Raw genomic sequence first — 288,358 nt, forward strand, 5'->3', positions numbered from 1 at the left:
ATATCAATTTCATAGGCCTCGGATTATCAGTGCTTAGGGATTCTCATCAGTGCTTAGTGCTCAAATTCATGATTTCGTGACGGCCTAAATCTGATTTTATCTTAGGTCAATTTTGTCAAACAAGAGCTAGAAGAAGCAGTTCGATATGCAGAAGTAGTGAAAGATGATGAAGGAGCAGCACCATATTAATAACCTATAGATCCAGCATGGACACAAGAAGCGAAGTAATAAGCTTAAGTAAGTGGCGAAGGCAGCAGTTGATGTGGGTGAAGCTGTAGATTCATAAGATGTTGACTCAGCCGATCCAGCAGAAGCAAAGGCGGGGGTAGCACCATAAGTCGAAGCGAAGGAAGGAGCATCACCAATAGCAAGAAAGAGAAAGAGAAATAGGAGCAGCAGCCGGATCAAGTTGTAGTAGTTGTAATAGTTGATTCAGTCGACTCTGTTAATCCATCGGTTGAACCAGTAGATGAAGGAAAGCTAGCAGGAAAGCCACCAGCGGGGAAGGATAGAGAAAGAAAAGATATTATGGAGTCGAGGTTGCAAGCTCACCCCTGTTGATCCGGGGGAGGGAGAGCCGCATGCGATGGTCATGAATGAAAGCCCTGAGCGAATGAAGAGAGGTAGGGCAGACGATGCACCCATGGAAGGACAGGACGTCCAAAGAAGACAATCGCTATAGAGCTGGGGAGCGATTTCTAGTGATATAGATCGAGTAGTTGGGTAATCGCTAACGTGCCTTCATTCGATTGGGATTACGAAGTGTTTCTCTTTTGAGAATATTGGATTGGTTCGAAAAGAGAGAAAGGACCCGTTCAATCCAGACCCAAGAGAGAGGCCATACCCCTCACGAAACTTACATCTACGAAACACACGTTCCTACCTCGACTGGATGGAAGGAGGAATGAATTACGAAGCTTACATACGTTGATTCATCATTACAACAAGGCCACATACAAGAGAATGCTTACACATGTTGCTAGCGTTAGTTGCCTAGCTTTTGGTCTTGCTAGAGCTAGTCCATTCGAAATGCAATTCCATATTTAGTGGTTGAGTCTTGAACGATTCTTAATATTGGCAGATTCACCAGGCGCGGAAGCAAAGATAGCATCTGAGCCAGGCAGCCTTGAGCAATATAGAAGTTATTAAGGCATCGCTCATTTCGGATCCTCCAGTGCCAGTAGCAGTAGTTCCAGCAGCTACAATAGCAGGAATAAAGACAAAGGCAGATCCAATTGATTCGGGATAAAAATGAACTTTTTCTTTTTGAAGAATGGCAGTTTAACACGTTTACATAGCTAGGGGAATGGACTCGATAGGATTGGATAGTCTTGCTTCTTTAAACCTACGACTTCCCCCTTTTAGGCTTCGCTCAAATAGACCCAACGATCCTGCCTGAGACTTGATACCTTGCCGCCTGCTGATCCCGCCTACTGCTTGACCGCATGCCTTATCGATATTACTGCCCGCCTGATATCGACCTTGCGACCTTCTTACTTTTCAACGGCGAGAAAGCAACGGCAACTTCCATTACTTCAGTTCCTTGGTCCTTTATGAAGTCAGGTTCATTAGCACTTAGTTTTATTGATCGGTACTTTATGGTTGAGGATGACTGGATACATCGTTAAGGTGGTGAAACAGGCGAGACATGGAACGGAAATGCCATTTGAGGAAGGTTTTGCTAGGGATGGAATTCACCTCTGCTGATACTGGTGCAGCGTTGGATGCTTGGGAATACTATGGGGGAACATTTCATAAATAGGCCTACGCATTAAGGGAGCATAGCGGGCAGTTCAAAGAAAGCATAACGGGAAAATAAGACAGAGCGTAGCGGGCAGTAATGAAAAAGCGTAATGGGCAGAGGAGACAGAACATAGCGGGCAGTAATGAAAGAGCATAACGGGCAGAGGATATTTAGCGTAGCGGGCAGTTCAGAGAGAGCGTAACGGGCAGTTCAGATTGATCAGATTGGGCAGAGGAAACAGAGCGTAGTGGGCAGACCAGGCAGAGAACGTAGCGGGCAGTCAAGATTTAGCGTAGCGGGCAGCTTCGTAACGGGCAGCTTAGATACTGGCGGATCAGAGTATGAGGCAGAAGACCCAGGGGGATGCAGAGGACCAGGCGTAGGCTCCAGCATCCGGGTTGGGCAGCAGAGACATCACACGGGGTTCGGATCCAGCATTCGGGGCTAGCGAGCCAGCATACAGGCAACCGATACATCATCCTGGGCGAGGGTTCATCATCCTGCAAATCACCTCCATCTTCTCACCGTTCCAGCAACCTTCAAATACATCATCCTGGGCGAGGCTACGGGAAATGCTTCCTGGGGCTCCATCATCCCCGGATACCGCTCCCTCAGACATGGCGGCAGAATCCTAAACTAAGGCTACGCATCAAGCATCTAGCTCAGACCTAGCCTCCTGATTCTACGACTTTTCCCATTTCCCTTTCTATCCATGTGTGATGAGCCCTGATTCTACTCTCTTTGAGACTTTTCCACCTCTAGCAGAGGAGAGGGAGGTTCGCCCACTCATTTAGGCTGATTTGGGACACACCTTTCCCAGAAACAACGCATCTCCCATTTACAACCTTACCCCACTTGGCTTTCATGAGTGAGCACTGATTCCAAAACTTAAGCATGAAGGAAGTATCGCACACCGCATTTTATTTGGAACACTTTGCCGAAACCTACTACTGCCTCAGCCCTCACTGGGATTGAATGAAACCCCGCATGGGACTCCAGAAAGCCCAGAAACTAGCCGAATTCAACACTCCCGCCAGGGTATTACCCTCGATCCAGCCTACCTGCCTACCCCCAATGAACTGGACCTGGAAACTCCGATTTGAAACAACTTATCACCTAGGCAACTGCGGAACTGCCTTAGCTTACTCCCCTGCTACTTACCCAATGAAGCACCCTCCACACCTCCAAACCGCTAAATCCACAAGCTACACTCCCAATGCTGAGACAACACACATTTCCGCAAGCACACCCAGCATTCTACACTTCCTCCAGATTACACCAAGCATGCTTGATAACATGAATACAAACATGCTTCCAGAACCAAGCATCCTCGAAGTACTTCAAGGTCCAAAAGTGATGTTTGAATGCCTGAAACATGCCCGTATAATTTATTTGTGATAAACTATTCATGGTGGCTTTATTTCTTGCTTGCTAGCTTTGTCTGGCTGGCTGAATGGGCTTTGTCCGGTTGGCGGCTTTATGGCTCCCCAATGAATGAGTAAGTAGCGGCTGACTTTACGTATCCCCAGAAGTAGCTCGCTCATCCACTCACCCAACCTGAAACGGCTACAGCAGTATGGCTTTTCACTCGTCCAGGTAAGTACAGTCTTGCGCTTATCCAAAGAAAGTCTGGTGCTTAAAAGTAAATGTTTAAGCATCAAAGACATCATTCGATGTGTCTCACAAAGACACGAACAAGATGCCTCTTCCAATCCACCATCCAGTAGAAGCGTTAGTAGAGCTGCTGCCTATCCCTTGTTGCCAAACAAACCAACTACTTTACAAGATGCCTTTCGGAAATCCATCAACCAGAAGGGCGTGTCTGACAGACAGAAGTGGTTGTCCTGCATAAGTTTACGTGTAGAGCTGCTTCCTCTTCCCCATTAGGGAGTTACCCATAAGTTAGTAGTTTTTTGCTTTATTACGTATCCCCCAGATATATTTAACCTGATTTACTGACCCAGATGTATGGAGTAGCTTATTTATTTAACCAGAAGTAGTCACCCAGTCCACTTGAGTAGCTGAAGTATGAAACCAGTCCAGTATGAGGGTGCTGCTGCTAGGTGCTACGAAAGAATCCCCTATAATAAGGGAGTATAAAGGTAATCATTCATGGATGGTTTCCTGCATGCTGTTAAGGCAGGTCATTCTGTTTCTTCTCTTTGCCGGGATGCCTTCATTCCCAGGTGTTGGCTGGCAGTGCTGGTTTGACAATAGAGGTATTGAGTAGAGATAGAGAGATCTGGAGAGATATAGATAGATATAGATTGGTATAGAATATCGAGTAGAGATGGAGGGTAGGAATAGAAGGTAAGGCTGAGAGATGAGGATGTAGGTAAGGTAGAGAGTAGAGGAGGTAATTGAATGAGTGGGACTGAAAGCGTACGTGAGTCCAGGCCTCTAGTGAAGGGACTCGGCTTGGTGAGAGTTAATGTATGTCGGTAGATAATTGTTTGGTGAATCAATCTCGTTGCTGGTTTGATGGGAAGGCAGGTGTGGGCAGTGTTGGTTCGGGCAGTGTTGGTTCAACGGGTGAGCTTTGATAGATGGGTGCAAGGGGTAGTAGGATGGGAACTGAATCTCATATGGCTTTGGCTTTATAACTGGAAGGTATGCCGGGAAAGAAGGGAGGGGAAGGAGCCGGAATAGGAAGGGAAGGGATGCCTGGAGCGAGCAAGCTTTCAATTGTAAGGTATGCTAAGTGAAATGGCGGTGAGTAAGCAACTGGAATAGGCTCTATACTGAAAGGCCATTTGCGTGTGTTTTACGGCTACTTGACACGCCCAAGCTGGGGAACCTGCGTAGACCTAAGAAATAGCCTAATTTGGCCATTTGGGGATGCGCAAAATGACATATCTCGAATGACGTAATTACGTATATAATGAATGCCGACCAAGACAATGAGTAAGTGACTGCCCCTCCTAATTGATAGCCCGGTGAAATGGTGGTAGTTAGTTATATATGAGCATGTGGTAGTTTAGGTAAAGACAAACTTCCTTTCTTCCTTACCTATGCATGCATCTGTATCAAGGTGTTTGGCTAACCAAGCTGCCCAGCTAATGCATCCAACCGGGTACCGCTCATATACGGGGTCAAGGGGCTATTGCCCAATAGTCGAACCAGGTACGGGGGACGGGGGTAGGTTTCTTTCTCTTTCAGGCCATATATTGCAGCTAAAAGGCCAGATTCGACATCTTGGCATCTTTACCCAACAAAATAACTGACACCCTTTTAGGAATCCCACCACACACACCTTTCAACTTTCTCCCCATTAGGTGAGAAGTGACAATTTCGGTTGACATTTCAATTTCCAGTTCAATATTATACCAGGACATCCCCTTGGGGTTATCCTCTTTTTATGTTTCATGGGGGTTAGTTCCGCTCTCATTCGGGTACCCTGAGTCAACACTAGAAGAGTGCATCCCTTGAGTTCACCTGTTCAAAGGTGCGAAGCCGCTTGTCCCTCCGGGGGGCAAGGAGTTCCCCGGATTTCTCTCTTCGAACTTGACCCCGATCTCCCTAATGACATTAGTTGGTTTGGGGAGTGGCTCTCATCCCCGGATCTTGCTAGTCGACCAAGCATCTCCCTGATGAAATTAGTTGGTTTGGGGAGCTAGCTATTAGAGCAGAGCTAAGTTCGGGTAGCTATGAGAGCTAATAACGCCAACACCCAACTAGAATACCTGGATCTTTATCCAACACCTTTACCCGGATCTACCCGATCTACCTTATTATATGCTTTATTTCACCTGATGAAATCTTAATCTATTTTCTGGGTGGAGCATCGGAATGGGTGGAGCCAGTTTGTTCTCGAGGCCGAAGGCCAAGTGTGTGCCCCAATCTTTAACCCATTCATTCTCACCCTTCCTCATCTTTCATTCAGGTTTAGGTATAAGTTCGTTGGTGTGCTGCTTATTAATAATGGCTCACGATTTAGTGGGGTTTGGGTTTGGAGAAAGTGACCGGGCCTGATTCTGGGCTCTGGTTCGGGGAGCTATCAGAGCTAAGTTCGGGGAATTCGGTAGCTCTTGAATTAGGTCCCCCATATCTCCATTGGAGTTAGTTAGCTGGTTACCCCTCCTAATCTATATTTAATAAGACTTACCCAGCAGACTTGGAGTTTGACTTATATTTACAAGTGGCATATGCTCAGATAGAATATATTATTGAATCCATTTATCTCGAGATCTATCTCTGTATCTGTGGATCTATCTATATATCGATCTATCCATCTATTTAGCAATCCAACCAATACCCGGCATAGCTATTAATCGACGGGCATAGCTCTTACCAAATTCAGTCAAGTAGACCGGGCATAGCTATTAATGCATGGTTAACAACAAAGAATCTATACTTATTCGGGCAAGAAAGTAGCTACGGAACGATTATATGGTCTATCCTAAGGCCGGTATCCCTAGATAGTTCTAGTTATTGATATAGATAGAATGAACATGCCATCAGTTACTTATTCGGGCTTTCTTATCTTCTCAAGGAAGCCTCCTCATACCCATTCATAGAGTTACCCACTCTAGGCACTCTTCGGGGGGCTCGCTCGTCAAGGAGTATGGGTGGATAAATGCGGATCGCTGCTGGGAGGTCCAACCACCCTAAACTTTTCTCTTCGGCCATTCTCCCGGGTGCAGAGCAGATTTGTGAATTTGTTACGGCAACGTAATATTTGTCTCATCTTTTTTATGGCGAAATTACGTATATAACAACGGAAGTCCTTCCTCCGGTACTAGGTCAACCAAGAGTTCCAGTCCCAATCTTGAATTCAATGGCGAAATTCGTGATTTGATCATATTTCACAGACTATCTCCTTTGGGAGAAATAAGTACATTCGCGTAAATAAGAAGAAAATGATCTAATTCCTCTCCTTATCAGTCGAGCCCCCTGTCGGGTCCTTGCACTCGGAAGCGCAAGACCCTCCGGACCATCACTTTCTTTTCATTTTCATATATGACATCTAGGAAGAATTCGATGTATTTTTTTATGGAGAGGATGCGTAAGCATGGCTCAACCACCGCCCCCCCACCCAATAAGTAAAATGAATTCACCTCTAGGTTAGAATTCTATTCTTTCAATAAGGGTGAATTGGGGTTCGAATCCCCAGGTACCCACCTTTCCGTCTGTTCGTGATGCTGGGTTGCCCAAGCATGAAAGGCAGGCGGTCCTTCGGCCCCGAAAAGCCGGTTTCGGTCTGATTGAGAGCTGTAAAGGTAGTACAGATCTCTCAGTCGAGAGCTGGAAAGGTAGTACATCTCTCTCAGATCTCTGAATCAAAGAATCTCTACTAGGTGCCCCCCAACGCCCACCTAGTGTAGATTCTTTGATTCAGAGATCTGAGAGAGATGTACTACCTTTCCAGCTCTCGACTGAGAGATCTGTACTACCTTTACAGCTCTAGTCTATATCTACTTATGCATGCTTAGATAAGGAATGTAACCCGGATTACCGTTACACAAAAAGACGGTTCACCTCAGCCAAGTATAGGTTACTATACATAAGAGCCCCCTGTACGAGGATAGAGGATAGTAGTTACGCGCTGGTAAATAGTGCCGGAACCCGTACAATAGGTGCCGGCTACATAGCTCCCTGTACCAGTCTTGGTTGCTGGCTTGAAAGTAGCTACGGAACGATTATATGGTCTATCCTAAGGCCGGTATCCCTAGATAGTTCTAGTTATTGATATAGATAGAATGAACATGCCATCAGTTACTTATTCGGGCTTGCTTATCTTCTCAAGGAAGCCTCCTCATACCCATTCGTAGAGTTACCCACTTTAGGCACTCTTCCCATCTAGTTATTTTTAGTCCAAAGCTCTGAACTCTTCCCGGCTCCTTCCTAAACTATGGAAGAGGTATGTGGATGACATCGATGTCATATGGTCTCATGGCCAGGATGAGCTTGATCTCTTCTTTGATCATCTTAACAGGCAGTCCTCAGCCATTAAGTTCACTAAGGAGCAGGAAGTTGAGGGATGCCTTCCTTTCCTTGATATTCTTATTTCTAAGAATGATGATGGTTCCCTCGCCCATCAAGTTTTTCGAAAGAAAACTCATACAGAGCAGTATCTTCATGCCAGTTCCCACCATTTCCCGGCTAAAAAGATGGGTGTTCTTAGTACCCTTGCTACTCGGGCCCTGAGGATCTCGGACAAGAAGAGCTTTGATAAGGAAAAATCCCATCTGCTGGATGTCTTTGTGGAGAATGGTTACAGTAGATACATGGGTCATAGGGCTTTCCTTAAAGCTTCCAAGAATTCTCTGGTGAAAAGAGAACCAAAATATCGTGTTCCTGGTGTCCATCTTCCTTATGTTCAAGGGACCACTGATAGAATTGGTAGGATTCTCAGGAGACATAGTATCCCTGTGTCCTTCAGACCCCTGAACACCATTCGTTCGTCCCTCAGATCGGTGAAGGATCCCATCGACCCTAAAGATATGAAGGGTGTTTATATGATCCCTTGTTCCTGTGGGACCCCCTATATTGGGGAGACTGGTCATTCCATTAATCAGAGGATTAGCGAGCACGTAGCGGATCTGAAGCATAGGAGATCTAAGTCTTCCGCTTTGGCTGAACATGCTGAGAAAACCAATCATCATGTTTGTATTGAAGAATCCAGTGTTATTGCTAAGGTTTCGCATTTCCATCATCGAAAATTCAGGGAAGCGCTTGAGATCGAAAAGAGACCAAGCAATCTCAATAGAGAGGATGGTTGGAAAGTCAGTAGGTGTTGGGTCTCAGCCCTCTCTTCCTAGTCGTTTTTTCATCCTCTTTGGTTTTTGGTGTCTTTTATCTTTATTTTCACTTATTTATTTATTTTATTATTATTATTATTATTTATTGATTTATTTATTTATTTATTTAATTTTATTTAATTTATTTTTTATTTTTATTTTTTTAATCGTGTATATAGCAACCTATTTCTTCTGATGCCTTTTTTTCCATTTTAATTCCTATTATTTTTATTGATTATTTTATTTAAGGGCCTCCGTATAACTAATTTCCTTTCTAATTCTTTACTGCTTATATTTTTAACTAATTTCCGATCTATCATATCATCCTTTGATTTTCTTTATTACCTTTATTATTTAACACACAATTTTTATAATATTTTTAAATAAAATTAATTTATACATTACTCTATACATTTAACTTTTCCTTTATTATTTTTATTTGTATTTATTTATTTATTTATTGTTATTTATTTTATTATTATTTATTTATTTATTATTTTATTTATTTATTTATTTATTATTATTTTTATTTATTTATTTATTTATTTTATTGTTATTTATTTTGTTATTTTATTTATTTATTTATTATTTTATTTATTTATTATTATTTTTATTTTATTTTTATTCATTTAGTTATTTTTATTCACATTTAACTCGTATTCACATTTAATTTATTCATAGAAGCGGTCCTTTGCAACTAATTTCCTTTTAAAAATAATTAACCTATAATTTTTAACTATTTATTAATAAACTATTATCACTAATTTAAATTATTTATTGGTCTCCTATATAACTTATTATTAAAAATGTTTTGATCCCGGTCCATTAGTCAATATTAACGGTTGGTCAAACTAGCCGTTGGAGGCTCTGCTCGGTCTATTTAACATGCTAAGCTGGATCTGTTTCTTCAACTTGTCCTGACGATGAACCACACTGGTTGGTTCGAAACGCGTCGACAAATGAGATTACATGTGATTTTCGCCGAAATCTTTCTCTAACATGGTGTGAAAAAATTAAAGAGTATTTTTTTAAATATATGTGGTATTAAAACTCTTGTGAGAAGTTATTTACCGCACAAAGATGCTCATTTAATACCAAGGATAAAATCACTTTTTGGGTTTCATAGAAATATTATTATTGTAGGTGAAATATCAGAGGAAGTGTAGTCAAATGATGTCGACAAATCTCATATGAGGCTTGTTTCTACAAATGAAGTCTTTCAACTTTCTACGCAATGTGAATTTCATATAAATCCATAGCTCTTTAATTTGACACTGCGAACTTCACAAGAAATTAAATCTCATGTGAAGAAACAATCTCTTCCTAAGGTTCATATATATCTAAAGGATAGGAGTCTTCACCATAAATATGCATGTTATTTTGTACTCACCACAAATCAAGGAACTGAGCATGATATTTTATAGGCCAAAAGTTATTTGCCTGAATTGTTTTGATACATTTCGAGATACCCAGTTAGATTGGTCCGCTTTAAAATTACATTGACGATTCTAGAGCGAAAATCATAATATTATCTGCAACACTATGAACTTCATTCATAACCACTATTAGACCTTGTGTTGTGTCCCCATGTTGTTCTGAAGAATTTTATAACTCCAATTTTTCACCATATTTAGGACCATTCATGTATGGACTCCTATTAAATAAATTTTCAGCGGACCTCCCTTGAGATTGGCATATTCCCTCCCTTTTAAAGTCTTCCAGTACCATCCTAGGAGTTTTTTTTACATTGCTTTACCTTATGTGTTGGCCTAACTTCAAGCAAAGTTGTTTGTGATCAAAGTACCAAAATTGTAGAAGGTATAGAGGGTCTTTCACTTTTCTTTGTTAGCTGCATCTCACAAATTTTTCTTGATAGTCTATAACACTCACACGCTCAAACAAATAGTATCGATTTTATTTTATTTTTTTGGATCATGGGTTTTGGATAGATATTGATTCACTATTATAGAAAGAAAGAAAAAGATTGTAACCACTAACACAATAGATCAAATGCTTTTGTAAATAGTATTTTATAAGAAAAATAGAACTCAAGATGGTGTGCCATGGCACATCTCAAATAGCTAGGAACATATTCTCGAGAACCTCTATGAGATTTACAATCTAATTGCAATGACTACTAATATAACTAGGTATCTCAATGTGTCTCAAGAAAATTGAGCCAAGTAATGGCTAACCTCTAAAATATCCTGCTTAGTTCCTTCAGCTGTATTGAGTATGAAATCACATGGATATTTATCGTGAATATTCCCATCGTTCAGGTATCAATGAAATATTCACATGGATATTTATCGTGAATATTCTTCACCTGAGGGTCAATGTCCTGTGTAGTTTGCAGCACTGTCAAATTAAAAAATTAGGGATTTATATGATAGTTCCATTGCCTAGAAAGCTAGAAAACTATGTTTGTATGAGCAAGCCTCATATGATATTTGTCCACATAACTTGACTGCACTTCCTCTGATATTTTGCTTATAGTAACTTATTTTTAAGAAACTAAAACATAGATTTTAACTTTGGTCTTAAATGATCATCTCTATAGGGTAAATAACTTCTCACGAGAGTTTTAATATCACATATTAAAAAAAAAAATTTACTTCTCTCACGCCATCTCAATTGTAGGCACACAGTACATTTATACCAATCCAGAGTATAACAATCACACCACTACTTTAGAATGTCGACATCATGCCAATTGATTTTGACAAATGCAATAACTACCATCACAATTCATTCTTCATTGCATGTAGATGACCAAATCAAAAAAATAATTTGAGACCAATTCAACTGATTTTTAATGCATTCCACTAGTTAACAATTACATCATCAAAGTGTTCACATTCTTAACACTTTATTAATGAATAATAGCATCGTTTACTTTTTATACTATCGCTCTTTTGTTTTCAAACTTATGCATACAATTGGATTTTCAGCATCCAACACACGATTTTATTTACATAGGTTTAGTGTGTCTCACACCTCAACATTCCATCTTTTATATTCATAACCAACATGGAACAATTAGAGAAATATTTAAGCTCAACGATATAGAAAATCAGTGCTAAAATTTGGAGAATCCACACTAGTTTAAACAAGGAAGCTTGGTGAGATGAATACGTGGAGAAGACAAGATTTGTGCCACTAAAGAATCAACTGAAATATAAATGCATTCACACGTTTGAAGATTCTAATATGTATTAATTGTGACCATATCATGTAATCTATTTGAATCAGCAATACTAGGACCAAATCATGTGATTTTAATGCGCATTACAAGACTTAGAAGATATGCAATTTTCCTTTGCTACAAGTAGATGTGCGCAACTCTAATCCAGAAAATGACAAATAAAGAACATATGTACCTTTTATAACACATTCTATCTGAATAATAATAGATGTAATTGTAGAGAAACTTGAGTCAATTGTTGTTTCTTCACTTTAGTGTGCCCTTTCCCTTCTTTTTCTTTCTTTCCCCCTCTCATTTTTTTAATCTCTTTTTTTATTTTTATATATTCAATAAAAAAATGATATGTTTATTTTCTTTATTTACAAAATTTAAAACGCTAACCTAACTTTCTCCTTGTTGTAGATGCTCAGTTTATCCAAGGACTACCATAGGTCTCTAAGTGCATTGACATTACATATTATTGAGTGCCTTTAGACCATTTATTGAATTAATTTTGAATAAGACCATGCCACTGAAGCTTTAGGCATTAAGCTTAAATATGTTACTAATTGTACCATGCTAGTTTTGAATATAAAAAATGGAACGTTGAGGTGTGAGACACACTAAGCTAGTGTGAATGAAATCATGTGTTGACTTCCCAGAATATAGTGGTGCAAATAAATTTGAAAACAAAAGAGAGATAGTGTAAAATCAGATGGTGCAATTATTCATTAATAAGGTATCGAGTGTGTGAATGCTTTGGTAGTGCAATTGTCAGGTGGTAGAATGCATTGAACATCAATTGATTTTCTCTCAGATTAGTATTTCGGTCTTGTCATCTTTATGGAATGAGGAATGCATTATGTTGGTAGTTAATGCATTGGTCCAAATCAGTTGGTGCGATGGAAACATTTTAAAGTAGTGGTGTGATTGTTAAAATTTGGATGGATCTAAATGTATTGTGTGCATGTAATATAGATGGGGTGACAAAAGTAAAGAGTATTTTTTTAAATATATGTGGTATTAAATCTCTTGTGAGAATTTATTTACCCTACAAAGATTCTCATTTAAGACAAAGGATAAAATTGCTTTTTGGGTTTCATAGAGATATTATTACTGTAGGTGACATATCAAAGGAAGTGTAGTCAAACGATGTCGACAAATCTCATATGAGGCTTGTTTCTACAAATGAAGTTTTTCAACTTTCTACGCAATGGGAATTTCATATAAATCCACAAGTCTTTAATTTGACACTGCGAACTTCACAAGAAATTAAATCTCATGTGAAGAAACAATCTCTTCCTAAGGTTCATATATATCTAAAGGATAGGAATCTTCACCATAAATATGCATGTTATTTTGTACTCACCACAAATCAAGGAACTAAGCATGATATTTTAGAGGCTACAAGTTATTTTCCTGAATTGTTTTGAGACATTTCGAGATACCCAGTTAGATTGGTCCTCTTTAAAATTGCATTGATGATTCTAGAGCGAAAATCATAATATTATCTGCAACACTATGAACTTCATTCATAACCACTATTAGACCTTGTGTTGTGTCCCCATGTTGTTCTGAATAATTTTCTAACTCCAATTTTTCACCATATTTAGGACCATTCATGTATGGACTCCTATTAAATAAATCTTCAGTGGACTTCCCCTGAGATCGGCATATTCTCTCCCTTTTAAAGTCTTCCAGTACCATCCTATGAGTTTTTTTACATTGCTTTAACTTATGTGGTGGTCGAACTTCAAGCAAAGTCGTTTGTGATCAAAGTACCAAAATTGTAGAAAGTATAGAGGGTCTTTGACTTTTCTTTGTTAGCTGCATCTCACAAATTTTTCTTCATAGTCTAAAACACTCGCATGCTCAAGAAAATAGTATAATTTTATTTTATTTTTTTAGATCATGGGTTTTGCATCGATCTTGATTCATTATTATAGAAAGAAAGAAAAAGATTGTAACCACTAATACAATAGATCAAATGCTTTTGTAAATAGTCTTTTATTAGAAAAATAGAACTCAAGATGGTGTGCCATGGCACATCTGAAATAACTAGGAACATATTCTCGAGAACCTCTACGAGATTTGCAATCTAATTACAATGACTACTGATATAACTGGGTATCTCAATGTGTCTCAAGAAAATTGAGCCAGGTAATGGCTAACCTCTAAAATATCCTGCTTAGCTCCTTCAGCTTTGTTGAGTTTAAAATCACATGGATATTTATGGTGAATATTCCCATTGTTCAAGTATCAATGAACCTTAGCAAGAAATTGTATCTTCACTTGAGGGTCAATGTCCTATGTACTTTGCAGTGCCAAATTAAAATTTTATGGACTTATATGACAGTTCCATTGCCTAGAAAGCTGGAAAACTATGTTTGTATGAGCAAGCCCCACATGATATTTGTCCACATAACTTGACTGCACTTCCTCTAATATTTTGCTTATAGTAACTTATTTTTAAGAAACTGAAACATAGATTTTATCTTTGGTCCTAAATGATCATCTCTATAGGGTAAATAACATCTCACAAGAGTTTTAATATCACATATTAAAAAAAAAACTTTACTTCTATCACGCCATCTCAATAGTAGGCACACACTACATTTACACCAATCTAGAGTATAACAATCACACCACTACTTTAGAATGTTGACATCACGCCAATTGATTTTTCCAAATGCATTAACTGCCATCACAATTCATTCTTCATTCCATGTAGATGACCAAATCAAAAAAATAATTTGAGACCAATTCAATTGATTTTTAATGCATTCCACTATTTAACAATTACATAATCAAAGCGTTCACATTCATAACACTTTATTAATGAATAATGGCATCGTTTACTTTTTACACTATCGCCCTTTTGTTTTCAAAGTTATGCATACAATTGGATTTTGGGCATCCATCACATGATTTTATTTACACGGGTTTAGTGTGTCTCACACCTCAAAATTCCATTTTTTATATTCATAACCAACATGGAACAATTAGAGAAATATTTAAGCTCAACGATATAGAAAATCAGTGCTAAAATTTGGAGAATCCACACTAGTTTAAACAAGGAAGCATGGTGAGATGAATACGTGTAGGAGACAAGAGTTGTGCCACTAAATCATCAACTGAAATATAAATGCATTCACATGTCTGAAGATTCTAATATGTATTAATTGTGACCACATCATGTAATCTATTTGAATGAACAATACTAGGACCAAATTATGGAATTTCAATGTGCAAGACTTAGAATATATGCAATTTTCCTTTCCTACAAGTAGACGTGCGCAACTCTAATCGAGAAAACCAATTGTTGTTTCTTCACTTTAGTGTTCCCTTTCCCTTCTTTTTCTTTCTTTCCACCTTTCATTTTTTTGACCACTTTTTTTAGTTTTATAGATTCAATAAAAAAATGATATGTTTATCTTCTTCATTTACAAAATTTAAAACGCTAAGCTAACTTTCTCCTTGTTGTAGATGCTCAATTTATCCAAGCACTACCATAGGTCTCCAGGTGCATTGACATTACATATTATTGACTACCTTTAGACCATTTTAATTCATTGAATCAATTCTTAATAAGGCCATGCCATTGAGGCTTTAGGCATTATGTTAAATATGTTACTAATTGTACCATGTTGGTTTTGAATATAAAAAATTGAACGTTGAGGTCTAAGACACACTAAGTTGGGGTGAATGAAATCATGTTTTGACTTCCCAGAATATAGTTGTGTAAATAAATTTGAAAACAAAAGAGAGATAGTGTAAAATCAGGTGGTGCAATTATTCATTAATAAGGTATTGGGTGTGTGAAAACTTTGGTAGTGCAATTGTCAGCTCGTGGAATGCATTGAACATCAGTTGAATTGGTCTCAGATTAGTATTTTGGTCTAGTCATCACCATCCAATGAGGAATGCATTGTGCTGGTAGTTAATGCATTGGTCCAAATCAATTATTGCGATGGAAACATTTTAAAGTAGTGGCGTGATTGTTAAAATTTTGAGGGATATAAATGTATTGTGTGCATGTAATAGAGATGAGGTGAGAAAAGTAAAGAGTATTTTTTTAAATATATGTGGTATTAAAACTCTTGTGAGAAGTTATTTACCCTACAGAGATGCTCATTTAAGACCAAGGATAAAATCGCTTTTTGGGTTTCATAGAAATATTATTACTGTAGGTGAAATATCAGAGGAAGTTTAGTCAAATGATTTCGACAAATCTCATATGAGGCTTGTTTCTACAAATGAAGTTTTTCAACTTTCTACGCAATGGGACTTTCATATAAATCCATAGGTCTTTAATTTGACACTGCGAACTTCACAAGAGGCCAGAAGTTACTTGCCTGAATTGTTTTGAGACATTTCAAGATACCCAGTTAGATTGGTCCTCTTTAAAATTACATTGATGATTCTAGAGCGAAAATCATAATATTATCCGCAACACTATGAACTTCATTCATAACCACTATTAGACCTTTTGTTGTGTCCCCATGTTGTTCTAAAGAATTTTCTAACTCCAATTTTTCACCATATTTAGGACCATTCATGTATAGACTCCTATTAAATAAATTTTCAGTGGACTTCCTCTGAGATCGACATATTCTCTCCCTTTTAATCCTTCCAGTACCATCCTAGGAATTTTTTTTTACATGGCTTTACCTTATGTGTTGGCCTAAGTTCAACCAAATACGTTTGTGATCAAAGTACCAAAAATGTAGAAGGTATAGAGGGTCTTTGACTTTCTTTGTTAGCTGCATCTCACAAGTTTTTCTTGATAGTCTAAAACACTTGCATGCTCAAAAAAATAGTATCGATTTTTTTTTTTTTTTGGATCATGGGTTTTGCATCAATCTTGATTCACTATTATAGAAAGAAAGAAAATTATTGTAACCACTAATACAATAGATCAAATGCTTTTGTAAATAGTCTTTTATAAGAAAAATAGAACTCAAGATGGTGTGCCATGGCACATCTCAAATAACTAGGGACATATTCTTGAGAACCTCTACAAGATTTGCAATCTAATTGCAATGACTACAGATATAACTAGGTATCTCAATATATCTCAAGAAAATTAAGCCAGGTAATGGCTAACCTATAAAATATCATGCTTAGTTTCTTCAGTTGTGTTGAGTATAAAATCACATGGGTATTTATGGTGAATATTCCCATCCTTCAGGTATCAATGAACCTTAGCAAGAAATTGTATCTTCAATTGAGGGTGAATGTCCTGTGTAGTTTGAAGTGTCAAATTAAATTTTTATGGATTTATATGATAGTTCCATTGCCTAGAAAGCAGGAAAACTATGTTTATATGAGCAAGCCTCATATGATATTTGTCCACATAACTTGACTGCATTTCCTATGATATTTTGCTTATAGTAACTTATTTTTAAGAAACTGGAACATAGATTTTATCTTTGGTCTTAAATGATCATCTCTATAGGGTAAATAACATCTCACAAGAGTTTTAATATCACATATTAAAAAAAAAAACTTTACTTCTATCACGCCATCTCAATTGCAGGCACACAATACATTTAGACCGATCCAGAGTAGAACAATCACACCACTACTTTAGAATGTTGACATCACGCCAATTGATTTCGCCAAATGCATTAACTACCATCACAATTCATTCTTCATTTCATGTAGATGACCAAATCAAAAAAATAATTTGAGGCCAATTCAACTGATTTTTAATGCATTCCACTAGTTAACAATTACATAATCAAAGCGTTCATATTCTTAACACTTTATTAATGAATAATGGCATCGTTTACTTTTTATACCATTGCTCTTTTATTTTCAAACTTATCCATACAATTGGATTTTGGGCATCCAACACACGATTTTATTTATACAGGTTTAGTGTGTCTCACACCTCAACATTCCATTTTTTATATTCATAACCAACATGGAACAATTAGAGAAATATTTAAGCTCAACGATATAGAAAATCAGTGCTAAAATTTGGAGAATCCACACTAGTTTAAACAAGGAAGCTTGGTGAGATTAATACATGGAGAAGACAAGATTTTTGCCACTAAAGCATGAACTGAAATATAAATGCATTCACACGTCTGAAGACTCTAATATGTATTAATTGTGACCACATCATGTAATCTATTTGAATCAGCAATACTAGGACCAAATCACATGATTTTAATGCGCATTATAAGACTTAGAAGATATGCAATTTTCCTTTCCTACAATTAGATGTGTGCAACTCTAATCGAGAAACCCACAAATAAAGAACATATGTACCTTTTATAACACATTCTATCTAAATAATAATAGATGTAACTGTAGAGCACCTTGAGTCAATTGTTGTTTCTTCACTTTAGTGTGCCCTTTCCCTTCTTTTTCTTTCTTTCCCCCTCTCATTTTTATGATCTCTTTTTTTATTTTTATATATTCAATAAAAAAATGATATGTTTATTTTCTTCATTTACAAAATTTAAAACGCTAACCTAACTTTCTCCTTGTTGTAGATGCTCAATTTATCCAAGGACTACCATAGGTCTCCAAGTGCATTGACATTACATATTATTGAGTTCCTTTAGACCATTTTAATTCATTGAATCAATTCTGAATAAGACAATGTCATTAAGGCTTTAGGAATTAAGCTTAAATATGTTACTAATTGCACCACGCTAGTTTTGAATATAAAAAGTGAAACGTTGAGGTGTGAGACACACTAGGCTGGTGCGAATGAAATCATGTGTTGACTTCCCAGAATATAGTTGTGCAAATAAATTTGAAAACAAAAGAGAGAGTGTAAAATCAGATGGTGCAATTATTCATTAATAAGGTATTGGGTGTGTGAACACTTTGGTAGTGAAATTGTCAGCTAGTAGAATGCATTGAACATCAGTTGAATTGTTCTCAGATTAGTATTTTGGACTAGTCATCTCCATGCATTGAGGAATGCATTGTGCTGGTAGTTAATGCATTGGTCCAAATCAGTTGGTGCGATGGAAACATTTTAAGGTAGTGGCATGATTGTTAAAATTTGGATGGATCTAAATGTATTGTGTGCATGTAATAGAGATGGTGTGAAAAAAGTAAAGAGTATTTTTTTAAATATATGTGGTATTAAAACTCTTGTGAGAAGTTATTTACCGCACAAAGATGCTCATTTAATACCAAGGATAAAATCACTTTTTGGGTTTCATAGAAATATTATTATTGTAGGTGAAATATCATACGAAGTGTAGTCAAATGATGTCGAAAAATATCATATGAGGCTTGTTTCTACAAATGAAGTCTTTCAACTTTCTACGCAATGTGAATTTCATATAAATCCACAGCTCTTTAATTTGACACTGCGAACTTCACAAGAAATTAAATCTCATGTGAAGAAACAATCTCTTCCTAAGGTTCGTATACATCTAAAGGATAGGAGTCTTCACCATAAATATGCATGTTGTTTTGTACTCACCAGAAATCAAGGAACTGAGCATGATATTTTATAGCCCAAAATTTATTTGCCTAAATTGTTTTCATACATTTCGAGATACCCAGTTAGAATGGTCCGCTTTAAAATTACATTGACAATTCTAGAGCGAAAAGCATAATATTATCTGCAACACTATGAACTTTATTCATAACCACTATTATACCTTGTGTTGTGTCCCCATGTTGTTTTGCAGAATTTGCTAACTCCAATTTTTCACCATATTTAGGACCATTCATGTATGGACTCCTATTAAACAAATTTTCAGCAGACCTTCCTTGAGATTGGCATATTCCCTCCCTTTTAAAGTCTTCCAGTACCATCCTAGGAGTTTTTTTTACATTGCTTTACCTTATGTGTTGGCCTAACTTCAAGCAAAGTTGTTTCTGAGCAAAGTACCAAAATTGTAGAAGGTATAGAGGGTTTTTCACATTTCTTTGTTAGCTGCATCTCACAAATTTTTCTTGATAGTCTAAAACACTCACACACTCAAACAAATACTATCTATTTTATTTTATTTTTTTGGATCATGGGTTTTGGATCGACATTGATTCACTATTATAGAAAGAAAGAAAAATATTGTAACCACTAACACAAAAGATAAAATGCTTTTGTAAATAGTCTTTTATTAGAAAAATAGAACTCAAGATGGTGTGCCATGGCACATCTCAAATAACTAGGAACATATTCTTGAGAACCTCTATGAGATTTACAATCTAATTGCAATGACTACTAATATAACTGCATATCTCAATGTGTCTCAAGAAAATTGAGCCAAATAATGGCTAACCTCTAAAATATCCTGTTTAGTTCCTTCAGCTGTATTGAGTGTAAAATCACATGGATATTTATGGTGAATATTCCCATCGTTCAGGCATCAATGAACCTTAGCAAGAAATTGTATCTTCACTTGAGGGTCAATGTCTTGTGTAGTTTACAGTGTCAATTTAAAATATTGGGGATTTATATGATAGTTCCATTACCTAGAAAGCTAGAAAACTATGTTTGTATGAGAAAGCCTGATATGATATTTGTCGACATAACTTGACTACACTTCCTCTGATATTTTGCTTATAGTAACTTATTTTTAAGAAACTAAAACATAGATTTTAACTTTGGTCTTAAATGATCATCTCTATAGGGTAAATAACTTCTCACAAGAGTTTTAATATCACATATTAGAAAATAAAAAAATTGCTTCTCTCACGCCATCTCAATTGTAGGCACACAGTACATTTATACCAATCCAGAGTATAACAATCACACCACTACTTTAGAATGTCGACATCATGCCAATTGATTTTGACAAATGCATTAACTACCATCACAATTCATTCTTCATTGCATGTAGATGACCAAATCAAAAAAATAATTTGAGACCAATTCAACTGATTTTTAATGCATTCCACAAGTTAACAATTACATCATCAAATTATTCACATTGTTAACACTTTATTAATGAATAATGACATTGTTTACTTTTTATACTATCGCTCTTTTGTTTTCAAACTTATGCATACAATTGGATTTTCAGCATCGAACACACGATTTTATTTACATAGTTTTAGTGTGTCTCACACCACAACATTTCATCTTTTATATTCATAACCAACATGGAACAATTAGAGAAATATTTAAGCTCAACGATATAGAAAATCAGTGCTAAAATTTGGAGAATCCAGACTAGTTTAAACAAGGAAGCTTGGTGAGATGAATATGTGGAGAAGACAAGATTTGTGCCACTAAAGCATCAACTGAAATATAAATGCATTCACACATCTGAAGATTCTAATATGTGTTAATTGCGACCATATCGTGTAATCTATTTGAATCAGCAATACCAGGACCAAATCATGTGATTTTAATGCGCATTACAAAACTTAGAAGATATGCAATTTTCCTTTGCTACAAGTAGATGTGCGCAACTCTAATCTAGAAAATGACAAATAAAGAACATATGTACCTTTTATAACACATTCTATCTGAATAATAATAGATGTAATTGTAGAGAAACTTGAGTCAATTGTTGTTTCTTCACTTTAGTGTGCCCTTTCCCTTCTTTTTCTTTCTTTCCCCCTCTCATTTTTTTTAATCTCTTTTTTTTATTTTTATATATTCAATAAAAAAATGATATGTTTATTTTCTTTATTTACAAAATTTAAAATGCTAACCTAACTTTCTCCTTGTTGTAGATGCTCAATTTATCCAAGGACTACCATAGGTCTCTAAGTGCATTGACATTACATATTATTGAGTGCCTTTAGACCATTTTAATTCATTGAATCAATTTTGAATAAGACCATGCCATTGAGGCTTTAGGCATTAAGCTTAAATATGTTACTAATTGTACCATGCTGGTTTTGAATATAAAAAATGGAACGTTGAGGTGTGAGACACACTAAGCTAGTGTGAATGAAATCATGTGTTGACTTCCCAGAATATAGTTGTGCAAATAAATTTGAAAACAAAAGAGAGATAGTGTAAAATTAGATGGTGTAATTATTCATTAATAAGGTATCGGGTGTGTGAACGCTTTGGTAGTGCAATTGTCAGCTGGTGGAATGCATTGAACATCAGTTGAATTGCTCTCAGATTAGTATTTTGGTCTAGTCATCTCCATGCAATGAGGAATGCATTATGCTAGTAGTTAATGCATTGGTCCAAATCAGTTGGTGCGATGGAAACATTTTAAAGTAGTGGCGTGATTGTTAAAATTTGGATGTATCTAAATGTACTGTGTGCATGTAATATAGATGGGGTGACAAAAGTAAAGAGTATTTTTTTAAATATATGTGGTATTAAAACTCTTGTGAGAAGTTATTTACCCTACAGAGATTCTCATTTAAGACCAAGGATAACATCGCTTTTTGGGTTTCATAGAGATATTATTATTGTAGGTGAAATATCAGAGGAAGTGTAGTCAAATGATGTAGACAAATCTCATATGAGGCTTGTTTCTACAAATGAAGTTTTTCAACTTTCTACGCAATGGGAATTTCATATAAATCCACAGGTCTTTAATTTGACACTGCGAACTTCACAAGAAATTAAATCTCATGTGAAGAAACAATCTCTTCCTAAGGTTCATATATATCTAAAGGATAGGAATCTTCACCATAAATATGCATGTTATTATGTACTCACCACAAATTGAGGAACTAAGCATGATATTTTAGAGGCTACAAGTTATTTTCCTGAATTGTTTTGAGACATTTCGAGATACCGAGTTAGATTGGTCCTCTTTAAAATTGCATTGATGATTCTAGAGAAGAAATCATAATATTATCTGCAACACTATGAACTTCATTCATAACCACTATTAGACCTTGTGTTGTGTCCCCATGTTGTTCTGAATAATTTTCTACCCCAAATTTTTCACCATATTTAGGACCATTCATGTATGGACTCCTATTAAATAAATCTTCAGTGGACTTCCCCTGAGATCGGCATATTCTCTCCCTTTTAAAGTCTTCCTGTACCATCCTATGAGTTTTTTTTACATTGCTTTAACTTATGTGGTGGCCGAACTTCAAGCAAAGTTGTTTGTGATCAAAGTACCAAAATTGTAGAAAGTATAAAGGGTATTTGAATTTTCTTTGTTAGCTGCATCTCACAAATCTTTCTTGATAGTCTAAAACACTCGCATGCTCAAACAAATAGTATAATTTTATTTTATTTTTTTATATCATGGGTTTTACATCGATCTTGATTCACTATTGTAGAAAGAAAGAAAAAGATTGTAACCACTAATACAATAGATCAAATGCTTTTGTAAATAGTCTTTTATTAGAAAAATAGAACTCAAGATGGTGTGCCAAGGCACATATGAAATAACTAGGAACATATTCTCGAGAACCTCTACGAGATTTGTAATCTAATTGCAATGACTACTGATATAACTGTGTATCTCAATGTGTCTCAAGAAAATTGAGCTAGGTAATGGCTAACCTCTAAAATATCCTGCTTATCTCCTTCAACTTTGTTGAGTTTAAAATCACATGGATATTTATGGTGAATATTCCCATTGTTCAAGCATCAATGAACCTTACCAAGAAATTGTATCTTCACTTGAGGGTCAATGTCTTGTGTACTTTATAGTGCCAAATTAAAATTTTATGCACTTATATGACAGTTCCGTTTCCCAGAAAGCTGGAAAACTATGTAACTTATTTTTAAGAAACTGAAACATAGATTTTATCTTTGGTCCTAAATGATCATCTCTATAGGATAAATAACTTCTCACAAGAGTTTTAATATCACATATTAAAAAAAAAAACTTTACTTCTATCACGCCATCTCAATAGTAGGCACACACTACATTTATACCAATCCAGAGTATAACAATCACACCACTACTTTAGAATGTTGACATCACACCAATTGATTTTTCCAAATGCATTAACTGCCATCACAATTCATTCTTCATTCCATGTAGATGACCAGATCAAAAAGATAATTTGAGACCAATTCAATTGATTTTTAATGCATTCCAATAGTTAACAATTACATAATCAAACCGTTCACATTCATAACACTTTATTAATGAATAATGACATCGTTTACTTTTTACACTTTCGCCCTTTTGTTTTCAAAGTTATGCATACAATTGGATTTTGGGCATCCAACACATGATTTTATTTACACAGGTTTAGTGTGTCTCACACCTCAAAATTCCATTTTTTATATTCATAACAAACATGGAACAATTAGATAAATATTTAAGCTCAACGATATAGAAAATCAATGCTAAAATTTGGAAAATCCACACTAGTTTAAACAAGGAAACATGGTGAGATGAATACATGTAGGAGACAAGAGTTGTGCCACTAAATCATCAACTGAAATATAAATGCATTCACACGTCTGAAGATTCTAATATGTATTAATTGTGACCACATCATGTAATCTATTTGAATCAGCAATACTAGGACCAAATCATGTGATTTTAATGTGCAAGACTTAGAAGATATGCAATTTTCCTTTCCTACAAGTAGACGTGCGCAACTCTAATCGAGAAAACCACAAATAAAGAACATATGTACCTTTTATAACACATTCTATCTTAATAATAATAGATGTAATTGTAGAGCACCTTGAGTCAATTGTTGTTTCTTCACTTTAGTGTGCCCTTTCGCTTCTTTTTCCTTCTTTCTGCCTTTCATTTTTTTGACCTCTTTTTTTAGTTTTATAGATTCAATAAAAAAATGATATGTTTATTTTCTTCATTTACAAAATTTAAAATGCTAAGCTAACTTTCTCCTTGTTGTAGATGCTCAATTTATCCAAGGACTACCATAGGTCTCCAAGTGCATTGACATTACATATTATTGAGTGCCTTTAGACCATTTTAATTCATTGAATCAATTCTGAATAAGGCCATGCCATTGAGGCTTTAGGCATTAAACACATCTTTCATTAAAATTGTAAATTTTTTATTACAAGAACATCACTAATATTGAGCTTTTTGGTTATTTTGAAATTCTAGATCTACTGTTTAATTCCAAATTTAATGAAATATGTGTTATTAGGTTAAATATGTTACTAATTGTACCATGTTGGTTTTGAATATAAAAAATGGAACGTTGAGGTGTGAGACACACTAAGCTGGGGTGAATGAAATCATGTTTTGACTTCCCAAAATATAGTTGTGCAAATAAATTTGAAAACAAAAGAGAGATAGTGTAAAATCAGATGGTGCAATTATTCATTAATAAGGTATTGGGTGTGTGAAAACTTTGGTAGTGCAATTGTCAGCTCATGGAATGCATTGAACATCAATTGAATTGGTCTCAGATTAGTATTTTGGTCTAGTCATCACCATGCAATGAGGAATGCATTGTGCTGGTAGTTAATGCATTGGTCCAAATCATTTAGTGCGATGGAAACATTTTAAAGTAGTGGCGTGATTGTTAAAATTTTGATGGATCTAAATGTAGTGTGCATGTAATAGAGATGGTGAGATAAGAAAAGATTATTTTTTTAAATATATGTGGTATTAAAACTTTTGTGAGAAGTTATTTACCCTACAGAGATTCTCATTTAAGACCAAGGATAAAATCCCTTTGTGGGTTTCATAGAAATATTATTACTGTAGGTGAAATATCAGAGGAAGTTTAATAAAATGATTTTGACAAATCTCATATGAGGCGTGTTTCTACAAATGAAGTTTTTCAACTTTCTATGCAATGGGACTTTCATATAAATCCATAGGTCTTTAATTTGACACTACGAACTTCACAAGAGGCCAAAAGTTACTTGCCTGAATTGTTTTGAGACATTTCGAGATACCTAGTTAGATTGGTCCTCTTTAAAATTACATTGATGATTCTAGAGCAAAAATCATAATATTATCTGCAACACTATGAACTTCATTCATAACCACTATTAGACCTTTTGTTGTGTCCCCATGTTGTTATAAAGAATTTTCTAACTCCATTTTTTCACCATATTTAGGATCATTCATGTATAGACTCCAATTAAATAAATTTTCAGTGGAGTTCCCCCGAGATCGACATATTCTCTCCCTTTTAAAGCCTTACAGTACCATCCTAGGAGTTTTTTTACATTACTTTACCTTATGTGTTGGCCTAACTTCAAGCAAATATGTTTGTGATCAAAGTACCAAAATTGTAGAAGGTATAGAGGGTCTTTGACTTTCTTTGTTAATTGCATCTCACACGTTTTTCTTGATAGTCTAAAACACTCGCAAGCTCAAACAAAAAGTATCGATTTTATTTTATTTTTTGGATCATGGGTTTTGTACCGATCTTGATTCACTATTATAGAAAGAAAGAAAAATATTGTAACCACTAATACAATAGATCAAATGCTTCTATAAATAGTCTTTTATAAGAAAAATAGAACTCAAGATGGTGTGCCATGGAACATCTCAAATAACTAGGGACATATTCTCGAGAACCTCTACAAGATTTGCAATCTAATTGTAATGACTACTGATATAACTGGGTATCTCAATGTGTCTCAAGAAAATTAAGTCACGTAATGGCTAACCTCTAAAATATCATGCTTAGTTCCTTCAACTGTGTTGAGTATAAAATCACATGGACATTTATGGTGAATATTCCCATCCTTCAGGTATCAATTAACTTTAGCGAGAAATTGTATCTTCACTTAAGGGTCAATGTCCTGTGTGGTTTGCAGTGTCAAATTAAAATTTTATGGATTTATATGGCAGTTCCGTTGCCTAGAAAGCTAGAGAACTATGTTAGTATGAGCAAGCCTCATATGATATTTGTCGACATAACTTGACTAGACCTCCTCTGATATTTTGCTTATAGTAACTTATTTTTGAGAAACTAAAACATAGATTTTATCTTTGGTCTTAAATTATCATATCTATAGGGTAAATAACTTCTTACAAGAGTTTTAATATCACATATTAAAAAAAAAAAACTTTACTTCTATCACGCCATCTCAATTGCAGGCACACAATACATTTAGACTGATCTAGAGTATAACAATCACACCACTACTTTAGAATGTTGACATCACGTCAATTGATTTCGCTAAATGCATTAACTACCATCATAATTAATTCTTCATTATGTGTAGATGACCAAATCAAAAAAGTAATTTGAGGCCAATTCAACTAATTTTTAATGCATTCCACTACTTAACGATTACATAATCAAACCACTCACATTCTTAACACTTTATTAATGAATAATGGTATCGTCTACATTTTACACTATCTCTCTTTTGTTTTCAAACTTATGCATACAATTGGATTTTGGGCATCCAAGACATGATTTTATTTACACAGGTTTAGTGTGTCTCACACCTCATCATTCCATTTTTTATATTCATAACCAACTTGGACCAATTAGAGAAATATTTAAGCTCAACGATATAGAAAATCTGTGGTAAAATTTGGAGAATCCACACTAATTTAAACAAGGAATCATGGTGAGATGAATACATGGAGAAGACAAGATTTGTGCCACTAAAGCATCAACTGAAATATAAATGCATTCAAACATATGAAGATTCTAATATGTATTAATGGTGACCACATCATATAATCTATTTGAATAAGCAATACTTGGACCAAATCATGTGATTTTAATGTGCATTACAAGACTTAGAAGATATGCAATTTTCCTTTCCTACAAGTAGACGTGCGCAGCTCTAATCGAGAAAACCACAAATAAAGAAGATATGTACCTTTTATAACACATTCTAATTGAATAATAATAGATTTAATTCTAGAGCACCTTGAGTCAATTGTTGTCTCTTCACTTTAGTGTGCCCTTTCGCTTCTTTTTCTTTCTTTCCACCTCTCATTTTTTTGATCTCTTTTTTTATTTTTATATATTCAATAAAAAAATGATATGTTTATTTTCTTCATTTAAAAAATTTAAAATGCTAAGCTAACTTTCTCCTTGTTGTAGGTGCTCAATTTATCCAAGGACTACCATAGGTCTCGAAGTGCATTGACATTACATATTATTGAGTGCCTTTAGACCATTTTAATTCATTGAATCAATTCTGAATAAGACCATGCCATTGAGGCTTTAGGAATTAAGCTTAAATATGTTATTAATTGTACCATGCTGGTTTTGAATATAAAAAATGGAATGTTGAGGTGTGAGACACACTAAGCTGGTGTGAATGAATCATGTGTTGACTTCCCAGAATATAGTTGTGCATAGAAATTTGAAAACAAAAGAGTGAGTGTAAAATAAGATGGTGCAATTATTCATTAATAATGTATTGGGTGTGTGAACTCATTGTTAGTGCAATTGTGGGCTAGTGGAATGCATTGAACATTAGTTGAATTGGTTTCAAATTAGTATTTTGGTCTAGTCATCTCCATGCAATGAGGAATGCATTTCGTTGGTAGTTAATCCATTGGTCCAAATCGGTTGGTGTGATGGAAACACTTTAAAGTAGTGATGTGATTGTTAAAATTTGGATGGATCTAAATGTATTGTGTGCATGTAATAGAGATGGTGTGACAAAAGTAAAGAGTATTCTTTTAAATATATGTGGTATTAAAACTCTTTTGAGAAGTTATTTACCCTACAGAGATGCTCATTTCAGACCAAGGATAAAATCCCTTTTTGGGTTTCATAGAAATATTATTACTGTACGTGAAATATCAGAGGAAGTGTAGTCAAATGATGTCGAAAAATCTCATATGAGGCTTGTTTCTACAATTGAAGTTTTTCAACTTTCTACGCAATGTGACTTTCATATAAATCCATAGCTATTTAATTTGACACTGCGAACTTCACAAGAAATTAAATCTCATGTGAAGACATGATCTCTTCCTAAGGTTCATATATATCTAAAGGATAGGAATATTCACCATAAATATGCATGTTATTTTGTACTCCCCACAAATCAACGAACTGAGCATGATATTTTAGAGGCTAGAAGTTACTTGCCTGAGTTGTTTTGAGACATTTCGAGATACCCAGTTACATTCATCCTTTTTAAAATTACATTGATGATTCTAGAGCGAAAATCATAATATTATCTACAACACTATGAACTTCATTCATAACCACTATTAGACCGTGTGTTGTGTCCCCATGTTGTTCTGAAGAATTTTATAACTCCAATTTTTCACCATATTTAGGACCATTCATGTATGGACTCCTATTAAATAAATTTTCAGTGGACTTCCCCTGAGCTCGGCATATTCCCTCACTTTTAAATTCTTCCAGTACCATCCTAGGAGTCTTTTTTACATTGCTTTACCTTATGTGTTGGCCTAACTTCAAGCAAAGTCATTTGTGATCAAAGTACCAAAATTGTAGAAGGTATAGACGGTCTTTGACTTCTCTTTGTTAGCTGCATCTCACAAATTTTTCTTGGTAGTCTAAAACACTCGTATGCTCAAACAAATAGTATTGATTTTATTTTATTTTTTTGGATCATGGGTTTTGCATCGATCTTGATTCACTATTATAGAAAGATAGAAAAATATTGTAACCACTAATACAATAGGTCAAATTATTTTGTAAATAGTCTTTTATTAGAAAAATAGAACTCAAGATGGTGTGCCATGGCACATCTCAAATAACTAGGAACATATTCTCAAGAACCTCTATGAGATTTGCAATCTAATTGCAATGACTACTGATATAACTGGGTATCTCAATGTGTCTCAAGAAAATTGAGCCAGGTAATGGCTAACCTCTAAAATATCATGCTTAGTTCCTTCAACTATGTTGAGTATAAAATCACATGTATATCTATGGTGAATATTCCCATCCTTCAAGTATCAATGAACCTTAGCAAGAAATTGTATCTTCACTTGAGGGTCAATGTCCTATGTAGTTTGCAGTGTCAAATTAAATTTTTATGGATTTATATGACAGTTCTATTGCCTAGAAAGCTCGAAAACTATGTTTGTATGAGCAAGCCTGATATGATATTTGTCGACATAACTTGACTACACTTCCTTTGATATTTTCCATATAGTAACATATTTTTAAGAAACTGAAACATAGATTTTATCTTTGGTCTTAAATGATCATCTCTAAAGGGTAAATAGCATGTCACAAGAGTTTTAATATCACATATTAAAAAAAAAAAAATACCTCTATCACGCCATCTCAATTGCAGGCACACAATACATTTAGACCAATCCAGAGTATAACAATCACACCACTACTTTAGAATGTTCACATCATGCCAATTGATTTTGCCAAATGCATTAACTACCATCACAATTCTTTCTTCATTGCATGTAGATGACCAAATCAAAAAAATAATTTGAGGCCAATTCAACTGATTTTTAATGCATTCCACTAGTTAAAAATTAAATCATCAAAGCGTTCACATTCTTAACACTTTATTAATGAATAATGGCATTATTTACTTTTTATACTATCACTCTTTTGTTTTCAAACTTATGCATACAATTGGATTTTGGGCATCCAACACATGGTTTTATTTACACAGGTTTAGTATGTCTCGCACCTCAACATTCCATCTTTTATATTCATAACCAACATGGAACAATTAGAGAAATATTTAAGCTCAACGATATAGAAAATCAGTGCTAAAATTTGGAGAATCCACACTAGTGTAAACAAGGAAGCATTGTGAGATGAATACGTGGAGAAAACAGGATTTGTGCCACTAAAGCATCAACTGAAATATAAATTCATTCACACGTCTAAAGATATAAATATGTATTAATTGTGACCACATCATGTAATCTATTTGAATCAGCAATACGAGGACCAAATCATGTGATTTTAATGTGCATTACAAGACTTAGAAGATATGCAATTTTCCTTTCCTACAAGTAGACGTGCACAACTCTAAACGAGAAAACCACAAATAAAGAACATATGTACCATTTATAATAAATTCTATCTGAATAATAATAGATGTAATTTTAGAGCACCTTGAGCCTATTGTTGTTTCTTCACTTTAGTGTGCCCTTTCCCTTCTTTTTCCTTGTTTCCACCTTTCATTTTCTTGACCTCTTTTTTTAGTTTTATAGATTCAATAAAAAAATGATATGTTTATTTTCTTCATTTACAAAATCTAAAATGCTAAGCTAACTTTCTTCTTGTTGTAGATGCGCAATTTATCCAAGGACTACCATAGGTCTCCAAGTGCATTGACATTACATATTATTGAGTGCCTTTAGACCATTTTAATTCATTGTTTTGAGAATGCAACAAGATGATGGAGCTTAGTGGAAAGGAGTCGCCTTCACTAAGTGGTCCCGCAGGAAAATTATGGCGCAAAGTCTATTTTTGGATCACAGCAGGAGTGATCACAACAAGAGTGATCAGAGTCTATTCTTAGACTGCTAGTGAAAAATAGAAAAGTCTAATATTATTGTCTCATAATAATATTTGGACTATAAACTTTATATTATCCTCTTGGAGCACTTCAGTTTGAGCTATAGATGTGGCACATGCAGCTATCAGAAGGAAACACGCTTTCTTTGTGGGTCAGTTGAGTTGTTGCATGCATGACTTCAGTTAGAACTCAAGCAATTGAGTTTGGTGGAGTTGATTGTGTAGTTGATGGAGTTGTGTTCAGTTTGACTTGGTTAAACTAGTTGTAATTAGTCTAATTGGAAATAGACTAACGATGAGTTGTTAAACTAATTATTAATTCATAAAGCAGCTAAATAATACATCAATTAACTCAGTTTCATGTCAGTGCATGTACAGTTCAAGAGGGACAGGTGTTAGAGGATGAGATTGCTATCGGTTGTGACTATAGTTGTGCATGAGGATTTGCACAAGCAATGTATTGAGTATGCCAATGAGTATTGCGTTGATTTGACCAGTAGAATAGCCTATGCTCCTGTGATTTCCAGTGTCAGTGATTCTCAACAGGTTTATGCAATAGAGGCAGGCAAAGCAGTGGAGAAGATTTGAACCTGTGACTTGTTCAAGTTTGAGCTGGTTTGTGTGTAACAGGTGGAGATAGTGCTGGATACTTGTGAGGAGTATTGACTATGTAATGTTACATGTTCTCAATCATTAATATACAGATAGTGTGGCATTTTCAGCTATAATCTTTCGCCGGGTTACATACTGTGTTATTGTGTGCATGTTATTGATGTTTTATTGCTATTGATGCTGCTAAATTGATGATCAACGTAGAGGAGCTTATGTATTGTGTATGTATTCCACAATAGTACATGATCAAGATAATCTTCGTTGAATATGTGTTTATTATTCAAAATTTCTACATGGTATCGGAGTTGTTGATCATCAGATCTACTATTCAGGAAGTGCTTACATCTTATTTCTTCAGGGAGAGTCTGTAATCGGGCCAGGTAGCCTCTGGATTCATCCTTCCTTTGGAAGGTGAGATATCCGGTGAATGCCCATACAGTTAATCTCTGTACGAGAAATACTTTGTTCTCACGAATCTTAGATCCGAGGCGGTTGAGTTTGGAGCTGGTGGAATTCAAATTTGCAGCAGTGTTTTCTTGATGTCGAAGAAGCAATGTCTTTCAACAGATTGCGATTGGAGTATGCTCTTCAGGGCAAGTCAAACTATATTGCATGGAAGGACAGGCTGGAGGTAGTATTGGATGATAACGGGCTGAAGGAGTTCATAGAGACTGATGTCCCAAAGCCTACTGATGCTACTCAAGCTGATGCTTGGAAAAAGAAGACAGAAAAGTGTCGAAGGATTCTGTTGGAGGGTGTGAAGGATCACATTGTGTCCAGCCTACATGGAAAGACTTCTCCATACTTGATGTGGAAGGCTTTAACAGAACTATTCCAAAGAAAGAGCGATCAGATGAAGCTAGCACTCAAAGATAAACTCAGAAACATCAAATGCGAGAAGGGTGATAGTATGCCCAAGTATCTCACGAAGTTCACTTAGTATCGAGATGAGCTGGGAAGTGTGGGGGTTATTGTCGATGATGAGCACTTGGTGAACTTGGCTCTCCTTGGTCTTCTGAAGATTTGGCATTCCTATCAGGACTCTTTCAATGGTCGGGAGAAATTTTCAGGATGGGAAGGACTATGGTCAGATCTTGTGCAGGAGGAGATCGGGTGGAGTACCAGGGATGAATCTTCATCAAAGGTTGCTGATGAAGAAAATTGCGCTTTGGCTACCAAAGCAAAGAATGGGAAGAGCAAGAAAGCTTCTTAGTCTGGTGCGAAAGGCAAGAAGCAGGACATGTCCAAGGTGAAGTGTTTTCACTGTCACCAGCACAGACACTATGCCACTAACTGTCCGCAGAAGAAGAAGAACAAGCAAGCTACTGGATCTGCAGCAGGAGAGGCTCTAGCCTTGTAGTTTGAGCTTGATTTTTCATTGATCGCATGCTTGGCTTCAAGTGTGATGGGATCGGTGTGGTTCTTAGACAGTGGTGCGTCTTTTCACATGACGGGAGATCAAGATTTGTTTTCTGATCTGGAGGACAAAGATCTTGGAGTGCACATCGAGATGGGCGATGATGGTAGATACAGTGCAACCGGTATCGGTACCATTTCCTTTGAGAGGGAGTCTGGTAAACCCTTCGTATTGAAGGAAGTCATGCATGTTCCAGGATTGAAGAAGAATCTTATCTCTGTGTTGATGTTAGAAGACAAGGGGTATGATGTTGTTTTCAAAGAGGGAAAGGCTTTCCTGCATAGCAAGACAACTGGTGAAACCCGGAAGATAGGGGTTCGAGTGAGGAACCTTTATCAGTTGCATGTAGATGGATGCGCAGCAATGGCATGAAAGGCAGAAGGATTGGTGAGCCGGGATGATGGCGACTTGTGGCACAAGAGATTGGGTCACCTTCACCATGGAGCCTTGAAGATACTGCAGTAGATCACTACAGGGCTTCCTAAAGGCACTCTTGCGCAGTCAGATCGGTGCAAGGGGTGTACTTTGGGGAAGTTTGTGAAAGCCACCTTTCACGAGAAGGATAGTCGCACCATGACGATCCTTGAGAGAATTCAAATAGACATGTGTGGACCTTTCTCAGTTGCTTCGATAGCAAAACACAGGTATTATGTGATTTTTGTTGATGATTTCTCTCGTAAGTGCTGGATATTCTTCATGCAGAAGAAAAGCGAGACATATTCAAAATTCTGTGAATTCAAAGCACTGGTCGAGAAGGAGTCGGGGAAGAATGTGAAGGCTCTTAGGAGCAATAATGGTGGTGAATACATCTCTGACGAGTTCAAGGATTTCTGCAAGGCAGAAGGAATTCGAAGAGAGATCATAGCTCCCCATAACCCACAACAGAACGGGGTTGCTGAGAGGAAGAACAGAACGATCGTGGGTGCTGCAGGGGTGATGTTGCATGATAAGGGCCTACCCCTTCACTTGTGGGCAGAAGCATGCAATACAACATTTTATGTGCAGAACCGTTGTCCTCATAGGATACTTGGCATGAGTACACCCGAGGAGGCTTATTCTGGTAAGCAGCCTGATCTTTCTCATTTGAAGATTTTTGGTGCTAACATTTACATGCATGTGACGAAGGATGCCAGGAAGAAGTTGGAGCTGACCGTAGAGGTTGGGATATTTTTGTGGTACACTGATACGCCCTACAACTATCATGTGTATTTGCCAGACAGTGGTAAAACTGTTGTGCGACGGGATATAAAATTTCAGGAGGAGAAAGCCATGAAGTGTTTGCTTGAGAGGGAGCTACACTGGCATACAGATGAGGAGCTATTAGTTCCTAAGGATGAGCTTCAGGATGTGGATCAGCCACAGGATGAGGTTCATGGAGTGGAAGAGACCACTCATGCAACGCCAACCATCAGAGGGAGAAAGCGCTTGACAAAAGCTGAGCAACTAGCTCAAGATGCAGAGAAAGTTGTAGGACCACCTACAGCCCAACGCAGGTAGAGACAATCATCTGATCGATACACTGGATACATGGCTCTTATGAGCAAGTGTGTTGTGACTGAGCCATCCTCTTTCGAGGAAGCTGTGGAGGATCCTGCACAGGTAGACGCCATGGTGGAAGAGTATGATTCTATTGACAGAAACAATGCATGGGAGATTGTTCCTAGACCGGAAGGGAAATCAGTAGTGGGTTCGAGATGGATCTACAAAGTTAAGCAGGCAGCTGATGAGAGTGTGGAGAAGTACAAGGCAAGATTTGTTGCCCGAGGCTTTTCACAGATAGAGGGGATCGATTGTCAGGAGACCTTTGCACCTGTCGCAAGGTATTCTTCCATATGGACGATTCTTGCTCTCTCAGCGCAGATGGGATGGCACATTCATAATATGGATGTGAAGATTGTGTTCCTCAATAGAGTCATTGAGGAGGAGGTGTACATTGAGCAGCCCGAAGGTTTTGAGATCTTCAACAGCAAGTTGCATGTGTGGAGGCTCAAGAGAGCACTGTATGGGTTTAAACAAGCACCACGTGCTTGGTACACATGGATAGACAACTATCTCACCGGTCTTGGATTCTCCAAGAGCAAGGCGGATCCTAACCTATACTAGATTGTGGTGGAGGGTAATTTGCTTATCATTGTACTATATGTTAAGTTATGGTATGTTCTATGCTTATAACAGTTTACTTCTTTTTCTTATTATATTCCACCAAACAGCAATCACATGTACATAAAGTAAAGTGCAGATAGAACATTAAACGATCGACATAAAACAAGCCAAGACAAGAGACACAAGATGTGGCGGCTAGCCAGGGACAAACCCCACAATGTGTGGGGAAACCCTTTGATCAAATCTTCTTTTATCTTCAATAATTCAGCAGAGAGAAATAATACAATAAATCTGATTCATATCAGCAATAGCAAACCCTAGATCAGTAGCATCAGCATTAGCGGCTCAATTATCAAACTAGGGCAGACCATATCTCACAAACCGACAGTCGGATTGACTTCATTCCACCACCAAAAGTTTCGGCTTCCAGAGGAGGTTCAGATGAACCTACAGCACAGTTCATATGAGGAGATCTTCTAGGCCACGCAAGTCAATCTTTACTTCTGCAGTTGTAGCTTCAATTTCAGCAGTTTCCGGCTTCAAACTAGGGCAGTCGATATCTTGCAAACCGTTCATCGGATTGAATTCATTCCACCACCAAAAGTTGCGGCTTTCAAAGGAGGTTTAGATGAACCTATAACACAGTTCCAAAGAGGAGATCTTCTAGGCCACGCAAGTCAATCTTTACTTCTGCAGTTGCAGCTTCAAATTCAATAGCTTCCGGCTTCACATGTGTGAGAGAGAGAGACCCATTTCAGCGCAGTAGAGAAGAGACTCATATCTGCGCAGTAGAGAGAGAGAGATGTGATGAGATGAGTTAGTCAAAATGAGGAAAAGTCCTCTTATATTTATATACAACGTTGGTGTGTGAATAGATGCGACTGTTGGGCTTCTGAGCCTACATGAGTTGTAGGTCGGCTTGATAATAATTCCATAATCAAAATAAATTCATATCTCCATGAATACTTATTGGAATTGGATGATCTTTATATCAATCCTACACCTCTCGACGAGAGGAATCTAATAAAAATATTATTAGCCATGAATGAGATGACCCACATGAAGTTTTTCCCTGGTTGCCAATTTTAACACTCCCTCTCAACCATGGAGAACTTCATCTGCAATCTGTCTATCGGTCATTACTATTCATCCATCAAATGCACTGCCTTGTACAGCCTGACCCTTGCCCTGCTCTGCTCTATTTTTCCTGTTCTTCTTTGTCTTGTTCTGCCCTGTACTGATCTGTACTGATTTGTTCTGTTCTGCTCTGCTCTTGCATTGTTCTGTTCTACTCTCCTTTTGTCCAAATTATGAAGAAGAAGAAATGATCATGGATGTATCATACTGACTCAAAGTTAGTCTCAGAGTATGTACCACTGGTCCCAAACCAGTCTCAACCAACCCAAAGTCAGCGTCATAGTGAGTACAACTCTAATGGCCCCAGACCAATATCATTCTCCACTGACTCAAAGTCAGTCTCTGAGTATGTACCACTGATCCCAGACCAGTCTCAACCGACCCGAAGTCAGCGTCATAGTATGGAACAACTCCTACCACTGGTCCCAGACCAGTATCATTGATCCCAGATCAATGGAGGTCACCCTAGCATAGGGAGTACGATAGTTACAACGATGCGTCCATCGGTACTACTATGGTCCCTAACTTCATTTCCCTGCTCATTAATCAGATGAGAGGTACTTCCCATGAGTCCCAGACTGCATGGGTAGGATGCCTCGACAGGAGAACTAATCAATCCTATCCTCACAGGAGAACACATCAATCCTGCTACAATTGCCATGGAGAACACATCAATCCAGGCCTCATAGCAGAACACATCAATCCTGCTACAATTGCCATGGAGAACACATCAATCCAGGGCTCACAAGAGAACACATCAATCCTGCTACAATTGACATGGAGAACACATCAATCTAGGTCTCACAGGAGAACACATCAATCCTGCTACAATTGCCATGGAGAACACATCAATCCAGGCTGCCATGGATAACACATCAATCCAGGCCTCACAGGAGAACTAATCATCCTGCTACACAGGAGAGCGAATCATCATGTTCCACAAGAGAGCGAATCATCTTGTCCCACAAGAGAGCGAATCATCTTGTTCCAGTGTGCACCACCAGGGGAGGGTGAGTCACCCTGTGGTCATATGTTGCTCCAGTAGGAACCACAAGCCCTCAAAGCTCCCAGAGCTCAATGTATGCAACATGCAGGACCCTTCTACAAGGGTTTCTTGCCGACTCCAAGTCGTTTGGGAAAATCACAGATTAGATCTTTCCTCAGGGCTTTGACAAGGTGTATCAACCTGTACATCATCTTAATGTGATGGAGCTTCCTTGCTCATCGACTTACCATATCCCAGATGGTGTCTATCTACTGGAGCAATTGACGAATACGGGATTCCTCAATAATCGAATCCCACCTCTGGTTGTTATAGAGAATCACAGTGGCATCCAATGTAAATCCAAACAGCTCACTAAAGAGCTTTCGCAACCAGACTGCCTCACACGAGGTTATGCTAGCAACAATATATCCTGCTTCGGCGGTGCTCAAAGCCATCGACTTCTGCTTCCTGCTCATCCAGGATATCAAAGCAGATCCCAAGGTGAAACAACACTCGGAAGTGCTCTTACGGTCCACCACACTGCCTGCCCAATCAACATCAGTATATCCAAGTAGTCTCACATCTCCGGCAGTGTATCTTAATCCATGAGAGATTGTGTCCTGAAGACATCTCAGAAGATTCCTGGCATCAATCCAGTGAGGCTCAACCAAATATGAGCTCATAATGCTAACTGCAAAACATATGTTCGGATGGAGGTTCACCAAGAACATCAATGCGAATGAGTTTTTTTTTGAAACTCAGAGGCATTTCCCAAGTTTCGTTCGACATCACTACCATTTAACTTCTAAAAGTTAAGATCCTCGAGGTAGTCACAGGCTTTCAGTCCATCATACCGAATCTTTCCAATATATTTACCACATATTTTCCTTGAGATAGGAAAATTTCCCTGGGCTTCTGCCACACTTCAAGTCCTTGGTCCTTCATTTAAATTCAGAAGCCATCTCCCTCTTACATTTGTGAATGAGAGGGTTTGCACCTATTAGAAAGAGGTCATCCACATACAACACCAGTATGAGAGGCTTGTCATCTTCAATCTTAAAGTAAAGATTAGGATTGGCTTCACTCCTAGTGAATCCCAGCTTCATCAAGTAGCTATCGATCCTCTCATACCATGCTTGGGGTGCTCGCTTCAGTCCATAGAGAGCTTTCTTCAACCTACATACATGAGATTTTCGATCATAAATCTCAAATCCTTCAGGTTGCTCCACGTAGACCTCTTCTTTGATCGAGCCATGCAAGAACGCAGTCTTGACATCCATCTAATGTAGGTTCCATCCTTGTGAAGCGGCAAGGGCTATGATCGAGCGGATGGTCATATATCTGGCAACGGGTGCAAATATCTCATCATAGTCTATACCTTCCTTTTGGGAGAAACCTCGAGCAACAAAACAAACCTTATACTTTTCCATACTTCCATTTGCTGCATGATTTATCTTGTAAAGCCATTTTGAAGTAACAATTGTCTTGTCCAGGGTCTGGGAACTACTTCCCAGACATCATTCTCCATAATAGACTCATATTCTATGGTCATAGCATCCTTCCATAGTTAATGCTTGATGCCATCTGAGAATGATGAAGGCTCATTTTGTGTGCTCATGATGGTCAGGTATCCCTGATACCTGTTAAGTTTCTTACTTTGATGGAAGGTTCCTCAGGGTGCAGCATGTCCTTCAGCATCATCAAGTATCCCCCTAAGCCATGAAGGCCTCTTCCTAGAAGAGGAAGGTTCGTGTGAAGGAGCATCAATCAGATCTATGGGTTCTTCTAAATTAGGCATTCATTCATCATCCTTTTCTTTCAGTTCCCTGGTGTCAGCTTCTTGAGAGCTCCTCAAAGTCGAAAGATTGCTCACCTTGCTGAGAGCCATATCTTCGTCAAAGGTGACATCATGACTAATCACGACTTCCCTTTGACCGGCGGTGAACATTTCTTCAGGAGTTTCGGAACCCAATGCTTGATGAGGGCATCGATTTTGTACATATACGACGGTGATTGTAGTTTCAGCCCATAGAAAATTTGGAAGTCTTTGATCATGTAGCATGGCCCGGACAGCTTCCATCATCGTGTGGTTCTTCCTTCCCACCACATTATTCTGCTCAGGAGTATGTGGTGTAGTAGTCTCGCTCTTAATGCCAACCTCAGGTATGCATGAGTAAACCAATTGTAATATATCAGAGGTCTTGCTTTGGCTTGAGGGGAATGGTCCCCTTTTGAGCTTTCCTTTGGTACATACCGGACATACACCTTCTTTCTCTACTTGGAATTCAGGCATCCCTGTTACCATCTGTCTTACATCGGGTAGAGCTTTGTAATGAAGGTGGGCAAACCTCCGATGCCAAAGTTCGGACTAAAGAGTTGTGTCACAAGACATGACACCTAGCGGACTTCCATCGACCTTGTAGCCTCTGTCTTCCTTTGCCGAGATGGAAACTAGGTTCTTTTTGAGGTCAGGTGCATTTAATACATCCTAGAATTTCTAGCCTTCTTGAATGGTTGTCCTCTTCCTTGATTCCCAGCTCTCCTCTTACCTTTGCTGTTGAATTTGTCATTCCTTTGATTGCCATCAGAGGGATTTCGAGTTGCACCACTGCATACTCTACCATGCTTCTCTAATCATGATTATCATCATGCTGCCCATGTCCATGATTTTATCCATCATAATGCTACTCAAACTAGTGTGCATCATCATCATGCTATCCTACATGTCCATGATCTCATGTTTCCCTTTATGTCCATGATCTCATTCATCATGATGCTCATGATCTCATACATAGTGACTTGCTTTATCGCAAATGTAACATCGTCATTTTATTCTAGCCTTAGTTCCAACCTTTCCTTTTGATTTATTCACGGAATTATTTCTTTTCTTTGCATGAGAAGAGAAGGTAGCAGGAGGACCTTTAGGCATGGGCATTTCTTGCACTTCTTCCCTTGTTTCTTCTTGAATGCATCTAGCCATTAATTCCTTGAAACCAGGAATTACATTATAGTTCAAAAGAGTAGTCCTGAACACATACCATTCAAATGGCAATCCTCCAAGAGTTGTGAGTGCCATTTCTCTGTCAGTAATAGTTTCCCCAATAGATAGGAGATCATTCTTGATCTCGGTGATTCTTAAGAAGTATGCTTGCATACTTTCATCTTTACCCTTCTTGATTTCCCTCAGCTTATTTCTAAGAAACAAAAGTTGATTTGCATCATTAACTTTAAATAAACTCACCAGTCAATCGTACATTTCCTTGGAGGTGTCCAGTTGATGTAGGCCACCAAGTGCTTGTCGATAGAGTCACAGATGATCTTCTTTGTTTTGACTTCTCCATTTTTCCATTTGTTCCAGGCAGCAGCAGATGCATTTGATGAAGGCTCAACAATATTGCCTCTTACATGGTCCAGCACTCCTTGATCTTCAAGGGTTAGATCGATAGACATCTTCCATCCGTGATAGTCAGCTTTCTCACGGAGCTTGTCTTCGGCAGGAAAGAGTGTTGAGGACCCCATAGTTCCTTTAGGATAGCCTTGCCAATCTTCTCTTCAACGATTGCTCTTGCTCTTGCTCGGGCTTTGTCTTCACCTCAGCTCTGATACCATGTTAAGTTATGGTATGTTCTATGCTTATAACAGTTTACTTCTTTTTCTTATTATATTCCACCGAATAGAAATCACATGTACGTAAAGTAAAGTGCAGATAGAACATTAAACAATCGACAGAAAACAAGCCAAGACAAGAGACACAAGATGTGGCGGCTAGCCAGGGACAAACCCCACAATGTGTGGGGAAACCCTTTGATCAAATCTTCTTTTATCTTCAATAATTCAGCAGAGAGAAATAGTACAATAAATCTGATTCATATCAGCAGTAGCAAACCCTAGATCAGTAGCATCAGCATTAGCGGCTTCATTATCAAACTAGGGCAGACCATATCTCACAAACCAACAGTCGGATTGACTTCATTCCACCACCAAAAGTTTTGGCTTCCAGAGGAGGTTCAGATGAAGCTACAGCATAGTTCAAATGAGGAGATCTTCTAGGCCACACAACTCAATCTTTACTTCTGTAGTTGTAGCTTCAGTTTCAGCAGTTTTCGGCTTCAAACTAGGGCAGTCGATATGTTGCAAACCGTTCGTCGGATTGACTTCATTCCACCACCAAAAGTTGTGGCTTTCAAAGGAGGTTCAGATGAACCTACAGTGTAGTTCGAAAGGGGAGATATTCTAGGCCACACAAGTCAATCTTTACTTCTGCAGTTGCAGCTTCAAATTCAACAGCTTCCGGTTTCACATGTGTGAGAGAGAGAGACCCATTTCAGCGCAGTAGAGAAGAGACTCTTATCTGCGCAGTAGAGAGAGAGAGAGATGTGATGAGATGAGTGAGTCCAAATGAGGAAAAGTCCTCTTATATTTATACACAACGTTGGTGGGTGAATAGATGCGACTGTTGGGCTTCTGATCCTAAATGAGTTGTAGGTCGGCTTGATAATAATTCCATAATCAAAATAAATTCATATCTCCATGAATACTTATCAGAATTGGATGATCTTTATATCATTCCTACACCTCTCGACGAGAGGAATCTAATAAAAATATTATTAGCCATGAATAAGATGACCCACATGAAGTTTTTCCCTAGTTTCCAATTTTAACAGATCGATTATGAGGAGACCTTTGCACCTGTCGCAAGGTATTCTTCCATACTGACGATTCTTACTCTCTCAGCACAGATGGGATGGCACATTCATAATATGGATGTGAAGATTGCGTTCCTCAATAGAGTCATTGAGGAGGAGGTGTACATTGACCAGCCCGAAGGTTTTGAGATCTTCAGCAGCAAGTCGCATGTGTGCAGGCTCAAGAGAGCACTGTATGGGTTTAAACAAGCACCACGTGCTTGGTACACATGGATAGACAACTATTTCACCAGACTTGGATTCTCCAAGAGCGAGGCGGATCCTAACCTATACTAGATTGTGGTGGAGGGTAATTTGCTTATCATTGTACTATATGTAGATGATTTGATTCTAACGGGTGTTGAGCTACTGATACTTTCATGCAAGGATGATCTTGCTAAGGAGTTTGAGATGAAGGACTTGGGCCTCCTTCATTATTTCGTTGGATTGGAAATTTGGCAGCGCAGTCGTGGACTGTTTGTTTCTCAGGGTAAGTATGCTTGGGAGATACTGGAGAAGTTCAACATGCATGGCTGCAAGCCTGTTGATACTCCTCTTCCTGGAGGTTGGATGAAGGAGGATGTCACTTCGGCAGAAGAAGTGGATGCCACTGTTTATCGACAGTTGGTAGGGTCGCTTATGTGTTTGTTCAATACACAACCCGATATATGCTATGCAGTTAACCAGCTTTCACAAGCTATGGTTAAGCCTACCAAGCTCTTCTGGAAGGCGGGCAAGCATCTATTGCGTTATTTGAGAGGCACATCGGGATATGGATTGTGGTACAGACAGGAGGATGAGGTGAAGCTATGTGGCTTCACGGATGCAGATTGGGTAGGGAGCCCAACGGACAGAAAGAGCACATCAGGATGGGTCTTCAGTATCGGGTCGACAACAATTTCTTGGTACAGCAGGAAGCAGAGATCCATGGCACTCAGTTCAGCAGAGGTCGAGTATATGGCAGCAAGTTTGGTTGCATGTGAGGCTATATGGATGAGGAAGATTCTGGTTGGTTTGTTTGTTTCTCACTTGGATCCTACTGTGATTTACTGTGATAACCAGAGTTGCATTAAACTCTCAGCTAATCCTGTATTTCATGATAGATGTAAGCATATTGACATCAAGTACCATCATATCAGAGATTGTGTGTAGCAGAGAATCATGTTACTTTCATACATTCCAACGAAGGATCAAGAGGCTAATATCTTGACGAAGGTGCTCACCAGGAGCAAATTTGAATACCACTGAGCTAGGATAGGGGTTGCTGATAATCCATATCTTGTTGAGAGGGAGTGTTGAGAATGCAACAAGATGATGGAGCTTAGCGGAAAGGAGTAGTCTTCACTAAGTGGGCCCGCAGGCAAATTATGGTGCAAAGTCTATTTTTGGATCACAACAGGAGTGATTAGAGTCTATTTTTAGACTGCTAGTCAAAAATAGAAAAGTCTAATATTATTGTCTCATAATAATATTTAGACTATAAACTTTATCTTATCCTCTTGGAGCACTTCAGTTTGAGCTACAGATGTGGCACATGCAGCTGTGAGAAGGAAATACGTTTTCTTTATGGGTCAATTGAGTTCTTGCATGCATGATTTCAGTTAGAACTCAAGCAGTTGAGTTTGGTGGAGTTGATTGTGGAGTTGATGAAGTTGTGTTCAGTTTGACTTGGTTAAACTAGTTGTAATTAGTATAACTGCAAATAGACTAATGATGAGTTGTTAAACTAATTATTAACTCATAAAGCAACTAAAGAATACATCGTTTAACTCAGTTGCATGTCAGTGCATGTACAGTTCAACAGGGACAGGTGTTAGAGGATGAGATTGCTATCAGTTGTGACTATAGTTGTGCATGAGGATTTGCACAAGCAATGTATTGAGTATGCCAATGAGTATTGTGTTGATTTTCCCAGTAGAATAGCATGTGCTCACATGATTTCCAGCGTCAGTGATTCTCAGCAGGTTTATGCAATAGAGGCAGGCAAAGCAGTGGAGAAGATTTGAACCTGTGACTTGTTCAGGTCTGAGCTGGTTTGTGTGTAACAGGTGGAGATAGTGTTGGGTACTTGTGAGGAGTATTGACTATGTAATGTTACATGTTATCAATCATTAATATACAGATAGGGTGGGGTTTTCAGTTGTAAGCTTTCCTCGAGTTACATACTGTGTTAATATGTGCATGCTATTGATGTTTTATTATTATTGATGCTGCTAAATTGATGATCAACGTAGAGGAGCTTATGTATTGTGTATGTATTCCGCAATAGTACATGATCAGGATAATCGTCGTTGAATATGTGTTTATTATTCAAAATTTCTACACATTGAATAAATTCTGAATAAGGCCTTGCCATTGAGGCTTTAAGCATTAGGTTAAATATGTTACTAATTATACCATGTTGGTTTTGAATATAAAAAATGGAATGTTGAGGTGTGAGACACACTAAGTTGGGGTGAGTGAAATCATGTTTTAACTTCCCAGAATATAGTTGTGCAAATAAATTTGAAAACAAAAGAGAGATAGTGTAAAATCAGATGGTGCAATTATTCATTAATAAGGTATTGGGTGTGTGAAAACTTTGGTAATGCAATTGTCAGCTCATGGAATGCATTGAACATCAGTTGAATTGGTCTCAGATTAGTATTTTGGTCTAGCCATCACCATGCAATGAGGAATGCATTGTGCTAGTAGTTAATGCATTGGTCCAAATCAATTAGTGTGATGGAAACATTTTAAAGTAGTGGCGTGATTGTTAAAATTTTGATGGATCTAAATGTATTGTGTGCATGTAATAGAGATGAGGTGAGAAAAGTAAAGAGTATTTTTTTAAATATATGTGGCATTAAAACTCTTGTGAGAAGTTATTTGCCTTACAGAGATGCGCATTTAAGAGCAAGGATAAAATCCCTTTTTGGGTTTCATAGAAATATTATTACTGTAGGTGAAATATCAGAGGAAGTTTAGTCAAATGATTTCGACAAATCTCATATGAGGCTTGTTTCTACAAATGAAGTTTTTCAACTTTCTACGCAATGGGACTTTCATATAAATCCATAGGTCTTTAATTTGACACTACGAACTTCACAGGAGGCTAGAAGTTACTTGCCTGAATTGTTTTGAGACATTTTGAGATACCCAGTTAGATTCGTCCTCTTTAAAATTACATTGATGATTCTAGAGCGAAAATCATAATACTATCCACAACACTATGAACTTCATTCATAACCACTATTAGACCTTTTGTTGTGTACCCATGTTGTTCTAAAGAATTTTCTAAGTCCAATTTTTCACCATATTTAGCACCATTCATGTATAGACTCCTATTAAATAAATTTTCAGTGGACTTCCCCTGAGATCGACATATTCTCTCCCTTTTAAAGCCTTCCAGTACCATCCTAGGAGTTTTTTTTACATTGCTTTACCTTATGTGTTGGCCTAACTTCAAGCAAAGACGTTTGTGATCAAAGTACCAAAATTGTAGAAGGTATAGAGGGTCTTTGACTTTCTTTGTTAGCTGCATCTCACAAGTTTTTCTTGATAGTCTAAAACACTCGCATGCTCAAACAAATAGTATCGATTTTATTTTATTTTTTTGGATCATGGGTTTTGCATCGATCTTGATTCACTATTATAGAAAGAAAGAAAAATATTGTAACCAATAATACAATAGATCAAATGCTTTTGTAAATAGTCTTTTATAAGAAAAATAGAACTCAAGATGGTGTGCCATGGCACATCTCAAATAACTAGGGACATATTCTTGAGAACCTCTACAAGATTTGCAATCTAATTACAATGATTACTAATATAACTAGGCATCTCAATGTGTCTCAAGAAAATTAAGCCAGGAATGGCTAACCTCTAAAATATCATGCTTATTTCCTTCAGCTGTGTTGAGTATAAAATCACATGGATATTTATGGTGAATATTCCCATCGTTCAAGTATCAATGAACTTTAGCAAGAAATTGTATCTTCACTTAAGTGTCAATGTCTTGTGTGGTTTTCAGTGTCAAATTAAAATTTTATGGATTTATATGGTAGTTCCATTGCCTAGAAAGCTAGAAAACTATGTTTGTATGAGCAAGCCTCATATGATATTTGTCGACATAACTTGACTAGACTTCCTCTGATATTTTGCTTATAGTAACTTATTTTTAAGAAACTGAAACATAGATTTTATCTTTGGTCTTAAATTAGCATATCTATAGGGTAAATAACTTCTCACAAGAGTTTTAATATCACATATTAAAAAAAAAACTTACTTCTATCACGCCATCTCAATTGCAAGCACACAATACATTTAGACTGATCTAGAGTATAACAATCACACCACTACTTTAGAATGTTGACATCACATCAATTGATTTCGCTAAATGCATTAACTACCATCATAATTAATTCTTCATTGCATGTAGATGACCAAATCAAAAAAATAATCAGGGCCAATTCAACTAATTTTTAATGCATTCCACTGCTTAACGATTACATAATCAAAGCACTCACAATCTTAACACTTTATTAATGAATAATGGTATCGTCTACGTTTTACACTCTCTCTTTTATTTTCAAACTTATGCATACAATTGGATTTTGGGCATCCAAGACATGATTTTATTTACATAGGTTTAGTGTCTCACACCTCATCATTCCATTTTTTATATTCATAACCAACTTGGACCAATTAGATAAATATTTAAGCTCAATGATATAGAAAATCAGTGCTAAAATTTGGAGAATCCACACTAGTTTAAACAAGGAAGCATTGTGAGATGAATATGTGGAGAAGACAAGATTTGTGCCACTAAAGCATCAACTGAAATATAAATGCATTCACACATTTGAAGATTCTAATATGTATTAATTGTGACCACATCATATAATCTATTTGAATAAGCAATACTAGGACCAAATCATGTGATTTTAATGTGCATTACAAGACTTAGAAGATATGCAATTTTCCTTTCCTACAAGTAGATGTGCGCAACTCTAATTGAGAAAACCACAAATAAAGAACATATGTAACTTTTATAACACATTCTAATTGAATAATAATAGATATAATTGTAGAGCACGTTGATTCAATTGTTGCTTCTTCACTTTAGTGTGCCCTTTCCCTTCTTTTGCTTTCTTTCCACCTCTCAATTTTTTGATCTCTTTTTTTGTTTTTATATATTCAATCAAAAAATGATATGTTTATTTTCTTCATTTAAAAAATTTAAAATGCTAAGCTAACTTTCTCCTTGTTGTAGGTGCTCAATTTATCCAAGGACTACTATAGGTCTCCAAGTGCATTGACATTACATATTTTTGAGTGCCTTTAGACCATTTTAATTCATTGAATCAATTCCAAATAAGACCATGCCATTGAGGCTTTAGGAATTAAGCTTAAATATCTTACTAATTGTACCATGCTGGTTTTGAATATAAAAAACAGAATGTTGAGGTGTGAGACACACTAAGTTGGTGTGAATGAAACCATTTGTTGACTTCCTAGAATATAGTTGTGCAAATAAATTTCAAAACAAAAGAGAGATAGTGTAAAATCAGATGGTGCAATTATTCATTGCGTGAACTCATTGTTATTGCAATTGTCAGCTAGTGGAATGCATTGAACATCAGTTGAATTGGTTTCAAATTAGTATTTTGGTCTAGTCATCTCCATGCAATGAGGAATGCATTGTGTTGGTAGTTAATGCATTGGTCCAAATCGGTTGGTGTGATGGAAACATTTTAAAGTAGTGATGTGATTGTTAAAATTTGGATGGATCTAAATGTATTGTGTGCATGTAATAGAGATGGTGTGACAAAAGTAAAGAGTATTCTTTTAAATATATGTGGTATTAAAACTCTTGTGAGAAGTTATTTACCCTACAGAGATGCTCATTTAAGACCAAGGATAAAATCCATTTTTGGGTTTCATAGAAATATTATTACTGTAGGTGAAATATCAGAGGAAGTGTAGTCAAATGATGTTGAAAAATCTCATATGAGGCTTGTTTCTACAAATGAAGTTTTTCAACTTTCTACGCAATGTGACTTTCATATAAATCCACAGCTCTTTAATTTGACGCTGCGAACTTCACAAGAAATTAAATCTCATGTGAAGACATGATCTCTTCCTAAGGTTCATATATATCTAAAGGATAGGAATATTCACCATAAATATGCATGTTATTTTGTACTCCCCACAAATCAACGAACTGAGCATGATATTTTAGAGGCTAGAAGTTACTTGCCTGAGTTGTTTTGAGACATTTCGAGATACCCAGTTACATTCATCCTTTTTAAAATTACATTGATGATTCTAGAGCGAAAATCATAATATTATCTACAACACTATGAACTTCATTCATAACCACTATTAGACCGTGTGTTGTGTCCCCATGTTGTTCTGAAGAATTTTATAACTCCAATTTTTCACCATATTTAGGACCATTCATGTATGGACTCCTATTAAATAATTTTTCAGCGGACTTCCCCTGAGCTCGGCATATTCCCTCACTTTTAAATTCTTCCAGTACCATCCTAGGAATCTTTTTTACATTTCTTTACCTTATGTGTTGGCCTGAATTCAAGCAAAGTCATTTATGATCAAAGTACCAAAATTGTAAAAGGTATAGAGGGTCTTTGACTAGAAGGTATAGAGGGTCTTTGACTTCTCTTTTTTAGCTGCATCTCACAAAGTTTTCTTGATATTCTAAAACACTCGTATGCTCAAACAAATAGTATTGATTTTATTTTATTTTTTTGGATCATGGGTTTTGCATCGATCTTGATTCACTATTATAGAAAGATAGAAAAATATTGTAACCACTAATACAATAGGTCAAATTATTTTGTAAATAGTCTTTTATTAGAAAAATAGAACTCAAGATGGTGTGCCATGGCACATCTCAAATAACTAGGAACATATTCTCAAGAACCTCTATGAGATTTGCAATCTAATTGCAATGACTACTGATATAACTGGGTATCTCAATGTGTCTCAAGAAAATTGAGCCAGGTAATGGCTAACCTCTAAAATATCATGCTTAGTTCCTTCAGCTATGTTGAGTATAAAATCACATGTATATCTATGGTGAATATTCCCATCCTTCAAGTATCAATGAACCTTAGCAAGAAATTGTATCTTCACTTGAGGGTCAATGTCCTGTGTAGTTTGCAGTGTCAAATTAAAATTTTATGGATTTATATGACAGTTCCATTGCCTAGAAAGCTAGAAAACTATGTTTGTATGAGCAAGCCTGATATGATATTTGTCGACATAACTTGACTACACTTCCTTTGATATTTTCCATATAGTAACTTATTTTTAAGAAACTGAAACATATATTTTATCTTTGGTCTTAAATGATCATCTCTAAAGGGTAAATAACATCTCACAAGAGTTTTAATATCACATATTAAAAAAATAAAAATTACTTCTATCACGCCATCTCAATTGCAGGCACACAATACATTTAGATCAATCCAGAGTATAACAATCACACCACCACTTTAGAATGTTGATATCATGCCAATTGATTTCACCAAATGCATTAACTACCATCACAATTCATTCTTCATTGCATGTAGATGACCAAATCAAAAAAATAATTTGAGGCCAATTCAACTGATTTTTAATGCATTCCACTAGTTAACAATTACATCATCAAAGCGTTCACATTCTTAACACTTTATTAATGAATAATTGCATCGTTTACTTTTTATATTATCGCTCTTTTATTTTCAAACTTATGCATACAATTGGATTTTGGGCATCCAACACATGATTTTATTTACACAGGTTTAGTATGTCTCACACCTCAACATTCCATCTTTTATATTCATAACCAACATGGAACAATTAGAGAAATATTTAAGCTCAACGATATAGAAAATCAGTGCTAAAATTTGGAGAATCCACACTAGTGTAAACAAGGAAGCATTGTGAGATGAATACATGGAGAAAACAAGATTTGTGCCACTAAAGCATCAAATGAAATATAAATTCATTCACACGTCTAAAGATTTTAATATGTATTAATTGTGACCACATCATGTAATCTATTTGAATCAGCAATACGAGGACCAAATCATGTGATTTTAATGCACATTACAAGACTTAGAAGATATGCAATTTTCCTTTCCTACAAGTAGACGTGCACAACTCTAAATGAGAAAACCACAAATAAAGAACATATGTACCTTTTATAATAAATTCTATCTGAATAATAATAGATGTAATTGTAGAGCACCTTAAGTCAATTGTTGTTTCTTCACTTTAGTGTGGCCTTTCCCTTCTTTTTCTTTCTTTCCACCTCTCATTTTTTTGATCTCTGTTTTAATTTTTATATATTCAATAAAAAAATGATATGTTTATTTTCTTCATTTACAAAATTAAAATGCTAACCTAACTTTCTCCTTATTGTAGATGCTCAATTTATCCAAGGACTACCATAGGTCTCCAAGTGCAATGACATTACATATTATTGAGTGCCTTTAGACCATTTTAATTCATTAAATCAATTCTGAATAAGACTATGCCATTGAGGCTTTAGGCATTATGTTGAAATATGTTACTAATTGTACCATGCTGGTTTTGAATATAAAAAATGGAACGTTGAGGTGTGAGACACACTAAGCTGGTGTGAATGAAATCATGTGTTGACTTCCCAGAATATGGTTGTGCAAATAAATTTGAAAACAAAAGAGAGATAGTGTAAAATGATATGGTGCAATTATTCATTAATAAGGTATTGGGTGTGTGAACGCTTTGGTAGTGCAATTGTCAGCTAGTGGAATGCATTGAACATTAGTTGAATTGGTCTCAGATTAGTATTTCAGTCTAGTCATCTCCATGCAATGAGGAATGCATTGTGCAGGTAGTTAATGCATTGGTCCAAATCAGTTGGTGCGATGGAGACATTTTAAAGTAGTGGCATGATCATTAAAATTTGGATGGATCTAAATGTATTGTGTGCATGTAATAGAGATGGGGTGACAAAAGTAAAGATTATTTTTTTAAATATATGTGGTATTAAAACTCTCGTGAGAAGTTATTTACCCTACAGAGATGCTCATTTAAGACCAAGGATAAAATCACTTTTTGGGTTTCATAGAAATATTATTACTGTAGGTGAAATATCAGAGAAAGTGTAGTCAAATTATGTTGAAAAATCTCATATGAAGCTTGTTTCTACAAATGAGGTTTTTCAACTTTATATGCAATGGGACTTTCATATAAATCCACAGCTCTTTAATTTGACACTACGAAATTCACAAGAAATTAAATCTCATGTGAAGAAACAATCTCTTCCTAAGGTTCATATATATCTAAAGGATAGGAATCTTCACCATAAATATGCATGTTATTTTGTACTCACCACAAATCAAGGAACTGAGCATGACATTTTAGAGGCCAGAAGTTACTTGCCTGAATTGTTTTGAGACATTTCGAGATACCTAGTTAGATTTGTCCTCTTTAAAATTACATTGCAACTCAAGTAGAGGTTCTCGAGAATGTGTCCTTAGTTATTTGATATGTGCCATGGCACACCATCCTGATTTCTATGTTTCTGATAAAAGTTTATGTGTAGAAGAATTTGATATATCTTATCGACAGTTACATTTTTGTCTCTTAGTATTACTGAATCAAGATCAAGGAAAAACACATGATCCAACAAAAGGGAAGAAGGTGGACACTATTCGTTTGATCATGTTAGTGTTTCAAACTATCAAATAAAATTTGGGACATGTTGCTAGCAAATCAAATTCAAATGCCCTCTATACCTTGTTCGACCTTTATCTTTTGATCACAAAGGGTGTTTCTTGTATTCAAGCCAACATACAAGGTAAAGAAATATCAAAATCACTCCTAGGATGGTACTGCAAGACTTTAGAAGGGACAGAACATACCCATGTCAAGGCAAGTCCAGTAAAAATTTATTTAATAAGAGTCCATACAAGAATGGTCCTAAAGATGGTGAAAATTTGGAGTTAGAGAAGCCTTAAGAGTAGCATGGGGGAAACTCACAAGGTACAATAGTGGTTTTGAATGATGTTCTGAGGCGTGCCTAAAAGAAAACAAGGAAAAAGAAAACGAGGCGTGCCTAATAAGTATTAAGCAGATCTAGCCTCCTAACTCAATAGATAAATCATGAGTGAAGGATGGATGCTCCTTGTTTTATACTCTCGAAATCATGATTATTGTTACACCAAAACCTACAGGTGTTAGTAAATAGATGTATCTCCAGATTTAATGGATCCTTAAAAGGTAGTTAATCACATGTCAAGAAACACACTAGGAGAACTAGATTTTCCAATGCCCAATAATATTTTCCCCAATACAATATGGATGTATTTCAACTCGATACCTTTGGCTTTTATACCACTTGTTGGAATCAAGATTGTCGTTACACCAAAACTTACAGGTGTTAGTAAATGGAAGCAACACCAGAGTTAACAAATCCTTGTCATGAAACACATAGGGAGTGTTGGATTATCTAATTCCCAACGTTTATTCCTTCATCCAAAATCAGGAAAAAAAGGGTAGAGACCCTTTCAATAATAAATTTCAAATATGTTAGCATTTAAATGCATTTTTTAGGAATCGAAGAAGAATGAACTGATTTAGTATATATTTAGTGCTAAAATGCTAACGAATTACAACATAACTCTCTATACAGATTAATTATCATGCGGCCTAACTTGTGAAAATTCTTAAATGGTCATTGTGGTAACCTAAACGAAATATATCAGCACAATTCCAATTGGGGAAGGCCTCTTCACAGGCCAAGGACACCAGAATAATGTCCTTAGAGGACTTGGTCATAGAATTGGGACATGATCCCAAGGATATGAAAGCTGTAGAGAAGCTTATCAAGAAGAAAAACGATGACATAGCTGCACTGAAGAAGCAACTCAAAATTCCCCCTCTACATCATCCTTAGACAGCAGAAGTGTTGGAAACTCAAAAGGAGGGAGATCTTATGGACTTAGTCCTAAAGCTGAATGAACAATTAAAAGAGACAAAGAAAGAACTAGATAACTTGATACAGTCTAAGCAGAGTGAGTTGGCCACCACTCCTCAGATTGTAATTCCTACAGTCTCTACAACAGTACCCTCCACATTGGTTGCTGCCTTAACACCCACACTTCTACTAGCTACAACTTTGCTAGTTACAGGTACATCAGCATGCACAGAGGCATCTACAAGCACAGGTTCTTCCATAGAAAAAACAACTGAATTGGTAAAGGCCATGGAGGAAATGAGCATCCAGGCCACTGAGCTTAAGAAAATTAGAGAAAATGTGTCAAATTTGGAGACTGATTGTAAACTTGCCTAGATACAACATAAGGAAGAAGTTTAGAAAAATCAAAGAATGGGAGAAAGAATAAAAGTCCTTGAGAAGGACTTGACATTGCAAGAGCCAATGGGAGACATGAAAGAAATTCTTTGGGCCAACATCATTGATTCCATCGATGATGTCTGGCCTTCTATTCAAGTTATTTTTGAACAAACTGAACTAGTAAAAGTAGCTGCAGAAGCAGTCCACAAGACAAGAGAAGAATTAGGAGATATGCCTGAAGCAACCAACCTATTGATCACATTTTTGAACAGCAGAAATAGGTACCACCTTGATGAATTAGAAATAGATGATAGAACAGCAACCATCATAGAAATAAAGAAGGTTCTCACCAAAAGGAACCTGATGCTCAATCTGGAGAAAAGGTGTCAAAGCATCCAAGCAGACATTGATAGATTTATGACAAAGTATGGTATCTTAAGAGAAAAAGGACTTCCCAGTCCTATGGTGATAAATGACAAGCTGATGACCCAAGAAGATTATATTGAAACACTAAACAAGCTGGCCAGAAGCCAAGCTAGTACTTTAGGGGTAAAATCTTTTCCCACTGGAAAGGTATTATATGATAGTCTTGAGAATCTATTTTACATAGAGCATGAGGTCAAGCACTTGTTTACCAGCAAGCCAAATTTTTCTAAGTATACAGGAGCTGATGAGATATATAGAAAGATGATAAAGATGAAATTACCTGACAGTAAATGGTGGACAAAACTAACAGATTTACTATAAAGTTACTGCAGTAAATCTACATGGTAAAGCATGGCTGCCAGGTAAAACAAGTAAGACAGAGTCAAAGCAGAACAGGTAAAGAGTATCAGTAGGTAGAAGATAGAAAGTGATTCCAGCACACAACTACAAAGCAACTGAAAGAGCCAAATCCAAATTGCAATATCCCGCATAGTCATAATAAAAGGGACAGCAAGAAAGCAATTCTCCATCTGTCTCTATCTTCATGTTGAAGATATTTTGGTTTCCTAAAATAATCCTCATCTTAAATCCAGAATCCTCATCTTGTTATGAGATATTTTGTAACATATTTTGTATAAATACTTCATTATTTGAAGTAATTAGGGTGGATTAAAATACATTTCTGTAGACATTTTATTTTGAGCCAAGGAGCTATTGTACTCAGGACTAGACTAGTTTTGCTAGATATGAAACAAAGATGAGGACATTTCACTGGATTCTTGTGCACAATTGGAACAAATAAGTATTATCTCTTCATGTTTAAATATTGTTTTCTCTTCATGTTATAACTATTCATATGTGTCTCTTATGAAATCTAAAAGTAAACAAGGAATGATATCATCAGAATTAGCTTAAATGCTCTCTGTTTTAATTGTTTTCTTTCTATATGTTTTCTACTAAACTGTCTTGGTCTGGGAATTCCTAATAGCTCCCTTACTTCCATAGTTTACCCCCTCTTTGGTCCATAGTAAAGGATTCTTCATTGCCCTTTTCTACTAATCATCCTTCCTTTCTTCATCTTAATCCCGGTTAAGGATCCTTCATTGCCCTTTGCCCTGGTTAGGACTATCTTACCCATCTGAACCTGTAGATTTGCTTTTGTTGTGCTAGCCTGCCCTGTGAACTCTTACCTTAGTGATTGATCAGATCTAGTTCAACCACTCTTGATTGAATCCATAGCCCAATGGCCAGAATACTTGCTCTACCCATCTGTTTTCTTAATTCCACCGCCCAATCAAAACAAAACAAACATGAACACTAAGAACTAGCCTAAAATCTTATTCAAAACATAGTTAAATTATAAAGATAGAGCCCTCTCTGGACTTAAGATGGCTAGAACCTGAGTCTAAAAGATTAGGTTTGTGGTTACCTCGGACTATTCCTTCTTTGATAACTTCTAAGGAAAAAATCTGAGTGATAACAGTACACATGAATCCCTTAATCTATAAAGACATAGTGCATGTGTATCATGAATATAAATATTGAATGAAATAATTACAATGTGCGTTAAGGTTACGAGGTTGGTCCATTGAGGATTAAGAACACATCATTATTATGAATGTATGTTTAAACCGTATAATTGACCTAATGAAGTATTTGTGAAGAATTAAGCCTATGAATCCATAAGTACCCTTAGAATAAGTGGTAAATTAGGAAAACAATAGAATACCAATATGAGTATATTTGTCCGATGTATTTCCAATATTTCAAATAATGAATACATTGGTAATAAATGAAATAGGACGAGAACTCCATGTATAACATTTGAGATTAATTTATAATGGTGTTGTAAGACTAGGTGTTATCCCCATTGAAGGAAATAATGAGAGTGATAAAACTGTAGCATAAGTGCAAACAATTATCAAATGAATATTTAAGTTAATTCAAAAAGGAATTAGGGCGTTTAAGGAGGTTAATTACATAGGTTAAGGAATCTACTTGGTACTTTGGCTTCTAAATTTCATCTTTAGAAGGTTGGGGTCACTATAACACGTAATATAATATTGACCATGCATTATATGCAAGTATAGATGAATTTTAGATGAGAAATGCAAACTTCGAGTCCCTAATTTTCTATTAGAAACAATCCAAGGAGCAAGAAAATGTACCAAGCATGTAATTTGAAGGAAAAATGAGCCAAGAGTGGGGGGGAGGGTAGAGGAGGGGCTTAGGGATTATCAAGCATTCATACCCATGCACTTATGCCAATGATAAAAGGGTTTATTCAGCAAATGGGTGACTATAGAGTCTGATGTAGCTCTACAAAACAGGGGATTATATAGTTACAACACAAAAAATAAACAACAATTAAATATCAACAACCAAAGTGAACCTAATGCATGGAAAGAGATGATAATTTAACAAAATAATAATTTCTAAGACTATCATCTAGTGCTAAAAGTACTAAGAAATAAAATACTATAAACAAGCTAACTAATTATCCTTGCATAAAATAATACTTTAAAATGATTTTGCATAAATAAATAAATGAAGAAGCACATAAAATATAACAATACATAAGGGTCTTGAAAACCTGGGGTGGGCCCTAACCTAAGGAGGTTTGGGATCCTGAAGGAACAATAGTCTAAGAGCCAAATATGTCTTTCATTAATCAGAAAAAGAGCTTTTACATGAAAGGTTGCACAAATAAAACTTCTAATTGTTAGGGAAAATACTAAGAGGGAGGGTTGATCGATATTTTTATTTTACTTTATCTTCAACTTCAAATTCAAAATTTTGTACACTAATTTTATTCAAACGAATCACATGTGTGCATGTCTTTAGTCAATTAAATATGTCCAGATTACTTAATTTTCATAACTTCCATAATATGTTTAACTTAATCATTGCATTATTTTTTTGGTATTATTTTGGAACTCCTCTTATGATTTGATATAAAAAAATTATTTGGGTTAGCTATCATCAAAGAAAATGTATTTAAATATTCTCAAGGGAAAATTGAAATATCCTTTCCTAAAGGCAACCTCACAAATGAACCTCATTAGCACCAAAAGGCACCCCATTGATTTGTATAAATAGAAGACCTTGCAACTAATTTGAAACATTCATGTGCAATGCTTCTTTAGAGAAATAACATTTGACGTAGTCGTGGGCTTGAGAGATCTATCTAAAGTGGGGAAGAGATGATTTTCTTTTCTTATTTCTTATATCTATTCATGGACAACTTAATCAGATGGAAGGCAGAGCCTAGAAAAGAAAAAAAAAAAGGGTGCTAGTCTCACGCATCATTCCTCTTGAGATTAGGAAAATATATATTGATTTTATTGCTGGAGGGATGAGCCCTTGAATAACTATATACTAGAGGAAAAATATCCTAGCGAAAAACCTCAAACATTGATTGAGATACGTAATCAAACAGTGCAATAGTTAGTGGGTTTTAAGGTCAGATCCTATGCAAGTTTTAGATGGAAAAGTTTGTGTTTTAACTGCAAGATGAATTTGTAGTACAGTTTGACATAAATCAATTTTTGATGGTCAAGAGGACTATAAAGGAGATGGAACAAGGCCATATTATCCCTCAAATATAGCATTGGATATTAGAAGTTTTGCACAATTTTTTTAGGAAGACTTGAGGCCCAAATCAGGGATAACATAGTAACCGTAATGAACCCTAACAAAGGCAAAAATATCTCATAGATGTGTGCATAAGAGCTTTATATTTAAAGGGAGGAAAAGAGTCTTCTGAATTCAAGGTATGTTGTTTTTATGTGTTTGATTATTTTCAAGATGGATTAGATCACGATCAAATAGATTGTGTGACAGTTTGTATATTATATGGTGGGCTACTAGAAGAGTCCTAATTTTAATCCCTTCTGAAAGCCAATAAAGATAGTTAATGGGTAGAATTATTGTTTGTTTGAGGATGCATAGAAACTGTTATCAATCCCTTGTTCGTATAGTTTCATAAAGTTCATCTTCAGTAATACGTATGCCTTGATGATAATGATGTGTAGAATTTCCATAAATATGACAGTGTTATATGACAATGATATGGTATGGATTCCTGACAGTGATATTGTATCTATGACAATGATGTTTGGGGTAGTGAAACACGTGCTTATAACAATATTGGATGGGAGTGACTCTTTTTATGCATGACAATAATATATAATAGTATTTACTATAGGCATGAAAGTGACATGCGGAAAGGATATCTATGCTTATGTATGATGGTGAGGCCAACTTAACAACTTTTGGAGCCAAAAATTACATCTCAAAAATTCAAATTTTCATCTTTAAAAGGTCACAGCGAGACTTTGACTCAATTTTTTTTTCCCTTTTGACTCTAGTATTTATAAATATGCTTTACAATGATGTATACAAATACATCAAGTGACCCAATATACATTATGAAGACCGGCCATAGTTACAAATTCAACAACTTCTTCCACTCCATCACCTCCTCTCTCTCTCCCTACCTATCACACTTTCACTTTATTTGGAGATCTCCATCCCCCTCCCCATGCTTCTCTCTCCCGATCCCCCTCTTTTTATGTATGAAAATAATATATAATAATATTTACTATAGGCATGAAAGTGACATATGGAAAGGATATCTATGCTTATGTATGATAGTGAGGCCAACTTAACAACTTTTGGAGCCAAAAATTACATCTCAAAAATTCAATTTTTCATCTTTAAATGGTCACATGTGACCCAATATACATTATGAAGACCGGCCATAATTACAAATTCAACAACTTATTCCATGCCATCACCTCCTCTCTCTCTCCCTACCTATCACACTTTTACTTTATTTGGAGATCTCCATCCCTCTCTCTCCGAATCCCCCTCCCCATTGTTTTCTCTCCCCATCCCCCTCTCCTTTCCTCTCCTCCCCACCCTCTCGCTCTCCCCCACTCCCCCTCCCCCTCCTGCGTTGTCATCGTATTTTTCTACCTCCCCACCGTGATCTCCCTCACACACTCTCTCTCCCCCTCACACTATCTCTCTCCCCCCTCACACTCTCCCCCACTCTCTACCTCTCACTCTTTACCTCTCCTTGGAGCTCTCTCCCCCTCTCTCACTCTCGCTTTTCCTCTCACCCCTTTCTTTCTCTCTCCCTCTACCGCTGATCATCCCTCCAATTCTCTCTCCCCTCCCCCTTTCATTTTCTCTCTTCCTTATCCTCTCCCTCTCCCTTTTTCTCTCTCTCCCCCTCCTTCGTCCTCATCGTCTCACTCTCTCCTCCCCCCTCTTTCTCTCTCATACCCTCCTTCACCCTCACCATATCTCTCTCCCACCCTCCTTCCTTCTCTCTCTCCTTTCTCTCCTTCTCATGCTATCTCTTTCTCTGCTTTAGACTCCATCCCTCCCTCTCTCTACCTCTTGCTCTTTTCCTCTCTTTGGAACTCTCTATCCCCTACTCTCACTCACTTCACCTCTCAGCCTTTTCTCCCTTTTCCCTACCACCATGGCCCCATTTCTTTATACCTCATCCCGTCTCCCTCCCCCTTTCTTTCGCTCCCTCTCTCTCCCCCTCACACTCCCTTCCCTCCTCTCTCTCTCTACCTATCACTCTTTGCCTCTCTTTGGATCTCCCTCTACCCCTCTCTCACTTTCGCTTTTCCTTTTCTCTCTCTCCCCCTCTGCACCCCCCCCCCCCACCATACCTCCTTTTCTCTCTCCCCTACCCCTCTCTTGTTCTCTTCTCCTCGCCCTCTCCCTCTCCCTCTCCCCTGCTCTCCCTCTCTTTTCATCCCCCTCTGTTTCCCACACCATCTCTCTCTCCCTCTCCGTTACCCCACCCTTGCCCTCATTCGCCCTCACCATATATGTCTCCCTTTCTCTGTCCCTCTCTCGCTCACCTCCCTTGATCTCCTCCCACCCTCTCTCTCTCTCTACCTCACACTCCCTACCCCCTCTCTACCTCTTCTCTTTGCCTCTCTTTAGAAATATCTCCGCCACTCTCATTGTTGCTTCATGACTCAGTTTTTTCGCTCTCTCTGCCCGTAGGTTCCCTCCCTTTCTCTATCTCTCACCTACCACCCTCTCCCCCCTCTCTCAATATCATGTCATACGATTTGAGTTGATTTTAAGTGGGAGTCAAGAAAAAAAAAAAAAAAAAAAAAAAATCTTTCTTCATGATACAAACCTTTATTAAGGGTATAGTTAAAAAGAGTTCTAACTTAAAAAATGAGTAAATTTGATATAAAAGTTAAAGGAAAAGGCTATATATGTATATAAAAATATGGATTTCTATCTAAATTTAAAAACTATACCACCTCAAATTAAAAAATATAAACACTACAAACATCTATGAGAAATATAAACAAAAATATTTCAGTTTTAATACAAATAATTTGGCACAAAAGTTCAATAGATTATAGATTATAATGAAAGCTAAAAATACCACATCTAGCCACTTTTGACTATAAACAAATATATAAAAAAATGTGTTAAATAAATAGATTAATATTGTTTATTATAGTATAACATAGGTCGTAAGTATAAAATGTACTCCCTATTTTATAATAATAATAATAATATTGAGAAGGCGCAAACGTTATATATATATAGTATGTCTCAGGATGGATATTTCAGATGAGTAATGGGCGTTATATAGACTGACCGATTCGTTCGAAAAGTCAATATTTGTTACGCAGAATGGTGTCAAAATGGTTATGATATATATAAATATGAAATTCGTATTTTATTCCCATAAAAATATCACATTTTTGCCCCCCAAACATTTATTTTGAAGGTCTTATTTGGTGAGGGTGAAGGATCTAACCTTGTGAAACGGAGGGAGAGAGAATTCAAGGTCTCCAAGTGAGGCAGGGAAGCTAATTTCTATTACCTCCAAAGGTATATCGACCTCAAAAGCAGAAAAGGCAGCAAAACATCACATCGAAATGAGAAAGTTGAAATGGAATGCTGACTTTTACACAAGTAAAGTTGATGCCTAGTGTGAGAAGGCGAAGGCAACTTGTCTTGAGGTAGCCTCTCCGAGGAGGACAAGGCAGAACGAACTAGAGAGAGAAAAACGCCAAGGACATGATATATCTAAGGTTTTGGGAAAATTTCTGATATCACGGAGATGATACATTGCTGAAAGTAGAATCAATGGTTTGACTCTAACGGCGCTTATGTGCCAAGGAGTTATTTCGGGAAACGGCAATTATGTGCCACAAAATGTGGAATATATATGCATAGCTGGCCATTCATTCAACTTTAAGATACAAAATAAGAACAGGCAGGTTTCGAAACAAAGTTGAACAACTGTCCAACAAATTCAAAGAAATTGTTTATGAGATTGTGTACTTGTCACTTACTACAGCTGCAAGAAGTTGGAAACACTGAAATCGAAGCACGGTATTGACGGCAGCTGAAAGGTTTGCGAAATACACCCAATGTTACAGAGCTGCAGCGACACAACTCATGCACAAATGAAAATTAGAATCCGACAGAAGGGGAGACCTGTCATTAAATATCCTATTTCCTTTTACCGTTTCGTGGCATTCTCCCATCCATCGATTTGCCATGAGCCCTGATCGCCGTTCGATAGCCGGTGGGCATCGAAAGCCTTTGGGCGCGAAAACAACATTACCCGAGGTGTCAGACCGTAAACACTTGGAGCACCGGGCGCACATGGCCGAATGCCATCGAGCCGATTATCCTCCCAGATGGACGACGCTGGTTTGGACAACTAGTTCCCGATGCCGAGGTCGAACAAGTATAATAAAACTCAGAAACTTCGGGATATGAAATCCGAGTGGTGTAGCTGTTGCCATTAATACGTTATCGCAATCTGTGCAATGAATATGAATCGAAACATACATGGTAGCGGAACCTTTACAATGGTTTATGTAAAATGAACGTGAATATATGGCTTTATAACCTTTATGCAAATGAGAAATATATGTACAGGTTATTATTAAATGCATACGAGTATATGTATATCCACATATGTGTAGAGATTAAACTTTAAATCATGCCGCAGTATTGTATTTACATGAATATTAACGTGGAGAGATTGCATAGTCTTCACAAGGTAATTAATACCGTGAACCATTTAAAAATTTATTTATTTTACTTAGTATGAGAGTGTGACAAATTGGTATCAGAGCCCAGGTTTACAACTCTGTGACCTTTGGGAAAATTTCGAGTTATGCAGCAATATAAATATACAGTGTCATGACAAAAGTTGAGTGTGCTAAAAACAAATTATATCTGTTTAATGAGTTATTCTTAAGCAGGTAGCAGCAGAATGAGGAGAGCAAGTAGCGCTCCCCATGGACATTTGGATCAACCTGATAACATGAGACAACCTCAGGGAAATCCTGAGCTTTGGGTGCAACTGGGAGCAGAAGGCCGCAATGTTGATTCGACATTAATGAGGACAGTTCAGGAACTAAAGGATGAAATGGCCCGGTTGCGTGCAGATAACGCAAGATTAAATGTGGAACAGGAGAGGATTTTGAAAAGTTTATCCGATAAGCAACATCAACAACAGTCACATCTGAGGCCTGAACAGCCACGAATAACAGATGAACACAGCTATCACACTGAACAAGAGGAAGCAGAGGACAGAGCAGAGATGCGAGGAGAGAAGTCTGTCAATGCTTCTGAATATCAGACTCCAAAAAGACCACGGATGGAACTACAAGGGGAGTTTCGGAAGATTAAACCACCTCAATTCGATGGGGAATCAGAAGAAGCTGCAGAGGCGTGGCTAATTAATATGAATAAGTATTTTCAAGTATATGAATATGATCATCATCTTAAAGCAAGATTGGCTATATTCCAGCTGCAGGCCAAAGCCACACTATGGTGGGAGGAGGTCAAGATGGTGTGGGGAGTGAATGAGCAGGATGTGACCTGGGAAATGTTTCAAAGACATTTCAAGGAGAAGTACCTGACAGAACGCTTTTACGATGAAAAAGCGCGAGAATTCCATGATCTGCGGCTTGGACAGCAGACCATTGACGAGTTCGTAACTAAATTCACATCCCTGCTTCGTTACGTGCCATATATTCGTGAGGAGAAGGTTAAGGTACAAAGGTTTGTTAGTAGCCTACCTCTGGCAATGCGAGAAAGAATAGAGTTTGATAATCCGAAGACGATGGATGAAGCCATTCGGAAGGCAAGGCTATGTTATCAGCAAAACAAATCAAAAGGAGAAAATTCTGGGAAGCGTTGGACAGATAAGCGGGGCAGCAGAATGCCTATGGGAAGTAAGGGAGCTCGTAGCAGCTTTCAAAAAGGATTTTCGAAAGGAGCCAATACTAGAAATCCAACCAAAAATCAGAACAGATTCAAGCCTCCTGCAGAATCCAAATATAATGAACAGCAAGTTAGATTGGACAATGAAGGCTCAGCTAGACCACCTGTTCAGTGTTGGGGTTGTGGCGGACCCCATTATATTAAAAATTGCCCTCATCGGAAGGACAGCGATCAGTTGTCCCAGATCTATGAAGCTTCAACAGTAGGAGATGTGGCTCGATCTATGCCCAGAATAAATGCAGCACTGGAGGATCGACAAGCTGATTACCAGCCAACGATGATAGAGTTTGAAGGTAAGATCTTTGATCGAACTGTTTCTATTTTAGTAGATCCAGGAGCTACTTTAAGCTATGTAAGTCCCAAAGTTGTGGAAAGCTTTGGTTTGCAAACCACTAAATTTAAAAGCCCTTGGCTAGTATAGCTGGCCACTGGGGCCAAAAGACGAGTACTAACTAAAGTCAGCAACTGTCCATTAAGGTTAGCTGGCCAAACAATAACAACTGAATTAAACGTACTCCCTCTTGGTTCCTATGATGTGCTAATAGGAATGGATTGGTTGGAACGGCGATGGTCTGTAATTAATTGTAAAACGAAAACAGTCTCTTACTGAGATGAACTGGGTATGGGAAAAGAGATTCAAGGCATCCAGAAACCAGTACAGATCCGGCCGATCACGGCCTCACAGCTGGTTAAATGTATCCGAAAGAAATGCCAGATTTATGCAGTACAAGTGGGGTATGCAGATTCTGTGGATAAGATTGCAACTGTTGAGAATATACCGGTAGTGCAGGATTTTGCAGATGTATTTCCTGAAGAAATTCCAGGGCTGCCGCCCAAAAGGGATTTAGACTTCACCATTGAGCTGATACCCGGAGCAGCCCCAGTGTCCCGGGCACCCTATCGGATGAGTGTGTCGGAGTTAACTAAGTTAAAAATGCAACTGCAAGAGCTGCTGGAAAAGAAGTATATCCGTCCCAGTGTCTCTCCTTGGGGAGCTCCTGTGCTATTTGTGAGGAAAAAAATGGGACTCTGCAGATGTGCATAGACTATAGACAGCTGAACAAACTGACAGTTAAAAACAAATATCCACTACCCCGCATTGATGAGCTATTTGATCAGGTAAAGGGGGCGACAATCTTCTCAAAGATCGATTTAAGATCAGGTTACCATCAAATCCGAATTAAAGATGACGACATAGCCAAGACAGCTTTTCGTACTCGTTATGGACACTACGAGTTTGTGGTACTGCCTTTTGGACTAACTAATGCACCCGTGACATTCATGTGTTTGATGAATAGTGTATTTCATCAATACCTAGATAAATTTGTATTGATCTTCATTGATGACATACTTATATACTCTCGGAATATCAAGGAGCATGAGGAACATCTGAGGATAGTGTTACAAACATTACGGGAGCATCAGTTATATGGTAAATTCAACAAATGTGATTTTTACAAAGAACAGATCCAGTATTTGGGCCACATTATTACGAAGGAGGGTATAGCTGTAGACCCCGAAAAGATCAAAACTATAATGGAATGGCCAACACCCAAAGATGTAGCAGATATTCGATGCTTCATGGGGCTGGCTGGATATTATCGACGGTTTGTAGAAGGTTTTTCCAGAGTTGCCTACCCTATCACCTCCTTGCAAAAGAAGGAAAAAATATTTAAATGGACAGCAGACTGTCAACGGAGTTTTGAACAGCTCAAACATTTACTCACCACTGCACCTGTGTTGTGTGTGGCAGATCCCGAAAAGGAGTATGTAGTCTGCACAGATGCTAGTAAGGAGGGCGTGGGTGGAGTGCTAATGCAGGAAGGTAAAGTAATTGCATATGAATCCAGAAAGTTAAAAGAACATGAGCAGAAATATTCTGCCTATGATCTGGAATTAACCGCGGTAATTCATGCATTAAAGATGTGGCGCCATTATTTAGTGGGGAGAAAATTTTTACTGATGACGGATCACCACAGCTTGACTAGTTACTTTAGTCAACCAACTTTAAATGCAAGACAAGCAAGATGGGTGGACTTTTTGGGAAATTTCGATTTTGAAATTAAACACTTAAAGGGAAAAGAAAACAGAGTAGCGGATGCACTGAGCCGAAAGGTGCACTGCATCTATGAAATTGGTATTAGTCAAGGATGGTCCACCCTTGACAAGGAAATTGACGAGGCTGCTGCACAAGATCAGAATTACTTGCAAAAGAAGCAGTTGGTACAGAATTCAGATACCCGCTTAATTCAACAAGGGTACACCTTGAATGCAGCCGGAATTTTGTGCTATCAGAAGAAGATTTATGTACCCAATCAGAGCGGTATTAAAGAAAAGATTCTGGATGAATATCATAAGAGTCCTTATGCAGGACATCCTGGTTACCAGAAATTAATCACCTCGCTAAGGAAGGAGTACTGCTGGCCAGGCATGAAAAAGGATGTGATAGAATACCTGGCGCGCTGTTTAGAGTGTCAACAGGTGAAGGCTAAACACCAGCACCCTGCAGGATTACTACAGCCATTTCCCATACCAGAATGGAAATGGGAGACCATAACCATGGACTTTATTACCGGGTTGCCGAAATCCAAAAAGAACAATGATTCTATAATGGTGGTAGTGGATAAACTCAGCAAGTCAGCTCACTTCATACCAGTTCAATCCACTTATCGTGCAGCTCAAATCGCAAACATTTTCATGCAGAATATATTTAAACTTCATGGGCTGCTGAAAGTAATAATATCTGACCGTGATGTTAAGTTTACCTCAGTTTTTTGGAGGACCTTATTTGAAGGTCTAGGAACTCAATTGAACTTCAGCACCGCATATCATCCGCAAACTGATGGACAGACTGAGCGGGTGAATCAAGTAGTGGAAGACATGCTGAGGTCTTATGTGATGCAGCAACCTACACGATGGGAGGAGTATTTACACCTAGTGGAATTCGCTTATAACAATGGTTATCATGCATCTTTGAGGATGAGCCCATTCGAAGTGCTTTACGGCCGGAAATGCCGCACACCCTCTAGTTGGGGTGGACCGGAGGACAAATTTTTGCTGGGCCCTGAGATGTTGGAAGAAATGGAAGTCATGGTGAAAAAAGTTCGAGCTAATCTAAAGATGGCTCAGGACAGGCAGAAGAGTTTTGCAGACCGGAAGAGAACATTTAAAGAGTACCAAGTGGGTGAGCATGTGTACATCAGGATACGAGCGAGAAAAAGTACCCTTCAATGGAATTCTTGTGCCAAATTGGCACCGCGTTTTTGTGGACCATTCCAAATTCTGGCACGGGTAGGGCCGGTAGCTTACCAGCTCGCCCTGCCCAGCCATATTCGGGTTCATAATGTCTTCCATGTATCAGTTTTAAAGAGATATGTTTATGACCCTAGGCATATAATAAGTTGGCAGGACATTCAGGTAAGGGAAGACTGTTAATTATGTAAACTGAAATAGAATACTAGTAAGCAGCTAATCTGATTATTATGTGTTTCAGGTGGAACCGGAAGGAGAGTTCCTGGTCGAACCAGTGAACATATTAGATCGGAGAAGAGTCGAGCTGCGGAGAAAGGTCATCAGCCAGGTTAAAGTGCAGTGGAAACACTTCGGGCCTGATGAGGCCACCTGGGAGAATGCACAGGTTATGAGGGATACTTATCCCAGATTGTTTTTGAATGAGCAACAACATCGGGATGATGTAGGCTTTCAGGAGGGGGAGATGTAACATCCCTCGTGAAAAGTTAATGTTGGTAAATAGTAAAAGTAATTTTGAACAAAGACCTTATTTGAAATATATATAACTCTGTTGCTAGTGTTTGATAATTAAAGAATTGTGTTAACATTATTTGATTTGAAATATGATTAATCATGACCAATAACTGTGGAGGCAGTTAAAAATAAAACCCTAACTACCTTCAGGAGGTAGTTGAGTCCCCAGAGGAAAAGGGGAAGGATTTGCTAAGTCTGGTAAGGATCAGATGGCAGGAAGGAGGTTATGCTATGTCTGGTTATGATCAGATGGCATAGGAAAAAGGAAGGATTTTCCTATATGCGCTATGTCTGGTTAGGACCAAATAGCGAGATCTGGTAAAAAAAAAACCAGAGAATCTGCAGCCAAGAGGGCCTGCAAGTGCTTGGGAGTGGAAGATAGTGAAGAGTCTTCCTACGGATGGGTGGATTTACAAGCATCACAAGTAAGTTTGCAAATAAGCAGGTATGGCCTACTATGTATATATTTATTTACTGAGATGTCTCTTGTATTGTCCTGTGCGAAGAAGATATATTGTTCTGTGCTAAGAAGATATATTGTTCTGTGCTAAGAAGATAGCTACAGTGGAAAACATTTGACTGTTATTCTTTAATAGAAAATGAGAAAAGAACATTAGCTGTTGCAGTATAGACAGAGACCGAACACACTTGCATTATGAAGAAACGAACATTAAACCCTTGCATTCCTCATTTGGAAATAACAATAGAAAAACAAAATAATCAGGTCATTGCTACTTCAGCGATAGCAAGAAATACGAACAGAGGTAATCCTGTAAACCCTCTACTTACTGTACATGTCGAAGAAAGGAATTGGAATTCTGTACGAACAGAAAGAATCGAAAAAGAAATGAACAGACATTCTTTGCAGAAAATTGTATTAGGCACCTAAAGGCATAACATATATTCATAAGGTGGGACTGGTATGTTCCGCAAACCAAATGTATATAGATAAACTGTTTCATTATTCGAACAAAGTAAAGAAACATATATATATGTTAAACCCCGGTCAGGAGGACCGTGAGAATCTCAGAGAGTGAGAACAGAACCACACTGTAACATTCGCATGCGCGGATTAAATACACAGATATACGCATTCACGATTAATAACTCAAACAAAAAGTAGGCATGCCGAGGAATGCATGGTAACCGTGGTTACATGCATTCTCAGCCAAGCTTTCTAGTAAACCCTCACACAGAATAAGTTATTCTAGCTGGGCTGAAGCTTGTGCTAGCCAGCAAGGGCGCCATAGTCGAAACATAACAATAAGAATTCATCATTAAACGGAAATACAATAACAAAAAATTTTACTCAGCGGAAAAATAATATTGTAAGACAAACTTGAAACTGTAAATAAAATCCATCTGAGGAGACGGTTAATCAAATAGAAACATTATGAACAAAATCGAACTTACGGGGTTACCCGCATCTTATATATATAATATCTTAACAAGTTTAAGCCAGAATCAAACTATAGTTCAGTCCACGACCACAGTCTGCAAAGAGAATAAGCCTCATGGCTAAAGACTAGATATACATGCTAAATAACTCAAGATTAAATAATCGAAGCTCAGCACGCAGTGCTTCCCGATAGTGGTGTTCTGCCTAAGCAGGGAAAGAAACTTGACTGTTGTCCAGAAAGAGCCCTGGACTTGTGCAGGGACCGAACCTGAATAGATAATGACTGTTATCCCTGCTCAAGGGAGGAAGGGTTCAGTCATTGCTTCGAATGAAGTGAATGTGGGAATTCACGACAGTATTTAACATACCTGGTAATGGGTTGTCGGAAAAGTGTAGAAACCCCATGCCTTCAATGTTCGGCGATGAGCCATTTACCTGAAAACACCATTCTTTAATAGATTTATAACCTGTGAAAGATATGAAAGGTCTGTAACAAATAAAAAGGGAAAATTATTACAGCATATTACCAGATTGGAATCGTTGAAGCGATGTAAACCGTAACTGTAAGCGGGGAAAAAGACCCATCGAACACCATAGCCGCATACCTGAATCGAAGCACGGTATTGACGGCAGCTGAAAGGTTTGCGAAATACACCCAATGTTACAGAGCTGCAGCGACACAACTCATGCACAAATGAAAATTAGAATCCGACAGAAGGGGAGACCTGTCATTAAATATCCTATTTCCTTTTACCGTTTCGTGGCATTCTCCCATCCATCGATTTGCCATGAGCCCTGATCGCCGTTCGATAGCCGGTGGGCATCGAAAGCCTTTGGGCGCGAAAACAACATTACCCGAGGTGTTAGACCGTAAACACTTGGAGCACCGGGCGCACATGGCCGAATGCCATCGAGCCGATTATCCTCCCAGATGGACGACGCTGGTTTGGACAACTGGTTCCCGATGCCAAGGCCGGACAAGTATAATAAAACTCAGAAACTTCGGGATATGAAATCCGAGTGGTGTAGCTGTTGCCATTAATACGTTATCGCAATCTGTGCAATGAATATGAATCGAAACATACATGGTAGCGGAACCTTTACAATGGTTTATGTAAAATGAACGTGAATATATGACTTTATAACCTTTATGCAAATGAAAAATATATGTACAGGTTATTATTAAATGCATACGAGTATATGTATATCCACATATGTGTAGAGATTAAACTTTAAATCATGCCGCAGTATTGTATTTGCATGAATATTAACATGGAGAGATTGCATAGTCTTCACAAGGTAATTAATACCGTGAACCATTTAAATTTTTTTTTTTTTTACTTAGTATGAGAGTGTGACAGGGTCACAGGCTCTTTTTATATTCACGCTTCTTCCGACTGTTGGAATTCGTAACGGTCACACAATCTCTTTGTATTCTATCTTTCACTTGACCGTTCTATTTTAAATTTCACTTTATTTTCTACTCTTGTAATTCGGTCGCTATTTAATTCAGCAGTTTCATTTTTGACCGTTATTTGACCGAATACGTCCAGTGTCCACTTACCCAGTCTTGTAAGTAAAAAACCTCGGAGGAAAGAAAGAAAACCACTTGTTAAATTGAAATTAGTCCTCTACAGCCATAATAGGGAATTGTTTAAAAGGGAATGGTCTAGAGTGTGATTTTTTGGAGTTTCCGGTGCTGGAATTTGGTGGAAAATTCTCTGGTAAAATATTGATTTGTGTTATTTAAATTAAATTTTTTGACTGTATATATGGATTCAGCACCATAGAAAATCCTCTAAAACACTTCTGTTGTGGAGGGTTTACCCATCAATCTTATAATTTCAATGAATTAATACATGATTTTAAAAAAATTAAACCACAAAAGTTCACCCGAAAATTTTCCAAAAAATCACACTAAAACCAACTCCGTTTAAAAAAGTTTAAATATATGATATGTCAAAATGAAATAAATCAACCAAACAAGGGGTCGTTTTGAACGTTACCCATCACGCATGTCCGTTAAGCTACGCTGAAAATAAGAATTTCCATATGTACAACTTGTCGAGTTTGAGGCGGTGTTCCTATAATTTTACGACGCTTTCAATGGACTTTGACCAGCGTACTATGATTTTTTGGTGATTCTATTTACAATTGAGATTTAGTGTTTTGGTGTTTAATGTTTGGTGTTATTATATATTTTAATAATTATCTAAATAAATATATAATTTATATAATATATTTTATAAAGAAATTAAAAATTATACTAAGTGTAAAGTGATGTAATAAGTATATATTTTAATTATATTTAACCAGTAATAAGTTATACTAATAAATCGATTGAAAAGTAAGTAATTTAGCATTGGATATCTATATTCGTGTTTATCATATAAATTAAGTATATAAAGTAGGTAGATTATCATACAAATTATATAGGTCGATATAGTATATTTTTTATTCTATTAATTATTTTATTATTATTGATAAGAAATTTTATCAAATAATTTATATTTATGTTAAATTTTAATAATAACTATTTATCTTAGATATCATTTTTTGGAATTCAATTGAGTTAATTATTTATCTATTCAGATTTAGTTTAGTTTTATATATTATGTTTTTTACTATATTAATTATTTATATTAAAAAAATAAAATTAGATTTAGATATAACTAATTATTATATAAAATTATAATTATTATATTATTATTTTTCCTTAATATTAAATAGTATTAATTCCCCTAAACATTGTATTATTTATAAATTATTGACATAATATATTTGTTTCTATATTGATATTTCATTTTTATTTATAAAATAATAATAAAATATATTTATTATATAAAAAATTAATAATTATTTAACTTTTTATAAAAAAAATTGAAAAATATAACTTATAATGATGAGGAGGATTATGTCCACTAAGATAAATATGGTCTATTATAACTTAGGAAAGAACAAGATTAATGGATCTTATTTAAGATTTTATTTCTTTGATGAAAAAGAAAAGGGAGAAGCATTCCTACAAATATGGTCCATCGTAGCTTAGAAAAGTAGGAGATTAATTGACCTTGTTTAAGATTTTATTTCTACGATGAAAAAGAAAAAAGAGAAGCATTCCTTCCTAGATCATTGTAGTTAAAAAAAAGAAGAACAATGTTCTTAGATCACTGTAATTTTGCTGAAAAATAAAAAAATAGTAATATAGCAAATCTAAATATGAATTATCTTTATATACTATTTTACAAAAAAAATGTATTTATCGTATAAAAAAAACTAAAATTTATATATGCATTTACTATAAAATGTTCCTCATAATAAATCATAATTAAGTTATCTGTAAGTGATATATCGTAATTAAGTTAAATCTGTAAGTGATATATTTTATGTAACTTCATAAAATTCTTAGTTTTGTTAAAATAAAAGTTTGTTGTTTCACATTTATTATATATATTACATTCTTTTTTAATAATATAAGATTTTTATTATGTTGTTAGTTTAGAGTAAATAGTAATTTAATAATATAATATATTTTATTTTTATTTTTTAATAAAATTTTCAATTTTTTTTGTTTTGTTAATTATTTTGATGTGGACAGGTGTATTTATTTTGGAATAGGGCTTGAAAATTTTAATTTAATTATCAAGAATTATTAAGTGGGTGGTATGAATTTATCCTCCATGGATTATTCTAAAATATCCTTAGTATTGTACACAAATCGGATATTGATGATATTGATATTTATTTCCAAAGTAATTATGTGTTTTTTGTCCTTTTAATTAAATTGATTGTTTAAAAAAAATGTGATATGAGCAAGTGCCATATAAAGTGAGCTATGTTTTTTTAGGCATCTGCTATTGATAATCTATAGTTTTACCTCATGGTATTGTAAGAAAGTCCACCTACATCTTAATAATATCCATGATAAAGTGGGAATAAATATCAATGGATAAAAAATATTGTTTCATGCTTTTTTAAATGTATATATGTTTAACTTATATTTTCATCCTTTTATAATTAATAATAATAATAGTACTTTAAAATAAAGTGATAATTTAATTAGTTTTTATAATAATAAAATCTTAGAAATATAGGATTTATTATGAAGTGTTGTGGTTGTTAATGCGGATTCATGCTTAGCTACATTTATCAACCATTTAATTTACATGCCTAATTGTATTTATTAACTATTTAAAATCTACATAAGAAAAAGTTATTTTTCTTTTATTTCAATATTATTAAACCACTATTAAAAATTAACTAACGAGAAAATACTTATTAACTTATTTATTAATTTAAATGAAAGTAAATCTTGTTTTAGATATAAGTAATATTTTTAAAATTCTAATTTTAAATTGATAAAATTATTATTTTGTAAATAGAAATAAATTTAACACCTTCCCATACTTTTAATTAACATTATATATATCTATTCTATCAAATCCAAAAGGATAATTCAAAACCTTGAATTGTGATATTGAATAATGACATGAATTGTGTATTTTATCAAAAATATATAGAGTATGAACAGGCTAAATGAATGTAGTGTTTGACTTACAAGTTGGCTGAAATCATTCATTATTAGTCCTTGCCTGGGACTCTTAGCAATCGATCGTGCGTTGACTGCCTATTAATCTCTTGTTTGACTAAAAAATATTGCTATACATCACAATTTTAACCAAAGTTTTCATATTAAAAAATAATATAAAATTTATTATGTAATTGCTGATTGGCCAACAAAGTTGAGGGTCTTATTGCGGGCTTCGCAGGTTTCAAGACGGGTAAAAGTAAGATATCCTAAGTTTTTGGTACCTCTTCTGCGTGTCCTTGCGGCAAACTTTTCTGATATCCAAAGTTTTCAGGTGCAAAAGATATTCAACTTTTCTGCTATCCAAGGTTTTCTCGTGCAAAAGATTTTTATATTATAAATAAAAGTTTTATTTTCTAGCAGCTACTTTGAATTCATATATTCATTTTTTTACGTCATATTTTAGTAAGATTTTAACAATTATCTCTAATAATTTCTTTAGTCAAAATATTACTATTTTTCCATATTTCGATTAGAGCCCTGAAAGGGTAGCATCATTGTGTAATCTCTTGTATTATGTTTTTTTGGGCATAACTTTGAAGTAACCACATCAAAAATATGAAATGTTATAAACCATAGAAAAATTAATATTTTTTCCTTTTTCCTAATATCTTTTTTACCAACAATTTAGAATATATCACACATACATATAAATGATAGACATTCAAAGTTAATTTTGTAGATAAGAAATATTATTTTTCTTATTTTCCTTTCTGGTAATATAATGAAATAATGTAAAAACTAAATATTTTTTCATTTTTCCTAATATCTTTTTAACAACAATTTAGAATATATCACACTTACATATATATGATTGACATTCAAAGTTAATTTTGTAGATAAGAAATATTATTTTTCTTATTTTCCTTTCTGGTAACATAATGAAATAATGCAAAAACTAAAATATAGATGTTTCTTCTACTACTTTTTCATTTCGTAGTGATTTCAAAATCAAATATCATTTTTTCTGTACCATTAAACCAAAAATAATCCATTTTCATTCATCTTGACAAACATATTATTTTTGAATTCATATTCATAATTTAAAATAATATTTTTTCTTTTTTAATATGTAAACAAAAGTTTCGATGATAATCCCTTCATTTAAATATTCAAAAAAATATCGCTCTTGTTTATATTTTGTAAAACATATAAAATATATGTTTTTCCATTCTATGTTTTTTCCATTTATACTTTACTCTTTTTTTCTTTTTAATCTTTTTCTTTATTTACTTTTATTTTTAATAACTATGTTTTAATTTATAATTATCAAGATTTAACTTTGACAACTTATTGGAACTTATTACCCTTTCATTTACTATCCATTTTTATTTATTTTTCAGATATTCCCTATTTTCATACTATAAAAAAGCTTAATAAGTATGTGATTATCAATTTGATTATTTCTCATGTTTTGATGCCTACTTAAAGCGGATTTTGTAAATTCCTAGTCCAAACTAAATATAATTCACTAAATATTTTTATATCCAAACTACATATAATTCACTGACACAAACTTGCCTTCATTTTATCCAAAGTTCATTTTATCCAAAGTGCAGTTGGGGCAAAGTTTTGTATCTGCCACATGTCTATCTGCATGCATGCAACTCTAGTGCTATCTACAAGTCAGCAAGCCAGTTTATTATCCATCCCAACCTTGGGTTGATTCTTTCTTTCGACCAGCGGTTGCATTCTATCGTCCAGAACAGGCAGTCGATTATCGTGTAATCTCAGTCACCCGGGGAAATTAGCTATGGAAGGGTGCAAGTTATGGTAAGGTTTGTGACCTAGACTACAAGATTACTGTTACTGTTTTTTGTTAATATTCTGTTGATATATCAGTGATCAATTTTTTTGGTTATATGTACGAAGTTTACAATCCAGCTAAGGCAAAGCCTGGTATAGATATAAGCTGATATAAAACAATCTTCACATCTAATAAAACATATTTCTTTTTTTTTTCTTCGGAAAAAAAATAAGTTTTCTTATTTATTTATCCCAATTTATTATCTTTTTGACTTATAATTTAGAGATCCATTAGCAATAATGCCCGCATTTTTGTGTTTTATGTATGTGGGTTTATTCATGTGACTGAAAACGAAATGTATCGTTATTTTTTGCACAGGCATAATAAAATTCTCATTCAGGGACTCAACCAACCTGCCCCGGACTCAAAGGATTTTTGTTTCGAACGACAATTTGGTCAATCCTTTGCCGTTCAAACCATGGCTTGTTTCTGGAAGCAGCACTGGTCGTATTGGTGAAATCCTCAGTACAACACCATTCGACTCATTTTCACCTTTTGCTGCGCCCTAATATTTGGCTCTATTTTTTGCAGAATTGACCGGAACATGTAAACATTACTTTCTCCAATTCTAATGTGTTGTTCGATGTGGAAAAAATGATCCAATTCTTATGTGTGGTTGGATGTTGTTTGCAGGCAGAAGCAACAAGATATATTCAATGCTTTGGGATCCATGTTCGCAGCTATTATCTTTCTGGGCTTCTCTAATGCCGTCTCTGTCCAACCAGTAGTTGATGCGGGATCCATGTTCGCAGCTATTATCTTTCTGGGCTTCTCTAATGTCGTCTCTGTCCAACCAGTAGTTGATGTGGAAAGGACAGTTTTCTATAGAGAAAAGGCAGCAGGGATGTCTCCCGCTTTTCCCTATGCTACTGCTCAGGTAACTATTTTTAATTTTTTTGGTTAGGGCCGTTCGTATTTTTTTGGATGCGTGTATTGTAATTTTTGGTGTGTGTATCATTTTTGTTGATGCCTTAAGATTTTCATTCTATTCTTTATTGGTCTGAATTTTTAGAATTTTTCTGTCATGAATTTATGTGCCACACTTTTCCCTTTTTTTTTGGCATTTCCATGATTCGAAATCAAATAAATCCAAAAAAATTCTGTGCTAAAGTTCTTCATTTCTTTCATCTTGTCATTTGCATGAAGCGCGATAAAGTCATATGCCTGCAGTAAATTTACCCAAAAATAATTATGAATTGAAGTTCTTAATTACTCAGCAATTATTTCCTTCCCACATTGTACAGAGTTTAGATTGGTATTTATCCAAAAATCAATTATTCGTTTTACATAGGTTAAAATAATGTAATCACCGGGTTTACATTGTTATTCACTTTATAATTTCTGAGTTCAATCTTTAATTATTTTTACCTATAACATTGTTGTCTTTATTTTAGATAGCAACCATTTTTCTATGTATAGTAAATAAGTTACTTTTACTCTTGTATAGGTGGAAGAAGCCATCAAAATTTTGTAACTTATTTTCAAGTTATTTTTATAACCCTCTTCACATTGGTTCCTTTAATGCTAAATTTTCTTTGTGTTATTTATCCAGTTCTTGTTTACTAATTATTAATTTCGTATATGCTTATTTCAGGTACCGATTTCTCTTTTGAACATAGCGTTTTCCTTTAACTTTTCCAAATTTGGCATGGCTTGATTTCAACTTATTCAACTCTTCCGCCACGTCTAAGGTACCCAAATTTTGGTTTCTCATTCTACATGGGTATGATTTCTCTTGTTCGAAGAGGAATCTCCCGACTGTTAACCTCTGAAATGTTTGTTAATTGTTTTCTTTCACGTCTTTTGGGACATGTAGTTCCTCTCAAACATAATTATTTATAAAATGATATGAGCCTCTCATGTATTGAGTATTGTTTTCGATTATGAAGAAAACATTTAAGTTATATAATTATTTTTCTAATTACATGTTTCTTGAGGTTGGTTAGAGCTCTTCCAAATCTTGTCTCCATGTAATGATATTTTTAGATCATAAATGAAACTTTGTATAATTTTGGAAAACAATACCATTGTGTTTTCTTGTGAAAACAATGGTAAATATTGATACTTTTGTATTTTCGATCATTGTGTATCTAGGCTAGTTTATTATATTCGCAAAGTGTAGTTTATTATATTCACAAAGTGAAGATTAAGAGTTATTACGTTAATCAAAATTTATTATATACATATTTTATTATTGTTTTGTATACATATTTACTCTTCAAAGTCGAACAAGGTTTTCCAATCCTGTATTACTAGGTGCGGTGTGTGTTGAAATAACACATATAGATAGACTTGTATACATAACCAATACCTATCTAGTTTCAACAAATACCTTCATGTTTAATTTCTCAATTAACACATTAAATGTCTACTATGTATGCGATTGTTTTCTTTAGCATAATTTCTAGTTTTCTTCCTTTAATAGTCCTCCACACAATATTTATGAATAAAAATATAACCATAAGTTTTCTACTATATAAAATTTATAAAATAAAACAAAACAATTAGCCCTTTTCTCTTTACATTTCAAAATTCTCTAATAAAATTATAACTAACTCTTTTCCTTTTCTTTTACTATGGAAAATGAGTAAGTAAAATGTAACTAAATTATTTTCTTTCTTCTACATAGAATTTTCTAATGAAAAACATAATTATTTACTTTTTCCAAAGAAAAAAGAACAATAGGTAAGGACACTGACTTCAAAATCAGTAGTTTGGGAAAACTAGTAGTTGAGTACTTGGCTCCTCTCAACATTGATATTGCATCGAACCATTATCCCCTCAAGGATATTGCTTCTCTTTAGCATTTTTTCTCACAATGAGCCAAAAGAAATCAAACACAAGATTTTTATCAATTTCCAATCTACCACTATTTTGTGGTTAGTAACTACCTCCACCTCACCAAAAAGTGGCAGTTAGTTGCTAGATCATTAATGAGATTTTGTTTCCCACTCCCAAATACAACCTCCTATTTTTTAGGGAAACAATTAATTGGTCAATTTCATAACTTCTGGATAGACAGTTTGCTAAATTTTAATTTAAACATTTTATAAACATATTCATTATATAAAATAATGTTTTAATTTAAATATCTTAATAAGTTAATGTAATAGTTTACGGAAGTTCGATTTTTTTGTTTTTAAATTAGAAGTTTTATTCTTAACAAATATTTAGACAGTAAGTTATTTTACAGTAGAAATATAATATTCGTATCACAAAGCACAAAACTGAGTTTTATGTTGGATGGAATGTGATTGCCGCACCCACCAAACTCTTCATTAATCACATTTGGTCATCCAAAGGCAAAGTTAAATATGGTTTCTGCAAGGTTGCCACCTCCTCTAAGTTCCCTGCAGACCCCGGTAGGGACTACCGCCACGGCAGTGACTCCTTGTTGGATTTAGAGTTACTATTTTTGGAAAATTGTACTGTTTTCTTGCGCGATGAAATGTTCATGAGTTTTCAAGTAGAAAGTTTAATGTATAATTAATTTTCATCTATAGTTCCTGTCTTTTAACAGATGAAATAAATTATTGAAATTGTATTATTTATAAAGCCAAAAGATGAATAGTTTGATAATAAATATATTATGTGAACATACATGTTATTAGAAAATATTTAATCGATATATATTCTTAAATATTCAATATATTATATCAATTTGTTTTTAAAGAAAATATTCATCTATTATTGTTAATTTTCTTATTTTATATTTGAAAAATAAAATATTCTTCCATGGTAAATGAGCTCAATATATATTTCTATTGGTATGGAAAATTTTGTTAACTATAGTTAGAATATACACTAGATAATTTCCCAAAAACATGATATCTTAAAAGCATGATATCTTAAGAGTAGTTAATTTCCCAAAAACATGATATCTTAAAAGCATGATATCTTAAGAGGTAGTTAATTTGTTGCACCTCAATCACTAAAACCTAATATAATGTAGCTGCATCATAGGTTATTTATCCATACACTGCATTTATAATTGGTGGTAAAAGTGTACCTACAATGATCATCGTTTATAAAACTTCATAACCACTTTCTAAAACATGATTGGGAGGTATAACATTCTTCAATTTATATTTTTTTGAATTGACTTGCAGGAAGGTTAAAATAATAGCCGTTATATATTATATGTATATTAAATGAGGGAATTTTCATGAGGGATGAGTAATTTGAAAAGATGTTTTATTAATAATATAATATGTATTATATTTTTTTTTAATATTTTATCAAATCATAAAAATATGAAGATGATTTTTCAATTTATTTGTAAATAGAAACACTATATAATATTAGGGAAATATATATTTTAAATGATAATATACTTATTTTCCATGTTTGGAAAAAGAAACATAATTGTACCTATCTTCTAGCCAACAATGTTGCAAGCATCATGAGTTAGGTTTCCCATAGCTATTAGGAGACACTCTTGCATATTGATATTTCATACTTAACCATATTTCACCATAAAATGGGCCTATATGTGTTGATCTTGACCTACACTTATCTCAAGCTAAGAAGAAATTAGTCTTTTCAGTTCCACTTTTGTTGTGGATTTTTAATTACATATGCATCAATTATGATTTTTTTTTTCAAGTACACCATAGGATATTATTGAATATTATGACACATGATTCTATCCATCAATAAATAAAAAAAAAGTAAGAATATTAATCAAGTGCATTTTATAGATGAAATCCTCTTTGGCCATTAATTTATACCCAAAGAGGACTCATTTTCAAAGAAGAGATGCCACTTTTAAGCATTATGTTTCTCTTATATTAGAAAAATGTTGAAATAATCATGATTTTGTAACAAATGTTGGGCATACATTAGGATTTAGATTTTTAAGTATAAACTTAAACCTAGAAATTGTAAATTAGATTGTTGGTTATAATAAATGCAATTTAAATTTTTGTATCATATTGTTGGCCATGTATATATGACATAGACATCATGTCATAGGGCATGTCACCATATTTGATAAAAAAATAGGAGAATTAAGAAATGAAATATCCAGAAGAAAGACTCATTAGAAATTTACTAGCATGAGAAAGGGATTGGATCAATAATGTATGTTGGAATACCTTAGTGGAAATATCTTATTTTCCAATGTAATGTTGTTATTCAAACTATACAATGAATAAATAATGAAGAATGGAAATATTCATTCAAACAAAATGCATCAAATTCCAAAATACTATTAAAACACATGATACATAATTATTCATATTGGATTTTAATTATAAGATCCCTTTTGAGTTTAGACTCAAAACCCATAAAACAATTTTCAAAGTATGGTTAAAATACATAAGATTATATTTTCATAAAACCCTAACAAATTCGCTAACATTCAACTTTAAAAATCTTACTATGATTTTGAACCCACCTCAAATTTTCCATGTACTCTTGGATTCAAATACCATGTAAACATAATGCTAAATAGTTTGTTGACGTTTCCCATTAAAACCAATTGTATACTACTAATCTCTAACATCTTAGAGATAAAACGTAGATACATTTTTTTTTTTTTGCAATATACAATTATGTGGGCCCTAACCATCCCCATTAACAAAAACATAACTATAAATACCTAATTTCTTAAAGAACTACATAAAAAATTAGTCTCAATAATATATATCTTGATGTGCTTAATGACCTTAATGGGTAGCTACAATACACCCACATTGAAATCTTCCTAGAATGGATATCACTATTTTCTAGCATGACATGCAATCAAAGTGAATAAATTGTGTAAGAGAAAGATAAGAAGAAATCTTTAACAAAACTTTATAATGAAATATAACTCCATTTTTAATTTTACAAAATTTTCACACAATATTAATGATCTTCTTTGTTTAATCATGATTCACAAATTATATCTCCATTCATTTTCATTTACTAAATGTATTGAAATGCACCTCGAAATATTCTTTTATGATTTCAAAATAAGAAGTTCATTAATAAGACAATAACTAAAATGGATGGCTTTGAAGTACAGACAACTAGACTCCTAAATATGCACCAAACTACTGGTGATTTTTTTTTCCACTCTATTATAGAACACGATGCCAAAAAACTAAGACTAAAAAGGAGAATAAATTAGCTTGAAGAGGATCTTAATACAATGCCTATGCTCATGACCACCTTAGTTATCAAAGAACCTGAGCCTAAGTAAGATACACCTAACAAACCCAACTGGATAATAAAATAAGCACACCTACTAATAGGAATCAATTCCTATATTATAACTAACATTAATAAGAGAATGGAAATTTTTGAATAACTATCACAGATCACCCTACAATTAAGGAATTTGGTACAACGAATTCATTTATTTACTAATTATCTTAAGAAGGATCTTGAAAATGATCAAAATTTTATTGATAGTGAATTGTAAACATTTGTTAAAAAGATCAACTTACTCAGTGAATTTTCTCTAGATTGGATCATTATATTGTTTTACATCTATCTTAGTGCTTTTAGAGTGGAAAAAACTGGAGGAATCAGATAGCAAGACCAATTTTATTAGTGGGACCCTATTTGGCAAATTGGGGTATGAAACCTTCTGACAACATCTTGAGGCATCAAAATTGTTATATGGGGTAAAAAAAATCTTTAGTTAAACACATTTCTCCCTATTATACACACAACAAACTTTCCAACGGTGGAAGAATTATCTTATTCAGAGTCTGTATACAAAATTTATGCCACTCAGATGTTAATCTTTCTATTTTGGTTACCATAATTCGAGAGGATGCCACATCATCTCCCATAACTCATGAAGAAGTGGATATCCACATGATTGTGATGAATAGGACTCTAGTAGAGTCAATATTGTAACTCTAATTAAGAAATGAAAGAGTCAAACCTAACCATTAGTAGGTTATGAGGTTATGTTATAGCTAAGCCACTAGGAGGAAAAGAGGTCCCATCCTTTTTTAGTGCACTTGTTCCATACACAATAAGAGTAGACGAGGGGTACAAAGAGAGATCACATAGAGAGGACGGATGCATTGTAGAATCCCATGTGACCAGAGGGCTTACTTCTTTATACATGCAGTCTTTTTCTATTCAGAGCAAGTGAGAAAACCAACCTCACCTTCTAGTTGGGTTTTCTCCCGAAAGGGCTTTCTAGGATATATCTTATGTCAAAATGTGTTTGTGAGTTTTTATTTCAGTATTCTCTATTTTCTACATAAATTTTAATTTGCATTCATATCCAATAAATAATATTCTAGAATTTTAAAAATCTAAAGAGAGAAAAATGTTAAAAGTCTAGATTTCAAATTTTCAAATATAATTTTATCAAATCTACTATCATAATATGTCTACTGGAATATCCATGATATCTTATGGATCATATTGGTATCATAACATTCTTATTTAGATATATTTTGGAGATTTGCAAGGGATATGGATTGGAAAATCCAAATGTCATAGAATCCTAGTCATTTTTAGAGTTGGAAGCAAAAATTATATATATAAACCATAATGGGAATCTCCTCATGTCATCCCTGAGTAACAAGCTTGGGATATTCAGAAGATGGGTGTTCTAATGTAGAGGATAAACTATAGGGGATATCAGGAGATTGGGAAGAAATATAGAAATAATGTCATGAACCATTTACAATCCCTATTAAAAATAGAGGAAAAGGTCAATATCAAGATGTTCCAAGGTGATATTTATGCTCCAAAGAGAAGTCACTAGTTGCAACAATTGCAAGTGTATTTTAGTGTTCCTGATATAGAAGAGGAACAAAACATGTCATTTACACTATTGAAATTAGAGGGCCATGCCATAACTCTGTGGTAAATCCACATAGATACCTTGAGGTTGGAGAGTGATCCTATAGTGACTAACTAGGAGGAATTTAAAACCATCATAAATTCACAATTTTATCCTGTCAGATACTTAAAGGGAAAGTGGATTCGATGCCACTACTTTAGGAATAAGAAGGGGTAGTGTACTAGAGTATGCCACATAATTCATAAATACAGCCATAGTGTTGGGTATCCCCCCAAATAACCTAGATGTACAAGTATCTGGGAGGTCTACACAACCATCTATGGAGGTAAGTGATGTTATTCAAGCTAATATTGGTGGATGAGGTTAGTGTATAGACACAATACCTAGAGAATGTAGGCTTGAAGAAAGAGAAATAAAGTGGATAAAATCAAAAGGAGAAATATAATGCTTCTAAGGAGGGGAAGAAGAAGTGGAAAGGGGAAAAGATAAAAATATGACAACAATAACACACCAATGCAAAGATCTCAACAAAAACCACAACCAATACAACATTGATAGTCATATAGAGAAGAAGTGTTCAAAGTTTCATCTAGAGCTTAACCTAAAGAGCATAAATAAATAAAATAAGAAGAAGAATATCATGGCCATTGATTTAAGAAACTAGGTTTAAATAATCTTAAATGTGGATGAGAATATGGTATGTAGCCTTCATCAGTAGGAAAGGAAAGAAATGACCAATCCCTTTCATGCAAAGATGTATATAATATGATATGCACATCAATGTAGAAGGAGGTGAATCTGAGTAGCCTTCCAGAATAGGAAGAGAAAGAAATGACCAAACTCTTATACACAAAGATATAGGTCAAGAAGGAAAATATTTATCCCTTATTTGACTCGGGATCATAGGCAAATCTCATTGGAGTAGAGCTAGTAAACAAATTGGGAATGGAAATTTGTGACTATCCAAGCCCATATCCATATGGGTGGACAAATAAATAAAATTATATTTTCTATCATTGTCGATTTCATTAGTGAAATAGAACTAGATGTAGTTCCCTTTGATATATATGGAGTGGTGTTTGGAAGTCCCTACATGTAGATGTAGGATGCAATATTCATTTGGAGATTCAACCAGTATCACATTATTAAGGATGAAAAATAGTTCACCATCAACATGCACAAAGATAGGTCAAATATTTTATTGGTAAGTTCCAACCAAGCCAGAAACTCATCAATTCTAGCATGCAGTATGTTTTACATTTTTAAAGTGAAAAATGGTTGATAGAAGAGTTGGTAAGAGGCAAGGAAACCCTGGAAGGGTGTACTAAGAAATAGAAATAAAAGCTAGAATAGTTTCTACATGAATACATGGAAGTGTCTTGGGAGTCTAAAGGATTACCATGCAAGAGGGCAGTGGAGCATGATATTGATCTATTACCAGAATCCTCATTGTGAACTATTGGGATGCATATGCTATAGACACAAGTGAGGCGAAGAAAAAATTGTAGCAACTATTGGATTAGGGTGTCATTTGATTGAGTACATCACCATGTGGGTCATCAATCACCATTGTACCAAATATGGATGACACTTTGTGGATGTGTATTAACTAAAGGGAGTTGAATAAAATTATGTTAAAGCATAGGTACCCCTTACCTACGATACATGATCTACTAGATCAGTTGTTACAATAAGCAAAATACTTCACCAACTTGGACATAAGTATGGAGATCACCAAATTCATGTCAAAGAAGAAGATACCTTAAAGATAATATTCAAAACTAGGATAGGTTGGTATTATGGCTAGTCATCTTATTCATCCTATGTAATGCACCAACTACATTTATGAGGATAAAGAACGATATATTTCACTTTTATATATTCATTTGTTATTTTCTATTGGATGATATAACAATATATAATTCTACCTTCAAGGATCACATATCATATTTGACATAGATGTTTGAGACATTAAAAAAAGCACCAACTACTAACAAATATCAATAAGTTTGATTTTGCATAGTAGCCTTTGGTGTATCTACGGTGTATGATAGGTGGAGGAGATTTGAAGATAGATTCATCCAATATGGAAGCCATAATGAAATGTATGGTTCCTACTAATGTTTATGAGGTTAGGAGTTTCATTAGGGTAGCATAGTACCTGAGGAAATTCATAGACTTGTCTTCAATTGTAGCAACACCACTCCATACCATAAAAACAAATGCTAAGAGTTTCCAGTGAGGAAAGAGTTAGAAGTGGAAGTTTGAGGAGTTAAAGAAGAAGATCAATCAAGCACAAGTTTTGCCATTTGAAAACTTTCAACGACCATTTGAAGTGGATATGGATTTGAGTAGGTATGTTGTGGGAGTGGTCTTGATGTATGGAGGAAGGCCTATATGAAACCTTTTTGAAGTATTTAATGTGTCAGTTCTTAAGTATCCTACCTATGACAAGGAGTGATATGCCCTGGTGGAAGTTGTGAAGAACTAGAATCACTACCTGATGGGGGACGACATAGTAATCCACACAGGGCACCATCCAATATGGTATCTATAATCCCATATTAATATACAACAAAGCGTAAATTACAAGTGGATGGGGTTTCTATAACAGTTTCATTTGGTGCTACCCTTCTTGTACTTAATGTTCAAATGGAATTGTTTTAGGTATGTGGACCATTTCTAATGGCGATCATTCTAAAACTTCTCTTGTGTTTGTATGAACTACAGGGGTTGTTGGTCTATGTGGATGAACATTTTGTTCCCCATAATGTAATGATTCCATTGATGGTAGGCTTACACAATGAAATACATTTATTTTTCATAGGTGGGATACTTTCATACTGTGTCTAAAAGTGTATCACTATGGTAACACACGGGATGCCCCTGCTAAGTAAGAACTGTACCAATAGCATAGTCTAATGCATCTATCTCAATATCAAATGATTTGTTGTGGGTCTGGTAATGTTAGAACTAGTGCAGAGAAGAGGCAATGCGTCAATTGAGAAAACGCCTTCTATTGGGTTTCAGACCAAAATAAATATTGTTTCGCTCTGCCCTTGGTGACTTGACTTAAAGGCCATGTGATATGAGAGAACTCCAACACGAACATGGGGTAGAAATCAGTAAGACCTAGAAAAGTACAAAGCTCTGTTAGAGTGGTTAGGGTTGGCCAATCCTAAATGACTTGTATCTTGGTTGGGTCCACATGCACACCCTACTCATGAATGATGTACCCCAGATATTGAACCTGGTTCATAAAAAAACTGAATTTCTCCAAATTGGCACAAAACTTGTGTTGTTGTATAGTTTGGAGCACATGTCGAATATGGTGAAGGTTCTCTTCCAAAATATGGTTGAAGATAAATCTGTCATCTAAATAAACCACCACAAATGAATTGGTGAAGGGTTGCAAGATGTCTTCCATCAATCTCATGAAGGTTGCAAGGGCATTCGTTAACCCGAAAGACTTGAGCAACCATTTGAAATGGCCCTCCTTGGATTTGGAGGAAGTCTTCCACACATCGGAGGGTTTGATAGGAACATGGTGATAATCAGACATCAAATCAATCTTGCTAAAATATTTGGCCCACTTGAGCTAGTCTAAAAGGTCATCAATCCATGGGATTGGGTACCTATTATGGATGGTGATCTTGTTCAGTGCCCAATAGTTAATATAGAGTTTCTAGGTCCCATCCTTCTTTTTTACCAATAAAAGTGGGCTACCACAGGGTGATGAGCTTGGGCTGATGTTCCCTTTCTGTAACAACTCCTAAATATTCCTCTTGATCTCATCACTCTCTAAAATAGAGCATCAATAGATCAGTCCATTGGGAAGCAGTGATCCTAGAGTCAGATCGATGGAGTGCTTAACTTGATAGTGTAGAGGTACCCCCGTAGGTGAGGCAAGAATATACCTGTATGCCTCCATGACCTTTTCTATCTACTGTTGCTGTGTGGAGGAGCCTTATATGGAAGTTGTGTCCACAATCTTCTTCTTTCCCTAAGGGTGAATCATAAGGAAAAAAAATTCTTGTTCTATGAAATTATCTTACTACATTCCTTTGCAAATATCAAAGAGATGGTGGTAGGTAGGGCTACATCTGATATCATGGATAACTTATTGCCCAATCTAAGAATCACCAGAGCTAGTTCTAGACTGATATACAACATGCCTCTTCCATAGGTATGGTTGTGCTAATAACACATCACAAAATTCAGGAGGCGAAACATCACACAATACCTCATATGTGAAGGGCTTGATGTTGTAGGGAAGGAAACATTGTTGGGTGATGTGGATATCTCATCCATTGCAAAGCCATCCAATGGTGTATGACTGTGAATGTGTTATATTTGGTAGGCCCAAGTGCTTCATGACCTATGTTGAAATGAGGTTCCTTTCTCTCACGCTATTAACAATGAAATACAGTGAAGAACCATTCACCCACATCTGTGCATAGAAGAGACATTCCCCCTCCTCTAGATCTTCAGGGTCATTCTTCTAAATCTTGGTGGCAGTTACAGTGGCACTTGGCTCCACGTCAATGATCTGATTCCCTTTGTCATTCCCCTTATCAGGTTCTAACTTAAATTCGGAACATGCGTTTGATTTAGAATCCTTCAGCTTGGCCACCCGTGACTACTTGGCCCAACACTCACTTTTTTTGTGAGTGGAGATCTTATGGAACTCACACCATTTTCTCGTGTCCTTCTTTGTCTTCATGGTTTTGTTCTTTTCTTGCAATTTTGGTGGGTTGTCATGGGTCATCCCGCCTTGTCTTTTTCCTTTGTTCTGTATTTTGGAGGTACCTTTCCCTTACTTCAGACTCATAGATCCAATGTCTCGCTTCTTCTATTTAAAATTATGCTCAATCGTGACAGTGTATCGAGATGTTGTACTGAGCAAGGAGATGTCTAGGAACTCCATATCGCTCGAGATGTACATGTCTATATAGTCACAGTACTTGAGTACCAAATTTCACTCAGAATCCTTATACCCAACTTCGTGCGAAGGGTATGAAAAACATTGGTAAACTTTGGCATGTCTTGGTTCCTTCCTTGCCATGGCATGGTTCATTTTATTTATTTATCCTCATAGCTCCCAACAGGGTAGTACTACTCCTTGATGTCATCCCGGAACGAATTCCAAGTGGGTGCGGCTGAAAATTGTGAGGGTATACTTTTTTCTTTCCTCTCATAGTAGGTTTCCTAGCAATCCTTGACGTGGGGAGTATCTTTGAGAAATGAAAAAGTAACATTTTCTAGGCTAGAAAAATCATTAACAAATAATATCCTTCTAGCTGATTTAACCATTTATCTATGGTTCCTACATCTACATGACCTTCAAATATGGGGATGTCAAAGTTAACATGTACCTTAAAGGGTGTGGTGCTTCTAGAGTGGTTGCTTGAAGGAGATGTGTCACTTTTGGGTAGTCATTGAATCATCTTGGCAATGTGTTCCATCATCACATTCCTCTATCACTCGAGGGCTTCTCCAAGAAATATTTTGAAAGGATATCCTTCTCCCTCATCATTCTTCTCTTTCGCCATGGGAGGATATTGGGATTTATGATGTTGGTCTTGCAAAAGTTCATCTAGTTTGATCCCTAACTCCTTATATCTCGACCTCGTTGGGGACATGCAAAGAAAAATAGAGAAAGAGCAGAACTCTTTGATACCACTAATCAAAACTTAAAAAAGAACACGATAAATTACAAATATAACCATAGATACATAAATGCAACATAAATAACACTTCACTTAATTCATATTAAATACTAAAAACTGCTTAAAGTAGCTCGGGTGATGGTAGATTATCTCTAAGAAGAGATGTAGCGGCTACATGCCTTTGAACTATGTTACAATGAGGCTCAAGGGCCTATTTATTTTTTAACAACAAGGGAAAAACCTAAACAACCAAAACCCTAAGGCCCAAGAGGTGGAATGTTAAGAGGTTGTGGGCACCATTGGGGTTAGTTGGGCAACCAAATTTTCAAGGTCGTAACTTGGTCATATTATCTCCATTGGTCTCGTACGATACATTGTTGGAAATATCTACCTAAGTAATACATGATTTATGGGAACAAGCTTGCTGCATACCTCAAACAAAGGTTGTTTATGGGGTCAAAACTACTCCAAAAGTTTAGGACCTGAAAAACTGCTAAAAATAGTAAATGTTGCAATAAACAAGGAAATGGATGAAATTGACTGGAGTTCTAGGTGGAACAGGTGGGTGGCCACTAATATCCACCTAGATCAATCCTCCTTCATTAGGAATAAATGGTCACCATTGCATGTAGAACCTCCATAAGGTGAGGAAATTTTTGTTGAACTTATTCCTTGGTGAACGACTTGCCCTAGTGAAGGCATTGGCTTACTTTGACAACTCGATATCGTTGGATGCTCTGTTGGAAATATCTACCTAGATCAATCCTCCTTCATTAGGAATAAATGGTCACCATTGCATGTAGAGCCTCCATAAGGTGAGGAAATTTTTGTTGGACCTATTCCTTGGTGAACCACTTGCCCTAGTGAAGGCATTGGCTTACTTTGACAACTCGGTATCACTGGATCCTTTGTTGGCAAGTTTTATTGATCTGTGTGTCCATGATCTAATAAGTTGTGGCATGTTCCATGCAGTCTGGGTTTATCTCTATTGGTTTGAGTTGTTCTGCAATGTCAGATGTGTCAAGTAACAGTGGAAAGTGTGGTTGAAGGTGGTCTAGATTGAACATTGAGTGCAGACCAAGGAAAAGTGGAATTTTGAAATCAAAGGAATTGTGCCCTACAACCTTGGTGATGGTTGATGGTCCATATCAAAGTGGGTGAAGCTTATAATGGGGTGCAATGAAGTGCTCCCTGTGCAAATGTAGCCAAACGTTTTCGCCCACCTAGAACTTGTGCAACACCCGATGTTTATCATGGCACTACTTGTACTTAGCATTGGCTTTGTCCAAGATATCATGGACCTACTCGAAGATGTGTTGAATACGCTCATTGAATTCGTTAGTCCTTTCAGCTTCGAACTATACGTGCACCAAATATGCTTGAGTAGCTGCAAATGGTATGTCCACATCAATGAGATATAATGGCTAAAATCTGAGCCCTACTTGAAAGGGGCTATGACTTGTTGAGCTATGGAGAGATTTGTTGTAGTTTTTCTGGATATATGGTAGGATTTCATCCCATTTGCATGGATGTTTCAAGTTTTACATGCGTTGAATGTGTATGACCATCATGTTAACGACCTAATGTTGGCCATCAGTTTGGGGGTGGAAAGTTGTGGACTTAGTAATTTAGGTATCCAGCATCAACCTGAGACTTGACCAAAATTCACTTAGGAATCTATTGTCCTGATCTAAGACAATGGAATGTGGGATCCCAAAGTGTACCCACACTCACTCAAAGAAGAGCTTAGTAGTGGCCTCTGTTTTGGTACTCTTCTTGTAGGCCGCCATAATGGCCATCTTAGAGAATCTGTTGACAACCATGAAAAAGTAGTCTTTTTCATGCTTAGTAGAAGGAATGGCTGACATGTAATCCATTGAAATGGATTCCCAAGGTCGACTAGGAGTAAGAAAAGAAGTATATAGGCCTTTCTTCTTGATGATTGGTTTTGAAATGGTGTAGGTAGTATGGGATCTAATGTAACTTCCCAATATCCCGACGAAGGTTCAACAAATAAAAATACTTCTGCAATATTGCCACTGTCTTCTTTACTCCAAAATGTCTAGTGGTCTGTCTGTAGTGCACCTCCAAAATCATCTTGGTGCGCTCACTTGAAGGAACACAGATGTGTCCTAGGTGGCATAATAATGCATCTTGGAGGTAAAAATTTTGAGCTTGCATACCTTCTAAGAGTGTCTAGTATGTGCTATCCAATTCTAGATCACTCTTGTAAAGATGCGGCCACCCCGAAGTCTCGTGACCACAAGAGTCGAGCATAGTGATCAGTGCCATGACTGGCGGTCAGCTGAGGCAACCTGCAACATTATTGGTGTTGCCCTTCTTGTACTTAATGTTCAAATAGAATTGTTGCAGGTATGTGGACCATTTCTAGTGGTGATCATTCTACAACTTCCCTTGTGTTTATATGAACTACATCAATTGGTGGTCTATGCGGATAACCATTTCCTTCCTCAGAATGTAATGCTTCCATTGATGATAGGCTTGCACAATGGAATACATTTATTTGTCATAGGTGGGATACTTTCAGACTATTTCTGAAAGTGTCTCACTATGGTAAGACATTGGATGCCCCTGCTAAGTAAAAACTACACCAATAACATAGTCAGAGGTATCTATCTCAATCTCAAATTGTTGCTAGAGGTTTGGTAATGTGAGCACTAGTGAAGAGAAGAGGTGATGCTTCAACGTGGAAAATGTCTTAGGTTGGGTTTTGGACCAAAAGAAATTTTATTTCGCTCTTCCCTTGGTGACTTTACTTAAAGTCCAGGTGATATGAGAGAACCCCAACACGAACCTATGGTAGAAATTGGCAAGATCGAGAAAGTTGTGGATCTCTGTTAGAGTTGTTGGGGTTGGCCAATCCCAAATGACTTGTATCTTGTCTAGGTCCACATGCACACCCTCCTCATAAATGATGTACCCCATATATTGAACCTGTGTCATGCCAAAAGTGAATTTCTCCAAATTCGCACATAGCTTGTGTTGTCATAGGGTTCGAAGGACCTCGCAAATATGGTGGAGGTTCTCTTCCTAACTCGGGATGAAGATCAATGTCATAGAAATAAACCGTCCAGAATGAATTCATGAAGGATTGGAAGATGTCATCCATCAATCTCATGAAGGTTGTGGGGGAATTTGTTAACCCAAAAGGCATGAGAAACAATTCGAAAAGGCCCATCTTGGATATCAAGGTAGTCTTCCACACATCAGAGGGTTTGATAGGCACCTAGTGATAACCAAAATTCAAGTCAATCTTGCTGAAATATTTGGCCCCCTTGAGCTGGTCCAAAAGGTTATAAATGCATGGGATCGGGTAAGTATTCCAGAAAATGATCTTTTTTAGTACCTGATAGTCAATATAGAGTCTCTAATTCCCTTCCTTATTCTGTACCAATACAATTGAGCTCCCAAAGGGTGATGAGCTTGGCCTGATATGCTCTTTCTACAATAGCTCTTGAATTTACCTCTTGATCTCATTATTCTCTATGACGGGGTGTAAATATATCACTCCACTAAGTAGTGGCACGCCGGAGGTCAGATTGATGGAGTGCTTGACCTGACAGTGCATAAGTACCCAGATAGGTGAGGTGAAAATATCTCTATACTCCTCCATGACCTTGTCCATCTGCTCCTGTTGTGTGGAGGAGACTTGTTTAGAAGTCATGCCACAATATTATTCTTTCCCTGAGGGCAAATCATAAGGAAAAAAAATTTCCCCATCTGTGAAATGATCTAACTAGAATTCTTTGCAGAGATCAAACAGATGGTGATAGGTGGGGTACCTCTGCTGTCCTGTACAACTTATTTCCCAAAGTAATAATCACAGAGCAAGATCTAAACTCATATACAACATGTTTCTTCCATAAGTATGGTTTTCTTAATAACATATCACAAAATTCAAGAGTAGAAACATCACATAGTACCTAATCCATGAAGGGCTTGATGTTGTAGGGAAGGTAACACTGCTGGATGATGCGGAGATCTCGTTCTAGGTGAAGCAACTCAATGGTGTACAGTTGCAGATGTGTTATAGTTGGTTGGCCCAACTGCTTCATGACCTCTACTGAAATGAGGTTCTTTTGACTCCCACTATCGAGAAGGAACAATAGCAGAGAACCCTTCACCCACATCTTTGAGTGGAAGAGATGTTCACCCACCTCTGGATCTTCAAGCTCATTCTTCTAGATCTTGTTGGTGGCCAGAGTGGCACTAGGATCCACGTTAATGATCTCCTTCCCTTTTTCATTCCCCTTGTTGGGTTCTGACTCAAATTTGGAAAATGTGTCTGCTTTAGAGGCCTTCAGCTTGGCCACCAATGACAGCTTGCACCGACACTCACTTATGTTGTGAGTGGAGCTCTTATGGAACTCACACCATTTTCCCATGTCCTTCTCTGTCTTCATGGTGTTGTTCTTTTCTTGTGACTTCGACAATGTTGGGCCTTAGTTTTGGTCTTATTTTTGCTCAAAGAAACTTACTAATCCATCTATTTCCCATCCATTTTCCCTTCATTTATCCCATTTTGATGTATATTTGATATCCATTCAGGTATTTAATTTTAGTTTCTCAATTTCTAAAGTTTTTATGAAAATTTGGTTTTTGGTGCAAAATTGGTAGATTCAGAAATTCCCGTAATAGCTCTATGGTTGATATGGTTGCAGGACACTTGGGCACAAATGGAATGCATGGATGGATAGCTTTGGAACTAGGACTAAGCCAGCTATGCTTAGTTCGAACAGAACAAGCTTTATTAGGCCCATTTGGTGCTAGTCAATCATGACTAGTCATTCAGAAATCCCATAGAAATAGGACAGTTTTGAGATTCTATAGGATTGGTCATCTTTCTTGGGATGGGAGTAATGAATTTGACTTAGATAGGTGGATGAGAGTAGATGGGTTTTTTTGAGTGAATATATATCAGTTTGTTTCATGAGACTTCTTATTTAAAGCCAAAACTTTGATGGCTTATGTATTGACTTATTATACTTTTATGTTGTGACATCTTTTGGATTGAGGAGTTAATTTGAAGATTTGTGTTATTATTATTTTGCTATTCAATGCTATGGATGTGTGACTGAATTTAAGCTTCTGATACCACCTCTCAAGTCTGCAAGGCAAGGGTGGAGGGCCCCCATTCCAACCTAAGTACACTTCCTTGTTAACTAGTTTTATTTCCTTGTAATCTAGTTATTGTAGAATTGGTTTTTCAAAGCTTTATTTCAGATTGCTTTATGGTTCATGCATAGTGATTGATTTCATTATTTAATATCTTATTCATCAATTTATCGAGTTGGAAAAACAGATGTTCAAGTTGAGCATCCCTTCTACTAAAATGATGAATCAAAACTAGTTTCCTTTGTTTGCATGCAAGTAGTTTCTTATTGAGATTTTGATATTGAGATGAATGAATTATGATGGAATACCTTATGTGTCTCTTAAGTTAAGAGCTTCTTTCATTAATAACTTGTCCATCTTAAGTTCTTGGTTTTAATCTCTGATTCATTAAGTGGTAATTGAGGTGAAAGTGGACTTCTTGAGTCAAGAACCATTTCAATGTTTTTCCTCTTTTTAAACTGATTGAATTAGAGTTATAGAATGCACTACTTTTAGCTTTTGAATAACTTATCTTTCAAGGTTTGATTACATCTGATCTTCACATATAGTGAACTTGCCTCAAAGCATAAACAACCCGGATTGATAAGAAATAATTGTGTTAATTTAGGTACACAAATTAGCTCAACATTTTGGCACCGTTGCCAGGGAGGCAAATATCGGCATAGTCAATAGAAAGATAAATTTCAAAAGAAAAAAAAAACATTAGTTACATTCCTTTTTAGTTATGTTTCTTTATGCCTAGATATAGAGATCCTCTAGGTAGATTTATCAAAAACCACCCACAAATAGAGATAGGATCATCAAACACCCCAGTTACTGGTAATCCAATAATTGAGGAATTGTCAGAAAAACAAAGAACTGGACAAAGATTAACTTTGATTGAGAGGCAAACTTTGTTAGCTTGGGAAGCAAAGCAAAAACAATCTTCAACTTCTGGAAAACAAAAAGAAATTATCAAAGGAAAACAACCTGTTTTTCCATCCATAAATCCTCCTATCTTCCAACAACCTGAAACTCCACTCAAAATTGAAACAAATCAACCAATGACAGAAGAGGGACATGGATCTGTTATTTTCACTCCTGAACAAAGAGCTGAATATGAAAGACAACAAAGAGAATGGAGAAGAAAGAGAGAAGAGGAGGCAAAACAAGAAAATGATAGAAAGATAGAAAACGATCGGAAAAGACAAGAAGATGGTAATGATCAAGAGACTACCTTTGGCTTTCCAATAGTAGACACAAGTGCAATATTAGGAGAAAAAGTGAAAATGAAAAATATTCCACCTTCTGTATTGCCAAACTTTTATGGAATTTCCACGGAAGATCCTGATGCATTTATGTTTGAATTTGATATTTTATGTAGAACATATGGATACACTGATGACATTCATAAACTTCGTCTTTTCCCTGCAACATTAAAAGCAGCAGCTTTGAAATGGTTTATGGGTTTAGGAGAACAAACAATAGCTTCTTGGGATGATATGAGATCCGTCTTCCTTGAGAAATATCAAGCTTATTGTAGATCTAGAGATTCAAAGGAAGATGTTTTCAGAATGACACAACAAGAAGATGAAAGTTTAGAAGAATATTTGGAAATATTTGCATATAATCTACAGAAATCTAAACAACACTCTCTAAATCAAGAAACCGTTCGAACAATCTTTCTCAAGGGTGTAAGGGATGAATACCTTGACATTTTGAATGTGATGGGTAAAGGAGACATTTCAAACCTACCATTCGATGAAATTGTTGAGTTATGTCAAAAATATTCTAGAGGAAGATCAAAAACAGGAAGAAGAGAAGCAAGTTCAAAAGCAGCAAAGTCAGTTGCAGGAGGGATAACAAGAGCTGAAATAGGAAGTTTATTGGAAAACTTCAAAACAGATCTCTTGAGTACATTAGGGACACAAGTAGATGTGCTAAAGGCAAACAAGAAGAAAGAAGAACAAGAACAAGCTCTAGCAATCTTTTGTTCCAAATGTAGAAAGAAACATCCATTGAGAGAATGTCCTTTGGATAGTGTTCAGGTTTGTGGTCTTTGTACAGAAAATCATTCCACAAAAAATTGTCTAAGATTGAAAGAATTACAAATGAAATCAATGGAAGAGGTGCCAGGAATAGAAGGTTTCTATTATGTAGCACCACAAAGACCATGGCAACCTAGGATGCCTCAACAAAATCAGCAACAATTCCCTCAACAAAATTACCTCTACCCACCTCAAAGTCCTTGGACCCCTCCAATGCCATGGCAAGCCTTGCGTCGACAACAATATTCACAACAACCTGTACAAGGTTGGAGAGGATATGGTTATGGAAACCAGCCACCTCAACAGTATCAACAACAATACCAGCAACAATAGCAATAGCCATTTGCATATCCACAATATCCACAATCCATACCATTTCAACAACAACATTTTGCATATCCACAATCCATCCCATTTCCACAGCAGAATCCACCATTGTTGTTGACCCAACCACAACAGTTACACCTACCCACAAATCAACCCAGACCAACTCAATTACCAGCCCAACCAATGGCAAATCCAAATAATAAGGTGGACAAATCTGCATACACTGTAGAGGAAGCAACATGTTTTCCCACATATTCGATTCTTCCTCTTAATGATGTCCATCTAAGGTCTGGAAAAGTGCTTAAAAAGGATTCTCCTCCAATCATAGAAGAACCAATTGAACAAGGAGAATCACCTGAAACATCACAAACTGAGATACAAATTCAGAAAGGAACAAACATTACAACACAAACACCACCTTATCCTGAAAGGTTAGTGGAACAACAAAACAAAATAACCCTTCCTGAATTTGATATCTTAGATGAGTTAAAAAATGCTTATGTAAAAATTCCTTTGTTGAAGGCAATTAAAGAAATACCAATATATGCTAAAACAATAAAGGAATTGTGCATTAAGAAATCAGAGAAAAAGAAGAAGGATCCTACTACAATCCAAGTCATTGGTAAACTAGCAAGCCTCATGTCTACACAAACCATAGTAGAGAAATATATTGATCCTGGTATCCCTATGGTTACTATATCAATAAATAATTTCTCAGTACCAAACACATTAATAGACTTGGGAGCAGCTATAAATGTAATGACAATGGAGACAATGAAAACTTTGCATTTAAACAACATTAGATCAACTTCTACAATCTTAGAACTAGCAGATAGATCTAAAGTTGTTCCTGAAGGAATATTAGAAGATATCATAGTCTCTTTGGATTCATGGGAGTATCCTGTTGACTTCCTTATCTTGCAACCAAAAACAAATTTGGGAGGACATCCTCTAATCTTAGGCAGACCATGGTTAGCTACCGCTGATGCCTTCATAGGATGCAGATCAGGAAGCATGATTATTTCACATGGAGATGAAAGGAAACACATTGCTCTTTATTCACCTACACAATCAACTTCTTTAGAATCAGTGCTTGAAACTCAAGAAAAACAGCAAACTAAATCAGTTTTAAGTATAAATCAATTCTTTGATTTTAGAGAAGAAGAAGAGAATGAAGGCTTAATGGATCTTTTCATTTCAGAACCAAGTATTTCAGAGTAGCTTAGAGAAGTCCAATATGAAGCTACAGTAACCTTTTGAATCAATGCTTTCAGGAAACTTGTACTATTCAAACTCTACGGAAATCTTTTATAGACATCTTTCCTGTAAACACAATCTCCAATCCAACAATAAAAACAATTGAGGTATATCCTGGAAAACATTTAAACATTGGAAACAAGTTGCAATCGACACAAGAGCAAGAGGTAATTGCATTATTACAGAAATATTCAAAAGCTTTTTCCTGGGGTTATACTGACATGCAAGGAATCCATCCTAGCACATGTATCCACCACATCTATACAGATGATCAACATAAACCTGTAAGACAACCTCAAAGATGAATGAATCCCATGATGAAAGAAATAGTGAAAGAGGAACTGCAAAAATTGTTAAATGTAGGATTCATCTATCCTATTTCAGATAGTCAATGGGTTTCTCCACTGGTTATTGTACCAAAGAAAAATGGAAAGTGGAGGGTATGTGTGGACTATCGGGAACTAAACAAAGCTACACTAAAAGATCATTTTCCTCTACCATTCATTGATCAAGTGTTAGACTCATTAGCTGGAAAGAATTTTTTCTCCTTCTTGGATGGGTTTAGCGGATGCAACCAGATAAGAATAGCCACAGAAGACCAAGACAAGACAACATTCACTTTCCCATGGGGAACCTATGCATATAATGTTTTTCCATTTGGTTTATGCAATGCACCTGCAACTTTTCAACGAGCAGTGCTTGCAATATTTGCTGATTTAATTCATGAATGTGTAGAGGTTTACATGGATGACTTCACATTCTATGGAAACACATATAATGATTGCCTAAACAACCTTGAGAAAGTTTTGAAACGATGTATTGAAACAAATTTGTCATTAAGGAATGAGAAATGCTATATGATGTTGACAGAAGGAATAGTTCTGGGACACCATATTTCTGCTTCAGGAATTAAGGTGGATCCAGCAAAAATCCAAGTCCTAGTAAACTTAATGCCTCCTACAACACATAAAGAGGTAAGAAGCTTCTTAGGCTATGCAGGCTATTATAGACGATTCATTGAAAACTTCAGTAAAATAGCCCAACCTCTGTTCAAACTATTAGCAAAATATATTGAATTTCACTGGACAAATGATTGTCAAAATGCATTTCGAATTCTGAAAGAGAAATTATTAGTTGCACCCATTCTTCGTGGGCCAAACTGGTCTTTGTCATTTCATATATCAACTGATGCATCTGATACCGCGATAGGTGCCTCTCTTGGACAGAAAGAGAACTTGTTCAATTATGCAATATACTTTATAAGCAAGAATTTAACACCTGCAGAATTGAACTACACAGTCACAGAGAAAGAAATGTTAGCTGTTATACATGCAGTAAACAAATTTAGGCACTATATAATAGGATATCAAGTTTTCATTCATACAGATCATTCAGCAATCAAATACTTGGTGAATAAACCCATCACCAATGGACGAATAACAAGATGGTTACTGTTATTGCAATAATTTAATATCACAATACAAGACCGACCAGGCAAGGAAAATCAAGTGGCTGACTTTCTATCCCGCATACATTCACCCAAAGATCCAAATCCGGTTGCAGATAACTTTCCAGATTAACACCTGTTTTCCATCACAGTAAAAACACCATGGTTTGCAGACATTGCAAACTATTTATCTTCTGGAAAGTTTCCAACTCAATTCACTAAAAAGCAAAAACACAAAATTGTTAGAGAAAGCTCTAGGTATAGTTGGGTAAATGGTGATTTATTTTATACTGGTTCAGATTTGATAATTAGAAAATGTGTGCGAGAAGATGAAATATTAGACATTTTAAGAGCATGTCATGATGAACCATGTGGTGGCCATTTTGCAGATAAACGAACAGCATATAAGGTGCTGCAACTGGGCTATTACTGGCCATCCATCTTCAGAGACTCTAAGAAATATGTCAAGCAATGTGACAGCTGCCAGAGAACAGGGAGACCAATCACAATAGATGAGATGCCGCTGAAGCCACAGGTCCTCATAGAACCATTTGAGCAATGGGCACTTGACTTTGTTGGACCTATCAATCCACCATCAAATGGAAAGAGGTACATCTTAGTATGTACAGATTATGTAACCAAATGGGCAGAGGCTAAAGCAGTGAACAGAGCAACAGAAGATATAGTGGTCACCTTTCGTTTTGAAGAAATCTTTGTCAGATATGGAGTACCTAGACAAATTGAAACAGATCAAGGAACACAGTTTACATCAAAGCTGGTACGAGATCTAACAGAGAAATACAAGATCAAACACAGGAAATCTACACCATATCATCCTCAAGCAAATGGGTAGGTTGAATCAACAAATAAAGTCCTAGAAAATATCATGACAAAAACAGTACAAATGAGCAGAAAAGATTGGTCTGAAAAATTAAAAGATGCACTATGGGCCTACAGAATCACATGGAAGAATACAACTGGTTTTAGTCCATACCAGTTAGTATATGGGAAAGAGGCCTTATTGTCTATAGAGTTTCAGATACACACATACAGGCTAGCAGCTGAACTAGGACTAGACTTGACAGAAGCACAACAACAGCGGATCATGGAACTGAATCAATTGGATGAGCATCGTCAACAAGCCATGGAACATACTACATTGGTGCAACAACAAAGAATGAATTGGCACGACAGATATATCAAAACAAAGAAATTTCGCAAGGGAGACTGGGCATTACTTTTTGACTCCAAATTCAAAGACTTCAAAGCAAAGTTCACAACACATTGGCTAGGCCCATATGAAATTGACGAAATCTTTGACAATGGAGCAGTCAAGATCAGGACAATCAACCAGGACTCCACCTCATTTATAGTGAATGGACATAGGCTCAAAGTTTATAATAGGCCTATCAGTAAAGAAGCATTTATGAAACAACTGATAGAAGATACAGAACTGGAAGTCATGGCACACCAAGCTCAACCATCTTCCAGTCTTGTAGTTGAATAAAAATAAAAAAAATAAATAAATAAATAAAAATAAGAAAAACAACATAAAAAAAAAAAACATAAAAATTAATTTGTTTGCTAGTGAAAACCAGGCAACTGGCACTTAGCAAACACGAATTCATAGGGGAAAACCAGGGCAACTTGGACTCTATGAATTCCTTATTCTTGTTCTATTGTTCTCACATAATTTCAATGCAAGCACTCTCCACCAACAACTGACTTGAGGAAAAGTCACATCTTAAACAAGGGGGAGACTTGCATCAGATCTTTAGCTGGAAAGCTATAGTATAGAAGGAACTTGTATTGTCAACAGAGGGACCTGAAATAAGGAATCATTGCCGAGGGACCTGAAAGACCTTCCAATGTCAAAACAACATGTGCATATTTTGTAAGCAGTGCAGAGGGACCTGAAACAAAGAATCATTACAGAGGGACCTAACTAACAATTCAAGAACCAGAGCATGAAGAACAAGGAGCAGCAATAAAGTTTACTTTTTTGATCCATCTACAACATCTGATCAATTGATTTCATCCCACTTGTATAGCCATCATCCAGGGGAGTATATGTATAGTCATTTTGTGCTTGAAAATTCAAATTTCTCTTAGAAATTTTTAGTTTTTGTTAAGTTGAAATTAGTACCTGAGGATATTCATTATCATTCATATCCTATATTCCCTATACATACCCTATAACCCTTATACATCGTAACCCTATTCCCTTTCATTTCCATACATATTCCCTATTTTCATTAACCCTATTACCCCTAAGTATTTTTCTTTAAGAGCTTAAAAAGACCAAACTGGGACAACTTTCAACCTGCACATACAACTCAAGCATTAGTGATGGTGATAATTTTAAAATATGACCCAAGATGGTCATTTTAAAATTATAAAGATATGCTATATAATTCAAACAAAACTCATGCGCTATATGGAAATCAAAGTTAATATATACCATATCAAACTATATACCATAGTCCAAATGGTGTGAATGCGCTATAGTCATATATATATATCATAACCCAAAGCGCATATGATATAAGGTTAATACATATGGTATATGAAACAATGGTACAAAACATATGGTATATGATATAAGTGAAGGCATATAAAAAAGGCGCATATGATATAAAGAATGGTGGACGGCCGCGCGCAAACCATATGGCACGACTGTGCATATAAGCATTGCGGCGGGGTGTTGTCAAATGGTAATTGCATACACATCATTGCAATACAAACAATGCTTGAATATCATTGCACGCACACGACGGTGGCAATAATGTTAAACGCAGCAGCAATGAATAAAACGATATAACCAAAACGACAAACGGCCAGCACACAGGTACGGGTTCAACACGGTGGCATGGCAACCGGTTGTCATTGGGCAGTGCACTGTGCAAGGGTTATGCGCATGCCATTCAAAATAAAATGATGATTTGGCCATCCTCATGACACAGTCGGGCGACTGGTCAAACAGGACGGCCATACCAACCACGCACTGTAACACCAATGAATAAGAAGCGCACAGTACACCCATGAAACGGTCATGAACCGACTGAGTTCTTGCGCTGTTTAAACCTCATTCCTCATTGCCAAATAGCTCAGAGAGATGGTGTTTGGAGCTGCAGACTAGTGAAAAGGAGGGTGAAGTGAGTTTAGGCGAATTTAAGAAGGAAATCATCCCGGTTCTAACGTCCAGTGATCACCGATTTTCGGGATTCAATCAGGTAATGGAATAATTGTTTAAGCTCGGCACACAGTGGAGTATAAGTTGTGAATTATCTGTTATTAATGGTTACGTTACTCTGCCCTTGCCACCAGTCAATTGAACGGTTGAACAGGGATTTGGAGCGCCGGATATTCCTCAAGCGCTCATTGATAACAGGTAACGCCGAAACCACAGCACTAAATCAGTTGATTCACTGCGTAAATCTTGGCATAAACTACTAGTGAATCGCGCTGCATTTAAATGTGAATGCATTGCATGGATAACACGTTAGGGTCTGGCATTTTATGTGGAGTTTTAACGGCGTGCCGTGTTCACAACAAAATCTATGAACAGAGGAGGCACGAAATATGACTGTTATGGCGTGTTTATGTTGCATGGCGGTGATTGTTGATTGAATTGTGCGCGCTGTTGGTTGAATGCGCACTGCGCCTTGTTTTGCTTACACACTTTGTTTTGTTGCGCGCCGTTCCATTAACACTTCAAACAACAGTCAATCCAATATATCATATGCATGAAACGACATAAGTCTCTGTTATGAACCCTTGCTGCCTGCGCGTTGTTGTTTTCGTTTTAACTGAAACAGGGGATTGAAGTTTCTAAGGGCTGAACGAGCCATGCCATGTGAAATTTTTGGTTGCCAAAGGGAGTTTGATTGCCGAGCCATTTAAAACTAAATGCGCTGTGTTTTTTTTATCATTTGTGTTTTGAGGCCGAGAGTATGTTTATAATCTTCAAACTTTCATGCTGAGGCCGAGAGCCTTTTTGCAAATTTTTATGATATAGCCAAGAGCATTTTTGAAATTTTTCATGATGAGGTCGCAAGCATGTTTACAATTTCCAAAATTTTGTGATACAGTCGAGAGCATTTTTGCAAATTTTTTTGATTAGGCCGAGAGCATTTTGGAAATTTAAAAAACTTTTATGATGAGGCTGAGAGCCATATGCATGCGAAACACTCCTTAGTTTTCTTGGTTGTACATACACAGTAAAACGATGGTTTGATTTTGGCAACAATATAAGGCGATGAGCATACATGGAACATTGTTTGCATATGTATTTTGTTTTCAAGAATAGAGATTAGCATATTGACAGGGGTATACAGGTGTTTTCTTGCTTGAACAGGGAACTAAAACAGTGTTGTTGCAGAGAGAAGAGTAAATAGAGGTTAAGGAAATCAAAGTTAAGTTGTTGAGAGGAGGAAGGTAAGATTCTTTGCTTTCAAAATTTCATTTTGAAAACGAACAATAGATATATTTTTATTGTCAAAATGAAATTAGTAACAGCAGAGGAATTCATTCACTGGTTTTCAGAAACAATGTCAGTCAGAGTAGAGCCAAAATTTCAGATAGAGAGCTGGGGGAAGGAAACTATAGAAAAAATTTACCAAGCAGGGATGATAAGCTTTTTACAAAAATTTGATGGCCACTCTGAACAGATAACCAAGGACTTTATAAATAACTTCAGTCAGGACCAGACACAGGTAGGAGATGTCATTATTCCTGTAACCCAGGAATATCTTTCCCAAGCTTTAGATCTACCCATGATAGGTGAGAAGTATTACAAAGGCCTGCACTTCAAGGAGAAAGCTTGGACTTTCTTTCTTGAGAAGAACTGGAAAGGGACTTTTGATAGAACAAAAGGGATACCCAAGGAATGGTTCAATGAACCATGGGGTGAGTTGGTTTTGGTCATCCAGAAGTTTTTGACTTGTGATAGAGGATATAGCGTTGCCCACTTGTATCATGTCAGACTTCTGCAGCATATTAAGGGAGAGGATAGGATTAACTTGCCTTATTTCCTATATAGGATCCTCTTGAGAATGATTGAAACAGTAAAACATGAACACAGGCCTAAAGCAGGACATATTTACCACCAAGGATTGATCAAAATCCTAGTTGAGTATCAGGTGAGGTCACAGGGCATAGTATGGAAAGAGTTCATGTCTAAAAATCAGTTCATTGAACAGGTTAATGAAGTACAGGATAAAACAGAGCAGGAAAACAGAGGATTGATGAACTCACCCTTGTATCCTAGAACAAGAGCTAAACAACAGAATAACATGGCCATGTAGGTAAATGAAACATCTGTTATGTCTATTCCTAGAAGATTTAGGAATAAAAGTCCCATTGACTTAGACAAGGAAGTAGAAACATATTCCCCAAGACAACAAGAAGAAAATGATATTGCACAAGAAGTATTTGAGAGGTATTCTTCATATGATGATGCAGCAATAGCATCACTAATGAAAACAACACAAGATTTTGAGAGAGAAATCAATTTGGGAAGAATCAGGGACTTAACTGACCAATTGGAAATTAGCAAAATCTTGGAGAAATAATTAAAAGAGGAAAACAAGGCAAATAAGAAAGATAATGCTAAATTGGTTAAGGCAAATGAAAAATTAAATGAAGAATTGGGGAGACTGAAAAGGAAAAATGATCTACTTTTTAAGCAATCATTTAAATGGCTAAAGGAAAAGAACATGTGGCAGGCAAAGTATGAAAAACATAAGGTTAAAGCAGCTTTGTTCAGGGAAAGACATGACACAGGTTTGGATTGTTTGGTCAGAGCAGCACAACAGGAATCATCTACAGGTACAACATCTACTACAGAGAGAAGAAGGTCAAAGAGGAGTAAGCAAGCATGGGGACATGCTTGATGATAAGCAAGGGAGAGATGTTGGGCCTTAGTTTTGGTCTTATTTTTGCTCAAAGAAAATTACTAATCCATCTATTTCCCATCCATTTTCCCTTCATTTATCCCATTTTGATGTATATTTGATATCCATTCAGGTATTTAATTTTAATTTCTCAATTTCTAAAGTTTTTATGAAAATTTGGTTTTTAGTGCAAAATTGGCAGATTCAGAAATTCCCGTAATAGCTCTATGGTTGATATGGTTGTAGGACACTTGGGCATGAATGGAATGCATGGATGGATAGCTTGGGAACTAGGACTAAGCTAGCTATGCTTAGTTCGAACAGAACAAGCTTTATTAGGCCCATTTGGTGCTAGTCAATCATGACTAGTCATTCAGAAATCCCATAGAAATAGGACAATTTTGAGATTCTATAGGATTGGTCATATTTCTTGGGATGGGAGTAATGAATTCGACTTAGATAGGTGGATGAGAGTAGATGGGTTTGTTTGAGTGAATATAGATCAGTTTGTTTCATGAGACTTCTTATTTAAAGCCAAAACTTTGATGGCTTATGTATTGACTTATTATACTTTTATGCTGTGACATCTTTTGGATTGAGGAGTTAATTTGAAGTCTTGTGTTATTATTATTTTGTTGTTCAATGCTATGGATGTGTGACTGAATTTAAGCTTCTGATATCACTTCTCAAGTGTGCAAGGCAAGGGTGGAGGGCCTCCATTCCAAGCTAAGTACACTTCCTTGTTAACTAGTTTTATTTCCTTGTAATCTGGTTATTGTAGAACTAGTTTTTCAAAGCTTTATTTCAGATTGCTTTACGGTTCATGCATAGTGATTGATTTCATTAATTAATAGCTTATTCATCACTTTATCGACTTGGAAAAACAGGTGTTCAAGTTGAGCATCCCTTCTACTAAAATGATGAATCAAAACTAGTTTCCTTTGTTTGCATGCAAGTAGTTTCTTATTGAGATTTTGATATTGAGATGAATGAATTATGATGGAATACCTTATGTGTCTCTTAAGTTAAGAGCTTCTTTCATTAATAATTTATCCATCTTAAGTTCTTGGTTTTAATCTCTGATTCATTAAGTGGTAATTGAGGTGACAGTGGACTTCTTGAGTCAAGAACCATTTCAATGTTTTTCCTCTTTTTAAACTGATTGAATTAGAGTTATAGAATGTATTACTTTTAGCTTTTGAATAAATTATCTTTCAAGGTTTGATTACATCTGATCTTCACATATAGTGAACTTTCCTCAAAGCATAAACAACCCGGATTGATAAGAAATAATTGTGTTAATTTAGGTACACAAATTAGCTCAACAGACAGGTTGTCCTGGGTTTCCTTGTAGGAATTTACAGGGTAAGTTCCTCAGAAAGAACACCAAAAGGACACCGCTCACAACCAGATCACAGATCAATACACCAGTATTTTTGATGTGGTTAAAACCCTCAAAGAGGGAAACAGTCCACGGCCTGAGCCAACGCGGCCAATTCAGGCAATTTATTAATCAAAGAATGAAAATTTACATAAGCTTCTCTCATGCATGGATTACACTACAAATGACCCTCCATGCGCTTTAAATAGAATTCATGGACCAATCGGGTGTCAAGCCACGGATCAAGTGTCGGTAATACCGAGGAGAGAATGAACCGTCAGATCACTACATATCGTGACCGTCAGATTGTAAGTTACAAAATGTACAACGGTAAAGAAACACACTTTACCTAACTCTATACCTAACTCTATACTAGACCAAGTTGTACTTAACTATTTCCTATGTGTCGGAATATCCTAACATTCCCCCTTAAGAACAACTTGGGATAGGATTGAAGGATTTACAAATGTGACACAATAGGAGAAGGAAGGAGGCACTAGAGCCTATCTTCCCTTAGTGACAACTTCCTAAACTCCAACAATAAATCGAAGTTTAGTGAACTTCGTCTCTGTGAGAGCCTTTGTGAAGATGTCTGCAACTTGATCATCTGTTGAACAATATTGCACTTCAAGAACATGGTCATGAATGAGCTTTCTGATGAAGTGCATGTGCAGTTCAATGTGTTTGCTGCGCTGATGTTGGACTGGATCTTTGCATAGCTGAATGGCACTTTGATTATCACACCAAAGTGTAGTCGGATGCTGCTGCTGAAAGCCAAACTCTGACAGGATCTGACGAAGCCACAAGGCTTCCTTACTAGCTTCTACGGCACCACAATACTGTGCTTCTGCTGATGAAAGAGAAATGGTAGCTTGTTTCTTACAAGCCCATGTAATAGGTCCTGAACCAAGAGTGAAGACATAACCGGCAGTAGACTTCCGATCATCAGGGTCACCAGCCCAATCGGAATCAGTGAAACCAACCAATAGAGGAGATGCTTTGGCACTGTAATGAATCCCAAACTAAACTGTACCTCGAACATAATGAAGTATTCTTTTAGCTGCTTTCCAATGACTTTCACGGGGGTTTTGCATGAACCGAGCAACAAGGCCAACAACAAAGGAAAGGTTAGGACGAGTATGGGTTAGATACAAAAGTTTTCCTACAAGTTGACGGTATAAGGTAGCATCAACTTCAGGAGAAGTACAAGTGACTGAGAGTTTGACCCCAGACTGAAAGGGAGAAGGGGCTGGCTTACAGTCTTCCATGTGAAAATGACGTAGAATATCACAAGCATACTTGGACTGGGAAAGGGAAATACCCTCCTTGGATTGCAAGACTTGAAGACAGAGAAAATAGTGTAAGTGTCCTGTTACACTAAAAAATGTCACCATGGCTATTTACAGTCGGTATGGCTCTATCAACAGTCACACTACCCTCTTAAGCAAGTCTTATGCCTCTGCTCTCCATGTCAAACTCCAAAAAGAGAGAAAGCCTTTCTAAATGTATTTATCTCTGGGGACGCAGGTTCTCTCAACCTTACTTGCGGGGACGCACCCAAGGTTCACAAAAGCTGTGTCTTTGGATGCTCTGTATGTAAAGGTGCAGGTGCGTCCCCCTGAAAAGGTTAAAATGCGCAAGTTTCATCTTTAAAAAGTCACTTGTGGTTATTTCTAGAGCATTCTAGAAGGTTGTTCGACGTGTATTGAGTGCCTCCAGATGGTTCATGCACTCCTACCAAAGAGGAACTTATCCCATCAATAGGGGAGCTATCCCATCCAAAGAGGGGACTATCCCATTGATGGTGGACCTGATTAACTTCCTCTTGAGCACTATAAGTACAGGCATTGGGCCAGAAGGAGAGAGGTTGAAGCTAAACATTTTCTAAGGGTAAATGCTGCAGGAATTAGGACTCCCATTTAGAAGCTTGTGAGGAGAGATTGCCATCTTTGCTTGTTCTATTTGGAAGTGGGTGAGCTTTGTCAAAGTAGAGGAAGACTCTTGTGGACCCTGGAAGGAGCTTGCACAACACCAAGGCTCAGGTTGTAATGGTTCCTTTTGATTACCTTTAATGCAAATTGGTCCATTCTTCTCAATAACTTGTTGTTTATGGGTTATTTCATGTACTCCTTGGTCTATATGTTGGATATGCTTTGTTTTATGTTATAATCAGGTGCTATTTAATTGTTTGTCTGTTGGTGATTGCAGGTTTTGGAGAAAAGGAGGAGCTCATCCAGATCAACAAAGCTTGGATTTCTACAACAGCATTTGGACAAAGGTAAGAACGGAACACTTGATTTCTCATATCATAATGCATGTTTAGAGAAGGATATCCCCAGTATGGTCGCCAATTTGTCACACGGAATCAGTCAAAAGTGCGGACACAACCGACCTTCCTAGAAGTCTAAGACATTCTAATGACAAACAAAACAAACTTGTCACACGGAATCAGTCAAAAGTGCGGACACAACCGACCTTCCTAGAAGTCTAAGACATTCTAATGACAAACAAAACAAACTGGAGCTATCCTTCTCTAAACATGCATTATGATATGAGAAATCAAGTGTTTCGTTCTTACCTTTGTCCAAACGCTGTTGTAGAAATCCAAGCTTTGTTGATCTGGATGACCTCCTCCTTTTCTCCAAAACCTGCAATCACCAACAGTCAAACAATTAAATAGCACCTGATTATAACATAAAACAAAGCATATCCAACATATAGACCAAGGAGTACATGAAATAACCCATAAACAACAAGTTATTGAGAAGAATGGACCAATTTGCATTAAAGGTAATCAAAAGGAACCATTACAACCTGAGCCTTGGTGTTGTGCAAGCTCCTTCCAGGGTCCACAAGAGTCTTCTTCTACTTTGACAAAGCTCACCCACTTCCAAATAGAACAAGCAAAGATGGCAATCTCTCCTCACAAGCTTCTAAATGGGAGTCCTAATTCCTGCAGCATTTACCCTTAGAAAATGTATAGCTTCAACCTCTCTCCTTCTGGCCCAATGCCTGTACTTATAGTGCTCAAGAGGAAGTTAATCAGGTCCACCATCAATGGGATAGTCCCCTCTTTGGATGGGATAGCTCCCCTATTGATGGGATAAGTTCCTCTTCGGTAGGAGTGCATGAACCATCTGGAGGCGCTCAATACACGTCGAACAACCTTCTAGAATGCTCTAGAAATAACCACAAGTGACTTTTTAAAGATGAAACTTGCGCATTTTAACCTTTTCAGGGGGACGCACCTGCACCTTTACATACAGAGCGTCCAAAGACGCAGCTTTTGTGAACCTTAGGTGCGTCCCCGCAGGTAAGGTTGAGAGAACCTGCGTCCACAGAGATAAATACATTTAGAAAGGCTTTCTCTCTTTTTGGAGTTTGACATGGAGAGCAGAGGCATAAGACTTGCTTAAGAGGGTAGTATGACTGTTGATAGAGCCATACCGACTGTAAATAGCCATGGTGACATTTTTTAGTGTAACAGATTGCCCCCTAAAGTGCGAAGCCTGGAATAGATTAGGGTTTTGTATTATCTAGGAAGGGTGAAGCGCTTTATCATTTCGAGGATTATCTTGTGGAGAACCCGGTCAGAACCTGCAATTTTCAGCACAAAATACATGTATAAGATTATATCATCACTGAGGTAGGCATTCCCATACTCAGATTGAAACTTTAACTAACAGACTAACTACTCTGATACAGAAATGATTTTGCAGTACATCATAATCATAGACTTTTGTAGACACAGTATGGACGCAGCCATCTGTTTATGATTAGTCTACTTAGATAATGAATACAAAACTCCTCGCAGCCTGGATGGTGGAAACTAGATCCAGGGTCTTCATTTCTACTTCCCGAATTAGTACGATTCTAGCCATGCGAATAAATGAGTTGATGTCGAACATGGTAGAAACCACTTGATTACCAGTCGATGATGTAAACTGTTAACAAGCGTGAGAGAGACCACCAGTAATGTCAATGGTTCTCAAAGTACCCAGTACAATCCATGAGATGTGAATGAATGAGTTGATGTCGAACATTTCACGGAATCCTTCGATCGAAAGTCAATGATGTAAACTGACGTCAAAGGCGAGAAACCTGCCATTGATGCATGCAGACTTCAAGGTACTGACGATTTCTAAGTCATCTCTCTAGATAATGTGCTGATGTCGATAGAAAGCGACCCGTTGCAGGCAAGCCCGCAACACGAAATCATTGTTCAAGTTGAAGAAATGTTGCTGTAAGGACTGACTCAGGGATGGTCAAATGGATGACAAGTATTTTGCAGATGAAAGTTTTGCTTGCAGACCTCTTGAACACATAACGACACGACAGATGGCTTGGTGACAAATAACTCAAAGTTAATCCCCGGAACCCGGTTAAAGACTTTCAAAGTGGTTTGATCAACTGTGAGGTAAAAGATTTCCCAACCCAGGTGAATGAAAAGTGTCGTGTTCAAGAGTGGTAACAAAGTTTCTTTTGAGACAAAAGGTAACAAACAGGTTCATTCTTCTCTTTTTTCCCCCACCATTTCTGGCAAGTACCTCTTTATTTTTGACAAGCTTGAGGAGGATAACATATGCTTGATTATAAGCTCATCCTTCGAATGAGTCCAACCTAGTTTTGATTCGAACCCTAGGAAGGAGTGGTTCGTTCCTGTTTGTAATTGAACAGGTCCTTTACTGTGAAATGTTTAACGAGCCCAGTATAGGAGAAACTCGGTGTTTTTCAATTTTAGAGAGTCTGAAAAACTTAAGAAGACTCCAAGTTGAACTTTTTCGTAGATTTGTGTCCCTCAAGCCCGAAAAAGTGTAAAATAATACCTGGGGGAACCGCTTGATCTTGCGACCAAGGAGTACTTTCATAATTAGTGCCACTGACCTGAAAAGTAAAAAGCGATCAAGGACACATCGTTTTATTTCCAGTATCGAGTTTGAAACGACAAAAACCCGGCAATCTTTTCCTGTTTTTACGGTCAGAAAAGGGCTATAAGGGGACCGTCTTTTAATTCCATTTTAACGAGTGTAAAAGAAATGCTCGGCAATCTTTTCATATTTTAGGAGTCAGAAAAGGGCTTAAAAGATGACTCTGAGGTTTCACTTTTTCGTAAGTTTTAACGAGTTCGAAAAAATGATAAAAAATGTACTCATGGTTTTCACTTTTTCGTAAGTTTTAATGAGTTCGAAAAAATGATAAAAAATGTACTCATATGGCCGACTTTCAATCTAATTTACGAGCAGGAAAAGACGGAAAGGACTCGGCATTTTTATTTATTTTACGAGAATGAAAAATAGCAAAATAATCTCGGGATTTTCATGAGTTTAACGAGTCTTGAAAATAACCGAAATTGACTCGAGATAGGTTTCATTTTTACAAAAGCTTGAAACAGAGAAAAACTATGCTTCGAAGTAGTTTTATTTTTTCACAAGCTTGAAACAGAGAGAAAACTGTGCTTGATGCCCCCTAAGCGTAACTGCTAGAGCGCATGCCCCCCAGCTTCATTTCATTCGACTAGTTGGATGAAATGAAGGTTGAGTTACGAGATCATTTGAAAGATTCGACCTAAAACTGTAAGAAAATTATGCAAAAAACTAAAATAACTAACCTAAATATACAACTTAACATCTATGAGGTCTAGTCAAACTCTCGACTCAACTAGAGGAGGATTTGTTTCATTTTTTAACGAGCTTGACACAGGAAAAGAACTATGCTCGGATTCGGTTTCATGGTTACGCAAACTTGAAACGAAAAACTATGCTTGTTATAAAGTTCACATGCCCCCAGCATAATGACGCAAAACGAGGTACATGCCCCCCAAGCTTCATTGCATGCAATGAGGTGGATGGAATGAAGCTTTACTTTCGCAATCTTGGAAAGACTCGAGGGAGTTGCTTCATTTTTTAGTGAGGTTGACACAAGAAAAGAACTATCCTCAAAATGCTTGTTTCATTTTTTAAACGAGCTTGACACAAGACAAGGAACTATGCTCATAACTACTCTCTACAATCTACCTAACAAAAAACGCTACTCTAAAAACCTTGATTCATTTTTTAACGAGCTTGACAGAAGACAAGGAACTATGCTCATAAATCCTTGATTCATTTTTTAATGAGCTTGACATAAGACAAGGAACTATGCTCATGACTATGCTCTACAGTCTACCTACTTAACCTATCCTTGTTTCATTTGTTAGCGAGCTTGACACAAGACAAGGAACTATGCTCAAAAATTTTGCATGCCCCCAGTTTAATGATGCAAAATGAGGTACATGCCCCCCAGGCTTCATTGCATTCAACTAGATGGATGAAAGGAATGAAGGTTTACTCTCAATATTTAACTTGAAAAGGGAGTTGTTTCATTTTTAAGGAGGTTGACACAAGAAAAGAACTATCCTCATACCTGATTCATTTTTTAACGAGGTTGACTCAGTAACAAGAACTATCCTCATAACCCTGATTCATTTTTTAACGAGGTTGATTCAGTAATAGGAACTGTCCTCAAAATCCTACTTTCTACAATCTAGCTGACTCATTTTTTAATGAGGTTGACTCAGTAACAAGAACTATCCTCTTACCTGATTCATTTTTTAACGAGGTTGACTCAGTAACAGGAACTATCCTCAAAACCATACTTTCTACAATCTACCTACATATCCTAAAATCTACCTGATTCATTTTTTAATGAGGTTGACTCAGTAAAAGAACTATCCTCATACTAGCCTGTTTCATTTTTTAACGAGGTTGACACAGTAAAAGGAACTTTCCTCGTACACACTGATTCATTTTTTAACGAGGTTGACACAGTAAAAGGAACTTTCCTCACTACATCCAGTTTCATTTTTTAACGAGGTTGATACAAGAAAAAACTATCCTCGCTACAGCCTATTTCATTTTTTAACGAGGTTGATACAGGAAAAAACTATCCTCGTACACACTGATTCATTTTTTAACGAGGTTGACACAGTAAAAGGAACTTTCCTCACTACATCCAGTTTCATTTTTTAACGAGGTTGATACAAGAAAAAACTATCCTCGCTACAGCCTATTTCATTTTTTAACGAGGTTGATACAGGAAAAAACTATCCTCGTACACACTGATTCATTTTTTAACGAGGTTGACACAGTAAAAGGAACTTTCCTCACTACATCCAGTTTCATTTTTTAACGAGGTTGATACAAGAAAAAACTATCCTCGCTACAGCCTATTTCATTTTTTAACGAGGTTGATACAGGAAAAAACTATCCTCGTACACACTGATCATGGCTTCCAACTGGAAGAAAGACATGTCAATGGACACACCTTGATCATGGCTTCCAAAAGGTCTTCATCAGAAGGAAGAACACTTCTCTGGAAGGAACACATGTCAAGGGACTCAAAAGGGATAAGAACATCGTGTTCAAGTAATCCCATAGAGTTTTCCATGTCAATTACCGGATGTAAATCAACAGTGAGAGGCTCACTTACATCGGTAACTGAAAACATGGGACCAGTTGCCACATAATTAACCCGTGGCAGGGTAGATACCACTTTAGAATCAAGAACATTTAGGGGTGTCATATTATTGGTAGTTGAGACAAGACTAGGGAACGAAAGCTGATCTACAGTCACAATATTTCCATTGTGAGGGAAAGACATCACGCGAAAGAGTGTCGATACGACAGCTTTCATTGCATAAACATAGTCTCACCCAAGGAGTAAATTGAAATCCAAGGGACCTCGAACTACCATAAGATCAATACAGACAGTTTTACCTTCCAAGGTAATAGAAAACTTAGGAAGGATCCCTAAAGGTTCACTAATGGTTCTGTTAAAAGCTTTCAGATTCTGCGTAATAGGCGCAAGCTGAGGGGAACCCAAAGCTTTCCAAACAGTTGAGGATAAAATACTAACAGAAGCACCTTCATCTACCTGAGTACGATGTATGTCCCTACCACCAGCCTTGACAATGATTTGGAAAGGGATGGAAGAAGGAAGACGAGGTTCTGTCAGTCTATTCCAATCAAAGGAAAAGACCTCAGTACTTGGAGGGGGTTCTGTAGAAACAGGTGAAATGCCCCCCGGCATAAAAGAATCTGATGTAACAAGAAGAACCTGAGCGGTATGAAGTTCACTCTCTAAATGGAAAGTGGGATCGACCGAATGTGAAATTGAATCGACCACTTGATCAACTAATGGATCATCAACCTGAGTGACATGAGTTTCACTCTCCAATGGAAGAGTGTGATTGACTGTACTTGAATTTAGATCAATCACTCCGTCAGTTGACGGTAGGTTGGGAGAAAGTTTACGGTAACCAGTTGGAAATTCTTGCTGTGGAACAGTAAGTTTTTCCAACAATGTTGAGGCTTCATCCATGTGAGGGCAAATGTGAGTTTGATGACTCCCTTTGCATAACTTACAAGGAAACCTAACTTTATCGTTTTTCCCAGGAACCTGACTATCACTGGTTGATGGATCAACGGAAAGTTGATGAGATTTTTCTGACCATACTTCCAAGACCTTTGGAATACCAGGGCAATTGACAAGGAAGTGGTCACCCTTACAAAGCCTGCAAGGGTATTTGGGTTTACGATGCATGTCGAAATTTTCCTCAACACAACTAACACTTACAGTCGTGGTTGGTTGGTTGACTTCTTTCTTATCTTGCTTCTTCTTCTTCTTCTTCTTCTTCCCTTTCTTCTTCTTCTTAGCCTCCTGGTTACTAGCATCAAGGCTTTTACCAGGCGAAGAGGAGGAAATGGAGGAAGAAAAATTAGGCGAAGAAGGTGAAGGGTCAACAGAAGGTTGGTGATGTTGAGATGGTGAACTCTGTTGAGGTGAAGCATCCAGTTGAGATGGAACAATTGGAGTATTTTGGGCCAACGAAGTTGAAAATAACCATATCGGTAAACCTATTGTAAATCCAGGTAATGACAAAGTAGCCATATAAGGAGGACCAACATTTCCAAAGTAAGGAAAAGTACTAGGATTCTCGTTAGGAGGGGTTCCTAGGTTGATAAATTCCGGAGCATTTGCCATTATATTCAACTTCAGTGAATTTTATTAACAATTTATAACTAAAATTAACAATTCACAATTCACACCTAACAATTAAAATTCACAATTCACACCTATGGTCTCTAAAAGTAAAAACAAACAAATTAACACGCGCTATCAAATCTAGGAGTCAAACCACACACAAACAGTAAGCTCTCCAGACCGAAAACACTAGTTGGTGATGAAGCCCAACCTCGCAGAATTCAGTACAGAAATGGCGGGTGGAACAGTTACCCCGGCAACCTGCTTAATGAATAGACTGGACCAAGTTCCTCCACTTTAACCGTCTCGAGTGAAGTGAACCCCCCAGAAAATCCAAGTGAGTATAGCCGACGTCTGCTCCAGGTACAGTGGGACCTTCCCTCCACTGCCACCTCGGTAGAATCCTAAAGATAATGGCCACTAAGGTTACCAACCGCAACAAATGCACCTGGGGGAACAGTCTAAACTCCGACAGCACGCAAGGGCAGAGTAGCAAGCTCAATCCCCTTGCCGGCTCCTTGACAATAATCCAAGGTTTACCGACAAGTGACCCCTGGCTCCTCGACAATGGTTAATCCGAGGTTTACCGTTTGTAATACGTGCGTGTCTGGCGTCGTTTCCAACGAGGGGGGAATGATCCCCTCACTGGTTCGGACACGAGCTCGTGCTTCTCCTTTAAGAGGAGCTTTCCCAGAGTACAAGTGAGACAATTGGATTTATTCTATCACAAGATGAGCTACTTGTTTGGTTTTGCTGTCTTGGAGAGTTAATTACTCTCCTACTCCAAGACACTAGCCTGATCTATATGGGTGCTTCAGAGCCCTAGAAATGTAAAAATTACTAGATGAATTTTAATTAAGCGCTGTGTTATTAAGGCTGTTTTTACTCAAATGGGTAAATGGAGATGAAACCAATGGTGTTATGACCCGACTCAACTGAATGCAATCGAATATGATAATGTAATCTTTTCAATTCGATGAATCCTAACTAAAGTAAGGAGAGATTTTCCATTCACTTCCAACAATGCAAAAAATTGATCACTAAGAGAAAATATAACAAATTCTCTAATGCACTAATTTTATCAAGAAAAACTAATGCAAATCAATTCCAAACCATTTTTTCATTTCTATTTTTATGCAAATTCAAATCAAAGAAAACTGATCTAAATCTACAATTGATTTTTCAGAATGTAAACTATGCAATTGTAATCTATGCACAATTCACTTGAAAAGTATGCAAATGTAATCTATGCACATTTTTCATTCATATTCCGAAAAGGAGAATTCTAATTATGCAAATGTGATCTATGCAAGAGAATTCTCAAACACAAGATGATTCTAATGTAATCTAAGAACCAATCAAGTGCAAGTCGAGAAAATTGGGTGAGAGTTCCAAAGATCAAAACATAAAAACACTCAAAGGCGATTAACACTCATACACAATTTAGCCCCCCCCCCCCGGCGAATGAGGGGGAATTTTTTTTGCAAAAACAGAAGCAAAAAGATGCGAATTTGTGAAAGGACTGAGACAAAACCTCCAAGTAATGACCAAAGGAAATCAAATCAAGAATTTCTCAAAAAGAGACTCAAAACACCCAATTGATGAAAGCTTAAAGCAGGAATGCTAATGAAACAAGCTTAGGTGAAGATTTTTGGCAAGGGACTAATGAATCTGGGCAGAAAAAACTAAGAAAAAACAAAATCTAAGAGCAAAAAGTGTAAAAAATGGAATTTTCTCAAATTTTGGCAGGGGACGCAGGGAAATACCCTCCTTGGATTGCAAGACTTGAAGACCGAGAAAATAGTGTAAGTGTCCTAAGTCTGTCATTTCAAATTTCCTTTTGAGGCTAGACTTCACATGGTTTATAAGGTTGGGATCACTACCAGTAAGGATAAGATCATCAACATAAAGAACAAGGATGATAAGAGAGTTGCCCACTTTCTTGGTGTAGACAGTATTGTCAGAATGACACCTAGAAAAGCCAGATTCTAAAAGAAATCTATCCATTTTGGCATACCAAGCCCGAGGAGCTTGCTTGAGACCATAAAGGGATTTCTTAAGTCGACAAACAAGGCTGGAGTCTGTTTGTATGAAGCCAATGGGTTGTTCCATATAGATTTCTTCATGCAAGTCCCCATGCAAGAAGGCAGATTTAACATCCATCTGATGGACTTCCCATTTGAAAGAGGCAGCAAGGGAAAGAACAAGGCGGATAGAGTTCATTTTGGCAACAGGAGAGAAGGTTTCAATGTAGTCAATGCCTTCAACCTGTGAAAAGCCCTTAGCAACAAGACGAGCTTTATGTTTATCAACTTTCCCATCTGGTCCATACTTGGTTCTGTAAACCCATTTGCATCTAACAAGTTTTCGTCCCTTTGGTAAAGGAACAAGATCCCATGTATCATTTGCTAGTAATGAATGATATTCTTCATTCATAGCTACTTCCCAATCTGGATGGCCTGAAGCTTCTGCAAAGGTGTCAGGATCATAATTTACTGGAGCTTGAGCCAGTAAAGAAGAGGCTCTCTCGAACGGAGAACGTGTGCGTCGCTGATCTGTAGGATCACCGGCAAGATCACCTGCTGCATCTCGAGTAGCACGAACCCATTTTGGAAGCTCAGGAGCTGAAGGAGGATCCTGAGATGGTGGGGGAGGATTGTCATCCTCACTTTCATCATCTGAAGAAGAAATGTTTTCAAAGGTAGAAGAGATAGGGAGAGGTGGCACATCCGCCGGACTAGGCTCGCAGGCCGATATATTTTCATCAAATTTTACATCTGTTCTAATGATAACATTTTTGGACTTAAATGGAATAAGTCTATAGCCTTTTACATCTTCAGAATATCCAACAAAAGTACACTTTTCACTCTTAGGTTCTAAAGCTTTATGCTTTTCATCTGGAATATGGGCCCACGCTTCACTTCCAAAAACACGAAAGTGACTTACATCTGGTTTGATTGAGCTCCATGCTTCTTCTGGAGTGATATTCTTTAAAGCCTTAGTAGGAGTGCGATTTATTATGTAATTTGCACAGTTGATTGCTTCTGCCCAAAAACTAAGACCAAGTCCTTTAGATTGCAGCATACAATTAGCCATTTCCTTTAAGGTGCAATTCTTCCTTTCAGCTACACCATTTTGTTGTGGAGTATATGGAAAAGTATGTTGCATTTGAATTCCATTCTTAGTGCAATAGTTGATGAATGTGTTTTTAACATATTCTCCGCCATTATCAGATCTTAACTTAAGAATTTGATGTCCAGATTGTTTTTCAACAAAGGCCTTGAAGGCCAAAAAAGTGTTAAATACTTCACTCTTGAGTTTTAAGAAGTATACCCAAGTGTGTCTGGAGAAATCATCAATGAAAGTTAAGAAATACTTGCAACCAGAGAATGACACAACTGGAAGTGGACCACATAAATCACTATGCACAAGCTGTAAAGGGGCGGAGGCGTGCCAAGAGGCACGTTTTTCAAAACTGTCCCGATGATGTTTTCCGAGTACACATCCAGAACAAACACCATCTCTGCAAGATACCATAGGAAGGCATGTCACCATATTTTCTTTACATAGATGCTGAAGGGAGCGATAGTTTAAGTGACCAAATAGCTAATGCCAAAGTTTGCTCACTTCATCGTTATGAGCAACAAATACTGAGGGAAGATTTGATGACCCAAAGTTGTGAAACTTATACAACCTTGTAGAATCATCAGCAATGCCAGTAGCCAAAATCTGTTTAGGATCTTTTAAGTCCTTGATTACAACATCATGAGGTGAAAATTCAACAATTTTACCTTCACCTGAATGAGTTATCTGATATACAGATAGAAGGTTGCAGGATAAGGTTGGAACACATAATACATCATTAAACTGACCATTGTCTAGATGAACAGTTCCAGTCCCTACAACATTAAGAGATCTATCATCACCAACATATATATTTTTGGTGTTACAATCATTTAAAGAAGAAAACATGGCTTTGTTTTTGGCCATGTGATAAGAAGCTCCAGAATCAATGAGCCACTCATGAGAATGAGAAGAAGAAGATACATTTAATGCATAACCAGACCGAGATGCTTGACAACCACATGCAGAAAGTGCCATTCCTGAAGATGAAGTTGAAGTTGAAGATTGCCCCAAATGGATGTTATGTTTCTTCATTGCTGCTTCCAAGGCTTCCATCTTTTTAAAGCATTTTGATTCTAAGTGGCCATCTCGATTACAAAAGTTGCAATGTCTGTCAGTCTTCTTCCATTTGTTTTTATTGGTCTTATCATTTTGCTGAAATGATCTTTAATTTTGAGGCTGAGTTTGCTTAAGACCCTTGTTTGGTTTAGGACCATTCTTTTTAGGATATGACTTCTTAGGATTCTTTGAATTTGGTTGCTGCTGGGCAGCTAACGCTTTCTTGGAAGAGTTTCCAAGATTAAGAAGACCAAGGTGTAAGAGTTTTTCTTGTTCTCTTATTAAAGAATCACAAAAAGAGTCAAAGGAAGGAGGCTTATAGTCTTTTCCTTGAGAAATAAAGGCTTCCCTTGTAGAATGGAAGGTGGAAACAAATACAGAGTAGGCTGGTCCCAACTTAGTAAGGATGGAATAAATAAGGTTACTATCTTCTTTCTTAACCTTAACACCTTCGAAAAGATATCTAAGGGTCTTGAACTTAGACAAGAAATCTTCAATGCAAGAAAAATTATTAGGGTCCAATGTAAGCAACTCATTTTCAAGTTGATGGGCTCTAATTTCATTTTTAATCCCAAAAACTTTATTGATTTGTTCCATTGCTTCATGAGGAGTTTCAAGTTCTGCAATATGGAATCTAAGATCTGGAGAAATAGACATCCCTATCAAACCACGTGCTTGATCTTGTCTATTTTCCCATTTAGCAGCCTTGTCTTCATCTTTCGGTTTCTTTTCTTGGCCTGTGGCTATTTGGTAGAGACCTTTACTTCTAAGTAAATCCTCCATGTAGGACAACCATTGGAAGTAGTTGGTGCTGTCAAGGGTAACTTGGTATTGACTTTCCATTTCAACAGAAACTGAAGCTGAAGATGCTAAAAGTAAGTGTTCCAATGGATAGATCTCGAAAAATTAGGCTGGTTTAAAAAAAACGGCTCTGAAAAAGGCTTCCGGATGAAGAAGTTATGGCTTTTTGAAAAAAAGTTGTTGAAGTTGCCGACGAAGTGCGAGAATGTGCGGAAATGAAAAAGTCCGCCCCCACAAAATGGAGACTTGAACCCAATACCTCTACTCTCTTAAAATAGCTTTGAACCAATTGATCTATACAAAAAATTTGAGAGAGAGAGAGAGAGAGGGGGGGGGGGGCCTTGGGTTGCGTGCTTGCTTTGAGAAAACTCTTTTTCCCTACAAAACAAAAAACACAAAACCCAACACGGACATGCAAAGAAAACGAACCTTATGGCTCGAAGTTAGCTTTACCCAAAAAACTAAATATTTTCAAAAATTGAACCTTGCGGCTCAATGTTAGCTTTAGCCGAAAAACTAAATATTTTTCTCAATGTTTCTGATTTTCCGAGATCACACTAAGGTGCAGGGAAAAGAGCATACACATGAGAAAAATCCTTTTTTTCTGTTTCTGATTTGCCCAAATCGCACAGAGTCGCAGGGCAAAGAGCATATGTAGAAATGAAAGGTATAGATCCGGTTTAAAAAAAAAAAGCTAAATAAACCGAAACCGAAATAAGCAGAGAGAAAATAACAGTAAACTGCAAATAAAGACTGTATACCTCCAGATCTTAAAAATGACGCAACTAGGGCTACCGGAAACCTTTTCGCATGAAACGAAAGGGGTTCCTCACTGGAACAGATGCTCCGAACACAACAGAGCAGTCCTCTCCGCCCGAAAGCAGTCAGAAACAACAGATCTAGGAAACGGCAGTCGGATGCAGTTCTACCGGCTTCAGATTTGGATCACCAATGGACGCGGCCCTCAAATAGCTCTGATACCATGTAGGAATTTACAGGGTAAGTTCCTCAGAAAGAACACCAAAAGGACACCGCTCACAACCAGATCACAGATCAATACACCAGTATTTTTGACGTGGTTAAAACCCTCAAAGAGGGAAACAGTCCACGGCCTGAGCCAACGCGGCCACTTCAGACAATTTATTAATCAAAGAATGAAAATTTACATAAGCTTCTCTCATGCACAGATTACACTACAAATGACCCTCCATGCGCTTTAAATATAATTCATGGACCAATCGGGTGTCAAGCCACGAATCAAGTGTCGGTAATACCGAGGAGAGAATGAACCGTCGGATCACTACATATCGTGACCGTCGGATTGTAAGTTACAAAATGTACAACGGTAAAGAAACACACTTTACCTAACTCTATACTAGACCAAGTTGTACTTAACTATTTCCTATGTGTCGGAATATCCTAACATGCCTCGCCTTCACTTTGTCTTTTTCTCTGTAGTTTGGAGGCACCTTGTGTAGTAGGAAGATTCTCTCTATGGACAGAGACAATCCCTCTAGCACAAGAGAGTGGGTCTAGCCACAAACAAGACAATCTAACATAAGTTCCCTTAGATTGAGAATGGATAAGATCCTACCTCTTGTATCTCTAATCCTTGTTTGATGAAGTCCTTGTGTCTTTGCTCCATCAATTGGCTCCTTAATGTCAATCAAGCACCTAAAACAAATAGAAAAGAAACCAAAGAACGCATGATAGCATACAATATATTCAACCTACTTAAGAGGCTAAGGAGTCTTAAGCTACCAAATAGAATATGCAATTGATATAGGAAATAAAATATCAGTTATATTATTATTATGACAAAAAGGAAAGTACAACATTCACCTTAGCGTTGTAAGTCTCCTTCTACGTGTCTGGGTTCCTGCACCATTGTTAGCATCTCATGATTCACCTCAAACAATGGAAGTTCAAGGCTTCTTCCTCTTTGCTCCAAACCAAACAAACTACAATCCTATTCTCCCTTTACAAACACAAACTAGAAGGCTAAGGCTCTCAAGATGGCTATCATTTTGCAGATTGTTCCAGCCCTTTCATTAGCTAGCTGAGGTTGGAAAAGGAGGAGTTTATATAGCTCGAGATAAGGGAAATGGATCCTCTTATGATGGGAGATGCCTTATCCCTTTTGGTTTGTTCCATTTCAATAGCGGAAAGAAGCCCAAATAGTCTCTCTCGGCTCTATCTCGCCTAACCATTTACTAGAATTCTATTCACGAAGCTTCTAGACCTAGAATCTTCAACTCCATTTTTAAAAACTTTCCAAAAGAGGGTCAGCATGGGTCATGAATGGATTACTAGTGCCATTCGGCACTAGGCCCAGTGTTAGACTCTGCAAATCAGTGCAGGGAAGAAACTAAGTGACAACGTCGGTCTTGAAAACCGAGTTTGAAGGAATATTCTTGGGAAATTATGTAAAAGGGAAATGTTCTGCAGATGAAGAGTGATGTAGAGACATGTTCTTCATGACAGGAAAACACATAAGGGTCATTGTAGGGGTCCTCCAGGATCAAGGAACGGGGAGAACAGGGACAGTGACAAAATGTTGTGTAATAGAGGGCCCTTAAAGCATGAAAGCCGAACAAGATTGAGGGGTGAAATGATTTACGAGTAGATGCATGGAACCAGAACTGTTGTCAGAAAACCTGCAAGAAATCATAGATACATATACATCACTGAAATCTCTGATACATGAATCGTGGTATGGATGCAACCATCCAGAAAAAGATCGTGTAAATGGATCCAAGGTATGGGCACAACCATCCAACAAGAAGGATCATATCTAACCCAAGGTATGGTCGCAGCCATCCAATAATGAGAAGGATCACAAATAATAGACTCATGGTATGGTCACAACCATTCATCTGAAAGAGACATGTATGTAAGTATGATCATGTCACATCACCCTACAACCTGGACTTTTGTAATATGAGCCCAGGGTCTTGCGCTCCAACACGGCCCGATCAAAGTACAAATTCTAGCATGTGAATAGATGTGTTGAAATTGAACATGATAGAAAATAGCTTGATTACCAGCCAATGATGTGAATCGTTAACAAGTGCGAGAGGAACTACCAATAATGACAATGGCTCTCAAGGTACCAGCAGTGCATTTCATAGAGTGTGAATAAGGAATTGAAGTTGAACACCTGTGAAGTCACTCGATCAAAATCCAATGATGAGAACTTGTCATCGAGTGTGAAGAACTTTCCATTAGGTCATGCAAGCTCTAAGGTATTGGAAGGGAGTCTCTCGGCCCACTTCCTAGATAATGAGTTGAAGTTGACAAGAAGTGACCTTGTGAAGGAGGGCCATGATGTATCCCACATCATCGATGTGAGACAAGGGGATGCAATGATTATGGATCATACAGAGAATCGGGAATGTGTGTAAACTGCAGAAGGATTACCTCTTGAACATATTGGCGAAATGACTCCAGAGTTTGGAAGCTTTTGGATCCATAAGATTGGAGGTCATGATGACATGGAAATGATCAAATGGAAAGGCAAAAAGTCACAGCCAAAACCCAGGAATGTCAATGATGAAGTGATGATATCCCAACCCAACACGAAGAAAGATAGTGTAATGTTCAAGAGTGACTAGCTGCCGACACAACTGGTAAAGATTTTCCATTTTCCCCCACCATTTCTGGTAGGTACCCTAATTATTTTTTATCACAAGCTTGAAGGGGATAACATATTATTGTAATATAAGTCCATCCATTGGATGCATCCATCCTAGTAAGATTAACGAGCCCTAGGAAGGAGAAGCTCGGGTCCGTCATGGTGACCAATCCGATGTCATTTAAATTTTATCGAGTTCGACAAAGGAATAAACTCGTTATCTCTTTCATGTTTAGATAGTTTGAAAAAGACACGAAAAAGAAAACTCCAAAAGGTCCCTTTTCATAAAGTTTTATCTCGAGTCCGAAAAGGTAGAAAATAATACTCGAAACAACCTCTTGACCATGTCAGTCAAGGAGTAGCTTTTTCGTAAATAGTTTATCCCGGCACGAAAAAGGGGTAAACACAAAATAGGTAAACGATATTTCGAAACCATTTACAAGGTTAAAATGACAAGAACTTGGCAATATTTTCGTGTTTTGAGAGTCATAAAAGAGCTTAAAGCAGACTCCCCATTTTATTTTCTTTAATGAGTCAAAAAGGGAAAAATACTTGGCAATCTTTTCATTTCATTTTTTATGGGTCGAGAAAATGGCTTAAATATGACTCCACACTTGCATCATCACTGAGAAACCATCACCTGTCACTACAGAAGAAGTAAATGCATTATCCATTTCTACGGAAAAATGGCAAAAAATACATTTCAAAACCCCAAAATATAGCAAAAAGCTTATAAAAGGGGAAAAAGTAAAACATTTTTACCATTTACCTCATTTGGAGAAATTTTTTCCCTCTTGTGCCCTAAATCTTCAAGAGCGAATTGTTGCAGATTCAGGAAGCCGATAGTCGAACTGTAGGTAAGAGCCAAGGCCCTAATCTTTGCATTGATACCAAACTTTCAATAATTTAACTATTTTTCAGGGTTTTGGGGGGATTTTTGGCAAAAAAAAATTCACCCTCAATTGGCAAGGGATGACACCGACCATGGATTTTTTAACACAGGGACTCGTGCCATTGGCACACCTATTTTAAAAATAGTTGCACCAATGCAGAGAACTAGATTTTTGTGAATTTGGACCAAATTTATTGCTTTAAATTTGAAATTTCCTCTTCAAAAAATGATCTTAAGTTAAATGTGGGATGTTTGCAGGAAAATCAAGGCACGAAAATATGGTGATTGAATGCAAAGAATGTGAGCATGAAAGAATAGATTCAATGGCCTTGGAGGATCCAAATTGTCTTGATGCATTGAGGAACTATGGGCTCCTCAAGTTCTTTCTTACACTAGGCCTACGAGCTCAACTTGAGCTACTACAATACCTTATCAATCTATCAGAAATTGGATGGGAGGTATTTGTGATCCATGACGAAGAGCTGACATTTAATTCATTACTGGATTGTATCATAAAGGGGAACCAATCCAGTTGTATGGAGGCAAGCGCATTGGGGTGATCCAAAAATGGATCTTGGATAAACCTCTAAGTCTAAAAGACTTCATGCAAGAGGTGAAAGGTGCCAAATGGCAAAAATCCTTCGTAAATCAGAGAAAAATGAAAATCATAGACTGCCCTCAGAAATAATCTCATTGCAGAGATCTCCTCATTCTAAATCCAACGCAACTTTAATGGGCAAAAATGGATTTCAGATGAAGAAGTTATCATGAAATGAAGCTCCCCTTGTTCCTTTGAAAATGAGACAAATTATTTGAATAATGGGTCTATAATCCTCTAAGTCTTCCAAATCTCCCTAAAGGGCAAGATCTCAAAAGAAGGAGAAGTTATGGAGAAGGAAGATACACTACCAGGCCTTAAAAACCTGAAGAAAACCTTAAAAACAAGGCAATCAGAGGCTTTAACAAAGGTTGCATAGGGGCTGTCAGATCTGGCCAATCAACGGTCTAGATCTGATTGGCATATCACATCGGCGGTAATAGGAAGTTCAACAATCACAATCGGCAAAGGAAATCGGGGGACAGTTGGAGGCATAGTGCGATGGACCAGGCTTATGCAAGCACAATCGCCGGTATCGGCGGATCGCAATTGGCGAATCCAATGCAGTTGGGCTGATATGTTATATATTATATGCCCGTTGTGATATTATGGATTGGATGGATATATAAATGTTGTTTCATAACAGTTGAAATCCACCCAAATCCATATTTGTGTTACTTTCAATGTTTTTATGTGTTTTAAAAATACAAAGGGGAAACCCATGGAGTAGGCCTTGTGACATGTGATAGCGACCTACGGGCGGACTTGATAGGAGAAAAAGGTGGATTTCAGGACTTTTGAAGTCCAATATATTGTGTTTTATGTGGATTTCCCATGTTTTCACAGTGTTCTCTGTGTAAACAAAGAACAACTGTTTTAAGGGATTTCAAGCACCGATGCCCTCTTCCGTTATGGAATAGGTGGTCGTCTACCCAAAGGGCATTATGCAATTATTAATGAACACTCAGAAGAGGGATTCAAGTGGACCAAAAGCCAGAAGACAGAGAGCCCGAAAGGAAAAACCAACAGACAGCGCAGTTTTGGGTTAAAAGCCATGAATGTAAAAAACAAAGGGTTGTTGGGTTGTTGGGTTGTTGAACGATGGCCAAGCTATAGCAAGTTGTTGTTTGTTGCTGAATGTTGAAAGTAATAGCAGCAATGAAGTGAAAAGCAGTTGAGGGAGCCTTTAGGTTCACTTGAATTTCAAGTGAAAAGCCAAAGAGCGTGACGGTTGCAGAAGGCAAAATGAAGCCAGAGCAGGAGAGACAAAGAGCCAAGAGCCCGAGTCAAAGAGCCAAGAGTTAGAACCAAGAGCCAGAACTAGAGCCAAAGAGCCAGAGTCAGAGCCAAGAGCCAGAACCAAGAGCCAAAGAGCCAGAGCCAAGAGCCAAGAGCCAAAAGCCAAAGCTTCAAGAGCTAGAAGGGATAAAATGGTATCTGAACCCACTGTTTTTGTACAGAACAATAGGAGTTGAGTCAAAGACTTGTAAAAGACTTACACCATAATCCCAGAGAGCCTAGTTGAATTAACTAGAGGTCACGGAGATGTAGCCCAAGAGTTGTGGGTGAACTCCAAATTAATTTGCTATCTTATGTGTCTGTTGTTACTGCTGCTTTATTTATTGTTATATGCATTTATATATCAATTTAAGCACATTCACATATCAATACAGATAGCAGATTTCAAAGTAAATAATCAGCTAAAAACAAGTACAAGCATACACCTATATTTTCAAGCATTTCTTAATTTCGCATTGGTTAATCATAAAAGACTTGGGAAAATTCAAGCTTTGGAAGTGGGATAGGTTCTTGTAAGCTAGACAAGAAGCTAAAAGCCCCATTTTTAGATCAGGTGGTATCAGAGCTTAAGTTTGATTAACCCCACCTTCAAAGAAGGATTATATTAGAATTCTTGATTGACAGAGCAAACACTGCTTGTCTAAAAGGTGTTTGAACAGTAAGATGTTGATTGTATGCTTGTTTGCAGACTAACTATTTACTGAGTTTGTAGAAGGAAGAAGAGCTGAAGGCATTCTTCCATCCCAAGGACCTCAAGGCAATCCAAAGCACAAAAGGTTTGTTGCAAGAGGTTGCTTAAATAAGCTCTTTATTTATCTTGTTGAAGTTTTTTTGTTCATTGGAATAATGACAACTTCTACAAGTGGGTCCTCAAATTCTACGTTCTTCACAAGATTCCTTGATGAAGACATGAGGCAAGAATTGTCCACCATGATGGATATGGTGAGAGAAATGTATGAGGATGGAAGGAAGAGCAGTATGCTTAGAAAGCAGTTGAATTCCATGAAGGAAGAGAAGCAGTTTCTTGCTAACAACTTGCAAGAAATGGAGAGGCAACTTCATATTGCAAATATGAACCTGAAAAGGATGCATGAGTTGGAAACACAACTCTTTGTTGCCTAAGAAGCCTTAGTCAAGTACCATTTTGACGAAGAGGTAAGCCATTCCAGTTTGTCTTCAAATTCCTCTAAGAATTCTTGTATTGGTTCTTTTGAGAAACATACTAAAGGCATAGGTTCCAAGCTAATGTCCAAGATGGGCTATGAAGGAAGGGGCTTGGGAAATCATGCACAAGGTATTGTTGAACCAATAATGGTTGAGGAAAGGCATAAATATTTGGGCCTTGGATATGGACAGTCTTATGGAGGGAATTCCAAAGTTACCATGAAATCCATTGAAACAGTCCCAAGAAGGAGTTTCAGTTCATGTCCTCTACCTCAGAAGCATGAAGGTTGTATCCAAGATGAATACAATAGCTTGAAACATCAATTGCAGAATGCAAGGGTTCAGAAGCACACACTTGAACCAGAGAGTTGGGGGAACTCTAACAGCCTTGAAGAGTTTGATGGTGTTCCAAAGGGAGCTACTTCTTCATTTGTTTCACCTCCTCATGAAGGCAATAAAGGTGAAAGAGGCAGGTATAAATATGGTTCTAATTATATTCCTTTTGACTTTTCAAAGGATGATAAATTTCCACATAAGTATGGGTAAAGTGTTGCATGTTCCTTTGGTGGTATGGATAACCATGATGTTTCTAGATGTTGGAAGAGAATGGCCGCATACAGGAAGTATAAGAAGGAAAATAAACAAGAAGCCAAAGGTCATGCTATCAATAGGATGCCCATGCAGTGCACTTACTGCCATAAGCAAGGACATCTTGTTGCAAAGTGTTGGACACTGAATCCAACAATGCTTCCACCAAAGCTGAAGAAAGTGGAAAGAGAAGATGGTAGAAATGGAAGTGAAGATTCCATGAATTATGTGTCTCAAAATGATTCACATGTTGATGCTGATGTGCAGGCAAGGGTAGTACCTTTGAAAGGGATTGGTAAGGAACAGTTAGATTTCTTATCTGATTAATATTGCATGTCTTTTGATGCATCTACATTATATTTCATTTCAGTTTCGAACGTATAGTGTGCTTAAGTGAAAGTTGAGGGATGAAATGCATGCATTGCATGTGATGCCATGTTGACTTGAAAGAAGTTAACTTGGTCTCCAAATGGAGATAATGATGAAAGTTTCATCTTTTGGAAAAAGAGTCCTAATGGTCTTTTTCTACATGCTTGACTTGAAGAGTCCTTTACTTTAAAGGCATGTTTTGTGGGCTTGTTGTCTAGTCCATCATTTGTATGCAGATGTAAGACATGGAGGTGTTCACAAGATGTGAAAATATGTTTCTTTTGTTGAAGCAGGAGTTTAGTCCATCCATTTGTTGTCTGTATGCCTGTTGTTGTTAACAGTTGTTGTTGGCAGCTTGTCAAATAGGTACATATGAAAGTTTTGTGCAGCAGATGTACTTCACATTTGTTAAGCCACCTTAGATCAATGATCAAGGCAAAGAAGCTCAAATTACCTTCTATGACCATTTCAATAGAAGTTCTGCAAAAAGGCAAGGAGGAAGACAGTTATTTTTAGGAAGACTAGCCCATCTAGAGAAAGAAAGTGGTCAGAAAATTTGGTTCAGAGGCACTATGCAAAGGCAAGTGTAGGGAGGCTGAAAGAAGAGGGTGAGTCACTCTCATTTACCATTCAAATTAGTATATCAGTCTTTTGGAGACCAAAAGTTCTTTTAGTGGGAAGACGTGATCCAAAAATGGATCCTGGATAAACCTCTAAGTCTAAAAGACTTCATGAAAGAGGTGAAAAGTGTCAAATAGCACAAACCCTTTGTAAATTAGAGGAAAATGAAAATCGCAGGTTTCCCTTAGAAATAATCTCATTGCAGAGATCTTCGCATTCTGAATCCAATGCAACTTGAATGGGCGAAAACGACTTTCAGATGAAGAATTTATCATGAAAAGAAGCTCCCCTTGTTCCTTTGAAAATGAGGCAAATTGTTTGAAAAATGGGTCTAAAAACCCTCTATCTTCCAAATATCCCTAAAGGGAAAGACCACCAAAAAGGGATAAGTTATGGAGAAGGCGGATACGCTATCGGACCTTAAAAACCTGAAGAAAACCTTAAAAGCAAGGCAATCGGAGGCTTCAACAAAGGTTGCATAGTGGTCGTCGGATCTGGCCGATCAACAGTCCAGATTTGATTGGTATATCACATCGACGGTAATAGGCGGATCGTGATCGCAATCGGTGAAGGAAGTCAGGGGATAGTCAGAGGCATAGCACGATGGACTGGGCCAATGCGATAGCGCGATCGTCGATATTGGCGGATCACGATCAGCGAATCGAATGCAGCTAGGCCGATATGTTATATATTATATGTCCAATGCAATATTACAAACCCAATGGATATATAAATGTTGTTTCATAACATTTGAAATCCGCCCAAAGCCATATTTGTGTTATTTTCCTTGTTTTAATGTATTTTAAAAATACAAAGGGGAAACCCATGGAGCAGGCCTTGCAACATGCGATAGCGACCTACAGGTGAACCCGATAGGAGAAAAAGGTGGATTTTAGGACTTTTGAAGTCCAATATATTGTATTTTATGCGGATTTCCCATGTTTTCACTGCATTCTCTGTGTAAATAAAGAACGACTATTTTAAGGGATTTCAAGCACCGATGCCCTCATTCGTTACGGAATAGGTGGTCGCCTGCCCAAAGGGCGTTATGCAATGATTAATGAATGCTCAAAAGAGGGATTCAAGTGGACCAAAAGCTAGAAGACAGAGAGCCCGAAAGGAAAAACCAACAAACAATGCAGTTTTGGCTTAAAATCCATGAATGTAGAAGACGGAGGGTTGTTGGGTTGTTGAACGGTGGCCAAGCTATTGCAAGTTGTTGTTTGTTGCTGAATGCTGAAAGTAATAGCAGTAGAGAAGTGAAAATCAGCTGAGGGAGCCTTTGGGGTCACTTGAAGTTCAAGTGAAAAGCCAGAGAGCGTGAAGGTTGCAGAAGGCAGAAAGAAGCCATAGCAGGAGAGCCAAAGAGCCAAGAGCCCGAGCCAAAGATCTAAGATTCAGAGCCAAGAGCCAAAACTAGAGCCAAAGAGCCAGAGTCAGAGCCAAGAGCCATAACCAAGAGCTAAAGAGCTAAATCCAAGAGCTAAGAGCCAAAAGCCAGAGCTTCAAGAGCCAAAAGGGATAAAATGGTAGCTGAACCCACTGTTTTTATACAAAACAATAGGAGTTGAGTCAAAGACTTGTAAAATACTTACACCATAATCCCAAAGAGCCTAGTTGAATTAACTAGAGCTCACGAAGATGTAGCCCAAGAGTTGTGGGTGAACTCCAAATTAATTTGTTTTCTTATGTGTCTGGTGTTACTGCTACTTTATTTATTGTTATATGCATTTATATATCAGTTTAAGCACATTCACATATCAGTACAAATAGCAAATTTTAAAGAAAATAATCAACTAAAAACAAATACAAGCATACACCTATATTTTCAAGCATTTCTTAATTACGCATTGGTTAATCATAAAATACTTGGGAAAATTCAAGCTTTGGAAGTGGCAGAGATTCTTGTAAGCTAAACAAGAAGCCTAAGAGCCCCATTTTCAGATCATGGGGTGAGTGTAAACATGCTCCTTGTCAAACATTGCCCATGAGATCTAAAATCTACAAGCGGCAAGATTGACGTCATGTCCATAAACGATCTTGTATTGAAGGTGATGAACGTGACCATTAACTGAGTAGTTGGGGTTCAAGCACTATATGAGTCCAACAAATCATGCTTTCAGTATGCGGTGGACTGTATGGTGCCCGTGGTCTTCAACTAGGTGGAGGCCATGAAGGTCAACATGAAACGGAAACTATCCAAGTGAAAAGCAGGAAACTTGAGGCAATTTGGATATGGATATTTCTTAGTGACCTTATTCTTGGAACGGATCCCACTGTTCTACTATGAGCGAGCGGAGGTGAACTGTTATGAAACCAGCTCAAGAAAAGATAGAAAAGATAGATCAATGCCTTAGAATTCATCCTCTTCGAAGGGGTAACCTCCTTTACATTACATAAATGAACAATTATTGGATGCTACAAATGACAAAACCTCCTTTCTACATATAGGAGTCTAAGGAGTCACGATATAATCTAGCCGACCTAACAATAATAATATAAAGCCACAAAAATAACAATAGAGGGATTCTATGGGGCACAGAAATAACAATATGGGGGTAATAGGGGCACAACAATATAAATAAGGGGTATAACTACAATAGTAATGGGGTAATCACTAGTATTATAGGGACCCAACATGCCCCTCTGCTTCAAAAAGGTGTTGTCCTCAACACTTGAGTAGTTCTAGATACTTCTGCATAAAATTATCATCCTCACATGTGGAATCTTCAGTGGATAAGTTCTTCCACTTGATAAGATACTCTGAAATTGATCGATTTCGTAGTTGTCGAGTTCTTGTTTCTATGACTGCTTCCAGTTCCAATATAATTTTTCCTTCCTCGTCAAGTTCTGGAAATATTGTTTGAATTGGGAGCTTGTCACCTATACCTTCTTTAAACATGAAACATGGAAAATTGGGTGCAATCGAGAAGCTGCAGGAAGCTCCAATTTGTATGCCATAGTACCAATCTTTTGCAACACCTTGTACGAACCATAATACTTTGGTGATAATTTATTATCCTTCTTAGCTTGCTTTAGGGACATTTACTTATATGGTTGTAGCTGTAGGAATACCCAATCACCTACATCAAAACTTCTTTCACTGCAATGTTGATCTGCCTGTTGTTTCATTCTATTTTGTGCCAACATGAGGTTATCCTTTAAGAGTTGGAGGACTTGTTTTTGATGTTCGATGTGATGTTCCACTGCCTGAACCTTAGAATTTTCTCTTAAATATGATGTGATGGATGGTGGTTGATACCCATAAAGTGCCATAAATGGGGTCATTTTTGTTGTTGTATGGAAGGAAGTGTTATACCACCATTCAGCCAGAGGCAACCATTTGACCCATTGTGTCTGTTTATCAGATACAAAGCAACGAAGATATCCTTCCAAACATTTGTTTACTATCTCAGTTTGCCCATCAGATTGAGGATGATAAGATGAGCTATGAGCTAACTGAGTACCAAGACAAGAAAATAATTCTGTCCAAAAATTTCCAGTGAAAATGGGATCTCTGTCACTTACAATAATCTTTGGGTTTCCATGTAGCTTTTGAACTGTTTCCATAAATGCAGTAGAAACTGTACTGGCTTTAAATGGATGTGATAATGCACAAAAGTGTGCATACTTGGTAATTCTGTCAAATACCACCATGATGACACTCTTTCCCTCAGACTTGGGTAAACCTGTGATAAAATCCATTGAAACCTCCTCCCAACATTGGCTTGGAATGGATAAAGGTTGTAATAGACCTGGTGTCTTAATTGTTTCAACTTTATTTTGTTGGCAAACCAAACATTCCGCCACAAAATTTTGAATATCTGATTTAAGGCCATCCCAAAAAAATTCCTTCTTAACCCTGTGGTAAGTTTTTAAAAATCCTGAGTGCCCTCCTAAGGGAGAAGTGTGCAATTCCATAAGAATCTTTTGTTTTAGCTGCGAATTCTTACAGAGGTATAAGCGATCTTTGTACCATAATGAATCATTTTGCCAGCTAAATGTATCAGAAGTACTGGAATCTTGTTGTAGCTTTCGAATAAGTGCCCACACTTCTTCGTCATTCTTCCATTCCTCCCTTGCTTCATTTATCCAATCTGGTTGGATAATAGAAATGGCACACAACAATGCTTCCACATCCTCATCCTTTCTTGAGAGTGCATCTGCCACCACATTTTGCTTCCCTTTTTTGTAGATGATTTCAAAGTCATAACCCAACATCTTTGTGACCCACTTTTGTTGCTCTTCAGAGGATAATCTTTGTTCTAAAAAGTATTTAAGGCTATCATGATCCGTTTTTACCTTGAAGTGTCTTCCCATTAGGTAGGGTCGCCATTTCTTAAGTGCATGGAGTATTGCCAACATTTCCTTCTCATAAATAGCTTTGCTTAAAAACTTTCCCTTGATTGGACGACTTTCAAAAGCAATGGGTCTTTCATCTTGCATTAGAACAGCACCAATTCCATTTCCTGAAGCATCACATTCCACAATAAAGGTTTTTGTGAAGTCCGGTGTAGCTAAGACCGGTGCTTGGCACATTGCCTCTTTAAGATGTTCAAAGGCCTTTGTTGCTTCCGGAGTCCATGAAAATGAATCTTTCTTCAATAATGTTGTTAGAGGTGCTGCTATTCTCCCATAATTCTTAACAAACTTGCGATAATACCCTGTCAACCCAAGAAATCCTCGCAGATGCTTTATGGATGTGGGGATTTTCCATTCCTTAATGGCTTTAATTTTGCTAGGGTCTACCTTAACTCCTTCATGAGATACAATATGACCCAAATATTCCACCTCCTGGACTCCAAAGAAACATTTGGATCTTTTTGCATATAATTGTTTCTCCTCCAATAGTTGTAGCACCTTGTCAACATGTTCAACATGATCCTTCCAAGACTTGCTGTAGATTAGTATATCATCAAAAAATACTAACACAAATTTTTTAAGGAATGGTTTGAAAATTGAATTCATCAAACCTTGAAATGTTGAAGGTGCATTGGTAAGGCCAAAAGGCATGACCAAAAATTCATAATGACCCTCATGAGTTCTAAATGTCGTTTTCGGAATGTCTTCAATCTTCATTCTGATTTGATGATATCCCGAACGAAGATCCAACTTGGTGAAGTAAATTGATCCATGCAATTCATCCAGTAATTCATCAATGACAGGAATGGGGAACTTATCTTTAATAGTGAGCTTGTTGAGCTCCCTATAATCCAGACACATGCGCCATGATCCATCCTTCTTGTGCACCAATACTACTGGAGCTGAGAAAGAACTTTGACTCGGTTGAATTATACCAGCCTCTAGCATTTCTGCAACCATACGTTCAATTTCACTTTTTTGGACATAGGGATATCTGTACGGCCTGATGTTTGGAGGAACACTCCTGGAATCAGATGAATAGCATGATCATGATCACGCATAGGTGGGAGACCTTTGGGAGTCTCAAATACCTTGGAATGATTGTCCAGGACTTTTTGGAGATCTGGAGAAATAGATGATTCCAATGTGGAAACATCTAGCGAACATAATTGTGCAATTACACCTCTTTGCTCCTTTTTTAGAAGCTTTGTCATGCCATTAGAGTTGATTATCTTTCCTGGTTTCCTTGCAATACCCCTTAATTCAACTTCCTTTCCTTCTGTAGAAAATTTGATGAAAAGTTCTTGAAAATTAAAAGCTATTGTACCCAAGGATTGTAGCCATTGGACTCCTAGTACAACATCAACACCTCCCATTGGAATGGAAAGCATTGGGCTAGTCAATACATATTCTCCCATGGATAGCTTGATATTATGGCACTTTCCAGAGAAATTTATTGTTCCTCCATTTGCAATCATCACTTGACACTCTGGTGTTGGATATAGGAAGCAATTCAATTCTTTTGCTACCCTACAATGAATAAAATTGTGGGTGCTTCCTGAATCAATCAACACTATTACCTTTTTCTTCTTGATTTGTCCTTCTATCTTGATGGTTTGAGGAGTGGTAATTCCCACCAATGCATTACAAGATATGGTCGGATTTATTTGTTCTTCATCTAGGCTTTGTTCCTGGAGTATATCCTCTTCTTTTGACCTTTCTTGCTCCTTTTCTTCTTCCTCTTCACAATCTATGTAGAATAATTTCTTCTCAGCACACTTATGACCTTTTGTGTATTTGCTATCACAATTGTAACAAAGCCCTTTTGCTCTTTTTTCTTCCAATTGTTGTGGTGTCAACCTTGTAGGTTGTGGGAGACTAGGGGAAACAACACTTCCGTCTTTATAGTTGTGAATGGTATGCTTCCTAGTTGCCATAATTTTGCTTTCCATTTTTCTTGCTAACCTGAATGCCTTCTCTAATGAATCAGGTTCCCAAAGGCGAACATCATGTTGGATATTATCCTTTAAAGACCCTATGAACACATCAATCCTATGCTCCTCTGGATTATCTTTTACCCTTATGTTCAATTTTTGGAACTCCTCAATGTGCTCCATTATTGAACCCTTTTGTTTGAGACTTATCAATTGGCTAAAAAAGTGTTGCTTTTTGTATCCTCATAATGTGCTATCAATTCTTCCATAAAAATTGCCCAAGTGATAAATTGTTTATGAGAATAAAGCCATTGATACCATACAAACTGATTTGGTTCCAAATATACAGTTGCCATACGTACCTTTTGTGCGTTTTGCACATTATTGAGATCGAAGAATTGCTCCATCTGTAATATCCATGTGGCGGGATCCTTGCCATCAAACTTCCTCATATCGATTTTTGGAATATGGTGATTCTTCGATCCAACATTAGCGTCTATGGAATCATGATTAACATTTCTTTTGTTCTCATCATGAGTTTCCTTTACTACCTTTTCACCATTAGTAAGTATTTCTTGTAGAAAATTTGTCAAATCTGTCTTCAAATCTACCATGCCTGTCTTCAAATTTGTGTTCAAATCTATCTTCAAATTGTCCATCTTAGCTTCCATGCCATTCATCTTAGCTTCCACACCATTTATCTTAGCTTCTGTTAACTTTTGTGAGCGTGACATTTGTTGCACTTGTTCTTGTAATTTTGATATATCATGTAGCATTTCTTCCTCTTCTTCATGAGTCATGCTAGAGCTTTCAGGTTCCTTACTAGGTGTTTGCACTTTCTTTTCTCGGGGCATCAGTTACCGATAATAATGATCTACTATGCCCTTTGAATTCCTTCAAAATAAATTTTCAAACCAAGCTTAAACAGGAATTTAAAAAAATCTACACACCTTTTTTCACTTTGTAGGAGCCTGATATTGCCTCTGATGTATCTCCTTACTTTCCAATCATCTAGTTCTTAATTTCTGATCTCTAGTAGCTCTCTGTGTCCTCTTTCCAATGCCACCAGTCTGATCCAAATTGGATTCTCCAAGAAAGAGTTATGCACAATCTCCCAAGATGACCTGATTATAGACCTTTCGAGAAGAGTGAACTTGTATGAAGTGCCACGTGTACAATTTTTGATCTTTGGTTCTGAAAAAGATATACAAGAAACTACAGTCCGTCCTCTTTCTGTACCTTCTTACGAAATTTCAATCTGATTCCCAGAGAGAAAGTTATGACGATTTTCCCCAGGTCACCTGTTTTGAATGTAATTCAGGAGTCTGCAAAAATACCAACTTCCTTAGATCATATTTCCGCAAATATCGTGCGAAAAGCTCTGAAATTAGGACCCAAGGTTCAACACGATTTCTTCTCAAATGGGTTTTTTTTGTGACTTCTGAGACGTCACAGAAACAATGTTATAGTTAAAATGCCACGATGACCTGTTTGGAGCAACAAAACCCTAGAATCCAAAGCTCTGATACCAAATGTTATGAAACCAGCTCAAGAGAAGATAGAAAAGATAGATCAACGCCTTAGAATTCACCCTCTTCGAGGGGTAAACCTCCTTTACATTACATAAATGAACAATTATTGGATGCTACAAATGACAAAACCTCCTTTCTATAAATAGGAGTCTAAGGAGTTACAATATAATCCAACCGACCTAACAATAATAATATAAAGCCACAAAAATAACAATAGAGGGATTCTATGGGGCACAGAAATAAAAATATGGGGGTAATAGGGGCATAAAAATATAAATAAGAGGTATAACTACAATAGTAATGGGGTAATCACTAGTATTATAGGGACCCAACATGAACCCTGCAATACCATGAGATCCAAGGATGGTCCATTGGAGTGATTTGATGCCTACATCTAGAGAGGGTCAGCACATGTCGTACAAGTTCACCTTCTTTGTATGGCTCAGATGACAGTTGATCATTGTGGAGGATTGGCCATATGGCAGTACTGACTTTTGTGGTGATCCTGACATATCACTCCCAGAGGGAGAAGACTTTGATGATGGAGGTGAGAAAAACAATTTTGTTTTTGGTTTTTATTCTTTTTTTCATATATGTATTCGTGAAACTTTCACTTTGTAACTACAGATGTTGGACTAGAGAGGTGAGTAGGAATGTACCCTATAGCTAGATGCATGGCTCAAAAGTTTGAGGTCTCTCCTTATCAGGAAGGAGTGGAGAACAATGAGGAGATTTCCTGAAATCTCGAGGACCTGACGAGAGGAATCCAAGAGTATGCATGGATTGAGTACATTCCTCACCGTTACCAACGACACACAGTGGGAGTGTTGGATTGGATCCGACGATTACTAATGCATGTAGTACAAGCAATAACATGCTATCATGATCACCACGCATAGTAGTCCATAGTTTAGCACTTAGAGTTTTAAGGCCTGCGAGCCACGAATGTACTTGGAACACATATATTAATTTTTGGATTTTGATGTATTACACTCAAACATTATCGACATATATATATGGTAAATGTCTGCCGAAAACATAATTAGCGAATGCACTTGTTAATTTATTCATATGCCTAGGAATGTGATGATATGTGATATAATCAAAAATTCTTTCCAACACACGAATATGCAAATACATTCTCAATATTTGAGGGTTTCTGACATAATATTGCCCATTGATATGAAGAACAACAAGCTTCAAATCAAGGTTAACAACCATTTCTCGAATGTCAAGAGCAATGGCTTTTGACAAGAGTTTGATAATTGCACTATATTCAACAATGTTATTAGTTGTTTGACCTAAACAAATACCTTGAAGATAGATCAACACACCATGAGGGTCATAAATAGCCCATGCCACAGATGATATATTTTGGGTACTATGGCAACCACCATTAGCAAAACAAACATAAGGAGTCACAGACATCTACAAAGAAAGTGAAGACATAATAAGCAGGAAAGTTTCTTGAAAAACACACCAAACCAAACTACACCAGAGTTTCACCATTGACATGACATGTAATCATTGACTCAGCCAAATAATAGAGTAAAACTCATAAAATGTTGTTCCCCCATGCCCCCTAGGCATAATATGGAAACCCTGTTGCAATAATGGGTACACAGTAGAGACTCAGTGAAAAAGGTGCATGAAAGGAGGCAAGAAAAACCTAAACTCATGATGAGGACAAGGTGCCCCCAGCATGACGCATCAAGATCCAGAAAAGACTCATCTGGGATCTTACGAGATCTTAATCAAAAGACTCAATGTGAAGAAGGGAGTTTTTTCATTTTTTAAACTAGGTTGACATAGTAAAAGAACTATCCTCGAAGATTGGTTTCATTTTTTAAAGAGCTTGACATAAGACAAAGAATGATGCTCACTCCTTGACTCACTTTTTAACGAGCTTGACACAAGATAAGGAACTATGATCATGCCCCTTGTTTCATTGTTAAAGGATCTTGACACAAGACAAGGACCTATTCTCCGAAACCTGTTCATGGGCTATAGGAGAACATGGTTCCCAAGAGGTCCTCACGAGACGAGAGAACCATGCTCTGGGAGGAATACATGTCCACTGGCACAAATGACAGATCAGGTTCCAATACCCCCAGTACATAATGTACGATACCATCTATGTGATCATCAACGGATATGGAAATAGAACGGGTAGCCACATAATTGGCCTAAGGTGGGGAAGGTACTATTTGCAAAAAAGAACCAATAGGGGATGATGGTTTCAAAGGAGGCACCTAGTGACCAATAAATGACAATTGATCAATCGTCTCTATTCTCCCTTCATGTGGAAAAAAAACCGCATGGAAGAGTGATGAAACAAGAGCTCCCATGACATAAACATAGTTGCGCCCAAGGAGAAGATCGAAGTCTAAGGGACCTTGGACTACCATCATGTCTATATAGACAGCCTTTCCTCCCAAAGTAATAGGGAACTTTGGAAGGATCCCTAAAGGTTCACTAGCTCCTCCATTGAAAGCCAATAGATTCTGGGTGACAGGCACAAGCTGTGGGGACCCCAAGGCTTGCCAAGTTGTAGAAGGCATGATGCTAACAGATCCACCTTCATCTAATATAGTGCCATGTACTACCACATTATAGGCTTTTACTGTAATCTAGAAAGGCACATAATATGGGAGGCAAGATGTAGTCAAGTGACTCCAATAAAAAAAACAACATAACTACTTGGTGGGGGTATCATATGATGCCCCCCACACCCTACAGGAGTAGGAGAAGGACTTTCCTGAACAATCGGTATGGTAGGTTCACAATTCAATTCATGAGAATATGAGCAGATGAGAAGAACATGAGCAGTATGATCACTACTATCTTTAGGAACAAAGTGAACAACTGAAGGTGGAGCCAAGCTGACACTCTTTTCGACCAATGGTTGGTCGAGACCAAACACAAGAGAGTCATGCTCAGGAAGAGAAGGATGGAAAAGAGATGAATCCAAGTCAATCTCTTTACCAGTGAGGAGAGGGTTAGAAAAAATCCTTTAATAACCAATAGGAAGTTGGGGTTGAGTTGTAAGCTTTTCCAAAACTTTGGAAGCATTATCTATAAGAGGACAAAGGTGAAGAAAATGTTCTCCTTCACATAACCTAAATGGGAATTTAATTTTTCCTTTCTTCTTACCATCACTAGCTAAATGTGTAGCATCAACATGATTTCTAGAAGTCGATGGGGATGGTCGATCTAGATTTTGAGACCATACCTCTAAGACTCTGGGAATATTAGGACAGTCTCGAAGGAGATGGTCACCTTTACATAGCTTGCAAGGGAATTTTAGCTTCCGCAAAGTATCAGAACGTTTGTTGATATGAAGTGCATTTGGATTAATAGCTACACGGTTGGCCTCTCCCTTATCTGACTTCTTCTTCTTCATCTCCTTCTTCTTCTTCTTAGCCTCCATGTTACTGGATTTCAAACTTTCACTGAGCAAAGTAGAAGAGGAAGATGAAGAAATATGGGAAGAAGGGGAGAGTTAAAGCTTAGAATCAATGTGATCTGGATCAAATGAAGGAGATGGCTAGATAGGAGTCGAGACACTTGGGACCACCGAGGTCAAACATAACTAGATAGGTAAACCAATGGTTAACCCGGGGAGGGACAATGTTGCCGTATAAGGAGCACCAGCATTTCCAAAAGAAGGAAAAGGACCAGGATTCCCATCTGAGGGGAATCCTTTAATAGTAGACTCTGGAAATGTTGTCATTGGAATCGACCTGAAATAATCACTAATGAAGATAACTTTAACAATGAATATTTCATGGGTAGTTAATTTTAATACACTGAAACAAAACTTTGCCATTTGATATTTTAAGAGTCGAGAAAAGGGAAAAATGTGACTCTAGTCGCTTTCGGAGTTAATGAGTTTGAAAGGACAAGTGCTCAGTGACCTTTCAAATTTAAAGAGTTAAAAAGACTAGAGTGACTACTCAAGATAATCTAGGCAAAATGGATTACCAGGTAACCGTGAACTGCAGAATACCTCCCGGTGAACCGAGAAGTATGGGCAGGAAATCTCCCCAAATGCTATGTTCGGTGTATCACGTTTACAAGGCAGCAGACTTGGCTTCCTATTGATAAAGGATTGCAAACCTAGTGGGGGCTCCCTTTATATACATGTTGGTATGGGGAGCATAAGTCCGTACTAGCGTTGTCTAATGCCGAAGCAAACGACAATTGCTAGGTTTAAAGACACCGAAACACATCTCTAGCCGAGACCTTGTTACACAACATTTTGTCACTGTCCCTATACTCCCCGTTCCTTGATCCTGGAGGACCTCTACAGTGAACCTCGCATGCTTTGCCTTCATGAAGAAACTCCCATTGTGTCCTTCTTCATGAGCATATAAAATCCCTTTTGCACCATTTCCCCTGAAACTTTTGTTTTTGCCCAGTTTACAATACCAACACTAATGACCTTTGTCACCCCCACACCGATGCATTAAGATTAGCCCTATTCCTAGTGTCAATTGATGTGATTAAGCTATGTTCCAGTCGCGTCGGTCCTGTTATGGAAAGTTTTTTAAATTAGAGTCGAAGCTTCCAACTCTAGAAGCTCCGTAATGGAAGTTCGGTAAATGGTTTGGCTGGATGGGGTTGAGAATGACAGTTTGGGCTCCTTTCCCCTATAATGATGGAACTAGCTCAAGGAATAATTCCTTCTCCCATAAGAAGAGGATCCATCTCCCATCCATATTTACTATATAAACTCCCTTCTTCCCAAGCACAAGCTAGTGAGGGTGTTGGCTGAGTGTGAGTATACTATTTTGATTAGACAAGCAAGTTATTACTAGTTGTAGCCATCTAGTTGTGTGGGGGAGAAGTTTGTTTGGTTTGGAGTGAATTATAAAGGGAAGAGCCTTTAAACTATTGGTGTTTGAAGCCATCATGGAGTGCTAGCAGAAGTGTGTGGGAACTTAGTCTTGTCAGAGGAAGATTGTGACGACAAGACGAATGGTTGTAATCTCTCTTTGATATTAATATATGCAACTATCGATTGATTTCCCACACGTTTTGTAATATTACGTATCCATGTATTAATGTTTCTTGACTTGTTAAGCAGGTTGAATTGCAATTCGTCTATTATTATGTTTGTGTGTTGTTGTCGTTTACTTGTTTCAGGAGCTTGAAGAAGGAAGTGGGAGATTGCTGGAACGAGTAAGTGAGGACATCATCAAGGAGGATAAGTGACCAAGAGGTAGTCCCTATTGACTGATTCTAACCTAAGGAAATCTTCCATAGAATGTATCTGTTGTGGCTAGATCCATTATCGGGTTGGGGGAATTCGTTCATGTCCACACTTATAATTTTACTTCACCACAAATTGGTGACCATACTGGGGATCCCAATCATTTTGTTTGTTTTGGATTTCATGATTTAGTGAAAAATTTTCTACTTTCACCTTTTCCATTTGGTTCTATTTCTTTTCTTCTACTTACTTGCCTACGTCTAAAATTCGTAGTAGCAAATCTGGTCCCTATTTCAAAAAAAATTATTTTTTTCCTTAGCTCCCTTGATCAGTGCACTTAATTCACTGATAGTCGTGTTGATCAGCATAAGTTACTAAGAAAAATTCATACCAACTAGCCTCTGGAACTTGTTGTCAGTTAGGAAGTCGCGTCGATGCCTGTAAGCGGAGATTAGGGCTTGACCCCAATCTTGGCCAGTGTGTTCTGCTCTTGTGATTTTGACCTCGTAAGCCTTTTGGACCATCTTCTCCCTGACTAGAAAGCTTCATTTAGCTTGATTTGTGTGCTTGTTTGGTTTAGCTCACCCTCTGATGTGTTAAGTTTGGCCCTGTGTGAAGTTCATTTTTATTTTTTCTTTGAATCCCTCAATCGGTGCTAGTCTTGGCCAAAAAGTCACGTCGATCAGCCATCAGCACTAGTTGTAGTACTGGTCAATCATGCCAATCGACGCTACTTTTGGCCCAAAAGTCACTTCGGTCTCAGGGGTGAGAAAAAATCATAATTTCTTCCATTCCAGTGCTAGTGTGCCTTGACCCTCAGACTCTCTTCTTCCTCCTAGCAGTGACTAGGATGCTTTGTTTTCAATTGAATAAGTGAAAGAGTCTTGTTTGTTCTCTTATTTCAATTGTCTCTTTTCTCTTTCCAACCATAGATTACATTGCTTGGTTTGTCTATTGAAGCATTTATGTGTTTGATTTGTTCGATTCAGGGAAGAAGTTGATTTTAGTTTCATTTATAATTCTTTGGATTTGATTGATGCTTGTTTGTTCGGAATTGTGAAATTTTTTAGTTAAAGTGCTTTATGTGAAAGATTCATTTTTCATTTTATGAAAATGAGAACATCATTCTAGTTTACTTAAGCGAAAATATTGCATTAGTAGCGTTATTGAGAAGCTAGATTTGCATCATCATAAGCATTGGAAATGAAATAAAACTTCTTATGTTGTTATAGGAAGATTAAGTGCACTTACGAGATTTATTAGAGAAAGATTTCATTCTTTGATTGTTGCATTGGTTTTGTGTTCTCTATCTCTCAATTAGTGATAACTTTCATCGAAGGCCAAGATCTCTTTTCTCATATAGCTACATGTAGGAGCTTTTGTCAGATGACAGTGGTAGGGCCTTGTAATTGAAACCTAATTCAAGATAAACTGTTAAAATTTATTGAATTAACCTAAGGAAGCATTGAAACTTAATGCTCACATTTAGTGGTCTAGGCTAGAGACGTGTTCTGGTGTCTTTAAACCTAGCAGTTGTCATTAGCTTCGGCATTAGATAGTGCTATTACAAATTTGTGCTCCTTGTACCATCGAGTATATAACGAGAGACCCCTATAGGATACAATCCTTTATCCATAGGAAACCGAGTTGGCCACCTTGTAAACATGATACTCTGAACACATAATTCGGGGAGATTGCCTCCCCGTACTTCTTGGTTTTCCAGGAGGTATTCCGCAGTTCATTTTTGCCTAGTAATCTTGTTTACCTAGATCATCTAGAGAATTCATTTGATCTTTTTGACTCATTAAATTGAAAAGATCATTAAGTAGTTGTCCTTCTGAGCTCATTAACTTCGAAAGCAACTAGAGACACCTTTTTCCCTTTTCTTGATTCTTAAAACATGAAAAGGCAAAGTTTTGTTTTAGTGTTCTAAAATTAACTTCCCATGAAATATTCCTAGTTAAAGTTATCCTCCTTCGAGATTCTTTAGGGTTGTTTCCAATGGAAACATTTCTAGAGTCTACCAGTCAAGGATTCCCTTCGGATGGGAATCCTAGTCCTTTTCCTTCTTTGAGAAATGTTGGTGCTCCTTATATGACAACGTTGTCCCTCCCTGGGTTAACCATTGGTTTACATGTCTGGTTGTTTTCAACTTTGGTGGTCTCGAGAGTCCTGACTACTGTCCAAATGTCTCCTTCATTCGAATCATGTCACGATGATTCTAAGATTGACCCTTCAACTTCTTCGTCCATTTCTTCCTCTTCCTCTTCTACTTCACCTAGTGAAAGTTTGAAATCTAGTAACCAGGGGGCTAAGAAGAAGAAGAAGTTAGATAAGCAAGAGGCCAACCGTGTAGCCATTACTCCAAATTCACCTCCCATCAAAAAACCTTCTGATCCTACACGGAAGGTCAAATTCCCTTGCAGGTTGTGTAACAGTGACCATCTCCTTAAAGATTGTCCTGGCATTCCTGGAGCCTTAAAGGTATGGTCTCAAAACCTAAACCGACCATCCTCGTCGAACTCTAGAGATCAAGTAGATGTTACACCTTTAGCTAGTGATGGTAAGAATAAGGGAAAGATTAGATTCCCCTGTAGGTTATGTGAAGGAGAGAATCTTCTTCACCTTTGTCCTCTTATGGATACAGCTTCCAAGCTCTTGGAAAATCTTGCAGCTCATCAACCCTAACTTCTTGTTAGTTATCAGAGGATTTCTTCTAACCCTCTCTCAGTTGGTAAAGAGATTGACTTGGATTCATCTCTTTCCCATCCTACTCTTCCTAAGCGAGACTGTCTTCTGTCTGTTCCCGACCAACCATTGGTCAAAAAGAGTGTCGACTTGGTTCTGCCACCAGTCACTCATTCTATTTTGGAAGAGAGTAGTGATCATACTACTCATGTTCTTCTTGTCTCCTCAAATTCTCATGCAACAACAAGTGACCCTCCCACCCCAGTTGTTCATGGGAGTATTTCTCCTATTCCTGTACAGCATGGGGGCAATCGTATGATACCCCCACTAAGTAGTTCTGTCTTCTCTTTCGATAGGTGTCCATTGACCACTTTCTGCCTCCCATCTTATGTGCCTTTCTAGATCATAGTACAAGCCTATAATATGGTGGTACCTGACACTATATTATATGAAGATATGTTTGTTAGCATTAGGTCTTCTACTACTTGGAAATATTTGGGTTCCCCACAGCTTGTGCCTATCACCCAAAATCTGTTGCCTTTTAACGGAGGAACCAGTCAACCTTTAGGGATCCTTCCAGAGTTCCCTATTACTTTGGGAGGAAAGACCATCTATATAAACATGATGGTAGTCCAAGGTCCATTAGGTTTAAATATTCTCTTTGGACAAGACTATGTTTATCTCATGGGATCTCTTATTTCTTCGCTTTTCTATGTGGTTTGTTTTACGCATGAAGGGAGAATAGTGACCATTGATCAATTGTCATTCATTGGTCACCAGGCGCCTGCTTTACAACCATCATCCCCTATTGGCTCTTATTTTGCAAGCAACACCTTCCTTGCCATAGGTCAATTATGTAGCTACCTATTCCATCTCCACATCTACTGATGGTCACACAAATGGTATAGTACATTATGTACTGGGGCTATTGGAACCCGATCTGTCTTTGGTACCAAATGACCTGTATTCCTCCCAGAGTGTGGTCCTTCCGTCTAGTGAATACCTCTTGGGAGCCATGTTCTCGTATGGTCCATGAACAATTTTATGAGGATAGTTATTTTACGGTGTTAACCTCATTAAAAAAATGAAACAAAGGGTGTGAAGATAGTTCCTGCTCTTGTGTCAACTTCGTTAAAAAATGAAACAAGGAGTCATGAGGATGGTTCCTTGTCTTGTGTCAACCTCGTTAAAAAATGAAACAAGGGATGAGCATAGTTCCTTGTCTTGGGGAAAGCTCGTTAAAAAATGAATCAATATGCCTGAGGATAGTTTATTCCTATATCAACCTCATTAACAAATGAAACAACTCCCTTTTCTGAATCGAGTCTTTGATTAAGATCTCATAAAATCCCAGTCGAGCCTTTCCAAGATCTCGAAAGTGAACCTTCATTCCATCCACTTGGTTAATTGAAGTGAAGCTTGGGGGGCATGTACCTCATTTGAGTCATTATGTTGGGGGCATGCAAACTTATAGCAAGCATAGTTTTTCATTTCAAGCTTGTGTAAACATGAAACCGAATCCAAGCAAAGTTCTCCATGGTTCAAGCTTGTGTAAACATGAACCCATGCCCAATTTACATCTCGTGATTGTTGTTTTTATCAACTAATTTCTGCTAGATGAGCCTTTGTTGTTTCATTCCATTGCCACCATATCTTTGGCCGATCGTATGCTTTCACTTGGTTTTTTTTTCTTTCCTGAGGAACCATAGTAATGCGTGGTTTTATTAGCCATCCTCTTGACCATTACATGTTTTGAGTAGTTACTCCATTGTTGGAACTAGTTTCTACCCTTTATACCACTCATTCCTCTAGGCCGAGTCATGTTTCAGCTCTTTTCTCGACTCGTAAAACTCATATGAAAAGATTGCCAAGTATTTTTCCCTTTTGACTTGCAAAAGAGAATAAAATGGGGGGTCCACTTTCAGCTCTTTTCTGACCCTTTAAAAGCAAAAATATTGTCAAGCCCTTGTCATTTCGAAGTCGTTAATGGATGCAAAACGTCATGTGCCCAGTATAAGTTTACCCCTCTTTTGATCTGGGAGCCACTATTTAAGAAAAAGGTACTCCTTGACTAAAAGGGTCAAGCGGTTCTCTCAAGTATTGTTTTCTACCTTTTCAGGCTTGAGAGACACAAATGTACGAAAAGGGACCATGTGGAGTTTTCTTTTACATATCTTTTTCAAACTCTCTAAATGTGAAAAATATACCAAGTTTTACCTTTGTCAAACTCGTTAAACTATTAAACGATATTAGATTTGTCACCATGACAAACACGAGATTCTCCTTCCTAGGGCTTGTTAAACTTACTATGTTGTATTCATTGAAAGGATGAACTTACAGTGAAAGCATATGCTATCCCCTTCAAGCTTGCAATTAAAAAATAATTAGGGTACTTTCCAGAAATAGTGGGGGAAAATTTGGAAATCTATCAAGTCGTGTCGGCAGCTCACTCTTGAACTTGACACTCTTTGCTTTGTGTCGGGTTGGGACATCCTCCTTTACATCGTTGACCTTCCTGGGTATGGGCTATTCATTTTTTCCTTCCATTTCATCTCTGCCATGTCATCATGACCACCAATCCCATGGATCAAAAAGATGAGAAACTTCCAGTTGTGTCACTGATATGTTCAAGAGTAGTCCTTCTGCACTTACACTTACCTCTGATTCTCTGTATCATTCAAAATAATTTTTCATCCTCTCATATCACTTCGATGATGTGGGATTCACTATCGACACGATCACATTCCTTCAACATCAACTCATTATCCAGGAAGTTGATCGAGAGACTCCCTTCCAGTACCTTAGAGCTTGCATGCCCTAATGGCAAGTTCTTCACACTCGACGACAAGTTCACATCATTGGTTTTCGATTGAGTGATTTCACGGGTGTTCGACTTTAGTTCCTATATTCAAATTCCATGAATTGTGCTAATAATACCTTGAGGAGCGTTGTCATTATTGGTGGTTTCTCTCACGCTTGTTAACAGTTTACATCATTGGCTGGTAATCAAGTGACTTTCTAGCATGTTCGACGTCAACACATCTATTCACATGCTAGGATCTGTACTTTGATTGGGCTGTGTTAGAGCACAAGACCCTTGACTCAAATCACATAAGTCTAGGTTGCAAAGTGGTACGACATGGTTTATGATGATATGCATGTTTCTTTCAAATGGCTGGCTACGACTAGACCATAAGTTATCATATGTGATCCTTCCCATTATTGGATGGTTGAGACCACACATTGGTTTCATTATAATCCTCTTTGACGGACGGCTGCACCCATACCTGGATCCATTTATATGATCATTCTTTGGATGGCTACATCCATGCCATGATTCATGTATCATTTGACAGAGATCTCAGTTTATGTATATGCATTTGTACTTGCTTGCAAGTTTTCCAATGGCAGACCAGTTCCCCACACTGATTTATAAAGCATTTCATCCCTCACTCCGGCTCGGCCTTCACGCTTTAGGGGGCATCTGTTACACATCATTTTGTCACTGTCCCTGTACTCCTCATTCCTTGATCCTAGAGGACCTCTACAGTGAACCCCGCATGTTTTTCCTTCATGAAGAAACTCCCATTGTGTCCTTCTTCATGAGCAGATAAAATCCCTTTTGCACCATTTCCCCTAAAACTTCTGTTTTTCGCAGTTTAAAAGGTCAGCGCTAATGACCTTTGTCTCCCCCATGCTGATGTGCAAAGATTAGAACTATTACCCACACCAATCAGTTCGACTGAGCTGTGTTCCAGTCACGTCAATATGATTAAGGATTTTTTTTAAAATTAGAGGCGAAGCTTCCATCTCTAGAAGCTCCATAACGGAAGTTTGGTAAATGGTTTAAGTGGATGGGGTCAACAATGAAAATTTGGGCCCCTTTCCCCTATAGTGATGGAAATACCTCAAGGGATAGTTCCTTCTCCCATAAGAAGAGAATGCATCTCCCATCCATATTTCCTATATAAAACTCCCTTCTTCCCAAGCACAAGCTAGTGAGAGTGTTGGCTGAGTGTGAGTGTACTATTTTGATTAGACAAGCAAGTTATTACTATTTGTAGCCATCTAGTTGTGTGGGGGAGAAGTTTGTTTGGTTTGGAGTGAAGTCTAAAGGGAAGAGCCTTTAAATTATTGTTGTTTGAAGCCATCATGGAATGCTAGCAGAAGTGTGTGGGAACCTAGTCTTGTTAGAGGAAGACTGTGACGTCAAGACGAATGGTTGTAATCTCTCTTTGATATAAATATATGCAACTATCGATTGATTTCCTACATGTTTTGCAATATTACGTATCCATCTCTTAATGTTTCTTGACTTGTGAAGTAGGTTGAATTGAAATTTGTCTATTATTATGTTTGTGTGTTGTTGTTGTTTAATTGTTTCAGGAGCTTGAAGAAGGAAGCAGGAGATTGTTGGAGTGAGCAAGCGAGGACACCATCAAGCAGGATAAGTGACCAAGAGGTAGGCCCTCTTGATTGATTCTAACCTAAGGAAATATTCCATAGAATGTATCTGTTGTGGCTAGACCCATTATCAGGCTAGAGGAATTCGTTTGTGTCCACGCTTATAATTATACTTCACCACAGACCTCTAAATGTGAGTGTTTAGTTTCAAATGTGACTTAGGTTAATTGAATATTTTTTAAAGGTTTATCTTGAAATTAAGTCTCATTTTTTTAGGCCCTATCAATGTCACCTGAAAAAGTATTATGTGCAGCTATATGAGACAAAACCCTTTCAATTCTTACACTAATTGAGAGAAGAGAAAACAATCAATGCAACAAACAAGCAACCGAAAGTAAGATGACTCTTCACTACTTCACTTTTCAAAATGAAATAATGAAATTTTTTTCCACTTCCTACTCTTCCTAGTAGATGCACTTCAACTAATCCTTTTAAGAGTAAAAGAAGTTCATTTCATTTCATATTCTCATGATGATGCAATTCTAGCTTTCATTGATGCTACTCAATGCAACATATTAATTAATCAAACTAGAATGATGTATTTTATTCAATGGAATGTTAAAATGAATCTTTCACATAAACATTTCAACGAACATTTCTAGACACCCAAACATCATTCAAATGCAAAGCATGATAACAAGAGCTCCTTTCAAACCAAATGGAAAGATTCAACCGAAACAAATTGAGCAATGTGATCTATGCTCAGAAAAGAGACATTCAAGAAGAGAAGAGTAAACAAAACTTTTTCACTTGTTCAATTGAAACCAAAGAAAGATAGATGCAAGGACTAAAAGATGAAATGCATGAAGCATCAAACCAACAACTTGACTCGATGAGCAAAAAAACAAATGAATGGACAATATCTAGATGCCCTAGGAACACAAACCATCCAAAAACTGAAAAAATTAAGTAATGAAATCTCAAACCAATCAAGCAAACAAATCAAGCCAACAAAGTATTATAGCCAGGGAGAATAAAGGAAAACAAGCCAAGAATCAGAATTTATGAGGACAAGACACACTGGAAATTATTTAAGAAAAACCATGATTTTAACCTATAGGCATCAGCATGACTGTCTTACTAGCAACAAGTGCCAGAAGGGGCTATGGCACGATTGTTCAAGAGGAACTCGTGCTAGTCGGTGCTACTATTAGAAAATTGACAGCACTAATCTAGTGATCCAAAGAAAAAAGAAAATTTTCCACAAACCAAAACTAGAACTTTCACTCTAAATTCAAGAATCAAAGCAATAGATGACTTGAAGTACATATTACACAAGAGAAAGAGTGAAACTAGAAAAGTTGTCACAAATAATGAAATGAAAAACAATCCAAAGAGAGGGATGGATCCCCAGTGGAGTCGCCAATTTGTGGTGTAGGAATATCATCTCTATGAACAGAGATGATCCCTCTAGCCCAAGAGAGTTGGTCTAGCCACAAACAATACAATCTGACATAATTTCCCTTAGATTAAGAATGGATAAGATCCTACGTCTTATATCACTAATCCTTGTTCGTTGAAGTCCTTGTGTCTTTGCTCTAGCGATCAGCACCTTAATGTCAATCAAGCACCTGAAACAAATAGACAAACAACCAAAGCACACATGATAGCATACAATATATTCAACCTACTTAAGATTCTAAGGAGTCTTAAGCTACCAAATAGCGTATGCAATTGATATTGGAAATAAAATATCAGTTGTATTATTATTATGAAAAATAGGAAAGTACAACCTTCGCCTTAGCATTGTAGGTCTCCTTCAACGTGTCCATGTTCAAACACCACTATTAGCATCTCATGGTTCACCTCAAACAGTGTAATTTCAAGGCTTCTTCCTCTTTGCTTCAAACTAAACAAATTGCAATCTTATTCTTCCTTTACAAACACAAACTAGAAGGCTAAGGCTCTCAAGATGGCTATCAAGATTTTGTAGATTATTCCAGTCGTTTCATTAGCTAGCTGAGGTTGGAAAAGGAGGAGTTTATATAGATTTATATAGGGGAAATGGATCCTCTTATGATGGGATAGGCCTTATCCCTTTTGGTTTGTTCCATTTTAATAGGGGAAAGAAGCCCGAATAGTCTCTCTTGGCTCTATCTCGCTTAACCATTTACCAGATTTCAATTGACGAAGCTTCTAGACCTGGAAGCTTCAACTCCATTTTTTTAAACTTTCCAAAAGAGGGTCAACACGAGTCATGAATGGATCACCAATGCCGTTCAGCGCTAGGCCTAGTGTTAGACTCTACAAATCAATGCAGGGAAGAAAATGAGTGACAACTCCGGTCTTGAAACCTAAGTTTGAAGGAATATTCTTGGGAAATGATGTAAAAGGGAAATGCTCTGCAAATGAAGAGTGATGTAGGAACATGTTCTTCATGACAGGAAAACACACAAGGGACACTATAGGGCTCCTCCGGGATGAAGGAACGGGGAGTATAGCGACAGTGAAAAATGTTGTGTAACACACCTTTATGTTGCTTTAGATTCGTAGATCTAAAGTCTCTCTTCTTATATTTAAACTTTTGTTGAACCTTGACAATGTATCGGTATGTCGTGCTGAGTGAGGAGATGTATAGGAACTCCAACTCATCCTAAATGTATCTGTGTAGACAACCATGGTACTCAAGTACCAAATATCTCTCAAAATCCTTGATATGAAACTTCATGTGAAGGGTACGAAATCAATTGGTAAACTTTGGCACGTCTTGGTCCCTTCCCTACTGCAGTGTTGTCTACTGTATGTATTTATCCTCATAGCTCCTGAAGAGGTAGTACTTCTCCTTGATGGCATTCGAGAATGAATTCCAAGGGTGTGCAACTTGAAATAGTGAAGGTGTACTTTCTTCCTTCTTCTCACAATAGGTTTGCCACTAGTCCTTGATGTGAAAATTCCTGAATCAAACACATTAGAAATTGCTACTGCAATCACTAGTTTACATTCTCCTACTTGTTCTTCACATTAACAAGCTATTTAATTGCAGAAACATCAAAGTAAACACTATTGCAACCTTCACAAATATACAGATCATGCACTAAAATAAACTGAGACAATAACACAAGGGACACTGTTATTTTTGGACAATTATCCCTAGAAAAACCCAATCCGAGAAAACTGTTGCAACATATAGAGGGTTTGTATTATTAAGCAGATTTCCTGAATACAACTAGGGTGCCAGAAATGGATCACCCAACAGAGAATATCCTCGGCAGTAGTACCTCTATTTGGAGATAGACATTCTGCCAAATTAGCAACCATATGATCAAACTCCACAGCGACTCCGATAGTTCCTTATGCTGGATAGTGAAAGCTACTCCAAGAACTACTCTGGAACTATGTCACTCCTCTAGGAGTTGTGTCACCCTCTCCCAGATCAGAATTTTTTGATCTACTCTCATTTTTTCCCACAGAATCTCCTTAGCACTGCCTCTGAATCCCTCTACGAATTCTGCATTAGCCTCTACATCTTCTGCATCAGCCTCTACAACTTCTATGTCACCCTTTATGGCCCTCTTTGTCCTCTCTGTCAGCTCCTATGACTTTTGTGTCAACCCTTCTAGGGCCTTCATTGTCTCTCCTGAAATTACACTACCTCTCTACTATGTATTCTTCAGCCTCCTATTGAAGTGCCCCTCACTACAACTGTTCACTTGCTCGATTTCCTCAGCAAACCTCACCACAAAAAATTGAACTAACTGGTCTCTCCTAGTGTGTCTCCAATGAACCCTCAGCCCTCCTCTTATACCTTTCTAGTTGACGAATCAACAGCCGAGATTAAGTCCGTAGTCAATGGATAAGATTAGAACTAGCTTGATCCTCATCACTTAGAAATTTCTCACCAATATTTTATTAATACACATTAATATTTTTATTTTCCTATGTTTAGACTTAGGAACCCATTAAAAATATTAATTATTTTAATAACTCCTCATCCGGGTGGAATTTCTCCAAACGATTTATGGGTCCCTAAGATGTCATGTGCCTTAACGTCTCCACCAAATGTCATGGCTAGATCACATCTGATGATACCCAAAATCAACAATCTCTCTTAGCGAGGAATGTGCTCTTATAATGCTTCACCATAGAAGCATCACATTGATTCTTCGCATTGGTCCTCCATGTTTATGCTTGGCCTACTACCCCACATCCACTGCACTGCTGCTTCTTGTACTACTTCCCATGACACTCCCACTACCACTGGTACATCTGTATTGTAGCTCTCTCTCAAAATGGTGCGCATGTTGCACATAACACTGCCACTACTAACTGTTGCACTGCAACTCAATCACCGAGATGTAAGTAACTCACTTCACCCAAATACTGAAATCCTAGTATTTCTGGAAGCCTTGTGATGCTGAAGCTACCTTTGCTGCTATCTTGTGCTCCCTCTGCTGCCATAGCACTAGTGCAACCTCTTTTAAGCCTCTCGCAATGTTGCGACCTCCACTGCGGTGCTACAGACTTCTGAACTCTAGCATTGCCTTGTCGCTACATCACACCTTGCTCTACCTAACACTTATCATCATGATATTGTCTTTAATGGATCTTGTAGCCAGATGTGATCCAAGAGTTTGGGTACCTCAAGGATCCTGCCCCCCTTCTGTAGTCCTCTCAACTATAGCTCCAAGTCTCCCCACCTCTTCTTTAGAGACGCATGACCACTCATTGCAAAATCATCATCAGTCTCGACATCCTTCTCCACCTTTGTTGGAACAACCTTTGAGTTGGAAGCTTCTCCCTTTCCTTTCTTCCTAGAGAACTGAGAGGCATAATGTCCAAGTTCCCCAGAGTAGAAGCACTTGACTTTGGAGACATTTTTCCTCTTCCTATTTTGAACCCCCTATTGTCTCGTTGATGTGAGAGCTACATCCTCCTCCTCCTCCTTCTTGATTCAAACTCCCTTACCGCTACTCCCTCCTTGGTTAATATTCTAAGCTCTTTCTGTTGAAGAGCTACCCACATCTCCTCCCAACTGGGGAGAGTCACTCTACCCAAAATGGTTTGGAAAAATGTCTCCCACTCCTTGAAGAGTGCATTCACAGTAGTCCTGACAATGAACTCTAGATCTGGTGTAGACCCCATGGAAGTAAGTTGGTCACAAATCCCTTGCATCCTGAGAAGAAAGGAATCTATCTCCTCCCCTTTCTACATATGGTATGACCTTAGTTGATTCTCCAATAAAATCTTTTTTTCCATAGAACAACCCTGGTATAAGGTGGTTAGGGTCTCCCACATCTCCCTTATTGTTGACTTCTCAGCAATATGTATTATTACATGATTCTTGACCCCATCTAGGATCATGCATTTTTCCTTTTCTTGGGCTTCCTCATACTTCTCATTTGCATTAGGTTCAACTAGGACAACTACTATTTTCAAGGCATAGTCCTTGATGCAATGTCTATCAAGGATTGCTAGGATCCTAGCCTTCCAGATGACAAAATTGGAAGCCCCATCCAATCTATCCTGATCCCTCAATCCATTCATTACCATCTCGGCTCCTCTTCTCTAGAATCCCTCTGAGTCATGATTTCCCTCTCAGAAATCCTCCATCCAACTATCAAATCACTCCTCTCCAATCCTTCTTTGCTGCTACAACCCAGATCTAGATTTCTTGGCTAGAAATATGTTGAGGTAGTGCTTCCCTCTACCTTGGTTCAGTCTCCTTAGACACCGTTATGCACTAACAAAAACATCATCCCACCAGCGCCTCAAATTGAAATATGGTAAGCTCCCTTAGCCCCAGAAAGTGAAGAATCTGAGCCCTTCTAGCTCTATGTAATCATAGTGAGAGCTGGATTAGCTCCTCCTGGCTACTACAACAATCCTTCCTAGCTTAGAAATATGACTTGGCACTGCATAAGCTTGATATTCCTCCCTCTGCCTCTTCACTCACCTAAACAGCTGGCGTAACTGTTACGTGGGATCCTCCTAGCTACTACATCACCTTCACCTCATTGAGAGTGCTGATGATGCGTGCACTGCGTGAGCCTCTGCATCAACTTCTCTGCATCGTGTCACTCCTTGTGTGTTTCTGGCACTAGAACATCGATATCACTCGAGACAACTTCTTTTCTGCTGTAAATTCTCTGGATTTCTTGGCTGGTGTCTTCAATCGCTTGTGATTTGCAATCACTCTGATACCATGTAAAAATTCATGAATATAACACATCAAAAAACCCTACTACAATTACTAGTTTACAATCTCCTACTTGTTCTTTACATTAACAAGTTATTTAATTTCATAAACATCAAAGCAAACACAAGTGTAGCCTTTATAATTATACAAATGATGCACTAAAATAAACTGGGAATATAAGACAAGGGACATCGTTATTTTTGGATAATCGTCCCTGGCAAAAACCAATTTTGGAAAACTGGTGCAGCATATAGAGGGTTTGTATTATTAATCATATTTACTTAATACAACTATGATGCTAGAAATATCTCACCCAACAGAGAATATCCTCGGTAGTAGTACCTCTATCTGGAGACAGATATTCCACCAAATCTGGAACTGGATGATCAAACCCCACAATGACTCTAGTTGTTCCTTATGTTGGAGAAGGAAAGCTGCTCTAGGCACTACTCTAGAACTACGTCACTCCTCCAAGAGCCATGTCACCCTCTCCTAACTCAGAATCTGTTGATATTCTCTTATTCTTCCCCAACAGAATCTTCCCAGCGCTACCTCTGAAGTCCTCTATGGCTTCTGCATCAGCCTCTACGGCTTCTGTGTAAACCTCTACGACCCTCAATGTCCTCTGCGTCAACTTCTACAGGCTCTACTTCAACCATTCTAGGGCGTGCGATATCTCTCTCAGCATTGCACTGCCTCTCAGCTATGTATTCTTAGACCTCCTGTGAAACTTCTCGTCACTTCAACTAATCACTTCCTCAATTTTCTCAACAAATCTCGCCCTAAAAAATTGAATTGACAAATCTCTCTTGGTGTGTCTCCAACTGACCCTCAAGCCTCCTCTTATACTTTTCCTGTTGACAAATCAACGGATGAGATTAAGTCCCTAATTAATAGCTAATATTAGAACTACCTTTATCCTCGTCACTTAGAACTTTCTCATATTAATACACATTAATATTTTTACTTTCCTAAGTTTAGACCTAGGAACCCATTAAAAGTATAAATTATTTTAGTAACTCCTCATCTAGGTGGAATTTCTCCAAACGATTTAGGGGTCTTGGATATATCATGTGCCTTAGCCTCTCCACCAAATTTCATGGCTAGAGAACATCCGATGCTACCCAAAATCAACACTTGATGTGGGCAGTGACTTTGAGAAGTGAAAAAGTAATGTTTTCCCGGATAGAAAAATCATGAACATAAAAATATCCTTCTAACATATTTAACCATTTATCTATGATGTTTCCTTCTATCTAACCTTCAAATATGGGGATGTTGAAGTTAAATTGTACCTTAAGGGATGTGTCACTTCCAGAGTGGTTAGATGTGTCGCATTTGGGTAGCCATTGAGGGATTTGGGTAAACTTGTCTATCATCACATTCCTCTGTCACTCGAGGGCTTCTTTGATCAAGATTTTGAAAGGATCTCCTACCCCCTCAGCTTTCTTCTCTTCCATCATGGGAGCCTTTCAGGATTTATGAGATTGATCTTGCAAAGGTTTGACCAATTTGTGTTCTAATTCCTTATATCCTAACGTCATTGGGGACATGCAAAGAAAAATAGTTAAAGAGGAGACCACTCTGATACCACTGATCCCAACATAAACATGAACGCAAAAATTTACAACTATAACCATAAATACATAGACGCAAGATAAATAACTCTTAATTTCATTAATATCAAATACTAAAAAATGCTTACAAATACAATGGAAATAAACTAGCTCAGGCAATGGTAGGTTATGTCTGAGAAGAGATGGGGTGGATACATGCCTATAAATTGTGTTACAATGAGGCTCAAGGGCCTATTTATTATTGAATAGAAAGGAAAAACCATAAACAACCAAAACCCTAACCCGAGGAGATGGAACGCCAAGATTTCATGGAGCCCGTTAGGGTTAGTTGGGCAACCAACTTCCCAGGGTCATAACTTGGTCATATTATCTCCATTTGGCATGTACGATACTTTGTTATAAAGATCTCTACATGTACTACAAGATTTGTGATAGGCCCTTTCTTATGGTTATGAGCATGCTGCGGAACTCAAAAAATGTCGTTTAGGGGGTCAAAATTGCTCCGGAAGTTGAGGGCCCGAAAAACTACTAAAAATAGTAATTTTTGCAATAAACAAGGAAACAGATGAAACCAAGTGGAGGTGTAGGTGGAATAGGTAGGTGGTCACCAATATCCACTTGGATCAAGGGGTGCCTGGAATGCTCCATTAAGTAGAGAATCGAACAGGAAAGGGTGAGAGGTCCTCACAGGATCATCTTTGTTGCTAGTTGTCACCTCCATACATGAAATATTTCATTATTTTATTTTCCCTTTCTTTTGTAATTAATTCCATCAAATATCTAAAATCTTTGTAGCCAATTGTTTGATGTCTTGCGAAATCAATTTTCACTAACTTTATAAATACTTGAATTGATTATTTTCATTGTTTTGTTCAATGATGATTGTTAATTTCTAATGGCATCTCTTTTTACATTATTAGTTTTTAACTTTCTTTATTTTTAACCAAAAATTAGGTAGATATCTACTAGCAATACATTCGAAGACACTACATCCCACCCCATGGAAACTCCTACCCCTTAAGTTGCATCAAAATGAGCTTTAGATTTAAAGGAAAGTGAGTTTTAGATGTTAAGGATCATTCCCACAATTGGAGCATGCATCGTCTTCACCACTAGTACATTCAATTTTTGCAATGTCTTTAAGGAATAATGAGTTTATGGAATATATAAATTTTACTATATATATTTTTATATATAAAGTTTCTCGTTAATCTTCATCACCGAATACATTTATATTAATTTGTTTAACCATCACAATATTCTTTCCACATATTGCATTATTCACACTCACAAAACATGCTCCAAAGAGAAAGCATGTGTATTGTTGGAAATATAAAACAAATCCAATTATTGATATTGAAAATAAAGCCACCAAGTAATAGAACATTCCCAATTCTAAAATAAGTGAATAAATTGTTGATACAATATTGGATGATATGTATTAATTATGTGGTTTTCTTTGTGACAAGTGCTTGTTGACATCTCTATATTTCACGAAGTAGAATTCCATTTACTTATTGTTGTGCTTTAATTGGAAGAATTTTAATCTTTGATGGCATTATTTTCAATTTAAATAATTGGAACTTGTTTGAACTTCCAAACAATGTGTACTTTCTCAACCTTCAACCATTCTCCTAATCTCCAGCACATGTTATGTGGACACAGGTCAACAATAAACATAATGAAAAACAATCTCTATGGGATGGAATAGTTTCTATGAATATAAAGTTTCTTTTACAATTTCTTATCCCAAAATAATTGTTAAATTCGGTTTGTAGTAGCATATACATCCCAAATTACCATGATCATTATGCCAATATAAGTGCCAACAAAGCTAGTGGCACTCCTACTAAATGATTGATTGGTTGCAAGATGAATGTGTATTCTTTACTTGGCCCCCCTCATCTTCACTCTATTATGGAGATTTCATGTGGTTGTTGTGAATATTAAACAAATCTCTCCTCTCTACAGTTATATTACAAACATCATCTTAGTTATAAAGTAGTTTTCAAACATTGTAATCATGTTTTCGCAATGTGCTTTCTAATAGTGTGAATTACTTTTATTAATGAGGAAAAAAATGGATAGAACATATAAAATGTGAAATAGTACAAAACATAAGATATTTAATTCTCATGTGACTAACATGTGACAAATAGAAAGAAATCATTTTAGAGAGATAGGTTGAAAGGTAAAAGTGGTTGAAAATGGAGTGATTTATTTCATGTGTAAAACATGAAAATAAAGTACAAAGAACATCAACATCATACAAGAAAATAGTGTCTAAAAAATATAATAAAAGTGATTTTAAAGATGCATATGTCGAAAAGAAACACAATCTAAAATGAATGATAAATTACATATAAAGATGTGAAGTTAAAGATATTACAACTCTAATATAATTTTATATCACCTATCATTTTAAAGAGTCCAATGGGCAATAAAGTATAAAATATTTAGCTCGATGTTCAATCTTGTGTAATTGGAGGGTTGTGAACAACAAATGAGTGTGTGTGTGTGTGTGTGTGTGTGTGTGTGTGTGTGTGTGTGTGTGTGTGTGTGTGTGTGTGAAGAGTGGAAGGAAGAATGAGAAGATATAACAACACATGAGGGTTTTGTGGAAGGAGGGTTGTGAGCAACACATGAGTGTGTGTGTGTGTGTGTATATATATATATATATATATATATATGAAGACGGGAAGGAATAATGAGAAGATGTAAAAGGCCAAATTAATGTAAAATAGGTACATAATGAGAAAACATTTTGTAAACATGAAATTTTTAATTCTCGTGTGACTAACAAGTGAATTACATAAAAAGGGGAGTTGTAAGAAATATAGGTTATGAGGGAAAAGTGGTTGAAAATGGTCTTTTATGTTATGTGAAAAATGTGGAAAGAAGGTACAAGAACATCAAGAACACACAAGAAAAGAGAGAGCCAAAGGAAGACAATAAAAGTAATTTTTAAGATGCATATATGTCAAATGGAATACTATATATAAAAAAGAATGAGAAATTACATATAAAGGCCCCATGGCCAATACATTACAACTCTAATACAATGTTAATACCACCTATCCTTTTAAAGAGTCCATTGGGAAACAAAGTATAAAATATTTATGTTCAATCTGAGATGATTGGAAGATTACGAATATAATATATGTGTGAGTGTGTGTGGATGTGCACACATGTAGCATGATAGGCAAGGCACTTTAAAATGCAAGTAACAAGATATCGTTGCTACTTTAGATATGTAAGATCAAAGGACAACATTAAAAAGGTTTGATCGAAGGGGTACGGTTGGGAACATGATATCTTCATTACTTTGTATGTAACAATAAAAAGGTTCAACGTCAAAAGGAGAATAACTTTGATATATTGTGCATGTGACATTTAAAAGTTCTATAGTTTTAATTGTGAAAAAGCTATTCTCTTTCTATGTCACAAGTTGAAATCCAAAAATGGATAGGGTATGTATACCTTTATACACTAGGAAATCAAATAATTGCATAAATAGGGGTTGCTTTGAAGAAAAATAAGGGTGTCTCACACACCAATTTGGTGTCTCAATAGGTCGATCACCTTAACTAGTTCTAACAAGGTCCAGAAGGCTTACAACAATTCTTTTCTCCTCAATATTTAATGGATCTCAAATAAAATGCCTATATGCTAGTAATAAGAGTGTATTATTAAAAAACATATAGAAAAAATTGATTATATTATTATATACAAATATATACCAGTTTAATAGGACGATACATAAAAAAACATCTTCCCCATTTATCTCTATTAATTTTGCGTTTATTCATCTTTGTATTCATATGTATTTTTAGTTTGCTTTCCTATTTGTTTGTTGATGTAATTGTACATTAATTTTTTTGGGACATTTAGGATATACTACCTAGTTTCCTACTTTTATCATTCTACTTCCTCATTAGTTTTCTGAAGAATGTCTACTTAGTTTCACAATCTCTTCCAAATTAGCAAAGACCATGGCACTAACTTTATATAAAGGGATTTGTTCTTAATTAAGCATTTTGTTATATTGTAACCCAAAACACATCAAATTGATTTTTTCTAGGTAACATTTATGTATGTACTTCCTCGCAAGATACAATGTCATCCTTGAAAGATGTTATGACCACATATTTCTCAATATGGTTAGGTTTAAAGGAAAAGTTCTTCTTCCCATACCTAAAAAATACAAAGGATACTAAAACCCACACTAGTGATCTAATTATAGGACCTCTAAGGAGTTCCATATTGAGATGTATCCCTATTAGTTTCGAACCTCATTCTACTTTTGTCTATTAGTTTCTATTTTTGTCTAATTTTTAGTGATCTAAGAGTTCAGTGTCCAAGTTAGCCAGAATCCATGGATTTTCCAATCGAGGGCTAACAAATCAAGTACTCTATATAATTAGCTTTACTATGTCCCAAACCAAGTCCAACATTTCACCTAATTTATGGCTTCTATATTTGTTAGGAATTTTGGATTTTTGTACTAATAGAGTTTTAAAAGTGTAAAAATAACACTTCAATGACTAAATGGAAAATCCCTTTTAAGCCTCCCTATCAGAGTCAAGGGAGCCAAAACTCCCTAAGAAAAGGCACATTGTTAATAACTCATATGTATTTTTTTGCCATGTAATAAAGGTTTTGGGTTATGGGCTTTCATGATTTAAAAAAAATAAAGTCTATTTGAAATATCCAATGAGGTAGGCAATTTAGTCTCAACAACCCTTTCACAACTCATGGTATGTATATTGGTTTTTTTGAATAATTGTTTTTTCAAATATATAGTTATTAACTTAAATCAAATTTAACCAAAGTTTGAAATTTTATTAACTTAGAATTGAAAAGCCATTATATAAATTGGAGAAGCCATTTTCCATATTAAATGGAATCACTATTTAGTTTAGGAAATAATTTTCTATAATAAGTAGATATAAAATAGTTAAAGTAGAATTGACCTCAAGTCAGTAAAAAGACGAGAAAAAAATTCTAACATAGACCTTCTCGTTGACTTACATAGCCCAATGGAAAAGTTATATTAATGTTTATTTTTGCGGAAATTTAACAACTCAAAACACGGTCAAATTGCAATGCAATTTATGTTATTCAGATGGTTTTATAAACGATTTGTGCTTTCTGAACCCGAACCCGAGATTATTCTTCACTCTTCAACCCTTTCATTCACAATATGAGGAATGATAAAATTGTAAATGCCAATTTTTTCCCGATGAAGATAATGAAAAGATGCCCCAAAAATAACATAAGGAAGTTCCGAATTTCCAATGAAAATAATGATTAGGGGCGCAATTATAGACTTAGAAAAGCAATGTCAACACCATTCGACTGTGATTCGACATTAATTGTATTTCTACCCTCAGGGAGTTGGATAAGATAAATAAGCAGAGCTGCACTACGTGGTTATGTTGACAAACAAATAATTTTAAGTTTAGTTTTGTGGGCCTCTTAAGAGTATGGGAACACATACGAGAGAAAACTTTTGAAAGAAGCAATTATTTTCTTTAGAGTCTGGGAACACATACCAGAGAAAACTTTTGAGAGAAACAACTATTTTGTTCCTCAAAGAGATAAATTAATCGTGGAGAAGGTGAAAGTTGTGAATAAGGGGGAGCAGTTTCTAAACCTTGTTCCTAAAACAGATAAATTATTCTTGGAGAAGGTGATACTTTTTTCCAGCAGGAAAAAAAATGCTTGTTTTGTATTATATAAAACAATACATATACATAGTTATATATTAGCATCATATACCAGAAAAATCAGCCAATATTTGGCTGATTGGGATAATAGCTATATGCCATTTTTAACAGCATCCCCCAATTCATAATATTGACAAAATATATGTCTCTAAATTACTGAGAAAGTGCTTATTTTCTGACACTGTCTTCTAAAATTATCCTCCATGTACAAAAATCATCAATGTATCTTTATTCACATATTTACCATATACAAAAAGTAGAGAAAAAAGTATGTTAAAAAATACTTATCTATATTTTTCCGATGCCCAGGAGATAAAGTTGTGAAGTGCTCTACCCAGGCATGAGAATACTTCCTACTTCTATTATCCTTGTCATCATTTTTACCTAAATGTGAAATCCATCTAGTGTATTTAGTACCCCCTTCTCTGACACCCTGTCTTCATTTTTGTTGTAGTCTCGATTGATGTGTTGTATGGTGGAACCTTGGAGTGTGGTCCATAAACTTTCTATTTGACTTAACCAACCTTGAAGTGAGTTCTGTTGTATATTGTTTTTCCCATAATATGGTCAATAATACATTGGGAATCTCCATAGATGTGCATTTGTGGGATATCCATGAATTTACTGAACCAGATTAACCCCCACAAAGAAATAGCTTCAGCTTTCATACTCGATCCCTCTCCCGCATACCAGTGTATCCAGAAGTCTTGGTCTTCATAATATTTTAGCCAAATACCACATCTGCATCTCCCTCCTTATAAAGCCCCATCAAAAACGCCTGCTGGGTATGTATTACCAGGAGCCATCCCCTTGTCTTCCTTATTTTTATACAAAGTTCCATTTTCCTGACCAAAATTGATCCATCGATCTATGTAGTCACAAATCATATCTTCTCTCCACTTCTTACTTCCAAAGATAAATTGATTGCGTCATTTCCAAATTTCCCAAAAGATTGCTAGAGAGAGCATCCTCCATCTGGTGCATTTGCACTCCACCATTGCAAATGGGAAAGGGTGAGAGGTCCTCAGAGGATCATCTTTGTTGCTAGTTGTCACCTCCATACAGGAAATATTTCATTATTTTATTTTCCCTTTCTTTTGTAATTAATTCCATAAAATATCTAAAATCATTGTAGCCAATTGTTTGATGTCTTGTGAAATCAATTTTCACTAACTTTATAAATACTTGAATTGATTATTTTCATTTTTTTGTTCAATGATGATTGTTAATTTCTAATGGCATCTCTTTTTACGTTATGTATTTTTTAACTTTCTTTATTTTTAACCAAAAATTAGGTAGATATCTAGTACCAATACGTTTGAAGACACTACATCCCACCCCATGGAGACTCCTACCCCTTAAGTTGCATCAAAATGAGTTTTAGATTTAAAGGAAAGTGAGTTTTAGATGTTAAGGAACATTCCCACAATTGTAGCATGCATCCTCTTCACCACTAGTACATTCAATTTCTGCAATGTCTTTAAGGAATAATGAGTTTAGAGAATATATAAATTTTACTATATTGGTTGCAAACTTTCTATTTCTCGTTAATCTTCATCATTGAATACATATATATTAATTTGTTTAACCACCACAATATTCTTTCCACATATTGCATTATTCACACTCACAAAACACGCTCCAAAGAGAAAGCATGTGTATTGTTGGAAATCTAAAACAAATCCAATTATTGATATCGAAAATAAAGCCACCAAGTATTAGAACATTCCCAATTCTAAAATAAGTGAATAAATTGTTGATACAATATTGGATGTTATGTATTAATTATGTGGTTTTCTTTGTGAAAGGTGCTTGTTGACATCTCTATATTTCATGAAGTAGAATTCCATTTACTTATTGTTGTGCTTTAATTGGAAGAATTTTAATCTTTGGTGGCATTATTTTCAATTTAAATAATTGGATTTGTTTGAACTTCCAAACAATGTGTACTTTCTCAACCTTCAACCATTCTCCTAATCTCCAGGACATGTTATGTGGACATAGGTCAACAATAAACATAATGAAAAACAATCTCTATGGGATGGAATAGTTTCTATGAGTATAAAGTTTCTTTTACAATTTCTTATCCCAAAATAATTGTTAAATTCGGTTTGTAGTAGCATATGCGTCCCAACTTACCATGATCATTATGCCAATATAGGTGCTGACAAAGCTAGTGGCACTCCTACTAAACGATTGATTGGTTGCAAGATGAATGTGTATTCTTTACTTGGCCCCCTTCATCTTCACTCTATGATGGAGATTTCATGTGGCTGTTGTGAATGTTAAAAAAATATCTCCTCTCTACAATAATATTACAAACATCATCTTAGTTATAAAGTAGCTTTCAAACATTGTAATCATGTTTTTCCAATGTGCTTTCTAATAGTGTGAATTTATTTTATTAATGAGGGAAAAAAATGGATAGAACATATAAAATGTGAAATAGTACAAAACATAAGATATTTAATTCTCATGTGACTAACATGTGACAAATAGAAAGAAATAATTTTAGAGAGATAGGTTGAAAGGTAAAAGTGGCTGAAAATGGAGTGATTTATTTCATGTGTAAAACATGAAAATAAAGTACAAAGAGCATCAACATCATACAAGAAAATAGTGTCTAAAAAATATAATAAAAGTGATTTTAAAGATGGATATGTTGAAAAGAAACACAATCTAAAACAAACGATAAATTACATATAAAGATGTGAAGTTAAAGATATTACAACTCTAATATAATTTTATATCACCTATCATTTTAATGAGTCCAATGGGCAACAAAGTATAAAATTTTAGCTCGATGTTCAATCTTGTGTAATTGGAGGGTTGTGAACAACACATGAGAGTGTGTGTGTGTGTGTATGAAGAGTGGAAGGAAGGATGAGAAGATATAACAACACATGAGTGTGTGGATATATATATGAAGACGGGAAGGAATAATGAGAATATGTAAAAGGCCAAATTGATGTAAAATAGGTACATAATGAGAAAAGATTTTGTAAACATGAAATTTTTAATTCTCAAGTGACTAACAAGTGAATTAAATAAAAAGGGGAGTTGTAAGAAATATAGGTTGTGAGGGAAAAGTGGTTGAAAATGGTCTTTTATCTTATGTGCAAATTGTGGAAATAAGGTACAAGAACATCAAGAACACACAAGAAAAGAGAGAGCCAAAGGAAGACAATAAAAGTAATTTTAAGTGCATATATGTCAAATGGAATACTATATATAAAAAAGAATGAGAAATTACATATAAAGGCCCCATGGCCAGTACATTACAACTCTAATACAATGTTAATACCACCTATCCTTTTAAAGAGTCCATTGGGAAACAAAGTATAAAATATTTAACACAATGTTCAATCTGAGATGATTGGATGATTAGGAATATAATATATGTGTGAGTTTGTGTGGACGTGCACACATGTAGAATGATAGGCAAGGCACTTTAAAATGCAAGTAACAAGATATCCTTGCTACTTTAGATATGTAAGATCACAGGATAACATTAAAAAGGGTTGATTGAAGGGGTACGGTTGGGAACATGATATCTTCATTACTTTGTATGTAACAATTAAAAGGTTCATCGTCAATAGGAGAATAACTTTGATATATTGTGCATGTGACATTTAAAAGTGCTATAGTTTTAATTGTGAAAAAACTATTCTCTTTCTATGTCACAAGTCCAAAAATGGATAGGGTATGTATACCTTTATACACTAGGAAATCAAATCATTGCATAAACACGGGTTGCTTTGAAGAAAAATCAGGGTGCCTCACACATTAGTTTGGTGTCTCAATAGGTTGATCACCTTAACTAGTTCTAACAAGGTCCAAAAGGCTTACAACAATTTTTTTCTCCTCAATATTTAATGGATCTCAAATAAAATGACTATATGCTAGTAATAAGAGTGTATTATTAAAAAACATATAGAAAAAATTGATTATATTATTATATACAAATATATACCAGTTTAATAGGATGATACATAAAAAAACATCTTCCCCATTTATCTCTATTAATTTTGCATTTATTCAACTTTGGATTCATATGTATTTTTAGTTTGCTTTCCTATTTGTTTGTTGATGTAATTCTACCTTAATTTTTTTTGGGCATGTAGGATATACTACCTAGTTTCCTACTTTTATCATTCTACTTCCTCATTAGTTTTCTGAAGAATGTCTACTTAGTTTCACAATCTCCTCCAAATTAGCAAAGACCATGGCACTAACTTTATATAAAGGGATTTGTTCTTGATTAAGCATTTTTGTTATATTGTCACCCAAAACACATCAAATTGATTTTTTCTAGGTAACATTTATGTATGTACTTCAACGCAAGATACAATGTCATCCTTGAAAGATGTTATGACCAAATATTTCTCAATTTGGTTAGGTTTAAAGGAAAATTTCTTCTTCCCATACGTAAAGAAAATACAAAGGATACTAAAACCCATACTAGTGATCTAATTATAGGACCTCTAAGCAGTTCCATATTGAGATGTATCCCTATTAGTTTCGAACCTCACTCTACTTTTGTCTATTAGTTTCTATTTTTGTCTAATTTTTAGTGATCTAAGAGTTCAGTGTCCAAGTTAGCCAAAATCCATAGATTTTCCAATCTAGGGCTAACAAATCAAGTACTCTATATAATTAGCTTTACTATGTCCCAAACCAAGTCCAACATTTCACCTAATTTATGGCTTCTATATTTGTTGGGAATTTTGGATTTTTCTGCCAATAGAGTTTTAAAAGTGTAAAAATAACACTTCAATGACTAAATGGAAAATCCCTTTTAAGCCTCCCTATCAGAGTCAAGGGAGCCAAAACTCCCTAAGAAAAGGCACATTGTTAATAACTCATATGTATTTTTTTGCCATGTAATAAAGGTTTTGGGTTATGGGCTTTCACAATTTAAAACAAAATAGTCTATTTGGAATATCCAATGGGGTAGGCAATTTAGTCTCAACAACCCTTTCACAACTCATACTATGCATATTGGCTTTTTTGAATAATTGTGTTTTCAAATATAGAGTTATTAAGTTAAATCAAATTTAACCAAAGTTTGAAATTTTAATAACTTAGAATTGAAGCCATTATATAAATGGGAGAAGCCATTTTCCATATTAAATGGAATCACTATTTAGTTTAGGAAATAGTTTTCTTTAATAAGTAGATATAAAATAGTTAAAGTAGAATTGACCTCAGGTCAGTAAGAAGACGAGAAAAAAATTTTGACATAGACATTCTGGTTGACTTACATAACCCAATGGAAAAGTTATATTAATGTTTATCTTTGCGGAAATTTAACAACTCAAAACACGGTCAGATTGCAATTTATGTTATTCAGATGGTTTTATAAACAATTTGTGTTTTCTGAACCCGAGCCCGAGATTGTTCTTCGCTCTTCAACCCTTTCATTCACAATATGAGGAATGATTAAATTGTAAATACCAATTTTTTTCCCTATTAAGATAATGAAAAGATGCCCCAAAAATAACATAATGAAGTTCTGAATTTCCAATGAAAATAATTGTCAAGCCAGGAGTAACTCTAGTTTGGCAGAAAACTGATTCGTGTTTATTTCATTACGTAGCTATTATTATATAGAAAGGATGTGATTGCTCAGTTCATCTCCTGATGACTGTTCACATTCCTAATTTAACTATTTACATAAATTCACCAAATCGCAGAGGATTAGGTGTCAACATTCCCCCCCTTAATCTGAAGGGATGTTGGTGAGTCCAAGAATCGTTCTGAATCTTTCAAGATTTTCTCTTCCAAGCGCTTTGGTGAAGATGTCTGCAATTTGCTCGTTTGTGGAACAATGATGGAGATGGATTGTTTTGGCCTCAACATGATGTCCGATCAAATGATATTTAGTATTGATGTGCTTTGTACGATCATGGAACTTTGGGTTCTTGGCCAACTTTATTGCAGAGGTGTTGTCAATCATGAGTGGAGTTGATTGTACTTGTTTTACCTGCAAATCTTCAAGAATTTTCCTGAGCCACACAATTTCTTTTGTTGCTTCAGCTGCTGCCACGTATTCTACCTTTGTTGTGGAATCTGTTGGAACTGATTTTTTGCGTGATCTCCAGGAGACAGCTCCTGATCCAAGACTCATAGCATATCCTGAAGTAGATACCCCAGTTTGTTTGTCTCCATCGAAGTCTGAATCAGAGTATCCGATCAAACTAAAGTAATCCACCTGTGTGTACTTGATTCCAAAGTCTTGAGTTCCCTTCAAGTACTTTAGAACTCTTTTTGCAGTAGACCAATGTCCCTCACAAGGCTTTTGCATAAACCTGGAGAGGATTCCAACAGCAAATGAAATGTCTGGTCTGATAGTAGTAAGGTAGTTGAGACTTCCTACAAGTTGTCTATACTTTGTTGCATCCTCAAATTCCTTTCCTTCAATAGATGTGAGCTTTAAGTTTTGTTCCATTGGAGTAGAAAGAGGATTGCACTCTGTCATGCCAAATCTGTTTAACAAATCTCCAATGTATTTCTTTTGAGAAATAAATATGGATTTTGGATGTTGGGTTACTTCAATGCCAATATAGTAATGAACATAACCCAAATCAGTCATTTCAAAACTTTTCCCCAATTCCATCGTTATGGATGCAATGTAGCTTTCATTGTTCCCTGTCATTGAAAGATCATCTACATATACCACAAGATATACAACTGTTTTGCCAACTTTCTTGACAAATAAAGTTGCATCATCAAGATCAAAATGATTGAAGTTGAGTTTCAGAAGATGCTCAGTTAGTTTTTCATACCAGGCTCGCGGTGCTTGTTTGAGGCCATACAAGGACTTCACAAGTTTGCATACTTTATGTTCATGTCCTTTCATAGAAAATCCTTCAGGCTGGGACATAAAAACATTCTCTTTTAGATCTCCATTCAAGAAAGCAGTTTTTACATCCATTTGATGGACTTTCCAACCGTTCTGAGCTGCTAGTGCAAATAGTGTCCGGATGGTGGCCCATTTTGCTATGGGGGAAAAAGTATCCTCATAATCGACCCCTTCTTTATGTGCAAAACCTTTTGCCACAAGCCTAGCTTTGTGCTTGTCAAGTGAGCCATCAGCTTTGTACTTGTTCTTGTAGACCCACTTGCAGCCAATTGGTTCAGCTCCAAATGGAGGATCAACCAGCTTCCAAGTGTTGTTCTTTATGAGGGCATCATACTCCTTTTGCATCGCTTCTTTCCATTCATCATGAGAAGCAACTTCTTTGAAGGAAGTTGGTTCAAAATCTGTAGACAAGTTCAATTCACAATCATAAGTAACATCCATATCAACAGGTGAATTAGAGTCATCTACATCACCTCCATTTTGTTGGTTTGAGTTTCTGGTTCCTGTTTTTCCAATTTCATCAGGATGAACACTTTCAAGTGTCTTTGTCAGCCACTTCGGGGGACCTTTCTGAGATGGTCCAGGCTGCTCTGTTGATTGAGTTGGGACTGAATCAAGATCGAGTCTCCCAATTCTATCAATTACATCACTTAAAGCATCATCCGTTGTTGGAGTTTCATGCAGGGGAGATTGTTCTTCAGAAGAAGATTCCACATGTTGATCTAGTATGAGAATCCCCCCTTCAAGATGTGGAATCTGATTATCAAATTCTTGAAATGATTTTGTTTTTGCGAATCTATCCAAGCGATCAAGTTGCCACTCAACAACATTGTCAGATTTGGATGACTCAAGAAAAATTACATCTCTAGATACAACAAACTTTTTATTTACTTCATCATAGAGGTGGTATGCTTTGGAGGTGTTTGAATACCCCAGGAAGATACACTTACGACTTCTAGCACCAAGTTTGTTTCTATGTACCTTTGGTATCAAAGCATAACAGGTGGAACTAAGGATCCTGAGATGTTTTACCGAAGGAACATGTCCATACCACAATTCATAAGGAGTCTTATTTATTATAGAATTATATGGACATCTATTCTTTATATATGCAACACATAGAACAGCATCAGCCCAAAACATTATCTTTACATTTTTGATGAAAAGCATGGATCGTGCCATATTCAAGGTTGTTCTATTCATTCTTTTAGCTACACCATTCTGTTGGGGATTATAAGGCACAGTTGTTTGATGTTTGATCCCATGTTGGCGAAGACAGTTTTCAAATTCATTTGATGTATATTCTTTTCCATTATCAATGCGAATAGACCCAATATGAGATTGTGCATCATTTTCAATCCATTTATGAAAATTCTTGAATGTTTGAAAAGCATCAGATTTGTTCTTCAATAAATAAACCCAACACATTCTGGTGTAATCATCAATAAATGTCATAATATATTTATTTCCATTTGCAGAAGGAACAGGCATTGGACCACATAAATCTGAATGAATGAGTTCAAGCTTCCTATGTGCTCTTGAATATGAATCATGAAATGACTTTTTCCTATGCTTTCCTAGAATGCAAGCATCACATTGCTTATGTTTCCTAGGAATTGTAGGCAAACCAGCAACACCATTTTTCTTCAATAAGCGGAGACTGTCACAGTTTAAATGTTCAAATCTAGCATGCCATAATAAACTTGATGGAAGTGTACCTTCTTCATGATGAGAAATATATGAGAAATGTTGTGCATGAGCAGAGGTTCCTTGCAGTTTGAGAAGCCTTTATTCTTTTATTCCCTTCATGATAAGTGAGTGGTCAGATTCTTTTCTTACCTCAAGATTTCCATCAAACATATGAATGGAGTGACCTTGCTGGCGGATGTGGACCAAGGACATCAAGTTTCTTTTGAGCTCTGGGAGATATAGAACATGATCCAGAAGAAAGTCTGGAAGACCAGGAAGTTTAAGCCTGATTGTGCCAAGCCCTAATGGCTTGATTTTTGACTGATCTGCAAAGTATACTGCTCCATCAACATTGTCAGTGAAATCTTCAAAAAAAAAAAATTCTATGAGTCATGTGACAGGTTGCTCCTGAATCAAGAAACCAATCATTTTTCGAAGAAGCAAGTGAAGCATTAAACAAATCTTCATTTACTCCAATGTTACATTGTGCCTCAATATAGTGAGCAGATTCAGGTGCTTTACCTTTGTCTGTATCATCAGTTTTACCTTTCTGTTGGTTTCTTTTCTGCTCATTTTTGTCCCATGGTAGCTTGCATGTAGAGGCATCATGTGATCCATTTCTTTTGTAGTGAATGCAGTGCAGATCTTCCTTTTCTTCTTGAGAATGTTTTCCCCCCTGCCTCTGAAATATCTTCCTCTTCCTCTTCGTCCACCTCTTCCTCTTATAGAATCTTGAGCAGGATTCTTTTCTTTATGAGCAAGGCACACAGTCTCTTCAGAAGATTCAGGTGTTGTCTTCTTTCCAAAAGCTTTCTCTCTTTCAGCAAACTTTTTCACAAGAGAGTCAAAGGTTATATCTTTGAGATTTCCATTTGCTTGTAAAGACTCAAGATAATTGGAGTAAGTAGGATAGAGTGCCTTGAGAAAAGCAATAAGAGGGATATCCAGCTCAACCTTAGTGGAATTGATATCATGCATTATAGATTTTACTTCAGATGTAAGAGCAAGAGGATCATTATTTTTCAGTGCAAGAGTGAAGAGTTTAATCATGAGCTGAACAACTTCAAGTGCAGAATGTGAGTCATAGAGTTCCTTCAACATTTGTAAGGCTTCAAAGGCAGTTGAATATGACAAAATATGGAAACTCACCTCTTCATTTACAGATGCTGCAATTAATGCATAGGCTTTGCTGTTCTTGTTTTCCCAAATGACGAGCTCTTTGTCTGAGGTAGGCTGTACTGGGTCTTTGTCTCCTTCTCCGACACACACTCCTTTCCACAACTCATTGAAGATGAGGGTGTGTTTTATCATCCGGGACCATTCAGGATAGTTCTCCTTGCCAGTGAGAACTATCCCTACCATGGAGATGATTGAATGCATTCTGTAAAAAAAAACTTCTGCTGATAGAAAAATACTTCTGCCAATATACAGTAAAATTGTACTCAAAAGGGCATTCTCAAAAGATTTCAAATCTCTTCCTTATATACCAATATGGACGCCAATACCATGCAGTCAGCGTACCAAAAATAAGGGGCTCAATACAATTCCATGTGTTAAACAGAGTTAAGAGTACACATTTTACATGTCAAAAAGTCTTCAAGTATATACCACAAAAACTTCAGAGTATATGCCAGCGATAATGATATTATCTCAGACACATGAATTTTTTTTTTTTTTTAGATTAGCAAAACCCTGAAATAAAGCTCACTTCGCTACCCTAAACAAGTGCACAGCAAATGCACTACTCCACAGACGGTTTCAGAAAATTTGTTGTCAGATGGGAGAGCACAGCCTTCAATCTTCAATAGTGGCTCTCTCACTCACATATATATATACCATCCAAAAAAAAACTTTCGAATATCCTTCTTCCTCACGTGACATTTCAGATTAATCAACGCAGCAGATTACATTGTTTTCAAAGGCAGCAGATTAATCAACGCAACAGATTACAATATTTTTCAAAGACAGCAGATTAATCAACGCAATAGATTACAATATTTTTCAAAGGTCTCCACGCTGCTCAGGCCATCCACGCAATGTTCTTCTTGTCAAGCATGTTAGGCATACGCACTTAAAGCTTCCCACAGACGGTGCCAAGATACAAGTTCAATATCGTTTCATCAACAGAGCCTTTTTTTTTAAACGCAAAGCCCAGCTCTGTCACCTTATTAGTTAGTATAAACTGACATTCTTTCAAGCTTGTGTGTGCAGAAACAATAAAGAACTTCACCTTGGTTTAAAGAACGTGCCATGAAGAAAACGTCCCAAGAAAAATGAAATGGCTCCTTCGACCATTCAGTCTTCCCTGAATTTGCAGAATGGCAGTGTCCTTGGCAGAAAACGATATGCGTATTAACGCAGCCTCTGTTCGAAGAATCTCGAACATTCTGCTCTAGCAAACATTCATGTGACAGCGTCCAGGCATCCAACAATCACCGACAGGATTGAATGCATACTCCAGCAATCACCACAGAACAGTCTTCTTGCTTCACGTCGGGTTCACCATACTGTAATACGCACCCTTCTCTACAGATGTTCAATGTATGCAAGGCTTGTCAGAATGGTAATACGCACCCTTCTCTGCAGCTGTTCAATGTATGCAAGGCTTGTCAGAATCTGGCACCAACGAATATATGGGCAGCGTAACAGTGGGAAGGCTTGTATAGAGCAGAGCGTAGGTAATGGCAGAAAACATTATGGCATTCAGCGTTCAGACCTGCCCACCATGTCAGGCCTGAATATATAGAATGTGACAGATAGAGGGCACAGGCAATGTCAGGAACAGCTTAGGAGGAGTTACAAGGAGCATGAGAGCTAAAAAGGAGCTGGCTCTGATACCATGTCAGGCCAGGAGTAACTCCAGTTTGGCAGAAAACTTATTTGTGTTTCTTTCATTAGGTAGCTATTGTTATATACAAAGAATGTGACTGCTCAGTTCATCTCTTGATGACTGTTCACATTCCTAATTTAACTATTTACATAAATTCACCCAATCGCAGACGATTAGGTGTCAACAATAATGATCAGGGGCGCAATTATAGACTTAGAAAAGCAATGTCAACACCATTCGACTGTGATTTGACATTAATTGTATTTCTACCCACAAGGAGTTGGATAAAATAAATAAGCAGAGCTGCACTACGTGGTTATGTTGATAAACAAATAATTTTAAGTTTAGTTTTCTATCTTGTGGGCCTCTTAAAAGTATGGGAACACATACGAGAGAAAACTTTTGAAAGAAGAAATTATTTTCTTTAAAGTCTGGGAACACATACCAGAGAATACTTTTGAGAGAAACAACTATTTTTTTCCTAAAACAAATAAATTAATCCTGGAGAAGGTGAAAGTTGTGAATAAGGGCGGAGCAGTTTCTAAACCTTGTTCCTAAAACAGATAAATTATTCTGGGAGAAGGTGATACTTTTTTTTCAGCAGGAAAAAAATGCTTGTCTTGTATTATATAAACCAGTACATATACATAGTTACATATTAGCATCATATACCAGAAAAATCAGCCAATATCTGGCTGATCGGGATAATAACTATATGCCATTTTTAACAACATCTCCCAATCCATAATATTGACAAAATATATGTCTCTGAATTACTGAGAAAGTGCTCATTTTCTAACACTGTTTTCTAAAATTATCCTCCATGTACAAAAATCATCAATGTGTCTTTGTTCACATATTTACCATATACAAAAAGTAGAGAAAGAAGTATGTTAAAAAATACTTATATGTATTGTTCCGATGCCCAGGATATAAAGTTGTGAAGTGCTCTACCCGGGCATGAGAATAATTCCTACATCTATTATCCTTGTCATCATTTTTATCTGAATGTGCAATCCATCTAGCGTATCCAGTACCCCCTTCTCTGACATCCTGTCTACATTTTTGTTGTAGTCTCGGTTGATGTGTTGTATGGTGGAACCTTGGAGTGTGGTCCACAAAATTTCTACTTGACTTAACCATCCTTGAAGTGAGTTCTGTTGTATATTATTTTTTCCCATGATATGGTCAATAATACATCGGGAATCTCCATAGATGTGCATTTGTGGGATATACATGAATTTACTGAACCAGATTAACCCCCACAAAGAAATAGCTTTAGCTTTCATACTCGATCCCTCTCCCGCATACCACTGTATCCATAAGTCTTGGTATTCAAAATATTCTATCCAAATACCACATCTGCATCTCCCTCCTTATGAATCCCCATAAAAAACGCCTGCTGGGTATGTATTACCCAGAGCCATCCCCTTGTCTTCCTTATTTTTATACAAAGTTCCATTTTCCTGACCAAAATTGATCCATCGACCTATGTAGTCACAAATCATATCTTCTCTCCGCTTTTTACTTCGAAAGATAAATTGATTGCGTCATTTCCAAATTTCACAAAAGACTGCTAGAGAGAGCGTCCTCCATCTGGTGCATTGTGTACTCCACCATTCTAAGCAGTCATTTATGGTATTGAATTGGATATATGGAATCTTCATATTAGCAGTAAAATGCTTCCAAATACTAACAGAACATGGGCATTGTAGAAATAGATGTATGTTAACTTCACCTTCATTCCTACATAGGTGGCATATCCTGAGACCTTATCGATTTCTCTTTTGTAAATTGTCCCATGTAAGGTTTTTATTCTACCATGTTAGCCACAGGAACATGGTTATCTTTATAAGAAGGTTCGTATGCCAGAATTTATAGAACCAACACCTATCAAAGATCTGTAGTTCTTTCATGCAAATATTAAGGTAGCGGACCATTATTTCTATCTCCCCAGTTTTCTTCCTTTTTTTTCTAGTCGATGTAATCTGGTCTCCCTGTAGTCATAGAAAAGACCAGTGCTCTTCATTGAATTAGTGATTCAGATCCATTCCTATTCAAGATGTCTAGTGAGGTCCAATTGGTTGGGCTCCATCCAAATTGGTATGGTACCAATCTTCTCTCAGATAACTTGGTTCTAGACAAAGATTCCTTTTCTATTGAGGTAGTTTAATAACTCTACTGAAATAGGTGATTTTGTGCTCATACCTAGGATATGATCTTTACCCAATATAATCTTGTGTCCAGTGCCGAAAAGCTAGGATATGTTCTGTAGGAAATTTTTTTATCTTGTTCAAACTGCACCAAATCTTTGATCATTTTTTATTTCCAATAGATCCCTATCTCATCTAGCAAATAAACTCCTTATTCTTAAGATATTTGAATCGAATTACCTTACCCCATTGGGCTTCACGGAAAATACCCCTCCATAATGATTTAAGCAACAATGCCCAACCAAGACGTCTAACATTTATAACTCCCCATCCTCCAAGCTTTTTCGGTGGCAATCTTCTCCAGTTTGAGCAAATGGTATTTGAAACTCTTTCTAGCCCCAAACCACATGTATTGTGCCATTATACTATTGAGAGTGTTTAAAATAAGTTGTGCAATTCAAAATAGATGTGCCCAATAGACTCCCAATTGCATGAGCACCGACTTGGTGAGGGTGATACGACCTCCCAAAGATAGGCACTGGTGTTCCCAAACTGTGATTCTCATATGAAATCGATCCACGACCCACATCCAGTCTATATTCTTGTATTTTCCTGGTTTTAGGTGGTGTCCTAATTATTTCGTGTTGTAACCAGAGGTTCCGCTCCCACCCCGAAATTCCTCTGTATATATAAGATGTCTTCTAAGTTGCATGATCCATATAGGATGGAGGATTTAAGCTCATTCATAAAGATGCCAAAGGCTCTTCTGAAATTCTTGACGGTTTGGGATAGTGTGAGCCATTTGAATCTGTTGATCAGTCCCATCAACAAAATATTGTCTACAAAAAAGCTGTGTGAGATTGAAATTTGACTGCTAATTTTTAAAGAAACAAACTCACTTGTTGTCACCGCTTTTTTGATGTACAAGCTTAAAGCATCCATGGACAGTATGAATAGGAGGCAAGAAAGAAATCATCCTTGTCTAAGTCCCCTTCAGGCTCCAAAAAAACAAGATGGATAACCATTAGTTACCACAATGTATATGACTGTTGTGACGCATGCCACTATCCATTTAGCAGCATTTGGTCTTATGCCAATTTTATGACGAACCATTTTCAAATATCCCCAATCTAAGCAGTCGTATGCCTTTTTGAGGTCCACCTTCATAACTGCGGCATTCATCTTTTTTGTCTGAATAGTATGCATGCACTCCTGAGCAATGGTCACAACATCATGTATTTGTCTGTTCTGGAGAGAGCCATATTGCTCTGGGGATATGAATTTTGATAACATTTCCTTTATCCTAGTGGCGATTGCCTTAGATATAATCTTATAAATGAGATTGCAAAGTGAAATTGGATGATAATCAACAAAGGTGGTCGACATTTCCTTCTTAGGTATGAGTGCAATGTAAGTAGAATTTATATGAGGATGTATATATCCATTTATTCTAGATTCTTCTACCATTGTTAGAAGGTCCTCTGGAAAAATGTCAAGGAAATGAACAAAAAATTCAATTGTCTAGCCGTCTGGCCCAGAGCTTTTGTCACCCTTCATCGTTTTTATAACCTAGGACAGTTCCTCCACTGTGACAGGTTTATACAGCTCCTGATTCGCCTCCTCGTCAAACATCGTAGGGTATTCACTTACCCCCCAAACTTGTGCCTCCCCGCCATCAAATTCCTTGTGTTTGTAGGCATGTTCAAAATGAGTGACTACAAGATTTGTGATTTCCCGTTGTGTGCTATAGAAATTTCCATCATCATCTGCTATCTCCCAAATGGTGTTCATTTTCCTTCTATGATTGGTGTATCGGTGAAATAACTTAGTGTTCTTGTCCCCTTCCCAAATCCAAATAGCACGACTCTTTAAACGCCATGTGGTTTCCTTTTGCTAGAGGATCTTCTTCTTATTCATCTCGAGTACATGGATTTTTTTCCACACTTCAGCAGATGGGGAGTGTGTGGCCATAAGATCATGTAGTGGCCTTAGGGCCTTTTCTATTTCTGTCAGCTCTTGTTTCAGAATTACCTTCTTCTTTCATTCCCATCTTTTAACCACTACTTTTAAGGCATGTAGCCTGTGTAGAATGTCCTCCATGGTGTAGAGGCCAATCATTCTATCCCTGTCTTTAGACCAGTGAGCACGGATGACTCAGGGTCTAAAATTCTGGGTCTTCCAGCCATACCCTACTAAAATTAAACGACAAACCAAACCTTATATCCTCACTATACCAAGTGAGAGTAATTGGCCAATGTTTTGATATATAGTTATTGACAATACAGGATCTCACATCTCCCAGTTTTTCCACCATGTGTTCATGTAAGAGAAAACAATCAAGTCTCTTAGATATATAGTTAATTCCATTCCTACCATTGTCCTAGGTAGGTGCACTCTTGACTGGGAAGATGTCTACTAAATTATGTTCAAAAATAATATCTCTGAGTTTTTGTGCCATCTTATCAACACTTTTGGATTGACCCCACACTTCATCAATCCTAGTAGTGTAGTTAAGGTCTCCAACCAATATAAGAGAAAATGAATACAAAATTCCAGATGCTTCCATGTTGTCCCAGAATACCTCCCTATCCATGTAAAGGGCATATACATTGAGGAATTGTGTCTTCCCCAGGATGCCTCTGATGTTCCTGGCCAAGAACATGCCCGCAGAACAGGAAAAAGCATTCATCTTAGCCCATCAAGGATCCCATAGGGCAGCTAAACCACCTGACCCTCCAGTAGCATCAGTAGCCACCATATACCATGTAGGGAGCATCCTCCAGAAATAATCTATAGTCTAATAGCTGAGTGCATAGTTTTTTGAATGAGAATAATAATAGAACAGGAAGAGAGGAAGAGCTCCTTGAGGGAGAGGATTTTGGAAGGGCCCCCAAACCCGAATATTCATGGAGAGGATGGAATTCATTTAGGTCATGTAGTGGGCATGCTTGCTCTGAGTGCGAGAGGAGAGATGGGGGATGAAATACGAATATTGATGAGGGAAGGGAAATTTGTCAGAGTAGTATCAGTTTGTCGTGGGCATCCCCTAAAATGTCTGCTACCTCTGTTTTGAGTCCTCCTTACAATTATGTTCCTAGCAGAGGATGGGCTGATAACCGGGGATGTTGAGCTAGGCAGTTTGTGAATAGTGAGAGAGTGAAGTTCAAGTGTCTTCCTTTGAAGTAAAAAATTCAGGTCACTATAAACCGAGTTATTCGGTGAGGATACCAGAGATATCGATGAAATAGACCTAGTAGGAGTTGAAATAGGGTGGGTTGTAGGTGATGAAGGATTATGTTCTTGTGTATACATGGCGAATGATGTGGAGGGAATGTCGAAAGGACGTCTCTGAGATAGAAAAAAATTCGAGGGAGGTAGAACTGAGGCGGAAAGAAACTGATTTTGTTCCTGTCGGGGTGCGTTAGCATAATTATGAGATCCAAAGTGTTTCGACATCCAGGGGGATGTGGGAACATGAATGGGAAAAGAAACGTCATTTACAAGATAGGAAGATGGATCAGAAAAGAACAGAGCAGAGTGATTAGTATTACCTGGACATGGGAGTTTGCCACCTTGAGTCACGGTCTTTCCTCGACATGAGTTATAATATTCAGGCATGGTCTCCATCTTGTTCATGTATTTTTCCCTGTGACATCCCTGGCTAGAATGCCAACCACCTTTTCCTTTAGGACAAATTTCCATGAGATGGCCAGTCTGATGGCATATGAGGCATCTAAAGGGTATTCTCTAGAAATCCAGACACTGTCAAAGATTGATATCCTCCCATCTTAATTCAATATGGTATGGGAATACCTCGCAGAAATCCTTCTCGATTATGATCCAAGAAACCATTTTGTCCCTGGCCCCTAGACAGCGGGGGTCGACGTAGATGAATTTTCCTATGGCATTGTCGATATCAGTGAACATTTCCTTAGTTCAAATTTCAGTTGGAAGTCCCAGTAGTTTGACCCAAGTGAGCTTGTTTTTAGGCATTTTCTTCAGAGGATTAAAGCCCACGTACCATGAGTGTAGAGCCAGAAAACCGCATCCCTTCACCCATGGTAGTGCTAAAATTTTCTGTAAATCTTCCTCACTGAAGAAATGGTAACTGTACCAGCCGCCCATTAATCTAACCACCGTAGGGATGTATCCCAGAAGGGACTTCCATTTAGTCGCAACCCAATTCCGCATCTCTGCTTCCTCAATCTCTGCAAAATACCATTTACCCACCAATGCTCTCTTCTGAAGGCTAATTACTTTTTCCAAAAGAACGGCGTGGCCGAAAGATAGTATAGGTGTTGGAGCAATGATTTGGGTGGCATGATGTTTTTGGGCACTCCATCTTCCACCACCTTTTTACGAGCCTCGTGTGAGACATGGGCTTCAACCCCGCCATCTGCCCACATGTGTCTTCCATCTCCAAGGGTCTTCAGTTGAGGAGGGTGGGCCATGTTCCTTGTCGACTCCAAGATAGCGTGGCATTGTGATTCAGCATCCACAATGGCGCGAATGGATGCCTCGTGCACTGAGGTGTCAGAGGCAAAGGGGTCCATCCGAGACCAAATAAATAAAATGGAACAATGCGTCCGTATGGTACCGTCCCACCAATCAAGATTTTATCCTGTGAGCGTCCTCCCCCCTGCTCAGGGAGGTCAACGCCCACGCCTCAACCAACCTAGATCTCACAAACCAAGAAGAAAGAACGTCATTGAAAACAAATGCCTGATAAGGAAAGAATGTACTTCGGATCCGGAAATAAGTTAGGCCCGAAAATAGAGGGTCAACACATAAGAGGGATCAAGTGGGGGCCTCAGAGAGAATGTGCGAAGTGTGAGATGATAAGGACTCGTCTCAAGTCATAAATGGAAATCCATCCTATCGCCCTTCAGAGTTTTCTTTAAATTTAAAAACCCTTGGAAAATTTGAGATTCCGGAAAAGCCAAAGTAGTCGAGGACCAACAACCCAAAACAGGAATCAAGACTCTAGATCTTCACAGGATGCAGAAACAACCCAAGATGGCCACCATCAATAGCAAATTCTAAAACCAAAACTTTTGCATGGTTGAGAAAAAATGAAAAAGTTTGTCCATTTATACCAGATTGTATAAAGACTTTGTGTCTGAAAACAAGATTCCGATAGTGAAGGGCAAGTAATAGCCGAGAGATTAGTCCATACAGGCATCTCGGTGACACGAAAAGTGGAAAGAGTGTGTCTTAAAAATGCAAATCAAGATGTATACAACATTGAGAAGGAGCAAGATGATATGGATGACTTTCGAGAAAAGAATAGACGAAAGCAGATCAAGTAAAAAAAACTGGCATTGCTTTAAAAAAAAACAGATGGACTGATGTCCAGAGCAGACTACCTATAACAATATATCTTCCGGTAGATCCAGTACCATTTCCTCAAACTGTTGGCCACTTAACAATGTTCCATTGCGCAGGCTGCTGGCCTAAAATGATAAAAAAAACCCAACTCATCTTTTATCGGCATGTGTCTCCGAAATAACAATACTCTACCTGCACGATTTTTCCCTATTTCTCCTTCTAATGCTCAGAAACAATTGCGATACCGTTCGAAATTTTCAGGAGCGGAGAGTGTATCGACGGACATAGCAGACGCATGCACTGCAGGGATCGGGAAACGATGAGTCCTCCTTTCTCCTTAAAGGCTTCTAGAGAAGGTGATACTTGTGAATAAGGGCGGAGCAGTTTCTAAACCTTGTTCCTAAAACAGATAAATTAATCGAAACTCTGGTTTCAAGGATCAACCAGTGTCATCCAGTTCGGTCCTGAGTGGTGATTTAGGCTCCATACGACTTGGATAAGCCCAATATAATTATACCAATGCGCACAGATCATCCACCGCGTTCGCTCAGAGCTGAGAGACTTGAACTCGGGTTGATCACATGACCTGTAGCACCGGAGAATGTCGGAGGAACACCCTTGATAGAGGAGCAGCAGAGCAACACTGGAAATGCCTAGGAGCTCCCGACCTGCATGACGATTTTTACTTCTCAGGGTCGCGCAGTAGTGGATATTTGGGTTATCTCGTGGGATATGCGCGTTTCAGCTGGATATGCGGATTATGACAACAAAGTATGCGAATTATATGCAAACTATAATGGAATACGCGAATTATCATCTGATATGTACGTTCTTGCGATTTATTACTATCGAGTTACTGTTGGATACGCGGCTTATCACGGCTGCATACACGGATCATTACCTATTATGCGAGATATCCTTGGATACGCGGATCGATCACTGCTGGATATGCGAAACATTACCCTGATACACGAGCTATCGTCGGATACGCGGCTTATCACTGCGAGATCTGCATATCATTACCCTAGTACGCGACTTGTTTTGACCGTTTATACGAAAGATGTCAATTGCATAAACGAATAATTGGCGACGAGAATATAGATTTTCTTTGGTTATGCGACCAGTTACTGGTGATATGCGAATTATCAAAGCTGGATACGCGAATTATCATAAGATACACGAATTATCACAAAATACGCTAATTATCATCTGATACGCGAATTATCAAAATTGAATATGCGGGTTATCTGTTGATACGCAGGTTATCAAAACAAGATATGCGGATGATTACGCTGATAAGCACGTTTTCTATGCCGTTTATGCTAGCGATTTCTTGATAATGACCGCCGAACTTGCCGGTTATGCGGGCTTTCCCCACCGGATATGCGTATTATCCGTTAACTTCTGGTTATGCGATATCTCCCGGTTGATTATCCGGACTTTGTGCCAGGTATGCGAGTGATCACCGCTGCAGGTTATGCGCATTACTTCCACTGATGCACATTGTCTCTGCCATTTAGAAAGCATGAGCTCATTTAAAGAGGTGGTGTAAGAATTTATAAGAATTCTACGCCTCCATTCAATATGTGTGCTGATATTTATTATAAAACTGGTTACTCCGTATTTATTAAATTAGATATTTTATTTTTTTCTATTTAAATTTTTAAATTATAATTTTAATAAATTATTGTAAAAATTTATTAGAACTGAAAGTTTAAATTGTATAGTTGAGCTTAAAATGTTCCTATTTTCTTAATCTATTAAATATATAAAATAAATTATTTTTAAATATATAAAACAAATTATTTTTAACAAAAGAAAAAGCTTCAATTTCATGTTATATTGGCATGAACGCTTTAAGAAATTATTTACAGAGTCTAATGCCGAATCCGTGTATATGAAAAGACATTTTTAACAAATGTCTACTCTGGAATTTTGGGGGCATATATATTTTGTTGTTTATATTGAAAAAGTTATTGACTTGGGACATATGTGTGATAGGGTTTTTAGGGAAGCGTTTCATTTTTTGTTTTTTAATTTCTATGGTTGTCTCAACGAAGCACGTTTCCCTTGGCTACAAAAACTACTTTATGGGGAAGTTTTTCATTTTCTCTTTCTTTTGCTTTTATAGTTATCTTAATGCAATATGTCTTTCATATATAATACTAAAAAGGTAGGAATGCAAAATATAATACTAATTGACCTAGAATATTGTCTTAATGCAACAAATTTTTCATAATATAATAATAAAAAACTAAAAGGTAAGAATGCAAACTATAATACTAATTGGTATAGAATAGGGTTTGAAATATTAATATTTGTATTAATAAAATTTTAAAAATATATATAAAATATAATCGATTTTTTTTAATGATAAGATGGACACTAAATGAGGTTAATCAAGTTTGACTACATTTTTTGGTAGTATACTAGTGTAGATCTATTTTAACCACAGATCTAGTAAGAGTTTAGAGGGATCAAATTTCTTGAGATACAAAGCGTTTTTAGAGTGCAAAACTTAGAAAAAAAGATTACACAGTATCATAGATCCATGTTTTATATATATATATATATAGAAACACCATGTGTAAATTTTTATTGTTTAAATTGGATTTTTAACACAATTTTTTTTAACCATATATAATATATTTAAATATTTATTTAACTTGAACATTAAATACTTAACTTTCCAAGTCAAAATATTTTCAAATATTTTAATGGTATTGTTGGATATTTCCAAAAGAGAACTGTGTAATGGATTTGATGCGTCCACTTTTCATATGGTTACTTCATCCATCATCAAGAACCAAAGAGCTAATGTGAGTAAACTAGTGTTGAAGGGCCTATTTATAGGAGAACATGAATTAATTATCTATTGCATCAAGGTAAAATTCATACAAAATTATTAAAATGATTTGATAAGTAAAATGGGTCTTTAATCAAAATTAAGTTAAATAATTTATATTTGACCAAATCCACACATTGAAAATATAAAATAAGAGTTAATTAAAAATAAAATAGGAATTAATGGATGATTAAAATGATTAACAATTAGCTAATTTATAACAAAAAGAGATAATAATAAAATAATATCTACCATCCTAGATCCAATTCAATTTCGGATCTAGCAAGTGGTCAGAGAGATCAAATATCTTTTCATTCTAAAATAGGTTTGTATATCAAGAGATTTGATCCCTCTTATTGCTTTGATAGATTAAAGTTAAGATTGATCTAGGTTGGTTTAATTTTCCCTTTAAATAAGTTACGTTCCACATGAATACCATGGGTCAGTACCACAAGTTCTCAATACCATGGGCCATTTATATTTATATTTATATTTTATTTTTATAAGTTTTTTTTTTAGAATGTTAAACTATTTGCATTACATTACATTAATTTTTTTTTAGGTTATTTGACATAGTTGAAATGTTAAACATTGCATTACAACATCTCTACCATACTGGTTTGGGTGTAACTAGTAGAAAATAAGAATTAAGGAGAATTACTAATTAGAGCAATAGTAATGAAATTAAGGCATAAAACAAGAGTACAAATTGAAAATAAGAAAAAATAAAAATTAGTTGAAAATTAAAGTGAACAAAATAATAATATAAGAATCAAAATTATTTAAATAGAACTCATTCCAAATTGAAATTAATAGTGAAAATAAATTAAAATTAAAGAATGAAAAAAAAAATTAAAAATAAGAATGGGTTGAAAATTAAAGTTAATAAAATAATAATATAAAAATAATAATTGATTAAATAAACCTACTCTAAATTGAAAATTAATAATCAAAACAAATTAAAATAAAGATTAATTAAAAATCTAAAAATGAAAAAAGAATTCATAATAAATATAATTTATATTAATAAGAATTTAGACTTAAAAAGTAAGAATTAATAAGAAATAAAATAAGAATTTAAAATAAAACTACCGAATTAAAAATTAATAAAAATTTATAATTAATAATAAAGAAAATAAGGAAGATGGTCATATGCCCATTCTAATTAAAAAATAATTGATTTAAAGTTAATTAAAATAAAAATTAATTAAAATTAAGAATAAAATAAATAAATTTTAAAGATAAGAATGTAAAACAAATCAAACAAATTCCAATAAGTATTTAATGGAAAATTAGATAATAAAATAATTAAAAATAAGAAAATAAAATAAAATAAATATTTAGAAATAATTATATAATATAAAAATTATAAGAATTTTTGTTTTATATGGTAGGGGATTTAATGGGAGAGATATCTCCAACAATATGAATAATTTTGAAAGCTTCTAATTATTTATATTTTATTGATGCTTTACATTGCATTTTTTCTTAGTAATAGTATTTTTTTATTTTTTTTTCTTTTCATATATTCAAATAGTTTATTTGATTCCTATATCGAAATAGTTATAACATGTATAATAATTATACAACTTCATTTTTTTTAGCTTTTAATTATTTTATTTCTCTATAAAGTTGATAAAAAATTATTTGATTTCATGTGGACATCAAAATATTTTGTTTATGGTTCACAGTCTGAGTGAAATGTTTTTAGGACTTCTTCTTTATATGAACGCTCAGGATGAAATTGTTGATATTTTATATTTTTTAATTTAAAATAAGTAAACATGTATATTCATTTTTTTATTAGAGTTGACATTACTTTCTATTTAAATTATAGCTATATATATATATATATATATATATATATATAATTTTCATTTTTATTTTAAGAGAGACACTTGTCAAAGGTTGAGCACAACAAGATTACACCTCTCTCCCATACTGTGTTGTAGAATAAGCCTCTGAGCTCAATAATACCTAACTACCTTATATTAACTAACAAAGAAACATAAAAATATAATCAATGTCATCCACTTCTTATCTAGATTATTATACCATATATTTTATCAACAAATTTTTATTAAGTTCCATCTAAGCATTAATCTCATTGATAGTTGTTCGCAATAAAAATATTTGTAATCCTTTCATCAAGTTACAAACTTTTGTTGGCTTCCAACAAACATATCAACCCACAAAATAGTGTCCATTCATCCCCTAAGTTTTCTTTAGCAATGTAATAATTCTACAATTTTAACATATACAATATGTCTACAAACACAAAAATTGTGAACTTCATGTAGGATTTTAAGCACAAGCAAAACATCAAGCTCTGACAAAATACTACATTAGTAATTTGCATGAAAATGATAAGAGAGAATCAAATAACATTCAAATAGACTAAGTAAATGCAATGACAAATTCAAATTCACTTATGTTACTTTGCTTGACCTGAGGACAATTAAACTAGCATACTTGCTCAACAAGTGAATGGAAATGTGAATGTGAATGGAGGGTTGGATAGATAGGATGACCCAAGATATACAAGGAATGAAATGAAATAGAGGAAAGTAGCTGAAGCACACTAAAAATATCTATCTTAAGTATGGATCTAACATGATCCGAGAGGGATCAAATTTCTTCATGTGCAAACTTCTTTAGAGTGCAAAATACATTGTGAATTTTTTCATTGTTTAAATTGTAATTTTGAATTCTATATAAAGTATATATAGGACGAAACAAACGTTTTAACATTAAAAACTTATTTTTTCATGATATATACATAATTTTTTTTAAATGACATATAATATATACAAAGTTGACATTAAAATATTTTATATAACATGTACAATGAGACATTTTATCGACATAGATTAAAATGGTTTTTTAATTATTAATAAATATTTAAGTATATGCCAAGTATTAAAATATCTATTTTAGAATTGTTTTTCTATATAGCGATACATATGAATTTGATATCAGGCATAAATTAGTTAACATAGATGTTCAAATATTTTATTTAAATAACATGTTGAAATGTTTTTGAATAAATAGTTTATTTAAATCTCTTGATGAAATATTTTTGAAAAGTGTAAAGTTTAAACATCTTAGTTGCACATTTCTTTTTACTTTTAATTATTTTACAACATATTCATTTTGTTTTATTATAGCCGACATTATTTTTCAATTTAGAGCATAGTTTTATTTTTATTTTATAGGGGCACATGTCAATTTGAGGGATGGATGGATCAACTTACACGTCCTCCTCATATTGGTTTGTAGAATGAGCCTCTCAACTTAATAAGCATGGTAGAGATTACAATAATATGGTGAAAAGTCAACTTATATTAATGAATAAAATAAGAGGATATTGTAGAACAAAAATTGGCTAGAATGGTTGTACCCATCTCTAAATAAAGAGATAGTAGCTAGATACATTTACAAAAGCAATTGTAAGGGGTCAAAATAATTGTCTTTTAACATAAAGAGAGAACCCTAGAGGTGCAAAAGCATAACCCTAGAAGATAAAATGGCAAAATTTTATGGGCCTTTGAGGTGGTTAGTTGATACATCAACCTTATAAGGGCACAATGTTTGCATACAATATCAATTTGGAGTGCATGATAGTTTGTTAGAAAGAACTATTCGAGAAATAGACCTTTTGGTTGGGGCTGGGGCATGTCATTGCAACCACTAGCCCCAAGAATTGCAAAAATACATTTTTTAAGGCCTTAAGACAACCCTAGATGTTTGGGTCACAAAAATCATAGAAACATCACCAACAAGATAGAAAATTGTCAAAATAGCAGAAGAGGCGGGCAACCACTTATACCCATCTATATTATTCCTCCATCCTTCGAAAGAAATTATACTCATTGCATCAATTTCCCTCATCAAATGGGGAAACTTCTACTAAATTTAATTCCTAGTGAGCCACCTACCTTGGTGAAGGAGTTTCCCTACTTTGACAACCTACTAGAATTTTATGTGTTGTTGATGGGCATCTTTTATCTTGGTGTCCATGATCTGATCCATTGTATTCTTATTCAATGTAATCAGGATTAAGTTCTATGGGGGTCAATTCCTTGATTACATTTGGTGTGTCCAAAGAGGTGGATAACACGTTCAATGAAACTCTACATTAAATATTGGGTGCAAGCGAAGGAAAGGAAAAGTGCTTAATTAAAAATTATTTTCACCCACAACCTTTATGATTGTGTAAGGCCCATATTAGAGTTGTATGACCTTACTATGGGGGCTTATGAGGCACTCTTTCTATAAATATAAATGCACCTTATCACCAAATGGAAACTTATCTGGAAACCTATGTTGGTCATGTTACTACATGTACTTGTTATTATATTTTGGTAGGATATCATTAGATTTTGGTAGGATATAATTAGATTTTGGTAGGATATCATTGACATATTGTTGGAGGTATTGGATCTGTTTGGAAATTTTGTTTTCTCTAATTGATTCAACCTAAGAATGGGATGAATATGTTTATGAATATGAAATGAGCATAGCTACACCAATTAGGGCCATTGGTTGAAACCCTAAACACGCCTAAAAAGGACTTTGACTAGTAGAGCTATGGATGGATATATTATAGATATGTTGAACATATGGAAGGATTTAGCCCCATGTACACAGATGTTTGGATTTTTCCATGTGTAATATATGCACATTCATCTTGTTTACCACTTCTATTTGTCACTTGATTAAGGATGAAAGACTACCATTTTGGTCAACTTGGTATCCATGAGAGACAATAGACTAGAAAAATTGTGGTGAGGAACATCTTATCCCTACCTTAAATAATGGTTTGATGTAACACAAAATCAACCCAAACAATCTCAAAGTAGAGGGTAGCAATGGCTTAAGTTATGATGCTCTTCTTCAATGGTGCCAAAATGGCCATCTTAGAGAACTAGTCAATAACATCAAACACACAGTCATTAACATTATTTGTGGAAGGAAAACCTAACATGTAATTCATGGAGACTACCTTCTAGTTCTTGTCCAGGCTAGGTAAAGGAGTGCATAAACCTACTTCTCAATGGTTGGTTTATCAAAGTCATAAATAGTGCAATATTTGATATACCTTTAGACATCTTGTTGAAGATTCGGCTAGTATACTCACTTGAAGGAACACAAAGGTGGCTCAGGTAAGTTATAACAGAAGAGCATATCCTAGAGTTTGAAGTATAGAACTTGCTTTAAAGTAATAAACATATGGTATGTGGCAGTGAAGTCAAAGTCACTATTGTATAATTTTCACCACTAAAGGGTCTCCTTCCTACAAGAGTTAATAATTTTACTTAGTGCCATAACTGGGGCTAATTAAGGTAGCCTGCAACATGATTGGTGTTATCCTTCTTGTATTTAATGTTCAAATGGAATTGTTGCAAGTATGTGGACCATTTTTTATGTCAATAATTTTGTAAATTTCCTTGTGTCTACATAAATTTTAAGGGTCTGTGGTCAATGTAGATGATTATCTCCTTCCTTAGAATATAATGCTTTGTTATTAGTAGGCTTGCATGATTGGGTACATAGCGTTGTTAAAGGTGAGATATCTTCGAATAGTATCAGAGAGCGTTTGACTATGACAAACCACTAAATGTCCTTGTTGAGTGAGTATTGTACCAATAGCATAATTGGAGGCATTTGTATCAATCTCAAATGTCTTTTGTAGGTCTGGTAGGGTGATTACTGGTTTAGAGTAAACCTGATGTTTTAGATCCCATGGTTTAGATTCGATAACTATATTTTTTTCATTCCTCTTGATGCTTTTAGAGTGAAAAATGTGGAGGAATCAACTCACAGGCCCATTTTTACCGGCGAGGTCCAATTTTTGCATATCAAGCTTTGAATTTTTTTGAGAGTAGTTTCAGGCGTCAAATGCAAGTATTTTGGGTGGTTAAAAATTTATGATCAAGATTTTAACCCTTTTGTAGGATTCTAAACACATTTATACCTTTCCAACAATGCAATAATTCCCTCAATTAGAGTCTATATGCAAATTTTATGTGACTCGAAAGTTGAGCCTCCTATTTTGACCATTGCAATTCTAGAGGATGTTGCGTTAGCCCCCATGAACCAGATTTTAAACAGGAAAACAAAAAATTAAAGATATAACCATAAATACAAATATGTTGTAGAAATAACACTTCATTTCATTAATATCAAATACTAAAATATGCTTACAAACATAATGGAAATAAGACTAGCTCGGGCGATGGTAACTTATCTCTTAGAAGAGATGTGGCAGCTACATGCCTCTGAACTACGTTACAATGAGGCTTGCAGGCCTATTTATTATTGAGAAATAATGGAAAACCCTAAACATCCAAAAACTTGACCCTAGGAGATGAAACACCAAACTATGGGCCACTTGGCGTAAGTTGGTACATCAATTTCCCAGGGTCGTAAATTTGGCATACGATCTTCGTTTAATGCACACGGTACCTCATTAGAAAGATCTATCCCAGGATTACAAATTTTGATAGTGAATATTGAGATGAAAATAGGTATTCGTGACCGGTGACTTTCCCAAAAAAATGTCATTGAGGGCCTCAAAATGGCTCTAGAAGCTCATGACATGAAAAAATGCCAAAAATAGTAAATTGTGGTACAATTAAGGAAACTAAAAAAATTGAAAGAAATAATGGTGGGGGTCCAAGTGGAATAGGTGGGTGGCCACCAATATGCACCTGGATCATTCCTCCCCCCTTAGGAAGCAATGGTCCCCATTGCATTGAGTTCCTCCATGAGATGAGGAAACTTCTACTGAACTTGGTCCCTGGTAAGCCACTTTCCCTGGTGAAGGAGTTGGCCTGCTTTGAAAATTTGATATAGTTGGATCCTTTAATGTCGGGTGTTATTGAGTTGTGTGTCCATGATCTGATCAATTGTGGCTTGTTTCATGTGGTCTGGGTTTAACTCTATTAGTGTGAGTTGTTCTGCAATGTCAGATGTGTCCAACAATGGTGGAAAGTAGGGTCAAAGGTGGTCCACATTGAACCCTAGGTGCATAGCAAGGAATGGTGGAATACTGAGCTCGAAGGCATTGTCCCCTACTACCTTGGTGATGGTGTATGTCCCATGTAGGAGGTGGAAAACCTTGCGGTGGGGCCCAATGAGGTGCTCCTTCTGCAAATGTAGCCAAACTTTGTCGCCCACCTGGAACTTGTGTGGCACCCAATGTTAATGATGTTGCTACTTGTACTTAGAATTGGCTTTGTCAAATATGTCATGGTCCTATTGGCAGATGTTCTAAATGTGCTCAATGAAGTTTTTTGCCTTGTTGGCTTCAGACTCGACATGAGTTGAATCTTCCTAAGTAGCTGCAAATGGTATGACCACATCAATGGGATAGTGGCTAGAATCCCAAGCTCACTTGAAAAGGGCTATGGATGATCGAGTTGTGGATAGCCCTATTATAGCTATTTTGGACATAGGGAAGGCTCTCATCCCATGTGCATGGATGCTTTGAGTTGTACATGCGCAGAATGTGTACGTTCATCCTATTGATGACCTTTGTCTGGCCATCAGTTTGGGCATGGAAAGTTGTGTACTTAGTGAGCTTGGTGTGGAACATCGACTAGAGACTGGACCAAAATGTACTGAGGAACCTGTTGTCCCGATCTGAGATGATAAACTATGGGATCCCAAATTTTATCCACACTCATTCAAAGAAGAGTTTAACAATGGATTTTGCTGTGATATTATTCTTGCAGACCACCATAATGGCCATCTTCGAGAATCTATCGATGAGCACAAAAACACAGTCATTTCCATACTTAGTATAAGGAAGGTATGACATGCAATCCATGGAGATGGATTCCCAAGGTTGACTAGGGGTAGGTAGCAGGGTATAGAGGCCTTGATTCTTTATTGTTGGTTTGGAAATGGCACAAGAAGTGCAACGTTTGATGTATTTCCCAACATCTTGTCGAAGATTCGATGAGTAGAAATACTTATGCAGTACTGCCACTTTTTTCTTGACCCTGAAAAGTCTACTCACCCGACTATAGTGCACTTCCAATACCATATTGGAACTCTCGCTTGAAGGAACAAAAAGGTGTCCTCGACGGCATAGCAATGCATTCTGGAGGTGAAGATATGGCACCTACTAACCCTCCAAGAGCATCTAGTATGTGTGGCTGAATTCTGGGTTGATTTTGTAGAGAAGTGGCTAATTAGAAGTCTCATGCCCAAAAGAGTTGACCACGGTGGTTAATTCCATGATTAGGGGTTAGTTAAGGTACTTATCCCCTTGGTGATTAGAAAGAGATCATATGGTTATCCAATTATCCATCTAAGATATAAGAGAGGGAACACCTATATGAGACTTGGTTTAGCCACTGCTAACCTCTTCTTTGAGCAAGTTGGGGTACATTTTGGGATCCAACAATCCATTGTATTATATTGGGATAGTAGATTCATAAGTGCATTTTGGTCAAGTCTTTAGTCAATGTTGGATACCAAACTTACTAAGTCCACAGTGTTCCACCCCAAACTTATGGCCAAATAGAGGTCATCAAAAACATGATCATACACGTTCTACGCATGTACAACTTGAAGCATCCATGCACATGGGATGAAATCCTCTCCTTTGTCCAGCACAGCTATAGCAAAGCTCTCCATAGCTCAACGAACCATAGCCCCTTTCAGGTAGTTTTGGGATTCTAGTCATTATGTCCCATTTATGTGGCCATACAATTTGCAGTTACTCACAAAGATCTGACTCACATTGAGTCTGAAGCCAACAGGGCTAAAAACTTCATTGAGTGCATTCAACACATCCACTAGTAGGTCCACGGTATATTGGATAAAGGCAATGCTAAGTACAAGTAGCACCATGATCAACGTCAATTGTTGCACAAGTTCTAGGTGGGTGACAAAGTTTGGCTACATTTTCATAAGGAGCACCTCACTGGACCCCACCGGGAGATTCACTCACTCTTATATGGGCCATACACCGTCACCAAGGCTATAGAAGAAAATAGCTTCAAACTCATCATCCCATCATTCGTTGGTCTACACCTAATGTTCAATGTAAACTACCTTCGACCATACTTTCCACCATTGTTGGACACATCTGACATTGCAGAACAACTCACACCAACAGAGTTAAACACAAAATACATGGAACATGCCACAACTGATCAACTCATGGACACGCAGATCAAGAACACTCGTCAATGGAGGATCCAACTATATCAAGTTGTTAAATCAGGCCAACTCCTTCACCAAGGCAAGTGGTTTACCAGGGAACATGCTCAACAGAAATTTCCTCACCTCATGGAGGTTATGCACATAATGGGGACCATTGCTTCCTAAGGAGGGAGGACTGATCTAGGTGGATATTGGTGGCCACCTACCTATTCCACCTAGACCTCTAGTCAGATTTTATATGTTTCCATGTTTATTTCAGCATTTACTATTTTCAGCAGTTTTCGGGTCGTGAACTTTGAGAGCAGTTTTAACCCCATAAACAAAGTTGTTTGAGGTCTGTAGCAGGCCCATGGCCATATGCAAAGGCCTGATGCAAATATTAAATTACTGGGAGAGACCTTTCCAACAGGTTATCGTATGAACCAAACACAGATAATATGACCAAGTTATGACCTCGAGAAGTTGGCTGCCCAACTAACCCCAACGGGGCCCACAAGCCTTTGGTGTTCCATCTCCTGGGGTTATGGTTTTGGTATTTTAAGGTTTTCCCTTGTTTTTCAATAATAAATAGCCCCTTAAGCCTCATTGTGACATAGTTGAGAGGCATGTAGTTGCCACATATCTTCTTAGAGATAAGCTACCATTGCCTGAGTTAGCTTATTTCCATTATGTTTGTAAGCATATTTCGCTATCTTGATATTAATGAAATGAAGTGTTATTTCTATTGCATATCTATATTTATGGTTATATATATAATTTTTTGCATTCTTGTTTAATTTTTTTATCACATATAAACATTCAATGTCGCCAACAGTGAAAGTCCATGATGTTTTCCATGTTTCATTTCTTAAGAAGTATGTTTGGGATGTTGAGTATGTCATTGATTGGTTAACCAGAGGGAGAATTCTAGTTAGAACCTCAGTGAATTTTGCAATGAAAACAACTTATGTTATGGAACATATCAATCAAGCATGTTAAAGTGTAGTGGAAGCACTTTGGGCCCGATGAAGCTACATGGGAGATGGTTGATGAGATGCAGGCTATGCATCCTTCTTTATTTGTTGTTTGAGAAAATGTGTTTGATATATCTATTTTTGTTTATGATTATAGATGTATATTTGTATTGTATATACTGTAATGATCTATGTTATAAAACTCCAATAATAAGTTTGTTGTAAATATTGCATCGGGTTGTGTTATAAAGCTCCAATAAGCAATACAGAGTTCATTGTTTCAACAATTTGTTAGGATGTAAATGTTGCATCGAGTCGTGTCATAAGGCTCCATGAGAAACATGTTTTGTTGGTTATAAGCATCATTGATCACCGAGGATGATGTTCCCCTAAGGGGAAGGTATTTGTAACAACCCCTGGTTGATTTTCCATGTAAATAAAATAAGACGAGGATCACAATACATGTATTCCAAGTTGAATGTTGCGCAAGCACTATAGTGGGCATCACTTGTGATTAGTTGATGACTATGGGAATTAGCAAAGGAATTGGTAAATGAAAAGAGGAAATAATTGGCATTTAATTATGAAAAATAAGGAAAATAAGAGAAAAGGAAGGTGAAGAGACACATATTTTCATGCAAGGGAACTTAGAGTGAAAATGAAGGAAAATGAAAAAAATAGAGGCATCAATGATAAAATTGCTTTAGAGAAACAATTATTATCTTTTGTCAGTTCATTTTTGTCTCTCTCATTTCATTCTCTCATATTATAGCAAACTTAGAGCATTCTTGGAGCATGTTTGAATCATTCTACCATTGACTTATATTGGAGAAATAAAGAAAAGAAAAACCAAGGATCGTAAGGGGTATAGTTGGATCAACTACTACATTGTGACTGTTTTTTGGGTAATACGTTTAATGTTTGATTTTCTTGTTGATTTTTGGATGCAAGCTATATTCATGTGCTTCCCTAGTTATGTGTTGTCATTGGCATGAATATTTTCCTAGATTGAAAATGGTTTCAGCCTTTCCTTGCCATTTCCTAGATAGCCATGGTTTTGTGTGTTTTCCCACTTGTTCTTATGATTGGTGCTTAGTTTCCCAATGAATGTGGGTTGGAAGAAATTCTATGAAAGCCCTAGAATAGTTTGGGTTGAGTTACTAGTTCCCGTAGCCATATGTTGGGTCAAATTCTCTGGATCACTTGGTTGTTTGAGTTACTATTCCCTAGAGCTATGGTTGGAACACATACTCTAGAGCCCTGGAAGGTTGTGAGTTGGCTTACTAGTTCCTAAAGCTCTAGACATCTCGGGTAGAGACTGATTTGGTTCATGTTAGTGATTTGTAGACTATGGAGGTGGAATCACTATGGTTGAGAGTTGAGGTGGTTTGGCCTCTAGAAGCCCTGGCTTTTATTTATTTATTTAACCCATGAGATCCCACATTAATCCTTGGAGTATGGCATGGGGGTGATTAGCTAATAGAGATATTTGGTTTAGCCCAATATATGGTTGGGTGGTACGTGGAAGTCCCTGACTTGGTTGGAATTTTCATATATTAATAAGATATATTTTCCTATTATGATTTACGAGAACTTGTACCAGTTATCATGTTGAAATTATGGTTGATTTTCCATGGATTATATGCTATTTATTTGTTGGTTATATGATGTATTCAATCTATGGTTCTTGTCATTTTTTGATAAGTTATTGAATGGTTAATGAATGCATGGACTAACAAGTTCCATTTCATCTAGCTAGAGAGGGCTTAGAGGCTTCTTGGTGATTCTTAGATGAGTACTATAAATTATGATCAGATATTCATTCATGAACTGTAGCTTATATGTTTTCCATATGTTTGACGAAATGTCAATCATGGATTAGGCATGTTTAGGTCAAGTTCTCTCTTGATTTTTGATTAATCAATACTTTTGTTTCCTTTCATTGCGTTCTTGAAAGTTACAGGCAATTTTCAATAGTGGTCTAGAGGCTAGCCTGAAAAAATGGCTCCAATCTTGGAACCATTCGAACTAAAATAGAGGATTTAGGTCATAACTGCATGGAAGTAGGATTGTGCGTGTAGTTGGGGCATCATAATAATCACTCTTTCCTTATTTTGCATGCAGTTAGGGTGTTATGTCAGTGAAAAAGGGTTCCAACTAAGGGATTGATCACCTGTGGTGGTTATTTAGCTCCTTAGTGATCTGCAGTCCCTATGGGATGTCACTAAGTGTTCATTTTGTAGGCCCCACTTCCTTAATTGGAACATGGATGTTGTTTCATGTTATAGTGACACTCGTCTCATGTTTTCCCTAGCAAGCTGGTGAATATCAATAAATATGAGATGAGGCATTACATTAGGCATACAATTTCATTAGGAAGATGCTTCAATATACTGTTGTTATGGTAGTTGTAGATAAGATGAAATATATGCCCATTTGTTCTACATTTTTCATTCTAAAAGTAGGTATCTAGATATAAGCATTCATGGAAGAAATTCAAGAGCTATGTGGAATACCAAAGATTATTGTAAGTGACAAAGATCCAATTTTCACTGAGAATTTTTAGATTCATTTATTTTCTTGTATTGGTGCTTAATTTTCCCATCGTTCATCTTACCATCCTTAGTTTGATGAGAAAGATAATAATTTGAAATAACGTGTATAAGGATATCTACATTTATTTGCATATAATAAATTGGCATAATAGATCATAGGGTATCCCATAGCATAATGGTGGTATAACACAACCTTCCATAATTAATAAAAAATATACCCATTTATGAATATTTATGGACATCCCCTTCCATCTATCACATCAGTTTTAAAAGGGAGAACAAAGGCTCTAGGAGTGGAGGACCACATAAAGCACCAACAAGAGGTTCTCAAACAATTGAAGGAAAACTTGGTTATAGTGAAAACTAGGATGAAACAATAAGTAGATCAACAATGTAGTGAAAGGGAATTTGTTATTGGGGATTAAGTACCTTTTAGACTACATCAATATAAACATATGTACCTCAAGTAGGAAAACTAGGACAATAAATTAGCACCAAGTTATTATGGCAATTACATGGTGTTGCAGAGGATTGGATTTATGGCATACAAATTGTAATTGCCTCTATCTTCATGTATACATCTATCCTTCTATGTTTCTTTACTAATGAAGGTAATTAGTGACAAGATCCTAGTCCAAACATTTTCGACAAGGTCTCAGTGTTATTCGAAAAGAAACAATTATTTGTAAATCCTTCCAATTATGCCTTTGGGGTTCAGGAAATGGATTATTTGAGTCGTATTGTATTCCATGAATGTGTCAAAGTGAACTCTAACAAAATCAAAGATATGAAGAAATGGAAAATACCTAATACCTTGAAGAAACTTAAAGGATTCATAGGGTTGATAGAATATTACCAAAAGTTTATGAAGAATTATGGTCAAATAGTAGCACCTTTAACAAAATTATTGAAGAAAAAGGAATTTTATTGGACTAAAAAATTAGCAAAAATATTTTTAAAAACTTAAAGAGGTTGTGTGTAGAACTCCCACATTAGCTACTCATGGTTTCACAAAAACATCCATTATAAGTGTGATTCCTTGGGACATGGAATTAGTGTATTTTTGATGAAATAAAAAATACCCCTTACCTTTGAAAGTAGTGAACTTAAATGAAATGACTTACTAAGGTCCATTTATGAAAAATGTTTGCCATGCTAAGTGTAGTTAAAAAATGTCATCCATACCTAATCGAAATACACTTCAAAATAAAAATATAGCATGATAGTTAGAAGTACTTCTTAGAACAAAGATAACTTTCAAAAGAGAAATAATGTTTAGCTACAAAGATTTTGGGTTATGACTTTGAAGTTATCTAAAAAAATGGAAAACAAAATATTGTGGAAGATGCACTCTCAAGGAAAGAGGAAGAAGTAAGATAGAATGGAAGCAAGATGAGGAGATATACAAGATATAAAGGGAGTATAATGATAGAAGAATCCACAAAAATAATATGAAAGCTACATGGAATACCAAAGATTATTGTAAGTGACAAAGATTCAATTTTCACTGGATATGTTTTGACTAAAATATTTTCTTGTTTGGGTACCCAATTTTCTCATAGCTCATCCTACAATCCTCAATTTGATGGGAAAATTGGTTTTGTGAAATAATGTGTATATGGATATCCACATTGCTTCGTATATGATAAATAAACATAATAGGTCAATTGGTTTTGCTTAGTAGAATGGTGGTACAATACATCCTTCCATCCTTAATACAAAAATTTCCCCATTTATGGAACTTTGTGGATATCATCCTCCATCCATCACATCACTCTTGAAAGGGACTATAAAGGCTCAAGAACTGGATGACCATATAATTCACCAATAAGAGGTTCTTAAACTATTGAATGATAACTTGGTTATAACACAAAACATGATGTTCACATGCTCTCATCCCTTATCTCCTTCTCTCTCTCTCTTTAACTTTGGTATTTAATTTCTCCCTACCATTTCCTTCATTCTCTCTAGCCCCCCTCACTCTTTCCTCTCTCTCATCTTCTATTCCTCATCCCCTCTACCATGTCTTATTGTCTCTCTCTCTCTCTCTTGTTATTTCACCCCTCTTTCCCTCACCAATATCTCTCTCGTACCATTCCCCTCATACATCTACCCTCTTTTCCTCTCTCTTCCCCATCATAATGCTTTATCCCCTATGTATGTCTCTCCTCACCTGTCTCTCCATATTTACACTCTCTCTCTCTCTCTCTCTCTCTCTCTCTCTCTCTCTCTCTCTCTCTATATATATATATATATATATATATATATATCTTTGTCTATTTACCCCATCCCTCTCTCATTATTTCTCTCATGCTCCCCCACTCTCACTTTACCATTGTCTTGTCTCTCTCTATCCACCCCACTAAATTTTATCTCTCCTCATACCTCCATCTCCTAACCTCCTTCCCTTTATTTCTCATGTCCTCCTTCATTATATCTCCCTCTCTCCTATGTCATTCCATTTATACCTCTCCCTATATGCCTCTCCAGGGATCTATTGGTCTCCCCAACACTCTCCTCTCTCTCCCTCTATTACACTCACTTTTCCCCTTACCCCTTTTATTTCTCTTTCTCACTCCCTCTCCCCCCTTTCTTCCCATATCTCCTTTCCTCTCTCTCTCTCTCTCTCTCTATCTATCTATCTCTTTGACTTTGCCACTCTATTTCTCCCTCCCTCTTTCCTCCCTTATATATCTCTACCACTCATTCTCCCTCTCATTTTAAAAATAAATATCTCTTATTTTATTTCTCTCCCTCTCTTTCTCCCACTTTATCTATCTCTTTTTGTCTCCATATTTTCCTCTATCCCTCTCTCTCATCCATTCTCACTCTCTAACTCTATATATCTCATCCTCTCACCCCGTCTTTGCATCACCTCTCTCTCTCTCTCTCTCACACACCTCCTCATATACCTCTACCCTCTCTCTCACCCACATAATACTTTATCACCATCTGCACACTTTTTCCTACTCCTCTCTCTCCCCCCCCCACCCTCTCTCTCTCCCTCCTCTATCTCCTTACCATCTTTTCATCTCTCTCTACTCTCCTTCACTATATTTACCCCATAATAATTATTTATTCTCATTCTTCCTCTCTCCCTCCCCCCACACCATCTCTCTCTCTCTCTCTCTCTCTCTCTCTCTCTCTCTCTCTCTCTCCGTGTGTGTGTGTGTGTGTGTCTCTATCTCTCCCCTTCTTTCTCCCTCTCCCTATGTACACCCTTCCCTCTACTACTACACATCTCTATATACCTTCCCCCTCTCTCTCTTCCTTCTCTCACTCTCTCTCTCTTCTCTCTCTCTTACCCTCATCCCTCTCTTTCCTCTCTCTCTCTTCCCCTCTCCCCTCTAACACCTTCTCTCTCTCTCTCCCTTATATCTCTCCCCCTTCTCACCATTTCTTCCATCTCTTTGTCTCTCCCTTGCTCTCTCTCTCTCTCTCTCTCTCTCTCTCTCTCTCTCTCTACCTCCTCTCTTTCTCCCTTATTTCTCTCCCCCCTCTCTCCCCCCCCCTCTATGCCTATCTACATATGCCTCTCACTTTCTCTCTCTCTATCATTATAACCCTCTCTCTCCTTCCATTTTTTCTCTCCCTCTCCTTCTAGATCTTCCCATTCTCTCTGCCCCTTATCTCCTTTCCTTCCTCCCTCTCTATTAACACCTCCCTTGCACTCTTCCCCTCTTTGTCCCTCCCTCACACCACTCCCTCTCTCTTCCACCCTCCTTACTCACTCCATCGCAAATATCTTTCTTCCTCCCATTATCCGTCCTTCCCTTACTTTCTCTATTTGGATATATCTCATTCCTTTTCCCTCACTCCCTCTCTTCATAAATCTTTTTCTCTCCCCCCCATATTTTTCTCTCTCTCCCCACCAGCTCCATCCCTTTGTCCCTCTCTCTACCCCCCTCTCATCCCTCTCTCTCTCTCTCATCCCCTCCACTCCTTTGTCCATCACTTCCTTTCCCACTACCCTCCCTCTCCCACTCCCATATCTCTCTCCTCTCCCTTTCTATTTCTCCGTACTCCCTACATTTCTCTCCCCTCCCCACCTTATCTCTCTCCCACACTTCCTCCCTCTATCTCCATCCCTCCCCCCCTCTCCTTCTTCGTCTCCCTCTATCCCTCCCTCTCTCTCCCCCTCCTCCACTCTCTTCCTCATCCTCTCTCACTCATTATTTTCCACCCCCTTCTCTCTCTCTCTCTCTGCCAACTTCATTTTGCCTCTACGCATATCACTATCTAAGGATTGATAGTTATATTAAGTAACTTGGGTGGAATTCCCAAAGATGATTAAGGATCGATATCTAAGTTAGTGTGATGAATTTGTGGTGAAATTCACAAATTTGTTGTGCTATGTACCTTATATTAAAGAATTTAACAATCTTAAGAGGATGGATGAGGCAATAAGAAAAGCTAGACTGTGTTATCAAAAGTTCAAAAATAATCGAAAGACACACAAGTTTTGGAAAAGCAAAGACAAAACCAAAAGTGTAATGGGAGAAAAATGGCAAAAAGCAAGTTATCTAAAGAACTTTGGAAAGGGACATCAACAAAAAAAATATAGCAAAGGGATTACAATGCATTTGGTATAGTAACAAGTGGGATCAAAACCCATGAACTTGGATGGGAAGAAAATTAGGGTAGTAAAGAAAGGGAAACACTAAAGTGTTGGGGGTGTGGGGAACCCCATGTTTTGAGAGATTTCCCACATAACCACCAGTCTGTTCATAATATTCAAGTTACTTGGGAGCTTACTACTATGAATGACATTTCCAAGAATATTCCCAGAATAAGCGTTGCCTTGGAGGATATATAGGAAAAACATCAATAAACATTGATTGAGGTCGAAGGTATTATCTCCATCCAACGTGTTTCTATTTTAATTGATCGAGGGGCTAGATTAAGTTACATCCGACCACAGTTGATAGGAAAATGTGAACTGAAGACTAAAAAGTATAAAACCCCATGGCTAGTTCAATTGGCAATTGGTACCAAGAGAAGGGTAACTAGCCAAGTAAAACAATGTCCTCTTAATCTAAATGGTTACTCCATAATAGTAAATTTGGATGTACTTCCTCTAAGATCTTATGATATATTAATACGTAAAGATTGGTTGGAAAGTCAAGAAGCTATTATAAATTGCCCAACTAAAATAGTGAATTGAAGAAATCAGTAAGGAAATACTCAAATAATTAAAGGAATATTAAAACCCATATTTGTTAGACAGATTATAGTTGTACAAATGAAAAAGAGTGCACAGAAAGGGTGTCAATTATATCAAGTAGAGTTAGAGACAGGAAATCAACAAGGAGAGAAAACAAGTTTAGACACACTGCCTGTTGGGTCCCTATAATACTAGTGATTACCCCATTACTATTGTAGTTATACCCCTTATTTATATTGTTGTGCCCCTATTACCCCCATATTGTTATTTTTGTGCCCCATAGAATCCCTCTATTGTTATTTTTGTGGCTTTATATTATTATTGTTAGGTCGGCTGGATTATATTGTGACTCCTTAAACTCCTATATATAGAAAGGAGGTTTTGTCATTTGTATCATCCAAGAATTGTTCATTTATGTAATGTAAAGGAGGTTGCCCCCTCGAAGAGGCTGAATTCTAAGGCGTGGATCTCTCTTTTCTATCTTTTTGTGAGCTGGTTTCATAACATTTGGTATCAGAGCTTTGGATTCTAGGGTTTCGCTGCTCCAAACAGGTCATCGTGGAATTTTCGCTATAACGTTTTTTCTGTGATGTTTCAGAAGTCACAAAAAAAACCCATTTGAGAAGAAATAATGCTGAACCTTGGGTCCGAATTTCAGAGCTTTTTATGCTATATTTGCGGAGATATGATCTGAGGAAGTTGGTCTTTTTGCAGACTCCTGAATTACATTCAAAACAGGTGACCTGGGGAAAATCGTCATAACTTTCTCTCTAGGGATGAGATTGAAATTTCATAAGAAGGTACAGAAAGAGGACGGACTGTAGTTTCTTGTATGTGTGTTTCAGATTCAAAGGTTGAAACAGTGACTCGTGGCACGTCGTACAAGTTCGCTCTACTGAACTAGTCTAAAAGCAAGTCACTGTGGGAGATTTCACATAACTCTTCCTTGGAGAATCCAATTTGGGTCAGACTTGTGGCATTGGAAAGAGGACACAGAAGGCTACTACAGGTCGCAATTTCAAACTGGATGATCCGAAATTACAGAGATACATCAGATTCAATATCAGGCTTCTATAAAGTGAAAAAAGGTGTGTAGTTTTTTTTTTATTTTTGTGTAAGCTTGGTTTAACGGAATTCAAAGGGCATAGTAAAGCATTATTATCGGTAACTGATGCCCCGAGGAAAGAAAATGCAAACACCTAGTAAGGAACCTGAAAGCTCTAGCATGACTCATGAAGAAGAGGAAGAAATGCTACATGATATATCAAAATTACAAGAACAAGTGCAACAAATGTCACGCTCACAAAAGCTAACAGAAGCTAAGATAAGTGGCGTGGAATCTAAGATAAATGGCGTGGAAGCTAGGATGGACGATTTGAAGATAGATTTGAAGACAGACATGGAAGAATTGAAGAAGTTGCTACAAGAAAGGGTCACTAATGGTGAAAAGGTAGTAAAGGAAACTCATGATGAGAACAAAAGAAATGTTAATCATGATTCCATAGACTCTAATGTTGGATCGAAGAATCACCATATTCCAAAAATCGATATGAGGAAGTTTGATGGCAAGGATCCCGCCACATGGATATTACAGATGGAGCAATTCTTCGATCTCAATAATGTGCAAAACACACAAAAGGTACGTATGGCAACTGTATATTTGGAACCAAATCAGTTTGTATGGTATCAATGGCTTTGCTCTCGTAAACAATTTATCACTTGGGCAATTTTTACGGAAGAATTGATAGCACATTATGAAGATACAAAAAGCAACACTTTTTTTAGCCAATTGATAAGTCTCAAACAAAAGGGTTCAATAATGGAGCACATTGAGGAGTTCCAAAAATTGAACATAAGGGTAAAAGATATTCCAGAGGAGCATAGGATTGATGTGTTCATAGGGTCTTTAAAGGATAATATCCAACATGATGTTCGCCTTTGGGAACCTGATTCATTAGAGAAGGCATTCAGGTTAGCAAGAAAAATGGAAAGCAAAATTATGGCAACCAGGAAGCATACCACTCACAACTATAAAGACGGAAGTGTTGTTGCCCCTAGTCTTCCACAACCTATAAGGTTGACACCACAACAATTGGAAGAAAAAAGAGCAAAAGGGCTTTGTTACAATTGTGATAGCAAATACACTAAAGGTCATAAGTGTGCTGAGAAGAAATTATTCTACATAGATTGTGAAGAGGAAGAAGAAAAGGAGCAAGAAAGGTCAAAAGAAGAAGATATACTCCAGGAACAAAGCCTAGATGAAGAAAAAATAAATCCGACCATATCTTGTAATGCATTGGCGGGAATTACCACTCCTCAAACCATCAAGATAGAAGGACAAATCAAGAAGAAAAAGGTAATAGTGTTGATTGATTCAGGAAGCACCCACAATTTTATTCATTGTAGGGTAGCAAAAGAATTGAATTGCTTCCTATATCCAGCACCAGAGTGTCAAGTGATGATTGCAAATGGAGGAACAATAAATTGCTCTGGAAAGTGCCATAATATCAAGCTATCCATGGGAGAATATGTATTGACTAGCCCAATGCTTTCCATTCCAATGGGAGGTGCTGATGTTGTACTAGGAGTCCAATGGCTACAATCCTTGGGTACAATAGCTTTTAATTTTCAAGAACTTTTCATCAAATTTTCTACGGAAGGAAAGGAAGTTGAATTAAGGGGTATTGCAGGGAAACCAGGAAAGATAATCAGCTCTAATGGCATGACAAAGCTTCTAAAAAAGGAGCAAAGAGGTGTAATTGCACAATTATGTTCGCTAGATGTTTCCACATTGGAATCATCTATTTCTCCAGATCTCCAAAAAGTCCTGGACAATCATTCCAAGGTATTTGAGACTCCCAAAGGTCTCCCACCTATGCGTGATCATGATCATGCTATTCATCTGATTCCAGGAAGTGTTCCTCCAAACATCAGGCCGTACAGATATCCCTATGTCCAAAAAAGTGAAATTGAACGTATGGTTGCAGAAATGCTAGAGGCTGGTATAATTCAACCGAGTCAAAGTTCTTTCTCAGCTCCAGTAGTATTGGTGCACAAGAAGGATGGATCATGGCGCATGTGTCCGGATTATAGGGAGCTCAACAAGCTCACTATTAAAGATAAGTTCCCCATTCCTGTCATTGATGAATTACTGGATGAATTGCATGGATCAATTTACTTCACCAAGTTGGATCTTCGTTCGGGATATCATCAAATCAGAATGAAGATTGAAGACATTCCGAAAACGACATTTAGAACTCATGAGGGTCATTATGAATTTTTGGTCATGCCTTTTGGCCTTACCAATGCACCTTCAACATTTCAAGGTTTGATGAATTCAATTTTCAAACCATTCCTTAGAAAATTTGTGTTAGTATTTTTTGATGATATACTAATCTACAGCAAGTCTTGGAAGGATCATGTTGAACATGTTGACAGGGTGCTACAACTATTGGAGGAGAAACAATTATATGCAAAAAGATCCAAATGTTTCTTTGGAGTCCAGGAGGTGGAATATTTGGGTCATATTGTATCTCATGAAGGAGTTAAGGTAGACCCTAGCAAAATTAAAGCCATTAAGGAATGGAAAATCCCCACATCCATAAAGCATCTGCGAGGATTTCTTGGGTTGACAGGGTATTATCGCAAGTTTGTTAAGAATTATGGGAGAATAGCAGCACCTCTAACAACATTATTGAAGAAAGATTCATTTTCATGGACTCCGGAAGCAACAAAGGCCTTTGAACATCTTAAAGAGGCAATGTGCCAAGCACCGGTCTTAGCTACACCGGACTTCACAAAAACCTTTATTGTGGAATGTGATGCTTCAGGAAATGGAATTGGTGCTGTTCTAATGCAAGATGAAAGACCCATTGCTTTTGAAAGTCGTCCAATCAAGGGAAAGTTTTTAAGCAAAGCTATTTATGAGAAGGAAATGTTGGCAATACTCCATGCACTTAAGAAATGGCGACCCTACCTAATGGGAAGACACTTCAAGGTAAAAACGGATCATGATAGCCTTAAATACTTTTTAGAACAAAGATTATCCTCTGAAGAGCAACAAAAGTGGGTCACAAAGATGTTGGGTTATGACTTTGAAATCATCTACAAAAAAGGGAAGCAAAATGTGGTGGCAGATGCACTCTCAAGAAAGGATGAGGATGTGGAAGCATTGTTGTGTGCCATTTCTATTATCCAACCAGATTGGATAAACGAAGCAAGGGAGGAATGGAAGAATGACGAAGAAGTGTGGGCACTTATTCGAAAGCTACAACAAGATTCCAGTACTTCTGATACATTTAGCTGGCAAAATGATTCGTTATGGTACAAAGATCGCTTATACCTCTGTAAGAATTCCCAGCTAAAACAAAAGATTCTTATGGAATTGCACACTTCTCCCTTAGGAGGGCACTCAGGATTTTTAAAAACTTACCACAGGGTTAAGAAGGAATTTTTTTGGGATGGCCTTAAATCAGATATTCAAAAGTTTGTGGCGGAATGTTTGGTTTGCCAACAAAATAAAGTTGAAACAATTAAGACACCGGGTCTATTACAACCTTTATCCATTCCAAGCCAACGTTGGGAGGAGGTTTCAATGGATTTTATCACAGGTTTACCCAAGTCTGAGGGAAAGAGTGTCATCATGGTGGTAGTTGACAGACTTACCAAGTATGCACACTTTTGTGCATTATCACATCCATTTAAAGCCAGTACAGTTTCTACTGCATTTATGGAAACAGTTCAAAAGCTACATGGAAACCCAAAGATTATTGTAAGTGACAGAGATCCCATTTTCACTGGAAATTTTTGGACAGAATTATTTTCTTGTCTTGGTACTCAGTTAGCTCATAGCTCATCTTATCATCCTCAATCTGATGGGCAAACTGAGATAGTAAACAAATGTTTGGAAGGATATCTTCGTTGCTTTGTATCTGATAAACAGACACAATGGGTCAAATGGTTGCCTCTGGCTGAATGGTGGTATAACACTTCCTTCCATACAGCAACAAAAATGACCCCATTTATGGCACTTTATGGGTATCAACCACCATCCATCACATCATATTTAAGAGAAAATTCTAAGGTTCAGGCAGTGGAACATCACATCGAACATCAACAACAAGTCCTCCAACTCTTAAAGGATAACCTCGTGTTGGCACAAAATAGAATGAAACAACAGGCAGATCAACATCGCAGTGAAAGAAGTTTTGATGTAGGTGATTGGGTATTCCTACGGCTACAACCATATAAGCAAATGTCCCTAAAGCAAGCTAAGAAGGATAATAAATTATCACCAAAGTATTATGGTCCGTACAAGGTGTTGCAAAAGATTGGTACTATGGCATACAAATTGGAGCTTCCTGCAGCTTCTCGATTGCACCCAGTTTTCCATGTTTCATGTTTAAAGAAGGTTATAGGTGACAAGCTCCCAATTCAAACAATATTGCCAGAACTTGACGAGGAAGGAAAAATTATATTGGAACCGGAAGCAGTCACAGAAACAAGAACTCGACAGCTACGAAATCGATCAATTTCAGAGTATCTTATCAAGTGGAAGAACTTATCCGCTGAAGATTCCACATGGGAGGATGAGAATTTTATGCAGAAGTATCCAGAACTACTCAAGCGTTGAGGACAACACTTTTTTGAAGGAGAGGGGCATGTTGGGTCCCTATAATACTAGTGATTACCCCATTACTATTGTAGTTATACCCCTTATTTATATTGTTGTGCCCCTATTACCCCCATATTGTTATTTCTGTGCCCCATAGAATCCCTCTATTGTTATTTTTGTGGCTTTATATTATTATTGTTAGGTCGGCTGGATTATATTGTGACTCCTTAGACTCCTATATATAGAAAGGAGGTTTTGTCATTTGTATCATCGAAGAATTGTTCATTTATGTAATGTAAAGGAGGTTACCCCCTCGAAGAGGCTGAATTCTAAGGCGTGGATCTCTCTTTTCTATCTTTTTGTGAGCTGGTTTCATAACACTGCCAATTTTTAAAGAATTCTGAGATGTGTTTCCAGATGAGATTCCCAGTTTACCACCTCACTAGGATATATATTTTTCTATCAATATAGTAGTTGGTGCCACCCTAGTATGAAGACCACAATACCAAATGAGACCATCTAAGTTATTGGAATTGAAAATTCAGCGTCAAGAGATGTTAGATAAAGGCTACATTAGGCCTAGTGTTTCACCATGGGGAGAACATGTTCTATTTCTTATGAAAAATCATGGCACATTTCGGATGTGCATAGATTACTGACAGTTAAACAAGTTAATTGTCAAAAATAAATATCCATTGCCCCATATTGAGGACTTGTTCGATCAAGTAATGGGGGAATCAATTTTTTCAAAAATAGACATGAGGACATGATAAAATCAATTAAGGATCAAGAGTGAATATATACAAAAAAAAACTTTTAGGAATATATATGGGCACTATAAGTTTGTAGTGCTTCCATTTGGTTTTACTAATGCCCCAACAACCTTTATGTGCTTAATAAACAATATAATCAGTAAATATTTGGATAAATTTGTGTTGGTCTTTATTGATGACATTTTGATATACTTCGGGAATGAAGATGAACATAAAGAACACTTAAAGTTGGTTCTGCAAACTTTAACAGAGTATCCATTATATGCCAAATTCAGCAAGTGTGAGTTCTATAAAACCATAATATAATATCTTGGTCACGTCATGTCTAAGGAAGGATTATTAATTAACTCGGAGAAGGTTAAAACCATGGTTGATTGGCCTATTCCAAAATATGTGTATGTTGTTCAGTCCTTTATCGGACTTGTAGTGTATTATTGCAGATTTATGGAAGGATGTTCTAGAATAACTGTTACAGGGAAAAGTGTCTATGCAGAACTGCTAATCCCACTAAGGTGTGGTAGCTACCTTAGAAACAAACAAAGTAAAACTACTTTCATTTTCCTTTATGAAAGATAGATGAGAGAAGAATAAGGTAGACCAACCTCTGTCTTGCGCTTGGCTCCTAGTTAGATTCCTCTCTCTTCTGATAGTCCTTCGCTACTTGCTTCCTTGTACACCCAGCTTCACAGAGTACCTGTAGAATCAAAGTAGCATAATACTATACAAGAACATGGATCTATTATCATAAACAATCTAGGATCAGATGTAAATTGACCATACAAATGCATAAAATGTAAACGACACAAGAGTATGGAGGAAAACTTGAATAGCTTTATTGATAATCAAGAAAGAGCCAAGAGAGTTACAACTAGTTGTTCTGACCCAGCATCATCCTCTCAGCAAGTAAGCCCTTCTTCACCTCATGCAAAGCTTGGATCACCCAACACTATGATGTTGCCTCAAGAAACCAATAGAGATTCCTTACAAGATGCAAAATTCCAGCCTCTAGATCTCTGGGATGAGGGATCCATATATAGATATCTGTAAGGGAGATGAGTCAGCTTGTGATTTGATTAGTGTCTTCCCTCTGATAGTTCTTGCTTCCACTTGGAGATTGATGATCTTTTACTCATCCTTGGTTGAATTCAGAGAGGCAAGTGTCACAAGAGAAGTTTATTGAAGATTCCATGCCTCTCCACCTCGCGGATTGACACTACCATTTTTCACTTCTCTCCCATCACACCCCATAGAAGGGATTTTTGAAATGCAACGCACCCACAGAGTGTACTTAGGTGAGATGCAATGCACTTTGCCTATGGAGCAGGTGAAATGATCTTGTTTTGACCAGTTCTAAGCAGTTTTTCATGGAGAACTTCTGGGAGAAGCTGTAATCAGTTGACCTTGTTCCTTTAGGAGTTAGAACAATACTTTTAGGGACTTAGGAGCCCTTGGTTTATGGACATTTTATGCTTGGGGTTGCAGTGCCCAAAAATGTCTATAACAGTTGCCCCCTAAAGCATGAGGTCATTAATCTTTTTTGATGTCGGGTGAAATGCTTTATCATGAGGACCCGAAGTTCTTTCAAGCTGGGAGGAGACCTGTAATAAGATACAATACAATACTTAATCTTCATAATATTTTCATGATATAGCTAAGGTGGGCTTTCCCATGCTCAACTTTATAAATTCATTTTCATGTACATATGACAGACAATCGTTTGAGTGTAGACTGATGATTCTAGTAGAGCCATCATCCCTTTGATTGGATGATTATCTATGCAGCAACGATGTACATTTGATGTCTTTATTTCCTTGAATATATATCGCAGCCTGGATGGATGAAACTAGATCCGAGATCTTCAATCTCGTTCGATCTTCACTCGAAGTACAAGTCGATCCATGTGAGAGATGTTCTGGAGTCGAACATGGAAAGACATCGCCTGATTACCAGCCAATGATGTAAGATGTTAACAGGCACGAGAGGAATCAACGATAATGATAATGACCCTCAAGGTACTACAGTACAATTCACGTGGTGTGAATAAAGGACATGGCGTCGAACACCACACAAAATCTTTCGGTCGAAGGCCATTGATGTAAACCTGTCACCGGAAGTGAGAAACTTTCCATTGAGGCATGCAAGCTTCAAGGTACTGAAAGGGGTGTCCCTAGATCAACTTCTTAGATAATGAGCTGATGTCGACAAGAAGCGATCCGTCATAGGATGGCCTTAATGAATCCCACATCAATGACACGGAACGGAGCGGAATATTTTAATGGAGGTGAAAATGATCTGGTGATATAAGGTTTAGGGTGGCGGTCATGAAAGAATGAAGCGTAAATGTATTGCAGCAGGTGAGACACAGGTGAATTCTCTGAGTGACTTCTCTTGAACATATCGGCGACACTGATGTGATGGATTGGTAGCATTAACCCCAAATGTGGATGGTGTTATGGGACCATGGTGATGTGACCAGTGAATGAAATAACCCAACCCGACTTGGATGCAGAGTGAAAGTGTCATGTTCAAGAGCGACTTGCTACCAACAAAGTTTCTTCAAGTTTTCTTCCCAAATTTTCCCCAGTCATTGCTCACCAATACCTCTTTATTTTTGTCAAGCTTGAGGAGGATAACATATGCTTGTTCTATAATTTTCCCTTCGGGCAAACCCATCGCTGTGTTTTAACGAGCCTAGCAATAGTGAAGCTCGTTCTTGTCTGCTATGGACAAGTTTGTCGCTATTAGGTTTTAACGAGTTTAACGACAAAGATAACTCAGTCCTTTTCAATTTTGGAGAGTCTGAAAAGGGAAGTAAAGGAAACTACAAAATTCCTTTTTCGTCATCTAATCCCTTAAGTCCGAAAAAGTATAAAACAATATAGAAGGGATGAATTTTCGATACTTTTAACGATCCGAACAAAACAAGCACTCGATCTATTTGTGTAATAATCCCTCAGGTCCAAAAAGATTAAAATCTAAAGGAGGGATAGCACTTCCGGTCCCTTTAACGAGCTGGAGAGGCCAATGGCTCGGCAATCTTTTCATATTTTACGAGTCAATTGAAAAGAGTTTAAAGAAGACTCGTCTTTGAGGAACGAGTGATAAAATTGGGTAGCAGCTGATTCCAGGTAAGGTTTGGAATTTTCCAATCACGAGAGTGTTACAAGGATGGCTAGCGGGATCACTCTTTGCAACTGTTCCTCAAAAGGGGTAAACAATCAAATGGAGGTGAATGATCGGCCGATACAGAGTGGAGGTGATGATGGGAACACGACCAAGGCTTTAAAGGCTGAAGTACTACATTCACGATGGTTATTTACCGGGTATTGGTTCATTTTTTATTGAGCTTAAACTCTGGGGGAAACATTTGCTCATTGTTTATGTTTATTTTTTAACGAGCATGAAGTCCGCTTTAAAACTACTCGATTAATCCAGTCGTATAATAAGAATGTCTCATATATGAAAACAACAATTTTTCAAATCTTTGCCCCACATCCTTTCTTTATGCAAGTTAGGAAACGACCAATCCAAAAAACAAAAGATAGATGATCACCCTTCGCTTGCACGCCAAAAGGTTTGCATGCCCCTAGGTATAAAACATAGTTTCAAGGTCACCTTTTATTCTACCGACAAAACATTCATTTTATCAGGAAAGGTTTACCTCTTTCAGGTTACCAAAGATTGTTTTATCTGGACCTCAAACAAAATGCTTCTCTGGCAATGCCTACTGCAATAGACAAAGGTGAGCAGTGCAGATGCCTCCACTCACATAACTTTGACGAGGGAATCTTATTCCACTCTAACCCCCTTTTCCAATGTCGGACAGGAGTACAGACTAATCATATATCTCTCGCGGAAACCTACCCTATACCCAAAGTTTTCCTGCCGAAGTAGACCAAGGTGCATGCCCCCTAGGTTTCAGTCATGTCCCCCGAATCACTCGCGCTCATCAGGTGGACGGATTGGGGATTGATGAGACACTCCTTGTGTGAAAAGACCATTCAGGGATGGTATATGACTATTTGCTATTTGTGATCCGGGAAATAAAAGCTGGTCTACGAGCTTGACCACTCTTCCATCGTGCGGAAAAGACATTACTCTAAAGAGTGATGAGACAATGGCTCCCATGCAATAAATATAGTCTCGTCCAAGGAGTAGATTATAATCCAGGGGTCCTTGGACTACCATTACGTTCATATGAATGGTTTTCCTTCTCAATGTTATGGGCACATTGGGAAGGACCCCTAACGGTCGACTGGTTCCTTTGTCAAAGCCTGTTAGATTTCTCATTTCAGGAAAAAGCGATGGCAAACCAAGCGCTTTCCAAGCAGTCGAGGAAAGGATACTCACAAAAGCCCCTTCATCTATGATGGTACCGGCCATAACCATTCTATATTTGAGCAATGATTCGGAATGGTACACTAGCCAGTAAACGGGGTCTGCCTAGTTGATTCCAATCAAAGGAAACAACTAGGTTGCTTGGATGTGGGACCGAATAGATGACCAGGTATGACTCTGACGAACTTCCTTCCTGCGGTAAAGGAATGGGTAAATTGCCCCCATGTTCATCGGAGTCTGTGCTTACGAAAAGAATTTGGACGGTGTCATCCTTGTTCTCTTCGGTGACTGTATCATCTGAAGATGGAACCTCTAAAGGCAAGACTGAGTCAACTGCCATCTCGACCTTTTGAATTTCGTCTAGTATGGGTTCAGATGGTTCGTCTTCAATGATAGATGCTTCAGCCGACGACCTGGGCGGGTCAGCCAAATTTTCAACTAGTGACGGACTCGGCAATAGTTTTTTATATCCAGGAGGAAGTCGTAACGGTGAAACCGAACAATCTTCCAAAACTCTTTTAGCCTCGTCTAAGAAGGGACAACGATGGACGGCATGATTGCCTTCGCAAAATTTACAAGGAAATCTATATTTTCCTTTTTGTCCTAGGGCTTCACTTTCACTAGTCGACACTGTGTTTTCAACATGATCATCAGAGGTTGACGACACCGGGTTGTGCAAATGAGGAGACCAGTCCCTTAAGATCCGAGGGATGCAGGGACAATCTCTATGATAGTGGTCTCCTTTGCAAATGACACTTGGCGATTTAGGCCTGTTCGGTGCAGTGTGTGGATTTTCGCTAGACGATGCTTTTGGCTCCTTCTTCTTCTTCTCTTTCTTCTTCTTTTCCTTCTTCTTCTCAAGTACTTGATTTTTGGCTTTACCAGCCCCATCAAGCAAAGAGGAAGGAGGAGAGGAGGAATTGGAGGAAGTAGAAGGTTGGTGGGTAACTATGGAATCATCTAGTTGCTGACTCGATTGTTTAGGAATTGTGGTGTTCTGAATGACAGAGGTTGAGAAGAGCCATACGGGCAAGCCTATTATCAATCCTGGAAGCGACAATGTGGCCATATGGGGTGCACCAACATCTCCCCAAGAGGAGAAGGGACTAGGATTTCCTCCAAGAGGAATTCCTTGGTTGGTGGACTCCATTCTCTCAACCTAAGACCAACATAGGAAAGATGATGATTATTCCATTTAAAATAAATTTTAGACGCTTTGACAAAACTTTTTTTTTCAATTTTAAAGAGTCGAGAAAAAACAAAAGATGACTCTAGTCGCCTTCGATTTTTAATGAGCCTGAAGTGACAAGTGCTCAGATGGACCTTTTCCATTAAGGAGTCTAAAAAGGAACGAAAGGGACTGCTCTAGAAATCTAGGTAGAGGGATTACCAAACCAATCGCAAAACTACAGAATACTTTTTATGGTATGGCAGTCAATCTTCCCGAATGTTGTGTTCAGTGCATTACGATCGATAGGGCGGCAGACACGGCTTCCTATGGATAAAGGATTAAGCCTATTGTGGTCTCCCAAAATATACTCGACGGTACGTGGGAGCACAAGTCCGTACTGGCACTTATCGTCTCAAAGTGGAGGAATCACCCAGCCAATAGCGAAAACAATAGTTACCAGGCTTTACGACGCCAGAATATGTCTCTAGCCTAGACTTCTAGATGTTGTGCGTTAGGTTCCAAAGCGTTGTTAGATTCATTAAATTTATTTTATAGTTGATCTTGCTTAAGAAATTTTCCTTTCAGGTTCACCACGTGATGTTGATGTACAATTCCTAAAATGCAATCTAAGATGATAAACAGTCTTTTATCTTCTTTGTGCAATGAAAATCCTAGCTACTAAGGAAAGAAAGACAAAATTCTTTCAACAAAGAGCAAAGAGCACACACTATATGCATTGTCCTAAATCAAACCAATCAAATAGTCTAAATGCAAATGCACATGCATGTATTTGTTTTCAGCCTTCTTAATATGTGAATGATAAAAAGAAAGCTAATGCGCAAATCTAAATTACTTTTTAAGCGACAATTACTAACAAGCTTATTTTCAAAATAAAAAATGAAGACAATGACAACACTTTGCGATTTTGAAATGAAGACTTGGTTTTGACACTAGAAAAACTACAAATTCAGATCAAATACAACAGTAACAGGGTAATCGACTATCAAGAGCAATCAGACTCTTTCTATGATTGAAAACGACACTTGCGACACTTTCAAATCAAGAAATGACAGTTACAATTACTTTACTTTTTTGCAAAGGAGAACTGAAAATGACTCAACAAATACACAAAAACATTTACAGTTCTTTGCACAATGGAGGCGGAATATCAGCAAGGAGAGGGGTTTCAAATAGAGGTGTACTGACCATAGGCAGCAAAAATCATGAATAGAACGAAAAAGAATGAACACAGAAACCAAAATTCAGGAACAATGCCTAGTCTGATCAGCACACCTGTAACACAGTGAATTTGAAATGCAGCACACCTACTACACTCGAGAAGTGCGCTGAATTTCAGATTCATAGAATAGAGACTGCGCTGGGCTAGAGACGAGACTTTGCTTGGGTTCCGGGTCACAGTTTGCAGTTCATTTCAGGGATTTTGGCCGAGCAAGTGGTAATCAGTAAATCAACAATAGGGGTAGATCTAAGGAGGTTACTAGAGCCACCACAAGGGCAATTAGAGAGTTTGTAAATCAGTTGTTTAATTCATAAACAAAACCTGGAGATTGACTGAAGCAACATTTATCTACTTTTCATTTGCATAGCAAATGTAGCTCGAAAGCTACCTGGCTTGACTTTAGGCTACGTTGGTAAGTTTATAAAGTAAACAAAATGTAGATAAACAAACAACCTAGTCGCTCCCTAGCGGAGTCACCATTTTGTTACAGGGAAAAGTGTCTATGCAGAACTGCTAATCCCACTAAGGTGTGGTAGCTACCTTAGAAGCAAACAAAGTAAAACTACTTTCGTTTTCCTTTATGAAAGATAGATGAGAGAAGAATAAAGGAGACCAACCTCTGTCTTGTGCTTGGCTCCTAGTTCGATTCCTCTCTCTTCTGATAGTCCTTTGCTACTTGCTTCCTTGTACACCCAGCTTCACAGAGTACCTGTAGAATCAAAGTAGCATAACACTATAGAAGAACATGGATCTATTATCATAAACAATCTAGGATCAGATGTAAATTGACCATACAAATGCATAAAACATAAACAACACAAGAGTATGGAGGAAAACTTGAATAGCTTTATCGATAATCAAGAAAGAGCCAAGAGAGTTACAACCAGTTGTTCTGACCCAGCATCATCCTCTTAGCAAGTAAGCCCTACTTCACCTCATGCAAAGCTTGGATCACCCAACACTATGATGTTGCCTCAAGAAACCAACAACAATTCTTTACAAGATGCAAAATTTCAGCCTCTGGATCTCTGGGATGAGGGATCCATATATAGATATCTGTAAGGGAGATGAGTCAGCTTGTGATTTGATTAGTGTCTTCCCTCTAATAGTTCTTGCTTCCAATTGGAGATTGATGATCTCTTACTCATCCTTGGTCGAATTCGGGGAGGCAAGTGTCACAGGAGAAGTTTCTGGAAGATTCCATGCCTCTCCACCTCACGGATTGACACTGCCATTTGTCACTTCTCGCCCATCGCACCCCATAGAAGGGATTTTTGAAATGCAACGCACCCACAGAGTGTACTTAGGTGAGATGCAACACACTTTGCCTATGGAGCAGGCGAAATGATCCTATTTTGACCAGTTCTGAGCAGTTTTTCATGGAGAACTTCTGGGAGAAGCTGTAATCAGTTGACCTTGTTCCTTTAGGAGTTAGAACAACACTTTTAGGGACTTAGGAGCCCTTGGTTTATGGACATTTTATGCTTGGGGTTGCAGTGCCCGAAAATGTCTATAAGAATAACATATCCTATTACATCCTTACAGAAAAAGGAGCAAGGTTTGAGGGGACTTCTGAGTGTCAAAAGTGTTTTGACACACTGAAACATCTACTTACAACGACAACCATATTAAAACTTGCAGATCCCAATAAACAGTTCATAGTTTGCACATATGCTAGTATGGATGGCTTAGGGGGAAGTTCTATTACAGGATAATTCGGTGATAGCATATGAGTCAAGGAAGTTAAAAACTCATGAAAGAAATTATGTTGTATATGATCTAGAGTTCGTCACTGTCATACATGCCTTAAAAATGTGGAGGAATTATTTACTTGGGAAGAAATTTACCTTGGTAACTGACCATATCAGCCTAAAATATCTATTCAAGAAACCATATTTGAATGCAAGACAAGCTAGGTGGACAAAAAAATTTAGCGAATTTGAATTTCACATAAAACACATAAAGGGAAAAGAAAACAAGAGAGCAAATGCATTGAGTAGGCAGGTTTATATTATAAGTGGGGTGAAAGTTAGCAATGCTAATACAAATTTTCTTGAGAAGATTAACAATTCTATGAGCAATGATCCAAAATATGTAGAAATTGAACAAAAATTACAGCAAACTAATATTCCTGGTTACACAGAAAATTCTGAAAAAATGTTGTTTTATAAAAAAAGAATGTATATACTCAATGTAAATGCTTTGAAACAACTGATACTTGAGGGATATCATAAAAGACCCTACGCAGGGCAACCAGGATATAAAAAAATGGTCACAACCTTAAGGAAAAATATATTTTGCCTAGGAATGAAGAAGGATGTAGCTAAATTCTTATCAAGATGCTTAGAATGTCAACAAATAAAAGTAGAGAATAAACACCGTGTTGGATTGTTGAATCCATTACCCATTCCAGAATGGAAGTGGGAGATAATTTCTTTAGACTTCATCATCGGGTTACCAAAGACAAAGAGACAACATGACTCTATCATGGTGGTAGTGGACACCTTGAGTAAGGCAGCCCATTTCCTACCAGTACAGTCTACCTTTGGTACAACACAAATTTCTCACATCTTCATGAAGGAGATTTATTGGCTGCATGGTATACCCAAGATGATTGTATCAGACAGAGACACAAAATTCACTTCAAACTTGTGGAATTCCTTTTTTTGGGGCATGGGAACCAATTTGAACTTCAGTACCACACACCATCCTCAAATGGATGGACGAACTGAAAGAACAAATCAGATTTTGGAGGATATGCTTAGAATGCATGTAATGTATACACCCACAAAATGGGAAGATTTTTTTGCGTTTAGTTGAGTTTTATTGTAACAAAAAATATCAGGCATCTATTAAAATGAGCCCCTTTGAAGCATTTTATAGCAAAAAATGTCATACACAACATAGTTGGAGCCAACTAGAGGATAAGTTGATTCTTGGGCCAGATGTATTACAGAAATTGAACATATTATATGAAGAATTAAACAGAATATTAAAACATCTCAAGACCTGTAGGTTTTAACCCCACAAAGAAATTACCTGCATACAAATTCTAAAACATAGAAAATAAACAATGCAGTAGCATAACACATAAAGCACTTATACACAGATATTTTCCCCTGGATCCCAAAATCAGGACTACCAGCTTGATTTTTCATTATCTTCCTTTCAATATTATAATAGATATTTATACATGCCAAAGCATCCAATACCATGGACCGAAAACCATCACGTCTAATACCATGGACCAAAAATCATCGCGTCCAAAAACATATGTGAAAATCATGCACAAAACCATAGGCGGGTCCACCCATCCTAACATAGGGTCCAAAACCAAAATTTTCTAGGGCGTTGCCCTAGACCCCATAAAGTTTGGTTACGGGTATGCCTCAAACCCCCTATGACCCCCCCCGCTACACAATTGGTGCAACGAAAGGGGGCTCCACCCCCCCTCTAACCCCCTGGTTAACTACGTGGGCTAGTCTTGGAAAGAATATAACACAACCCAACATTCTCCCACTTGTTGTTTTCTTTCCACAGGGGGCCACAAGAGAGCTTAGTCATTTTTCTAGCCCTGAAGTGCCCAATGTTTCTCTACACCAAGAGAACTTCTCAGAGCTCACAGATTTTGTCAATGCATCTGCAGTATTCTTCAAAGTGTCCACCTTTACCAGCAACACCTTTTTGTCTTCTATCATATCCCTCACAAAGTGATACTGAACATCAGTGTTCTTTGTCTTTGAATGATATGAGGGATTCTTTGTCAAGAAAATTGCACTTTGGCTATCACAGTCTATCCTTAAAGCTCCATGTACTAACCCTGTACATGAACAGAATCTCTTCAACCAAACTACTTCCTTGCTTGCATGAGTGGTTGCCATGTATTCTGCCTTTGTAGTTGATAGTGCCACTGCAAATTGTTTCTTACTCATCCAACTGACTGCACCTCTAAATAGGTTAAACACATACCGACTTGTAGATCTTCTCTGATCCAGATCTCCAGCCCAGTTTACATCAACAAAGCCATGAATATCCAACACTCTATCCAATCCTGGTCTTCCTTGGTAGCACAAACCATAATCACTAGTGCCACGCAAATACTTGAAAACTCACTTCACTACTATCCAGTGCTCCTTCGCTGGTTTTGACATAAACATGCTCAATACTACCACTGCATGTGCAATGTCTGGTCTAGTACAGACCATTGCATACATCAGGATACCGACTACACTTGCATATGGAACACGGGACATATCCTCTTCCTCTTCTTGTGTCTTAGGACACTGTTCAGCAAATAAATTTACACCTACAAGAATAGGAACCTTCACCGGTTTACTATCTTGCATATTAAACCTCTACAGTATTATCTCAACATACTTCCTCTGGTTTAACTAGAGCTTCCTATTTGCCCATTCTCTTTTAATTTCCATGCCCAAAATATAGTTTGCAGCACCAAGATATTTCATGTCGAATTTGGAGGACAATTGGGTCTTCAAATCCTGGATAATTTCTTTTTCATTTCCAATCAACAACATATCATCCACATACAAGACCAGATAAATAACACGGTCACCAATTAATTTGAAATACACATAGTGTTTTGCTTTGCTTCTGGTGAAGCCAAGTCCCCGTATAAATGTATCAAATTTCTGATACCACATCCTTGGCGACTGTTTTAACCCATACAGAGACTTCTTTAACTTGCATACAGTTCTTTCTTACCCTTCACCGCAAAGCCTTTAGGTTGTTTCATGTATATTTCCTCTTCCAGATCCCCACAAAGAAATGTTGTCTTCACATCCATCTGTTCTACCTCAAAATCAAAAGTAGAAGCAACAGATAAAAGTAATCTAATAGAAGTTACCTTGGCAACAGGAGAAAAAATATCACCAAAATCAATTCCTCGCACTTGGGAATAACCTTTTTCTACCAACCTAGCTTTATATTTCTCCACCTTTCCTTCCGCATTTGTCTTCTTCTAGAACACCCATTTGCTACCAATGGGTTTCCTTCCAACCGGCAACTCCAACAGATCCAAAGCCTCCTTTCTGTGCAAAGATGCCATTTCATCAACCATGGCCTCTTTCTAGGGTTTGCCATCCTCTAAATCTACTACTTCCTTCACAGTTCTGGGATCATCGTCAGTAATAGATAAAGAAAAATTTGAACAGAATGCAGATGGACTATACCTTTCTGGCTTCCTTCTTTCTCGAACTGATCTTCTCACACCGTGAGTTTTTCGCTCTTCATCTTCTGATTCCTCCTTTGCTGTAGAGTCTGATTCTTCCTCCTTAAGCTCAAACTCTATTTTCTCAGGTTCCTTTGGTTGGAATTCATGTTTAATAACATCTTTTACCTCTCTAAACACCACATCTTTGTTGTGTGTGGAGCATGATTGTTCGGAGGTCTTTGTTTCAGCCGGATGTACACCTCCGGAAGTTTGTACACCCCTCCTCGCGGGGGGGGTGCGGGAAGGACTTGTCCCCCCCGCGGGCGTCTGGGGGGGCCGATCCCCCCCGGCTGGGGGGTCTGGGGGCCAACGGTCCCCCGGCGGGGGCTCGGGGGCAGCGCCCCCGAAGCTAAAAACAAATGTAAAATTGCCTTGTAAAAGTATAGTAATTTCTAGTCAATCTGGGCCGTTCATTAGGCAGATGATCTGACGATAGAACTTATGTTTAGTTTATGGTTTTTTTCCCTAGAAGGAAACCCCTCTCTTTGTATGGGGGCATTGTATTGGAGGCTGAGATATAGATGTGTATTCTGTGAGTGAGAAATAGAGAGGTGAGACTGTGAGAGAAAACAGAGGATATTACAACGGATTTGCTGTAGGTTGTGTCTCTTCATTTTGTTGGATAATAGAAAGGAAGGATTGGCTGTTCGGGTTGGACATAGCCCAAACTGGGTGAACCACGTATATCTGTGTCTCTCTTGTTTTGTGCTTTTTCTGTGTTTATATTTCTACAATATTTTATGTGTTCCATTGCTCTGTAATATATAATTTTCTAACACCTGGTATCAGAGCCGAAGGTCTATTTGGCTGATAAACTCGCAGGAAAGAAGGGTTCCTGGTTCGAGTGGGAGCAATGGTGGAAGATGGTAAGTTTAGGGTCGAGAAATTTAATGGCCAAAACTTCTCGCTGTGGAAGATGCAGATGGAAGATTATTTGTATCAGAAAGATCTATACCTACCATTGGGCGAAAACACAAAGATGTCTATGGGTATGAAAGACGAAGAATGGAACCTTCTCGATAGAAAGGCACTTGGAACAATACGGTTGTGCCTTGCTACGTCAGTGACCTTCAAAATTTCGAAGGAAACCACGACAGAGGGTTTGATGCAGACGTTGTCGAAACTATATGAAAAACCCTCAGCCTCAAACAAGGTATTTCTTATGAAACGATTATTTAATATGAATATGTCGGAAGGTGGATCTGTTGCAAACCATTTAAATGATTTTAATACAGTTACAAGTCAGTTAAGTTCTGTAGGGGTAAACTTTGATGATGAAGTTAGAGCTCTGTTATTCTTGTGGTCATTACCAGAAAGTTGGAATGGTTTGGTAATGGCCATTAGTAACTCCGTTTCTGGATCTAGTACTTTAAAGTTTGATGATGTTGTCGGTGCTATCCTTAGCGAGGAAATGTGACGGAAAAGCTCCGGTGAGACATCGAGAAATGCTTTGAGTGCAGAGTCTAGAGGAAGAAAAATGGAAAGAGGAAAGAGCTCAGGATATCGCAGTAAATCAAGGAAAGGCAGATCCAAGTCCAGATCGGGGATAGTGTGCTGGAAATGTGGAAAGAAAGGACACCTAAAGAAAGACTGTAGATCTCGGAAGGGAAAAGAAGGAGATGCACAGCAAGAAAACAATCATGAAGAAAATGTGACAAGTGAGGTGTTACAAGATGCTTTGATTCTTTCTTTCGAAAATATTATTGATTCCTGGGTGGTAGATTCAGGGGCTTCATTCCATGCCACACCCGATAAGAAATACTTTCATGACTATGTTCAAGGAGATTTTGGACAAGTTCATCTGGGTGATGATAAACCCTGTAAAATCGTTGGAATGGGTAAGGTTCTTGTAAAACAGCAGAATGGAAACCAATGGCTATTAAAGGAGGTAAGGCATGTTCCAGATCTAAAGAAAAATCTGATTTCAACAGGGCAGTTAGGCGGTGAAGGTTGTGTGACAACTTTCACAGATAAAGCTTGGAAGGTCACCAAAGGAGCCCTGGTAATAGCAAAAGGCGAAAAGGTTGGTACATTGTATTTATGCAATGGTATTTCTAACTCTGTTAATGCTTTAACTTCCAAAGGAGTAGATGCAGCATTATGGCATCATAGGCTCAGACATATGAGTGAAAAGGGGATGAAGATTCTTCACTCAAGGAATTTGTTGCCGGGTTTGAAGAATGTTGATTTGGACTTCTGTGAGAATTGCATTTATGGAAAACAGAAGAGAGTCAGATTTCTCAGAGTTGGGAAAGAAAAGAAGAATGAAAAATTAGAGCTTGTGCATACAGATGTATGGGGACCTGCTCAAGTATCATCGCTCGGTGGCTCTCATTATTATGTTACTTTTATTGATGATGCAACTAGAAAAACTTGGATTTATTGTATTAAGAATAAATCTGATGTATTTGATACTTTCAAGAAATGGAAAGCTTTGGTTGAGATTGAGACAGGAAAGAAATTGAAGTGTCTTAGATCAGACAATGGAGGTGAATATTGCAGCAAAGAGTTTGATAGGTACTGTTCAGAGCATGGAATTCGCAGAGAGAAGACAGTTCCAAGAACACCACAAGAAGATGGTGTATCAAAAAGGATGAACAAAACAATCATGGAGCATGCAAGGTGCATGAGATTGCATGCAGGATTGCCTTTACAGTTTTGGGCAGATGCTGTAGATACTGTTGTTTATCTAATAAACAGAGGGCCTTCAAGTTCCTTGGATGGTGGTGTTCTGAAGGAAGCATGGACAGGTAAAAAGCTAAACTACTCCTTTTTAAAGGCTTTTGGTTGTGAGGCCTTTGTCCATATTGATAAAGAAAATAGAAAAAAGCTTGAGGCAAAGTCAAACTAATGTACCTTTATTGGATATGGTGTTAATGATTTTGGTTATCGCTTATATGATTACGAAAATCACAAAATCATTAGGAGCAGAGATGTAATATTCAATGAAAAGGTCTTGTATAAGAATCAGTTGCAGGAAAAGAAATAGGAAAAAGAAAACAAAGAATACGCAGTTCTTGATGAAATCACTGAAAAGGTAAAGGTGTCTGAAAATAATAATAATCAACAACAACAACCACCACAATAGCAACAGGCACCCCAAACACCTGAAAGTGGTGTTAGAAGATCTACCAGGATAAGCAGACCCCCTGAACGATACTCTCCTTCATTATATTATTTATTGTTGACTGATTCTGGTGAACCCGAATGTTATGAAGAAGCAATGCAGGTTGAAAGCTGGAAGAAGTGGGAGGTAGCCATGGAAGAAGAGATGGACTCCTTAATGCATAACCAGACTTGGGATTTAGTCAGGTTGCCTGCAGGAAAAACTACATTGAAGAATAAATGGGTTTATAGGTTGAAGGAAGAAGATGGAGGAAACCAGAGGTACAAATCTAGACTTGTGGTGAAGGGGTTTGCACAGAAGAAAGGTATTGATTTTGATGAAATATTTTCTCTTGTTGTTAAAATAACTTCAATCAGAACTATTTTAAGTCTTGTAGTAGCTGAAGATTTGCATCTTGAGCAGTTAGATGTAAAGACAACCTTTCTCCATGGGGATTTGGATGAAGAGATATATATGCAGTAGCCACAAGGATATGAGGTGAAAGGGAAGGAGAAACTAGTGTGCAGGTTGAAGAAGAGCTTGTATGGCTTAAAACAGGCTCCAAGGCAGTGGTATCTAAAATTTGACAAGTTTATGTCTGAACAATGTTATACTAGATGTCACTCTGATCATTGTGTTTACCTGAAAAAGCAAAATGATGGTAGCTATATTATATTGTTATTGTATGTGGATGACATGCTTGTTGCAGGATCTAACATGCAGGAAATAAATGTACTCAAAAGAAAATTGGCAAATTCTTTTGCAATGAAGGATTTGGGAGCTGCAAAACAAATCCTTGGTATGAGAATCACTAGAGACAGGAAAAATCGCAAATTAACATTGTCTCAGAATGAGTACATACAAAAGGTGTTGAAAAGATTTAGTATGCACAATGCAAAACCAGTTAGTACACCTTTTGCTAGCCATTTCAAACTTAGTAAGGAAATGTGCCCAAAGACCCAAGAAGACATGGATTATATGTCTAAAGTTCCATATGCATCAGCAGTTGGAAGCTTAATGTATGCAATGGTCTGCACAAGGCCTGATATTGCACATGTAGTGGGATTTGTAAGTAGGTACATGAACAATCTAGGAAAGGAACATTGGATGGCAGTGAAATGGATTCTTAGATATTTGAAAGGTACCACAAATCAAGCATTATGCTTTGGTGGTGCAAACATTTCTCTACAGGGATATGTTGATGCACATATGGCAGGTGACAGGGATAACAGGAGGAGCACTACAGGATATGTATTTACTGCTACTGGAACAACTGTCAGTTGGATTTCAAAGATCCAAAGTATTGTTGCACTTTCAACAACAGAAGCAGAGTATGTTGTTGCTACAGAGGCTAGTAAAGAAATGATTTGGTTACAAAGGTTTATGGGTGAATTGGGTAAGGAGCATGATATTGGCATGTTATACAGTGATAGCCAAAGTGCCATTCATCTTGCAAAGAACTCAGCATTTCATTCTAGGACTAAACACATACAGCTCAAGTACCATTTCATACGATCAGTGTTGGAAGATGGAGAGTTGAAGCTGGAAAAGATACACACTAGCCAGAATCCTGCAGATTTTCCAACAAAAGTTGTAACCAAGGAGAAACTGAGAATATGCTCAGTTTCAATTGGTCTTCAAGGATGACGATGAAGATGAGAAATAGCCAGGTCCAAAGAGGAGTCATTGTCCAACAAATGAAGCAGTGGTGGAGTTTCTACAATCATTCTCCAAGTGGGAGATTGTTGTGTGTGGAGCATGATTGTTCGGAGGTCTTTGTTTCAGTCGGATGTATATCCCAGGAAGTTTGTACACCCCTCCATGCGGGGGGGTGTGGGGGTGACTTGTCGCCCCCCGCGGGGTCTGGGGGGGCTGATTCCCCCTGGCTGGGGGGTCCGGGGGCCAGCGGTCCCCCGACGGGGGCTCGGGGGCAGTGCCCCCGAAGCTAAAAATAAATGTAAAATTGCGTTGTAAAAGTATAGTAATTTCTAGTCAATCTGGGCCGTTCATTAGGCAGATGATGTGACGGTAGAACTTATGTTTAGTTTAGGGTTTTTTTCCCTATAAGGAAACCCCTCTCTTTGTATGAGGGCATTGTATTGGAGGCTGAGATATAGATGTGTATTCTGTGAGCGAGAAATAGAGAGGTGAGACTGTGAGAGAAAACAGAGGATATTACAGCGGATTTGCTATAGGTTGTGTCTCTTCATTTTGCTGGATAATAGAAAGGAAGGACTGGCTGTTCGGGGTCGACGTAGCCCAAACTGGGTGAACCACGTATATCTGTGTCTCTCTTATTTTGTGCTTTTTCTGTGTTTATATTTCTGCAATATTTTATGTGTTGCATTGCTCCATAATATATAATTTTCTAACATTCTTGGTTGTACACAACCTTCCGTGTGACTGGGTTCCAAAGCTTATAACCCTTTAAACCATCCTTATACCCAATAATGATGCATCTTTCAGATTTACTATTCAACTTGGTTCCTTTCTCCTTTGGAACATGTACATATGCATCACATCCAAATACCCTCAGATGTGAAAGAGAGGGTTTCTTACCAGTCCATACCTCTTGTGGAGTCTTATCCTCCAACACTAATGAAGCTGACCTGTTGACCAGGTAACATGTAGTATCCACCACCTCTACCCAGAATTCCTATCTTAACCTGGCACCACTGAGCATGCTTCTTACCCTTTCCATCAATTTCTTATTCATTCTTTTTACAAATCCATTTTGCTGAGGTGTATATGGAGTAGTCTTCTATCGTGCTATACCACATTTCTTACAGAATTGTTTAAATTTGTTGCTGCAAAAATCTCCACCATTATCTATCCTCAACACTTTTATCTTCTTCTATGTTCAATTTTCCACTAGAGCCTTAAATTCTTTAAACCTGTCCAAGGCTTCAGATTTCTTCTTAAGGAAATATATCCATGTATTCCTTGAGAAGTCATCTATAAATGATACATAGTACATAGACTTACCCAATGATGGAACCTTCACAGGTCCAAACACATCACTGTGCACAAGTTCTAATATCTGTTTCTCTCTCTTACTACCATAGGGGAAACTCACCCGATTCTGCTTCCCATTTACACAATTTTTATAGAAATCAAAATCCAGAGAGCTATTACTCATACCTTCTACCATACCTTTACCATGAAGTATTTGAAGGCCCTTCTCTCCAATATGTCTAAGTCTTTGATGCCACAACATGGTCTTCTTTCCATAGACCACTAGATTTTCTGCTCCACTTTCAGGAACCATAGAACTGTTGCACCCATCAATAACAGAGCTACGTTGCAGCTTGTACAGAGTTCCAATTCGAACTCCCCACATCCATACGAGTGCTCCCCGAACTATTTTATAGGTATCCTTCTCGAACACTGCTTTTACACTTTCATCATCTAACTTTCTTACAGAAACCAGATTTCTGGCCAATGCAGGAATATGCAGAACACTCGAAAGTGTTCTAACCCTTCCACCTTGCAACTTCAACTTTACATTTTCGTGACCAATGATTCTAGCCTTCCTATCATCCTCCAAGAAGACATCACCACCATTTTATTTCTCATACTTGCAGAACCACTCTCTATGGGGAGTAACGTGAAAGGATGCACCCGAGTCAATCAACCATGCCTCATGATCTACATGTGTACTTGAAGAAGCCAAGTACACATCCCCACCTTCATCTGAGGTGGTTTTCGCCTCTACAGAAGGAGCATCATCAAATCCCTTTCCTTTATCAGGAGAATTAGATTTACAGTCCCTTTTGAAGTGTCATTCCTTTCTGCATTTCAACACACCACATTTACAAGTTTTCCTAGAGATTTAGATCTCCCTCTAGATTTAGATCTCCCACTTGATGACTTATTTTTGTTTCCATTCTAGGACCGTCCTATACAGACAAGGCATCACGATTCTCGCTCTCCATATTTTCCTATCTCATCTCCTCCGTCAGCAAGGATGAGATCATTTCATCAAAATGCAAGGCAATTGCATTGCTACCTATTGCAATAACCAGACTATCCCACAAATCTATTAGAGAACACAAAAAATGATGCACTTATCTTCATCTGAAATTTTAATATCAACAGATGCTAACTGACTTACCACAGTATTAAATGCATTTAGATGCTTTGTCTCTGAGTCTCCTTCTTTCATCCTTAGGTTATACAGTTTTTCCATAAGAATAGTTTATTCACCAAAGACTTAGATTGGTACAAAGTCGCTAACTTGTCCCACAAAGCCTTCTCCGTAGCTTCCCCTGATACATTCAGCAATACTGAATCTAAGACACATAATCATATTGTGTTCTTTGCCTTCCGATCCAACTTCTTCCATTATTCATTGGACAATCCCATTGGTTTAGTACTCGGATCTGCCGCGATCCACTGATCTTTATCCACCAACAAATCCTCCATCTCTAGTTTCCACAACTCAAAACTCTGACCATTAAATTTCTTAATCTCTATCTTTCCACTTCTCGCCATCTTCTTTCACCACCAGAATCGATCTCGCAGATCTCCCACTGAAAAAGGTCTACTAGAGGCCCGAGTGAAACCCCTTAGCAACAAAGGCGTCCCCTTGAAGCCAAAATAGCTCTGATACCAAATGTAGGTTTTAACCCCATACAGAAATTACCTGCATACGAATTCTAAAACACAAAAAATAAACAATGTGAGAGCATAACACATAAAACACATATAAATAGAGATTTTCCCCTGGATCCCAAAACCGGGACTACCAACTTGATTTTTCATTATGTTCCTTTCAATGTTATAATGCATATTTATACATGTTGAAGCATCCAATACCATGGACTGAAAACCATCGCGTCCAATACCATGGACCAAAAACCATCGTGTCCAAAAACATGTGCGAAAATCATGCAAAAAACCATAGGTGGGTCCACCCATCCTAACATAGGGTCCAAAACCAAAATTTTCCACCCCATAAAGTGGGGTTATGGGTACGCCTCAAACCCCCTGTGACCCCCCCTGCTACGTAATCAGTGCAACGAAGGGGGCTTTGCCCCCCCCTCTAACCCCCTGGTTAACTACGTGGGCTAGTCGTGGAAAGAATATAACACAACCCAATAGTATTAACCCCATATAGAAATTACCTACATATGAATTTTAAAAAACAGAAAATAAACAATGGCAAGAGCATAAAACAAAAAACATATATACACAGAGATTTTCGCCTAGAAACCAAAACCGTGACTACCAGATTAATTTTTCATTATATTACTTTAAATGTTACGATACATATATATACATGCCTAAGAATCCATAAACCCCAATCCATTAACACTGGATTAGAACATAACCATAGTTCCCTTGACCAGATCTACACAATACCATGGATAGAAAACCATCATGCCCAAAACCATGTGCAAAATCCATGCAAAAACCCATAGGTAAGTCTGCCCACCTAATATAGTGTCCAAAAAAAATTCTTAGAGCCCTACCCCAGAACACATCTAGGGGGTCTTCTGCCCCCATGCATACCCTACGACAAGGGGGGAAGCTACCGCCCTATGACTAACTTACTGCGCCCAGTGCAATGTACAGACCAAAAAAAGAGTTATGCAGATAAAAAGAGAGTAGAGAAAGAGTTCAAACTTGGATATCATGTATATCTGAGAGTTAAACCCAAAAAAAGTACCTTAAGTATGGGAACTTGTCCAAATTTTGCACCACAATTTTGTGGGCCATTTGAAATTTTGGACTGAGTAGGACGTGTAGCATACCAGCTAACACTACGCAGTCACATTAATTTTCATAATGTTATTCATGTGTCTTTAGAAATATGTACATGATGAATCTCACGTTATTGATTGGAAATTGCTACAAGTGGAATCCGAAGGAGAATTTCTGGCTGAATCTCTCTATATCTTAGACATGAAAGAGATTTGGCTCCAGAATTGAGCCATTGTTCAGGTTAAAGTGCAATGGAAGCACTTTATTCCCGAAGAGGACACTTGGGAGAAAGAAGATGAAATGCAGGAAATGTACCCAATGTTGTTCCAGAGGGAAATAATAGATAGAGGAAACACCGAGGATGGTGTAGAATAAAAGGGGGGAAGGATGTAATACCCCTCCATGTGTTAATGTTGATGGTTACTATTTTTAATTATGTCATGTTAATGGTGGAAATCCATAAAGTACATTGAGACATTATGTGAATAAATAAATTTTATTGATAATGATAAAAATGGCTATAGTTGGGGAATAACTCATTTAGAATTGAGATGCTTGCTGAAATAATTCTTCCATGGAAAATTCTAGATAATATTCAGTTAAGATTTAATGGAGGGAGAAAAATCCATTAAATCACTTGGTTGGAGAAAGATGCAAACTTTGGAAAATCTTAAAGCTTCGCAGGAGAGAAAAGCATGCTTTTAAGAAACAAACCCTGGGCTAGTGGTTGTGGAAAATGACAAAAGAGGGATGCCACTAATAGAAAGATCTAGTATGGAAGAAGGTATGAAATACCTAAGAGGAGAAACCAATAGAGGTTGTTGATTCCCTCCACAAGAATACTCAACTAAGGGGGAACTAGAGGTGCAGTTCGAGGTTGGGTGGCGAGTAAATTCCCTAAGTTAGGCCTATGACAATGTTATTGGTTTGGAAATATTTTCCAATGATTGTTTACTGTAATATCATTGATTTTTTTTAAGTGGTAGGAATATTTTCTTCTACTATTTGAATCTCTGCGAGTATTAATTAATTTAGAGTTATGTTACAATTATGATGTATTATAGACAATAAAGTATGTGGAATGAGTAATGTTATGGATAATGCTTCTGTACAGTAGTTCTTATGTAAATTTTTGAATTTTTTCCTACAGCCTGTTAGTGAAATGTATTGTAATATGATTATGGCATGGTTTAACCTCTATTAGAGTGTATTTGATTATTCATAGGGAATACATAGGAAAAAAATGTTCTTGATATGAAGGAGTAAAGTCAAATTACTCTAGTCAAAAGAAATTAGAAGCAGAATTACGGTAGAATAATCTTGTCTCTATTGTATCTAGATAGATGGACCGAGTGTTATACAAAAGTAGGAGACTTGTGGGAAAATTCTTCTTTATTGGAAAACGTAATTTTATTTTAAATAATTAAAGAGAAGTAATCTATTACAAGAGGTATTCGGGGTTACCTCTGAATTATTAAATCTGAATCCTAAAATTAAACATGCACTCCACACAATAAGGGTAAGGTTATCAATAAAGGAAAAACTAGAATATTCAGTAGATTGCATGGAGCAGCCAAAATACAGTAGAAGGTCTATGACAAAGTAGATCTATAAATAAAACACAACACATCTGTGATGGTACAGGACTGCATGTGAAAAAAATTTCATAGACTATTAAATTATATATCGTCTAAACCCAATACCTGTGTGGTAGAAGGAACAAAAAAGAAATCGATGTACCCAGAATATAAAAGAGTGCTAGCAAAAAAAATGCATAGTAGGTCAGCAAGTATTCTAGTCCAAAAATATTCAATTGTTATTGTTATAGATCATTGGATGTAGTAGAGTGCACGTCAGCAAACCAAATTCCCACTAAGGGGGAAGTTACCCTAATTGATATAAATTCTATGTTAGAGAAGATTGCATGTAGCTGAAGTGAACATTAAGAAGAAATATTAATAACAAAGGTAACTCGTCACAGTAAGTCGCATTAGATTTATAAAAAATTACCACCAGTTGTATATAATATATCTATGCACTAATTGCACAAAGAAAAAACATTGATTCTTTTACAAATTTCTCATAAGAAAACGAATTACAAAGAAACCATAAATCTATAAATTGAGGACTGGGTGAAGTAAAAAAGAATTCCCCAATCTGTTAGTTAACTATAAAGGAAATATCACTGGTGGAAAAGTTGAGGTACAATAAAACATAGAAGGGTATTCACCCTTTGAACTCAAAGCGCAGAAATTAAGATATATATATATATATGCACTAACTGTAGGTATTTCGTTCTTCCTGGGTCAAAAATAAATATAACACGTAGAATATGGAACCAGTAGGATTAATTAAACAACAACAAATAGGTAGGGTGTTCAGTCAGTTAATTACGAGAATGAAAAAAAATACCCTTTAGAATTAACAGTTAATAGATTGTGAGCTTAACTAGGAAATTCATGCATGATAACATGTATCTTAGCACTATAGTTGTTACCCAATATACAACCCCTTTTGAATACAACCATGTTTTGTAAAAGAAAAGCAAATATACACTAATGAAACCTGAATCAAATCAATGCTCTGTATACGGAACCATAATGTAATTAACATAACACGGATGTAACATAGGTTAAGACCTCGACATAGTTCTTTTTAAACAAAAACGAATTGCATGTTGTGGCCATTCTAGCCAAGAACCAAGAGTTACCAAAGTGTCAGAAACATAAATTAACTAAATACAGTTGTAGGCCAAAAATTGAGTGCCAATCCTATAGTTATCCTCCTGAAGAATTGACAATATTATTATCCATGGATTAAACCAACCTGGTAAGGGAAAAATGCAGCAACTGGACATCGAAGAAACCCTGAGCATGGATGACAGGCAAGTGTTGAGGACATGGAAGTCCCACCTGGAAATTTACAAAGAAAAACCAATAATTTACAATAGTCAATAAGGAAATTAATTATGTTCAATAGAAATAATGGAAACCCCAACAGAGAATAGCGTTAGGGTTTACCTGTGCAAACCATTCAGGGCAGAACAAATACATGCATGGTAGATAAGTGTTCTTCATGCTTAAACCTAAGCAATGTTGAGGAGTCTAAGTAAACACACCAAACCCAGTATTAATGGGTTGTTCACCATAATCTATAACCAATAAGTAAGAGTCAAAACCAAAGGTTGAACAACTTACCAAGCAGGAGAGGCGAGCTAGTAACCTTGAAACCTGAAGTTGGTGGCCAAGTGTACAGTGAGAAAGGCCTAGAGTGTATGCTCCTCTTTCTGTCTGTCGAACCTCATGAGAATTCCTGCGAAGAAAGAAAAATTTAATTAAAATGTGTATGGAATATGAGGAACACTGGAATCAAAGTCTTAAAGGTCGAATATTAAAATAGCACTTACCCGAACAAGGAAAAACCCCAAGCGCTCTGAGAGAGAAGGATTTGTGCATGAAAGGATAAGGGTCGTTTCTTTAACACACCACAATAGAGGCGATAGGCCCTTTTTTTTACCCTAGATGATAGAACAACAACCATAGACACCTCATGAGAAAATCCCCTTGGTTGGTAAACAATGGATGATAAGAAAAATAACATACAGGAGAAAAATAGGGCAGGGGAAATTTTGTAAGTGGAAAAGTGTACTTGTATGTTGGATGGGGGGAATCATGCCACGGTTCCAATAATATTAGAACTATCAGACATTTACCATTGGCAACACAACCTCTGTTCAGAAGTTGAAACTGTCCCAGGCATTGTGGAATTTTCAAATGTGAGAATGATGGAGTGAAACCCTGCTAGCAAAGGAATTCATATTAGGTTTGTCAAGGTGCAATACCAACCATTAATTTCCTTAGAGACACAATCCATAGTAGGATCAGGAGTGATTTGACTGATGCACAGACAAAGCACATTGGAGTGGATGATGTGGTGGTCGTGCATAGGGTTTCCATCCCATCATTACATGCCTCTCTTATCAACACCATAATGAGGGTTATGGTCGGTCATAAGAGCGGAGGGACCATAGAATGATCTAGATTATGGGAACCGACCCATAACCACATAAAAGCCAATATAAGTCTAAGTTAAGTATTTCATATGCGTTCATATAGAGTGGGGTTTGTATATAAAGAGGTTATCTATTAAACTAGGAGGTTACTATGTCAACGCTATAGTCACCATGGTAATTTAGGGAATGAGTATCACTATGAAAACCACCACATATATCATTTTCTCGACCAACCTTAAGGTCATTAACAAGTACCCTAAACAACCAAGTATGATAACATTTATAAAGGCACATTAATAATGTTAGACAATCACCATAACATCCATAACTATCAACTCAGCAAGGTATGTGGTGAATTAGGATGTACATGTGTGTATAAGGAATTTTTTTAATGGAAATTAGGTTCTTGAAAGTTGTTGGTTGATCAATAGATGTAGTTTCCTAGTCAACTAGAACCTCTTGAACTAGATCTGTTGGATTTAAAATTCAAATTCTTTTCCTTTCCTTTCCTCGGGTGACCAGTTAGAACCTTCAACAATAATTTCCTGAGTGTCAAATTGTTGTTTAGAAGACAAGCCACATGCTGAGAAGATTGGCTCAAAGAAACTAGATTTAGGTAGTCACGGAGATGACAAAGATGATGTTATTGTCGCATATGCTAGTGTTGAAGTTGTGGGGAATGTTATTTGATAAATATTTAATTCAATTACTTGAATATGTTGATCATATATAGACCATTCTCGTATAACTAGCCTTGCCTTGGCATGGAATTCTTTTACCAAATATTGTGCCTTGTCAACTAGTGATATGTACTCTGATAGTTGTTGATCAAAAAGTAATCATTGTTCCAATTGCAACACTTTATTAAGAATTCCATACAAATATTCAACAACATTGCAGGATTCTATTTTTTATTTCTTCCCTTCTCCAAACCACTATCTCTCCTCCTGTTGTAGATGGGATGATTTTTTTTCTTGTAAAATCTAATTCTTATGGGTAGAATTTGCACGAGGTAGAGTTACTTTTCAAGAGTATAATTCTCAAATTAGAAATTATTTATTTTTTTATCCAATTGCATGTGGATGTTAAATATGTTGGCCAATTATTAAGAACTATGCTAAGTGTAGTTGCATGATCTAATGTCTTTTCTAATTCTTTCTTTGTTTGGGAAAATTATTGGTGAGACTTTTGAATTATAATGGATAATTATTAATTTCTTGAACTATCACTTTGTCTTCCAATCCATTTAATTGAGAATTGAGTTGCTCATTGTGGTTAACCGACTTATGTACTAATTGTTGGACAACAAAAGGTGGATCATTATTTCTTATTTGAATGTTTATATTAAGTTGTTCTATTTCCTAGTTCTAACATTCCAACCAAATCTCTATCTATTGAATCTTGTTACTATCCAACTTCATTATTTTTTAATATTTTCTTGGCTTCTCTCACAAATTTTTCTATGGATTTAAATATCTGTTTGTCTGAAGCATGACATGGTTGGGTTTCTTACAAGGTGTGTTCGACTATTCTTTCTTTATATCATAGATGAAGTGCTAGGTGTATTTGATTATACACAACGAACTTGTTGATCAATTAATGGTGAGGTTGAAGTAACCTATATTCCTAAATTGATTTTCATTGGCATTTCCATTAATATGTCATCCAACCTAGAATGCTTCGATGAAACTTCCTAAGTATCGGTATGCTTGGATCAGGTTTTATCTTGACCATAATTTTCTTTTATAATTGTTATCGTAGTAACATGGGGTGAATCAAAAGTCAAGTTGATGTTCAAAACTTTTTTTTTTCCTGTTGGGTTTAGTCTACTATCCTTGGTCCTATGCCTATGATGAACTTCCATTTTCTATGTCAAGTTTGTGTGGAGTTGAGTTGAAATACCATCATTTTCTATGTTATTTTTTCAATGAACACATCTTTTCCATGTCCAATCAATTGCAAGACGTAAGGCTCAATAGATTATGCTAAATATTGTTGCAATTTTCTAGGCTTCTTTTTTTCTATGCTTTTCTATGGTATGCTCAAAAACTTTTCATGCAATTGAGTGTATATTATATTGTTGTTGTGGGTCTTATAGTTGAATACATGTGAGGATTTCATTCCCATTGATTGTAGATGTTTACTCCCCTATTGTTTTTGAACTCTGTGAATATTTTCTTTTCATATTCTTAGGAGATTATGTCACAGGTACTGAGAGGTCAAATGTAAATGGCCTTGTAAAATTATGTTTCCCTTTCTTCTTCTTGATCAACATATGAAAGAAGTAAAAGTATATCCCCTTGTTCTTCTCGAGCTGGTGGTGAAACTAGGAATATTATGTTAGATTATTAACTGATTCTATAAATATTTGGTTAGTTGTAGGCTGATACAAAACCTCTTCCGGGTCTACATCTAAAGAGTAGACATACAAAACTTAAGATATTTTGAGGGAAAACTGAATGTGCAATGAGGGAGGAAACATTTTTTGTATGTGTTGAGGTACCCTCTATTTGTTGGAAGATTTCTAAAGATTTCCTGGGGGCTAACTTGTGAATTTTGCTTCATGGCTAGCCAAATTACTAAAGAGGGGAATGAAATGGAGTTATTTGAATTTTTACATCCATACCGATTCATATTCAACATGTCACCAATGTGTTTTGCCCAGTTGTAGATTTTTGTCGTCATGGTCATTTGACCAATTTCTTCTAGCATAGTGAGTTTAATGTTAGAGACTCTCCCTATTCATGCAAAATGACAATGGTAACCTGTCCTTTTGAATGGAGGTTTATTTTAATGAGTTTTGTTTAATATATTTATTAATTGGAAAATCCAAATGTAAATTCTTATTTTGATGTTAACATTTTATTTTGAATGGCATAATAGATATCATGCATATCTAAAAAATTATTTTTTCCCATTACGCTATAGAATTGTGAGAAAATAACAAAATACATAACACTATTGTTGAATCTAATAAGCTTAATGGAGAAGTAATATTTATACTATCATCCCATTTTGTTGTGTTTTGTTTCCTTTGAATGCCATTGCTAAATAAAGAAATGAGATTGCATACACATTTTATATAATGTGATTAGAATAAATATCCCTAATAGTTGAAATATCAACGAAAGTAGTAGAACAACAAGCCTTCATCTTAGATTTGACTCAAAACTCAACATTTAATTTAATGCTCACTAGGAAAAAAATTAGAAATAAGAAAAAAAAGTGAGATATAAAAAACTTATTTTAACAATATATATTTAACCCAATAATATAAAGATGAATAAATAGAAACCAAATAGAGAATATTTATTATTCATATTGCATATAACACTGAAAATAGGAGAACACCATATAGAAATACATAATTTAGAAATTTAGAAATCTTTTAATTTTGAAATAAATAAAATTAAATTTAGAAACACTTATCTATACTTGGTTAATTTTAATGCATGGAAGGATAAAATAGAAAAAAAGTATAATTATTTATAAAATTAGATTGTGAAGAAATAATAGCTGAAATGAACTTCAACACTAACATTAAGACCTTAAATGGTCTACAAAATGTACATCATCATTGTATCATGTAATGGGTGAAATATAAGTACTAGTCAAGATCATTACCATATGTTGACTCTAATGATCTTGACTCACCAAAAGTGCTTTCTGGGTCAATATCAATAATCAAAATATTATCTCCAAAATTCTCAACATTTCTTATATTCCTTTCTTATGGGATTTAATTTGGAATTACACTTCATTCATCTTTATCTTGACTATGTTAGGCCACTTTAAGTACATAGAAGCTATAGTTTTAATGTTATAGTTAATGTGTTCGATATTAAAATTGATGTGTGTTGTAACATTTCAAGAGTTACAATGTCTACTATGGGTCATAGTTTTTAGAATTCATTGTGTTAAAGATCATAAGGCACTATGGTTTAATTAATTTTAGAGTTAGTCCCTTGAGAATAATCAAGTGATCAATGTCATTTTTTCTTAATGGTAATAGTGGTTAGAGGTTGCATTATGGAAGGGTTTGTATTTCTCTAAGAGTATGAATGATCACAATAAATTAGTGTTATGCGTCATATCAATGATTTGACATTCATAATGGTTTTTGGTTAAGGGAAACATATTGTATCAGATATTATAGTTGTCATAGTGGTCAAATGTTATATTAAATAAGGCAAACAATTTGTGGAGGTTAATATATTTGTGGAGGTTAATTAATATTTCTTAAATTCAACCGTTGCATTTCATTAAGAGCTGATAGAGAGTTTTTTTTTATCCTTCATTGTTCAATGAGGATTTCGCAATCACAATCTCTCCTTGGCAATATGTGAAGATTTCTTAAGGACTCCAACAAGAAACAATGAGTTATTATATGATGATGTTGGATGATTAGAGAAAACAAATGGCATCAAAATTGGTAGAGGATGTTCGAAGATTAGAGAAAATGAGTGGTAACAACCTAACAATGGTGTTTCCATTGGTAACACCAATGTTGTTACCTCTGTATGTTTTTTCAGAAGTAAGGAAGATAGTTTTTTTGGGAAAGGGAAAGATGAGTGTCACATTGAATATCTGAAGTTTGTAGCTTTTTTAGGAGAGCGTCAAGGGAAATTTGAGCATTAGACCAAATATCTAAAGGTCATATATTCAATCCACACTCTGGTCCATGCTCAATGCACCTAAAACTTCATAATTCTAGTTCTAATCACACTAGAGGTAAGGAAGCCATTTCTGTCCATTCGAATTCCCTTAACATTCTTTAGCCATGGCTCTTCTTCTTTGATCCTTGTTTTAAAGTCTTGTTTATAATTTTTTCCGCAACTATGGATATCGTTTATGGATAATTTTGTTTGCACATTTGAAGCCATGCCTCTTCTTCGAGCCTTGTTTTAAAGTATGGTTTATAATTTTTTCTTGCAACTATGGATAGAGTTTATGAAATGTTGAGCACTTGTTTATAATTGTTTTCTGCAACTATGGAAAGCAGTTATTGATACTTTTCGTGTTCCATTATATTTTTGTTTGCACATATGGAAAGTCTGAGCACAATTAAATTTGCTTCTGAAATATAAACACAAATAATAGGAAAACCTGAATGGCTATAGAGCATTGTGTTTACATTGTCTTAATGCACCAATACATTCGAAATATGTCTTAGCAGCGAAGGTATTGAAGGCATAGTGCTGTTTTGGTAATCTTGTGTTTCGGCCACCCTAACTTGATTTGGTCCAAGGACGAAGAAGATATTTGTAGTTCCATTTGAGAACACATCAAGCCATAGAATATGCGAGATTATAATATTATTATTATTAGAGAATATGTGTGGTGGTATTACATCGTGATTATATTATTATTATTATTATTATTATTATTATTATAGAATATGTGTGGTGGTATTCCATCGTACTTACTCTTCTGACTAGTCAAGGTATTATGAAGTTTCGGTGTGTTTGTATGTTAGTTATATGTGGGGTTTCCAAAAATTTTCTATGATAATTGTGTTTTTTTTGTTTATTTTATTTTGTAAAGGATTTATATAATTTTATTTATTGATTTTAAAAAAAAATTTGGACATTAGGAATAAACATTGAATTCTCCATGATCAGTTTCAAAATCATTTGATACTAAAATTTATAAAATTTTATTAATTAAATTGATTTTTTCATAATTAATTATTTATATTACAATTTTTTATACATATTAGTTGTTAGATTATCATGTATATATTGATATCTAAATTATTATTGTAAAGAAATGTGAAAATCAATAGGTATTATAAATAAAGAGAATGAAATGATATGCAATTTTTTTTTTTTTTTAAGTTTACTTAGGAGGGGAGGGGGAGGTGGAGGTGGAGGTGGTGGAGGTGGAGGTGGGGGTGAAGGTGGGGAGGTGGAGGCGGAAGAGGTGCAGGAGGAGGAGGAGGAGGTGGAGGTGGTGGAGGCAGAGGTGAAGGCGGGGGAGGTGGAAGTGGAGGAAGTGGTGGTGGAGGTGGACATGGACGTGGTAGAGGTGGAGGTGCAGGTGTATGTGAAGTGGGGGAGATGGAGGCGAAGGAGATGATAGTGGACCTGGAGTTGGAGGAGGAGGAGGTGGTGGTGGAGGTGGAGTTGGAGGAGGAGGAGGGGGTGGAGGAGGAGGATGAGGTGGAGGTGGAGGTGGAGGAGGAGGAGAAGGTGGTGGGGTGGTGGAGGCAAATGTGGATGAGGAGGGGGAGGAGAAGGTGAAGGTGAAAAGGAGGTGGAGGAGGTGGAGGTGTGGAGGTGGTGGAGGAGGTGGAGGAGGAGGAGGAAGAGGTGGAGATTGAGGAGGAGTGGGAGGAGGTGGAGGTGGAGGTGGAGGAGGAGGTGGAGGTGGAAGTGGAGGAGGAGGAATAGGGGAGGAAGAGGGGGTGGTGGAGATTGAGGAGGAGGAGAAGGAGGTGGTGGTGGAGATAGTGGCCAAGGAGGTGGAGGCAGAGGCAAAGGAGGTGGAGGGGATGTGGAGGTGGAGGAGGTGGTGGTGGAGATGGTGGAGGAGGTGGAGGTGGAGGTGGAGGAGGTGATGGAGGTGGAGTCTCTCTCTCTCCCCTGCTCCTTTTTCCATCACTCCCTTTCCCACTACCCTCCCTCTCCAACTCCCATATCTCTCTCCTCTCCCTCTTTACTTCTCCCTACTCCCTCCATTTCTCTTCCCTCCCCACCTTATCTCTCTCCTCCACTTCCTCCCTACGTCCCATTCTATCTCCCTCTTGCTCCCTCCCTCTTCCTCTCTCTCTTGCTCCATCTCCCTCTATATTTGTCTTTCTGCATGTATTTCTCCCTCCATCCCTCCCTCTCTCTCCCTCTCCTTCACCCTCTTCCTCATCCTCTCACTCATTCTTTTCCACCCCCTTTTCTCTATCTCTTCCAACTTCATTTTATCTCTACGCATATCACTATCTCTAAAAAACATTCCCTTTCTTTCTCTCTTCCTCTCTCCTTTTGTCAACCTCTCCTCCATGTCTTTCCCATCTGCCTCTCCCTCTCTTCCTCTTTTTTGATCTCTATATCTCTTAATTTCCCCTCTCTCTCACTCTCACTTTACCCCTCACCGATGCTCTTTATCTTTCTCCCTCCCACCCTTCTCTCTTTCCCTATCTCCTTTTCTACATTTTTAAACTTTCCTCTATCTCTCTCTCTGTATCTCCCTCTCTCTCTATCTCTTTCAAATTTTATCTCTCATTTTATATTATTTCCACCCTCTTTATCCCTATATCCCTCCCCCTCCATATCTCCCTCCCTCTTCCCCTTACTTCTCTCCCTCTTTCTCTCCCTTGCCCCCACCCTCTCTACCTACCCCCCTCTTTCTCCCTCCCTCCTGTTCTCCCCCCTCACTCTTTCTCTCCCTCTCTCCCATACCCATTTCCATTCCTTTATTTCTATCTCTTCCTCTCTCTCTCTCTCTCTCTCTCTCTCGCCCCCCCCCCCCCCCCCCCCCACATCCTTATCTCCCTATCTCACCTTCCAAAGCACTCTCACCCTCTCCCTCCCTCCCTGGGGCCCCCTACTCTCCCTTCCTCCCTACTCTCTCCCTCCCCCTCGCTCCCCATATCCCTCACTCTCTCATTCTTACTTTGTAACCCCCTTCTCTCTCTTGATATGTGTATCTTTGAACCCCCTCATTATTTTGTCTGCATCCTCCTTCTATCACACTTTCTTGTTTATCCTTCCCTCTATCTCTTCCATTCATTGCCTCTCTTTTGATCACTCTCACTCTCTCCCTCTATCACTCTTTCTTGCTCCATCACTGCCCCTACCCTCTTTTTCTGTCTCCTTTTAGTTATCTTTCTCTTTGACTTTGGCACTCTATTTCTCCTTCCCTTTGCCCTCCTCTCTCTCTCTCCTCTCTCTCTCTCTCTTTCCCCACACCACATCTCCCTCTTTCTACCGCTTCCACTCCCTCCCTCTCTCTCTCCCAACCCCCCATTGTCCCTCTTTATTCCCCTTCAAACCCCTCCCTCATTCTATCCCTCTACTACTCTCCCCATCCCTCTCCTTATCCTAATATCTCTCTCACTCCATCTCTAAGTCACTCTCACTTTTATTGTTCTTGTTAAATTTTATGGTATGTTCTATGCTTGCAACAATTACTTCAATGTCTTATTAGCCCAATATGAAATTTACTTAAGATTCCAATAACAATCAAATTAGAACATTAGTAGCATTCACTTTAGATCATCATTGATAGTAATTGTAGATATAACATCACATTAAGTACAAGAAGTTATGAGATTATAAGTGAATTTTGTAAAATGAAATTTTTTTAGTGAATTTTATGCTCAAGATACCCGAGAGACATGTCTTTTTTTAATTGGATCACATATCATTGTAAGTTAAATTCTAGTAAGTTTTCACATTTACATTTTTACCCATTTTTGTTAAAGTGTTAAAGAACTCGTAAATAATGGTGGGAAATAAATCCCAGTAAGTATAATTATTTACATCTCTTTCCTTATCCCATATTTTATGAAAATACTTTCTTAAATTATGGTGAGTAGTAACTTATGGTAAATATGTTATTTACAGGAGTATGATCTACTTTCAATGAATGGTCATGTCCTTAGAGACATGACTCTCCAACACTAGATATTATATATATATATAGATAAGGATTCTAGGAAGCGAACTTAGCCCCTAGTTGTACTCTTTAATAATTCTTCCCCCTCTTTCCCTCACCTCACTCTGTCTCTCTACCCTTGTCCCATACCTCTAACATCTCTCCCCCTATCTACCATATTTCCCTCTCTCCCCTCTTCACTCTCCCTCTCCCTCTCACTCAATTTCTAGCTCCCTCTCTCTCTATTTCACTCGTTCTCTCCCTCTACTCCTCTTCCTCTCTATATACCTTCTCCCTCTCCCTCTAGTCACTCTCTCTCCCCCCCTTCTTCTTCGCTCTCGTGTCTTTGAGTCTCTCAGTCTCCTTTTTCTCCTCAATATCTCACTCTCTCTTTTTGTCTATATATTAATGTTTATTTGTTTGTCACGCATTCTCTCTCTTAATCCCTCTCTCCCTCTTCCACTCCTACTCTCTCTCCTTCTCTCCCTCTCCCATTCCTACACTAACTCTTCCTCTCTCCATCACCCCTTCTTGCACTCCTACCTTCTCTCTCTCTCTCTCTCTCTCTCTCTCTCCACCTCCTCTCTCCCTCTATCATTTCATCTCTCTATCTCTCTCCCTCTCTACCCTTCTCTCTATCCCTCTATATCTCTCTATCCCCATTATCTATCTCTCTTTTTCTCTCCTCCCTCTCTCTCCCCCACTCCCTTGCACTCTTCCCCTCTGTGTCATTACCTCACACTCCCCCCTCTCTCCCCCACTACCTCCTTACTCTCCTTCCTTTTATCCCTATCTCTCTCCTCTCTCTCCATCCCTCTCTCATCCTTTTCCTCACACTATCTATCTCCCTCCATCTCTCCCTCACTCTCTCTCCCTTTCCCATACTCCCTCCCTCTCTCTCCTTTTCTCACACTCACTCCCTCTCTCTCCCCTTCCCTCTCCCTCCATATTTTTCTTCTCCATCTCTCTCTCTCTCTCTCTCTCCCTCTGCCCCCTCTCTCTTATCCCCCCTCTCTCTATATCTCCCTACATCCCTCCCTCTCTCTCACCCTCCCTCTCCCTTGCCCCCTCCCCTCACCTCCACTTGCCCCCTCTCTCTCCCTCCCAACCTCCTTCACACCTCTCTCTCTCGCCTTGTCTCTATCTCTATCTCCATGACTCCCTCCCATTCCATATTATTCTCCCTCCCCCTATCTTTCTCCCACTCCCTCCTCTTCTTTGTCTCTCCCCTTCTCCCTAGCCCTCTACTTCTCTCCCATCCCCATTCCTCTCTCTCCATCTCACCCTATACCAATATCTCTCTCTCCCTCCCTCACCCTATCCTCCTACTCCATTTACCCCCCTTCTCCCTCCCTTCTTCCCTCTCTCTCTCCCCCTCTCTCTCCCTCTTCACCTATATATCTCTCTCACTCTCCCTCCCTCCCTCTCCCACCATTTTCCTCACACTCTCTCTCTCTCTCTCTCTATCTCACTCCATCTCTCCCTCCCTCTATCTCTCCATTTCTCTCTCTCTCTCTCTCTCAATCCCCCTCCCCATCCACCGCCCTCCTACCTATACCACCCCCCCCCCTTCTCAATCCCCTTACCCATCAACCCCCCTCCTACTTATACCCCTCCCTCTCTCTCTCCATCCTCCTCCTCCTCTTCCCTCCTGCTACTTTGCCCCCTTCCCCCGACCTCCTCCTCCACCCCCTTTGATGCAGCAAAGCCACATCTTTCCCCACAGTATGCAAATAAAATTGCATGTCACACTGTGTCCCAAGATTAATCACCTGATCCATGGTGAAAACCCTCTATAACCAAGTTTTAATGTTCTTAATTAAATTCTTAAGTGGAAATGTTTAATTAACTATCCAAAGTCTTAAACTTAAATAGACCTCGGATTAATTCTTAATCTTTATAACTTAACCCTTTGGTAATCACTCATGCATATTAACCATACCATGGTCTTTGGACTTTGGTTAACTCAACTTAACCCATAATACATTATTCTTCTCATTTTTATTATAACTCTCCTATAATATAAATATTCCATAAACCAACTTAAACCTTACCTTTCCGCCATTCCACCAACCTTTGCACGTATACCAATTCTCCTTTTATCAAGTTTAATCTGCACCATTGATATGTCTCCTCGATTCGACGGTTATCACGTTGTCTGCTCACTTCTTCAGATTGACTCCTTAGTGCATTAAATCTCCACCATTTATTCCTCCTACCTCAATCCAATGGTGATCATGTAATCTCATGCAGATTACATGAATGATCAATATTAGATTGAGAGCACACGAGAAAAGTGGTTTTCTCTTCCAACTGTGTGCTACATGTCAACCCTTAAGGTTAATCGCATAGAATTCAGAAATACCATTTACAACCTTGAGCCCACGCAAGAAACTACTTACCACCTATGAAGACTGCACCACTATTCAGCTAACACATGGCTTAATCTGATCCCTTCATTTCTTGATTTTATTTTGCGTGATAAGATCTTTGCCATTCATCTCACACAATCTCATCCGTTGATCTGACTGATCGAATGGTTTCTATGCATGGTTATTTCATTTATTTGTGCCTTTCCTTTCCTTCATCTTTATGCGATTTCTCAGTGTTCTAATCTATTCACCCGACTCGCCTATATTTTCCTTTGTGTGTTTATCCCTTATGAACTTGTTCAATCATTTCCGATTGCTATACTCCTCCTTTGTGCATTGTCCTCTCTCTATTCTTCTGTGTATTAGGTGTTCTACAGGGTCTCTGGTCTTTGGTTGTTCTGCAACACAACTTCCTCCTAAACTTACTTCTGCATACTCTTAAACATTGTCACTCCTAAGCTTCAACTTTGATCCTTCAAATGGATTCAAACGATTAGATCACGATCCTTCATCCTCCACTTCTTCTTTGTATTTTGCTTAATTCCACCTGCATACATATACTATGCAGAATTACTCTAATTCACACACAATCTATAATTCCATCAATCAACACACATCACACACTCAGGAATCAAAGTCTCTATGTATATATAAACAAATAATTTCATAATGAGCCTCTGTCTCTCTCTGGCCTAATTTTCTAATTAGTGGCCTTTTCCCTTTCCTTCTCGTAGGTTTAGAGTCAAACTCTTTAACTAACTAACTAGTAACTCTCTAACTAGCTAACTCTCTCTATGCTTTTTAGGGTTACATTTATAAAAAAGGTTTTGTAACCCATTTCGGTTCAGATCCTTAATCTTTTGAACTAAATCCTGAATATCCTCTAAGTCCACTTTTGACTCAAGTAATCCCTAAGGATCTTCTCTAGTTACATGAATCATAAAACCAATTCCTAATCTAAGATTTACAATTGATTTTCAAATCTCTCAATCCATATGGAATCTTAACTAGTCTAAATCTCTCATGTTCTCCAACATTCGAGAACATTTACAATATGTCTCACAATATCTAATAAATTCCTATTTTAAATATCTCTTATTAAAATCACTCAAAAACCTTAATAGTTACATTAATCTAATACTCAGTAAACCAACTTCCTTAAAACATAAGACTCCCTATGTCTACTAAAATACAATGATATTTCTAAGCCAAATGCTCCTACATCACCCTTCACCACCCACCTCCTCCACCTCCTCCTCCTCCCCCTTCCCCCGACCTCTCCCTCCTCACCTCCTCCCCCCACCTCCTTCCCCTCCCCCTTCGTCTCCTTCTCCTTCTCCTCCTCCTCCTCCTCCTCCTATGACCCTTCTAACTTCTCTGCCTCCTCCCCTCCCCACTTCCTCCCCCACCTCCTCTCCCCCAACCTCCTCCTGCACCCCCTCCTGCATCACATCCAAATACCCTCATATGTGAAAGAGAGGGTTTCTTACTAGTCCATACCTCTTGTGGAATCTTATCCTCCAACACTAATGAAGTTGACCTGTTGACCAGGTAACATGTAGTATCCACCGCCTCTACCTAGAATTCCTGTCCTAACCTGGCACCACTCAGCATGCTTCTTGCCCTTTCCATCAATTTCTTATTCATTCTTTCTACAACTCCATTTTGCTGAGGTGTATATGGAGTAGTCTTCTATCGTACTATACCACATTTCTTACAGAATTGTTTAAATTCCTTGCTGCAAAACTCTCCACCATTATCTATCCTCAACACTTTTATCTTCTTCTCTGTTCGATTTTCCATGAGAGCCTTAAATTCTTTAAACCTGTCAAAGGCTTCAGATTTCTTCTTAAGGAAATATATCGATGTATTACTTGAGAAGTCATCTATAAATGATACATAGTACATAGACTTACCCAATGATGGAACATTCACAGGTCCAAACACATCACTATGCACAAGTTCTAATATATGTTTCGCTCTCTTACTACCAGAGGGGAAACTCACCCGATTCTGCTTCCCATGTACACAATTTTTATAGAAATCAAAATCCAGAGAGCTATTACTCATACCTTCTACCATACCTTTACCATGAAGTATTTGAAGGTCCTTCTCTCCAATATGTCCAAGTCTTTGATGCCACAACATGGTCTTCTCTCCATAGACCACTAGATTTTCTGCTCCACTTTCAGGAACCATAGAACTGTTGCACCCATCAATAACAGAGCTACGTTGCAGCTTGTACAAAGTTCCAATTCGAACTCCCCACATCCATACCAGTTCTCCCCGAACTATTTTACAGGTATCCTTCTCGAACACTATTTTTACACTTTCATCATCCAAATTTCTTACAGAAATCGGATTTCTGGCCAATGCAGGAATATGCAGAACACTCGGAAGTGTTCTAACCCTTCCACCTTGCAACTTCAACTTTACATTTTCGCGACCAAGGATTCTAGCCTTCCTATCATCCCCCAAGAAGACATCACCACCATTGTATTTCTCATACTCGCAGAACCACTCTCTATGGGGAATAACGTGAAAGGATGCACTCGAGTCAATCAACCATGCCTCATGATCTACATGTGTACTTGAAGAAGCCAAGTACACATCCCCACCTTCATCTGTGGTGGTTTTTTCCTCTACAGACGGAGCATCATCAGATCCCTTTCCTTTATTAGGAGCATTAGATTTACAGTCCCTTTTGAAGTGTCATTCCTTTCTGCATTTCAGCACACCACCTTTACAAGTTTTCCTAGAGATTTAGATCTCTTTCTAGATTTAGTTCTCCCACTTGATGACTTATTTCTGTTTCCGTTCTAGGACCGTCCTCATACAGACAAGGCATCACCATTCTGGCTCTCAATATTTTTCTATCTCATCTCCTCCGTCAACAAGGATGAGAGCATTTCATCAAAATGCAAGGCAATTGCATTGCTACCTATTGAAATAACCAGACTATCCCCCAAATATATTAGAGAACACAACAAAATGATGCACTTATCTTCATCTGAAATTTTAATATCAACAGATGCTAACTGACTTACCACAATATTAAATGCATTTAGATGCTTTGTCACCGAGTCTCCATCTTTCATCCTTAGGTTATACAGTTTTTTCGTAAGAATAGTTTATTCGCCAAAGACTTAGATTGGTACAAAGTCACTAACTTGTCTCACAAAGCCTTCTTCGTAGCTTCCCCTGATACATTCAGCAATACTGAATCTAAGACACATAATCATATTGTGTTCTTTGCCTTCTGATCCAACTTCTTCCATTATTCATTGGACAATCCCATTGGTTTAGTACCTGGATCTACCGCGATCCACTGATCTTTATCCACCAATAAATCCTCCCTCTTTAGTTTCCACAACTCAAAACTTTGACCATTAAATTTCTCGATCTCTATCTTTCCACTTCTTGCCATCTTCTTTCACCACCAGAATCGATCTCGCAGATCTTCCACTGGAAAATGTCTACCAGAGGCCCGAGTGAAACCTCTTAGCAACAATGGCGTCGCCTTGAAGCCAAAATAGCTCTGATACCAAATGTAGGTTTTAACCCTATACAGAAATTACCTGCATACGAATTCTAAAACACAGAAAATAAACAATGTGAGAGCATAACACATAAAACACATATAAATAGAGATTTTCCCCTGGATCCCAAAACCAGGGCTACCAACTCGATTCTTCATTATGTTCCTTTCAATGTTATAATACATATTTATACATGCTGAAGCATCTAATACCATGGACCGAAAACCATCGCGTCCAATACCATGGACCAAAAACCATCGTGTCCAAAAACATGTGCAAAAATCATGCACAAAACCATAGCTGGGTCCACCCATCCTAACATAGGGTCCAAAACCAAAATTTTCCACCCCATAAAGTGGGGTTATGGGTATGCCTTAAACCCCCTGTGACCCCTCCTACTACACAATCAGTGCAACGAAGGGGGGCTCCGCCCCCCCTCTAACCCCCTGGTTAACTACGTGGGCTAGTCATGGAAAGAATATAACACAACCCAATAGTATTAACCCCATATAGAAATTACCTACATATGAATTATAAAAAACAATATAAACAATGGCAAGATCATAAAACAAAAAACATATATACACAGAGATTTTCGCCTGGAAACCAAAACCGTGACTACCAGATTAATTTTTCATTATATTCCTTTCAATGTTACAATACATATATATACATACCTAAGAATCCATAAACCCCAATCCATTAACACCGTATTAGAACATAACCATAGTTCCCTTGACCAGGTCTACACAATACCATGGATAGAAAACCATCATGCCCAAAACCATGTGCGAAATCCATGCAAAAACCCATAGGTAAGTCTGCCCACCTAATATAATGTCCAAAAAAAATTCTTGGAGCCCTACCCCAGAACACATCTAGGGGGTCTTCTGCCCCAATGCATGCCCCACGACAAGGGGGGAAGCTACCCCGCTATGACTAACTTACTGCACCCAGTGCAATGTACAGATTGAAAAAAGAGTTATGCAGATAAAAAGATAACACACAAAGACTTCAAAATTGGAGATCATGTATATCTCAGAGTTAAACCCAAAAGAGGTACCTTAAGTATGGGAACTTGTCCAAATTTGGTGACACGATTTTGTGGGCCATTTGAAATTTTGGATAGAGTAAGACCTGCATTGTACCAAATAGCACTACTCAGTCACATTAATGTTCATAATTTTTTTCATGTGTCTTTAGAAATATGTACATGATGAATCTCACATTATTGACTGGAAATTGCTACAGGTGGAGCCCGAAGGAGACTTTCTGGCCGAACCTCTCTGTATCTTAGACATGAAAGAGATTTGGCTCCAGAATCGAGCCATCGTTCAAGTTAAAGGGAAATGGAAGCACTTTTCTCCCGAAGAGGCCACTTGGGAGTAAGAAGATGAAATGCAAGAAATGTACCCAATGTTGTTCCAGAGGAAAATAGTAGATAGAGGAAACCCTGAGGATGGTGTAGAATAAAAGGGGGTTAGGATTTAATACCCCTCCATGTGTTAATGTTGATGGTTACTATTTTTAATTATGTCATGTTAATGGTGGAAATCCATAAAGTACATTGAGACATTATGTGAATAAATAAATTTTATTGATAATGATAAAATTGGCTATACTTGGGGAATAACTCATTTAGAATTGAGATGCTTGCTGAAATAATTCTTCCATGGAAAATTCTTGATAATATTCAGTCAAGATTTAATGGAGGGAGAAAAATCCATTAAATCATTTTTCTATAGAAAGATGCAAACTTTGGAAAATCTTAAAGCTTCGTAGGAGAGAAAAGTAGGCTTTTAAGAAACAAATCTTTGGCTAGAGGATGTGGAAAATGACAAGAGAGGGATGCCACTAATAGAAAAATCTTGTATGGAAGAAGGTATGAAATACCTAAGAGGAGAAACCAACAGAGGTTGTTGATTCCCTGCACAAGCATACTCAACTTAGGGAGATCTAGAGGTGTAGTTCGAGGTTGGGTGGTGAGTAAATTCTCTAACTCAGGCCTACTACAATGTTACTGGTTTGGAAGTATTTTGTTGTGGCTGTTTATAGTACTATCATTGATTTTAGTATGTGGTAGGAATATTTTCTTCTACTATTTGAATCTCTATGAGCATGAACTAATTTAGAGTTATGTTACAATTCTAATATATTATAGAAAGTGAAGTCTGTGGAATGAATAACGTTAAGGATAATGATTTTGTATAATATTTCTTATGCAAATTGTTGAATTGTTTCCTATAGCCTGCTAGTGAAATGTATTATAATATGATTATGGCATGGTTTAACCTATATTAGAGTGTATTTGATTATTCCTAGGGAATACATAGGAGAAAAAAACATTCTTGATGTGGAGTAAAGTCAAAACTCTAGTCAAAAGAAACTAGAAGCAGAATTACGGAAGAATAATCTTGTCTCTATTGTATCTAGATAGATAGACTGAGTGTTATACATAGGTAGGAGACATCTGGGAAAACTCTTCTTTATTGGAAAATATAATTTTATTTTAAATAATTGAAGAGAAGTAATCTATTACAAGAGGTATTCGGGGTTACCTCTGAATTATTAAATCTGAATCCTAAAATTAAACATGCACTCCACACAATAAGGGTAAGGTTATCAATAAAGGAAAAACTAGAATATTTAGTAGATTGCATGGAGCAGCCAAAACATAGTAGAAGGTCTATGACAAAGTAGATTTATAAATAAAACACATCAGTGACAGTATAGGACTGCATGTGAAAAAAACTTCATATACTGTTAAATTTTATATTGACTAAACCCAATATCTATGTGGTAGAAGGAACAAAAAAGAAATCGATGTACCCATAATATAATAGAGTGTTAGCGAAAACAAATACGTAGTAGGTCAGCAAGTATTCTAGTCCAAAAATATTCAATTGTTATTGTTACAGATCATGGAATGTAGTAGAGTTCATGCCAGCAAACCAAATTCCCACTAAGGGGCAAGTTACCATAATTGATATAAATTCTTTATTAGAGAAGATTGCATGTAGTTGAAGTGAACAGTAAGAATCAATATTAATAACAAAGATAATTCATCATAGTAAGTCACATTAGATTTACAAAAAATTACATCCAGTTGTATATAATATATCTATGCACTGATTGCATACAAAAATAACATTGATTCTTTTACAAATTTCTCACAAGAAAACGAACTAGAGAGACACCATAATTCTATTAATTGAGGACCATGTGAAGTCAAAAAGCATTCCCTAATCCGTTAGTTAACTGTAAAGGAAACATCACAGTGGAAAGTTGACGTACAATAAAACAAAGAAGGGTATTCACCACTTGAACTCAAAGCGCATAAATTAAGCTCTCTCTCTCTCTCTCTCTATATATATATATATATATGCACTAAATGTAGGTATTTCGTTCTTCTAGGGTAAAAAATAAATATAACGCATAGGATGCAGAACCAGTAGGATTAACTAAACAAAAACAAATAGGTAGGGTGTTCATTCAGTTAATTATGAGAATGAAAAAATACCCTTTAGAATTAAAAGTTAATAGATGGTGAGCTTAACTAGGAAACTCATGCATGATAACATGTATCTTAGCACTATAGTTGTTACCCAATATACAACCCCTTTCGAATACAACCATGTTTTGTAAAAGAAAACCAAATATACACTAATGACACCTGAATCAAATCAATGCTCTGTATAGGGAACCATAATGTAATTAACATAACACGGATGTAACATAGGTTAAGACCTTGACTGTTATAGACATTTTTGTGCCTTACAGCATCAAGCATGAAATGTCAATAATCTGAGGGATCCAAAGTCCCTAAACATGTTGTTCCTACCCCCAGAGGAACAAGGTCAGCAAACCACAGTACTAAAAATCAGTTCTCCACCTGAAAACACTCAAAAACAAGCTAATTCTGGATCATGTCAACTGCTCCACTGAGCATCTGCGCTGAATGTTAACTGCTCCACTTTGTACCTGCGCTGAATGTCAAATCTAATGAAGGCTACCTACGCTGGGCGAGATTGGCCAAGTGTCACAGTCATTCTGCAAGGTGTCAAATGCCCAGGAAGCTTCCAAAATGACACTTGGATCAGGGAATTCGCCTTGTGATGAGTAAGAGGATCTAGATCTCCAAGTGGAAGCAAGAAACTCCAAGTGGACTCAAGAACTGAAGAATAACTGAAGTGGGAGAGGACACTAGTCAGCTTCATGCCAGCCTCAAGCTGACTCATCCTTTCTCCAAATCTCCTATATATAGAGCTCTCTCATGAGGACTATGGAGGCTGGAATCTTGTGAATGTAAGGAAGTGTTGTTGGTTTGAGTATAGAACTATTGGGTGATTGCTTTGAAGGAGGTGAAGAGGAGATTTCTTTCTGCTGGGAAGTGTTGCTGGATTGGGCCTCTTATGGTTGTAACACTCTCAGAACTTTACTTCTTCCATTAATAAAGCACTTGAGGTTCTTCTATATGCATGTGTCTCTGTGGCGTATTGATGCTTGTATATTTGATTTATTCTAATCCTTGAATCAATTATGGATGTATGCTTCTTGTAGTTTCCCTTTCTTGTGCTTTTGCAGGATCTTTGTGTAGCTGGCCAGTGAAAGAGCAAGGAGCTGGGAGCAAGCAACAAAGAGGGAAGATTGGATCAACCATTAGCGGAAGATAACGGTTAGTGGATCCCTTTTCTCTTCTCTCTTACATCTCATAAAGAATTAATCTTGAATAGCTTTGCATTCAGTTGTTGCTGAGGTACTATCACCCTTAGAGTGGGATAGGGTCATTCCGTATTGGATACTTTTCCCAACAACATTGACATAGTTCTTTTTAAACAAAAATGAATTTCATGATGTGGCCATTCTAGCCAAAAAGCGAGAGTTACCAAATTGTGAGAAACATAAATTAACTAAATACAGTTGTAGGCCATAAATTGAGTGCCAATCCGATAGCTATCCTCATGACGAAATCAGAATATTATTATCCATGGATTAAACCAACCTGGTAAGGGAAGAATGCAGTGACTCGACATCGAAGAATCCCTGAGCATGGATGATAGGTAGGTGTCGAGGAGATGGAAGTCCCACATGGAAATTTACAAAGAAAAACCACTAATTTACAATAGTCAATAAGGAAATTAATTATGTTCAATAGAAAGAATGGAAACCCAAGTATAGTATAGCGTTAGGGTTCACACATGCAAACCATTCAAGGAAAAACAAATACATGCATGGTAGATAAGTGTTTGCCATGCTTAAACATAATTAACATTGAGGAGTCTAAGTAAACACACCAAACCCAGTATTAATGGGTTGTTCACCATAATCTATAACCAAGAAGTAAGAGTCAAAACCAAAGGTTGAACAACTTACCAAGCAGGAGAGGCGAGCTAGTAACCTTGAAACCTGAAGTTGGTGGCCAAGTGTACAGTGAGAAAGGCCTAGAGTGTATGCTCCTCTTTCTGTCTGTCGAACCTCATGAGCATACCTGCAAAGAAAGAAAAATTTAATTAAAATGTTTATGGAATATGAGGAACACTGGAATCAAAGTCTTAAAGGTTGAATATTAAAATAGCACTTACCCAGACAAGGAAAAACCCCAAGCACTCTGACAGAGAAGGATTTGTTCATGAAAGGATAGGGGTTTTTTCTTTAACACACCACAATAGAGGCGAGAGGCCTTTTTTTTTACCCTGGATGATAGAACAACAACCATAAACACCTCATGAGAAATCCCCTTGGTTGGTAAACAATGAATAACAAGAAAAATAACATATAGAAGAAAAATAGAGCAGGGGAAATTCTGTAAGTGGAAAAATGTACTTGTAAGTTGGATGGGGGAAATCATGCCACGATTCCAATAATATTAGAACTATCAGACATTTACCATAGGCAACACAACCTCTGTTCAGAAGTTGAAACTGTCCCAGGCATTGTGGAATTTCCAAATGTGAGAATGATGGAGTGAAACCCTGCTAGCAAAGGAATTCATATTAGGTTTGTCAAGGTGCAATACCAACCATTAATTTCCTTAGTGACACAATCCATAGTAGGATCAGGAGTGATTTTACTGATGCACAGATAAAGCACTTTAGACTGGATGATGTGGCAGTTGTGCATAGGTATGTCATCCCATCATTACATGCCTCTCTTATCAACACCATAATGAGGTTTATGGTCAATCATAAGAGTGCAGGGACCATAGAATGATCTAGACTATGGGAACTGACCCATAACCACATAAAAGCCAATATAAGTGTAAGGTAAGTATTTAATATACGCTAATATAGAGTGGGGTTTGTATATAAAGAGGTTATCTATTAAACTAGGAGGTTACTATGTCAACACTATAGTCACCATGGTAATTTAAGGAATGAGTATCACTATGAAAACCACCACATAGATCATTTTCTCGACCAACTTTAAGGTCATTAACGAGTACACTAAAAAGCCAAGTATGATAAAATTTATAAATGCACATTAATAATGTTAGACAATCACCATAACGTCCATAACTATCAACTCAGCAAGGTATGTGGCGAATCAGGATGTAGATGTTTGTATAAGGAATTTTTTTTAATGGAAATTAGGTTCCTCAAAGTTGTTGGTTGATCAATAGATGTAGTTTCCTGGTAAACTAGAACCTCATGAACTATATTTGTGGGATTTAAAATTAAAATTATTTTCCTTTCCTTTCCTCGGGTGACCAATTAGAATCTTCAACAATAATTTCCTGAGTGTGAAATTGTTGTTTAGAAGAGAAGTCACATCCTGAGAAGATTGGCTCAAAGAAACTAAATTTAGGTTGTCACGGAGATGATGAAGATGATTTTGTTTTCGTATATTCTAGTGTTGAAGTTGTAGGGAATGTTATTTGATAAATAGTTGGTGTAACTACTTGAATATGTTGATCATATATAAACCATTCTCGTATATCTAGCCTTCCCTTGCCTTGGCATGGAATTATTTTACCAAATATTGTGCCTTGTCAACTAGTGATATGTACTCTGATAGTTGTTGATCAATAAGTAATCATTGTTCCAATTGCAACACTTTATTAAGAATTCCATACAAATATTCAACAACATTGCAGGATTCTATTTTTTATTTCTTCCCTTCTCCAAACCACTATCTCTCCTCCTATTGTAGATGGGATGATTTTTTTTCTTGTAAAATCTAATTCTTGTGGGTAGAATTTGCACGAGTTAGAGTTACTTTTTAAGAGTATAATTCTCAAATTAGAAATTATTTATTTTTTTATCCAATTGCATGTGGATGTTAAATATGTTGGCCAATTATTAAGAACTATGCTAAGTGTAGTTGCATGATCTAATGTCTTTTCTAATGCTTTCTTTATTTGGGAAAATTATTGGTGAGACTTTTGAATTATAATGGATAATTATTAATTTCTTTAACTATTACGTTGTCTTTGAATCCATTGAATTGAGAATTCAATTGGTCATTGTGCTTGACCAACTTATGTACTAATTGTTGGACAACAAAAGGTGGATCATTATTTCTTATTCGAATGTTTATATTAAGTTGTTTTATTTCCTAGTTCTAACATTCCAACCAAATCTCCATTTCTTGTTGTTTTGTCTATTGAATCTTGTTACTATCCAACTTCATTATTTTTTAATCTTTTCTTGGCTTCTCTCACAATTTTTTCTATGGATTTAAATATTTGTTTGTCTGAAGCATGACATGGTTGGGTTTCTTACAAGGTGTGTTCAACTATTCTTTCTTTATATCAGAGATGAAGTGCTAGGTGTAGTTGATTGTACACAAAGAACTTGTTGATCAATTAATGGTGAGGTTGAAGTAACCTATATTCCTAAATTGATTTTCACTGGCATTTCCATTAATATGTCATCCAACCTAGAATGCTTCGATGAAACTTCCTGAGTATCGGTATGCTTGTATCACGTTTTATCTTGACCATAATTTTCTTTTATAATTGTTATCATAGTAACACAGGGTGAATCAAAAGTCAATTCGATGTTCAAAACTTGTTTTTTTTCCTGTTGGGTTTAGTTGACTATCCTTGGTCCTATGCCTATGATGAACTTCCATTTTCTATGTCGAGTTTGTGTGGAGTTGAGTTGAACTACCATCATTTTCTATGTTATTTTTTCAATGAATACATCTTTTCCATGTCCAAGAAATTGCAAGACGTAAGGCTCAATAGATTATGCTAGAAGTTGTTGCAATTTTCTAGGCTTCTTTTTTTCTATGCTTTTCTATGGTATGCTCAAAAATTTTTCATGCAATTGAGTGTAGATTATATTGTTGTTGTGGGTCTTATAGTTGAATACGTGTGAGGATTTCATGCCCATTGATTGTAGATGTTTACTTCCCTTTTGTTTTTGAACTCTGTGAATATTTTCTTTTCATATTCTTAGGAGATTACATCACAGGTATTGAGAGGTCAAATGTAAATGGCCTTGTAAAATTATGTTTCCCTTTCTCCTTCTTGATCAACATATGGAAGAAGTAAAAGTATATCCCCTTGTTCTTCTAGAGCTCAAGGTGAAACTAGGAATAATATGTTAGATTATTAAATGATTATATAAATATTTGGTTAGTTGTACACTGATACAAAACCTCTTCCGGGTCTACATCTAAAAAGTCGAAATACAAAACTAAAGATATTTTGAAGGAAAACTGAATGTGCAAGGAGGGAGGAAACATTTTTTGTATGCGTTGAGGTAACCTCTATTTGTTGGAAGATTTCTAAAGAATTCCTGGGGGCTAACTTTGAATTTTCTTCATGGCTAACCAAATTATTAAAGAGGGAAATGGAATGGATTTATTTGAAAATTTACATCCATACCGATTCATATTCAACATGTCACCAATGTGTTTTGCTCAGTTGTAGATTTTTGTCATCATGGTCATTTGACCAATTTCTTCTAGCATAGTGAGTTTAATGTTAGAGACTCTCCCTATTCATGCAAAATGACAATGGTAACCTGTCCTTTTGAATGGAGGTTTATTTTAATGAGTTTTGTTTAATATATTTATTAATTGGAAAATCAGAATGTAAATTCTTATTTTGATGTTAACATTTTATTTTGAATGGCATAATAGATATCATGCATATCTAAAAAATTAATTGTTCACATTATGCTATAGAATTGTGAAAAAATAACAAAAAACATAACACTATTGTTGAATCTAACAAGCTTAATGGAGAAGTAATATTTATACTATCATCCCATTTTGTTGTGTTTTGTTTCCTTTGAATGCCATTGCTAAATAAAGAAATGAGATTGCATACACGTTTTATGTAATGTGTTTAGAATATATATCCCTAATAGTTGACATATCAATGAAAGTAGCAGAACAACAAGCCTTCATCTTATATTTGACTCAAAACTCAACATTTAATTTAATGCTCACTAGGAAAAAATTAGAAATAAGAAAAAAAAAGTGAGATATCAAAAACTTATTTTAACAATATATATTTAACCCAATAATATAAAGATGAATAAATAGAAACCAAATAGAGAATATTTACTATTCATATTGCATATAACACTGAAAATAGGAGAAAACCATATAGAAATACACAATTTAGAAATTTAGAAATTTTATAATTTAGAAATAAATAAAAGTAAATTTAGAAAAACTTATCTATACTTGGTTAATTTTAATGCATGGAAGGATAAAATAGAAAAAAAATATAATTATTTATAAAATTAGACCGTGAAGAAATAATAACTAAAATGAAATTCACACACTAACATTAAGACCTTAAAAGATCTACAAAATGTACACCATCATTACTAGTCAAGATCATTACCATATGTTGACTCTAATGATCTTGACTCACCAAAAGTGCTTTCTAGGTCAATATCAATAATCAAAATATTATCTCCAAAATTCTCAACATTTCTTATATTCCTTTCTTATGGGATTGAATTTGGAATTACACTTCATTCATCTTTATCTTGACTATGTTAGGCCACTTTAAGTACATAGAAGCTATAGTTTTAATGTTATAGTTAATGTGTTTGATATTAAAATTGATGTGTGTTGTAACATTTCAAGAGTTACAATGTCTTGATCTTGAAGTGTACTATGGGTCATAGTTTTTAGAATTCATTGTGTTAAAGATCATAATGCACTATGGTTTAATTAATTTTAGAGTTAGTCCCTTGAGAATAATCAAGTGATCAATGTCATTTTTTCTTAATGGTAATAGTGGTTAGAGGTTGCATTATGGAAGAGTTTGTATTTCTCTAAGAGTATGAATGATCACAATAAATTAGTCTTATGCGTCATATCAATGATTTGACATTCATAATGGTTTTTGGTTAAGGGAAACATATTGTATCAGATATTATAGTTGTCATAGTGGTCAAATGTTATATTAAATAAGGCAGACAATATCTGGAGGTTAATATATTTGTGGATGTTAATTAATATCTCTTAAATTCAACCGTTGCATTTCATTAAGAGCTGATAGAGAGTTTTTTTTTATCTTTCATTGTTCAATGAGGATTTCGCAATCGCAATCTCTCCTTGGCAATATGTGAAGATTTCTTAAGGACTCCAACAAGAAACAATGAGTTATTATATGATGATGTTGGATGATTAGAGAAAACAAATGGCATCAAAATTGGTAGAGGATGTTCGAAGATTAGAGAAAATGAGTGGTAACAACCTAACAATGGTGTTTCCATTGGTAACGCCAATGTTGTTACCTCTGTATGTTTTTTCAGAAGTAAGGAAGATAGTTTTTTTGGGAAAGGGAAAGATGAGTGTCACATTGAATATCTGAAGTTTGTAGCTTTTTTAGGAGAGCGTCAAGGGAAATTTGAGCATGAGACTAAATATCTAAAGGTCATCTGTTCGATCCACACTCCGGTCCACGCTCAACGCACCTAAAACTTCATAATTCTAGTTCTAATCACACTAGAGGTAAGGAAGCCATTTCTGTCCATTCGAATTATCTTAACATTCTTTAGCCATGCCTCTTCTTCTTCGATCCTTGTTTTAAAGTCTTGTTTATAATTTTTTCCGCAACTATGGATATCGTTTATGGATAATTTTGTTTTCACATTTGAAGCCATGCCTCTTCTTCGAGCCTTGTTTTAAAGTATGGTTTATATTTTTTTCTTGCAACTATGGATAGCGTTTATGGATAATTTTGTTTGCACATTTGAAATGTCGAGCACTTGTTTATAATTATTTATCTGCAACTATGGAAAGCACTTATTCATACTTTTCATGTTCCACTATACTTTTGTTCACACACATGGAAAGTCTAAGCACAATTAAATTTGCTTCTGAAATATAAACACAAATAATAGAAAAACATGAATGGCTATAGAGCATTGTGTTTACATTGTCTTAATGCATCAATACATTAGAAATATATCTTAGTAGCGAAGGTATTGAAGGCATAGTGTTGTTTTGGTAATCTTGTGTTTCGGCCACCCTAACTTGATTTGGTCCAATGACGAGGAAGATATTTGTAGTTCCATTTGAGAACACATCAAACTATAAAATATGCGAGATTATAATATTATTATTATTATAGAATATGTGTGGTGGTATTCCATCGTGATTATAATATTATTATTATTATTATTATTATTATAGAATATGTGTGGTGGTATTCCATCGTACTTACTCTTATGACTAGTCAAGGTATTATAAAGTTTCGTTGTGTTTGTATGTTACTTATATGTGGGGTTTCCAAAATTTGTCTATGATAATTGTGTTTTTTTTGTTTATTTTATTTTGTAAAGGATTTATATAATTTTATTTATTGATTTTAAAAATTGTTCTAGACATTAGGAATAAACATTGAATTCTCCATGATCACTTTCAAAATCATTTGATACTAAAATTTATAAAATTTTATTAATTAAATTGTTTTTTTCATAATTAATTATTTATATTACAATTTTTTATACATATTATTTGTTAGATTATCATGTATATATTGATATCTAAATTATTATTGTAAAGAAATGTGAAAATTAATAAGTATTATAAATAAAGAGAATGAAATGATATGTAATTTTTTTTTTTTTAGTTTACTTAGGAGGGGGAGGGGGAGGTGGAGGTGGAGGTGGTGGAGGTGGAGGTGGGGGTGAAGGTGGGGAGGTGGAGGCGGAAGAGGTGCAGGAGGAGGAGGTGGAGGTGGAGGTGGTGGAGGCAGAGGTGAAGGCGGGGGAGGTGGAAGTGGAGGAAGTGGTGGTGGAGGTGGACATGGACGTGGTAGAGGTGGAGGTGCAGGTGTATGTGAAGGTGGGGGAGATGGAGGCGAAGGAGATGATAGTGGACCTGGAGTTGAAGGAGGAGGAGGTGGTGGTAGAGGTGGAGTTGCATGAGGAGGAGGAGGGGATGGAGGAGGAGGATGAGGTGGAGGTGGAGGTGTAGGAGGAGGAGAAGGTGGTGGGGTGGTGGAGGCAAATGTGGATGAGGAGGGGGAGGAGAAGGTGAAGGTGAAAAGGAGGTGGAGGAGGTGGAGGTGTGGAGGTGGTGGAGGAGGTGGAGGAGGAGGAGGAAGAGGTGGAGATTGAGGAGGAGTGGGAGGAGGTGGAGGTGGAGGTGGAGGAGGAGGTGGAGGTGGAAGTGGAGGAGGAGGAATAGGGGAGGAAGAGGGGGTGGTGGAAAAGGAGGAGGAGGAGGAGGAGGTGGTGGTGGAGGTGGTGGCCGAGGAGGTGGAGGCAGAGACAGAGGAGGTGGAGGCGATGTGGAGGTGGAGGAGGTTGTGGTGGGGATTGTGGAGGAGGTGGAGGTGGAGGTGGAGGATGTGATGGAGGTGGATTCTCTCTATCTCACCTTGACCTTTGTCCATCACTCCCTTTCCCACTACGCGCCTTCTCCAACTCCCATATCTCTCTCCTCTCCCTCTTTACTTCTCCCTAATCCCTCCATTTCTCTTCCATCTCGACCTTATCTCTCTCCTCCACTTCCTCCCTATGTTTCCCTTTCTATCTCCCTCTTGCTCCCTCCCTTTCCCTCTTACTCCATCTCCCTCTATATTTGTCACTCTATCTATATTTCTCCCTCCATCCCTCCCTCTCTCTCCCTCTCCTTCACCCTCTTACTCATCCTCTCACTCATTCTTTTCCACCCCCTTTTCTCTATCTCTGCCAACTTCATTTTACCTCTACGCATATCATTATCTTTAAAACCCATTCCCTTTCTTTGTCTCTTCCTCCCTCCTTATGTCACCCTCTCCTCCATGTATTTCCCATCTACCTCTCCCTCTCTTCCTCTTTTTGGATCTCTCTATCTCTTAATTTCCCCTCTCTCTCACTCTCACTTTACCCCTCACCGATGTTCTTTATCTTCCTCCCTCCCACCCTTCTCTCTTTCCCTGTCTCCTTTTCTACCTTTTTAAATTTTCCTCTATCTCTCTCTCTGTCTCTCCCTCTCTCTCTATCTCTTTGACACTTTATCTCTCATGTTATATTATTTCCCCCCTCTTTCTCCCTATCTCCCTCCCCCTCCATATCTCCCTCCCTCTTCCCCCCTACCTCTCTCCCTCTTTCTCTCCCTTCCCCCCTCCCTCTCTACCTATCCCCCTCTCTCTCCCTCCCTCCTGTTCTCCCCCCTCACTCTTTCTCTCACACTCTCTCTCCCATACCCATTTCCCTTCCTTTATCTCTATATATTCCTCTCTCTCTCTTTCTTTCTCTCTCTCGCCCCCTCCCCCCCCCCCACATCCTTATCTCCCTATCTCACCTTCCATAGCACTCTCACCCTCTCCCTCCCTCCTTGGGTCTCCCTACTCTTCCTTCCTCCCTACACTCTCCCTCCCCCTCCCTCCCCATATCCCTCACTCTCTCATTCTTACTTTGTAACCCCCTTCTCTCTCCTAATATATGTATCTCTGAACCCCCTCCATTATTTTGTCTTCCCCCTCCTTCTACCACACTTTCTTGTTTATCCTTCCCTCTATCTCTTCCATTCATTGCCTCTCTTTTGATCACTCTCACTCTCTCCCTCTATCACTCTTTCTTGCTCCATCACTGCCCCTACCCTCTTTTTCTGTCTCCTTTTAGTTATCTTTCTCTTTGACTTTGGCACTCTATTTCTCCTTCACTTTGTCCTCCCTTCTCTCTCTCTCCTCTCTCTCTCTCTCTTTCCCCACACCACATCTCCCTCTTTCTACCGCTTCCACTCCCTCCCTCTCTCTCTCCCAACCCCCCATTGTCCCTCTTTATTCCCCTTCAAACCCCTCCCTCATTCTATCCCTCTACTACTCTCCCCATCCCTCTCCTTATCCTAATATCTCTCTCACTCCATCTCTAAGTCACTCTCACTTTTATTGTTCTTGTTAAATTTTATGGTATGTTCTATGCTTGCAACAATTACTTCAATGTCTTATTAGCCCAATATGAAATTTACTTAAGATTCCAATAACAATCAAATTAGAACATTAGTAGCATTCACTTTAGATCATCATTGATAGTAATTGTAGATATAACATCACATTAAGTACAAGAAGTTATGAGATTATAAGTGAATTATGTAAAATGAAAAGTTTCTAGTGAATTTTACACTAAAGATACCCAAGAGATATGTCCCTTTGTAATTGGATCACATATCTTTGTAAATTAACTTCTAGTAAGTTTTCACATTTATATTTTTACCCATTTTTGTTAAAGTGTTGAAGAACCCATAAATAATGGTGGGAAATAAATCCCAATAAGTGTATTTATTTACACATTTTTCCTTATCCCATCTTTTACGAAAATAATTTCTTAAATTATGACAAGTAGTAAATTATGGTAAATATGTTATTTACAGGAGTATAAGCTATTTTCAATGAATGGTCATGTCCTTAGAGACATGACTCTCCAACACTAAGTATTAGTTAATTATTCATAAAAGGATTCTAGGAAGCAAAATTAGTCCCTAGTTGTACTCTTTAATAATTCTCCCCCCTCTTTCCCTCACCTCACTCTCTCTCTCCACCCTTGTCCCATACCTCTAACATCTCTCCCCATGTCTACCATCTTTCCCTCTCTCCCCCTCTTCACTCTCCCTCTCCCTCTCACCCAACCTCTGGCTCCCTCTCCTCCCTCTCTCTCTCTTTCACTCCCTCTCTCCATCTCCTCCTCTTCCTCTCTTTATACCTTCTCCCTCTCCCTCTAGACACTCTCTCTCCCCCCCTTCTTCTTCTCTCTCGTCTCTTTGAGTCTCTCACTCTCCTTTTTCTCCTCAATCTCTCACTCTCTCTTTATGTCTATATATTAATGTTTATTTGTTTGTCACGCATTCTCTCTCTTAATCCCTCTCTCCCTCTCCCATTCCTACACTCTCTCTCCCTCTCTCCATCACCCCTTCTTGCACTCCTACCTTCTCTCTCTCTCTCTCTCTCTCTCTCTCTCTCTCCACCTCCTCTCTCCCTCTATCATTTCATCTCTCTATCTCTCTCCCTCTCTACCCTTCTCTTTATCCCTTTATAACTCTCTATCACCAATATCTATATCTCTTTTTCTCTCCTCCCTCTCTCTCCCCCACTCCCTTACAATCTTCCCCTCTGTGTCATTACCTCACACTCCACCCTCTCTCCCCCACTACCTCCTTACTCTCCTTCCTTTTATCCCTATCTCTCTCCTCTCTCTCCATCCGTCTCTCATCCTTTTCCTCACACTATCTATCTCCCTCCATCTCTCCCTCATTCTCTCTCCCTCTCCCATACTCCCTGCCTCTCTCTCCTTTTCTCACACTCACTCCCTCTCTCTCTCGTTCTCTCTCCCTCCATATTTTTCTTCTCCATCTCTCTCTCTCTCTCTCTCTCTCCACCAACCTCCCCCTCTGCCCCCTCTCTCTTATCCCCCCTCTCTCTATATCTCCCTACATTCCTCCCTCTCTCTCACCCTCCCTCTCCCACGCCCCCTCCCCTCACCTCCACTTGCCCCCTCTCTCTCCCTCCCAACCTCTTTCCCCCTCCTACACACCTCTCTCTCTCGCCTTGTCTCTATCTCTATCTCCATGACTCCCTCCCATTCCATATTCCCTCCCCCTATCTTTCTCCCACTCCCTCCTCTTCTTTGTCTCTCCCCTTCTCCCTAGCCCTCTACTTCTCTCCCATCCCCATTTCTCTCCCTCCATCTCACCCTCTGCCAATATCTCTCTCTCTCTCCCTCACCCTCTCCTCCTACTCCATTTACCCTCCCTCTCCCTCCCTCCTTCCCTCTCTCTCTCCCCCTCTCTCTCCCTCTTCACCTATATATCTCTCTCACTCTCCCTCCCTTCCTCTCTCACTCTTTTCCTCACTCTCTCTCTCTCTCTCTCTCTATCTCACTCCATCTCTCCCTCCCTCTATCTCTCCCTTTTTCTCTCTCCCTCTCTCTCAATCCCCCTCCCCATCCACCGCCCTCCTACCTATACCACCCCCCCCCCTTCTCAATCCCCTTACCCATCAACCCCCCTCCTACTTATACCCCTCCCTCTCTCTCTCCATCCTCCTCCTCCTCTTCCCTCCTGCTACTTTGCCCCCTTCCCCCGACCTCCTCCTCCACCCCCTTTGATGCAGCAAAGCCACATCTTTCCCCACAGTATGCAAATAAAATTGCATGTCACACTGTGTCCCAAGATTAATCACCTGATCCATGGTGAAAACCCTCTATAACCAAGTTTTAATGTTCTTAATTAAATTCTTAAGTGGAAATGTTTAATTAACTATCCAAAGTCTTAAACTTAAATAGACCTCGGATTAATTCTTAATCTTTATAACTTAACCCTTTGGTAATCACTCATGCATATTAACCATACCATGGTCTTTGGACTTTGGTTAACTCAACTTAACCCATAATACATTATTCTTCTCATTTTTATTATAACTCTCCTATAATATAAATATTCCATAAACCAACTTAAACCTTACCTTTCCGCCATTCCACCAACCTTTGCACGTATACCAATTCTCCTTTTATCAAGTTGAATCTGCACCATTGATATGTCTCCTCGATTCGACGGTTATCACGTTGTCTGCTCACTTCTTCAGATTGACTCCTTAGTGCATTAAATCTCCACCATTTATTCCTCCTACCTCAATCCAATGGTGATCATGTAATCTCATGCAGATTACATGAATGATCAATATTAGATTGAGAGCACACGAGAAAAGTGGTTTTCTCTTCCAACTGTGTGCTACATGTCAACCCTTAAGGTTAATCGCATAGAATTCAGAAATACCATTTACAACCTTGAGCCCACGCAAGAAACTACTTACCACCTATGAAGACTGCACCACTATTCAGCTAACACATGGCTTAATCTGATCCCTTCATTTCTTGATTTTATTTTGCGTGATAAGATCTTTGCCATTCATCTCACACAATCTCATCCGTTGATCTGACTGATCGAATGGTTTCTATGCATGGTTATTTCATTTATTTGTGCCTTTCCTTTCCTTCATCTTTATGCGATTTCTCAGTGTTCTAATCTATTCACCCGACTCGCCTATATTTTCCTTTGTGTGTTTATCCCTTATGAACTTGTTCAATCATTTCCGATTGCTATACTCCTCCTTTGTGCATTGTCCTCTCTCTATTCTTTTGTGTATTAGGTGTTCTACAGGGTCTCTGGTCTTTGGTTGTTCTGCAACACAACTTCCTCCTAAACTTACTTCTGCATACTCTTAAACATTGTCACTCCTAAGCTTCAACTTTGATCCTTCAAATGGATTCAAACGATTAGATCACAATCATTCATCCTCCACTTCTTCTTTGTATTTTGCTTAATTCCACCTACATACATATACTATGCAGAATTACTCTAATTCACACAAAATCTATAATTCCATCAATCAACACACATCACACACTCAGGAATCAAAGTCTCTATGTATATATAAACAAATAATTTCATAATGAGCCTCTGTCTCTCTCTGGCCTAATTTTCTAATTAGTGGCCTTTTCCCTTTCCTTCTCGTAGGTTTAGAGTCAAACTCTTTAACTAACTAACTAGTAACTCTCTAACTAGCTAACTCTCTCTATGCTTTTTAGGGTTACATTTATAAAAAAGGTTTTGTAACCCATTTCGGTTCAGATCCTTAATCTTTTGAACTAAATCCTGAATATCCTCTAAGTCCACTTTTGACTCAAGTAATCCCTAAGGATCTTCTCTAGTTACACGAATCATAAAACCAATTCCTAATCTAAGATTTACAATTGATTTTCAAATCTCTCAATCCATATGGAATCTTAACTAGTCTAAATCTCTCATGTTCTCCAACATTCGAGAACATTTACAATATGTCTCACAATATCTAATAAATTCCTATTTTAAATATCTCTTATTAAAATCACTCAAAAACCTTAATAGTTACATTAATCTAATACTCAGTAAACCAACTTCCTTAAAACATAAGACTCCCTATGTCTACTAAAATACAATGATATTTCTAAGCCAAATGCTCCTACATCACCCTTCACCACCCACCTCCTCCACCTCCTCCTCCTCCCCCTTCCCCCGACCTCTCCCTCCTCACCTCCTCCCCCCACCTCCTTCCCCTCCCCCTTCGTCTCCTTCTCCTTCTCCTCCTCCTCCTCCTCCTCCTATGACCCTTCTAACTTCTCTGCCTCCTCCCCTCCCCACTTCCTCCCCCACCTCCTCTCCCCCAACCTCCTCCTGCACCCCCTCCTCCTCCACCTCCTCTACCGTTCTGCAACCTCCTCCCCCTCCCTCATCCACCTCCACCCCTCCTCCACCTCCTCCTCCTGCCGCTCCTCCCCCTTGTTCCTCCCCCCCCTCCCCGCCTCTTCTCCCTTTGCCTCTTCCCCCTCCCCCTTCGCCTCCCCCTCTAACCTTCCCAACCCTACCCACCACCCACCATTCACCTCCTACCCTACCCCCTTACCCTCCACCAACATCCCTACCGCCCTCTCCCTCGGTTCCTCCCTGCCACCCTCTCCCTCCTCCTTTCCCTCTCTCCCTTACTCAACTACCCATTCTCCAACTCTTCCCTACCCAACTCTCCCTCACCCTCCCTTCGTAACTCCCTTCCTCTATCCTTGTTTATTTCCCCCTCCTTCCTCCTCTCCCGTCTCACACCCTATAACTCCCTCTACCTCTCTCTAAATATCCCTCACTACATCTTCCCCCTTATCTCACTCTCCCTCTTCTCTTCCCATTCTTCCCCCCTCTCTATCTCTTACTCCCACTCTTGCCATTATCTCTCTTTCTCTCTCCCCCCCACTCTCTTCCTGATCTTCACTATCCCTCTCCTCCTTCCCTTTCTATCCATCTCCATCCCGAATATCTCTCCCTATTCAATCTCTCTCGCTCCCTCCCTCTCTTTCTCTCTCCCACTCTCTCTCTCCATCCTTGCCCCCTTTACTTTTCTAGCCATCCCCTCCCCCCTCTCCCAACTACCCCTCTCATTCCCCACCCTCTCTCTCTCTCTCTCTTTGTTACTTCTCCCTTCCCTCTTAGCCTCTTTTTATGTCTCCCTCACTCCTAAGACAACATTCTCTCTCCATTGCACTCTCACTCCTCTCTCCTTCTCTAAATCTAACTCTATGTGTCTCTTTATCTAACTCCCTTTGTCTACCTCCCTCCCCTACCTCCACCCCTCCTTTGCCTCCCCCACCTCCTCCTCCCCCTTTCATCCACCCCTCCTCCACCTCCTCCCCCTTTCATCCACCCCTCCTCCACCTCCTCCTCCCCTGCCTCCTCCACCTTGCATCCTCTGCCTCTGCCTCTTCCCCCTCTGATTTGCCCTACCCAAACCCCACCCTTCGCCTCCTACCCCCCCTTTCTCCTCTGCCTCCTCCCATTTTCCTCCCCCTACCCCTCTCATCATCTCCCTCCCTCTTTCTCTCTCTTTCCTCCTCTCCCCCACTCACCCTCTCTCCCTTACTCAACCACCCCTTCTCCAACTCTTCCATACCTAACACTCCCTCTCGCTCCCTTCATAACTCCCTCCCTACATCCCTCTTTATCTCTTCCTCCCTCCTCCTCTCCCCTCCCACACCCTCTACCTCTCTCTACATCTCCCTTGCTACCTCTTCCCCTATCTCCCTCTCCCTCCTCTCTTCGCATTCTTCCGCCCCTCTCCATCTCTTACTCGCACTCTCGCCATTATCTCTCTTTCTCTCTCCCTTCCACTCTCTCCCCCATCTCTGTTATCCCTCTCCTCCTTCGCTTTCTATCCCTCTCCCTCCCAAATCTCTCTCTGTCCCTCCCCCTCTTTCTCTCTCCCACTCTCTGTCTCTCTCTTCCTTGCTTCTCCCTTCCCTGTTTCCCTCTCTCTCTGTCTCCCTCACTCCTATGACCACTCTTATGACCACATTCTCTCCCTTGCTCTCTCACTCCTCTCTCCTTCTCTAAATCTAACTCTATGTCTCTCTTTCTCTAACTCTCTTTGTCCTCCAACTCTCTATCTCTTAACTCTTACTCTCTCACTAACTCTATCTCTCTCTACTCTATCTTTCTCCCCCATCCCCTGCATTTATCCCTCTCCTACCACTCCCTATCCCTCGATCTCACTCTCTCCTCTACTACCAACCATTATATGTCTACCACAACTTTCACCCCTTCTCTCTTCCTCTCTCTTTACACTCTCTTCTTTTATTTTGCAATTAAATTTCTAAACATATTTATTGTAAAATAAATTTTTTATCATATATTATTAGTTGAAATAAGTGTAATTATAATTTTTTATTTTATTTTGAAAATATATTCACTTTAATGGCTAAAGTAAAAACAACTCACTTTGAAAAAATATCTATAATTTATAGAATTTGTAGTGAGATATTCTTTAAGTAACATTACTAAAAACAATTGATAAATTTTTTATAAGACATGTTATATATATATCATAATAAATTTTGATTTGACTTGACCTCACCATATGTATAAAAAAACATATATCATAAACTAAATCTAATTTCAATATAAAATTGTTAATTAAATGATGTTCATCATATTTAGAATCATCTTTGCATAAATTGTTTTAACTAAATTATATTAGTCTAAATTGTAGTATAATTTAATATATTATTTTTTTCACATTCAACATAAAATATATTTAAATAAACTACCCGTTGCTAAAATCTAGTGTACATTATAGCTTAAATATATAAATTATATTACTCTAAATTTTGGTATAATTTAATATATTATTTTTTTCACATTCAAACATAAAATATATTTAAATAAACTACCCGTTGCTAAAATCTAGTGTACATTTTAGCTAAAAAATATAAAAACCTTATAAAAGTAGTGGATAAAAGTCACACTTATTCAATTCAAAACTACAACTTTGGCAAGGGGTAAAATTCTCTTAAACCGAGACATCCTCCAAAACATAAGCTTATATTTTTATATTTCTAGTCTTGACACTTGTGGTAAGAGCATTGAAGAGATTTTACACAGAAGGAAAACCAGAAACCCAGATGGAAGTCCTTCCCACAAAAACATAGCACAAACAAAGAATCAATAGAGGAGGAGGGAGGGTGATGATCTGAAATTTATAGGTGTTCACGATGCCTTTTTGTTTAAAATAAAAGATATGCCTCATCCGTTCTCTTTGGCTTTTTCCAGATCAACGGATATACTTTAGTGACGTCTACCACTCCTGGCCAACTCATTCTTGATAATTATTTTTATTTTATGCACGTCTCCCGCTCTCAGTTCTTTGATAATTATTTTTATTTTATGCACGTCTCTCACTCTCAATTCTTCCAACGGCTAGGTTTTTTCAGCCCACTTGTCAATAATTTCAAAAAATGTTTACCGCTTGTGTTACTGCCTTTTCTTAAGTGAAAAGGTGAAAAGATTAGGTAACAATCAAATTCTTTCCCATTTGAATTCCCATTATCATGGAGTTAAATCTCATTATCATATCATGGAGTTAATTTGTTTGTATCATTTTAGTTTTAATTACATTTTAAGAATTTTAAAGTGGTATATATAAAAAATAAAATAGGTTGATTCTCTATACCTCTTCGGTTTTCTTTGGCTTTTTCCGGATCAACGGATATAGTTTAGGCACGCGCCCACTTCTTCCAATACATAAGCGTTTCCGGCCAACTCATCCATCATAATTAATTCCAATATATAGGCGTTTCCCGCGGATACATAGGTATTTTGCAGAAAGTCAAAAGTAGTTGGGTAAAAAAATTTCAAAAAATCTTGTAGTTGCAGTGTTTGAATCATGTTTTTGATAGTGAAAATGGATTCAGCACCATAAAAAATGTCTAGTACACTTAAAATTTTGAAATTTAACAACTATAACTTAGATTTACAAAAACCTTTACCAGATTTTCTCTAAATATAACCAAAATTTCCATAGCTTTCCGAACAACTCCTCCACACCTCGTTAGACTACACGCATCATAATTATTATTTTTTAACCGATCTCCGTACTCCTTCCAATGGATAGGCCTTCCAACGGATAGGCGTTTCAGACAACTCATCTTTATTTTTATTATTAAGTAATCGATTTGGTCCTTAATTATTTCAAAAAAAGACTTACCTTTATATTCCTGTGTTTGAGATAATGGTAAACTTTTCTCACATTTGAATTTTCATTATTTTGAAATAATTTTGTGTTTTTTTTAATTATTATTAATAATTCTGTTACTTAGCCAACTCAACTTTATTATTAACTAATCAATTTGGTAGTTAATTATTTCAGAAAAGAACTTATCTTTTAATTTCCTCTCCTTTAAGTAACTGCAATTTCTTTCCTATTTGAATTTCAAATATTTTGGATTTTTTTGCTTTAGTTGTTTTTTGTTTTTTAAGTATTATTATTAATTGTACGTCATTAATTTTTTATTTTTAGTTGTTTTCTATTTTAAATCATCATTATTAATTAAATTTAATTTAATTATATAATAAAAATTTTGTTTAAATGAATTTTATTTCTTAATTATTATTATTAATTAAATTTCTTAGATGAAAATATTTTTAAAATATTATCAGTAAAAATAAAAATCTAAAATAGAAAATTAAAAAAAAAAAACAAAACTAAACTAAACTTCAAAGAGGTTAAACTAGTCCAGAGCTACAGCGAAGAAGCTCTCCAGCTCTCCTTCGCTGGACGCTCGCTTTCAAGCCCACGTTCAAGCGCAGTAACTTATTTCCTAGACGCACGAGGTGAGGTTCAGATTGACCCATGCAGAAAAGATAACATAAAAAATTGTGAAAACATTATAGGTTGGAAATTCTTTTTTCATTTAAAATAAGAGAAAATTATATAATTAATATTGTTTGCATTTCATAGGTTGCGGTTAAAAAGTTGAGTGATAAGATTTGTACAATTTACACAGATGGTATATTTATTAAAATAAAGAGAAAGTATTGAATTTCAATTTCAAGCTAAAATTTAAAAATATGTATAAATATTATATATTAAATACATAATATTTATTTTTACATTTAAAATATTTTTTCTAAAATATAATAAAATTTTTGAAATGATTAAATGATAATATTGAAAGTTTAAAAAATATATTTGATTTTAAATAGTGAAATATTATTTTCTTTCATGAAATTGAAACGTACTAAAAATAGTTTTTTAAAGTATTTCTTTTATACACAAGAAAAAAAAAATTTTTAACATACAATATTTTTTTTTAAGCTTGTCAAGACTATTTCTTCATCATATCTTATGGTGACTTCATATCAAGGAGTGACTTAACAAAGCACCCCATCACTGTCTATCCAAGACCCCATAGAAATTTTTAACATACAATTAACTTAAGTGTTTTTATGCTATATAAAATACTTTTTGTAACTTAAACATATGATGGAAATTTCTGTTTATTTCAAACACAAAAGAAATTGCACAGAGCGCTCGTTACAAAATAGTCTTCCTCTTCAGAGGGGTTACAACAAGAACGCTTTAGTTCCAGAAACCAATTTCATTATCTCAGCACTACTGTGCATTTCAGAAATCACAAAAAAACTCTCTTCTATTCTTCTAACATTAAAAAAAAGAATTGTTGTTTGTTACATTTATATGTTTTAAAAACATATTTGATTTTAAAACGATAAGATAATAAAAATATCTTACCTATATTTAGCAACCGCAATAAATATCATTAATTACACGGCTGAAAATATCTTATCTGAATTTAATGCGTGGCCCATCACAACATCGCACCATTGCATCGGCGGAAGAGAAAATATGTGTCGCCGCTTCCATAACCGTTGAATCATGCGATTTGCGATATACGATCAGATCGCATCACGAAATCGCAATCGCAGACAATTGAAGGGTCGTAGTGAAGGTTGATAAGGAAATGTGCGATATGTGATCTGTGACTTGATCGCATCACAGGGAACTCAAATGGAGGTTTTCTGGAAATAGAACGCTGCGGTCGCTGTCGCTCCACGGTAGTTTAAATTATCATTCCAACACTCCCCTTTAATTTCAACCGCTGGGTTTTTCTGCATACCCAGACATTTCCTGAAATGATCAAAATTTTTCTTTCCCAATGGTTTTGTCAAGATGTCAGCTAACTAATCCTCTGTTCTATAGTGCTGTAAAACAATCTCACCATTGTTAACCAATTCACGTATGAAGTGAAATTTGGTGTCTATGTGCTTTGTTGTTTTATGAAAAACAAAGTTTTTAGACAACGCTATTGTCGAGCTATTGTCACAGTAAATGGTTGTGCCCTTTTCTTGTTCATGACACAAACCTCTGAGAACTCTTCTCAACCACACTACTTGGCATGCTGCTGCTGTTTCTACCACATACTCTGCCTCTGCTATTGACAAAGACACAAATGGTTGCTTCTTGGAAGCCTGTAATAGTTCAAAGTAAATATAAAATTAGTTTCCTAATTAAAATCAGAGCCAACAAATAAGTACATACCTATATTATCTGTGATCAATGTCTGTCAGATGACAACAAGGTTTTGGGGACGACTCTCCACCCAACCGTAGGCTCAATTGTGCTAGGATTTGCTACAACTGGCCACCCCCGAGCCCTCAATCAACGTACTACTGCTAGTGACTCCTAAGTCTTAGAACTCCATTCTCCCAAGAGAATGCAAGATAGAATCTCGGAATGATGGAATGCAAGAATGCCTCTCATCTTCCTCACCATCTATTAAATAGAACAATATTGGAAGGGGAACCACATGCACACACTCCATGTGTCTACATGCAACTTTCTTTTGATTTTTAGCTTTCTTGTTTTATTTCTTTTGATTTTTAGCTTTTCTTGTTTTATTTCTTTGTTTTCTTGTTTTATCTCTATTTATTCTTATTTAGAGTTTTAGTATGGTTATTACTATTTTTATTTTTATTATTTTTATTTATTTTCTTTGTATATATTTTTAATATCATTTATTATTTAACATTTATGATTTATTATTTTTATTATTTATTATTAAGTGATTTATTTATTATTATTTATTATTTCTATTATTAATTATTTATTATTATATTATTATATTATTATTCTTATTATCTATTATTTATTATTAAGGGGAGGGATATTACATACTCTCCCCCTTTAAGGAACTTCGTCCCGAAGTTATGTTGAATTATGTATTATTAATTATTTTTATTATTTATTATTTATTATTATTTTATTATTTATTATTCTTATTATTTATTATTTATTATTAAGGGGGGGGATATTACAGACTCTCCCCCTTTAAGGAACTTTGTCCCAAAGTTATGTTGAATTATGTATTATGCATTATTCTTATTATTTATTATTTATTTCCTATCATCAACACTTCCAGCCCAATCACTGTCAGTGTAACCTGTCAACATGAAACTTTCAGAAGAGGAGTATAAAATACCAAACCTCTTCGTTCCATTCACATACCTTAGAATCCTCTTGGCTGCCTGCCAATGAGTCTCTTTCGGTCTTTCCATAAATCTGGAGATTAAACTCACAGCATGCATTATGTCCGGCCTAGTTTCAGTCAAGTACATAAGGCTGCCAACTATGCTCTTGTATAATTTTGGATCAAAATCCTTGCTGTTGTCTTCTTTGGTCAATTTCAACCCCATTACAGTTGGAGTCACAGCTGCCTTGTTGTTCTGCATGTTAAATCTTTTCAACACTGCTTCTACATATTTAACTTGAGAAATGAAAACACCATTTTCACTTTGGTCTACTTCAATTCGAAGAAAATATCTTAAGAAGCCCAAGTCAGTCATTTCAAATTCACTTTTCATGACTGCTTTAAAATCAGCAATGAGAGAAGCATCACTGCTAGTAAAAGTCAAATCATCTACATATAAAACAACAATAAGATTCTTACCATCATTCTCCTTTATGTAGAATGTGGGTTCACCATCACACTTATCAAACCCATTCTCAATCAGATAAGCATCTATTCTGCTGTACCATGCTCTTGGAGCTTGCATCAGCCCATAAAGAGCCTTCTTCAGTTTGCAGATTTTATGCTCTTGGCCTTCAACTTCATAGCTTGGAGGTTGTCCAACATAAACCTCTTCTTTTAACACTCCATTCAGGAATGTAGATTTAACATCCATCTGATAAATCTTCCATTTGTGTTGTGCCACAATAGACAACATTGTTCTGGCTGTTTCCATCCTTGCTATTGGTGCAAAGGTTTCATCATAGTCTTTGCCTTGTTGCTGCTTGTATCCTTTCACAACAAGTCTTGTTTTGTGCCTGTCAATCTTGCCTTCAACATTGCTTTTGGTCTTATAGACCCACTTAACTCCAATGGAAAATTTGCCTTCAGGGAGGTCCACTAACTCCCATGTTTTACTCTTCTCAATTGCACCAATTTCTTCATTCATTGCTTCAATCCATTTATCTTCATTTACAACATCTTCAAAATGAACTGGGTCATCAACATGACAATACAAAACGAATAATGAATTCAGACCGGTATTGTTACTTACCTCTCCTTGTTCATAAATCTCATTCAGATTTCTGAATCTTGGTCTTCTTGGTGTGCTTGGAGTTCCATCCGAACTTGAGGGTATTTTTGATCCCTGTGGTGTGCTTGGATAAGCACTTCCTGGACTTCTCAAGGCTGTTTGAATTCCAGCTTGTGGTGTGGTTTGTTGTAGTTGCTGTGGTGGAGGAGGTGTTATGCTCTTAACCTGCAAAGTAATACCCAAGCATGGAATTTGCGAAGAAAAGATACTGAGAACACAAAATATGCGAAGAAAATATACCTAGAGCACATAATAGCAATGATTTTATTATTCAGAGAGAAATGTTCACAGGCCTCTTCGAGGGGCAACCTCCAATAGAGCAGAGCTCAATTACAAAACAAGACACGATACTCCTCGCAAGGAGTCTCTATCCTTTATATATGACTCATACATGCAATACTATGGGCCAATATCGTGGGTTTTATTAATACCATCTATCTAATACTACCGCCCATTTGCAACTAACTGTGGTCCCGTCATTAATTGTGGGTTAACCACTTACAAATATTAATATGGGCTTTATTGACTCTTGACTATGACATGATCCCATGACATAAATAAGGGGGTTAGGGTGGGACCCTAACATGCCCTCCCCCTTAAGACTAGCCTTGTCCTCAAGGCTGAAGCTGCGGAAATTGCTGAAGAATAGTGGCTGGTTCCCAAGTTGCATCTTTCGGAGAGGTGTCTTTCCATTTGACGAGGACCTCCTTAATCATGCGGCTGCGCAGGTGCTTGTCTCGTGTGTCTAGAACCTGTTTAGGTTGAAGCCAGATTGACCCTTCTTCGTCCAATTCAGGTAGACTGGTTTGAACTCGACAATTGTTCCCAATCACTTTCTTGAGGCACGATACATGGAAAACTGGGTGGATTTTTGTTGTAGGTGGCAAAGCCAACTTGTAAGCCACTTCTCCAATGCGCTGAAGTACTTGGTATGGTCCGTAGAATTTTGGAGAGAGCTTTTGACAACCCTTGTCTTTGAGTGATGTTTGCTTATATGGTTGCAGCCTCAAAAAGACTTGATCCCCTTCTTGAAATTGGCGCTCTGAGCGATGTTGGTCAGCCTGTTGCTTCATACGGTTCTGAGCTTGATGAAGATTCTCGCGTAGATGGGAAAGCATGGTTGCGCGGTGTTGTAGGAGTTGATCCACGGCTTGTACTTTGGAGCACCCTGTGAGATAAGAAGTAGGGGAAGGCGGAAGTTGTCCATAGATTGCTTCATAGGGAGTCATTTTGGTGGTGGCATGATAGTTGGTGTTATACCACCACTCCGCTAGAGGTAACCACTGTACCCAAAGGTGTTGCTTTTCTGAAGTGAAACACCTAAGGTAGGTTTCTAGACATTTGTTGACGGCTTCTATTTGACCATCTGTTTGCGGATGATATGAAGTACTGAGTTTGAGTTGAGTGTCTTATATTCTGAAGAGCTCCTGCCAAAAATTACTGGTGAAGATTGGGTCGCGGTCGGACACAATAGAAGTGGGCATGCCATGCAATTTGAAGATCTGATCCATGAAAGTTTGAGCAACCAAAGTTGGTGTAAATGGTTGGGGTAGGGCGCAGAAATGAGCATACTTCGACAGTCGGTCCACAACCACCATGATGACTGACTTGTTCCCAGACTTTGGAAGACCTGTAATGAAATCCATGGAGACCTCCATCCAAATTGACGCCGGAATGGGCAATGGTTGTAATGTGCCTGGTGTGTTGACGGTTTCCCCTTTGTGGCGTTGACAGACGTCACATTCTGCTACGAAATTAAGGATGTCCTGTTTCATGCCGGCCCAAAAAAATGATCTTCTGGTGCGAGCGTACGTCTTCTGAAAGCCCGAATGTCCTGCAATGGGAGATGAGTGCAATTCTGCCAAAATGTGACTTTTGAGGGCGGATGTTGGCGATATTATGACTCTGTCCTTGTAGCAAAGAATATCATTCTGCCACGAGTAGCCCTTGCTGGAATTAGGATCTACCTGCAATTGAGAAATGAGTTGGGAGAGCCCGGGATGTGAAAACCATTCCCTGCGAGCCTCTTCAATTGAGTCGGGAATGGGGAGGGAAATTGCGAGCAGAGTACTTTCCTCCTCAAATTGGATCGACAATGCATCTGCTAACCTGTTGTCTTTCCCTTTCTTGTAAATGATCTCATAATCATATCCCAACATTTTGGCTAACCATTTATTTTGTTGTGGGGAAGATAGGCGTTGCTCCAAAAAATATTTAAGACTGTGATGATCTGTGCGGATTTGGAAACGTCGCCCCAATAAGTAAGGTCGCCAAGTCTCGACTGCATGTAAGATGGCCATCATTTCCTTCTCGTAGGTAGATTGGCCCACATTCCTCCCACTTAGTTGTTGGCTGGTGAAGGCCAATGGTCGCCCTTACTGCATTAAGACCGCTCCAATACCTGTTCCCGAAGCATCACATTCAATGACAAATGATTTGGTGAAGTCCGGTAGTGCTAAGGTAGGAGTGGAACACATGGCGGTTTTGAGAGCGGTAAATGCCTGTTGTGCTTCCTCGTTCCAGAAGAAGGAATTTTTCTTTAGGAGTTGCGTTAGGGGCTTCGCTATGCGGCCATAGTTGCGGAAAAATTTACGATAATAGCCTGTGAGACCCAAAAATCCTCTCAAGCTTTTTAAGGTCTTAGGTTGAGGCCATTCTTGCATTGCCTGGATCTTTTTGGGGTCCACCTTGACACCTTCACACCCCACAATGTGGCCCAAATACTCAACTTCTTCCATGCCAAACGAACACTTAGACATCTTGACAAATAATTTATGCGTGCGGAGTAGTTGCAAGAGTAGATATACATGCTGAAGATGTGCCGCCCAAGTGCCACTATAGATGAGGATGTCATCGAAGAAGACAAGGACAAATTTTCTGAGATATGGTTTGAGGAGGTGATTCATAAGGCTCTGAAAAGTAGAGGGGGCATTACAGAGACCAAATGGCATGACCAGGAACTCATAATGGCCTTCATGAGTTCTGAAAGCTGTCTTGGGAATGTCAACTTCCTTCATGCGAATTTGGTGGTAGCTTGAGTGAAGATCCAACTTAGTGAAGAATTGAGCCCCATTGAGTTCGTCCAGCAAATCGTCAACCACTAGGATGGGAAATTTATCTTTGACTGTTAACTTATTGAGGGCCCTGAAGTCGGGACACATCCGCCACTCCCCATCTTTCTTGAGGACCATGACCACTGGGGATGAATAAGGACTAATGCTGGGACGAATGACACCTGCTTCCAACAATTCCTTGATGATTTTTTCTATTTCATTTTTTTTTTCTTTTTTTTTGGAAAACTCCTAACGGAGTTTTACTCCTTCCTGATCAATACTGCAGTCGCCAAATCCTCAGAATGTCAATGCTGCCAAAAGTCCTGCGAAAATTATATCCAGGGACAGGAACCCTTCACAGCTACTCCGATCTGGTGGATCTGAGAGATCTGAATGGTGGAACAACTGTTGCTGCTGATCTGATGGAGCTGCGGGACTGATGTCGGCTACTGCTACACTTGCTGATCGGGAATAGCTGATGTGTGATCCCCCGATAGAAAGGGAACTATGGTCTTGAGGAGTGTCAGGTGCTACAGATCGCAATATACATAAGGGTCTGACAGTAGTACTCGGCCCAATGTTTCAGGGCTCTAACTAAGGAGGATCGACCGTACCCTTAGCCGTACAACCCGACTACCCTATCATACGGACGAGTAATCTCTCCGAGTGTTGTTCTCGGTGTACTGTAGCCACAAGACGGCCGAAGGTTTATCTATGGCGAGGTTTCAAGGGAGCTAGGGGGCTTCCTATATACCCAGAGGGTACGTCGAAGACAGTCCGTGCGCGGTTCTATCTAATGCGCTACTACTCGAAGGGGTACCCACAGGGGTTACAAGGGAGTCCAACAGACGTGACCACCTCTTGTATTTCCTGCGTGCATGCCTCCCCAAATCCGCAGGTTTATGTGCTTAACGACAGATCTCGTGGTTTAAATACGCCGGAACACGTCTCTAGCCAAAAAAAAAATTGCTAAAATTTGGAGATCCCACCGAGCCCTGGAAAGTGCTCTGATACCACTTGTTATGCTCTTAACCTGCAAAGTAATACCCAAACATGGAATTTGCGAAGAAAAGATACCGAGAACACAGAATATGCGAAGAAAATATACCCAGAGCACAGAATAGAAATGATTTTATTATTCAGAGAGAAATGTTCACAGGCCTCTTCGAGGGGGCAACCTCCAATAGAGCAGAGCTCAATTACAAAACAAGACACGATACTCCTCGCAGGGAGTCTCTATCCTTTATATATGACTCATACATGCAATACCACGGGCCAATATCGTGGGTTTTATTAATACCATCTATCTAATACTACCGCCCATTTACCATCTATCTAATACTACCGCCCATTTGCAACTAACTGTGGTCCCGTCATTAATTGCGGGTTAACCACTTACAAATATTAATATGGGCTTTATTGACTCTTGACTATGACGTGATCCCATGACATAAATAAGGGGGTTAGGGTGGGACCCTAACAGGAGGAGCCGTCAAGGAAGGATTATTTGCTGCTGTCCCTTCCTCTTCTTCTTCGTGAGACACAATTGTCTTCACATTCACTGTCTTCTCTAAGCTTCCATCCCAAGCTTCATCTTCAATGAACTGCACATCTCTGCTTACTATCAATTTCTTGGTGGATGGATTATAGAGTTTGTATGCTTTTGACTCATCAGAATAACTAATAAAGACACACTTCTCCCCCTTACTGTCAAGCTTCTTCCTTAGCTGATCTGGTACATGTGCATATGCTACACAACCGAATACTCTCATGTGAGTGACAGTTTTCTTTTGACCACTCCATGCTTCTTCTGGTATTTTGTTCATGACAACTTTAGTTGGGAATCTATTCAAGATGTAAACTATGCAAGTAACAACTTCTGCCCAATACTCATGCGGTAAGTGTTTTGCCTTCAGCATACTTCTGACCATGTCAAGAATGGTCCTATTCTTCCTTTCAGCAACACTGTTTTGCTGAGGTGTATACCTCGTGGTGAACTACTTTTGTATGCCATTCTCTCTGCAAAAACGTAGAAAGTCTTTGGAGATGTACTCTCCTCCTCTATCTGTTCTGAGCACTTTGATATAACGCCCACACTGCTTCTCAACAAGAGTTTTGAAGTGGCAGAATTTCTCAAACACTTCACTCTTCTGTTTTAGCATATACACCCATGTCTTTCTGGTGTAATCATCAATGAAAGTTAAAACATATTTATTTCCAGCAAATAATGGTATTTGCATCGCTCCACACACATCAGAGTGAACAATTTCAAAGGGTGCTTTTGCCATTATACTCTTTCCTGCTGGAAAGCTTTCTTTGTATTGCTTGCCCAAGATGCAGTCTTCACAAAGGCTGTTCGGTTTCTCGATCAATGGCAATCCCTTTACCATTCCCTTTCTGTGCAACAGATTCAAGCCTCTCAAATTGAGATGTCCAAATCTCAAGTGCCACAACCAACTCTCATCTTTCACTTGTTCCTGAAAGACTTCTTGTGTTACAACTACAATAGTTCTTCCTTCCTTCAAATCCACCCTGAGTTTGAGAGGAAACATTCTTTTGCTGGTCATCTGCACCTGTGCGATGATCTTCTTACTTGGAGGTATGTCTCTGATTATACACATATCATCTTTGAAGAACACATTGTAACCTTTGTTAATGAGCTGTCTAATGCTCAAAAGATTACATTTCAGACCAGGTACATAGTATACCTCTGGCACAATCATCTGTTCTCCATTTCTTGCTTGGATACTGACTCTACCCTTAGCCTTGATAGATATCTTACTATCAGTTCCTATTGTTACCTCAAATTTCACTTTTTCATCCAGATTGACAAACATTTCAATATTTCCAGTCATGTGATTACTACAACCTGAGTCTAAGAACCAAAAATCTTCTTGTTTGTCTTGTGCTATGTTACATGTTAACAGCACAATCTTTGGATTCTTATCTTCTTCATTTACAAAATTAACATTCTGCCTACTATTCATGTCATTTTGTTTTTTTCTACGTTGATTGGCGCAGTGCCCATATTTCTTACAATAATGACATTGGGCTTGGGATTTGTCATACCTTTGTCCATGAGCTTGTTGTTTGCTCGAACCTTCATCTTGGTTCTGATTGCAGCTCCTTTTGCTTCTGCTTGCAGGATTATTTCTGCCTTTGTTTTGGCTTCTTCCACGACCTCTGTTATTTGCTCTGCCTCGACCTTTTCCTTGGCCAAACGACATCTGAGTCTTGAATGCTTGCTCAAAAGAGGAATCTGTTCCTATACTCAGTCTGTGTTCATGAGACATAAGAGAAGCACTTAGTTCTTCTACTGTGAATTGTGAGAGATCCTTTGTTTCTTCTATTGCCACCACAATAGCTTTAAACCCTGAGGGTAAATATCTCAAGATCTTCTCTACAATCCTTCTTTCTTCAAGAATCTCACCATGAGATCTTATCTGGGTTATCAACCCAATAACCTGAGTGAAGAATAAATCTATTGTATCAGATTCCTTCATGTTGAGTGTTTCAAAGTCTCTCCTCAACATCTGCAACTTTGCAGTGTTCACCTTCTCCATGCCTTGATAGGCAGTTTTGAGAATATCCCATGCCTCCTTAGATTTTGTTGTTGCTGCAATCCGTGGAAAAAAACTTTCATGTACTGATTGGAAGATAAAAAAGAGGGCTTTGGCATCCTTCTTCCTGTCGCTCTTCAACTGGTCTCTTTCTGCTACTGTCAAAGCAGCTAATGCTGTTGCATCTGCAGGTTCAGCATAACCAGTTTTAACCAGCTCCCATATTCCTTGAGAAGAAAACCATGCTTTCATTGTTATGGACCAATAATCGTGATTTTTCCCATTAAACTGTGGTAGTTGGGAATTTGTCAAACTAGTTCCAACATTTGCCATCTTAACCTCTATAAGTAAAGAAGAGATACTGACTGTATAATTAAAAACAAGCAAAAAATTTCTCTGCTGGAGAAAATCTACTCAATAAGATTCTTACAGCTCCTACAGTGAAAAAACAAACTCTATTTTTGACTCACTGACTGCCTAGACTAGCTCTGATACCATGATGGAAATTTATGTTTATTTCAAACACAAAAGAAATTGCACAGAGAACAATGCTCTATTTTTAATAGAGGATCTTAATCATAACACAAAAAAACTGTTACAAAATAGTCTTCCTCTTTATAGGGGTTACAACAGGAACGCTTCGGTTCCAGAAACCAATTTCATTATCTCAGCACTGCTGTGCGTTTCAAAAATCACAAAAAAAATCTATTCTATTATTCTAACATTAAAAAAAGGAACTGTTGTTCATTACATTTATATGTTTTAAAAACATATTTGATTTTAAAACGATAAGATAATAAAAATATCTTACCTATATTTACCAACCGCAGTAGATTATCATTAATTACATGGCTGAAAATATCTTATCTAAATTTAATGTGTGACCCATCACAACATCGCACCATCGCATCAGCGGAAGAGAAAAGATGTGCCACCACTTCCATAACCATTGAATCATGCGATTTGCGATATGCGATCAGATCGCATCGTGAAATCGCAATCGCAGGTCGCAGTGAAGGTTGACAAGGAAATGTGCGATATGTTATCTGCGACTTGATCGCATCGCAAGGAACTCAAATGGAGGTTTTCTGGAAACAGAACGTTGCGGTCGTTGTCGCTCCACGGAAGTTTAAATTATCATTCCAACAACATATACGAACATAATTAAAATTTAAGATATAATATTTAAAGAAATTTTGACAATAACAAAAAAATATTTTAATCATAATTATAAAGAAAATATGCACTCTTATTAACCATCAACACTGTAACTAGCATTTGCACCACATGTTGCAAAGGAAACCTCATAAGGCAATGACATAAGAAACAATAGCATAGAAGAAGGAAGTCAAAATTTTTTGCAATTTTGTTTCTTTATTGGTGTTTCTTTTTTATCATATGTTATGTTTCAGGGAGATTCCAACCAGGATATATTCAAAGTGAAGGATTTATGAAAATTCTCTTCATTAAGACTCTAGAACTTTTATAAGTAAATTATTAAATCAAACATTTCATAGCAAAGTAATCTCATATCACCTTAATTCATAATGCAATGGATAATAGTTTTAGTTCATTAGAAATTTGTCTAATTTTATGACATCATTTGTTATATGATGTTGTTAGTTTAGTTACTTTTTGCTTCTTGTCTTTATTTCACTCGTGTAAAATGTCCAAACTATAAAAGAATGGTATTATTTGTTGTCTCTTAGGACCATTGCATTTTATCTAACTCAATCATTTCCAAATCCTCAACTAGGTGCCTAGCATTCTCTTTCCATAGTGACTCAATTTCTTCAAATGAATTTCATAAATTTGGTTTAATAAATGTTGGTGGAAAACCAATATATTTCAGTTTGTAGAAAGGAGTGTACATTGGCTGGGGTAAAATTGTATTCCCCTTTAGACTACTCATTTGATGGAGATGATGATGGCATCAGTTTCCTATTTTCGAGAGGACCAAAATAGGCCTAAAATTCACCTCATTTGGACAAGCAGAAGTGGAGTTATGAATTAGTTTAGTCATACATATAATTTCGATCAGGTTCGCCCCATGCACATGTACGAATGGATAGGTCAGGTGAACCCTCATGGAAGCCTATAAATAGAATATACCTCAAGTTATTTTGGAAACACATCAATATCTCTTCTCCTCTTTTATTTTTTTCTTAGCTCGAACAGGTCTGATGGAGGAAGCTCGCTTAAGGGTTCGAAAATTTAGCATAAAGCTTGTACTGAACTAGGGTTTTTTGATTCAAATTCGCTGGCATAGAATTGAGTATTTGGGTCACTAAACACTGGCACATAGTGGTCATGAGAGTGAATTTGGGTCCTTGGACATTGGCATATAGTCTTCATGAGAGAAAGCGGGAGTCTAGGCCAGTTTAGTCCCCGGTTGCTCACACATAATGGTATGGGAGCGATCGAGATGCCACAGTCGCCATCAGGCAGTTCACAAAGAGTAACCTTATCTATCATAGTCACTCACACATCTCCTCCTCCCTTCGATCAGGACTCCAATATGATATTTCAGTATTCTGAATATTTTTTGCTGTGATAGAAGTGTTCGATAGCAAGTTACAAGCAGTGACAATGCATTACAATGATTTGAGTTAGCGTTTTGCTGTTTAGAATAATTTCATGGATGTTCTAGCTGGTGTGAAGATATGGATCATTGTAGTCTCTTTTACTGAATCATTCAATGACAATCTATTAGAAGAATATTTGTAAAGGTTTTCCCCATAGCGGGTTTTTCCCTAGTCTCTGACCAATCCTCGTGTTTCTATGTGTGCATGCTTTTCTTCTATTGTTCCTTTACGTTCCGTTGCATTGATGATGATGTTATTGTTATTTCTATATATTTTCATATGTTGATGAATAATAATGAAAAACTGAATAATGTTATGATTCCCTAAGGAATAGGTTTCCAACATCATTCTTGTCACCAAAAAAATTGGTACAATTCATGTTTTTGTCATCTAAAGGACCTCAATAGGGAATTACCAAAAGATAACTATCCAACCCCATTGATTGAAAAAATCATTAATGAATGCACTTGTAGTGATATATTCTCATTCATGGATGTTTTTCTTGGCTATAATTATATTCAAATAAAATCAAAAGATCAATATAAATGGATTTAATTTCTCCTTAGGGTACATTCATGTATCAGAAATTGTCATCAGGTTTTAAAATCATTGGAGCCACCTTTTAGAGGGCCATGCCTTATGATTTTCATTACATCACATGAATTGTAGAGGCATATATGGATGATCTCCCCTCTCACTCTCACATACACACTAACAATCCAACGCATCTATGAGCCATCCTTATGCGTTACTGCTACTATAATATTCATTTGAATCCAAAAATGCATATTTTTCGTTGTTTCCAGGTGATTGCAAGGCTTCATTATTTCAAAGTACATGATCATGGTCCTTAATGTCACTAACTAAAACATGCCAATGAATCTTGCAATAATTCCCAAAATTATCTTTCATACATTTTCACAAACACTTTGCATGAAAACATTTCTTCAAACACTTTTTATTCAAAGAAGAGAACATTGATGGTAGAGACATTTACTCAAACATTTTCATGGTTCCAAATATGAAACCCTTACTCAAAGTATGAACAACGATAACTTAAACAATTTATTTATTAATTTGGAGAATAAAAATACATGGCAATCACTCTATTAATACAAAATTTGGAAATGATGATTAAATAAGAAATTTGGCATGTTTTCACTGTAAGTGTGGCTAATAGGGTTAATGCAGAAGTGAGGTATGCACAAGAATTACATCCTTCATAAAGTATCTTGGTCCTTCTATAGCAAATCACTCCCCACTAGACAAACTCAACTTCTATATAAATAAACTCATTTGTTTTAATAAGCTTTTCCTCTCCATAAATAAACTCAGTTGTTTCAATAACACAACGTATCCACAAATAAAATTAGTTTCTATGGTAATTTAACCTCTCCACAAATAAACTCAGACACTATAACAAACTTTGTCTTTTCACAAAATAAGGATTTGACCTCCTCCAAAGATGAAACTTGAACTTCAATGTTGAGTACTAATGAGAAATATGAATGATCCCTCACATTAACCATATAGGGTGGTTGGTTTTAGCATTAAATAAAAATCCTTAATCCGGCTCTCATCCTTAAACCTAAGCTCTGAGATCTATCAAATAAAGTATGAAATATAATAACCAATATAGGTTCAAAATGTGCTACAATTCTCCTTTTCTAACTTAAATCATGATAATATGATGATTCAATAACACGGGTCATCAAAATACCATGAATCTCCCATTTTATGTCTTTCCTACTCAATAATATAAAGGGATCTTATATTTTTTTATTATTTTTCCCATAATAACTTAATAGCACCATTTAATTTATTTGCTTCTTGTCACTTCTAAATGTTTTTCTCTTCACTTGAATGATAGCCAAATAATTTAATTAATTGTCCCCATTTTCCTTCTGTAACCTATGGGAATCACATAGGACACTCAGTTAGTGACCATTCAAAAAAGGGAAATTACATGGTTAGCCTTCTCAAGGTTGAAAAAATAATTAATATGATTCATTCATGCACTCTTAGTTAGCTTTAAAATTTTCAAGAAAAAGTGAACTTGGTATATTAAGTAACATCCAACTATGTTGGGGTAAAAAAAGGTTTCATCCACCTTCTCAGAAAGGTGCTATTATGGAGGCTCCAATTGAACGACACTGCTAGGTAGGCCCACATTAAAGTGGCATGCCTATGGTATTCCATACATAACACATTCCATTATTCCCTCTATTTCAAATGCATTATTTATGAAGGTGGTAATTGTTGATGTTGATTTCCACTCTCTCATCCTCATCCTTCAAATTGGGTTGGAAAGAATTACCCTAGAGGTTTATGCCATTAAAAGAATGAGGAAATAAAATAAGCCCACAATAAAAAAATAAAAATAAAATGCAAGAGATGGTTGGGACAATATTTATCACATGGGGAAAATCCCAGTATGATCTCTACCCTTCCTCATTAGTCATCACTCAGTTGATAGACCAGTTGATGCTACCCAAATAAAAATAAACCATTGTATTTTCCCAACCCAAATGAGGAATAAAACATATCATCTTTTGGGGTAACAAATTTAAATCTATCAAATGAAAATTCAGGCTTGTGAAGTATCCAACCATATCAAAGCATTATTATAAAGAAGTAAATTGTTTACTAGAGTGATGGAAATAAAATTCTAAGAAAAGAGGTAACTAGTCCCTCCATGAGTAGTCCCTTATTACATATATACACTCTAGATGTTAGACCACCATTATGATCCAGGTGGATATTAGTGGGCACCTGTCTATTCCACCTAGACCCCCCAGTCAGTTTCATATGTTTCTTTGTTCATTTCAGCATTTACTATTTTTAGCAGTTTTTTGGGACTTGAACTTCTGGAGCAATTTTAACCCCATAAACGACGTTTTTTTGGGGTCCACAATAGACCCATTGCCTTAGGTAGGATCTTGTGTCAAAAATTTTATTACTTGGTGAGACCTTTCCAACAAGATATCGTACACACCAAATCGAGATAATATGACCAAGTTCAACCTCGGGAAGTTAGATGCCCAACTAATCCCAATGGAGCCCAGAAACGCTTTGTGTTACATATCTCGAGGTGAGGGTTTTGGTTCTTTAGGGTTTTCACATGTTTTCCAATAATAAATAGGCCTTTGATCCTCATTGTAACACATTTTAGAGGCATGTAGCTGCCACATCTCTTCTCAAAGATACGCTACCATCAAATGAGCTATCTTATTTCCATTATTTTTTTAAGCATAGTTCAATATTTTTCTATTAATGAAATGAAGTGTTTTTATATTGCATCTCTATGTTTATGATTATATCTATAACTTGTTTCATTCCTGTTTAAGTTCAGATCAGTGGTATGAGAGTAGTCTGCTCTTTCTCTATTTTTCTTTGCATGTCCCCAACGAGGTCAAGGTATAAGGAGTCAGGGCTTCATCTAGTTGAAACTTTGGAAGATCAACCTCGCAAAACCCGATGACCTCCCATGGTCGAAGAAAAGAAAGATGAGGGGGTAGGAGATCCTTTCAACATGTTTCTCTAGGAATTCCTCGAGTGACAGAGGGATGTGATGAGGGATAAATTTGCCTAGATCCTTTGACGACTACCCACAAGGAATGCATCCTCATCCAGCAGCCACTTTGGAGGTGCCACTCCTTTTAAGGTAAAATTTAACTTTGATATTCACATATTCGAAGGCCTGATAGATGTTAATGTTGTAGATAAATGGTTAAATCTGTTAGAAGGGTATTTTTCCATTCATGACTTTTCCAATTGGGAAAATATTATTTTTTCACTTCTCAAAGCCACCCCACACATCAATGACTAGTGGGAAACCTACTATGACCAAAAGGATAAGGGTAAATCCTCATTGTTTTCAGCCACACCCACATGGAATTCTTTCTAAGAAGCCAACAAGGAACAATATTACCCTCTCGGGAGCTATGGAGAAAAATACATAAAGTGGACCACACTATGGCAAGGAAGCGACCAAGATGTGCCAAAGTCCACAAATATTTTCCATACCCTTTGCATGAAGGTGGGTATCAAGGACACTGAGCGACATTTGGTGCTCAAGTACCACAAATGTCTACACAAGTACATCTAGGATGAAATGGAGTTCTTGGAAACTTCCTTTCTTGACATGATGTATCAGTACACAATCAAAATTGAGTAGACGTTTAAACATAATAAGAGGGACTTTGGATATGAAAATCCAAAGAAAGGAAAAGCCACCCCAAACTAGAGAACAAAGGAACAAGCTAAGGAAGGTCTACCAAGGACAACCAACTAATGCCATAAGAAAAGAAAAAAGCCACAAATATGAGGAAGGACACAAGAAGTTTGTGTGAGTTTCGTAAGAGCTCCACTCACAATACAAGTAAGTGTCGGGTCAAGCAGTCACTGGTGAACAAGCTAAAGGCTTCCAAATCAAATGCATGTTTTGACTCTAAATCAGAACCCAAGAAGGGAACTGACAAAGGGAAGCAGATTATTTATGCGAAGCCCAATGCCACCATGGCCACCACCAAGATCCAGAATATTGAGCCTGAAGATCTAGAGGAGGGGGAATGCCTCTTCCACTCATAGATGTGGGTGAAGGGTTCTCCGCTATAGTTCATCGTCAACAATGGGAGTCAAAAGAACCTCATTTTAGTAGAGGTCTTGAAGCAGCTTGACCTAAATACTAGAATACATCAGCAAACATATGCCATCGGGTGGCTTCACCAAGCACGAGATCTTCACGATAGTCAGCAGTGTCACTTTCCCTACAACATTAAGCCCTTCATGAATGAGGTACTGTGTGACGTTTCTCCTCTTGAACTTTGTGA

Source organism: Pinus tabuliformis, chromosome X (assembly GCF_031772625.1).
Source record: "Pinus tabuliformis cultivar Carrire ecotype Pingquan chromosome X, CPIR1, whole genome shotgun sequence".
In the NCBI taxonomy this organism is placed as follows: Eukaryota; Viridiplantae; Streptophyta; class Pinopsida; order Pinales; family Pinaceae; genus Pinus; species Pinus tabuliformis.